The sequence below is a fragment of the Trichomycterus rosablanca genome, chromosome 21 (genome assembly GCF_030014385.1).
Source record: "Trichomycterus rosablanca isolate fTriRos1 chromosome 21, fTriRos1.hap1, whole genome shotgun sequence".
NCBI lineage: Eukaryota > Metazoa > Chordata > Actinopteri > Siluriformes > Trichomycteridae > Trichomycterus > Trichomycterus rosablanca.
Window position 1 is genome coordinate 10,926,750 of NC_086008.1, and position 285,834 is coordinate 11,212,583.

The following is a 285,834-nucleotide window of genomic DNA, read 5'->3' on the forward strand; positions in this document are numbered from 1 at the left end:
CTCTATCTATCTATCTATCTATCTGTCTGTCTGTCTGTCTGTCTGTCTGTCTGTCTGTCTATCTATCTATCTATCTATCTATCTATCTATCTATCTATCTGTCTATCTGATGATTTGTCTGTCTGGTATCTCTATCTATCTATCTATCTATCTATCTATCTATCTATCTATCTATCTATCTATCTATCTATCTATCTATCTATCTATCTATCTATCTATCTATCTATCTGTCTATCTGATGATTTGTCTGTCTGTGATCTCTGTCTGTCTATCTATCTATCTGTCTGTCTGTCTGTCTGTCTGTCTGTCTGTCTGTCTGTCTGTCTGTCTGTCTGTCTGTCTATCTATCTATCTATCTATCTATCTATCTATCTATCTATCTATCTGATGATTTGTCTGTCTGTTATCTCTGTCTGTCTGTCTGTCTGTCTGTCTGTCTGTCTGTCTATCTATCTATCTATCTATCTATCTATCTATCTATCTATCTATCTATCTATCTGTCTATCTGATGATTTGTCTGTGTTATCTCTATCTGTCTGTGTCTCTATCTATCTATCTATCTATCTATCTATCTATCTATCTATCTATCTATCTATCTATCTATCTATCTATCTATCTATCTATCTATCTATCTATCTATCTATCTATCTATCTATCTACCTGCTAGTCTAGCTGTCTAACATGTAACATTGCTAATTTAGAGCGCTAACTATGTACATACTCTCTGTTTAGAAAATTTAAATGAATCAATTTGAATGCATGGAATCATCTTCAAAGATTCAGAATTGACAATGCCTGTAATTATAAAATCAGTTTATTTTAAGGTGAACTCCCTACTCTGCTTTTGCCAGGCTGGTGAACAGAACCAGTAATGATAACCTCAGTACCCAGTCCACTATATACATTTAGAATATACTGTGAAGTAAAAAACATCTATAAAGTAACAGTTACTGAGCAGCAGCTTAATCACTGAGTGCAACTCAACACAACTGAAGCCTCAACAAATGGTGCGGTGGTGATTTACACCTCTCCAGCTGACACTTGGAATTGCACCTGGTGCTCTTAGGCTTGTGTGTGGTTGTCTAGCCATGGAAACTCAATCTAAGAAGCTTCTGGTGAGCAGTTCTTGTGCTGATTGCTTTCATGGGGAGTCTGTTACTCACTACAGGCTGTGGGAGAACCTCACTGTCAGCCTGTGTGGTCCACTGTTCCACAGCTGAGCAGTTGTTGCTCCAAGATGTTTCCACTTCACAATAACAGCACCTACACGGGCAGCTCTAATAAAGCATTGGTACGCCACCATTTGCATGACCCAAATTATTGGGACACTACCAACTGCATGACCAAAAGCTTTTGGACACCACCAACTGTATGACCAAAAGTATTAGGACGCCACCGACTGCATGACCAAATTATTAGGACGCCACCAATTGTATGACCAAAAGTATTGGGACGCCACCAACTGCATGACCAAGAGTATTCGGACGCCACATTTACATTTGTAGCATTTAGCGGACGCTTTTATCCAAAGCGACTTACACTTAAGTTCTTAATTAGCCCAAGGTCCTTAAGGGCCTTGCTCAGGGGCCCAACAGTGGCAATGGTGTGGCTTGAACCTGCAACCTTATGATTACTAGTTTAGTACCTTAACCACTGAGCTATCACTGCCACCAACTGCATGACCAAAAGTATTCAGATGCTACCAACTGCATGACCAAAATTATTGGGACCCCCTCGAACTGCATGACCAAAAGAATTGGGACACCCCCAAATACATGACAAAAAGTATTCAGACACCACCAACTACATGACCAAAAGTATTCAGACAACACCAACTGTATGACCGAAATTATTCGGACGCTACCAACTACATGACCCAAATTATGGGGACCCCCCCTGAACTGTATGAACAAAAGATTTGGGACACCCCCAAATACATGACAAAAAGTATTCAGACGCCACCAACTGCATGACCAAAAGTATTCAGATGCCAACAACTGCATGACCCAAATTATTGGGACGCCACCAACTACATGACCAAAAGTATTCAGATGGCACTAACTGTATGACCCACATTATTGGGACACTACCAACTGCATGACCAAAAGCTTTTAGACGCCACCAACTGCATGGCCAAAAGTATTCGGACACCCCCAAATACATGACAAAAAGTATTCAGACGCCACCAACTGCATGACCAAAAGTATTCAGATGCTACCAACTACATGACCAAAAGTATTCAGACGCTACCAACTACATGACCAAAAGTATTCAGATGCTACCAACTACATGACCAAAAGTATTCAGACGCTACCAACTACATGACCAAAAGTATTCAGATGCTACCAACTACATGACCAAAAGTATTCAGATGCTACCAACTACATGACCAAAAGTATTCAGACGCTACCAACTACATGACCAAAAGTATTCAGATGCTACCAACTACATGACCAAAAAGTATTCAGACGCTACCAACTACATGACCAAAAAGTATTCAGACGCTACCAACTACATGACCCAAATTACTGGGATGCCACCAACTGTATGACCAAAAGTATTCGGACGCTTCCAACTACATGACCAAAAGTATTCAAACGCTATGAACTGCATGACCAAAAGTATTCAGATGCTACCAACTACATGACCAAAAGTATTCAGACGCTACCAACTACATGACCCAAATTACTGGGATGCCACCAACTGCATGACCAAAAGCAGTGAGATGCCAACCAATGCATGACCCAAATTATTCGGACGCCACCAACTACATGACCAAACATATTCAACCCCCACGTACTTTGCCATTGCTGAGCTGCAATGACATTTCTTTTACTTTGATTTTGATGTTTTACCATCAGAGTATCCTGGTCAGCATACAGGTGGGTTCGGTTTCCCTAGAATCACTTGCTGTGATGCACACCTTGGACAGGATGCCACTCTTCCCCCTTTCCCACCCAGAAAAAGTCAAACATCCGACCTACCAGTAGCATTGCCGGTGATTCAGACCCTGGATCCCAGCAGGAAGGGGGTTGCATGATTTATCACTGGACCACCCGAGCACAGCATTCCTCAATCCATCGAATGACAGTTGTCGTCAAGGTGACACGACAGTCCTACAGACCTCAACAAAGTGTAGTTTCTTTAGATTCATATAACCAAAACACTTCAAGAGGTGTACACATACTTTTTTGCCATTTAGTATACATGTTCTTGATCTTGACCTCTGACCCACTGATGGCTTCCATCGCCATGCGACTCCATTTGGTGAGAAGAACACAACAGCTGTAACCCATCACTCCTGTTTACACGCTCCACCTCAGCGGCGCTCCTGGTGTCCGTGCCTTCATCCGTCACCCATCCCGCCCGCAGCGCCAACGTCACCCCAGCCACTGCGAGATTAGAAAATTGTCCAAATGGTAGGGTGGAAGGGTATAATTGAACATGGCAAAGGCGAGGAATAGTGGCAGATGTTTAAAGTTTCGCAGAAAATCAGTCAAGGCAAGACGGCGAGGCCACAAAGGGCTCCAGGGCAGTGCAATTCTGATACAGCCTGGCACACGGTGCACAGACAAACACGAACAGAGCCTAATCACGGAGATTACAGTGCCTCCACTGCTGCCACGACAGGGACTAATTGAGGGAGTGCAAGACACCTTAATGAACATCTAATTAAATTCCATGAACAACCTGAAGAACTTATTTAGGCTAACGAGACAAACATTTCTGCTGAGGTTTTTATTTTCCTTAAGCTTGAGCTAAGAGGGATAGATAATGTATATTATATTATAACTAGGGCCAGTATTTATTTAACACTGGATTATGATCAATAGAGATACACTATATTGCCAAAAGTATTCGCTCGTCTGCCTTCACACGCATAAGAACTTGAGTGACGTCTCATTCTTAATCCATAGGGTTTAATATGATGTTGGTCCACCCTTTGCAGCTATAACAGCTTCAACTCTTCTGGGAAGGCTTTCCACAAGGTTTAGGAGTGTGTTTATGGGAATCTTTGATCATTCTTCCAGAAGCGCATTTGTGAGGTCAGACACTGATGTTGGACGAGAAGGCCCGGCTCGCAGTCACCACTAATTCATCCCAAAGGTGTTCTATCGGGTTGAGGTCAGGACAGTCTTGAGGCCAGTCAAGTTCTTCCACACCAAACTCGCTCATCTACGTCTTTATGGACCTTGCTTTGTGCACTGGTGCGCAGTCATGTTGGAACAGGAAGGGGCCATCCCCAAACTGTTCCCACAAAGTTGGGAGCATGAAAATGTCAAAAAATCTCTTGGTATGCTGAAGCATTAAGAGTTCCTTTCACTGGAACTAAGAGGCCGAGCCCAACTCCTGAAAAACAACCCCACACCATAATCCCCCCTCCATCGAACTTTACACTTGGCACAATGCAGTCAGACAAGTACCGTTCTCCTGGCAACCGCCAAACCCAGACTCGTCCATCGGATTGCCAGACGGAGAAGCGTGATTCTTCACTCCAGAGAACACTCTCAACTGCTCTAGAGTCCAGTGGCGGTGTGCTTTACACCATTGCATAGCCCTTGGTGATATAAGGCTTGGATGCAGCTGCTCGGCCATGGTGCCCATTCCATAAAGCTCTCTACACACTGTTCTTGAGCTAATCTGAAGGCCACATAAAGTTTAGAGGTCTGTAGCAATTGACGCTGCAGAGAGTTGGCGACCTCTGTTATTTTACGTGGCTACCACTTTGTGGCTGAGTTGCTGTCGTTCCCAATCGCTTTCACTTTGTTATAATACCACTGACAGCTGACTGTGGAATATTTAGTAGCGAGGAAATTTCACGACTGGACTTGTTGCACAGGTGGCATCCTATCACGGTACCACACTGGAATTCACTAAGCTCCTGAGAGCGACCCATTCTTTCACAAATGATTGTAGAAGCAGTCTGCATGCCTAGGTGCTCGGTTTTATACACCTGTGGCCATGGAAGTGATTGGAACAACTGAATTCAATGATTTGGAAGGGTGAGTGAATACTTTTGGCAATATAATGTGATATATAATTAGAAGTGTATCACTTTTTTGTTTGACTTTGACACTAATTTTAATTATAAATGATTTTTTCTCCTTAAACTGAAACTAAAGCTGAACATCCGAACCTTATTACACATGTTGAATGTAGTAGACCTGTATGAATTTAAAAAATATTGCACTTTAGCCACACCATAACTGTTCAACATTGGTCCAAGGACAAAAATGAATATATACTGTTTGTTTATGCTTGATTTTAAATAGTACTGACCAAAACATTTGAGTTAATACTGGTCAGTTTTCACTTTCATCTTTTTTAAGAAAGTACAGTCAGGGTCGGGTAACGGTATGTCTTGTACCATTCAGAGTCAACGGGCATGAGTCAAGAGTACACGCTGGACATAGGACCAATCCAGGGCAGGGCATTACAAACTCATCCACTTACTCCCTCTTTCAAAACCAGGGTCAACTTTTTTAAAAGCTGAAAGAAAACCAAAGTACTTGGAGAAAACTCCTAGCATACCTCAGAAAACCTTTGCTCTCTCCTTAAAAATAATGATTAAAATTTTCATCCATATTTTGGATCCTGCAACCAACTTCACTACAGCAGATATATCAAAATTGCATCAGAATATGAACCTTACCCACTGGGGCATGTGACAACATTATTAGAAGCATTACAGTCTAATAGGACCCTGTGTGAATGGCATTAATGCCTATTTAGTTGTGAAAATGGACATAACAGCACCCACTCTGAAGACGTGTGTTGAAGACGCGTAGGATTCTCTAAATGTCATTTTACTGCTCACTTTTAAATAATTGGGATATCAGCAGGTGGCTTTTTACTGAAAGCGTGTCAGAGTTTAACCTGGCTAGCATTTTGCTCACCAGACCATTTACCACACTGTGAAACAACTTAACTCTTGTACATTTTGTCAAACTGACGTCCAGAGTTTACTGCGGTAAATAAATAGCATTGCAATGCCAGCAGTGTAACTCTATAAGTGTTTTTAAACCAAATGTTACCAAATTCTGGACTTTTTATTCTAGTCTGAATATTAGAGGGTCTGATTCCACACTGATTCCCTGTTCGCATGGAGGCAATAAATTACACTCTACCACACACTCATGCATTCACATCTTCTGCATTTGTTTAAGAGGTGGAAACTGGAGTACCCGGAGGAAACCAACAAAGAAACAAGCAGTACATGCCTCAGACATTGACTGTAACAAGCTGTGCACCCTATGTCATCCTATTTCTTTATAACCCTCATTTAAATATCACTCACTCACTTTCTTAACCACTTATCCAATCAGGGTGGCGGGAGGGTGCCGGAGCCTATATCAGCTATTCAATGGGCGCAAGGCACACAGTAACACCCTGGACGGGGCGCCAGTCCATTGCAGGCCATTCACCTATAGGGCAGTTCAGTGTGTTTAGTTAACCTGACTGCATATTTTTGGACTGGGAGGAAACCGGAGCTCCCGGAGGAAACCCACGCAGACACAGAAAGGACCCGGACCGCCCCGCCTGGGGCTCGAACCCAGGACCTGGGTACAAAGGCAGAATATATTCTAAACAAGGCACCACTTCATCGTAGGTTAACGCTCACCCTCAGGTTGGGCTGAGGTCTATCACGCTAGCCTTTCACCCACTTGTCTAGACATTGGCTAGACAGACATGATTGGCAATGTTTGACACTGAGGTGTCCTAGGTATTCCTATCCTGCGCCCAGTGTTTTCTAATAAAACCAGCAATCCCGCAACCCTGACCAGGATGAAGCAGTTAGCTTGCATTGGTTACTGTTATACGTTTCCCCAAACAGAAATCTCCCTTAAGTTAACAGCTGGCAAAGTGGCGTGGACCCACTGTGACCTTAACAAAGAAACGTTGATGAAAACTAATAAATAAATGAAGTCCTTTAAGTTCTGGTGCAGTTTTTGTCCTAGATTGGACTCTAAGGAGTCTAAGGAATCTAAGTTTATGTCAAATGATCGTGCCGGTTCCTCGTCTACAACATTAGGAAGATCCAGCCATTTCTCTCCATGGAAGTAACTCAGATTCTTGTCCAGTCACTTGTAATCTCACGGTTGGACGACTGCAACTCCCTCCTGGCAGGTGCTCCACTATTAAATGTCCACTATTAAACTCTTGCAGCTCATTTAAAATGCATCCGCCCATCTGGTTTTTACCCAACCTAAACACTGCCACATCACCCCACTGCTGCGTTCTCCTCACTGGCATCCTGTAGCTGCTGATGCTCACCTACAAAGCCAAAAATGGACCAGCCCCAAGTTACCTTCGAGGTCTAATCAAACCCCGCTCTGTACCGCGCAACCTCCGTGCCACTAGTCTCGCTTGACTTGATCCTCAACCCAGGACTCAAGGAAGACCAGCATCAAAGTGTATGTTCAAACTTCTAAGTCTCTTGCTGTCTTTAAAAAACAATTAAAAACCTTCATCACCTCTTTTCTAAGCACTTGTAGCTGACTTGTACTTACTCACTTACTAACACTTGTGTTCTTGGACTGTTGTCTACTTAAACTAGAGTAAAGTAATGTCTACTATGGAAGCACTTCTGTAAGTCGCTCTGGATAAGAGAGTCTGCTAAATGCCGAAAATGTAAATGTAAAATCAATCACAAACGTTACAACACATCGTAGATCTTCCACCGTCCACAACTGAGTACTGAGTTTCACTGAAATAAAATCTAGAGAGTTTTCCATCTTAAGGATAAGTAGTTTTTTGTGTTGTGGGACTTTAATGTAAGAGCAGGCTGTCAGCGGAGACCACTAAATATTGGGTTTCCCCATCTATTTTTCTTAAGTGCAGTCCAAGGCAGTTAAGAGTACTGGATTCTCTATCATTTAGGATAATCTGGAGAAGATGAATAACAAAATCAGTCACCCAGATCTCTTGATGTGAAATTTATTTTACCTCATTATCAGGACAAGATTTCTATACAGAACAGCATCTATAATGTATCTATAGTACACTAATCAGCCATAACATTAAAACCACCTCCTTGTTTCTACACTCACTGTCCATTTTATCAGCTCCACTTACCATATAGAAGCACTTTGTAGTTCTACAATTACTGACTGTATCTGTAACCATCTGTTGCTTTGCATTCTTTGCTTTGCATGCTTTCATGCTGTTCTTCAATGGTCATGGCCCCAACAGGACCACCACAGAGCAGGTATTACTTGGGTGGTGGGTCATTCTCAGCACTGCAGTGACATTGACATGGTGGTGGTGTGTTAGTGTGTGTTGTGCTGGTATGAGTGGATCAGACACAGCAATACTGATGGAGTTTTTAAACACCTCACTGTCACTGCTGGACTGAGAATAGTCCACCAACCACCAGCCTCATGGGCAGCGTCCTGTGATCACTGATGAAGGTCTAGAAGATGACCAACTCAAACAGCAGCAATAGATGAGCGATCGTCTCTGACTTTACATCTACAAGGGGGACCAACTAGGTAGAAGTGTCTAATAGAGTGGACAGTGAGTGGTATTTAAAAACTCCAGCAGCGCTGCTGTGTCTGATCCACTCATACCAGTACAACACACACTTACATACCACCACCATGTCAGTGTCACTGCAGTGCTGAGAATGATCCACCACCTAAATAATACCTGCTCTGTGGTGGTCCTGTGGGGGTCCTGACCATTAAAGAACAGAGTAAAAGCAGGTTAGAAAGGTATGTAGAGAAACAGATGGTCTACAGTCAGTAATTGTAGAACTACAAAGTGCTTCTATATGGTAAGTGGAGCTGATAAAATGGACAGTGAGTGTAGAAACAAAAAGGTGGTTTTAACGTTATGGCTGATCGTGTATATACGTATATACACGTGTACAGTACTTTGCCACCTTGTTTGGAAGCTGGGGTCAGAGCGCAGGGTCAGCCATTGTACGGCGCTCAAGGACCCAACAGTGGTTTCATAGCAGAACCTGGACTTGAACCAACAGTCTTCCGATGGATAACCCAAAGCTCCACCCACTAAGCTACTTCTGTCCCTGCTTTGTAGTGTCCTTGAAATTTGCTTTGATTAGGGCATGGTTAACATTAACAGATATCATTCATTTGGAAAAGTCTTCTTCTAGACAGGTTTTTGCTGGATTTTGACCCAAACTACTGCTTTTCTAATGTACTTAAAACAGCTAGCCAGTTTGAATGAGCCCTGAGGTCTGAGCTCAGTTTTAATTTAATGCCAAATCTTCAATGATCGCCACTTAAAAAGTTCTACTGTAGCTAATAATTAATAAACACAGAATTTTTTGGCCTAATTTACTCGAAGGGGCGAAATGAGACTCGCTTAATCAGATGTTTCCCCAATTTCACTCTGCACTTAACCAGCTAATATGTTTGACATGTCTTTTAACTCGGTGATAGTTGAAGCATCGTCTGATTGGCCGGGCTGTCACTTTAAAGAGGATGCCTGAGGCAGAGCTGGGAAAGCTCAGAAAATGAGCTTTGTGAGTGATGTCTGGAAGTGTCCACTAGATTCAAAGCTATTACGGGAACGTTTATTATGACACCTTAATCATCAGATGCAAAGCGCGGCCAAATGCACCATGAAATCGACCCGGGAAGACCTCACTCTTCACACCCCATCTGTTCCCACTGCCACACCATGTTCTCTGCGACGAGATGGAGCTGCCAAGAGTCTTAGCTGGAGAGAATCTAAGGGCTTTACATATGGGAAGATGCTATATAGTGAACTTAAAAAAAGCTGATTAAAATGCAATGAAAAGTTTGTCCTCTGTACAGCATGCTTTGTAATTATAATTATTATTATTATTATTATTATTATTATTATTATTATTATTATTATTATAGTCATAGTGATCCTGTGTAACCCCCTAATCTTGATAATAATCTAATGTTTGCATACAAGTGGAATCCTGTTACATTTTATTTTGTCTCCGAGGACTGGCTATGATCTCTAATGAGATTATTATCTTGGGAAAGGCTTTGCAAAAGTTGGCTATAAACTGTGCTAAATCAAGAAATCTGGAAAGACTGGGCACAAAGGCTGGTATATACCCTAAACAAGACACCACTCCATCATAGGGCAACACTGCTGGCACGGACATGTTATGGTAGCCCACCGTCCACTGACATTCGGTTTGAATCTCAGCAGAGATGATCTGGATATCAGCTAGACATACATTATTGGCTTTGTCTGACCGAGGGAGAGGGCTGGCCAAAGCCCCATGATGGACTGGCACTCTGTCCGGGGTATTTCATGTTTTATCACCACTTTATGGGACAGTCGTAGCCTAGTTGGTGGAGCTTTAGGCTATCAATAAGAAGATTGTTGGTTCAAAACCAGCCTCTGCTATGTAGCCACTGTTGGGCCCTTAAACAAAGCCCCTAATCCTGTCTGCTCCAGGGGCACCATACAATGGCTGACTTGCATGATCACATGATCACATAAATAATTACTTAATTACCTGATCACAAAAATACTGATTTAATTACCTGTTTACAAAAATACTGATTTAATTACCTGATCACATAAATAAAGATTTAATTATCTGATCAGATAAATACTGGTTTAATTACCTGATCAGATAAATACTGATTTAATTACCTGATCACATAAATACTCATTTAGTTACCTAATCACATAAATAGTGATTTAATTACCTGATCACTTAAATACAGATTTAATTACCTGATCACATAAATACTGATTTAATTACTTGATCAGATAAATACTTATACAATTATCTGATCACTTAAATACAGATTTAATTACCTAATCAGTTAAAAAAAGATTTAATTACCTGATCAGATAAATACTGATTTAAATACCTGATCAGATAAATACTGATTTAATTACCTGATCACAAAAATACTGATTTAATTACCTGATCACAAAAATACTGATTTAATTACCTGATCACATAAATACTGATTTAATTACTTGATCAGATAAATACTGATTTAATTACCTGATCACATAAATGCTGATTTAATTACTTGATTGTATAAATACTGATTTAATTACCTGATCGCATGAATACAGATTTAATTACCTGATCAGATAAATACAGATGTAATTACCTGATCACAAAAATACAGATTTAATTCCCTGATCACATAAATACTGATTTAATTACCTGATCACATAAATGCTGATTTAATTACCTGATCACATAAATAATGATTTAATTACCCGATCACATAAATAATGATTTAATTACCCGATCACATGAATGATGATTTAATTACCTGATCAGATAAATGCTGATTTAATTACCTGATCACAAAAATGCTGATTTAGTTACCTGATCACATAAATGCTGATTTAATTACCCGATCACATGAATAATGATTTAATTACCCGATCACATGAATGATGATTTAATTACCTGATCAGATAAATACTGATTTAATTACCCAATCACATAAATAATTATTTAATTACTCGATCACATAAATAATTATTTAATTACCCGATCACATGAATGATGATTTAATTACCTGATCAGATAAATACTGATTTAATTACCTGATCAAAAAAATGCTGATTTAGTTACCTGATCGGATAAATAATGATTTAATTACCTGATCACATAGATACTGATTTAATTACCCGATCACATAAATAATGATTTAATTACCTGATCACATGAATGATGATTTAATTACCTGATCACAAAAATGCTGATTTAATTACCTGATCACATAAATACTGATTTAATTATCTGAATTATGTTCAATACATCAGCCACATCTCCCATGACTTTACCAACCCTCAGTATGTTTAGTCAAGGAACCAAACCTGAGGAACTACTCCACAGTAGAGAGATCTAGATCTTACTGGTGCCCGAAGGTGAGCGCCTCCCATTTAATTAGAAGATAAAAGCTGCCACTTACCATGGGCTCGGAGGCTCGCTCAGACACGGCATGAGAATGAAAGCTGGAGAGAAACACTCGGGTTACCATGGCCACCTGCCAGTGTGCCCGGCTCACACTACATCTCTATCAGGGCTGAAGGAACTGCATCTGCCTCGCAGCACCGTGCAGCTGGGGATAAGCCGTATTTTTAGCCCGTATTGTGTTTTCTTTTCATGCCAGTAAAGGTACTTTGGGGAAAACAGGTGTTAAAAGCATTAAAGTGCATTTACACTCTAAGATCTGAATGTCTTAATGATTAAAACCAGGGTTTAATTAATGATATCAGTTGTTTTCTGGGTCAAATCAATAAGCACAGAGCAGACGTGACTTTAATTTATTAGAAAACAGACACTTTTCACAAAAACAAAACAGGGTTAGGACGGGAAGGTGTATTTATTTGAAATTGAAACTTAGGCTAGGCTAATTAGCTGCCCTGTTAGCTCAGTGCTAACATTGCCTACATAAAATCATAGCTACAGAATCTTTTGTAAAACATCTCACATATCCATACATATGACAATGCAAGCACCCCCCCCCCTCCCATTTTTCTCCCAATCTAGTCGTATCTAACATATTACCATATAGATGCACTTTGTAGTTCTACAATTACTGACTGTAGTCCATTTCTCTGCATGCTTTGTTAGTCCCCTTTCATGCTGTTCTTCAATGGTCAGGACTCTCTCAGGACCACTACAGAGCAGGTATTATTTGGGTGGTGGATCATTCTCAGCACTGCAGTGACACTGAAATGGTGGTGGTGTGTTAGTGTGTGTTGTGCTGGTATGAGTGGATCAGACACAGCAGCACTTTTTAAACACCTCACTGTCACTGATGAAGGTCTAGAAGATGACCAACTCAAACAGCAGCAATAGATGAGCGATCATCTCTGACTTTACATCTACAAGGTGGACCAACTAGGTAGGAGTGTCTAATAGAGTGGACAGTGAGTAGACACGGTATTTAGCATACAACACTCCAGCAGCGCTGCTGTGTCTGATTCACTCATACCAGCACAACACACACTAACACACCACCATCATGTCAGTGTCACTGCAGTGCCGAAAATGATCCACCACCTAAATAATACCTGCTCTGTGGTGGTCCTGTGGGGGTCCTGACCATTAAAGAACAGGGTGAAAGCAGGCTAAAAAGGTATGTAGAAAAACAGGTGAACTACAGTCAGTAATTGTAGAACTACAAAGTGCTTCTGTATGGTAAGTGGAGCTGATAAAATGGACGGTGAGTGTAGAAACAAGGAGGTGGTTTTAATGTTACGGCTGATCAGTGTACATTATATATGCATTTGCTTACACTGATTTTGTAATAATTTATCAATAAAGTACATTTATTAACGTGTTTTATTTGGTTTAATAAAATATTATATATATTTTTTTTTTTTTATTGCAATATTTTAATTCTTCCTTTTAAAAGTTTTTTTAATTATTTTATTTTACTAAATTAATTATTTATTTATTATTTTATTTATTTAATTTTATTTATTTTATTTTTTTTTTTGCAGTGGCACTTCTACTTAACATATTTCTTGTCATTCCAACAGTTATTACATTTAAATAATAATAAAGAAAGAATTAACCAATTGTTGATTACTAGCCACATCTATTTCTCCAATGTGACAGAAGGGCAAAGGTCAACAGCCCCCAGGAACCAATTTGTTTCCAGACAATTGTAATTACCAAAGAAAATAAATGTAATTACTGAAGGAGTAATAAAAATTAGTATTAAATTATCAATTTATGATGTCATTGTGTATATACTGTAATGTTAGGTTAGCAGTCAGGACCTGACAGTTTATCTGCAATTAAAGCGAGACTCATAGCAGCTAAAAAGGGAAAAATAACAAGAGGGATAAAGAGTCGGAACAGTTCCATTCAAGTAGCAGCAGGATGGCTGTCATCAGGGAGACCACGGTGGTGCCAACTCATGGCCGTGTCTGTGGATGCTGGCAGCGGGTGACATTACGAGGACGGGGTGGGGTAATAGGCCGAGGCACCAGCAATAATCTTGCCTTTAAAAGATCCAGATGGCTAACCTTTCATTTAAAATATTGTTTTTGGAGGGAGGTGTTCAGACTCTCGCTCTCTCTGTCTCTCTGTCTCACCTGCTGGGCTTTATCAGATCCCGGGCCATCCCCAGCAAAACAAACTACTCATCAGAATGTTCCGAAATAAGATGGGTTTGAGTGGGCCAGTGTGTGTGTGTGTGTGTGTGTTGGGGGGAGTGGGCTCCCCTCAGTCTCCAGGGCAGGACACACACAGAGAACTCTGTGTGGAGAAGGTTGTGACACAGCTCATGTCACTCAGGGATAAAAGAGTCCATGCTAGTGTTGTTACAGTTTTTATGTTTTACACTTTTTTATCTTTTATTTTCACTAACTGCTTCAACCTGGTCCAGGTCGAGGTGTTTCAGTTACCAACCACCCAGAAACAGCCTTATAAAATAAATGATAACTATTATATATTGTAATATATGTAATTGGTGCGAAAACAAAATTGTCTGCCCTGGGATGGACTGGCAACCTGTCCAGGAACCCACAGTGACCCTGCCAGAATAAATTAGTGGTAAAAAAAACAGACAATAAATGAATGAATAAATAATAGCGTTGAGGAAACGTTGAGGGAACATTCAGGGGGAACGTTGAGGGAACGTTCGTGTGGAAAAGTTGGGGAAAAGTTGGTGTGGAAACGTTGGGGGAACGTTTGTGGGGAAACGTTGGGGGAACGTTCGTGAAGGAACGTTGAGGGAACGTTCGGGGGGGAACATTGAGGGAACGTTCGTGAAGGAGCGTCCGCGGGGGAACGTTGAGGGAACGGTCGTGGGGGAACGTTGAGGGAACGGTCGGGGGGAACATTGACGGAACGTTCCTAAAGGAACGTTGGGGGAACGTTCGGGGGAAACGTTGAGGGAACGTTCGTGAAGGAACGTTGAGGGAACGTTCGTGAAGGAACGTTGAGGGAACCTTCGGGGGGAACGTTGGGGGAACCTTCGTGAAGGAACGTTGGGGGAACGTTCGGAGGGAAACGTTGAGGGAACGTTCGTGAAGGAACATTGGGGGAACGTTCACGGGAAAACGTTGAGGGAACGTTCGTGAAGGAACGTTGAGGGAGCATTTGGGGGGAATGTTGGGGAAACGTTCGGGGGGAAACGTTGAAAGAACGTTCATGAAGGAACGTTGGGGGAACGTTCGGGGGGAAACGTTGAGGGAACGTTCGTGAAGGAACATTGGGGGAACATTCACGGGGAAACGTTAAGGGAAAGTACAATGAGGGAACGTTCGGGGGGAACGTTGGGGGAACGTTCGGGGGGAATTGTTGAGAGAACGTTCATGAAGGAACTTTCGGGGGGAAACGTTGAGGGAACGTTCGTGATGGAATGTTGGGGGAACGTTGGGGGGGGACGTTGAGGGAACGTTCATGAAGGAACGTTGGGGGAACGTTCGGGGGGAAACGTTGGGGGAACGTTTGGGGGGAACGTTGAGGGAACGTTCATGAAGGAACGTTGGGGGGAACGTTCGGCGGGAAACGTTGAGGGAACGTTTGTGAAGGAACGTTGAGGGAACGTTTGGGGGAATGTGGGGGGAACGTTCGTTGGGGGAACGTCCGTTGGGGGAACGTTCGCTGGGGGAACGTTCCGGGGAAACGTGGGGAAACGTTTGTTGGGGGAACGTTCGCTGGGGAACGTTCGGGGGGAACGTTCGGGGGGAACGTTGAGGGAACGTTCGTGAAGGAACGTTGGGGGAACGTTCGGGGGAAACGTTGAGAGAACGTTCGTGAACGAACGTTGAGGGAACCTTCGGGGGGAACGTTGGGGGAACCTTCGTGAAGGAACGTTGGGGGAACGTTTGGGGAGGGAAACGTTGAGGGAACGTTCGTGAAGGAACATTGGAGGAACGTTCACGGGGAAACGTTGAGGGAACGTTCCTGAAGGAACGTTGGGGGAACGTTCGGGGGAAACGTTGAGGGAACGTTCGTGAAGGAACGTTGAGGGAACGTTCGTGAAGGAACGTTGAGGGAACCTTCGGGGGGAACGTTGGGGGAACCTTCGTGAAGGAACATTGGGGGAACGTTCGGAGGGAAACGTTGAGGGAACGTTCGTGAAGGAACATTGGGGGAACGTTCACGGGGAAACGTTGAGGGAACGTTCGTGATGGAATGTTGGGGGAACGTTTGGGGGGAACGTTAGGGGAACGTTGGGGGGGGACGTTGAGGGAACGTTCATGAAGGAACGTTGGGGGAACGTTCGGGGGGAAACGTTGGGGGAACGTTTTGGGGGAACGTTGAGGGAACGTTCATGAAGGAACGTTGGGGGGAACGTTCGGCGGGAAACGTTGAGGGAACGTTTGTGAAGGAACGTTGAGGGAACGTTTGGGGGAATGTGGGGGGAACGTTCGTTGGGGGAACGTCCGTTGGGGGAACGTTCGCTGGGGGAACGTTCCGGGGAAACGTGGGGAAACGTTTGTTGGGGGAACGTTCGTTGGGGAACGTTCGGGGGGAACGTTCGGGGGGAACATTGGGGGAACATTCACGGGGAAACGTTAAGGGAAAGTACAATGAGGGAACGTTCGGGGGGAATTGTTGAGAGAACGTTCATGAAGGAACTTTCGGGGGAAACGTTGAGGGAACGTTCGTGATGGAATGTTGGGGGAACGTTTGGGGGGAACATTAGGGGAACGTTGGGGGGGGACGTTGAGGGAACGTTCATGAAGGAACGTTGGGGGAACGTTCGGGGGGAAACGTTGGGCGAACGTTTGGGGGGAACGTTGAGGGAACGTTCATGAAGGAACGTTGGGGGGAACGTTCGGGGGGAAACGTTGAGGGAACGTTTGTGAAGGAACGTTGAGGGAACGTTTGGGGGAATGTGGGGGGAACGTTCGTTGGGGGAACGTCCGTTGGGGGAACGTTCCGGGGAAACGTGGGGAAACGTTTGTTGGGGGAACGTTCGTTGGGGAACGTTCGGGGGGAACGTTGAGGGAACGTCCGTGAAGGAACGTTGAGGGAACGTTGGGGGGAAACGTTGAGGGAACCTTTGTAAAGGAACATTGGGGGAACGTTCGGGGGGAAACGTTGGGGGAACGGTCGTGGGGGAACGTTGAGGGAACGGTCGGGGGGGGAACATTGACGAAACGTTCCTGAAGGAACGTTGGGGGAACGTTCGTGAAGGAACGTTGAGGGAACCTTCGGGGGGAACGTTGGGGGAACCTTCGTGAAGGATCGTTGGGGGAACGTTCGGAGGGAAACGTTGAGTGAACGTTCGTGAAGGAACATTGGGGGAACGTTCACGGGGAAACGTTGAGGGAACGTTCGTGAAGGAACGTTGAGGGAGCATTTGGGGGGAATGTTGGGGAAACGTTCGGGGGGAAACGTTGAGAGAACGTTCATGGAGGAACGTTGGGGGAACGTTCGGGGGGGAAACGTTGAGGGAACGTTCGTGAAGGAACATTGGGGGAACATTCACGGGGAAACGTTAAGAGAAAGTACAATGAGGGAACGTTCGGGGGGAACGTTGGGGGAACGTTCGGGGGGAATTGTTGAGAGAACGTTCATGAAGGAACTTTCGGGGGAAACGTTGAGGGAACGTTCGTGATGGAATGTTGGGGGAACGTTTGGGGGGAACGTTAGGGGAACGTTGGGGGGGGACGTTGAGGGAACGTTCATGAAGGAACGTTGGGGTAACGTTCGGGGGGGGAAACGTTGGGGGAACGTTTGGGGGGAACGTTGAGGGAACGTTCATGAAGGAACGTTGGGGGGAACGTTCGGGGGGAAACGTTGAGGGAACGTTTGTGAAGGAACGTTGAGGGAACGTTTGGGGGAATGTGGGGGGAACGTTCGTTGGGGGAACGTCCGTTGGGGGAACGTTCGCTGGGGGAACGTTCCGGGGAAACGTGGGGAAACGTTTGTTGGGGGAACGTTCGTTGGGGAACGTTCGGGGGGAACGTTGAGGGAACGTTCGTGAAGGAACGTTGAGGGAACGTTCGGGGGAAACGTTGAGGGAACCTTTGTGAAGGAACATTGGGGGAACGTTCGGGGGGAAACGTTGGGGGAACGTTCGGGGGGAAACGTTGAGGGAAAGTTTGTGAAGGAACGTTGAGGGAACGTTTGGGTGGAATGTTGAGGGAATGTTCATTAAGGAACGTTGGTGGAACGTTCGGGGGAAAACGTTGAGGGAACGTTTGTAAAGGAACGTTGAGGGAACGTTCGGGGGGAATGTTGAGGGAATGTTTGTGAAGGAACGTTGAGGGAACGTTTGGGGGGAATGTTGAGGGAATGTTCATTAAGGAACGTTGGGGGAACGTTCGGGGGGAAACGTTGAGGGAAAGTTTGTGAAGGAACGTTGAGGGAACGTTTGGGGGGAATGTTGAGGGAATGTTCATTAAGGAACGTTGGGGGAACGTTCGGGGGAAAACGTTGAGGGAACATTTGTAAAGGAACGTTGAGGGAACGTTCGGGGGAACGTTCGTTGGGGGAACATTGGGGGAACGTTTGTGGGAAACGTTGAGGAAACGAACGTGGGGGGAACGTTCGTTGGGGGAACGTTGAGGGAACGTTCCGGGGAAACGTGGGGGAAAGTTTGTTGGGGAAACGTTCGTTGGGGAACGTTCGGGGGGAAACGTTGAGGGAACATTCGTGAAGGAACGTTGAGGGAACGTTCGGGGGAAACGTTGGGGGGGGCGTTCGTGAAGGAATGTTGGGGGAACGTTCGGGGGAAACGTTGAGGGAACGTTCGTGAAGGAACGTTGAGGGAAAGTTCGGTGGGGAACGTTGGGGGAACCTTTTTAAAGGAACGTTGGGGGAACGTTCGGGGGGTAACGTTGGGGGAATGTTCACAGGGGAACGTTGAGGGAACGTTCGTGAAAGAACATTGGGGGATTGTTCACGGGGAAACGTTTGGGGAGAAACGTTGGGGGAACGTTTGGGGAGAAACGTTGGGGGAACGTTTGGGAAGAAACGTTGGGGGAACGTTTGGGGGGACATTGAGGGAACGTTCATGAAGGAACGTTGAGGGAACGTTCGGGGGGAAACGTTGGGGGAACGTTTGGGGGGAACATTGAGGGAACGTTCATTAAGGAACGTTGGGGGAACGTTCGAGGGGAAACGTTGAGGGAACGTTTGTGAAGGAACGTTGAGGGAACGTTTGGGGGGAATGTTGAGGGAATGTTTGTGAAGGAACGTTGAGGGAACGTTTGGGGGAACGTTCGGGGGGGAAACGTTGAGGGAACGTTCGTGAAGGAACATTGGGGGAACATTCACGGGGAAACGTTAAGAGAAAGTACAATGAGGGAACGTTCGGGGGGAACGTTGGGGGAACGTTCGGGGGGAATTGTTGAGAGAACGTTCATGAAGGAACTTTCGGGGGAAACGTTGAGGGAACGTTCGTGATGGAATGTTGGGGGAACGTTTGGGGGGAACGTTAGGGGAACGTTGGGGGGGGACGTTGAGGGAACGTTCATGAAGGAACGTTGGGGTAACGTTCGGGGGGGGAAACGTTGGGGGAACGTTTGGGGGGAACGTTGAGGGAACGTTCATGAAGGAACGTTGGGGGGAACGTTCGGGGGGAAACGTTGAGGGAACGTTTGTGAAGGAACGTTGAGGGAACGTTTGGGGGAATGTGGGGGGAACGTTCGTTGGGGGAACGTCCGTTGGGGGAACGTTCGCTGGGGGAACGTTCCGGGGAAACGTGGGGAAACGTTTGTTGGGGGAACGTTCGTTGGGGAACGTTCGGGGGGAACGTTGAGGGAACGTTCGTGAAGGAACGTTGAGGGAACGTTCGGGGGAAACGTTGAGGGAACCTTTGTGAAGGAACATTGGGGGAACGTTCGGGGGGAAACGTTGGGGGAACGTTCGGGGGGAAACGTTGAGGGAAAGTTTGTGAAGGAACGTTGAGGGAACGTTTGGGTGGAATGTTGAGGGAATGTTCATTAAGGAACGTTGGTGGAACGTTCGGGGGAAAACGTTGAGGGAACGTTTGTAAAGGAACGTTGAGGGAACGTTCGGGGGGAATGTTGAGGGAATGTTTGTGAAGGAACGTTGAGGGAACGTTTGGGGGGAATGTTGAGGGAATGTTCATTAAGGAACGTTGGGGGAACGTTCGGGGGGAAACGTTGAGGGAAAGTTTGTGAAGGAACGTTGAGGGAACGTTTGGGGGGAATGTTGAGGGAATGTTCATTAAGGAACGTTGGGGGAACGTTCGGGGGAAAACGTTGAGGGAACATTTGTAAAGGAACGTTGAGGGAACGTTCGGGGGAACGTTCGTTGGGGGAACATTGGGGGAACGTTTGTGGGAAACGTTGAGGAAACGAACGTGGGGGGAACGTTCGTTGGGGGAACGTTGAGGGAACGTTCCGGGGAAACGTGGGGGAAAGTTTGTTGGGGAAACGTTCGTTGGGGAACGTTCGGGGGGAAACGTTGAGGGAACATTCGTGAAGGAACGTTGAGGGAACGTTCGGGGGAAACGTTGGGGGGGGCGTTCGTGAAGGAATGTTGGGGGAACGTTCGGGGGAAACGTTGAGGGAACGTTCGTGAAGGAACGTTGAGGGAAAGTTCGGTGGGGAACGTTGGGAGAACCTTTTTAAAGGAACGTTGGGGGAACGTTCGGGGGGTAACGTTGGGGGAATGTTCACAGGGGAACGTTGAGGGAACGTTCGTGAAAGAACATTGGGGGATTGTTCACGGGGAAACGTTTGGGGAGAAACGTTGGGGGAACGTTTGGGGAGAAACGTTGGGGGAACGTTTGGGGAGAAACGTTGGGGGAACGTTTGGGGGGAACATTGAGGGAACGTTCATGAAGGAACGTTGAGGGAACGTTCGGGGGGAAACGTTGGGGGAACGTTTGGGGGGAACATTGAGGGAACGTTCATTAAGGAACGTTGGGGGAACGTTCGAGGGGAAACGTTGAGGGAACGTTTGTGAAGGAACGTTGAGGGAACGTTTGGGGGGAATGTTGAGGGAATGTTTGTGAAGGAACGTTGAGGGAACGTTTGGGGGGAACGTTGGGGGAACGTTCGGGGGGAATGTTGAGGGAATGTTCATTAAGGAACGTTGGGGGAACGTTCGGGGGGAAACGTTGAGGGAACGTCTGTGAAGGAACGTTGAGGGAAAGTTCGGGGGAACGTTCGTTGGGGGAACATTGGGGGAACGTTCGTGGGAAACGTTGAGGGAACGTTCGTGAAGGAACGTTGAGGGAATGTTCGGGGGGAAACGTTGGGGAAACGTTTGGGGGGGAACGTTGAGGGAACGTTCATGAAGGAACGTTGGGGGAACGTTCGGGGGGAAATGTTGAGGGAACGTTTGTGAAGGAACGTTGAGGGAACGTTCGGGGGGAACGTTTGTTGGGGGATCATTGGGGGAACGTTCGGGGGGAACGTTGAGGGAACGAACGTGGGGGGGACGTTCGTTGGGGGAACGTTAAGGGAACGCTCGGGGGGAACGTGGGGGAACGTTCGTTGACGGAACGTTGGGGGAATGTTCGTGGAACTTTCGGGGGAATGTTGAGGGAACGTTCGGGGGGGAACATTGGGGAAACGTTCGTGAAGGAACGTTCGTGAAGGAATGTTGAGGGAACGTTCGTGGGGGAATGTTGAGGGAACGTTCGTGTGGAAACGTTGGGGGAACGTTCGGGGGGGAATGTTGGCGGAACGTAGAGGGAAAGTTCGGGGGGAACGTTGGGGAACGTTTCTCAACAATTCACCCAAACGTTCCCTCAACAATTCACCTAAACGTTCCCTCAACAATCCACCCAAACATTCCCTCAACTATTCACCCAAACGTTTTCTCAACAATCCACCCAAACATTTTCTCAACAATTATTTAAAACAACGTTTTTCTAAAGTTGAAATTGCATGAAAGGCAGAATAGCAGGCAACTCTTCACACAGGATGCCGTTTTGGACTCTCATATCACCGCTGTAATAACAGAGAAACTTATGCCACCATAAATTAGAGAATATGGGAGGGTACACGTACACCCACTTACACACACACACACACACTTATACACACACATATAGACATAATGTATGCTCTGCCATGCTTCCACGCATGCACAAAACAAAACCTGCTCTCATTCTCTCACCATCTACCCTCTCATACACACACAGGTCGAGTCAGGGTGCTCCTCTGGGGGAGCCGCGGTGGCTCCTGTGGTCGATGGCTGGGGCGTCTCGGCCCGTTTTGTGTTGCCACACTCACTCTAGCAGCTCCAGAGCCAACAGACAGTCAGACTCCTGTAATCTGCTACTGTTACTGTCCTTTTGAGTCGAACACAGTATGGACTCACAACGCCTGGCCACTTGCTCTAGGCACTGACCTGGTCAACAAGATAAAAGAAAGAGTGAGACAGAAAGTTTTTGGACATTTAAAATTAAGTACTGGCTACCATGGTCACATGAAATTTGATGTTCTAGTTGTAGTCACAGTGATTTTATTATTATTATTATTATTATTATTATTATTATTATTATTATTATTATTATTATTATTATTATTATTATTATTATTATTATTATTATTATTATTATTATTATTATTATTATTATTATTATTATTATTATTATTATTATTATTATTATTATTATTACAATGATCAACAACATAATTGTTGAGGTAAAAAAAAAAAGAGCCAACAATGCGGCTCCTGCTGGATGTGACCTGGCGTGTTTGCACCAAGAATGTCAAGAACTCACTACAGACTTTATTACAGACTGGACTGAATAATAACTCTATTATTATTATTATAGCAGTTTGTATGATTTGTGTAAATCTTATTTATTTAAAGTATCCTCAGACCACCCAAGAAGGATGGGCCCTGCTGAGTCTGGTTCCTCTCAAGGTTTCTTCCTGTAATTTTAAGGGAGTTTTTCCTTGCCACAGTCACCCTCAGCTTGCTCAACAGGGGTTTTTGTATCTGTTGGTCCTGGATTTTGTAAAGTTGCTTTGAGACAATGTCTATTGTAAAAAGCACTATATAAATAAATTTGACTTGACTTGACTTGAATGCCAGCAACTCAGTCCACCAGTGAGTAACATTAAGTTTTCAAAGCAAGAAACTCGTATACACCCTGCTGGCCCACAATGGCATGGCAGGTGGGCATGATACTGTACTCTGCTAGTATGTACAGCATGTGAGCCTTTTACAGATGGGCTATAATGAATTGCAAAGCATTTTATGACTATTCATTATAAACGTGCTTAATTAAAAAGTGCTTAATAAGTGTTTTTATGTGAACAAAACTATAGTATTGCATTGCAAGAAGGGCATGGGTTCGATTCCCCAGCCTGGTGGGCAGGGTCCTTTTTGTGTGGAGTTTGCATGTTTTTCCTGGGTCCGTGAGGGTTTTCTTATGGGTGCTCTGGTTTCCTCCCAATACAAATCCAGAGGCATGAAGTCAGGCCAATTGGAGCTACTAAAAACTCACCCTAAGTGTGAGTGTGTCTCTGCCCTTTAATAGACTGATGGCCTGTCCAGGATGTTTCCTGCCTCTTGCCCAATTAATTAGCACCTTTGGCCTCCTGACCAGGGTAAAGCAGTGGTAAAACTGACAATAAATAAATGAATAATTCATAATTGCTGCCCTATTTATATAAAATATTGTAAATGTAAAAGAAATCTATATACATGCTGTATGGCTTTCATCCAACAACAGCTGAACCGATTAATCAGCTGTTCGGCTGTTGGCTGAGTGGTTAACATGAAAAGAAATAGAGTAGCAAATGTTGCTATTAGTAGCAAAAGTGGGGGAGGTGGGAATGCCAAACACATAGACAAGGACCAACAAAAGAAAAGAATATACAGTATACATCGATCAGCCATAACATTAAAACCACCTCCTTGTTTCTACACACACTGTCCATTTTATCAGCTCCACTTACCATATAAAAGCACGTTGTAGTTCTACAATTACTGACTGTAGTCCATATGTTTCTCTGCATGCTTTGTTAGCCCCCTTTCATGCTGTTCTTTAATGGTCAGGACTCTCCCAGGACCACCACAGAGTAAGTATTATTAAGGTGGTGGATCATTCTCAGCACTGCAGTGACACTGACATGGTGGTGGTGTGTTAGTGTGTGTTGTGCTGGTATGAGTGGATAAGATACAGCAATGCTGATGAAGTTTTTAAACACCTCACTGTCACTGCTGGACTGAGAATAGTCCACCAATCAAAAATATATCTCCCTGTGGGCAGCGTCCTGTGACCACTGATGAAGGTCTACAAGATGACCAACTCAAACAGCAGCAATAGATGAGCGAACGTCTCTGACTTTACATCTATAAGTGGACCAACTAGGTAGGAGTGTCTAATAGAGTGGACGGTGGGTAGACACGATATTTAAAATCTCCAGCAGCGCTGCTGTGTCTGATCCACTCATACCAGCACAACACACACTAACGCACCACCACCATGTCATTGTCACTGCAGTGCTGAGAATGATCCACCACTTAAGTAATACCTGCTCTGTAGTGGTCCTGTGGGGGTCCTGACCATTGAACAACAGGGTGAAAGCAGGCTAACAAAGCATGCAGAAAAACTGTAGACCTACAAAGTGCTTCTATATGGTAAGTGGAGCTGATAAAATGGACAGTGAGCGTAGAAACAAGGAGGTGGTTTTAATGTTATGGCTAATCGGTGTGTGTGTGTGTGTGTGTATATATACAGTGTATCACAAAAGTGAGTACACCCCTCACATTTCTGCAGATATTTAAGTATATCTTTTCATTGGACAACACTGACAAAATGACACTTTGACACAATGAAAAGTAGTCTGTGTGCAGCTTATATAACAGTGTAAATTTATTCTTCCCTCAAAAAAACTCAATATACAGCCATTAATGTCTAAACCACCGGCAACAAAAGTGAGTACACCCCTTAGTGAAAGTTCCTGAAGTGTCAATATTTTGTGTGGCCAGCATTATTTCCCAGAACTGCCTTAACTCTCCTGGGCATGGAGTTTACCAGAGCTTCACAGGTTGCCACTGGAATGCTTTTCCACTCCTCCATGACGACATCACGGAGCTGGCGGGTATTCGAGACTTTGCGCTCCTCCACCTTCCGCTTGAGGATGCCCCAAAGATGTTCTATTGGGTTTAGGTCTGGAGACATGCTTGGCCAGTCCATCACCTTTACCCTCAGCCTCTTCAATAAAGCAGTGGTCGTCTTAGAGGTGTGTTTGGGGTCATTATCATGCTGGAACACTGCTCTGCGACCCAGTTTCCGGAGAGAGGGGATCATGCTCTGCTTCAGTATTTCACAGTACATATTGGAGTTCATGTGTCCCTCAATGAAATGTAACTCCCCAACACCTGCTGCACTCATGCAGCCCCAGACCATGGCATTCCCACCACCATGCTTGACTGTAGGCATGACACACTTATCTTTGTACTCCTCACCTGATTGCCGCCACACATGCTTGAGACCATCTGAACCAAACAAATTAATCTTGGTCTCATCAGACCATAGGACATGGTTCCAGTAATCCATGTCCTTTGTTGACATGTCTTCAGCAAACTGTTTGCGGGCTTTCTTGTGTAGAGACTTCAGAAGAGGCTTCCTTCTGGGGTGACAGCCATGCAGACCAATTTGATGTAGTGTGCGGCGTATGGTCTGAGCACTGACAGGCTGACCCCCCCACCTTTTCAATCTCTGCAGCAATGCTGACAGCACTCCTGCGCCTATCTTTCAAAGACAGCAGTTGGATGTGACGCTGAGCACGTGCACTCAGCTTCTTTAGACGACCAACGCGAGGTCTGTTCTGAGTAGACCCTGCTCTTTTAAAACGCTGGATGATCTTGGCCACTGTGCTGCAGCTCAGTTTCAGGGTGTTGGCAATCTTCTTGTAGCCTTGGCCATCTTCATGTAGCGCAACAATTCGTCTTTTAAGATCCTCAGAGAGTTCTTTGCCATGAGGTGCCATGTTGGAACTTTCAGTGACCAGTATGAGAGAGTGTGAGAGCTGTACTACTAAATTGAACACACCTGCTCCCTATGCACACCTGAGACCTAGTAACACTAATGAGTCACATGACATTTTGGAGGGAAAATGACAAGCAGTGCTCAATTTGGACATTTAGGGGTGTAGTCTCTTAGGGGTGTACTCACTTTTGTTGCCGGTGGTTTAGACATTAATGGCTGTATATTGAGTTATTTTGAGGGAAGAATAAATTTACACTGTTATATAAGCTGCACACAGACTACTTTTCATTGTGTCAAAGTGTCATTTTGTCAGTGTTGTCCCATGAAAAGATATACTTAAATATCTGCAGAAATGTGAGGGATGTACTCACTTTTGTGATACACTGTATATATATATATAGTATATATATATAGTGACCTTTTAAGCCCTTCTTGTTGTTTCTGTTGTACAGTAGCTGTACACTTTCACTGCATTTTGTCCTGGCTTTCACAACGATTACATCCCCATTACACCACTGTAACTTTAGCCACCTATAACAACAATCATTCCGTCACGCTAAAACAAACCCACCAACACTCAAGTCCCGGTGGACACCGCAAATACTATTAGAGGGTCGATACAAATAGGATGGTCCGGAGAGAATGGGATTTCCCGGATCCGCCGGGAATTCTTTCCCACCCGAATGATGCGGGAAAGACGAATTTCATGTGGTTCTGCTATTTCTGGGAAAGACAGACTGTAATGAAAAATTCTTCGGAAAGTGTGTATGAGTGGTGATAGGAAATAGTGCTAAAGCGTGCATTTTAAAGGCTAAATAAACAACAACCGATCAATGTGACATGTGATATATGTGATTGGAGGGTTCGTGAGCCTAAAATGTCTGGAAATAACTGTGTACTGTACAATCATGAAATTCCATTGTGCTGGTACTGTCTGTGGGTCTTACATGATGATATAGAAGCAAAAAATGTCCACAAATCTGCATTAGTTACAGATAAAGTATGATCTGATCGTTTTTAAAAGTCATTATCAGACAAACTCATTATATTACCCATATTATTAAAATACCCTTATTTAGCATATTAATAAATTATTCAAATTCAATGCTAAATAACAATAAGATTAATTAGGTATGGGTGGTAGAAGTGCCCTGCCCTTGTAATAAATAAATAAATAAATAAATAAATAAATAAATAAATAAATAAATAAATAAATAAATAACACAAAATATGATCTGATCCTTATTCAAGTCATTATTAGACAAGCTCATTCCACCAATATTATTAATATACACTGATCAGCCATAACATTAAAACCACCTCCTTGTTTCTACACTCACTGTCCATTTTATCAGCTCCACTTACCATATAGAAGCACTTTGTAGTTCTACAATTACTGACTGTCACCCTGTTCTTTAATGGTCAGGACCCCACAGAGCAGATATTATTTAGGTGTGGATCATTCTCAGCACTGCAGTGACACTGACGTGGTGGTGTGTTAGTGTGTGTTGTGCTGGTATGAGTGGATAAGACACAGCAGTGCTGCTGGAGTTTTTAAATACCATGTCCACTCACTGTAGACACTCCTACCTAGTTGGTCCACCTTGTAGACGTAAAGTCAGAGACGATCTCTCATCTATTGCTGCTGTTTGAGTTGGTCATCTTCTAGACCTTCATCAGTGGTCTCAAGACACTGCTCACGGGGCGCTGTTGGCTGGATGTTTTTGGTTGGTGGACTGTTCTCAGTCCAGACAGTGAGGTGTTTAAAAACTCCATTAGCATTGCTGTGTTTTACCCATTTATACCACACAACACACACTAACACACCAACACCATGTCAGTGTCACTGCAGTGCTGAGAATGATCCACCACCATCTAACATTATTTTTGAAATTTGTGTGAGTGAGTGAGTTAGTAATGGACTAGACCTCTGCCCAGAGTGTATTTCCCTCTTTAAAACCAGTCTTATCGGGATGAGGATGAAGTGGTTACTGAAAATGATTGAATAAATGTCGTCATGAAGACGCTGATCCTTTAGTCCAGACCAGTAGCAACCAGTTTAACCTGAGAACCAAACATGGAATTGCTTAACATTGTGCGCTGGCAGTGGAACCTGCACTGGCCTCTTGTGGGTAGAAAGCTGCTAAAATAGCTCACCCAGAGAGGCAAATTTAAAACCTTTATCGCCCTAGACGTAGCCTGTTTACAAAGAGTGTAGAATGAAAAATTGAAGAGGAAGAAATGTGTCTCTTCTGTTTAAACGAGACAAGCCGAATTCACTGGAAGTAAGAGTTGAGGGGCGATCTGTAATCCCGGGCACAGATTCCACCAGTGACAAAGGTCTGGGTGTCAGTGATACCTCCCAAGTACTAAATATACCCTCTGGTCTGGAGTGACACGAGCAGGTGGGGAACGGGCACTGCCAAGGGCCTTAAGACCCTAAGTCTTACAGGTCCTTTTTTTGGCAGGGGGTGGGGGATGAATTTCTTGTTGAAGTGTTTGCATGACAACCTGTTCAGAGGCGTAAAGGATCGGGGGACGCAACCCAAATCAGGGGTTTCTGTTGTAAGCCAGCTGGACTGGCTTAATTAATGCAGGGCATTTGATTTTTTTTATTATATATAAATATATATATTAAAGGTTTTAACGTCCATGATTTTAGGGAGTTTTAATGAATCCGGCCCACAGCAGGAACTGGAGGGTGTGAATTCCTGGAACAAACGACACTGGTGAGTTTTTCTCTTTCTTCTTATGGTTTAGTCATGAGTTGAAATATTGTGCTCATGAAACTTCTAAAACTGAGAACGTAAAGTGTGTTAATGAATATCATTCATGTTGATATACAGTAAAGGTAGTGCTTACTTCAAAGGTAAAAATAATACTGAATGACCTTGAACGGCATAGTGTTTAAAGCAAACCAAGCCAAAATAAATTGAGTTGTAGAGGTACGTCTATTAACGCCACCTTTGATTGTAAACCTAACTTTTATTTTTTGTTTTTAATTCACATTTCCAAATATATGATTGTTGTGGGTTTTGATAAAAAGAAGAATAAGAATAATAGTAATAATAAAAAGAAGAATAAGAATAATAGTAATAATAAGAATAAGAATAAGAATAATAGCAGTAATAATAATAATAAGAAGAATAGTAATGATAACAAGAAGAATAAGAATAATAGTAATAATAATAATAATAATAATAACAGTATTAATAATAAGTAGAATAAGAATAATAGTAATAATAAAAAAAATTATAAGAAGAATAGTAATGATAACATAATATGAAGAATAATAGTAATGATAATAAGAAAAATAAGAATAACAGTAATAATAATTATAAGAAAAAGAAGAATAGTAACAATAAAAATAATAAGAAGAATTGTAATAAGAAGAATAAGAATAATAGTAATAATAATAATAAGAATAAGAATAACAGTAATAATAATAATAAGAAGAAGAAGAATAGTAATAACAATAATAAGAATAGTAATGATAATAAGAAGAATAAGAATAACAGTAATAATAATAATAATAAGAAGAAGAATATTAATGATAAGAATAAGAATAAAAATAATAATGAGAAGAATAAAAATAAGAATAATAGTAAGAAGAAGAAGAAGAAGAAAAATAAGAATAACAGTAATAATAATAAGTCATGACAGGTTACATGTATTTAATGTGTTGGTTTTTAGTGTCTTCAGTATTTTGCTGTGGCTTAAAACCTATGATGTGTTAATGAACTTCATCAGGCATCTTGTATTACTATGGAACATAGTATATTAAAATGCTACTTGTACCACGTATGTGTTCTAAATGTTTTTTTTTTTTAAACTGCCGTTATGTGAATTAAGGGTCCCATTTAAAAAAATTATAATACAACAAAAAATTTAATTAATTAATTAATTTCTACCTCAGTTTAATTATTGTTTCTAATCCCATAATTAATTCTTAACAAATAATAATTAAATATTTACATACAAGTTTTAAATAATTTTATTATAGCACAAATGTTCTTTTTATTTTATTTATTTATTATATATTTTTTTAAATCTGATACAGTCTAGAGTCTGTAGAACAAAGTACACACACAAAAAAAAACATATTACAGAGAGGATCACAGCCTGAGTGGGTTGCATGTCACATACTGTTAAAGCTTAAGCTAAAAATAAGGAGACATAGTCAAAACAATCAGATTATATATATATATTTATTTATTTATTATTATTTTTTTTTTTGCAAGAGGCCCTGATCATTTTACATAAACAGGTGTCAATACTTTTAATAATGTGTCTTAGACTAGAACTCTTTGTTAAAACAAGTGCTATTAAACTGTGTGTTTGTGTGTGCATGTGTTAATGCTGTTATTAATTATATATTCAATTTAACATCATTAATTAACACATCTTTGAGCCACTGTATATTTTAATAAGGTGTCTTTATTGTATTCACTATTATTATAAAGGCAGATAAGATTGAAAATAATAAAAATATTACAACCCCAAATCAGAAAAAGTTGGGACAATATGGAAAATGCAGATAAAATAAAAATGCAGTGTTCCTTAAATTTACTTTGGCTTTCATTTGATTGCAGACAGTTTGAACCCAAGATATTACATGTTTTATCTGCTCAACTTCATTTCATTTGTTAATATACCTCCATTCCTCCATTTCAGACCTAAAACACATTACAAAAAAAGTTGGGACGGGGGCAATTTAGGGGTAGTAATGAAGTGAAAAAACTAAATAATTATGTGATTCCAAACAGGTGATTGTAATCATGGTTTGGTACAAAAGCAGCATCCAGGAAAGGCTGAGTCTTTGATGAGCAAAGATGATCAGAGGATCTCCAGTTTGTCAGCAAATTCATGAGAAGAAATGATTGAACTGTTTAAAAACAATGTACCTCAAAGAAAGATTGGAAAGGATTTGTGTATTTCTCCCTCTACAGTGCATAATATCATTAAACGATTTAAGTAATCTGGAGGAATTTCAGTGCGTAAAGGCCAAGGGCGTCTATGCATTTTTCAACAAGGCTGTGGAGGAAGAGGGTACGGGTACTGGACTGACCTGCCTGCAGTCCTGACCTGTCCCCAATACAGAATGTGTGGACAATTTAGAAACGAGAAATGCGACAACGACGACCCCGTACTGTTGCACATCTTAAGACGTGTTTGCAGGAAAAATGGAACAAAATAAAAGCTGAAACACTAAATTACTTGGTCTCATTGGTGCCAAAACGTCTTTTAAGTGTGGTGAAAAGGAATGGCGACATTACAAAGTGGTAAATGGTTTACTGTCCCAACTTTTTTTGGAATGTGTTGCAGGCCTGAAATGCAGGAATGGATGTTTATTAATAAATGAAATGAAGTTGACCAAATAAAACATGAAATATCTCAGGTTCATCCTGTCTGCAATCAAATAAAAGTCAAAGTAAATGTACAATAGGTTACAACATGATTAAACCATTGGGAACTCAATAACCAACCTTAATTAGCTTTAGCTCTTATGTGTTATAAAAACACTACCATGGGCCACTCAGGTGGTGCAGCGGTAAAGTACGCTAGCGCACCAGAGTTGGGGTTTCGAATACATCGTATCAAATCTCAGCTCTGCCTTCCGACTGGACTGGGCGGCTGTATGAACAACGATTGGCTGTTGTTCAGGGTTAGAGGGTAAGAAAGTCGGATCACAGGTCCTCATAACCGGTGCGACTGCGGCCCCTGCTGGCTGACTGATGGCGCCTGCACAGGGCTGAGGAATAAAGCTGATGGGGGTGTGACCCTCCATACACAGTGCCCGTCAGTGTATGAACTCGACTGGTGCAGGTACGTGCCGGAGGGGGCGTATGTCAGTTGAGAGGCGTCCTCAGTCAGCGGTGAAGGGTCGAATCAGTATAGAGGACGCAATCAGGGTAATTGGACACGACTAGGTTAGGGGGGGAAATGGGGGGGGGGGGCGCACAACCAGGGTGAACACTAAGGAGCTCTTACAAAAGCCTGGAGAAATCATATAATTACACCATAGGTAGATTTTCAAGACCTTGAACATTTCTAGACACACCACTGGTAGTACTGTATAGAAGATCCAAACCTGTATTGGTGCTCCCAAAATTGCTCATCCAGAAGCAAACTCACTCCCTGTAAAAGACTCACAGGATGACCTGATGAATGCTGGGACAAATGTGTCAGTGTCAACCACAAGAAGATCACTTATCACGAAGAACTTGATGGTCGGATTCCATGGCGCATACCAATCTTAACCAAGAAGAACAGATGCCTGACCACTGGCATAGTATTCATTTTGTCATCAGCCACACCTTTCGTGTGATCCATTTGGCCAAGCAGGTCCAGTTTTGATGGGTCACTCTATAAAACTGTGTCCTATTTCCTTCTGGTGTACTTCAATTGACCCTTCATGTGTTGGTAATTGATCTTACTTTTGCCACTAAGCATATGTGTCCAGTCATCCATTATCAGATCATCAGTCTTGCAGTAACACCAGGGTTTGTCTTCATTGTCCTGCTAAGACTGCCAAGATCTCTGGATGGTATTTTGGGTTGTCTCCTACAGGCAGGCCTATTTGCACCATAAGCTACTCCCAATGGTGTCTCCAGGAATGTTCAAGGTCCTTTCTCAGCTTTCCCAACACCATGAACACATCTCTGAATGGAGTTCCCAATGGTTTAATCATGTTGTAACCTAACTTTAGGTCATACAGACTAACACTAGGTTTTAAGATCAGCAATATTGTTTTGGGGTTAATTAATATGCTGCTACTCCAAAATACTACATAATTAGTTTTCTTTCTGTCTTCATTTACTGTGTCATTCAAATGATAAAATCTTCATTTAAAGCAAAATCAATAATAAAACATATAATTTAAATAATAACAGATAAGTGCCTGTTAAAATTAATCTACCGACTAAAATTTCATCTTCAATTAACTAGCAATTAAGTATTAAAACATAACTCATGCCGCTCAGGTGGCGCAGCGGTAAAAACACACGCTGGTCACCAGAACTGAGATCACGAATACATCGTATCGAATCTCGGCTCTGCCTGCCGGCTGAGGCTGAGCGGCCACATGAACAACGAGGGACTCTCTCTCAGACTAGTGCAATTACGACCTCTGCTGGCTGGTTGGTGGCGCCTGCACTGAGATGGGAAAGGAGCGAGGTAGAGGGTGTGGCTTTCCGTACACAGCGCTGTACTGCACTGCACTCGTCAAGTGTAGGTGATAAGATGTTCGATTGCTGTGCACGAGTCGGAGGGGGCGTGGAGCAGCCTCGTCCTCCTCAATCAGGAGCAGGGACCAGCATTAGTGAGAGGATGATTGACGAGTAGAAATTGGATGCGCTAATATGGGAGGAAAAGGGAAAAATAAATAAATAAATAAATAAATAAATAAATAACCCAATAAACTCCTGCTATATAATCAGCCAAATAATATAAGACAGCAACAAATTATAACGGAAATGAATCAACTACAAACATTTAAATGAAGCTCCGCGAACCTGCCTCCACCTCCGAGAACATGCACATGGCTTATTTACATGCGCAGAACTATATTTCTGATACAGCATTTTCAGTAAAAGTGATAGTGACAAGATCTCTGTCATCTAATCGCTCTCTTCCTGGGTGTTCAGGCAGTTCCGTGTCTCTTTCCTTCCGAAGCGTCCCTAGGAGACTGAGCCGAGGCAACTATGACCCAGTTTACAAAAGCTCCCCTGCTCCTCTTTTGAAAACTCCCCCCCTTTTCATCACAGAAGTCTTTGATCAGAACTGCGGCTGGGGAGCAGCGTTGTTGTTTTCTTATGTAAAATGGGACGCGTGCTTTGCTGTCGATTCTTTCTTGCTTCTTTGAGCTGCTTTCTGTTGCCTTGGGAGGAGCTCTGTTGAGACTTACTGTTTGTGTGTGTTCATACCTAAAACTATGTTATATATATATATAATGCACAGAAATCTATTGTAATCTACTACTTTTAGTTTAAAGTATAAGTATCTATCTGTCTGTCTATCTATCTGACTGTCTATCTGTCTTTCTATCTATCGATCTGTCTGTCTTTCTGTCTGTCTGTCTGTAGATCTATCGATCTGTCTGTCTGTCTGTCTCTCTGTCTATCTAACTATCTACCTGTCTGACTGCCTCTCTATCTATCTGTCTGTCTATCGATCTGTCTGTCTTTCTGTTTAACTCTGTCTATCTATCTATCAATCTGTCTGTTTATCTGTCTGTATGTCTATCTATATGTCTGTCTATCTATCTGTCTATCTATCTATTGGTCTGTCTATCAATCGATCTGTCTGTTTTTCTGTCTGTCTGTCTGTCTGTCTGTCTATCAATCTATTTATGTATCTATCTGTCTATGTATCTATCTGTCTAGCTGTCTTTCTATCTATCTATCTATCTATCTATCTATCTATCTATCTATCTATCTATCTATCTATCTATCTATCTATCTATCTATCTATCAGTCTGTCTGTCTATCTGTCCATTTGTCTATCTATCTATGTATCTATCTATTTACCTATCTATCAATCTGTCTGACTGCCTGTCGATCTATCTGTCTATCCATCTATCTGTCTAGGTCTATTTCAATACAAATAAACATTCCAAGATCTGTGAACATACCGAAACATGTCAGTTCAAATTTGCTATTAAGCCCTTTTTGTCATCCAAAAGTGTTGATATATTATGTGCACAACATTAGCTTACAGTGTTCACAGATATAAATAAGTGTGATCTCAGTATTGAACTCGCCACCGGCATCATAATATTCTCAGCTTTTTTTAAACAATTTTAAAACACCACAACATCTCTAATTGTTTTTACTGTATCCCAAAACACATAAAACTAAACTGAATATAAGTCTAAATAGTGCAGAACCAGTGGTGTATGTAAGCAGTTTCCTCTAGCGCCGCTTTTGCCTCTAGTGGCCATTAGAGGTGTGAGTGGGTGAGTGCATTTGTAATACTCTGTGTCCAGTCTGACTTGTTTGTGTGCATATACATTCCTTCATCCTAAACCCTTATTGCTAAAACAGTAAGGAATCCTCTCATATATTTATATTATTCCTCGTTGGTTTATGGGTTTTTCAGTAGTTGCCATAGTTTTATTGCATATTGAAGATCCAGATGCTATGTTCTTAGGTTACATGGCCTATATTATTGTCTGTCAAAAACAATTTTTATATTAAAAACAAATTTTCAGCTAGCCATGACATATTAAACACATGGAAACAGTCATTGTAATTGGTTACAGTGACGGCCTGCTGTTATTATATATCTAATCTGGCTTTTGTCTCATAAGTTCTGTGTCAGGGGTACAATATGGGCTTTGTCATGTTCTTTCATCCTTATGTTCCTTTTTCTTTGTTACTTTCTTGACTTTTCCATTTGTTGTTTCCCTTTTTTTTCTTTTCTTCATCTTCCTGTACCCCATGGAGAAGATGCCACCACCATACAGAATACAGTTTCTGCTCTGCCCGACCATAAATCTACAAAACGTGCTGTCTGTTGATCTCAGGCTAGTTTCTGTTGCCTGTGTTTTGTGTAATCCAATTTAAATAAAAATATGTGGGGTGATTTTGACACTGGACATGGCTGAATTATAATAATTATAATTATAATTATAATTCACTCACTCACTCAAGGCACACAGTAACACCCTGGACGGGGCACCAGTCCATCACAGGACAGACACACATACACACACCCATTCACCTATAGGGCGTTTCAGTGTCTACAATTAACCTGACTGCACGTTTTTGGACTGTGGGAGAAAACCGGAGCTCCCGGAGGGAACCCACACAGACACGGGGAGAACATGCAAACTCCTGTTTGGCTGGGGATCGAACCCAGGACCTTCTTGCTGTGAGGCGACAGTGCTACCCACCGAGCCACCGTGCCGCCCAATTTTTATATTTATTACAATTTTTTATTTTATTTGTTATTATTTTTTATAATGAAATAAAATTTAGATATTCTCTAAGTGTTACTTGTGAATCACATTTTCTTTCACATCACGTGGATGGCCGGGTGCGTGTGCGTCGCTTACCTGGGGAACACATGGCGCCAGGATGCACTATGGGAAGAAGGCAAGCCGGCGGAGGCAGTGTGATGCTTTGGGCAATGTTCTACTGGGAAACCTCGAGTCCTGCCATCCATGTGGATGTTACCTTGACACGTACCACCTACCTAAGCATTGTTGCAGACCGTGTACACCCTTTCATGGAAATGGTATTCCCTGTTGGCTGTGGCCTCTTTCAGCAGGATAATGCGCCCTGCCACAAAGCAAAAATGGTTTAGGAATGGTTTGAGGAGCACAGTAACGAGTTTGAGGTGTTGACTTGGCATCCAAATTCCCCAGATCTCAATACAGTCGAGTATCTAGTGGAGTCTATGCCTCGATGGGTCAGGGTTGTCAAACTCGCTCAAATCCTTACTCTTGCCCATTTTTCCTGCTTGAAACACATCAACTTTGAGGATAAAATTTTCACTTGCTGCCTAATATATCCCACCCACTAACACTGATAAAGAGATAATCAGTGTTATTCAGTTCACCTGTCAGTGGTCATAATGTTATGCCTAGTCGGTGTGTATGAGAGCTTGCCCCACTTCAGCATCATAACAAGCTCTTATTGAGCACTGGACAGCCCGTTTAGTGCTTGAGGTGGGTTTAGAAGAGTTGAATTTGCTGACAAGTAAACGGTTTCTGATGGCTTTAGATTCTTATCATTAATCAGGGGTGAGAGGATCTTACCACAAACACCACTCCAATTTATTTGGATAGCATATTATAGGACTTGACAGACCTAGCAACCGATTCCAAAGAAAATCTCCCAAGCGAAGTGAAAAGTACCTGACTCATAAGAACAAATACACAACCTGTCATCATAACGTCAGTTAAGAATACAGTATATACAGTATTAAGTGATGTCTCAGCGATCTTAAATACGGCCACACATGCCCACAAATGCCGCGTGAAGGTGCTTTATAACAAGTAATGCCATGAAACACCCTGTAGAACATACTTTATGCTGTAGGTTGAAACCTCAGGGGCTGTAGAACATACCGTATGTTGTAGGTTCGATCCTCAAGGGCCACCAAGAACTAAGGCTCGGGTGTCAAAGCCAAGCAGGACTTACAGGGCTGAAGGTGAGAGGAGCTACATGTCAACCTTGAGACAGGCTCTCCACCGTAGTGTGAATTATTCAGCAGCCAGAGAGTTTTCTTTACCACCTGAAGGGTGTTGGGAGCAGCTGGGTTAACACAGCACAATAGCTCCTTATGTGCTGCCGAGCTTCTGCGGCTGGCCAGAGGAACGGAGAAAGAGAAACAGAAAAGGCCGAGACAAATAACAAAAAGGGGGATGCTTATGACAGAAAGAAAATGAAAAAAAGTGCTAAAGCAAACAGAAGAAGCTCGTATGATTTATTCAACGCAGTCCATTTGCTTTACTGTGGTTTCATTTTATAGCAGGAATACCGTATATACTGTCTGCTCCAGTAAGTACTATATGGCCAGTTTAGTCTATTTGTCAGGACGTAGGTTTTTTCCACCGCAAGTCCATAATACACAACATCTGTCAGGCCCCTGCACACGCTCAGAAAACACTGCTTGGCACTGGTAGTCTAGAGACAGAAAAATGTGGCATGTTGGCATCTTTTTTAGTGGCACCGTTATAAAAAAAACATGTCGAAACAATGAAATTATTGTTCGAGTTTCACCTACGTTATGACTGAATTGCTGTCCAAACTTTCAAAAAGGGGGGAAAATCATTAGAAGCGTTTTACTTTTTTTTTTTTACTTTTTTCCCTTTACTCATGTGAGGTAATAAACACACAAAGGGAACTTTGAGTTTCTGGCTAAAATATACAACAAAACCACCGTAGTACGCTAAAAAGAAGGGAACTCAGGAAGTTGTAGAAAAATTTCTATGTCTGGCAGAACTGGATTATTCAGAGCTGCTGCTGCATAAGGCTGAACACACGTAGATGGATTTGGGCTTTCTTGCATATTCCATTTGACCTGGTCAGTATTGCCTGTGTGGCTACTACTACTGTCAAGTCAAATCAAGTCAAGTTTATATAGTAGTTTTTACAGTGGACATTGTCTCAAAGCAACTTTACAGAATCCAGGATCAACAGACCAAAAACAGCAATGGCCATCATCATAGACGAGATCTCAGTAATCCCGACATCCCTACAAGTCGATTATTTACATTGTTATTCTACCCTGGTTGTCCTGCCTTGTTTAATGATAGGTGGTGTCATTTTAAAGTAAAAACTTCAAACTAGGAGCATCAATGGCTCCACCATCAATCAACAGCAAAACAATATTGCATACAAAGGGTGTGTTCGAAAACCTAGTGAGCTGCCTTGCTGTCTTACTGCCTACATAGGCAGCTGCCTCAGTAGAGAGAATTCTAATAAGTCAATGACTTATAAGTCAGGTTATTCGAACGCGCTACTTAGACAGCGATTCCATCGGGTTTCGCATTTAGCATCTTGTCATTCAATCCAATGGGATGGGGCGGCACAGCGCGCTAGCATGTCAACTAACATCTCCCTACCAAAAACGGTTACATTCGCTGACAAGCCCGAACTTGCAAATAAATACACTTGTGCAAGTTTATACAAGTTAAAAATCAATAATAATTTATTTACATTTAAAAATAACTGTTTCCCTACACCGTCAGCCATGTTTTCTTTATTTTTCTGTGAGAGAAGAGCTGCCGCACTGAATGCTGGAATTGTCTTGATCACTAAGGACGCTTCCGATGCTCACTCGTTCTTGAGTCAGAATAACATTGAAATGCTAAGATACCTAACTAGACAGCTTATTAAGGCATCTAGGATTTCGAACATCCTCATTTTTAGGAGCGCACGTAGGATGACGTAAAATGCTGTCTATGTAGAGAGCTCCCTAGCTTTTCGAACACACCCAAAGTGTGTGAAGATTAGACTGCACACGAGCCTGGATTGGCGTAAGCCTACCAGAGTTCGATGAGTTTGAATTGGTGGACCAATCTCAGCACTGAAATGACTCTAACCCTAAGTTCAGACTGGCAGCAATGTGTTAATGTTTAATCAGAGCTGACGATTTCCGGCGACAGGAGGAAGGGCGAACGTTGGCCACGCAAAGTGGGTGGAGTCGGCGACACAGAAAAGTTAAGCCAAGTTTAACCTTATGCAAATTATGAACAAAGCAATGCAATGATTACCAAAAGGGATTGAGCAGAGCGATACTAGCATTGTCTGCGCCACCGTAAAATGATACTCTTTGTTTTTGGTTCCTAGATAACAGTTTCTACTAGAGATGGAAGAGAAACTCATTGTCAGTTTCTCACCTGGCTGCCCAGTCAAACTTTCACATCACAGTTTTCTTGTCATATCAACCGCACAGACAGTCTAATTTGGGATCAAGTAGTTTTTTCTACATGCACTGCAGATGCTAGCCAGTAACGTATGCTGTACTGCCAGTGCATTGACAACCAAAAGCCCACAGACGACAATGATGCTTCCGGTGTGAACACATGGCGACAAGAGGCGAAAAATTGCTGCCGGTCTGAACGTAGTGTAACATGGAAAGAAAATAGCTCTAGTCTCTAATTCCACACCTACAAACAAATTCAATCAGGGTCCTTGCACAGCGTTAGAAGACCCCACCCACATAGTCCGGTCATCCCGCCTTAGCAGACACGACAGCCAATTAGTGTCTGCTGCAGGCACTGCCAATCAAGCCCGCTAGATGGCGCCCAGCCGACCGGTGGCAACACCGAGTTCAGAATCTCTGCACTGGTGTGCTAGAGGAATATCCCGCTGCGCCACCTGGCTGCCCAGTCCGAACAACCTTTAGATTATTTATTTATTTATTTTACCTTACTAATTGGCTCGCAAAGGCATAATCCTTTAATTTTGAGAGGCAGTTTAATGAGTAATGAAAATTTCACATTTTTAGAATGTGGCTGAATGTAAAATATAAATATTCAAACATTAATTTTATACACTATACATTAATAACATGTTTATGAAATAAAAATACAAAAAATAAAAGTAAAGCTTCTAAATGGTACTTTAGGTCTCTATATGCAACCTATAGTTCCACAAATGTGCAGTTTCTTCAATATAAAAGTAATATCAGCCTAAAAACATGGTATAGGTGAGCGTTTTGATATCCGCTATCTCTTTATAGTGGCAGGGTCTTGGGGTGAGTGGGACAAAGCGCAGGTGCATTGACAAGGGAGATAAAGACTTCACCATTGTTCAGTTAACTAGAACACCCTGAGACTTTTTTCCAGCACCTGAATCGAGAGCGTCGACCTGAACAAAGGCGTAACCGGTGTCGCGAAGCTCGTGCTTTATCCATAATGAATCAAAGGTGTAGCGGCGATGCGCTGTTTGCCTAACAGAACTTGAAAATTACCCAATTCATCCCACATGACTCAACACTCTGCTACCGCTTCTCAACCACACTGTGACATGGGTACAACTAGAGCACTAAAACCAATGTGAATCCTAACAGAACTGTAAGAAAACCTCAATACTAGAGATAGCATTGGTTATGAGTTTTGCTTTTGGTTTTTTGGGTTTACCAGAGCAGCTAAGTGCCTGTTTTTTTCAAAATGTCACATTTATTATTGTGGGAGTACCCTGAAAAGTTATAACAATGTTAAAATTCTTTAAAAGCTTAGAGAAGTCGAAAAAGCTTTTTAAAGTTTAAAGTCAGTATTTTGTGTGAATATTTTAAATATGGATTATACGCTACACAATATTCATATAGTACTCGATTTGGTGCATTCTCTTGAGAGGTCTTTCCACTGGATTTTGGTTATTTCCTTCCATCTGTCAATAAGTAGAGCAGGGCTGTAACGTTTTATGGGCTAAAACGAGGCAAGAGGGGGCGGACACACATGCAGAGATGTTTGGTGCGAATGTTTAATAATAATAAAAGACAAAACTGTCAAAAGTAACAATGGTTTTCTGAAGAACTCTTGAACTCTTGAGGTCACACAAAGGTCACACACTTTCAACAGTTCAACAAACTTCATTGGCCTGCTGGGAGCCCTGACCTTAACCCAATTAAACACCTTTGTATCAATTGGAACGTTCAAAAAATCTATCAAAAATATTAAAAGATCAATCAAAAATATAAAAAAAACAATCAAAAATATTAAAAGATCAATCAAAAAGATAAAAAAACAATCAAAAAGATTTAAAAATCAATCAAAAAGATAAAAAATCTATAAAAAATATAAAAATATTAATAAAAAAATCAATCAATCAAAAAGATTAAAAAAATCTATCAAAAACATCAAAATATCAATAGAAAATATAAAAAAACTATCAAAAAGATTAAAAAATCTATACAAAAGATCAAAAAATCAATAAAAAAATCAATTAAAAAGATTTAAAAAATAACAAATATCATAAAATCAATCAAAAAGATAAAAAAATCTATTAAAAAGATAAAAAATAATAACAAATGTCAAAACATCAATCAAAAAATCCATCAAAACTATCAAAATATTAATAAAAAATATAAAAAAATCATCAAAAAGATAAAAAATCTATCAAAAAGATCAAAAGATCAATAGAAAGGTTAGTCAATCAAAAAGATTAAAAAATCAATCAGAATTTTCAAAAAAATCAATCAGAATTTTCAAAAAAATCAATCAAAAAGATAAAAAAAATCAATCAAAATATAAACAAATTAATTAAAATTTTCAAAAAATCAATCGAAAGATCGAAAGATTAATTAAAACATTGCTTGTAAGTCTTCTTAAGGCCTTTTTATCTAACATCACTGCTTGACCTCAAAATGCTGTTTTGACTGAATAGACACAAATTCCTACAAACACATTTACCACAAAGTCCTTTTTTGGCATAATAATGCATATAGGATTTCCACCTAGCTAATGGCCAGGCGTCTACATATTTTAGGACCTTTAGGATCTGTGTATCCACTTATCTTGGCGATGTAGAGGATAGAGATAACGTGAGGGGGAGGATAGCGATGCCATGAGAACAAATGGGAAAGAAAAGACAGATAGAGAAACGGAGATAGATGTGTGATCTGGCCGATCTCTTTCCCAGCGCTACGCTGTTTAGTGTGAAGACTCGGATTTGAGCGCCTGACAACATTATCAGCTCTGACAGCCAGATTGCTTTTCACATGAGCAGACTACACACACACACACACACACACACACACACACAAAGAGAGAGAGAGAGTACAAACATGCACTTGTTAATTTCTGTTTGCCAAGAAAAATGTGCTGATGTTTATTGTGTACTAAGGAAATAGGAACCCTGTACATTTCTTCCTCTAACAAACTCATAACGTTAACATTATTTACAACTACAGGCCTAGCTGTTTTCATGCCTTATACAAACAACTGGGACAGTGGTAGGCTAGTGGGTAGAGCTTTGAACTAGCAATCGGAACATTGAGTGTTCAAATCCCGGCTCTGCCATGCAGCCACTGTTGGGCCTGTGAGCAAAGCCCTTAAACCTGTCTACTCCAGGGGTGCCGTACAGTGGCTGACCCTGCACTTTAACCCCAGCTTCCAAAAGAGCTGGGGTATGTGGAAAAAGATTTGTATTGTATATATGACAAAGGCATTCTTCTTAAAAAAAAAAAAAAAAAACTAAATGATCACATGATGTAATTATTCATTATGTAAGTTTCGTCTTACTTTTTAATTCATTTAATTATTTATTATTCATTTATTATTATTATTATTATTATTTTTTGCATTTTATTCTATAGTTTATTAAGATGTTTAGGGTGAAATGATGACATTGCAGGTAGTGCAACTTTTGCAGAGCACCAAGGTCCCATGGACCCGGGTTAGATCCTCACCATCTATCACTGTCTGTAAAAAGCTTTACATGTTCTCCTCATGTTCACATGTTTTTCTTCTTGGTTTCCTTCCACTTTCCAAAAACTTTAGTACTTAGGACTGAATGAAAAATGACTTTAGGACTGACAGAAAACAAATATCAAAAGATTTATCAAAACTATTAAAAAATCTATCAAAAAGATCAAAAAATCTATCAAAAAGATCAAAAAAACAATAAAAAATATAAAAAAGATTGAGAAAAAAAGCAATAAAAAAAAATCAAAAGATCAATCAAAAATATTACAAAATCAATTAAAAATATAAAAAAATCGATCAAAAGATCAATCAAAAAGATAAAAAAAATCAATTAAAAACATCAAAAAATCAATCAAAAAGATTAAAAGATCAATCAAAAAGATAAAAAAAACTATCAAAAATACTAATCAAAATTTTCAAAAAATCTATCAAAAAGATACAAAAAATCTATCAAAAAATATTTAAAAATCGATCAAAAAGATACAAAAAAACAATCAAAAATCTCAAAAAAATCAATGAAAAATAAAAAAAAAGCTATCAAAAAGATTTAAAATACATAAAAATCGATCAAAAATATCAAAAAATCTATAAAAAAGATAAAAGAATCAATCAAAAATATTTAAAAAATCTGTCAAAAAGATCAAAATATCAATATAATATTAAATAATCAATCAAAAAGATTAAAAAAACAATCAAAAATCATAAATATCAAAAGATCAATCAAAGACACTCTTTCATGTCAATGTATTTATAATGCACGCTCATAAAATATGTGTTTGGCTTTATATTTATGGAACCATATATAGAGATAAAGCTCAAAAAGAGGTTTAAAAATATATTAATTTTAAATATATATGAAACAAGTATTTAAAGGTTATAGTTTAGGACTTTAATTTGTCTGCAAACTAAAATAAATCATACTAAAATGTCTAAAATATCAGTGAAGTAAAATCTAATAAAATAAACTAACAAAATCATCACTGAACTTTAAATGATAAAAATTCTTGTCTGTGAGCAAATTGTTTCTGCTACAGCATGATACATGTTCTATTTCCAAACTGTACATGTGATTTTTCTATTCTAACCTGCCTTTTTTCATTCACCAGATGCCAACCAAGATAATCAAGAGCACAGACTGAAGTTGAGAAAGAGTGTTTAGAGCTGGAGGATCTGGAGAAGTGATTGAACTGGAGGGACTGCGAATGTGGTGGGTAGATATAAAATTTCCAAACTCGCGGGAAAGTCGACTAATCGCCTTACATCACCGTCTGTGCTTTACAAGGCGTGAAGCTGACAGAAATTTGATTAGCTGTTAATAGAGCACAGGTCAGTCCTGAACTCACACTCAGGATCGCTGGGTACGCGTTATAGCTGTGACTGAAATAATGTTAGATTTGTGAGACTTTAAGCAACCGTAGCTATCGATTTGACTGCCGGAGGAAATGCTTTTCAAGCCTGATGGGCTAGGGCTGGGGATGCTATGTCATCTGACACCACAGGTCTGGTTACAGTCTGCCAGGCAGATTAACAGGCTTGATTAATTCATTAACCTAGGATGTTTTACCCATGTCTCAGACTTGTCTGTCGCTGACTTACAGTAAGAACATGAACCTGCCATGCAGAAGATCTTTATAGTAACATAATATTTTGATGAAGAAATACAGAACTACATGTCACTGCTGGCGGGATGTCAGAGGGAACTGAGAAACTATTATAATCATGGTTTCTGTTTTAAATCAGCATTGCAAAACTGTATTACAAAGCTTCTCATATGATATTATTTAAACTGTAAAGTAGTAATGCTTCCTAATGAATATCAGCGTGATGCTGCGTTCATTTATGTTTCCATCATATGCATGTAAAGGTTTTAAAATCACAATCTGCTTATTTATGTTCAGTAACTGTATCTTAGTATCCTTTTAATCGAAAAAGATTACTGGTGAAACCTGAGAACCCGAGTGAAAGAGAGATGGAGTGATAAACAAGGAACTGATAATCAACCACAGGTTTAACTACATCTAGGAAACTTTAGAGTTATTATGCATTACATTATACACCAATCAACCATAACATTAAAACCACCTCCTTGTTTCTACATTCACTGTCCACTTTGTACTTCTACATATAGTGACTGTAGTTCATCTGTTTCTCTACATACTTTTTGGTCTGTTTTCACCCTGTTCTTCAATGGTCAGGACTCCCCAAGGACCACTACAGAGCAGGTATTATTTAGGTGGTGGATCATTCTCAGCACTGCAGTGACACTGACATGGTGGTGGTGTGTTGTGCTGGTATGAGTGGATTAGACACAGCAGTGCTGATGGAGTTTTTAAACACCTCACTGTCACCGCTGGACTAAGAATTGTCCACCAACCAAATATATCCAGCCAACAGTGACCACTGATGAAGGTCTAAAAGATGACCAACTCAAACAGCAGCAATAGATGAGTGATCGTCTTTGACTTTACATCTACAAGGTGGACCAACTAGGTAGGAGTGTCTAATAGAGTGGACAGTGAGTGGACACAGTATTTAAAAACTCCAGCAGCATTGCTGTGTCTGATCCACTCACACCAGCACAACACACACTAACACACCACCACCATGTCAGTGTCACTGCAGTGCTGAGAATCATCCACCACCTAAATAATACCTGCTCTGTGGTGGTCATGTGGGGGTCCTGACCATTGAAGAACAGCATAAAAGGGGGCTAACAAAGCATGCAGAGAAACAGATGGACTACAGTCAGTAATTGTAGAACTACAAAGTGCTTAGATAGTGGGGCTGATAAAATGGACAGTGAGTGTAGAAACAAGGAGGTGGTTTTAATGTTATGGCTGATCGATGTATATTGCAAATGTTGTACATGTACTACTCCCTGGTTTAAAAAAAAGCACTTTTTATAATATATATATATATTATAAAAAGTGCTTTTATATATATATATACAGTATATATATATATATATATATATATATATATATATATATATATATATATATATATAATAAATACAAGATTTTATGAAACACATTGCATGTATTACATTAATGTACTTGGAATGTAAAAACTTACAATGTATTTACAGCATTTAGCAAACACTTTTATCTATACAGTCAGCACAACAGCAGCATCTTGGCATATGTGGGTCTAGAACCAGCAACCTTCTGATTACTAATACCTTAATCACTGAGCTACCACTGTCCCACTTAATGCCCCACATTGATAAGTACTTTAAGCATACTGCATTAAAAACAGAAATGATAAGATGATATTTATTCACAGGGTCTCAGTGGCTCTCCTGCCACCCTAATACACCTTAGACGGGGCACAATCTACATTTAAATTTTTGGCATTTAGCAGATGCTTTTTATCCAAAGAGACTTACAGTACTGTGACAGTGTACAGTCTAAGCAATCGAGTGGTAAGGGCCTTGCTCAAAGGCCCAACAGTGGCCACCTGACAGTGGTGGGGCTTGAACCAGCGACCTTTTGATTACTAGGCCTCAGGCCCCTCTACCACTGCCCTTTACCACAGGGCAACACATACGGTATGTACACATTTACTTACTTACATCTAGTGGCGTATTTGTGTAACCATTTCATTCTAAATGCTTTTTGGAGATGGAAACTGGAGTTCCCGGAGGAAACCCATATGGACATGGAGAAAACATACAAAACTCCTCATAGACACTTTCAGCAGAATCTGCAAAATTCAAATCCCAGTGTTGCGAAATAAGGGTTGCTTTGAAAAAAAAAAATTGTTCATGTTTAATTCTTTAATATTCTAGCCCTGCTTTATTCTGATCAGGGTCACAGTGGGTCTGGCTTCTCCGGAATCATTGGGCACAGTGGAATAACAACACTGGACAGGATGTCAATCCAGATCTGGGTCTATAGTGAATTATGTAGAATAATCAGTAAAACTCAGATACTTGATACGTGTTGCGAAGAAGAAAAATGTGTGTAGGCTTAATTCTTTGATTTCACTTTTATGTTTTAGCTCTGCTTTATTCTGGTCAGGGCCACAGTGGGTCCAGTTTCTTTGGAATCATTGGGCCCAGTGGAGTAACACACCCCAGTCAGGATGTCAATCCATAGATGGGTCTGTAGTAAATTATGTAGAATAATCTGTAAAACTCAGATACCTGTGTTGCGAAGAAGAAAATGTGTTGAAGGTTACTTTCATGTTTTACCTGTGTTTTATTCTGGTCAGGGCCACAGTGGGTCCGGTTTCTCTGGAATCATTGTGCACAGTGGAGTAACACACTCCAGACAGCTGGGTCTATAGTGAATTATGTAGAATAATCAGTGAAACTCAGATACCGGTGTTGTTTTGTTAAGGTTTAATTCTTTCATTTCACTCTTATGTTTTAGCTCTGCTTTATTCTGGTCAGGGCCACAGTGGGTCCGGCTTCTTCGGAAACATTGGGCACAGAGCAGTAACACACCCCGAACAGGATGTCAATCCATAGCTGGGTCTATAGTAAATTATGTACAAAAATCCTTAAAACTCAGATACCTGTGTTGCGAAGAAGAAAATGTGTTGAAGGTTACTTTCATGTTTTACCTGTGTTTTATTCTGGTCAGGGTCACAGTGGGTCCGGCTTCTCCGGAATCATTGGGTGCAGTGCAGTAACACACCCCGAACAGGATGTCAATCCATAGCTGGGTCTATAGTAAATCATGTACAAAAATCCTTAAAACTCAGATACCTGTGTTGCGAAGAAGAAAATGTGTGTCAGGGTCTGGTCAGGGCCACAGTGGGTCCGGCATCTCCGGAATCATTGGGCACAGTGGAGTAACACAATCCGGACAGCTGGGTCTATAGTGAATTATGTAGAATATTCAGTAAAAATATTCAGTAAAAGAAAATTTTGTTAAGGTTTAATTATTTTATTTCACTTCTATGTTTTAGCTCTGCTTTATTCTGGTCAGGGTCACGGTGGGTCCGTTTTCTCCGGAATCACTGGTAGCACACTCTTGACAGGAATCATTTTACTGGTCCCAGTTGATTTGAAAATGGACAACATTTTTAAAATATGATAAAGAAGAGTAGTAGAAAAAGTGTTTCCCAGCCTGAGCTGAGATGTGGGGGGTACTGGGGTGAAGCGGGATGTCCGGAGCCGTTCCAGATAGCGGAGATAAGATGTAGATAATGACACATTAGCACCCCCATTGTAGTTTTTCTTCATTAAAGCTGCTGTTCAGGTAGACAGACGGGGCTGATGTGATGGGATGTACCGGGCTGAGCTGAGCTTTGTGTGAGGATGTGATGTGATCCCGCCCCCCTACATGAGTAAACCCGATTAGTTGTACTGGAGAGGAGAGAGGCACGCGCCGCGCTGCTCGCGCACCCACTCCCTGAGACGGACCGAGCGCGAGCGAGAGAGAGAGAGCGAGAGAGAGAGAGAGAGGTGCACGAGCGGACCAGAGCTCAACATCCTCCTTCAGCTCCACAGCTACCGTTAGCTTCTGACCACACCGTGTTCTCCATTAAACAGCGACACTTCGCTTCGAGCGGCGGCTCGCTTTTGTTTTTCTCTCTTTTTTGTTACGTTAAGTTCCTTCTCAGCCGTGGAGGATATTAAAAGCTAAGCGAGTCTCCGAGTCCGGCTTCTCTTCACGCCTTTCCTCCCGCTTTCTGTTACTTCAGCGGGACGGACAGACGGACACTACACCGGCACAGTTCATACAGAATGAAGTAAGTAGCTCCGAATAACGTCTCATAACGTGCGACGACTTATTCCGTTAGTTATGCCAGTCTGTCATGCCAGTCTGTCGTGCTGGACTTTCCTGTCAGTAACAAAGTTCATACAGCCAGTTCGGCGTTGACTTGTATCACTTCACACAGGCACCAGCTTCAGCTCATGTTCTTTAACACACTGCTCTGACCTGGTGTTTCTGACTCACAGAATCACATAAATTAGCATTAAACCACAATTCGAACTTAAAAACTTTGTTTAAATTAATATATATGTTTAAAAACCTGCATAGCTTTGGGTTAATATGCTTATTTATGAGAAAACTGTGGTAAACTGGGTCACACTTGTGTTGAAGTGCTTCATAATTCACTTTTAACCTCTTTTATTACCTTAATATTTGTTCAATAATATAAATATGTATAAATAATGATCAGCTAAAACAGGATAAAATGTGTTTAATTATTATTCTTGATATTTTTACTCAGTAGCCTAGTTGCTTAATTGCAATATGGTCTCATAACAGGATAAATCTTATTATTATACTATTAATAATTACACTAAAAAGATAGATTCTAAAATAAACAACTATAAGTAACTTAAATTCGTTTTAAAATCACTTAAAATATATTTTATATGTGATTAAGGTATAATTTCAGTTTATCAGTAGCTCTAACTAGTCCACACTTATTAAAGTTTTTTATTTATTTATTTATTTTTCAAATTATCATTATTATTATTTTCTATATTTGTTTATTTGTAAACCGACTAAACACACATTGCGTTTAGTTAAAAAAAAAATCATTTTCAGTATTGACAAACTGCATGAAAGCAAACTGCATGAAGTTTTAATTAAATAGATACTTCAATTTAAATGTATTCTGTAAGCTTATTGCTTTAATATATTTTGCTCTGAATGCTTCACTTCCAATGCACATCATATAAGTTTGATAAACTATCAGGGTGCAATTATTGTACGTTAATTTAATAATGAAGTTTGAACATATTAGCCTAAAATATAGACTTCATTTAGGACTATTTATACTTTTAAAATAAATAAAGTGTATTTATTTGTATTGTCATACAGATCAACTATTGCTGTTCTGATAAAGTAAATAAATAAACATAAAAAAGACAAAACAAAACAGACAAAAACAAAACAAACAAACAATGGTGCCTGGTTGGAAGATTAAACACAGAATTAAAAGTCATATGTTGTGTAGTGTTTATCCACTCTGTTGCAATAACAATTAAATATTTATAAACAGTTATCCGAGAAAATAATAAAAGCTATGCTTTATGTCTACCTAACATTAAAAGGAGTAATTTCCACAAATAAAAGTGACAGTGACAAGTTGCACTAAACTTAAATGTTTTTTTAACTGTACTACTGATAGTAATCTCCATGGCAATACAGAAAAATGAAGTTAGAATATACATTTACACTGAGTTTAAATAAATGTCAGACTTTAAAGTGTTTATAAAGCACACCAAACTTTACTTTCTAAGCTCCAGTATGGTAAAAAGGCACGTTTTATTAATAAAAGATAATGGGCAAAGTTAAATGTATTCACAAAAGTTGAGCAGGTTGAGAATTTCCACGAAGGATTAATAAACATAGTTTTATTAGAGTTCAAGTTATCAAAATTCGCTCAACATGTACATTTTCACATGAGTTAATTACATGTATTATTTTTCTGTAGCAACAAGTAATTCAGAAAGTTAAAACACAAGTTCATGATTTGAATTAAGAAATGATAACTAGGCTGGATGTTTGGATGTAAAAAATGCCAAACTTATTAAACATCTTACTATAATAATTTCCAAAGCTTAAATTGATGAAGGAATTTAGAATACACACATATGGTTGAGGATTTCTGCGTAGCTTTTATTATATTGCCTGACTTTATATTAGCAAGCGCTAAAGTTCATAAACCGTGTAGTTCCTCCCGGGGATTAAAGGCTAATACAAATATTGCTCGTAATAAGATTTCACTAAGTCTCTGTTGGTTTTGATTTCCTTTATTGCCTTTTATGCACCTGATTAAACAAGTTACTGCAAAATATCAGTGTTGAATGTACTAATTAGATTTTATTTTATGGAGTATTCGTATATAATAGTATGTCATTGTGAGAATATATAACAGTAGGTAGAAACTTTGTGAAATTAAGGGTACAGTGTTTATATATATATAAGAATTATATTTGATCTCATATCTTATATTTGTATCTGTGTGATTGTATGTGTCAGTTTACATGAGAAAAGTGTCACGCACACACGCAAACACACACCGTCCACATAGTTTTGCATGTTTGGCTTACCTGTTGTACTTTTGGGATTTACTGTTTGGCTAATCTGGCCAGCAGGAAGGTGAACACACTCACATGTGAACATGAAGATATACACAAGGCACACACACACACACACACACACACACACACCACAGGTCCTTCTTAGACCTGTCGTCTCCGGGAAATCACTAAGGATTTGGCCTGAGTTGATTCGCAAAACCACCAGTGACAACATGGCCTTCCACAGCTCCCAAAGAGCGGGATTAGCTCCATACGTGTCACTTGGATTGGCCAGAGAACCTAAACCGATTGTCAGGGCAATGCAGGAGCTCACTTAGTGTCCGTGTACGTCCAGCAGCAGCACTGGGACAAATAAAAAATCCACCAGTAGATCTGTTTTGAGCCTTAAAGGACTTTACTTGTAAATGTGACTGTTTTATTTTTTTTAATTGCCTCTTTAACAACGTTGTCTTACTTGTAAATAGTCACTAAATGTTTGTCTAGGGAATAAAAATGCACAAAATTTCATTTTAGATTGCAGATTGCTAAGATCTTGCACTAGATAGAAAAGTAATTAGACTTTGTTTTGCCCAAACGTCAAAAATAAGTGTGTTTTGCAGTTCTTTTTGCACAAAAGAAAACCGTCTTATAGCACAATCCATAATGTCATATTTCTCTGTACATGCCTTGCCAATGCAAAGGCAACTTTTGCCTAAAGTTGGCAAGTTTCTATTTTAATAGCTAAGCCCAGGGGCTGAATTGAAAGTCCTAGTTTTCAATACCAACAGGTTATATTTCCAGTAAATAAAATAAAATAAAAACACTTATAATTGAAGCTAGGATTATTTTTAACAGTCGGTTTGAATGTACAGCCAGTACATTGCCTTTGCAGATGAAGTTAAGCATTTCCTCCCTTGTGCCTCATTTATTCTGCCCCTAAACAGTTCACCAAAGCACAGAGATCTGTGTCAGATCATTAATTTCGCCTCAGATGGGTAGGACTGATCCGTGGTAGCTGAACGTGCCGGTTGTCTCGGTTTTGCACAGCGACTTTTGCCTCGGCGTCTGTCTTTATATAGTAATTAACAACGAAGCAGGGCAACTTTCTTCCTGCGTTCCTTGGAAGACTTTATGGGGCTTTGTTTTGCAGGGCTGTGTGCAAGAACACAGAGGAATAGATCTGCCTTTGATCTTTACTCGCACTGTAAAACATGGTTTAGAATATTTCCGCATAAAGCCGAGCCCGGGCGTGTGCTACGGACTAATTCTCATGCTCACGTGTGCGCTGTGGACTTTCCTGCAAGGTGTGTGCGCGCGGAGGAGAGTCGTACAGGAGTTCGGTTCGTTTTCCTTCATGTTTGTGTACGCGCAGACAGTGGAGAGCTGTGAAATCTGACTTAAAAGAGGCCATGTGATTGAGAGGGCAGTGTGTGTGTTTGATCTGTGTTTGTACATCCCCTTATGGATGTGTGTGCGGTCACGAAGACAGCGTGTCTCCAGTCTCCTCGGCCGTAAGACCCGAGCTGAGCCGCGAATCTCGCTGCACTGTGACCAGGAGCAAAGCTTCATTTTAAATACAGGCGTGTGTACTTCGGTGTGTGAAGGGACCTCTTGTTTGGACTCTGTGTCATGCAGACTTATTGCACAGGGTGGTCTGAAAAGTCAAAACTCCTAGACTTGCTCATATTATCTTCGCAAACCTAACCTACCTCCAAACATGGCTTATTCGGACAAAAGCCAAGGCTGCACAATTCTGGGAAAGGAGACGAGAGAAAGACCGAGGGAGATAAGACAGAGAAAGTTTCCGTGAAGTAGGGGTGGGTGATTTAAGAAAAAAAAAAGGTCATTTTTATGATACACAATGACATATAAGTCATGATTTAATTTTATTGTGTCACATTTGAAATTAATTCATAAAAATATAACATTTAATAACTGCTACTGTAAGTAATATTATTTAATACATATAAAAAAACAAACTTCGTCTGTTAAGGATCAGAAAAGATACTAGTGCCTTTCTTGTGCTAATAGACATACACATATACATATGCAGAACGAGCACTCAGTAGCCTAATTGAAGGCGCCAGGTTAACATTTGATGCTGTTTATGTTTGCTTGCGTTATTTTGAGTACCAAACCCTATGAAAGGCTGTGACTAAAATAAAAAAAAGCTCAGATGGAGCCCAGACACACCCTAAATATAGCCTAAAAAAAGCTCTCAGAGACGCTGACTTTACAGTGATTCTGACCACTGCACGTGTGGAGTGGAAGCCACCCAAGACTGACACTCCTTTATAGCCTGGGCCATGTGTTTATCAAGTGCAGTCTTCAGTCACCAGCACTGTAGGTTCCACGGTGGAGCCATATCACAGCGCTGGCTAATCCTCAGGAAACGCTGAAAAATGAAACACGCCGAGGGAAGTACGTGGGGGACGCTGAAATATTTTCCAGCGTATGTAATTTATCTCTGTCAGTGGGGGCAGTGTAGGCCTGTCACTCCGTAACATCCTCCGGTGGGAGCAAAGGCGGGGGACAGAAGGCCCTCTGTGTCCCGGCCCGGGAGCCGCATCCATCTGAAAAGCTGCCTAGCGCTCCACAGCCACCGTGGATATTTTTAGTAGATCCTGTCTCCACAATGGGCGCGGAAGGTGGAGGCTCCAGAACGGCTTTTTCAAAAGGGCCGTGACGCAGTGATTTTATCGCGCGCGCTCCACTCTCGTTAGCCAACGCCGTAAACACTACAGTAGGTCCACCAGGATGAGAAATGACGAGCACGAATCATTCCTATTTGCGTGAACAGAAAAAAGGGCGCAGAGATATTTTTTTGATTCCATTAGCATGGCCTTTCGGTCTTTCACAAGAACACACCTGTGTATTAGAAGTCTCGCGCGCCTTTCTCGCCGGCACCCTGTCATCTGAGATGTGGGGCCGGAGCGGAGAGAGAAGAGGACGCGAGAGCAGTGGATGAATTCGGTAAAAAAAAATTGAGTGAAAGAAAAAACAGGACAGGAAAAGGAAGAAAGAGAGGGAGAGGAAGAGAGCAGAAGAGAAGCGTGTGAAGGCTGGCGTTATGACACCTCATGCCTTTATGTTTGGGGTGGCTGCTGTACAGGGCACTTCAACAGGCTGTCACCTTGCGGCCCGTCAAACAAGCCTGCTTGTGCTCCTGGCGCTTTCCTTCTGGCTGCTGTAGGCTTAAATCTGTTCATGGATAATGCACATGAGCTGCGTCTCATGTTTTAATCACGTTAGAAATGTCACTTCCTTTAAGCAGATTTCATTTGATAGTTTTATAGTTTATAAAATAGTTCATTTTGTGAAGAATTGCTCATTATCAGAGCTGGATATGGATTTCATTCCTTTATCTACTCACGTTTTCCCCTCCCACGGACAGTTAAAGGAAATAGCTATATTTTATATGTCATAAATCATTTAAAAACCATTTAGTAGGACATATTAACTGTCCAAACAAACATTCTATACAAAAATGATACGTGGACAGTTGTTTTCTCCTGGGTTTTGACGGGCGGTTCGTGAGAAAGTGTAGGTGGTAGAAAGTTGTGAATGTGTTTATATGTACATGTAATTTTTCTCATGGACGTGAACGTAATTTCCGCTGTATACTGAGAAAAGAGAAACTCCTCCAAGACATGGATTAGAGTAGTCAGCTTTTTAACTTTTATTAATGGCTTTAAACTCTGGCCACTCATTTTCCTGTCACATATATTTCTTTTCTTTGTCTACTTAAGTGATACGAAAGTGCTCAAATGGCTTATTACAGATTTTCTTCTCTATGTTCTGTGAACTTTCTGCTTTCTTTATATCGTGTGCTTTCTTTTATTCTTTCTTTCTTTCTTTCTTTCTTTCTTTCTTTCTTTCTTTCTTTCTTTCTTTCTTTCTTTCTTTCTTTCTTTCTTTTTTCTTTATGTCTGTCTTTATTCATTTTTTTGTTTTCTTATTTCTTGCTTTATGTCTGTCTTTCTTTCTGTCTGTTCTTTCAGTAGCTATATGTGTGATCTCACTGTGTATTGTTTAAAGTTAAAAATGGCTGCTTTTTTATTTTTGGATCAGCTCAAAGGGTTATAAATAGCTAAGGAAGTGAGAGGGGATTCATGCCGAGGCTACCTAAGCAGTCCCATGGACTGTCTGTCTTATGTCTGTCTTTATTCATTTTTTTGTTTTCTTATTTCTTGCTTTATGTCTGTCTTTCTTTTCCATTCTTTCTTTCTTTGTTTTATTGTTTTCTTTCTTTCTTTCTTTCTTTCTTTCTTTCTTTCTTTCTTTCTTTCTTTCTTTCTTTCTTTCTTTCTTTCTTTCTTTTATTTTTTTCTTACTTTGTCTTTCTTTCTGTCTGTCTTTTTTTCTTTCTTTCTTTCTTTCTCTTTCTTTTTATTTTTCTTTCTTTCTTTCTTTCTTTCTTTCTTTCTTTCTTTCTTTCTTTCTTTCTTTCTTTCTTTCTTTCTTTCTTTCTTTTATTTTTTTCTTACTTTGTCTTTCTTTCTTTCTTTCTTTCTCTTTCTTTTTATTTTTCTTTCTTTCTTTCTTTCTTTCTTTCTTTCTTTCTTTCTTTCTTTCTTTCTTTCTTTAATTTTTTTCTTACTTTGTCTTTCTTTCTGTCTGTCTTTTTTTCTTTCTTTCTTTCTCTTTCTTTTTTATTTTTCTTTCTTTCTTTCTTTCTTTCTTTCTTTCTTTCTTTCTTTCTTTCTTTCTTTCTTTCTTTCTTTCTTTCTTTCTTTCTTTCTTTCTTTCTTTCTTTCGCGTGTTTGCTTTGATGTATGACTTTTCTTCCAGTAGTTCCTCCAAAGTGCAGCCAATGATGTCATTAATTTTATTACAGATGCACTGTCTGGAAAAGAAGAGAAGGATTGTGGGGTGGGGGGGGGGGGCGAGAGGAAATGTGCAGCATGGAGTTGTATGCATAATGAATGAGATGAGCACTTGGTTTGAAACTTCATGGTTTGCTAGGAGAGAAAGAGAGGGTTTAGAAAAAGGAAAGAAAGAGGTGAAAGCGAGAGGGACTTTGCTTCTCTCCGAATGACTGGACCTGCGGGGGTGGATGCATGTGTTCACCTGCAGCTGCTTCTCTCGGCCCCAGTGGAAAAACAAATAACCTTGTATGTGTATACGTGTGTGTTCAACCCTGACAATGGGGGGAGCTCGTATGTCAGAGAGCAAGTCACACAATTGTGGTATTAAGTTGACTAGCTGGCCTAAAGCCTGCGCTTCCTAAACACCGTCCCAACAGAAATAGCTCGGCCACGATATTGACTTTTCTCCTCTCGTGTTTAGCCACGCTAAGCCCGTCCCGTTCCGTCCTGTCCTGTTCTGTGTGTGAGCCAGTAGCTATATGTGTGATCTCACTGTGTATTGTTTAAAGTTAAAAATGGCTGCTTTTTTATTTTTGGATCAGCTCAAAGGGTTATAAATAGCTAAGGAAGTGAGAGGGGATTCATGCCGAGGCTACCTAAGCAGTCCCATGGACATCCAGCATCCATGTATTCATCTGACTCTATCTGGATTTTACCTCGTGGTTGGTTTAACATGCACTGAATGCATACATTGTCTGTTTAAACTCTTTAAAGAGTCTTAATAGTTAGCCACAGGGATTTATAACTGTTTGCACTGTTACAATGGACTTTTCCCTTGTGGCAACTTTGCATACCCTGAGATGTGAGGGTCGGTCAGGCGTGTAATTAGACCTGATTACCAATGTCTGAGAGAGGTGGCTGAACGGCCTAGCCATTGGAAGGTGCCGCTCCAGTGGTGCAACTGGTAGAGTAAGGTTCTCAGGACCAGGGTTTGATCCTAACCTCAGGAAAGTTTGGAATATCTATTTTTTTTCTGGGTAATTTGGTTTCTTGTCACCCTCCCAAAAACCTGGGTAACTCAATAAGTAAGTCTGCATGTGGACTGGCTGTGAGTTGTTATATTAATTGTGTGGGGGTTGGCACCCTGTCTATGGTGTATTTCCATCTTGCTCAAGGAGTTTCCGGGAGTTGCCAGACCCACCATGAACCCTGTTGGGGTTAAAGATTAGACATATAGCAATGATTTTGGGAACACACAAACACCATGTGTATAAATAGTTTGACAGTTTGCACTATGGGGCGGCATAGCAAGAAGGTCCTGGGTTCGATCCCCAGGCGGGGCGGTCCGGGTCCTTTCTGTGTGGAGTTTGCATGTTCTCCCCGTGTCTGCGTGGGTTTCCTCCAGGAGCTCTGGTTTCCTCCCACAGTCCAAAAACATGCAGTCAGGTTAATTGGAGACACTGAATTTTCCTTGTGCCTTGCGCCCATTGAAAAAGCTGGGACACACAAACACCATGTGTATAAATAGTTTGACAGTTTGCACTATGGGGCGGCATAGCAAGAAGGTCCTGGGTTCGATCCCCAGGCGGGGCGGTCCGGGTCCTTTCTGTGCGGAGTTTGCATGTTCTGCGTGGCTTTCCTCCGGGAGCTCCGGGTTCCTCCCACAGTCCAAAAACATGCAGTCAGGTTAATTGGAGACACTGAATTCTCCTTGTGCCTTGCGCCCCTTGAAAAAGCTGGGACAGGCTCCAGCACCCCTACGCGACCCTAATTGGATTACGATTAAGAAAGTGAGTGTGTGAGTGTGTGAACTCTATAAAATGAAATACCCTCGCTAAGGTGCTCACCCACTGCCCACTGAATATCCTGGGTGTGGATAATCTAACAATATGCTGCCATCCTTGCAAAATATTACATCACATTATGATTCTGCAAATGCAATGTGGCTGTGTGCACATCCAGATGCCAGATGCAGACGTTGTAAATATATCAGGGCTAAACTGATTTGGGTTATTGTTATAGAGCAATCATTTAACCTTGCTTTTATTCTTATGACATCTTTTATGGTAGCAAACTGTAGAATACATACTGGAAAAGCATTGTGCTTTAGCTGGTTCAGCGTTTATTCTAAATTGGAATATACGTATATATATATACACCCCTGAAGCTAGAGGGGCATGGGTTATGGGCCTTGCTCAAGGGCCCGAGTGACTGCATGGCAGAGCTGGTATTCAAACTCTCAACCTTTTAATTGATAGCCCAAAGCTCTACCTACTAGGCTACCACTGTCCCTATGTCTCGAGATGACGGCGGCTGAGGCTCAGAGATGGACTGGCATCCTGTCTGAGGTGTGATGCTACCTTGGGCGCTCTCACTTTGACCCCGACCAGGATAAATCAGCAGTTTAACATCAAAATCATAACAGTCTAAGCCTTGTTTTGTTTGCTTTTATGTACTGGATAGAAATATCATACATCAACATTATTCTATTGATGCTTATTATTAAAACAGATGGCAAGCTGTACTTTTTTATTATAATTTTTTTTATTTTTCCCCTTTTTCTCCCCCTTTAGCGCATCCAATTGTTCAATTTCACATCGTGCTTTCTCTCTGTCTATGCCGAACCCTGCCCTGACCGAGGAGATCGAAGCTAACCCACATCCCCTCCGAAACATGGGCAGCAGCCGGATGCATTTTTGCCACCCACACATTGATGAGTGTTGTGCCACCTAGCGATGCATGCGGAGAGACACACCCTAAGGGCACTCTCCCTCATCTCTGTGCAGGCGCCTCTAATCAGCCGGCAGAGGTCGTAATCGCATTCTGACAGAGAGAGACCGGCCAATCGTTGCTCATACAGCCACTCAGCCTCGAACCGATAAGGCAGAGCTGGATTCGATACGATGTATTCAGAATCCAGCTCTGGTTGCAGCGTGTCTTTTTACCGCTGCAGCACCTGAGCGGCTTGGCAAGCTCTACTTGTACCAGCTTTGAAAATGAACCTCTAATGTACAATTAGAAATGTGTTGGGTAGAGTCACACCAGGTCAAACAGTCGGCGTGTTGTTTCCCGTCACCGGTTTGCTTTTGAGGGAATGAAAGTTGTACAGAAACAAGCTGAGTAATTGAAGTACTTTTGCTTCTGACCTGGCGAAACGATACCGCTTTTTGTTCCCTAGTAGATCAGACGTGATACATAACCTGACAGTGGATCTTTAGTGTTAGTGATTACTGTCTGTGTTTTAAGTGTTGATTGTGGTAATGCTCTGAGGTAAATAATATGATTAAGGATGAGAGGTTTAGATTTTGATCAGTGTAAAAAATGGGATCTGTGAATGCTGCGATTTTTACTAAACAAGAAGAAGAAAATTGAATCGTCACCACCCCGCTTCATTGTACTTATGTCTTAAACTTCGAGTACTTATAATACTAATTAATCAGTGATCTACATCTACTCCACCCACCAAATCTATCCTTCAAGCTGTCTGACTCTGTGTTAATGCGTTCATGACAGCTTAATTTGATTAGTTGGCCACTCTGAACAGCCAAGCACACACAACTTGTTCACACGACTAAAATTGCTATTTTTTTTCCCATTACCATGCAGCCTGTTGATGACCCATTTCTGAGATAGTTGAAAAACAAGCAGGAGCAATACACAATCCCGGGGGATTAGCCTTCACGACACGAGAAAAAATACGCCTCATAGGATGCGAAGAAGAAAAAAAAAATTGTGGGACGAGGATTGATTCGAAAAAAACAACAACAAAAAAGCCATTTAATTTCAATTGCTCTCATTTTCCTTCTTAAAAGTACAGAACGCTGTCACACACATACACACACGTACACAATCCCCGCATCTGCCTCCTCCACAAATGTTAGTGCGGATTAGCTTCCGCTGTTGCAATAGCCCCCTCGGTTAATTACACGTGTAATGAGTTGTTTATTTAGGATAATGCGCAGCAGGAGCCTCAGCTCGAGCGCAAGAGCCAGGAGCGGACCCAAGCAGAGGTCGGGGGAAAGGATGATAAGGAAAAAGGACCGAGGGAAAGACGGAACCATTCGGGGAGGTGCGGTAAGCACTGTGTCTTAAGGTCAAACGGCCTCAGGATTTTTCTCAGGGTGGGGAAATACAGGGGGAAAAAAATAAACGAGGACTTGGAAAACACACTGTTAAGAAAAAAAAAAAAAAAAAAAAAGGGAAAGCAAAGTTCAGAGAGGAGGGAAGAAGGGATGTGTGCCCAGCAGTGGTGTAAGGGAGTGGAAAAGACCGCGGGTGCGAGACTGAAGGACCGGGAGAGGAAAAGAAGGGAGAGACGGGTTTTGCTATCATTAGCTAAAGGGGACAGGCGAGGTTATGTGAACGGTGCAGCTGGATAGGGTGCTGAGGGAATTGGTGTACGTCTCAGCGCTGAGTGGCTGAGGCCTTGTGAACCAACTTCCCTCCCCCTTCCACGCTGAGCAGCCTGCACTTTCCCAAAGCGACCAAAAAAAAAAGCAGGATAAGCTTCGGGAGCAGGATATAAAACCCAAAAACACACTTGGGCTTCACACCGTCGCCTGTAGGCACTCGCCTTCCCTTGTTTTCTATCCCCTTGTTATCAGCCCGATCGAGAAACAGACGTTTTTCTGCAACAGCCGGCGATTAGCCCCGAAATAACAGTAATTAAAAGGGTTATTATTTTTTTTTTTATATATACTGCCCCCAAATCTAAGATGTTTGTCTTGCTCGTAGAGTCATTACAAAGTGCTAGGATCATTTGGCACAGCTCATCAGACCGACTAAAAGACCCAAACTTTCCTTGTCACCCTTTTGTGATCACACGCAAAAAAAAAAGCCCGTCTGCCACAGCTGCGAGACACACAGCGACACGAGGCTATGCAAATGCGCACAGGCCCGCCACTGAATTCAACAACAAGGAAAAAAAAAGAACGCACCACGCACCTCGCTTCACAAGCCTGCGAAAAACAGATCAGATCAGAATAGAGGGTTTAAAAAAAAGGAAGAGATAAAATACAGGGTTTTATGTTCAGACAGGACGAGGTGTAATTGCAACAGTGGTGGCACAACATCTGCACTGATTATCTGGAAAGTGAAACACATTCAGGGGCTAAAAGTGGGAAAATACACCTTTGTTGCAAATTTGGGTGTCAGATTGTGTGATGTAGGGCTGGGCGATATGACCAAAAAACTCATATCTCAATATGCTCTTGAGAAGTGGCGATACACAATACGATACGATATAATGTAAACTTAAGGTACAATGGCAGGCCACTGCTTATATAAACACAAAACATTGTAGTTATGATTAATTCTGACTGATTACAGTGTTTATATTTTGTACTATTATAAGGCTGTATTTGTATTCATATTGACAATATTGACATCAAACAAACCAGCAGAATCTCACAATCACATTTATGCTGTTCATTTTACTTCAAACATATGAGCATCAAAAAAAAAACTGAAAAAGTTCAATATTTTATAATGCAAAGTGAAAGCATACATTATCAACAGCACCGTGACCCAGATCAACCACACAGCAGCATAAAATCATAACCGCTGCTTACCTGAGCTTCTCTTCTTCAAATTTCTAATCAAATTTATATCTGTGTGTTGTTCCATTAGGGATAAAATCACCTTGTTTTTCATCCTGTAGGCCACTTTATATGTTTCCAGAATATTTCCAGAATATATAAATCCATTTCCAACCGTATTTATCCACCAAACTAATGAAAACCTTAGATTCTTAGATCAATTATTCTCTCGGCTTTCCCGGTAAAAAGCTGAAACTGGTCATCCGTTCACTAAACTGTCACTTATGCCTTTACAACCAATCAAGAGAGAGATTGAAATTCCGCCCAAAATCTGAATTTGGAAGCTCTGATACAGCTGTTTTTTTAAGGCTTGAACCACGACCATGAATCTCTTTCACAAATGAACTGATTCATTTATGTGAGCGAAACGAATAAATCTTCATCATAGATAAGAGCACAGCTCCCTGATTCGATTCCAATGAATAATTTGTTTGAAAAGAGTCGTTTCGGCATGCTGAACGCTGCTTTTGTGCTCTGTTATAAACGTTCTCAAATGGTAACCTGTGTATCCTAGACATAGTCGATATATCAAATATGGCCCGCTCAGGTGGCTCAGCGGTAAAAACACACGCTGGAACCAGAGCTGGGATCTCGAACGCATCGTATCAAATCTCGGCACTGTCTGCCGGCTAGGCTGAGCGGCCACATGAACAACGTTTGGCCTGTCGTTCAGATATGGGCGGGATAAAGCCGGATAGGGTCTCTCTGTCATAACTAATGCAATTACAACCTCTGCTGGCTGATTGATGGCGCCTGCACAGAGATGAGACAAGAGTGCTCTCAGGGTGTGTCTCTCCGTACACAACGCTGAGCTGCATTTCACTCGTCAAAGTATAGGTGATGAGATGCATATGGCTGCTGCCCACGTGTCGGAGGGGGCGTGGGTTCGCTTCGTTCTCCTCAATCAGAGCAGGGATCGGCATTGGTGGAGAGGAAGCATGACACGATCGGGCAATTGGACGCGCTAAAAAGGGAGAAAATGCATAAATAAAATATATCAATATTCGCAGTAGACCGCCCAGCCCTAGTGTGACGTGGGATAAAAATAGTAGACAGGCAGGGAGGTCATCTACATGTGATCTGGAAGCATGAGACCGAGTCACTTTAAGGCTGTGTGTGTATATACAGTGTATCACAAAAGTGAGTACACCCCTCACATTTCTGCAAATATTTCATTATATCTTTTCATGGGACAACACTATAGACATGAAACTTGGATATAACTTAGAGTAGTCAGTGTACAACTTGTATAGCAGTGTAGATTTACTGTCTTCTGAAAATAACTCAACACACAGCCATTAATGTCTAAATAGCTGGCAACATAAGTGAGTACACCCCACAGTGAACATGTCCAAATTGTGCCCAAATGTGTCGTTGTCCCTCCCTGGTGTCATGTGTCAAGGTCCCAGGTGTAAATGGGGAGCAGGGCTGTTAAATTTGGTGTTTTGGGTACAATTCTCTCGTACTGGCCACTGGATATTCAACATGGCACCTCATGGCAAAGAACTCTCTGAGGATGTGAGAAATAGAATTGTTGCTCTCCACAAAGATGGCCTGGGCTATAAGAAGATTGCTAACACCCTGAAACTGAGCTACAGCATGGTGGCCAAGGTCATACAGCGGTTTTCCAGGACAGGTTCCACTCGGAACAGGCTTCGCCAGGGTCGACCAAAGAAGTTGAGTCCACGTGTTCGGCGTCATATCCAGAGGTTGGCTTTAAAAAATAGACACATGAGTGCTGCCAGCATTGCTGCAGAGGCTGAAGACGTGGGAGGTCAGCCTGTCAGTGCTCAGACCATACGCTGCATCAACCCGGTCTGCATGGTCGTCATCCCAGAAGGAAGCTGACGCACAAGAAAGCCCGCAAACAGTTTGCTGAAGACAAGCAGTCCAAGAACATGGATTACTGGAATGCCCTGTGGTCTGACGAGACCAAGATAAACTTGTTTGGCTCCGATGGTGTCCAGCATGTGTGGTGGCGCCCTGGTGAGAAGTACCAAGACAACTGTCTCTTGCCTACAGTCAAGCATGGTGGTGGTAGCATCATGGTCTTGGGCTGCATGAGTGTTGCTGGCACTGGGGAGCTGCAGTTCATTGAGGGAAACATGAATTCCAACATGTACTGTGACATTCTGAAACAGAGCATGATCCCCTCCCTTCGAAAACTGGGCCTCATGGCAGTTTTCCAACAGGATAACGACCCCAAACACAACCTCCAAGATGACAACTGCCTTGCTGAGGAAGCTGAAGGTAAAGGTGATGGACTAAACCCAATTCAGCACCTGTGGCGCATCCTCAAGTGGAAGGTGGAGGAGTTCAAGGTGTTCAACATCCACCAGCTCCGTGATGTCATCATGGAGGAGTGGAAGAGGATTCCAGTAGCGACCTGTGCAGCTCTGGTGAATTCCATGCCCAGGAGGGTTAAGGCAGTGCTGGATAATAATGGTGGTCACACAAAATATTGACACTTTGGGCACAATTTGGACATGTTCACTGTGGGGTGTACTCACTTATGTTGCAGCTATTTAGACATTAATGGCTGTGTGTTGAGTTATTTTCAGAAGACAGTAAATCTACACTGCTATACAAGTTGTACACTGACTACTCTAAGTTATATCCAAGTTTTATTTCTATAGTGTTGTCCCATGAAAAGATATAATAAAATATTTGCAGAAATGTGAGGGGTGTACTCACTTTTGTGATACACTGTATATGTGTGTGTGTGTGTGTGTGTGTAAGTGAGCTCGGAGCACTCGGAGTTAAACACCGCAGCGTATTAAATCAGTCCTCTTGTGTCTTGAGGTTTTTTCTCTATTTGAAAGTTTGGGCCGGTTTGATTCGCCACAGCTGTGTGGACTCTTTAATCAGACGCTATCTTCTGGCTGGTTTACCCCACCACCCTTTTGCTCCATCACCCTCCTTTTCCACCCGACGCATCTTAATTGGTCTCTTTCTGTGACGAATTATGAGGGCTGGCTTTGATGAGGTCAGCCCGAGCTGTTGCCTGCACGGAGCATACCCGCCGTTCGCCGACTTCGCTCACCACTACAAACACAAGATGACTGGCAGGGAGGATGGGACACAGGGTTCGTAATGAGAGACTTGGGATGGGGTTGGCCCATGGGGTATGCCTCGTTCCTCTTTTCACACTTTACAACACGGACCTGGACGTATCTGTGCCTCTTTACTTTTGGGTCTGCCCGAAAACCTAGTGAGCTCTCTACATTTCAATTCTTAGATGCCTTAAAATGCTGCCTACTAAGGTGCCTTATTTCGAAGCTGTAAACTGACTAAATAACGAGGGAGCATCTGAAGTTCTTTTCAATTGTGAATAAATCCTCATTGCTTTTTAATTCGTATAAATGTGTATGAGTGTCATTTATCTGCAAATTCGGTTTTGTCAGTGACAATTTAACTGTTTTCGGTACAGCTGGAATGCTAGCAGGTCGTGCCACCTCAGCCCATTGGTTTGAATGGCCTGAGGCTCACTGTGTTAGCTTAGTAAGTGAAACTGCGGTTATGTAATCGCCGTAAGTAGTGTGTCTAAGTAATCTGCCTTATAAGTCGATGTCTTATTAGAATCCTCTCTACTTAGGCAGCTGCCTAGGTAATAATAATAATAATAATAAGTTACACTTATATAGCGCCTTTCACAAAACCCAAGGTCGCTTAACAATTAATAATACAAAGAACAGATAAATGACAACAACAATATTTGTGCAGAACATGATAGCCACGGAGCTAACAGCCCGGTTCAGGAGAGTAGAATAGTCGCGGTGCTAACAGCCAGGATCAGCAGAGCACGATAGCAGCGGTGCTAACAGCCCGATACAGCCGAGTAGAGTAACCACAGTGCTAACAGCCAGGATCAGCAGAGCACGATAGCAGCGGTGCTAACAGCCAGGTTCAGCAGAGCACGATAGCCACGGAGCTAACAGCCCGGTTCAGCAGAGTAGAGTAGCCGCGGTGCTAACAGCCAGGATCGGCAGAGTAGAATAGCCACAGTGCTAACAGCCAGGTTCAGCAGAGCACGACAGCAGCGGTGCTAACAGCCAGGATCGGCAGAGTAGAATAGCCTCAGTGCTAACAGCCAGGTTCAGCAGAGCACGATAGCAGCGGTGCTAACAGCCAGGTTCAGCAGAGTAGAACAGCCGCGTGGCAGCAACAAACACGCCAAACCCAAAACAAAAACTTAAAATTAAAACATAAACACTATAGACAAAGACAACACAACAAACACAGTTCAGAGTCTTTTCTGCCTAGGTAGGCAGTAGGCAGCAAGGCAGCTCACTAGATTGTCAAGTAGTAAATAATGTGTCTGACTGCAAGATGTAGCGTCCGTGTAACAGGGGCCGACACGTTATCTATTTCTTGTTCTCTTTTTATATTCTATTTTTGCATTTCCCTCTTTTCCTTCCAATCTAGTCATATCCAATTCCGCAGAGGTAACTTCCTCCACTAGCGCAAACCCGCACCCTGACTGTGGAAAGCCGCAGACTGTCACATGCACATAGTCTCCGACCACTTCTTTACACCTGCCTTAAATGGAGCCTCACACACTGTATCTGTCATCAACTATGTCTTGTACAGGCGCCTTGACCAGCCAGCAAAGGCCACAATTGAAGCAGCGATGAGGAACCGGTTTGACCGCTTCCTCCCTCAGACACAGCCAATTGTTGCAGAGCTGAGATCCAAGCTCGAGAGCTCATCGAGTGCCCATGTAGTTCTTCTGATATGCCTGTCCAGTCTCATGTTTGGTTTGCCGAATGTACTTAATGATGCAGTCTGATGCAGTCTGTTGACCATTTCCTCCCTCAGACACAGCCAATCACTGGCTGTGTGGGCTAGTCGATAGCAGAGCTGATCAAGTACCCATCTAGTTCTTCTCCTAATATGCCTGTCCAGTCTTATGCTCGAGTGACCAAATGTACTTAATGATGCAGTCCATATGATTTGTAGGTTAAAAATGAGCCTCACAAAGAGCAGTATTGCGTACAGAGAATCACACACTATAGCCGTCATCAATCAATCTCTTGCCAGCAAAGGCCACAATTGCAGCAGCAATGAGGAACGTGTTTGACTGTTCCCTCCCTCAGACACAGCCAATCGCTGTCTGTGTGGGCCTCCAGCCAGTTGCAGAGTCTTTTCAAGAGTAGAATTGAACAGTTTGTATATTTTTCTCCTTAAAAGGCTCTCTCTCACACCAACAACCATATGAGTCAACACAACAACCAAAAAAATGATGGTTTAATGATGCAACATCAGCTCAATCATCTTGTGGTGACACCAAATGCCTCTCACATCATGTCACAAAACTAGAGGTGGAGGGATGACTATAGAGCTTTTATAGAAAGAGAGTTTGTAAGCCACTCCTCCCTCTCTTTCCTCAATCTGGGTTACTTCGTTTCTCTACAGCACTTTGGGACTAGGAAAAAAAGGGAAGCCTAGGTCGACGTTTTGAAGGACGTCCTCGCTCCAGTACTAAGCCATTTGGAGTTCTCAGCATCCCAGGCTTTATGTACACGTTGAATAATGAAGACTTGTAATGAAACACAACTGGTGTACATCATTCACTCTAAATCATTTCATATAAAAGCTTGCTCACCTGGGTTTCTTTATTTCAACAACAACAACAACAAATGAAACTGCTACAGTGCCTCCACTTTGTAGAAACTTTGGGTGATAAGCATGTGTGAGTGAGTGGGTGACTAGTTATTAAAGCCTGCATTCTTAATATCATCTAAGAAACAAAGTTCTAAGCACTAAAGCAAAAACATATTTTACTGTGATACTAGGATTTAGCAGAACACTGGCCTTGGTGGAACTAAGTGCTGCAGATGGGCAACATTGTTTCCAGAGATCAGTAAGATTTACTAAGGTTAAATCCTGTACGGATTTGAATTGTATTAGCAGCATTGCAGTCAGTGCAAGGCATGTTTGTTGCGGGATCTCTTAGCCACTGATTAACACTAATTTTAAAAGACACGCTGCAACCAGAGCTGGATTCCAGATACATCGTATCGAATCCAGCTCTGCCTTACCGGTCCGAGGCCGAGTGGCTGTATGAGCAACGATTGGCCGGTTGCCCAGTTGGGGGGCGGGACAAAGAACCGGATGTGGGTCTCTCTCTGTCAGAATGCGATTACGACCTCTGCCGGCTGATTAGAGGCGCCTGCAGAGATGAGGAAGAGTGCCCTTAGGGTGTGTCTCTCCGCATGCAACGCTAGGTGGCGCCACACTCGTCAATGTGTGGGTGGCAAAAATGCATCCGGCTGCTGCCCATGTTTCGGAGGGGATACGGGTTAGCTTCGATCGCCTCGGTCAGGGCAGGGTTCGGCATAGACAGAGAGGAAGCACGATGCAAATTGAACAATTGGATGCGCTAAAGGGGGAGAAAAAGGGGGGAAAAATAATAATTAAATAATAATTAAATAAAATACTGTATTTGCTGGCACAAAACAAAAGACACAATAAAAGTCAGATGAACTGATATTCACACAATATTAAAGCAGATGCTACAGTAAAGACTGGCATCGGATATTAAAGAGGAAGAGAGACCAATTGATGCTCCTCTCATCCAGCTTTGACTCCTACGTAGGGTCTGCTAATAGAACTGCCATCACACCACCCCGGAGGGCAGCTTCACCATGATAGAAAAAAGACCAGAATGAAAAGGTGCTGGAACACTGCTTGATGCCAACGTACACACTGACAGAAAAAAAAAAAAAAAAAACAGGCTGGACCAAGTCTGTGTCACAGCCTCAGAAACAAGTTGCCGGAGCAGAGAAGCCAGCAAAGTCCTGGCAGTGAGGCTAAGAATTAAAGTCCTCCACAGCTGCAGCGAATTAACACTTAATGAGGCGCAGAGACTGCCAGTTAAAGGAACCGGCACTGTCAGTCATCTACTTCTGACAGCGCAATGAGTGTGCGTAACACTAAGCTGTACCTTTTACCAAGTTATACAGCAGGTGGTCCTGTTACACTATGTAGTGGTGATAGAATCGCTGTGAACGCATTGCAACTGAAGCTGTCTTATTGTATTAAACAACACTGGGGGCCAAAAAGCTGTGCACCAACTAGCTAAAGACCATAAAAGATCAACAGTTGACAGATTTTTGGGCTTTTTTCCACAGTCACCTGACTGAGAGACGGAGAAAGACAAGCATTTAGTCATAAAATCATAAAATACATATACGAATACGAATGTCTTTATTTGTCATATACACATATACAGGTGTACAGTACAATGCCATTCTTTCTTCGCATATCCCAGCTTGTTTGGAAGCTGGGGTCAGAGCTCTGGGTCAGCCTGGAGCTCAGAGGGTTAAGGGCCTTGCTCAAGGGCCCAACACTGGCTGAATGGCAGATCACAAGATGAATAGAATAGAATGCCTTTATTTGTCATATATACAGTACATATACAGGTGTACAGTACAACAAAGTTCCTTCTATACATATCCCAGATTGTTTGGAAGCTGGGGTCAGAGCTCTGGGTCAGCCATTGTACGGCACCCCTGGAGCTCAGAGGGTTATGGGCCTTGCTCAAGGGCCCAACAGAGGCTGCATTGCAGATCACACAATAAATATAATATAATACCTTTATTTGTCATATACACATATACAGGTGTACAGTACAATGTCATTCTTTCTTTGCATATTCCAGCTTGTTTGGAAGCTGGGGTCAGAGCGCAGGGTCTGCTGAGGGGGGTAAGGAGTCGAGAGGGTTAAGGATCTTGCTCAAGGGCCCAACACAAGAACACAGATCACATGATGAATAGAATGCCTTTATTTGTCATATACACATATACAGGTGTACAGTACAATGCCATTCTTTCTTCGCATATCCCAGCTTGTTTGGAAGCTGGGCTCAGAGCGCAGGGTCAGCCATTGTACGGTACCCCTGGAGCTCAGAGGGTTAAGGGCCTTGCTCAAGGGCCCAACAGTGACTGAATGGCAGATCACAAGATGAATAAAATTGAATGCCTTTATTTGTCATATACACATATACAGGTGTACAGTACAATGTCATTCTTTCTTCGCATATCCCAGCTTGTTTGGAAGCTGGGGTCAGAGCGCAGGGTCGGCTGAGGGGGTTAAGAGTCGAGAGGGTTCAGGACCCCGCTCAAGGGCCCAACAGTGGCTGCATGACAGAGCTGGGATTCAAACTCTCAACCTTTCAATTGATAGCCCAAAGCTCTACCCACTAGGTTACCACTGTCCCTGAAAGATGCTCTTTGGAATACATGGATTAAACATGGATTTTGACAAACATGCAGTGTCCATACCAGCTCAAGTGCATCCTGACATTACAGTAAAAAGGGGAACATACTAAATACTAAGAAATGTAGAAACTGTGTACTTTGTACCTATTATGCTGATTATAATGTATGTAATGGAAGCACTGTATTAAATTCGTACATTGTGGTCACAAACTTTTGGCTTCCACTATAAGGGCTTCGAACATACTGGCTAATCAGGAAAAAAAATATATTGCTTAAGTTCCCTTTTCCTCTTCTCTCTTCTCAGAAGGAAGAAAAAACACAATTTCAGTAAAGCACTGCAATATCTAGTGGCTTACTATACTTCTTCACCACATAAAAAACGCTGCAGAGAAGGGTTTATATGGGAGGAATAAAGAGGGAAAGAAGGGAGCGAAATGAAAAGGAAGTATGTTGGCACCAGCTCTAAGTCTCTGAGCCACGTTAGCCCCTGGGCTTAATTGAAGCCAGGAGGGAGCGTTTAATAATTGCTGTCAGAAGATCAAATTTAATTCTCTTTTTCACAGGACCGCTGTAGGGTAGGGTGAAACAAATTGTCATCAGAGATTTCCAAATGAACAAAGCTTTTAATTAGTCTGATTAGAACGCCGAGCCGGAGAGGGATGGGCGGCGGAGAAGCGCGCAGGAAGAAGCGCGACGAGATAATCAGAGGATCATCCAGGCCCGAAGACACGCCGCAACCCCTCGACGCCCCTCTGACCCCCCGAACACTGCTAACATCATAAGACGCTCCGGTCCTGGCTGGGGAACATAACTGGCTAATGTTGTCAGGTCACTTCTGTGCTGTGAGCTTAGGGAGAGGATTATTCGCAGAGATGGAGGCTGCTCGTGTTTTCTTTTCTTTGATTTCGTTTCAAGATTTTTAAAAATAGTGCGGGCCATTCCTCTGAATCGGTGCCATTTATATGTATAAATGTATATAAAAATTTACCTTAAAAAGCATTTTCCTGCACATTGATCTAAATGCACATTTAAGATACACTGATCAGCCATAACATTAAAACCACCTCATTGTTTCTACACTCACTGTCCATTTTATCAGCCCCACATACCACCTACCATAACTTCCATCTGTTCTATCTCTGCATGCTTTTTTAGCCTGCTTTTACCCTGCTCTTAAATGATCAGGACCCCCACAGGACCACCACAGAGCAGGTATTATTTAGGTGGTGGATCATTCTCAGCACTGCATTGACACTGACATGGTGGTGTGTTAGTGTGTGTTGTGCTGGAATGAGTGGATCAAACACAGCAGCGCTGCTGGAGTTTTTAAACACCGTGTCCACTCACTTTCCACTTTATTAGACACTCCTACCTAGTTGGTCCACCTTGTAGATGTAAAGTCAGAGACGATCGCTCATCTATTGCTGCTGTTTGAGTTGGTCATCTTCTAGACCGTCATCAGTGGTCACAGGACGCTGCCCACGGGGCGCTGTTGGCTGGATATTTTTGGTTGGTGGACTATTCTCAGTCCAGCAGCGAAAGTGAGGTCCATCCATACCATCATACAAGCACAACACACACTGACACACCACCACCATGTCAGTGTCACCGCAGTGCTGAGAATGATCCACCACCTAAATAATACCTGCTCTGAAGTGGTCCTAGGAGAGTCCTGACCGTTGAAGACCAGCATGTAAGAGGGCTAACAAAGCATGCAGATGGACAACAGTCAGTAATTGTAGAACTACAACGTGCTTTTATATGGTAAGTGGAGCTGATAAAATAGACAGTGAGTGTAGAAACAAGGAGGTGGTTTTAATGTTATGGCTGATATGCACAGATTCAGTGTTGAACAAAAAGTTACTACACACACATGGCACCCATTCAGTGTGATGACCCTTGTATTCAATTCATTCAACCAGAAGTATGAACCTGGGTAAATTTCCTGCAGCCTTGTGGTTGTTACCCCTCAGCTTGACATGCTGGTGGCTACAAATTTGTTGATAAACACAACTCGGCACTTGCAAAAGTGTCAAAACCCCAAATGTGGCTTTTGAATTAAATCAACGACCGAATGTCCATGCATTACTATTGGATGTCTCTGTAAATGTTGAATTTATAATACACTATACACAATCATTCATGTGTTTTGCTTACACTTCTGTGAAGAACTCGATAAAGACCTCAATTATTTCCACCCGCGACTTCCTTACTTTCTCTTATTTCATACCTAACCAAAATATGCTGGTAAATTTCAGTTCTTCTTTCTTCATATATCTTTCTTCCATCGTAGCATGAGCTCTTCAAGAGGTGATTTTACGGCTACCAAGAACCGCCTGTGCATTTTGCCTCGGTTATTTTACCTCAAACGCTTCCTCAGACGTTCCTCTTTTTTTCGGTCGGGCTTCGGTCAAACAGTTGGTCGAAAGTGGACAGCTCAGTACAAAGCGCATTTCAAATCCGAGCAGCTGCGTCGTCCCTTCCCCTTTCCAGTCGACACGTCGTGTCGCGCCGTGTCATCCCCGTGTCGCCTTGCGACGGCTAATTGACAGACGGCTCTCACCTGCCCCCGTTTCACCTCTGCCGGACCACAGTTGCTGTTTGCTGACTGAATGAGGGACAAGAGCGCTGTCAGCACCCCTTCATCCCCTTTTCCGTCTCCTTTGTGCGGTGACTTATTGCTATTGCTCGGTCATTCTACAGACATTTGTACTAACTAATAAATGCTTTACGTGTAGTTTTTCTTCAAATTAGACACTTGCGGAACACACACAGATCAAGACACGTATCGGAATCACCAGTAAGCATTGTATGGATAAGAAACTGGAATTGGAGCATTGGAGACTCCTTGCAGTTGAAAAGTGTATTGTAGTTTTGCCAGGGTATCCAAGTGTACATGCGTATTGTTGTTGGTGGTGTTGGTGGTGTTGGTGGTGTTGGGGGGGGGCAATAGTTGGCTTGGATAATAATGTGTAAAAAGTAAATACATACACTACTAAAATTAATATTTCTACTATTTTGGATCTACAATGGTGCTACATGATAGACCGCCCTTTCAGAGGTCAAAAAAGCAAAGCAGTTCTGCCATTGGTTGATGACGTTGGATTAAGTTGAGCAAATCACAACTATTTCTATATTAAAAATATATATATATTTTGCACCATGCCCCCCCCCCCCCCCCCCCCCCCCCCCCCCCCCCCCAATTTTCCTCCCAATCTAGCTGTATCCAATTACCCGGTCGCATTACATTTCCCCTCTACTGATGTTCACCTCCACTCTGACTGAGGAGAGCCATGACTAACACGCACCCCCTCCGACACGTGCTCCTTTCACAACTGCTTCTTTTCACCTGCATGAGGTGAGCTCATACGTGGATCAGCATTGCACACGGAGAGTCACGCACTGATCACATTACCCCCCCCCCCCCCCCCCGTCTCTGTGCAGGCGTCATCAATCAGCCAGCAGAGGTAATTGTATCAGTAACGAGGAATCCCCTTGCTACCGGCGCCCAGCCTGCCGGTAGCAGAGCTGAGATACGAGCCGACGAGTTCGAGATGTCAGCTCTGTTGTGCTAGCCATGTCACTCACTCACTCGCAGCTTTTCAATGGGCGCAAGGCACACAGCAACACCCTGGACGGGGCGCCAGTCCATCGCAGGGCAGACACACACACACACCCATTCACCTATAGGGCAATTCAGTGTCTCCTATTAACCTGGCTGCATGTTTTTGGACTTTGGGAGGAAACCGGAGCTCCCGGAGGAAACCCACACAGACACGGGGAGAACATGCAAACTCCACACAGAAAGGACCCGGACCGCCCCGCCTGGGGATCGAACCCAGGACCTTCTTGTACTCGCAAAAACGTTTAGGCATTTGCAAAGTTGCTTCTAAAAACAAGTAGTTGGCTGACAAAATCTAACGATACCAGCGCTAATCACAGAATAAACACGGCTGAAAAAGATTTTTTCTGATTTTATAAATACTAAGGCTAACTAATTTACAAAAAGAGCTCTCTTGTCAGTAGAAATCTGTGCGCCCTTTCTCGTCATTTTAAAGAAACGCACAGCTGATTGCCTATTGCACCGGAGCGAGCCTGAATGAACTCTCTATGCGGTGTAAATGAAACCTCTCCTGTTCCTTCACATGCCCTAATCTTACATAGCACCTGAAAAGAGCCATTCAGCACACGCCATCCATCAGTAATGCAGTTCATGCAGAATTTCACACATTCGCTAATAAAGTCACTCATTGTGACAGTTCTCTATTTTTTTTAGGTTTTTACGGGTTGAAGTCGGGTCTTACTTTTGAAAGCTCAAAAATAATAAGTGCTTCCTGATTAATATTTGTAGTGTAAGTGCGACGTGGGCTGTCAGATGCACACACGGGTGACTTGTGATGTCATGTCTTGATGTCTTGGAAGCTAAATTGAATGCTGGATCTTGGATCGAAACGTGGCCGATTGTTTAAGCATTGCATGAAAAAGTGGCCAATATCTTATGGTCAGTGGTGGCGGCCGCAGTGGCTTCAGCTTTCTTTCTTTTCCGTCCTCTCGTCTTCTTTTCTGGCCGGGAGAAGGAAGCTCAAAAGTTTTGGTTCCCATTTTGTGCACTCTGGAACAGTTTAGGAAAGGAAGCACCTTTACACCTTTGATTGTCTGTGGTCGCTGATGTCACGTCCTTCCTCCAGGCTGTGTTTGTGTCAGTACGTGTGTGTGTTTCCTGTTTCTCTGTCCAGTGGTTTTCGGGGGGCTTGAAGCTTGAAGACCAGCTCTGAAAGTACTCATATGTCATGTTTTCTAAACCAGAACATTTGAAGTGCTTAAAAATTGTCTATTTCTGTAAGTACATTTAGCTTCAAACCCACACATACACCCCCTAAATCGTCACGCTGCATTTCACATTTCAGAACAGACCAGTTCCGTCGAGCTAAATCCCAGGTTTAGGTCAATCGTTCGTTCGCGAGTTGGACGGACACCAGCGGTAGCCATTCGTCAGAGCTTGTATCTCCCCCAGGCAGCCTGTTTAACACTCAAGAGTCAGTGAATGTAATGACATTACAGAGACAATAGGCCTCCCAGGATCCCCCGCCTGGATTTCTCCCCATGCACCATTAAATAGCACTGATAAACAGCTGCCTGTCCGCAAATAAGTGCATGACATAAAATCGGCTCTAAAAAATAAACGCCGCCAGGGGAGGAGGAAGAAAATCTGTTTCAGGGATTAAGCAAGAAAAGGAGAAGAGGATTTCCAAGTAGGGGACTTCACTAGAGATTGTCCTCACACACAAACTGTTTGGGAATCGACTGTGACGTTTTTGGCCTGTTCTAGTAAATGGGAGGTTATTTAAAAATCGGGGAGGATTATTTCATGAGCTTTGAGCTTGACTTTTTGCACTGAACTTTATTTAATATCTCCGTGACCACATTTTTTCTCGTGAGGATAAGAGGGTATTGGAGTTTTTTTTTTTAAAGCAAATGCTATTACCAAATATGATACAGATGTGCAGGAGAGAACCAGAGAGAAATCGAGGGAGGAGAGTCTACACACTCTACCCACGATACTGGGTTCACGATACGTTTTTTTCCCGATATTTTTTTAGCAAAATTAAATTGAAGACAAATTATGACAATGTTTCCTTTTACTATTTCTCTTTAAAAAATAAATAAATAAATAAAATACTGAATTTGTGCTTATTTACATTTACGGCATTTAGCAGACGCTTTTATCCAAAGCGATTTACATTACAGTTACAGTGTACAGTCTGAGCAACTGAGGGTTAAGGGCCTTGCTCAAGGGCCCAACAGCAGCAACCTAGCAGTGGTGGGGCTTGAACCAGCAACCTTTGGATCACTAGTTCTGTGCCTTAACCACTAGGCTACGGCTTGGCCTTATCTTTTATTTATCTAAATAATAAATGTCTTTTATTTTGTAGGTAGGTACAAACTATGCAAAGCAATGCTTTTTGTGTAAAAAAAAAACTGAAATAACATTTCAAAATAAATCCCACATTAAATGAATAAATGAATAATACAAATAATGAAAGTGTCCTCACATAAATACATTTGGCTGGAAAATTCCGAACCCGGCAACCCTGTAGTGACGTCCACCAGGCGAGGTGAATAGCGCCAGTGCCCTTTGCTGCTTAAAGTAAATATCGATTCATTATACATGTAAACCGATTTGTCTTGTGGTGCATCGTTACATCCCTATTTACAAAGTAAATGAAACAAAGACCTTGGTGTGGTCTGATGTTAAACAACTCACTGGATCTCATTGTTTTCATAATGAAATGCACAAATTTAGACCAATGCAATACTGGGTATCCGTAATGGGCCAAATATCGGTCTGAGTCAGGATATTAGATCAGATTGTATGTGACAAGTTTTATATAGTCCTTCCGATAAAATATGTTATGGTAGCTCAGTGGTTAAGAGGGCAGTAGTTCCTTAGCGGTTAAGGTACTAGACTAGTAATCAGAAGCCCAGAAACCCTCAATTTCTTGAATTGTAAGTCGCTTTGTAAATAAAATCTCACTCTCTTCTTCATTCTTTATATGTATTGTGGAACACATAGAAAGCAGTTCTGTTCAGTTATTTTGAGATGTCTAGCAGATGTAAGATTCTAGCGCAAGATCAAGAGGTAAGTGTGATCTCATGGTCAGTGTGTTAAACAGGTTTTTATGTTAGCAATTTTCTTCTGTGAGTTTTATGGTGCCATGATTACTGGTCACGTTTCATGTTAGGCCTACAAACAGAAAAAAAGGAGCTTGGTGAATTTCTAGTGTCATGTATTAGTACAAGTTTAAGTACAAATTGTACAAATGTTGGCTGTGTAATGATTAGAGCATAATTACTATTACTATTATTATTATTATTATTAATGTTGTTGTTATTGATATTACTATTATTAATATTATTAAAAAATGTATAATTAATTTTAATATCATTTTTAAATATTATTATTATTATTAATTATTATTATTGTCATTATTAATAAAAAATAATTTTATTATTGATTTTAATATTATACATTTATTAATATTATTATTAATTATTAATATTATTTATATTATTATTATTATTATTAATATTATTAAAAAATAATTTTATTACGATTTTAATATTATACATTTATTAATATTATTATTATTAATAATAATATTTATTATAGTAATAATAATAATAATAATAATAATACATATTATTGTATTATTTTTGCCCCCTTTTTTCCCAAATTAGTCATATCTCATATCCAGTTACCCAGCTGTATCTCCTCTAGGTGCAGAATTCTACCCTCTGACACATGTGCAATAGCCAACCGTTTCTTTTCATTTGCCCGAAGCCGATGCACACAGGGATCATTATCGTGTATGGACAGTCACGCACTGATCTCCATTATTCCCCATCTCTGTGCAGGCACCAGTAACAAGCCAGCAATGAGAAATTCCTTCTGCCCTCCCACCCTCAGACACAGTCAATCATGTCTGTGTAGGCACCCAGCCAGCCAATAGATCATTTGTATTATAATTCCTTATTAACTTAATAGCATATCCTATTGATCATTAATGTTGTTTAATTGACTTTAACAATACAGTTTGCTGTATATATTCTTTTTTTTTTTTTTTTGGGAATAGAACGTCCCAGAATTGTGTCTGGTCTTGTTTGTACCCATTACCCTCTCAGCTTGTTGGAAGATGAAAAAAGGAAAATGTCTTTCTGTTCATGACAACCATGTACTAGATCTCAAGCCTCTTTTTTTCCTCCCTTTCTCCCATTCCTATTAGCCGCAAAGGCGGCATGCTTAACAGATGGGAGGCTCAGTAGCACCTCTCCTCTTCCAAAGAGACCTGCTCAAATATCTCTCACATTTTTTTTGTTCTCTTTTCTCTTGTCCTTCCACTCACATTTAAAGCTAAATGCATTCTTCAGCTCTCTATCTTCCTGTGTTTATCTCTCTTGTGGCATTATTTGATGACCTCTCAGTAACTTGCGTTGACCCTTCTGAAGCTTGTCTTCAGCTCTCAGACTAAGCCAAGTCTTCCTCCTCCTCCTCACTTAGCCGCCTTGGCTATGGATTAGTGAATTAGCTTAACATGGGAAAGAGCTCTCTATCTCTTGCTCGCTCTCGCTCTCTCTCTCAACTCAAACTCAAACTTAAACGTAGCTTTATTGGCATCATTAGCATAAAAAGAAAATAATAATAATAGAAAATATACACTATACAGATATACAGTACATCCAAACATAACATTTTAAGAAAAACAGTGCAAGTAGTAACAACAATGTAACAATAAAAATAATTAAAAATAATCTCTCTCTCTTCATCCTTCTTCTTTCTGTATAACACATTGTAGACTATCACACGTGTAGTACTGCGTAGTGTTTGCTCTCATTGGGGCATGACAACCACACTTGTATGATAATATCAGACCTCTGTGTGTGTGTGTGTGTGTGAGTAGTTGACAGAGTTGTTTGCCAGCCGTTGTTTCTTGTCTACACAGTAGTTCAGCCCTGCTAGGGTAAATTGCTCTTTGCTCATCTGTAGTAATCTTAAATGATGATGTATTCGCGTGTGTGGGTGGTGGGTTGGGGGTGTTTGTGCGTACGTGTGCAAGCACAAAACTTGTCACTTCAAAAGGCAAATACTATTATCAAAGTTATAAGCATGTTGCTCATAATGTACTTTCCTGTCTGTACCACTAAAGGACGTGGCAAACCAAGACACACAAAGTTGCAGGGGTGTCCAAACCACTCAGAGAGGGGCGGATCTTTACCACATTTAAATAACGGCTGATAAATTCCCAAACTACATTTAGTTAGTGTTTAGAATGTATGTGCATGTATTTGTTAGTTCAACAAGGGCAAGTAAATAACAGCAATCTATAAAACAACTAAGTCATACATTCAGATACTAAACATTTCAAACAAACAAGAGTAAAACAACACAAACGTTAGAGCATAATGCAGCATGTTCCAACCGTTCATACACAAACCTATGAGGACCGTACACACTGATCAGCCATAACATTAAAACCACTTCCTTGTTTTTACACTCACTGTCCATTTTTCAGCTCCACTTACCATATAGAAGCACTTTGTAGTTCTACAACAACTGGGTAGAATTGTCTAATAGAGTGGACAGTTAGTGGACACGGTATTTAAAAACTCCAGCAGCACTGCTGTGTCTGATCCACTTATACCAGCACAACACACACTAACACACCACCACCATGTCATTGTCAGTGCAGGGCTGAGAATGATCCACCACCCAAATAATACCTGCTCTGTGGTTGTCCTGTGGCGGTCCTGACCATTAAAGAACAGCATGAAAGGGGGCTAACAAAGCATGCAGAGAAACAGATGGACTACAGTCAGTAATTGTAGAACTACAAAGTGCTTCTATATGGTAAGTGGAGCTGATAACATGGACAGTGTGTGTAGAAACAAGGAGGTGGTTTTAATGTTATGGCTGTATAATTATGGCAATCTGATCTGAGATTATGTTCTGGGTTATTGCTAGCTAGCACATTGCTAGTACAGGAGTATTTTGGTGCTACTTTTAACCAAAACAAAACAGGCCGACTTATGTTCCACTTATGAACATGGGTCACATTTGCACCCACTGTTTCCAGGATAAACCCTTGACCTACAGCAGTGTTGACCAGGGCAAAGGAGTAGAGGTGAATAAACAATTGTCTTTATATATTAATGGTTAGAATTCAAGCTGAGTTTTGTCTTTGATTAATGGGTTACCACTGAAACATAAGTCCTTGCTGATAGGATTCTTGGTACATGCAAATAGGCTACATTTACCGTAGTATAGAAAAAGCTGAAATTAAAATGAATTAATATCTACTTCTATCGACCAATTAGCTTAGATTTGTACACGGTGGCTCAGTGGGTAGCACTGTCGCCTCACAGCAAGAACGCCCTGGGTTCGATCCCCAGGTGAAGTGGTCCGGGTCCTTTCTGTGTGGAGTTTGCATGTTCTCCCCGTGTCTGCGTGGGTTTACTCCGGGAGCTCCGGTTTCCTCCCACTGACCAAAGACGTTCAAGCGAGGTTAGGGATGCAAATTTGTCCCTGACTGAGTTTGACATTAAACTTGTGAACTGATGAATCTTGTGTATCGAGTAACTACCTGTCCTGTCATTCATGTAACCAAAGTGTGTAAATTCTGACGTTAAAAATATAATAAATTGGCCGCTCAGGTGGCGCAGCGGTAAAAGACACGCGCTGCAACCAGAGCTGGATTTCGAAGGAGCGTTGTTTGCGAATCCAGCTCTGCCTTCACGGTCGAGGCTGGGCGGCTATGGACAACGATTGGCCTGTTGTCCGGGTGGGGGGCGGGACTTGAGACCGTAGGGGATGCTCTCTCAGGAACGGGGCGGTCGCGCCCTCTGCTGGTTGGTCGGTGGTGCCTGTATGGAGACGGGAGGGGGTGTGGCGGAGTGTGTGATCCTCCGTGCACAGTACTCTGCCACGCTGCACTCGTCAAGTGTGGGTGATAAGACGGTCGATTGGCTGTGCACGTTTCGGAGGAGGCGTGGAACGGCCTCGTCAGCCCCAATCAGGAGCAGGAATCCGCACTAATGAGAGGATGATAGATGGGGACGAAATTGGACGTGCTAAATAAAAAATAAAAAAAAAATAATAATAATAAATATAATTAGCTACAATGCTGGTTGATACTGTTGATTCACCAAAGGAGCCAAATTAGGATTAAAATGAGACTACTGTGCAGCTATAGCAATGCAAAGAAGAATCACTTCCAGCTAGCTATTTATTTGTTTAAGCTTAGCTAAGCACGATTGAGACTAATGAACATGGGCAGTGCCAGCTTTCTGACTGCATCTCGATAAATATTTACACACTAATCGAATCATTATCACCAGCTTGTCTACGCGTTGTTTTGCTCTTTGTTCAACAGAAGTCCGTTAAACAATCGTCGCGCTAGCTTCGATTTTGCCACGCACGTGCTAACACAGTCTCGCCGACAGCTCCCGCGAAGTGCGACGGGTGTTGTTTGGATGCTAATAAGGCATATCATTAGGTCTCATTATTAATAGAGATCGCAGAACCCAAACAGTGGGCTGGTTATTAACGACTTTTAATTTTTCTTTGTCTAGCAGAATGCGTCTCTGACGGATTGGTTTCAGCGAGCTAATGAGAGAATTTATCAACCCGGTGTCGAATTCTTATACTACGGTAATATGGAGCGTACAGGGAAGACACTGTTGGCTCGGTGAATGGTAGGAAATGATGTACTTGACTTTAGCTCCTCGTGTCGCTACAACCGCTCTTCAAAAGCTCTCGATTGGCTGCAACTTTACAGCACAGAGCAATACGTTCACGACTCGCCCGTGCCACCAGACTTATCAAAGAGCCAGAGGAAAGATAGATCGCTGGATCGACAGAGGGAAGACAGAGTGACATGTCTTTCAGATGTAGCAACATAAATGTCTCGCACTCTGTCTGGCAGCTGCATGGAAATGCGTTTCAGAAACAGGCAAAGAAAGAGAGGACAGGGTAGGAAGAAGAAGAGAGAGAGAAGAGCAAGACAAAAGAGAACTGTGACAGCTTCACTGCATTACAGCTAGCCTAAATAATAGGATGCTCATTTGCATAACGAGGGACGTTATCACCTCTACTGTCAAAAGAAAACACAACAACACTTGTGCTGCTCCTCCCCGAGATGGATTGAGTTGGCCTACTTTAGGCGCCTGGGAGGTGCGCTCACTGTGTACGCACACACAGTTACACATAGACAAACAAGCGCTTGCTCACACCGTGCGGGAATCACATCTCAAAGGTGTGTTGTGATGCTTTGCTTGAGTAAGGGCTGCCCTTTCAAACCGATGCACTCTCTATAGACGGTCCTGATCCAGCCACGGAAAAAAAGATAAGCTGTGAAGTGGATTATATCAGAGATAGGCAGACAAACAGGCATTGGCTGGCATTAACTCTCTTCTTTACACCTACCTGTATTAGTTTTTAACTCAGTCAAGCTTACATCTAGTAAGAAAGCATTTATTTGTCATATATACATCTACACGAGTACAGTACAACAGTGACCTTGCTTAAGCACCCAACTGTGGCAGCATGGCAGAGCTGGGATTCAACTTCTCAGCCTTTCAATTGAAAGCCCCAAACTCTACCCACTAGGCTACCACTGTCCCACACATTAAGCTGGGGTCAGAGCGCAGTGTCAGGCATTGTACGGCGACCCTGGAGCAGACATTGTTAAGGGCCTTGCTCAAGGACCCAACAGTGACCTTGCTCAAGGATCTAAAAGTGGCTGCATGGCAGAGCTGGGATTCAAACTCTCAGCCTTTCAATTAACAGCACAAAGCTCTACCCACTAGGCTACCACTGTCCCTCATTAGGTCAGAGCATGTGTGGCACCCCTGGAGCAGACAAGGTTAAGAGCCTTTCTCTTAGACCCAACAGTGACCTTGCTCAAGGACCCAACAGTGACCTTGCTCAAGGACCCAACAGTGACCTTACTCAAGGACCCAACAGTGACCTTGCTCAAGGACCCAACAGTGACCTTGCTCAAGGACCCAACAGTGGCTACATGGCAGAGCTGGGATTCGAACTCTCAGCCTTTTAATTAATAGCCCAAAGCTTTACCCACTAGGCTACCACTGTCCCACACATTAAGCTGGGGTCAGAGCGCAGTGTCAGGCGACCCTGGAGGCCTTGTTCATGGGCCCAACAGTGGCCTTGCTCAAGGACCCAACAGTGGCTGGGATTCAAACTCTCAACCTTTCAATTAATAGCCCAAAGCTCTACCCAGTAGGCCAGAGCGCAGCGTTAGGCATTGTACGGCACCCCTGGAGCAGACAGGGTTAAGGGCCCAACAATGACCTTGCTCAAGGACCCAACAGAGGCTGCATGGCAGAGCTGGGATTCGAACCCTCAACCTTTCATTTAATAGCCCAAAGCTCTACCCACTAGGCTACCAGTGTCCCACATTAAGCTGGGGTCGGAGCGCAGGGTCAGCCATTGTACGACGACCCTGGAGCAGATATTGTTAAGGGCCTTGCTCAAGGACCCAACAGTGACTGCATGGCAGAGCTGGGATTCAAACTCTCAACCTTTCAATTAACAGCCCAAAGCTCTACCCACTAGCCTACGACCGTTCCACATTAAGGCAAATTTTGTATCCCAACACCGAGGTGGAAAAAAAAATCACAAATTCAAAAGCTAGCACACTGTGCATGCAAATTTTCCATTGTGCTTCTATTTTGGTTTTCCAGAAACTTAATTAGGGTGTGTTAACACTGGGTGCTAGTTTATATGATAAATAGATGCTGGTTTTTGGGGTTGATGAAAAAAAGTGGCTCATGTAACGTTCACACATTTACCACCACATATTTGTAAAAAACAGTGTTAGTGACGGGCTAGTAATGCTAAATTTTTCTATAACTTTAAGCTGCAGTTTAACAAGGTGATTGACGTCACTCAAACACATTCAGAGTGATACCAGAAAAAATAAGACAGATCTTAGGGATAACATGATGGCAGAAGGGCTTGTCTGCTTGTTTTTGGGGTGCAGGCATGACGGTACAGTTGCTCTGTTCCAAATATCGCCAAAGCCCCTTGCTCACCTTCTCCAGTGTGCATACTTGGTCATGTCATCGATGTGCTGAGCTATAGTGTGAGCCTTCGAGGGTGCAAACAGTGTCTAAGCACTGGGTGGAAATTAGTACCTACCGATCATGTTGCGTTCAGTGTACATGTTTAGAGGTACAAGCCAAAAAGCAACCGTGTTATTTCATTGGGTGATTGATGGGAGGGAGAAAAAAACAATAGCCGTCAGCATTAGGATGAAAAACAGACACATCAAGTTTAAAAACCTAGTGAGCTGCCTTGCTGCCTACTGCCTACCTAGGCAGCTGCCTAAGTAGAGAGAATTCTTCCTCTCCACCAATGCCGATCCCTGCTCTGATTGAGGAGAACGAAGCTAACCCACGTCCCCTCCGACACGTGGGCAGCATGCCGTATGCATCTTATCACCTACACTTTGACCAATGGAGTGCAGTGCAGTGCAGTGCAGTGCAGCTCAGCGCTGTGTACGGAGAGACACACCCTGACAGCAGTGTTTTCCCATCTCTGCGCAGGCGTCATCAATCAGCCAGCAGAGGTCGTAATTGCACCAGTCTTGAGAGAGAGAGAGACCCCATCCGGCTTAGTCCCGCCCATCTGAACAACAGGCCGATCGTTGTTCATTTTCTGGTTCCAGCGTGTGTTTTTACCGCTGCGCCACCTGAGCGGCCAAGTAGAGAGGATTCTAATAAGACATCGAACTTATAGGGCAGGTTATTTAGATGCGCTACTTAGACGCCGATTACGGCACAACAGTTTTCGCTTACTAAGCTAACACGGTTAGCCTCAGGCCATTCAAACCCGCTAGCACACCAGCTAACATCTCCCTCTGTGTATCGAAACGGTTAAACTATCACTGACATGCCCGAATTTGCAAGTAAATTACACGTGTACGCCTTTATACAAAATAAAAATCCTTTACATTTGTCCGTCGTATTTGTCATTTTTGTGAGAAAAGTTGTGCCGCATTGAATGCTGGGATTGCCCTCACCGCTAAGGAAGCATCGGGTGCTCCCTCGTCATTCAGTCAGATTATAGCTTTGAAATAAGGCACCTCAGTAGGCAGCATTTTAAGGCATCTAAGAACTTAAACAGCCTCCTTTTTCGGGAGCGTGTAGGATGACGTACAATGCGTCTGTGTAGAGAGCTCACTAGGTTTTCGGAAAGACCCATTATGTGCTTGTCCTGGACACTCGTGGCACTGATGTGTCCACACTTGCATCATAAGCTTATTCTTAAAACAACTAACTAGGTTTTTTTTTTACTAGTTATTTTCTTTTTTTAAAGAAACATGATGCAAGTAAAAGCATTGACACAGCAGCATAGATACTAGATATGCTCGCTGTTCAAGATGGCATAAATATTACATAGTACATGATTAGCACTGTTAAGTTAGTGTCACTTCCTAAAAACCCTGTCAAAATCCGGGCGACCGTGGAGAGCGCGTGACAGTGCTGTCTCCCCTCTTTGTCGTAGCGCCGATGAGCCGGCTCCGATTTGCATGATATCGACAGCGAAAAAAGCAGAGCGCTCTTCCAACATGTTGACAGATTTTTTTTCGTCTTCATTCACCGTCCCATGCGGTCGAGAATCCGCTCTTTCTTTTTCCGCTCCGCTGTTTTCTGCCATTTTTCATCTGCCTTAATGTCTCTCTTTCTCTCTTTGTCTCTCTCTTACAGGTACAGCTGCTGGAATCTTTGAATCAAGTGGAGCAAGTACAGAGAAGAAAGCCCGGTTTCAGGAAGCGAGAAAAAAAAAGAGACAGAACAAGACAAAGTTACTTAGTGGAAGAAACGGCAGACGAAAGAAACGGGAGAATGGGGAGGAAAAAGATTCAGATCACACGGATTATGGACGAACGTAACAGACAGGTAGGGTACACTTATAAATAGGGCCCTATTCAATTCACAGCAAAATTTGCTTAATTTGTCGAACCTCATTTTTCAAATTAAAATCAAATTAAATTACATAAAAATTTAGGGATGTAACGATGCACCACAAGACAGTTAAACATCGATTCACACGTGTAACGATTCAAATCGGTTTACATGTATAATGAATCAAAATTCACTTTAAACAGCCTGGTTGACGTCACTACAGGGTTGCCAGGTTTGGAATTTTCCAGCCAAATGTATTTAAATGAGGATACTTTCTTTATTTGTATTATGCATTTATTTATTTAATGTGGGATTTATTTCATTTCAGTTTTTTTTACACGTTTTGCATAGTTTGTACCTATAGTTTGTACCTAGACAAATTAAAGATAAGCACAAATACAGTATTTTATTTTATTTTGTAAAGATAAATAATAAAAGGATTTTTTTTTTTTGTCGGGATTGGGAAAAATCGTATCGTGAACCCAGTATCATAAATTGCATCGCAATGTGGGTAAAGTGTATCGTTACATCCCTATTAAAATTTAATTACACTTATAAATAGAATGATAGAATAAATGCAAGCTACAATACACAGCACAACCTACCTTAATACCTACACCCCCCCAAGTCCACACAATTGGTTGTGAGTTTTCCGAAATCTTGGACATCTTGTCTAACCGATTGCTAGTGTAACCGAGTGTCTGTAGAGTTTGCTGAGTTTATGAAGTAAGAAATAAACTGTACATAGACGAACTATTGAGAGAGTAATACTTTCCTGGCTTGTTCTTTTGACGCGCAGCACAGACTACACAGAGATGATCACGTGTGTAGAGAAGCACACTTTTCCATTGATTATGGAATCCCCAAAGGGACAAAATGCACTTAAAATGTAAACACATACATCAAACATTAGGGGATGTAACGATGCACCACAAGAAAGTAAAAAATCGATTCACATGTGTAACGATTCGAATCACTTGTATATACGTGTATAATGAATCGATATTTACTTTTAACGGCAGAGGGCACTGGCGCTAATCACCTCGCCTGGTCGACGTCATCACAGGGTTGCCGGGTTCGAAATTTTCCAGCCAAATTTATTTATGTGAGGATTTTTTTTTTTTACAAAAAAGGGAAATGTGCAGCATTGTTTTGCATAGTTTGTACCTACCTTATAAAAAAAGCTCATTCATTATTTAGATAAATAAAAGATAAGCAAAAATATAGTATTTTATTTTTTTTTTTTAAAGAGAAATAATAAAAGGAAACTTTGTCATAATTTGTGTTCAATTTAATTTGGTTTAAAAAATCTGGAAAAAATCGTATCGTGAACCCAGTATCGTGAATTGCATCGCATCGTGGGTAGAGTGTATCGTTACATCCCTATCAAACATTGTCAGCACACTACACCACAGAAAAGTCTACTTTACTTAATTATAATGTCGTACGATTGCTTGTACCACCTTATATACGCTACACCGATGAAAAATGTTAAATTGCTAAACACAAGCCTTAAAGTTTGAATTTTACAGCAGATAGCAGAAGGCTCATTACGTAGGGCCTTACATATAGAAAAATAAATGCTAAATGATAATGGAATTACAACCAATGAGCCCTGATTCCACTTTATGTAATGAGTTAGTCCAGATCAGGGGTTCTTTCATCTGCAGTTCATGGCACGTTGAGGTTTGGCCTTCACTTCTATAACAAAAGCTTTTGGCCACTAGTGCATCCATAGTGGCCAAGCTGATAACAAGATCAAGAACCACTGCTCAAGACCTTTGCAAGATTATAAACCCCAAGGTCTTTCGAAGACCAGCAGCAGTTGATTTAGCAAGGCAAGTGGAATCAGGTGTAGCTCCTGCTTGCATGGATTAAAAACCTGCAGGCAAAGTCACAGTTTCCACATTAATATAAAGACTGCACAGCCAAATCTTTAGAATTTAAGAGTTTAATTAAGCAATAGAACACGAGAGGGAGTGTGTTATCACGAATAACATCACGGCTGTGATTCGGTCGCAGGCACGAGCCGAAGGCGAGTGCCGTAGATCATCACAGCCGTGATGTTATTCGCGATAACACACGACCTCAAGTGTTCTATTGCTTTTATACAACAGTTTTCACAAAATAAAGAAAGAAAATAAATCAAAGAAGCCCTAAATTTCATATTAAATATGCTTTAATATTGACAATACCTTCCGCCAAAAAGTAGTTCCACAACGAATATAAAGTTTAACACTACAAAGCAGACATTCCAAGTTGCAAAAACTCATATCAGGGAGGTAAGAACAACAACAAGAAAAAGGTAAGAACCTCCGAAGGGAAAAAAGAAATAAAAAAACCTCTTGCACACACCAGAGGATATACGGGTGATAACAGAACTTTTAGAAGCTGCTAACTGGGCTATTATGCTAACTGTTCGCGTTACAAACACATTAAAGTTCCCTACATAGTGCACTAGAATGTGTATCAAATCACGGATTTATGTTCGCTACACAGTGCACTAGATAGTGAATTAGACAATTGGTTATGTTCCCTATACAGTGCGATAGATTGTACTGTATATCAGATCACGGATTTAAAACGTAATCGGGAGCTGTGTCGCCTGCGTGTACGTTTGTGTGTGAAGTATTATTGGAAAGAAATACAGGAGATAAACTGTTCAGTAGAGCTTTGTTTTATTGCATCCTTAAACTGAACCCACGCATGCGTATAGGGCAGTGATAGCTCAGTGGTTAAGATACTGGACTAGTAATCAGAAGGTTGCCGGTTCAAGCCTCACCACCGCCAAGTTGCCACTGTTGGGCCCTTGAGCAAGTCCCTTAACCCTCAATTGCTCAAAATTGTGTTCAGTCATAATTGTAAGTCGCTTTGGATAAAAGCATCTGCTAAATGCCGAAAATGCAAATGCAAATGCAAATGTATACGGCATCAAGCATAACTCCTTATTCTGTGTTAACCCTTTAACGTCTTAAAGGCATATTACAACAGTGTGCTTGCAGCTTGTCGTTACTGGCAACGCGTCAGCGGAGTAATACCGTTGTGGTGTGAAAAGCCCATGCTGTTGTCACGAATATCAGCACAGTTAGAAGGCTTCTCAACCAATCACATTGTACGGTCGGAACTAACTGTTGTATAAGAGAGGCTTTATTGTCAGTTTAGCTTAATATATACAAGTACATTTTGAAATGAAACAACGTTCCTCCAGGACCAGGACCAGGGGGCAACACAGAACACAAGTGCAAAACAATACAATATACACAGGGCAGATAAAACACAGTACAATAAATACAAAGACTTACAATAAGTACATTAGACATTTCTAATCCAAAGGAATTAAGAGGGACGAGACTAGAGACGTGTAGTGTTGGCCAATACAATATAATGGTGCTAAGTAGGGGTTCTATAGCAGCAGAGATATCAAAAGAGTACGGTGCAAAGATACAGCATTGTGCAAAGCATTTACCACACCCTCACCCAACGTGCCACCAGCTGTACCTAATGACACCGAGAGATTATTTTAGCATGGGTGGGTACTGGGTGGGAGGCCGAGACAAACAAGCAAACAGGCATCAGGGCACGTACAGAGCGAGAAAAAAGCAAGCAAATGTGGGCGGATCCTAGGGATCGCACCACCTAGCCAGTAGTTTTCCCTTCCAGATCAGCTTGTAGGTACGAGCCAATGAGATATTAGTCTTTGGTGGCATCACAACAGCCTATTTTGTAACCATTCTCCAGTTTTATTCCTATAACCGGGTGTTTTTCTACCTGTTCACCAATTCCTACCCTCAATGATGTCACAATGGAATAATGTAATCATCAGATTAAGAGATTAAATATAGTCATAGCTGAGTTTGCTTTACAAGACGGGCTATTGACCTTTGTAGCTGGGACGCGTTCAGTACTCATGCAGCAGGTGGCACAGTCAGCCCCTTTCTGTTAAACCGAAAAGCCCATTAAGTTTTCTTGATTACTGGGTCGGAAAGTGCTATCGATCCAGCCGGGCATCCAAACAGGCACGCTTGGCTGTGCCTCAGGAAGGGAGCTTGACTGGGCTTCTGTCTGGTCAAGGCACCCTCACTAAGTGGTGAGGTGTTCACAGTTCATCTCTCTGTAAGACTCCACCACTGGCAGGTGAAAAAATGTGGCTGGCAACTGCCCTCGGTTTAGAGGTGATACTCCCAGCTGTTCTCGGCCAGTGCAGCGGTGTGTACATGATTCCTTCTTGTAATGTATATATAATTCTAGCAACTAAATAATGAGACTTGAGTCATCAGCCAGTCGGGTCTGCAAACACAGACGGATATCATATGTAACAGATTTTGTACTTGTATCGATTCTAGTGGTGCCAGTAACATAGGTACTTGTTTTACAGCTAGATCAATGAGCTCCTCTCTTCTTAGTGTTGGATGGGGATGTTTGGCTGCTGGCAAAGGAACAGAAGTTTAAAGGGACCAACAGAGAGCAATTTGTGAAAGGCAGAATGATCTAGAGGCATTCCTAGATCTACTTAACACGACCTTATTTTAAAAAAAGCTTTATTTAATACATAAGTTATTACTAAGACTTGTTTTTTTAGGGATTTTAAACTGGTTCTATTTAAGTAGATTGATGGATGGATGAATGTACGGACAGGCAGATTAATGGACAGAGAGATATACAGTAAACTGTGATTTTTTTTTTCTGATGGTTGAATGTATGAACAGACAGATTGACAGACAGACAGACAGACAGACAGAAAGACAGAAAGACAGACACACATATACAGTGTATCACAAAAGTGAGTACACCCCTCACATTTCTGCAAATATTTTATTATATCTTTTCATGGGACAACACTATAGACATGAAACTTGGATATAACTTAGAGTAGTCAGTGTACAACTTGTATAGCAGTGTAGATTTACTGTCTTCTGAAAATAACTCAACACACAGCCATTAATGTCTAAATAGCTGGCAACATAAGTGAGTACACCCCACAGTGAACATGTCCAAATTGTGCCCAAAGTGTCAATATTTTGTGTGACCACCATTATTATCCAGCACTGCCTTAACCCTCCTGGGCATGGAATTCACCAGAGCTGCACAGGTTGCTACTGGAATCCTCTTCCACTCCTCCATGATGACATCACGGAGCTGGTGGATGTTAGACACCTTGAACTCCTCCACCTTCCACTTGAGGATGCGCCACAGGTGCTCAATTGGGTTTAGTCCATCACCTTTACCTTCAGCTTCCTCAGCAAGGCAGTTGTCATCTTGGAGGTTGTGTTTGGGGTCGTTATCCTGTTGGAAAACTGGCATGAGGCCTAGTTTTCGAAGGGAGGGGATCATGCTCTGTTTCAGAATGTCACAGCACATGTTGGAATTCATGTTTCCCTCAATGAACCGCAGCTCCCCAGTGCCAGCAACACTCATGCAGCCCAAGACCATGATGCTACCACCACCATGCTTGACTGTAGGCAAGATACAGTTGTCTTGGTACTTCTCACCAGGGCGCCGCCACACATGCTGGACACCATCTGAGCCAAACAAGTTTATCTTGGTCTCGTCAGACCACAGGGCATTCCAGTAATCCATGTTCTTGGACTGCTTGTTTTCAGCAAACTGTTTGCTGGCTTTCTTGTGCGTCAGCTTCCTTCTGGGATGACGACCATGCAGACCGAGTTGATGCAGTGTGCGGCGTATGGTCTGAGCACTGACAGGCTGACCTCCCACGTCTTCAACCTCTGCAGCAATGCTGGCAGCACTCATGTGTCTATTTTTTAAAGCCAACCTCTGGATATGACGCCGAACACGTGGACTCAACTTCTTTGGTCGACCCTGGCAAAGCCTGTTCCGAGTGGAACCTGTCCTGGAAAACCGCTGTATGACCTTGGCCACCATGCTGTAGCTCAGTTTCAGGGTGTTAGCAATCTTCTTATAGCCCAGGCCATCTTTGTGGAGAGCAACAATTCTATTTCTCACATCCTCAGAGAGTTCTTTGCCATGAGGTGCCATGTTGAATATCCAGTGGCCAGTATGAGAGAATTGCACCCAAAACACCAAATTTAACAGCCCTGCTCCCCATTTACACCTGGGACCTTGACACATGACACCAGGGAGGGACAACGACACATTTGGGCACAATTTGGACATGTTCACTGTGGGGTGTACTCACTTATGTTGCCAGCTATTTAGACATTAATGGCTGTGTGTTGAGTTATTTTCAGAAGACAGTAAATCTACACTGCTATACAAGCTGTACACTGACTACTCTAAGTTATATCCAAGTTTCATGTCTATAGTGTTGTCCCATGAAAAGATATAATGAAATATTTGCAGAAATGTGAGGGGTGTACTCACTTTTGTGATACACTGTAGTGTAATACAAATGTGTCGTTGTCCCTCCCTGGTGTCATGTGTCAAGGTCCCAGGTGTAAATGGGGAGCAGGGCTGTTAAATTTGGTGTTTTGGGTACAATTCTCTCATACTGGCCACTGGATATTCAACATGGCACCTCATGGCAAAGAACTCTCTGAGGATGTGAGAAATAGAATTGTTGCTCTCCACAAAGATGGCCTAGGCTATAAGAAGATTGCTAACACCCTGAAACTGAGCTACAGCATGGTGGCCAAGGTCATACAGCGGTTTTCCAGGACAGGTTCCACTCGGAACAGGCTTTGCCAGGATCGACCAAAGAAGTTGAGTCCACGTGTTCGGCGTCATATCCAGAGGTTGGCTTTAAAAAATAGACACATGAGTGCTGCCAGCATTGCTGCAGAGGTTGAAGACGTGGGAGGTCAGCCTGTCAGTGCTCAGACCATACGCCGCACACTGCATCAACTCGGTCTGCATGGTCGTCATCCCAGAAAGAAAGCTGACGCACAAGAAAGCCCGCAAACAGTTTGCTGAAGACAAGCAGTCCAAGAACATGGATTACTGGAATGCCCTGTGGTCTGACGAGACCAAGATAAACTTGTTTGGCTCAGATGGTGTCCAGCATGTGTGGTGGCGCCCTGGTGAGAAGTACCAAGACAACTGTATCTTGCCTACAGTCAAGCATGGTGGTGGTAGCATCATGGTCTTGGGCTGCATGAGTGTTGCTGGCACTGGGGAGCTGCAGTTCATTGAGGGAAACATGAATTCCAACATGTACTGTGACATTCTGAAACAGAGCATGATCCCCTCCCTTCGAAAACTGGGCCTCATGGCAGTTTTCCAACAGGATAACGACCCCAAACACAACCTCCAAGATGACAACTGCCTTGCTGAGGAAGCTGAAGGTAAAGGTGATGGACTAAACCCAATTGAGCACCTGTGGCGCATCCTCAAGTGGAAGGTGGAGGAGTTCAAGGTGTCTAACATCCACCAGCTCTGTGATGTCATCATGGAGGAGTGGAAGAGGATTCCAGTAGCAACCTGTGCAGCTCTGGTGAATTCCATGCCCAGGAGGGTTAAGGCAGTGCTGGATAATAATGGTGGTCACACAAAATATTGACACTTTGGGCACAATTTGGACATGTTCACTGTGGGGTGTACTCACTTATGTTGCCAGCCATTTAGACATTAATGGCTGTGTGTTGAGTTATTTTCAGAAGACAGTAAATCTACACTGCTATACAAGTTGTACACTGACTACTCTAACTTATATCCAAGTTTCATGTCTATAGTGTTGTCCCATGAAAAGATATAATAAAATATTTGCAGAAATGTGAGGGGTGTACTCACTTTTGTGATACACTGTATATATATATATACAGTATATATATATATAGTAAATTGTGAGGGTTTTTTTGGATGGACGAATGTGGACAGACAGATGGATAGACAGAAAGACAGACATGTACAGTATAATAAATTGTGAGGGATTTTTTTTTATAAATGGGCGAATGTACGAACAGACAGATTTATGGACGAACAGACAGAAAGACAGACACATATATAGTAAATTGTGAGTTTTTTTTATGGACAAATGTACGGACAGACTGATGGACAGACAGATATATATAGTAAATTGTGATTTTTTTTCTGATGGTTAAATGTATGAACAGACAGACATTGTGAGTTTTTTTTTGGATGGACGAATGTGGACAGACAGATTGATGGACGGACAGACAGAAGGACAGACAGATACATAGTAAATTGTGAGTTTTCTTTTTTTAGGGACAGACAGATCGACAGACAGACAGAAAGATAGACAGATATACAGATATTGGGAGTTTTTGTTATTTGAATTGACAAACGTACGGACAGACAGATTGACGGATGGACAGACAGACAGACAGATATAAAGTAAATTGTGAGTATTTTTTTGGGGGGAGGTGGACGAATGTACGGACAGACAGATTGACGGACAGACAGACAGATGTATAGTAAATTGTGATTGTGATTCTGTTTTTTTGAATAGATGAATGTACGGATAGACAGATTAATAACAGTTAATACGGATAACAGTTTTTGGTGGCATGGAAAGGGTCCACACTTCAGATAATGACTGTCTGGACTTTAGGAAGGGCTGATCAATTATTGAAGGCGGAATGATGGGCCGAGAAGGAGCGAGGGAGGGAAGAGGAAGAGAAGAGTGGAAAGTAATGGGTGTGTCAGGCGGCACAGACGGCCGGGTAACAGTGACATTAGTCATTTGGCACTCATGGGTTGAGTGAGTTCTTCCCTCGTAGGAAAACAGACACTCACTTGCACATGGCAGCCTCACAAATAAGCCATTCTACTTATCACAAGAGCAGTCTTTTCATCTGAATCTGTGAGATCTGTGTTTAAAAGGAACCGCTCTCCATTTTTATTATATGTAGCGTATATGATAAGGCATGGTCCTGTTCCTCTCTATCAGATTTCACTTAATCACTATGACAGTCTAAGCAGAAGCAACTAGGTCCACAAGAATAATAAGAAAAGAGAGCAAGAAGGACTCAGAGAGCACGGTCTAGGTCAGGATGTTTTTGGGGAGGCTATCGTATTGCACACAGCGTATCCTGTGCTGGTGTTATCGCTGCTTCCTCTCTCTTATTCTTTTGCTCCCTCTCCTTCTCTCACTTTTTTTTTTCTCAAGATCAGAGATTGATACAGGAAGGACACCTGATGAGAGTCGATGCCACAGCTTTCCGGGACTTGAGACCAAGAGGGAGACAGGGAGGGCAAGATGAGGAAATCGGAAAATATTTTATAACTCAGTGCTGGGTTTTTTAAATATAACATTTATTCAGCTCTAGATGTAGAGCCCAACATAGAGGACCCTAAAATGCATAATATCATCATATACGTTCATACAGAACTGTGGAGCTTTGTTCCTTAGTTGAGCTTAATGCTCTGCTGGGTGATATGACAATCAATCAATCTGTCTGTCTGTCTGTCTGTCTGTCTGTCTGCCTATCGATATAGATATAGATATAGACAGTGAGGTGTTTAAAAACTCCATCAGCACTGCTGTGTCTGATCCTCTCATACCAGCACAACACACACTAACACACCACCACCACGTCAGTGTCACTCACTGCAGTGCTGAGAATGATCCACCACCCAAATAATACCTACTCTGCAGTGGTCCTGGGAGAGTCCTGACCATTGAAGAACAGCATAAAAGTGGGCTAACAAAGCATGCAGAGAAACAGATGGACTACAGTCAGTAATTGTAGAACTACAAAGTGCTTCTATATAGTAAGTGGAGCTGATAAAATGGACAGTGAGTGTAGAAACAAGGAGGTGGTTTTAATGTTATGGCTGATCAGTGTATTACACTAGCCTTGCTACTGCTAAGATTTGGGTTTAAATCTTTAAATCTCAGTTGTGCTACCTTTTACCCGAACATCTACACAGGCATGATTGGGTATGTCCGAAGGAGGCTGGTTGAAGCCCATAACCCCACAATGGATTGCTGCCCTGTCCAGGCTATCCTGCCTTGTGCCCAGTGTTTCCTGGTGGAACCAGATCACCACAAGAACATCTAGAAGACTAGATGTCGGTGGCTTGGTGGGTAGCACTGTCGCCTCACAGCAAGAAGGTCCTGGGTTCCATCCCCAGTGTCTGTGTGGGCTTCCTGCGGGAGCTCTGGTTTCCTCCCACAGTCCAAAGACATGCAGTCAGATTTATTGGAGACACTGAATTGCCCTATAGGTGAATGTGTGTGTGTCTGCCCTGCGATGGTCTGGCGCCCCGTCCAGGGTGTTACTGTGTGCCTTGCGCACATTGAAAAGCTGGGATAGGCTCCAGCACCGCGAACCCTGATTGGATAAGCGGTTAAGGAAGTGAGTGAGTGAGTAAACAATGGACATATAACTGGATGGATGGTATAACTTATACCAAACAGTGTAGACAGTACATGCTGTGTATAGTTTGGGCAGTTAATGGATCAAAAAAGTAAAAGGGCAGAGGAATGAATCTTTTTACTAGTTTAGTCACACTTCTGTGCTTGAAAGATGCCATTGCTATTGTGTTTGTGAATTCTAAACACTGGTGTGTGCATACATAGGACACACATGGGCCAAACCCAAAATTATTTCTAATGGTCTTAACAACAGATGATTGGTCAGAAAATTGGCAAAAGAACTAAGAAAACGCTTTTTTTTTTAGCCCAGGAGTGTATCCAAAAGTTGCCTCTGCAGTTTTTACCATACCACCTAATAGTAAGTCAAGTTCTTAAGTATTGGACCTTAATATTGGTTACTGGGCTGCTCAGGTGGCTCAGCGGTAAAGTACTCTATCGCACCAGAGTTGGGGTTTCGAATACACTGTATCGAATCTCAGCTCTGCCTTTCTGACTGGACTGGGCGGCAGCATGAACACCGATCGGCTGTTGTTCGGGGTTAGAGGGTAAAGAAAGTCGGATCACAGGTCCTCATAACCGGTGCGACTGCGGCCCCTGCTGGCTGACTGATGGCGCCTGCACAGGGCTGAGGAATAATGCTGATGGGGGTGTGGCCCTCCGTACACAGTGCCCGTCAAGTGTATGAACTCGACTGGTGCAGGTACGTGCCGGAGGGGGCGTATGTCAGTTGAGAGGCGTCCTAAGTCAGCGGTGAAGGGTCGAATCAGTATAGAGGACGCAATCAGGGTAATTGGACACGACTAGATTAGGGGAGAAAAACGGGGGAAAAATAGAAAATTCAAAACAAAAATATTGGTTACTGACTTCTCTCTTTACTATTTATTGTCATCAGTATGTCATCAGCCCTAAAAGGTCACCCACTCCCTTCTAAGAACTGTGTTCTGTGTAATAAAAAAAAAAGAAAATACTTGACGATAGACATCACAAGACAAGAATGATAGACCTTTGACTCACAGCTCTTTTTTTTCCCTCTCGTTTTGTTGAAGTCGTGGCTGGGTCTTTGCATATTTTCACTTCCTCTTTTAGGAAAATCTTTCCATACCAAAGCAAAATGAACAGCTGTCTGCTTCAACGGCGTTAACATTTAGTGCAACATTCCTAAGATGTATGAATGGTTTTCATGCACCTGACCTACCACTGTTATGTGCAGTTTTATCACAGGTAGAAAACTAAGTAATAAAAGTAAATAAATAAGTAAACAGAAGCATTTGTTTCTACACTCACTGTCTATTTTATCAGCTCCACTTACCATATAGAAGCACTTTGTAGTTCTACAATTACTGACTGTAGTCCATCTGTTCTTCTGCATGCTTTGTTAGCCCCCTTTCATGCTGTTCTTCATTGGTCAGGACTCTCCCAGTACCTCTACAGAGTAGGTATTATTTGGGTGTTGTGCTGGTATGAGTAGATAGGACACAGCAATGCTAATGGAGCTTTTAAACACCTCACTGTCCCTGCTGGACTGAGAATAGTCCACCAACCAAAAATATCCAGCCAACAGCGCCCTGTGTGCACCGTCCTGTGACCACTGATGAAGGTCTAGAAGATGACCAACTCAAACAGCAGCAATAGATGAGCGATCGTCTCTGACTTTACATCTACAAGGTGGACCGACTAGGTAGGAGTGTCTAATAGAGTGGACAGTGAGTGGACACGGTATTTAAAAACTCCAGCAGCGCTGCCGTGTCTGATCCTCTCATACCAGCACAACACACACTAACACGCCACCACCATGTCAGTGTCACTGCAGTGCTGAGAATCATCCACCATCTAAATAATACCTGCACTGTGGTGGTCCTGTGGGGGTCCTGACCATTGAAGAACAGGGTGAAAGGGGGCTAACAAAGCATGCAGAGAAACAGATGGACTACAGACAGTAATTGTAGAACTACAAAGTGCTTCTATATGGTAAAATGGCTGATAAAATGGACAGTGAGTGTAGAAACAAGGAGGTGGTTTTAATGCTATGGCTGATACCACTGAGCTCCAATAATAAAAAGGCAATTTGAGGATGTTTTCTACCTGTCATTTTGCTGCTTTTATCAGTCTTTTTAGATTGGCATGTCTCAAGGCGGCCACCCTGCCTGTGGCGCCTTGCTTGCGGGCACGCGGCCCTCATCACCTTGGGCGGCCACTTGGACCCTCTACCCCCGCTTCCCTCTAAAACACTTCCCCAGAGCACGAGCACCTCCTGCAAATTGACCGACTGCCCAGACAGCCACACAGAGGGCATCAGTGTGTGAGGCCTGGCTCCTGGCCCTTCAGCCACTCAAGCACTTTCCCGGCGCATCAACATGAAAGGCTGCCCTGTGCGATAAAATGCGCCAGCCAGCGTGCTAGCTAATGCCCGCTCACCGCCCATCTCATCATCAATCCCTGTTCGTGCTTCAATTCAATTCATTCTCGAAGCCATTTTCATAAACATAGAGCAAAGGAGAGCCGGACAGATCGAATCACGGCTGGTACAGATCGAAGCGCGCACAGTGAGACGTCTCGCTGCAAGTCTGGGAAGCGGCCGTGTCGGAGTCGGCCGTAATTGGGTCTAATGGAGGGTGGCTAATTCAGGGTTGCGATCCATCTGGCCAGGTGGTGAGACAAACTCGGGTCAGGTCAGGAAAGGGCAAGGAGGAAGTGGCCCCTGATGGTAGTAGGGCAGGATGGGGGATGCAGTCATTAGTCTTTGGATAGATAAATGGTTTGCAGCTTACCCATTGTGTTCTAAGGAGACTGGAATGGTGATAATTATTGTATGCATAGTTGATGTAAGGGAAGGAGTCTGTTAAAGAGGGATAAATCTCACTGCATTGTGTATCTTAATTCAGTATGGTTGATTAGGACCCTTCCCTTATATCATAATTATATATTTATATATGTATAATGCAGAGCTAAGACTTCCATTAGGATTTACTAACATTTTACCCTATCTGTGCTCCCTAAGATCCATAAGATCACAGCTGCAGCGACCACACAAACATTAGTAGTCATAGATCTACATTTAAAAAAAAAAATTTTTTTTGCATGCATGCGGTTTTCTTTTCCTCTCGGTCTACTTGCATCCTGTTCTCCAATTGTAACTTCCTCCTCTGCTCCTGACCCCCATCCTGACCGACGAGTGAGGCATACTATTATATCGATCGCTTCTTTTTTTTTTGACCTGCCAGTGAGCAATGACAGGAGACGAGCAGAGAGCAGTTTTGCGTATGGAGTGTCACGCCCTGCCAGCTCTCGTGCAGGTATCTTGACCTGCAGGAGCAACGAGGAACCAGGTTAAGAGCAGAAACTGAGATTCTAAATCGAGAGCATGAGATCTTGTGGGTGGGCTGGCGCATTAGACCCTTGCCTTCCTCGAGCACCCATAACCTTAAACAGTTTGAGTCTTACAGGTCTTACTTGCTTAGTTTGATTGTTTGTAGTATTAGTACTGGTTCAGGAATGGTTTGAGGAGCACAACAACGAGTTTGAGGTGTTGACTTGGCCTCCAAATTCCCCAGATCTCAATCCAATCGAGCATCTGTGGGATGTGCTGGACGAACAAGTCCGATCCATGGAGGCCCCACCTCGCAACTCACAGGAGTTAAAGGATCTGCTGCTAACATCCTGGTGCCAGATACCTCAGCACACCGTCAGGCTTCTAGTGGAGTCCATGCCTCAATGGGTCAGGGCTGTTTTGGCAGCAAGCGTAAGGATTGGAGTGAGTTTGACAAGGGCCAAATTGTGATGGCTAGACGACTGGGTCAGAGCATCTCCAAAACTGCAGCTCTTGTTGGTCAGTATCTATCAAAAGTGGTCCAAGGAAGGAACAGTGGTAAACCGACGACAGAATCATGGGCGGCCAGGGCTCATCGATGCACGTGGGGAGCGAAGGCTGGCCCGTGTTGTCCGATCCGATCCGATCCAACAGACGAGCTACTGTAGCTCAGATTGCTGAAGGAGTTAATGCTGGTTCTGATAGAAAGGTGTCAGAATACACAGTGCATCACAGTTGCTGGGCTGTTTTGGAAGCAAAAGGGGGACCAACACAATATTAGGAAGGTGGTCATAATGTTATGTTTGATCTGTGTATTTGGTATATAATATAGGTCAATATTAATTAAAGTATATTTATGGACCGCTGGTTTGAGACTGTTGGTCCAGCTGCTGTATTGTTACTAGGGCTGGGTATCGCCACTAATTTCCTGGATCGATTCGATTCCGATTCACAAGGTCCCGATTCGATTCGATCTTCGATCTTCGATTTTCGATTCGATTTTCAATTTGATTTTCGATTCAATTTCGATTCAACACATTTAGGCATATTTGAGTTACATTAACAGGTTTTGTTTAAATATGTACAGATGTTCAGAGAACGAATGTGATAATTGTACAAAGAACACTCATTATTAAAAATATTTGTGTATTTTGTTTACATAAATAATTAATCCAAAACAGAAAACAATAACATTCATTTTTATTTTTTATTTTATATGTCTGACATGCTACAACATTGTAAATGTAATGTAAACATACAGCTGGCTGTTGAACAGCTTATGCCAAGTTTACACTACACGACACTCTGATTAACACCTGGTCGCTGTAATGTTCACACTACACGACTGATCGGCGATGGGGAGTTTTACACTACACCATCCATCACCAGGGGGAATCACAGGCGAGCTTCTCTGGTCTCCAAAACTACGTTTTGTCACGAAAACACACGTGAGAAGTGATGAAAGGTTTAATGATACCACGTCCAAACATGCACATCAACAAGTAGCGAGCAATCAAAGTGTGCGCGCTGATGAAATAAATGAATCTGAGTGGATTTGGCAACACGAGCAGCATGGATCGTTCTATAGTGAGTTGGAGGTTAATAAATATTTTGTTTTGTAGAGAACGATCAGGTCAGAAATACTGTAAAACTCGCGTGTGCTGATGTATTCTGATGGAAACTATATTGCGCTCCACCACCTGTTTACAACCTCTCCCCTGTGTTTCCCCTCGCTGTTTCTCACATCGATCGAGAGCCGAGTTTTGATCGCAGAGCGAACACCGAGTTCCTCCCGAATCCAGCACCGACCCGTCGCCGAGCGAAAATCAGTGCGAAAAGTTGTGTAGTGGTCATAACTTGAGCTTCTGCCATGCTAAACTGATGTGCAGGTCAGATCTCGTTGCATGAAAAACACTGGCTGGTCACGCGAAATTAAAGAAGGTAACAGATTTCCGTGTGCACCGTGTAAAAAGGGGCGTATTTAAAAGATCGATCTCGCGTTTATATGAATCGATATCGGATCGTTCAAATAAAGATCGATTCGAATCGAAAAATCGATTTTATAAACCCACCCCTAATTGTTACACCTATACTACCAGTCTCAGTGAGGAGCCTGTTCTTGAGATCCAAGGCAAGCCATAGCCTAGTGGTTAAGGTACTGGACTAGTAATCAGAAGGTCGCTGGTTCAAGCCATACCACTGCCAGGTTGCTGCTGTTGGGCCCTTGAGCAAGGCCTTTACTTTTTAATTGCTCAGACTGTATACTGTAATTTAAGTCACTTTGGATAAAGGCGTTTGCTAAATGTCGAAGATGAAGATGAAGATGAGATCCTGTAAAACATAGACATTGCTGTGAGGTGTGAAACAGTTTGTATAAGAATTATGATTTCCCTTTATGCATTAACTTGTAAAACTTGTTTAGTTTGGTGGTTAACCAAACTTTTGAATTGGGTATTGAACAACCAAGTCTTTCTTTCTCCAGTAAATGACTGTGCTGGCTCAGATTGCCAGTTTGACAGCATTTTTGTATCCGTAAGACATCATGGTGTATTCAAAGTCCTGCATTTATTAAAATAAGTTCGTGAACAAGTGCTTCTTAATAGTGTGTGTACTCGGAGCTCATGAGCGCACGGGTGCATCCAATTATCACCCAGCATTCTCCAATTTTTTTTTTCCACGTCTCCCAGTGTAGCCTCTACCACACGATGATTCCAGCGATCCAAATTAAACGGCTTGGCTAAGACTTTTAGTCGGGTTTCGTAACATTTCTCTTCGTCTGCGCTCCGTGGCGAAGTGATGGCATCGAGACGAAGCCGGATCTCTGAACTCGTGACAACACAGACATCTCTCCAATCAACAGTGGAGAAGTGTGAAACAGTTTGAGTGAAATTAACAGCAGGAAAATAATGAGGCCCTCTGGGTATCCCATCACCCCTACTCACCTTCCTCCTATTCTCACCTTGCTCCTCTGATCGCTTCCTTTGCGTCTGTCTTCTCAGAAAAAAAGAAGAAAAAACTCGTTGCGCTTGGTTCCTTTCGTCATCTTCTACTTCTTCCTCTTTAAGTCCCTTTAATTCTTTAAATTATAACTTTTTTAAATGTCTTCCTTGAATCAGACCACCACAAATTCTGTACTTCCTCTTCCATTAATTGTCATTCCTTCTTTTTTTCTTATTACTGCACATCTTCCTCTTTTGCACATAATTTTAAACCACTTCTTATGCAGCCAATCCGATTTCGCTGTTCGTTATCACATGATAGTTTAAACGGTGGCTGCGTTTCCTACAAACACCACTGCAAACTATTTTTTATATTATTTGTTGTATAGCAATCAGCATTCACATTTGTTTATTTAGCATAAGTCAATATTAATTAAAGAATATTTATGGACCACTGGTTTGAGACTGTTGGTCCAATCTTCTACTTGTTTTCTTTCTTTTTTTTAAATGATACATCAATGATCCATCAAAACTATAAAATCAGTACTTACACAGATATCAGGCATAACATTATGACCACCTTTCTAATTTTGTGTCGGTCCCCTTTTGCAGCCCCATATGCAACAAACTGTGATGCACTGTGTATTCTGACACCTTTCTATCAGAACCAGCATTAAATTCTTCAGCAATTTGAGCCACACGAGCCAGCCTTTGCTCACCACGTGCATCTATGAGCCTTGGTCACCGGTTTACCACTGTTCCTTCCTTGGACCACTTTTGATAGATACTGACCATGATGCAGACCAGGAGCTGCAGTTTTGGAGATGCTCAGACCCAGTCGTCTAGCCATCACAATCTGGTCCTTGTCAAACTGGCTCAAATCGTCACGTTTGCACATTTTTCCTGCTTCTAACATCAACTTTGAGGATCAAATGTTCACTTGCTGCCTAATATATCCCATCCACTAACAGGTGCCGTGATGAAGAGATAATCAGTGTTATTCACTTCACCTGTCAGTGCTCATAATGTTATGCCTGGTTTATGTAACTTTTAATATTCATGGCATTAAACAGACACTTCTATTCAAAGTGACTTACAGTTATGATTGAACACAATTCAAGCAACCGAGAGTGATCAAAGGCCCTACAGTGCCAACTTTCCATTGGTGGCGTCTGATCTCTAATCTAGAATCTTAAACACTGAGCTACTACTGGCTTTTCACTGTTCATTATCACATGACAGTTTAAAAGGTGGCCGTCTGTTCTACAAACACCACTGCTGACTATGTTATATATATTTGTTGTATTGCAATCAGCATTCACATTTGTTTATGTAACGTAAGTCAATATTAATTAAATAATTATGGACCACTGGTTTTAGACTGTTGGTCCGTCTGCTGTATTGTTACACCGGCACCTTTTTTCCTTTCTTTTAAAATGATTCAAAAGGCACCAAACCTATAAAATCAATATTTATAAATATGGCATGAAACAGACACTTTTATTTAAAGTGACTTACAGTTGTGATCGAACACAATTCAAGCAACCGAGAGTGGTCAAAGGCCCTACAGTGCCAACTTTCCATTTATGGTGCTTTAACCAGCAATCGTTCGATCTCTAGTCTAGAATCTTAAGCACTGAGCTACTAGTGGCTTTTAGAGCTTAAAATATTGTGGAATTATGCTGTGACCCAAAAACTGTTCATTATCACATGACAGTTTAAAAGGTGGCGGTGTGTCCTACAAACACCACTGCACACTATGGTTTGTATTATTTGTTGTATAGCAATCAACATGCACATTTGTTTATGTACCATAAATGTTACAATATTAATTAAATAATTATGGACCACTGGTTTGAGACTGTTGGTCTGTTGGTCCATCTGCTGTATTGTTACACCGGCACCGGCAGCTTTTGATTCAAAAGGCACCAAACCTAGAAAATCAATATTTATAGCTATGACATGAAACAGACACTTTATTCAAAGTTACTTACAGTTGTGATTGAACACAATTCAAGCAACCGAGAGTGGTCAAAGGCCCTACAGTGCCAACTTTCCATTAATGGGGCTTGAACCAGCAACCGTCCGATCTCTAGTCTACAATCTTAAGCACTGAGCTACTAGTGGCTTGGAGCTCAAATTATTGTGGAATTATGCTGTGACCCAAAAAGATGTGATAAACATACCAAAAACATTGTATGTTTGATTTTTTTTTTTAAAGGAAAAACGCACAGTGGCTCAGTGGGTAGCACTGTCGCTTCACAGCAAGAAGGTCCTGGGTTCGATCCCCCAGGTGGGGCGGTCCGTGTCCTTTCTGTGTGGAGTTTGCATGGGTTTCCTCGAGGAGCTCCGGTTTCCTCCTACAGCCCAAAAACATGCGGCCAGGTTAATTGGAGATACAAAATTGCCCATGACTGTGTTTGACTTTAAACGTGTGAACTGATGAATCTCGTGCAGTGAGTAACTACCGTTTCTGTCATGAGTGTAACCAAAGTGTAAAACATGACATTAACCCTTTGATGCACAAGCTTAGCAAACCCTTTCTAATGCTCAACATGGGTCAAAAATGACCCATATTCATCCATTCAAGAATATTTTCATATACACATTTGTCAGTTATTCATGTATTTGCTGTCTTAGCTAATAAAAGCTATCTATACTAGAATATGTAAACAGCTAGCAAGCAAATAGTACTGGACATATTCAAGATTCAAGAGCCTAATCTTTGGTTGTCTTTCAAAAGATCAGTAAATATATTTTTGACAACAAACACTTACAAATGTCAGTAGTTCCTGTCAAATTCCATAGTAAATACATAAGGGTTATTTTTGACCCATGTTGTGCATTAGGAGGGTAGTGATACAAAAATGATTTTTATTAAAAAAGCAAAAAATATCAAACTGAAATAAGGATTTGTGATGATCAAAAACAAGTCAATTGAAAAATTCATGGAAGCTTGAATGACGAAATTAATTTATTGCAAAGATATAGAAAATAAAAACTCATTTGGGTCACTTTTGACCCAGGTTGTGCATCAAAGGGTTAAAATCCTGATAAATAAATAAATTAAGGAAAAACTTTTAACCAGCTTTATTGTTTTTTTATTTGTATTATTATTTGGTGATCACTTGCATGTATGTGTATTTTCAACCATGGTAAATAAGTTTTCACATCTGCTGAACACATTTGAGCTTTTTGCTTTTACTCTGTTGGACAAAGTTCAATTTACTTTCACCAGGTGTGTTCAAACTTTTGACTGGTACGGACTGAGTGACCTTATGTTTCTCCAATAAAGTGAATTCATCTCTGTAGTTTATTTTTTTCTACAGTATATTCTATATTCTAATTATTAATTTTCTTGCCGTTTGCTTTCTTTTCTCCATTATTATAATATATATTTTTTTCGATATGGGTCAGCCGGGTCGACAGTAGAACCAAAAGCATACAGGATACAGTAAAAAAAAATCTGCATAATAATAATAATACAAAAGCCTTCATTATATACCACCTCCAATTAAGACCTGTGTGAATGGGCAGTTCAGGAGCGTAGTTCCCCAGGGTCTGTCTGCAGCATGTGGATGATTCAGACCGAAGAACGTGAGGGTGGGGGACAGCACAGTGACAAATGACTACTCGTCCTCTCTATCTCCCCGGGGGAAAACAGCCAGCCCGCAAGGCGGGAAGCAGAAGCGAAGCCATTGTGAAGGGGAAGCCGTCAGGCACTTCCTGTTATGAGAGGAAATACACAAAAATGTGCTTCCTGCCCCCTCGTCTCTAACCCCCTCACATGCGGGGCCAGAGTGGCAGACTAATGCTGACCTTGTTTCTCCTGATCACCAGCCCCCTTGATTTGTTTTGCTTTGTACAGCCGTCCTGCTTAAGCCTAAATACATTATTGTTTGCTCAAAGTGTTCTACGATTAAATGTGTATATTTGACTGATGCTTTGATCAAGTATCTTAGAGAGTTGAGAGATAAGTGTCAAGGGTCCCAAACATATATAACAAATATAGAACTTTGCTGTTAGGCATGTAGATTCTTTGTCAGCATCAGGCTAGGTCAGACAGCACAGAAAGCTGTTTTGCTATGGGTAAGTCAATACGAATAAATTCTTCATACTGGCATTTAGACTACACATGTGACCTTAAACATTTTAGTACCTCCTTAAGACCTCTCAGTCGTTCACATCTAGTCATTTCCAATTCCAGTTCCCAACAGTAATCCAATTTCTGTCTGCCTGCTCAGCCCCCGCACTGGCCAAGGAGAGCTAAAACTATTATATGCCCCCTCTGACACTTGGCCACATCTCTTCACCTGCCAGTGCTGGAATCTCAAAGAGAGCCACCACTAGTCCACCAGAAAGCAAAGAGTTCATAAACACAGTGGTAATGAAACCCTTTCTGCTCGTCCCTTTCTCAGACACAGCCTGTTTTGCCTGTGTGGGCACCATGGCCAAGGTATATAGCTCAAGACACTCAGCGATGGGGGTTATTTTCAGTACCTTTCTCACATTCAAACATTGTTTGTTTTGCAGTGACCGAAATCATATTAAAACATTTATTTATTTAGCTGGATATTTTATCTATGGATACAGTACAAGTAGTTGAAGCATCAAGGCCTTGCTTAAATGCAAACCAGGCACTTATACATAGAATAGATAGCTAGATAGATAGGTAGGTAGGTACGTAGGTAGACAGACAGACAGATAGCCTAATAATACTTAAATGCAAATCAAGCACTTATACATATGATAGATAGGTAGGTAGACAGACAGACAGACAGACAGATAGATTGATAGATAGCATAATAATAATTACATGCAAACCAGACACGTATACATATGATAGGTAGGTAGATGGATAGACAGAAAGACAGGCAGACAGACAGACAGGCAGACAGACAGACAGACAGATAGATAGATAGCATAATAATACTTAATTGCAAACCAGACACTTATACATATGATAGGTAGGTAGATGGATAGACAGAAAGACAGGCAGACAGACAGGCAGACAGACAGACAGATAGATAGATAGATAGCATAATAATACTTAATTGCAAACCAGACACTTATACATATGATAGGTAGGTAGATGGATAGACAGACAGACAGACAGACAGACAGATAGATAGATAGATAGATAGATAGATAGATAGATAGATAGATAGATAGCGTAATAATACTTAAATGCAAACCAGACACTTATACATATGATAGGTAGGTAGATGGATAGACAGGCAGACAGACAGACAGACCGTCCGTCCGTCGGTCGGACAGACAGACAGACAGACAGACAGATAGCATAATTATTCTTAAATGCAAACCAGACACTTAAACATATGATAGATAGGTAGATGGATAGATAGACAGACAGACAGACATATATATATATATATAGCATAATAATTCTTAAATGTAAACCAGACACTTACACATATGATAGATAGGTAGATGGATAGATAGACAAACAGACAGACAGACAGACAGATAGATAGATAGATAGATAGCGTAATAATACTTAAATGCAAACCAGACACTTATACATATGATAGGTAGATGGATAGATAGGCAGACAGGCAGACAGACGGATGGATGGACATATACTGTATATAGCATAATAATACTTAAATGTAAACCAGACACTTACACATATGATAGATAGGTAGGTAGGTAGATGGACAGACAGACAGACAGACAGACAGATAAATAGATTATTAATCTTGAAGGAAATTAGGCCTCAGTAGCTAGTCACATACAGCAAAAGTAATAGTACATACTATAAAGTGATTCTCCAATAAATAGCCAACAACCATTGGGAAGTTATATAGCATTTGTGTCTGAGGAAAACTGTCTTTAGGTTTACAGTGAGCCTTGTAGATCAACCACTATTGAAACGAACAAGGCGGTCTGAGGTTAAATAATCTTACCAGGTCCTACAACATACGTTACTGAAATATGGACAGGGTAAAGTTTACAAAAGAAGTCCACAATGACCAAACTTTAATAAGTATCACCACACACCTTTGCATAACAGACTGTACACAGACCGTACACGTGCGTTTAGGCATGCGCGCGTGTTTGGTGTGTTGTTTTACACTTGGAGGTCTATCAGTTAGCAGTAACCCTGTCTGCAGCTGAGTTTGCACATCAGTCTCTTGACTGTTCTCACCCACTAACCATGTAGTGGAAAAGGTGCTATAGGTGCCATTGTCAGCAATTAACACAATGACTTGCTGAGGGCTCCAGAGCACCTAGAAGAATGAGGCACGACAACGTGCAGAACAGAAAAGTGGAGCAAATGAAGAGAATCACACCGTGGACTCACACCGGTGACTTGCTGTTACATTAATAAAAGTGGTGAACTTTGCACATCACGGCATGGCAGGTGGAAGGGTGGCACTGTGATTTGGGGGCACTTTTTGTATATTTTTTCTATTTATTTCTGCATTTTCTCCCTTTTTCTCCTGTTTTAGCAGAGTCAGTTTGTATATTGCTGCTCATGCGCCCTCCGACACGTGTGCAGTCCTACCGTACGCTTTCTTTTACCCCCGTGCTTCGGTGGATTCGCACATGAGGCTCATCCACTTTCAACACAGACGCCTCGGTCTGCTAAGTAGGGTCCTTGCACAGCTTTGAAGACCTCACCCACTTGGTCATTTCCCCACCCAGCATATACAGTGGCCACTTTTTGTCTGCTTCAGGCACTGCCAATCGTGTCTGTTAGATGGCGCCCAGCTGACCGGTAGCAAAGCTGAGATTTGTATATACAGTGTATCACAAAATTGAGTACACCCCTCACATTTCTGCAGATATTTAAGTATATCTTTTCATGGGACAACACTGACAAAATGACACTTTGACACAATGAAAAGTAGTCTGTGTGCAGCTTATATAACAGTGTAAATTTATTCTTCCCTCAAAATAACTCAATATACAGCCATTAATGTCTAAACCACCGGCAACAAAAGTGAGTACACCCCTTAGTGAAACTTCCTGAAGTGTCAATATTTTGTGTGGCCACCATTATTTCCCAGAACTGCCTTAACTCTCCTGTGCATGGAGTTTACCAGAGCTTCACAGGTTGCCACTGGAATGCTTTTCCACTCCTCCATGACGACATCACGGAGCTGGTGGATATTAGAGACTTTGCGCTCCTCCACCTTCCGCTTGAGGATGCCCCAAAGATGTTCTATTGGGTTTAGGTCTGGAGACATGCTTGGCCAGTCCATCACCTTTACCTTCAGCCTCTTCAATAAAGCAGTGGTCGTCTTAGAGGTGTGTTTGGGGTCATTATCATGCTGGAACACTGCCCTGCAACCCAGTTTCCGGAGGGAGGGGATCATGCTCTGCTTCAGTATTTCACAGTACATATTGGAGTTCATGTGTCCCTCAATGAAATGTAACTCCCCAACACCTGCTGCACTCATGCAGCCCCAGACCATGGCATTCCCACCACCATGCTTGACTGTAGGCATGACACACTTATCTTTGTACTCCTCACCTGATTGCCGCCACACATGCTTGAGACCATCTGAACCAAACTAATTAATCTTGGTCTCATCAGACCATAGGACATGGTTCCAGTAATCCATGTCCTTTGTTGACATGTCTTCAGCAAACTGTTTGCGGGCTTTCTTGTGTAGAGACTTCAGAAGAGGCTTCCTTCTGGGGTGACAGCCATGCAGACCAATTTGATGTAGTGTGCGGCGTATGGTCTGAGCACTGACAGGCTGACCCCCCCACCTTTTCAATCTCTGCAGCAATGCTGACAGCACTCCTGCGCCTATCTTTCAAAGACAGCAGTTGGATGTGACGCTGAGCACGTGCACTCAGCTTCTTTGGACGACCAACGCGAGGTCTGTTCTGAGTGGACCCTGCTCTTTTAAAATGCTGGATGATCTTGGCCACTGTGCTGCAGCTCAGTTTCAGGGTGTTGGCAATCTTCTTGTAGCCTTGGCCATCTTCATGTAGCGCAACAATTCGTCTTTTAAGATCCTCAGAGAGTTCTTTGCCATGAGGTGCCATGTTGGAACTTTCAGTGACCAGTATGAGAGAGTGTGAGAGCTGTACTACTAAATTGAACACACCTGCTCCCTATGCACACCTGAGACCTAGTAACACTAACAAATCACATGACATTTTGGAGGGAAAATGACAAGCAGTGCTCAATTTGGACATTTAGGGGTGTAGTCTCTTAGGGGTGTACTCACTTTTGTTGCCGGTGGTTTAGACATTAATGGCTGTATATTGAGTTATTTTGAGGGAAGAATAAATTTACACTGTTATATAAGCTGCGCACAGACTACTTTTCATTGTGTCAAAGTGTCATTTTGTCAGTGTTGTCCCATGAAAAGATATACTTAAATATCTGCAGAAATGTGAGGGGTGTACTCACTTTTGTGATACACTGTATATACCTTATATACACACTGATCAGCCATAACGTTAAAACCTTTCTACACTCACTGTCCATGTTATCAGCTCCACTTACCATATAGAAGCACTTTGTAGTGCTACAATTACTGACTGTAGTCCATCTGTTTATCTGCACACTTTTTTAGCCTGCTTTCAGCCTGTTCTTTAATGGTCAGGACCCCCACAGGACCGCCACAAAACAGGTATTATTTAGGTGGTGGATCATTCTCAGCACTGCAGTGACACTGACATGGTGGTGGTGTGTTAGTGTGTGTCGTGCTGGTATGAGTGGATCAGACACAGCAGCGCTGCTGGAGTTTTTAAATACAGTGTCCACTCACTGTCCACTCTATTAGACACTCCTACCTAGTTTGTCCACCTCGTAGATGTAAAGTCAGAGACCATCGCTCATCTATTGCTGCTGTTTGAGTCGGTCATCTTCTAGACCTTCATCAGTAGTCACAGGACGCTGCCCACGGGGTGATGTTGGCTGGATATTTTTGTTTGGTGGACTATTCTCAGTCCAGCAGGGACAGTGAGGTGTCTTATCTACTCATACCAGCACAACACACACTAACACACCACCACCATGTTAGTATCACTGCAGTGCTGAGAATGATCCACCACCCAAATAATACCTGCTCTGTGGTGGTCCTTGAATTGAAGAACAGCATGAAAGGGGGCTAACAAAGAATGTAGAGAAACAGATGCATTACAGTCAGTAATTGTAGAACTACAAAGTGCTCTTGAAGAAATTAAAAAAGAATTTAAATAGTGACAAGCAGTGAATCATTCCAAGTCTCCTATCAGAAATAGCAGAATTTGCAGCACTTGGAAGTGTTTTTTTTTTTCTTCTACATGTATTAAAAACTCACCAGAAATGTCAAACCTAGGCTAGACTTTGTTATTCCCACCTCCAAAATGAGTCAGCAAGAGCGCCGTGAAGAAACTTTACAGAATCAGCAGGGTCTGGGGGTGCTAACATTCCACCGAAGCGCCATCACCGTCTCCGCACGACCTTTCCCTCAGCAGAAAAGGACTGTCAAAACAATCACTGTGTTCTCCAAGCCTCGCCTAATGAACCCAGCTGATAAGACATAATCATAACATAATCACTTCCTTTATGGCTCAGCGGAGAGGAATGACAAAGGGCCCTTGACAAGACGAGGCAGGTAAAAGTAATTCGATTTTACGGGGGCTGTCAGTACGAGAGGCCGCAGGTATCCGCCGCCGCACAGTACTGTCACCAATCCCACGGCATCCGTGTGAAGAAGGAGACAGGTGCGGGTACGCGTGTGGGCGCGTGCAGTCTTGGAATCAGCTGTATGTGAAACGTAGGAGATGTCAGATATGTGTATGTTGGTTCAATTAATGTCACAGCTTGTTAAGACTCTGCTTTCTTTTCTCTGTGGTTTATCTGAATTCATTCTCTAGATTTAGTTATATATTAAGAGCCATATGTTATAGCACAGAAAGCTTTGTGTGATTTTAATTAGATGGAACATACAGTGTCGCATGTCAACATGCTTGTTTACACTTATAGGTAGGGATGTCCCGATCACCTTTTTTTGTTCCCGATCCCGATCATTAATTTTGATCCCGATCCGATACCGAGTCTCAAACCGATACTTGTATTTTCTAGATATTGTCTAGATAAGAACTAGATAATACTGTTCACACAGTGCACACTTCAAGTACATTACAGTTATTCAAATTAATCCAATGTATATGTTTAACAACTGAAGAGCTCTGCAGTGCTGTAGGAAAAAAATGCCTGCATCCAAGCTATTGCTTAATGTTCTTTTATTTTTACAAAATAAAAGTAAACAAACTTAGTGCAGCATTGCAGCATTGATTCGACTGAGTGTTTATTTTTTAGGTGCCGTATCAAATTGGTAGATCGTTCGGTTAAATGATATCTGGTTTGTTTCTTATGAGCCACCGTACTTGTATGCGTGTTGTAACTGTAACAAACTTTTCTGTGGTTGTATTGTGACAATATGGGTTTGGGTTTGATGGACGTTTCTACGCAAAGAGAGTGTGTTTTGACCCTTTGGGGCTTCCATAGAGCATGGAATAGCGTGCTTGCTCTAGCTGTCCGCTATTCGGTACTGTACCTAACAGAAGAAGTTAATAAAGTGTTCTGCTCCCGACAATTTGTGAATATACCGTGTATTTATTTCTTTATTAAGCGAGTGCATCACTACGTTGTTTTGTAAACCGGAGTGATCCTTGACTCACACACCATATAAATAGTAAAATTCTACAGTAATGAACGCAGCTCTGCTCCTACCGCCTCGTGAAACGCTCACATTGCAGACATTACACTTCGCTGTTGGACTTGTTTCACTTTCCAACTTAAAGTATTTCCACACAGCGGACATGCTGACGTAAAACAAAGGATCGGGATTAGGATCGGGCTTAGTAAAGCCGATACCGATCGGTTAAAAAATGCCTTGATCGGCCCCGATTCCGATCTTTGAGATAGTTTCATGGTTTTGGCTTACGTACAGCAGTACAATCACCCTACTCCAGCACGTACTAGTTTTTTTGGGTGGGATTTTATTAAATTGTTCTTATTTTTCTTGTGAGATTCTACACATGGGGTCTCCACTTGATACCCTACAGCCCTGTACTGAATCCCCGCCGGGTGGAATATACACTATATTGCCAAAAGTATTCGCTCGTCTGCCTTCACACGCATATGTACTTGAGTGACGTCTCATTCTTAATCCATAGGGTTTAATATGATGTCGGCCCACCCTTTGCAGCTATAACAGCTTCAACTCTTCTGAGAAGGCTTTCCACAAGGTTTAGGAGTGTGTTCATGGGAATTTTTGACCATTCTTCCAGAAGCGCATTTGTGAGGTCAGACACTGATGTTGGACGAGAAGGCCCGGCTCACAGTCTCCGCTCTAATTCATCCCAGAGGTGTTCTATCGGGTTAAGGTCAGGACTCTGTGCAGGCCAGTCAAGTTCTTCCACACCAAACTGGCTCATCCATGTCTTTATGGACCTTGCTTTGTGCACTGGTGCGCAGTCATGTTGGAACGGGAAGAGGCCATCCCCAAACTGTTCCCACAAATCTGGGAGCATGAAATTGTCCAAAATCTCTTGGTATGCTGAAGCATTAAGCGTTCCTTTCACTGGAACTAAGGGGCCGAGCCCAACTCCTGAAAAACAACCCCACACCATAATCCCCCCTCCACCAAACTTTACACTTGGCACAATGCGGTCAGACAAGTACCGTTCTCCTGGCAAGCGCCAAACACAGACTCGTCCATCGGATTGCCAGACGGAGAAGCTAGGTGCTTGGTTTTTTACACCTGTGGCCATGGAATGTCATAATTACATTTTAACCCTTTAATGATTTGCTCAACCATTTGGTTGAACTTACTTTGAGTCTAAATACTTGGGTAAAAATAAGCTGTATTTAAATCATCTTGTTTGGGCCGTATTTACTCCTTGGTTGATGTGTTAAACTCCAAAATATTGATAGATGTTTTTTTTTTTTTTTTGTTTGTTTTTTACCCCTTTTTGCGCATCCAATTGTTCAATTAGCATCGTGCTTCCTCTCTGTCTATGCCGAACCCTGCCCTGACGGAGGTGATTGAAGCTAACCCATATCCCCTCCGAAACACGAGCAGCAGCCAGATGCATCTTTGCCACCCACACATCGACGAGTTTGGCGCCACCCAGCGTTGCATGCGGAGGGACACACCCTAAGGGCACCCTCTCCCATCTCTGTGTAAGCGCCTCCAATCAGCCGGCAGAGAACGCAATCGCATTCTGACAGAGAGAGACCCACATCCGGTTCTTTGTCCCACCCCCCATATGAGCAACCGGCCAATCGTTGCTCATATAGCCACTCAGCTTCGAACCGGTAAAGCAAGGCTGGATTCGATACCACGTTCTCAGAATCCAGCCCTGGTTGCAGCGCGTCTCTTTTTACCGCTGCGCCACCTGAGCGGCCGCGATAGATGGTTTTAAGAAAGCCGCCTTTCTAACCTTTGTCAACTTGAAGCTAGCAGCAGAGAAATCATGCATGAAAATGATCTCAACTGTTTGATAGAGGCTCATTAAAAGCTACGCCCGAAATCGCATACTTCCATACTGAACAGTACGCGAAAGCAGTTACACACTTACGGTCCGAATCTATCCTCATCTCTCTAAGCACTTATGCCACAGGTCATATTTTGCATTGCATTGCATAAGTAAAACAAAAAGCAACAAAGTCAGTGGTCAGCAATTTGAGAATAAGTAGAATCCTTGTTGGTGCAGATTTTTTTTAATACTGGTGGTTAGTCAGTCAGAGTGCCCGTGCTGATCGGCGTCTACTGTCAAAGGCACCTACAGGCACAGGACGGCCAGGCACGAGTGCATCATTCACCTGTACAAGAGTAGGACGATCCACCTCCTACAGAAGTCGAAGGACCTGCTGGTAACGTCCTGGTAACAGACACGACAGGACTCCTTCAGATGTCTCAGCGGGTCTGAGCTATTTTTGACAGCAAATTAGGCGGGTAGTCATAATGCTTTGGCTTATTGGTGTATGCTTGACAAAAGCAGTCCAGTTCCATTTATAAAAGTAGAACAAAAGCAGCGTAATCGTAGCCAGTAGGCGGTATATTACTGTATTACTATTACTATTAATAAATGTGGACCTGGTGACTGCTTCCAGTTACACATTACATTTGATCTTGGGAGAGAAAACAACTGACATATAAGACTTTCATTCTTTACATGGAATATGTAATCACCTTTTCATGTACTACTTCTTGTGTGATTCCACCTGAAATGTATACGTACACCGATTATGCATAACATTATGACCACCTTCCTAATATTGTGTTGGTCCCCCTTTTGCTGCCAAAAGAGCCCTGCAACTGTGATGCACTGTGTATTCTGACACCTTTCTATCAGAACCAGCATTAACTCCTTCAGCAATCTGAGCTACAGTAGCTCGTCTGTTGGATCGGATCTGACCACACGGGCCAGCCTTCGCTCCCCACGTGCATCGATGAGCCCTTTACCACTGCTCCTTACTTGGACCACTTTTGATAGATACTGACCACTGCAGACCGGGAACACCCCACAAGAGCTGCAGTTTTGGAGATGCTATCACAATTTGGCCCTTGTCAAACTCGCTCAAATCCTTACTAACAGGTGCCGTGATGAAGAGATAATCAGTGTTACTCACTTCACCTGTCAGTGGTCATAATGTTATGCCTGGTCAGTGTATGTGGGAGAAAACAACAAGAATGGACATTTTTATTCACATATAAATGCCTTTGTGTCATGGAAAGGATATCTAGCAGCATGTGGCCTTATCGTACCTGAAAGCAAGAACGTTACAGGTGTTTCATTTAAAAAAGAATAATCTGCCGCTCAGGTGGCGCAGCGGTAAAAGCACACGCTGCAACCAGGCTGGGATCTCGAATATATCGTGTCGAATCTCAGCTCTGCCTTGCCGGCTGAAGGCCGAGCGGCCACATGAACAACGATTGGCCAGTTGTTCATGTGGGCAGGACTAATGGGTCTCTCTCTGTCAGACTGGTGCAATTACGACCTCTGCTGGCTGATTAGAGGCGCCTACACAGAGATGGGGAAGGAGTGCTCTTAGGGTGTGTCTCTCCGTACACAACGCTAGGCGGCACAACACTCGTCAATGTGTGGGTGATAAGATGCACGCGGCTTGCTGCCCACGTGTCGGAGGGGGCGGGGGTTGCTTCGATCTCCTCGGTCAGAGCAGGGATCGGCATAGGCAGAGAAGAAGCACGATGCAATTGGGCAACTGGACGCGCTAAAAGGGTGAGAAAAAAAGGGGAGAAAATGCATTAAAAATAATAATAATAATAATCTGCCCAAGGATTTATTTATTATTTACTAGGTGGCACGGTGGCTTGGTGGGTAGCACTGTCGCCTCACAGAAAGAAGGTCCTGGTTTTGATTCCCAGGTGGAGCGGTCATTGGTGGTGTCCTTTCTGTGTGGAGTTTGCATGTTCCCCCACAGTCATGCCAGTGAGGTGAATTGGAGATACAAAATTGTCCATGACTGTCCATGTGTTTGACATTAAAACTTGAACTGATAAGGTGGCGCAGCGGTAAAAAGAGACGCGCTGCAACCAGGGCTGGATTCTGAGAACGTGGTATCGAATCCAGCCTTGCTTTACCGGTTCGAAGCTGAGTGGCTATATGAGCAACGATTGGCCGGTTGCTCATATGGGGGGTGGGACAAAGAACCGGATGTGGGTCTCTCTCTGTCAGAATGCGATTGCGTTCTCTGCCGGCTGATTGGAGGCGCTTACACAGAGATGGGAGAGAGTGCCCTTGGGGTGTGTCTCTCCGCATGCAACGCTGGGTGGCGCCAAAACTCGTCAATGTGTGGGTGGCAAAGATGCATCTGGCTGCTGCTCGTGTTTCGGAGGGGATACGGGTTAGCTTCAATCACCTCCGTCAGGGCAGGGTTCGGCATAGACGGAGAGGAAGCACGATGCTAATTGAACAATTGGATGCACTAAAAAGGGGAGAAAAAGGGGTAAAAAAAAAACCTTGAACTGATGAATCTTGTGTAATTAGTAACTACCTGTCCTGTCATGAATGTAACCAAAGAGTGTAGAATCCTAATAAAATAAGTACATGTTATTTACTACAGTAATCAGACATGAAAGGTTTGACCGGGGTTTTTTTTACTACTAGCACACAACCCACCAGGTTCTGTCTTCCTTCTAAAACCTGTTTTCCGTACGAAAAAATCAGTACCTTCGCTTGATTTATGAGTGGAAAAAGTCTTATTATGCCAGCGTCTGTTTTTCCAGACATTTTGGATGAACATAAAAGGAAACGGAAAACATTGATTTTTTTCCCCCCTCAACAGTAGCATTGTATTTGAGTCAACATAGGAGCCATGGTTTTCAATACAATACTTCTTCAAAATAAAACCCTAATGCCTAGTTCACACTACATGATATTTACCTGATTTTCGCTCGGCGACTGGTCGGCGCTAGATTTGCCGACTCGGGAGCAACTCGGCGTTCGCTCGGCGATCGAAACTCAGCTCTCAATTGCTAAGCGTGAACCACCCATGAACTCGATCCGACCGGACCGAATCGAGATTTCTAGCATGTGATATATCTGATCTGAGTTGTGAGTGCTATGTCAAACAGCCAATAAGAACGCAGGATACAGTGTGAGGGGAAACGCAGGGGAGGAGTTGTAAAAAGGTGAGACAGGGGAGATAGTTTATATCAGAATACATCAGCACACACACAAGTTTTACAGTATTTCTGACCTTATCGTTCTCTACAAAACATAACACCAACGTTGCATTGCAAAAATATTAATTAACCTCCAACTCACTATAGAACAATCCATACTGTTTGTGTTGCCAAATCCACTCAGATTCATTTATTTTTCCTCCTTGATTTAACGCTGCACATCAGCGCACAAACAATTTGATCGCTCGCTACTCGTTGATGTGCATTTTTGGACGTGGTGTCATTAAACTCGTCACTTCTCACGTAGTTTGGGAGACTAGAGAAGCTCGCCTGCGATTCCAGTTGGTGATAGATGGTGTAGTACACACCGATCACTCATCCTTACCTACTTTTATACCTTTCCAGTATTTTGACCTTCTTTTGCCCTTGTCCCTCTAGGTGACCTTTACTAAGAGAAAGTTCGGATTGATGAAGAAAGCCTACGAGCTGAGCGTGCTGTGCGACTGCGAGATCGCCCTCATCATCTTCAACAGCACCAACAAGCTCTTCCAGTACGCCAGCACAGACATGGACAAGGTGCTCCTCAAGTACACCGAGTACAACGAGCCCCACGAGAGCAGGACCAACTCTGACATTGTGGAGGTGAGGATTTGCAGACACGGGGTTAAACATGGGTCCCAAGGACCTGCGTAACCATTGCACGGAGTTTGATATGTTCTCCCGGTTGTCTGTGAGGACTTGCGATGTGGACTGGCTGCCCGAATTTACATTTCTAGAAAAAAAGAAGTAGATAAAAAATAGATGTGATGGATTTAAGCCCTGTCTAAGGTGCATTCCCACCCCGCGCCTTGTGTTTCCAAGTGGTACCGGACTCACAAGGACCCTGATCAGGATCAAGTAGTACCAAACCAGCACACATCAGCCAGCGTGTACGACACAAGTTGACGTTTTTCTCTGACCACCTCTCGCCTCACAACAGTGTTCGAAACACGCTAAATCCCCGGATAAGTCCCGGGTGCCAAGCCAGCGCTGGCCCTCTTCCCGAAACCAAAGCTGGGCTCAGTCCACTCTAAACGGTCCTGACAGAGCCCGATCACATGGCAGATGTCCAGTGGCAAACGTTAAGCCCAGAGCGAGCCGCTTGTGCAACAGGCTTGCCACGTGGCTGCAGCTGGGGGTTGATGGGCTTTTAAAAACACTTAAGGACTTATAGGAGATGATCTTCGTCCAGCGTGAGCCAGGGAACCACCTTACCCAGCCCCTGGAGATCAGGTGTACCATCTTCTGGGTAATCCCTGATAGTATAGAGCTAAACCGTGACCGCTCACGCGTTCAGGAGCTCTGAATGATTTTTCCTGATTTTTTTTTCACCATAGATTTATTTATTAGGATTTTACTGTCATGTTTTACACAGATCCATCACTCTCACTCACTCACTCAGTGTGTTAACCGCTTATCCAATCAGGGTCGTGGGAGGGTGCTTGAGCCCATCCCAGCTTTTCAATGGGTGCAAGGCACACAGTGACACCCTGGATGGGGCGCCAGTCCATCGCAGGGCAGACACACATACACACCCATACACACCCATTCACCTATAGGGCAATTCAGTGTCTCCAATTAACCTGGCTACATGTTTTTGGACTGTGGGAGGAAACCGGAGCTCCCGGAGGAAACCCACGCAGACACAAGGAGAATATGCAAACTCCATACAGATAGGAACTGGACCGCTCCACCTGAGGATCGAACCCAGGACCTTTTTGCCGTGAGACGATAGTGCTGCCCACCGAGCCACTGTGCCGCCCCACCATAGATTTTAAAGGGTCAGACCAAACCAACTTCACATAAGTCCACATACAGGGAAGTTGTAGCCTAGTGGTTAAGGTACTGGACTGGTCACCGGTTCAAGCCACACCTCTGCCGGGTTGTTGCTGTTTGGCCCTTGAGCAAGGCCCTTAACCCTCAATTGCTTAGACACTATACTGTCACACTACTGTAAGTCGCTTTAGATAAAGGCGTCTGCTAAATGTCGAAAATGGAAATGGAAATAAGTCATGGAGGTCATGGAGGTCTGGTTTGTAAACTGTAAATCCTGGTCAGGGTTCCACCAGGTAACCTTGGGCGCAAGACAGGAATATCCTCTCCCACCCCCATCAGACACTGACAGCACCTCTGAGATTCATACCTGGATCTCAAAAGTGGTGGGCTAGAATTCTGCACCATTGAAACCATTGAATACTTCATTTAAATGCTAAACGATTGTTTATTTATTTATTAGGATTTTAACGTCATGTTTTATACATTTTGGTTACATTCATGACAGGACAGGTAGTTGCCTATCACACAGTCATGGACAATTTTGTATCTCCAGTTCACCTCACTTGCATGACTTTGGACTGTGAAAGGAAACCCACATAGACACGGGGAGAACATGCAAACTCCACACAGAAAGGAACCAGACCGCTCCACTTGGGACTCAAACCCAGGACCCCTGGGGCAGTTGTAACCTAGTGGTTAACGTACTGGACTAGTAATCCAAAGGTCACTGGTTCAAGCCCCACCACTGCCAGGTTGCCACCTGTTGGGCCCTTGACTTGAGCAAGGCCCTTAACCCTCAATTGCTTAGACATTATACTGTCACAGTACTGTAAGTCGCTTTGGATAAATGCTGAAAATGTAAATGTAAACAGTTGTAAAATAGATCGTAAAATATGTGTGATTAAGGACAGATGTGATTAGCAGCCTGACAGATGCCACTCATTTCTGTTAACATTGATTCAGACTGTATTTAGATCATGTTTTGTTTATTTCCTATAGCATTTTTTTTTCACTTTTACTGAAAAATATTGCATGAACTCTCCAGAGTCGCAACAAGCCTTCCCTCGGTCCCCTCTCTCATCTCCATTTCACACACAGATCTGTGTATACGAAAGCCTTAATATTGCTTTATACTGTATATTCATAAGTGCTTTCAGTGTGATTGTGACTTTGCGACCATCGCCTCTTTGGACCGATAAGGATCACACTCGAGTTCAGACTCCAGGAGAAGCTCAAAAGCATCATATGCATTATAGTTTAAGCCTAGCGCAGCAGTTATGCTTTCCAAGTACGGACGTCAGACGGCTACATTCCATTAATGCATTATAGACGTGTGTATAGTACACTTTTAATCTCGTCTAGACCTAAACTTCAGCCAGGGAATAAATTATGAATCGTCTCGCTTCACTTTGGAATTCCCTGAAACTGAAGTACATAAGTGCATTACTGGACACTAAGTGCCGTGATAAGAGCCTATCTGCTAGCACTACACATTCGCCGACTGCATCACATTTAAATACAATAAATGTTAAGCTGACGGTGAGAAGCCACCTCAGAATGAACGGTAGTGACATATTGGGGAACCCCATTCACTGTATTTACTAAAACCCCTTTCACCCATGCAACGAATAGCGCAGTACCTGGGAACTACTGAGGCTGATGGAAAGCTTAAAGTCAGCTAAGATTCAGACTGGATCTGTTAGGATGTCTGAATGGATTATGCCAGGCTCTAAGCTGGCCTCCCAAGGAGCATGTCAAGTGTTTTTATTGTTTTTTTTGTCATACACTGATCAGCCACCTCCTTGTTTCTACACTCACTGTTCATTTTATCAGCTCCACTTACCATATAGAAGCACTTTGTAGTTCTACAATTACTGACTGTAGTCCATCTGTTACTCTACATACTTTTTTAGCCTGCTTTCACCCTGTTCTTCAGTGGTCAAGACCTCCACAGGACCACCGCAGAGCAGGTATTATTTAGGTGGTGGATGATTCTCAGAACTGCAGTGACACTGACGTGGTGGTCGTGTTAGTGTGTGTTGTGCTGGAATGAGTGGATCAGACACAGCAGCGCTGCTGGAGTTTTTAAATACCGTGTCCACTCACTGTCCACTCTATTAGACACGCCTACTTAGAGACGATCGCTCATCTGTTGCTGCTGTTTGAGTTGGTCATCTTAGACCTTCATCAGTGGTCACAGGACTCTGCCCATGGGGCGCTGTTGGCTGGATATATTTGGTTGGTGGACTATTCTCAGTCCAGCAGTGACAGTGAGGTATTTAAAAACTCCAGCAGTGCTGCTGTTTCTTATCCACTCATACCAGCACAACACACACTAACACACCACCACCATGTCAGTGTCACTGCAGTGCTGAGAATGATCCACCACCCAAATAATACCTGCACTGTGGTGGTCCTGTGGAGGTCCTGACCATTGAAGAACAGCATGAAAGGGGGCTAACAAAGCATGCAGAGAAACAGATGGACAACAGTCAGTAATTGTAGAACTACAAAGTGCTTCTATATGGTAAGTGGAGCTGATAAAATGGACAGTGGGTGCAGAAACAAGGAGGTGGTTTTAATGTTATGGCTTAAATATATAGCAATGGTTACATTACTACAAAACTGGGAAGCAAAGCCAACAGCTGTTAAAGCTTTCAAGTACAAAAATCCAAAGACAAACCAACACAAATTCAGTATTGGTGTTTTGGCAGCATTTTGCAAAAAGCAATAATTCAACCCACTCGAGAACAACCACCGCAAATGTGCCGAAGAGGGGTAAAAATCCCATCAAAGTACCCTCTCACCTAGGCAGAAGCAGCAGTTAGCGCTACCACCTTCTCCACCCTGGCAGATCCGTGCTAGTGAAAATTGATTGGGAGCGCGCCCGAGGTGGCGAGCTTAACTGAATTTGTGAGCATGCGAGCTCCTGCAGGGTTCCCGTTCCACCGCTGCTAGGTTACATCACGGCCGGGGGACACGGGTGGTAGAAGGTAGGAAGGTAGCAAACAAAACAGACCGGCTGTTGTGCTGCCAGAATGAGGATGGAGCCTGAAGAGAGGAGCGCGTTGATATACCGATATACATGTGTGCGTCCAAAAAATGATTATACCCAGAGATGTAAGGGGGAAAGAACACACTAAGCAAGTTCCTGTCTTCACACCGGGTGCTTTGGGGAATGGGGGGGGGGGGGGGGGGGGGGCTGGGTGCAGTGGGAGGATAAGAAGAAGCAGGGGAGCCGGGCACAGCGTGTGGGCGTCCCGAGAGCGGCCTGCAACATTAGCAATAAAGCTCTGTGTAATTAGCATGTCTTGGGCTGATAATTAGCATCACTGGAAGAGTGGCAGTGCCAGGCTCTGCCCAGCCTCCTCAGCCGTGTTTACAAGGTGCTGAAGGCCTCGCCGGGGCTCTCATCAGCACGCCGTTCCGCTCCCTTTTTCTTTCCCTTTCGCTCGATTCTCATCTCCGCTCTTCAGGGTCAGGCCCGTTCCTCTTTTAACCCGAGCGTCTGCTAGCCCAGCCGCTCAATCTGACACACTGTAATAAGAGGCTGCGTACAGAACGGAGTGAGGAAGTGAGATGGGAAAGAGCCAGAGAGGGAATGAGAGAGCAAGAATTCGCCTGATTTTAAGCTGGAATCGAACTATCCTTTACCCTCGACTTAAAACCTAGTGAGCTGCCTTGCTGCCTACTGTCTACCTAGGCAGCTGCCTAAGTAGAGAGGATTCTAATAAGACATCAAACTTACAGTATTTACATTTACAGCATTTAGCAGACGCTTTTATCCAAAGCGACTTACAGTATACAGTCCAAGCAATTCAGGGTTAAGGGCCTTGCTCAAGGACCCAACAGTGGCAACCTGGCAGTGGTGGGGTTTGAACCAGCAACCTTCTACTTACGAGTCCAGTACCTTAACCCGCTAGGCTACAACTTCCCCAGTATAAGGCAGATTATTTAGACGCACTACTTAGACAGCGATTATTGCAATTACGTCAACACAGTTTCGCTTACGAAGCTAACACAGTTAGCGTCAGGCTATTCAAACCAGCTAGCATGCCAGCTAACATCTCCCTGTGTACCAAAAATGGTTAAACTGTCACTGACAAGCCAGAACTTGCAAATAAATGACACTTGAACACCTTCAATGAGAATTTATTTACAATTGAAAATTGGAAGGCAGTTGTAGCCTAGCGGTTAAAATTAATAACTATAGAATGGAAACGAGACGCCGCTCCCACCTAGTGGTGATTGGGAAGAATAACACCCAAAGAGTATTGGAAATGTAATTACTCTTGTAGCGATCACTTGTAGATCTCTAATTATTTATTCCTTCTGTGCGGCCCGGTAATAATTGACCCACGGGCCGGTACCGGCCCGCGGCCCGGTGGTTGGGGACCACTGGCTTAGGCGGTATACCGTCACTGTACTGTAAGTCGCTCTGGATGAAAGTGTCGGCAGTTGTAGCCTAGCGGGTTAAGGTACTGGACTAGTCAGTAGAAGGTCACTGGGTCAAACCCCACCACTGCCAGGTTGCCACTGTTGGGCCCTTGAGCAAGGCCCTTAACCCTCAATTGCTTAGACCAGCGGTCCCCAACCTCTTTTGCACCACGGACCGGTTTTATATAAGATATAATTTCACGGACCGGCGGGGGCGGGAGGATTTAATATAGAATAACTATAGAATGGAAACGAGACGCCGCTCCCATCTAGTGGGGATTGGGAAGAATAACACCTGAAGAGTATTTTAAATGTAATTACTCTTGTAGCGATCTCTAATTATTTATTCTTTCTGTGCGGCCCGGTAATAAATGACCCACGGACCGGTACCGGTTTGGTGGTTGGGGACCACTGGCTTAGACAGTATCTGGATAAAAGTGTCGGCAGTTGTAGCCTAGTGGTTAAGGTACTGGACTAGTCAGTAGAAGGTCACTGGTTCAAACCCCACCACTGCCAGGTTGCCACTGTTGGGCCCTTGAGCAAGGTCCTTAAATCTAATTGCTTAGACTGTACATTGTAAGTCGCTTTGGATCAAATCGTCTGCTAAATGCTGAAAATATAAAATGTACACGTAAATGAAAATACTCAGTTCGTTGCTCCGCATCAGTGTGCTGCACTGAATGCTGGGATTGCTTTTACCGCTAAGGAAGCATTGGCTGCTCCCTCATTATTCAGTCAGATTATAGCTTTGAAATAAGGCACCTCAGTAGGCAGCATTTTAATTCCTCTAAGAATTCGAACAGCCTTCGTCTCTGGAGCAAACGTAGGATGACGTAAAATATTGTCTACGTAGAGAGATCATTAGGTTTTCGGACCGACCCTGTGTGTTCTAAGTTCCATAATTTTGTAGTTTGGGATTATTAGAAGAATTATAACAAAAAACCCCACAAAGCTGCCATCAACTTTATGAAACATACGAGACATAAGAAGCAGAAAATTGCTTTCGCACACTAGCACATTTCTCTCTATCTTTCCGAACACAAAACGTAATAAAAGCCTCCCGCATGGCAACATCTGAGGCTCGACAAAAGGTGGGCAGGTCCAAGTAATTACATGTAAAATTGCAAAGAAAGACCAAATTACAGGTGCTTACATAAGGTAAAATTAGTCCGTTTTAGACTAGCAGGAAGAAAGCAACACGGCAGACAGAGACGAGGTCAAGTGTTCCGCTGGCACCGGTACAGCACACGGTTTATTTGGCTGCAGATGAAAAACTCAAACAGGCGGGTAGATTTCCTGTAGCGCCCAGTGCCAGGCAAGGTGGGCCGCCATGTGACGTGCATTAGAATGGAGACCGGGTTGGAAAATCTGCAAATAGTTACACGGTTTTCTAGCATCTCTATGTGATACTGAAGTCTGATTGGGTCATTTAGTCAACTTTGGGTTTATGGTTACCCAGTTAGTTTGATGTGAAACTCAAAATGTAAGGTTTGTGTTTAGTGATTTAACATTTTTCATTCGCATAGCGTTCAAGTGCCTCACGTTTACTGGTTAATCTGCACTGTGAGGCGGTCCTAGTGTAACCGACCGTGTAACCGAGGTAAGAAATAAACTGTACTTAGACAAACCGCAGCATAATACTTTACTGGCTTGTTCTTTTGAGGCGCAGCACACTACAGCAGACTACACAGAGATGATCACACGTGTAGAGAAGCTCACTTTTCTTTTCTTTTTTTCTTTTCTCCCCCTTAAGCACATCCAATTGTTCAATTTTGCATCGTGCTTCCTCTCTGTCTATGCCGAACCCTGCCCTGACCGAGGAGATCGAAGCTAACCCATATCCCCTCCAAAACATGGGATGCATTTTTTGCCACCCAGACATTGATGAGTGTGGCGCCACCTAGCGTTGCATGCGCAGAGACACACCCTAAGGGCACTCTTCCTCATCTCTGTGCAGGCGCCTCTAATCAGCCGGCAGAGGTCGTAATCGCATTCCGATCGCATACAGAGAGAGACCCACATCCGGTTCTTTGTCCCGCCCCGCAACTGAGCAACCGGCCAATCGTTGCTCATACAGCCACTCAGCCTCGAACCGGTAAGGCAGAGCTGGATCCGATACGATGTATCTGGAATCCAGCCCTGGTTGCAGCGTGTCTTTTTACCGCTGCAGCACCTGAGCGGCTGAGAAGCTCACTTTTTAAAATTGATTATGGACTCCCCAAAGGGACAAAACACACTCAATTCGTAAACAGCACAATTCTTTATTTTACTGCCGCTGCCTGCTTGCTCCGCCTCCGTTCTGGCCAAGGAGAGCGAACCCTATCATGCACCCCACTTCTTATCACCTGCAAGCATTCTGAGGGAACGACTCTCACCCCAATGTACATTGATCAGTCATAACATTAAAACCACCTCCTTGTTTCTACACACATTGTCCTTTTCAGCTCCACTTACCATATAGAAGCACTTTGTAGTTTTACAATTACTGAATGTAGTCCATCTTTCACCCTGTTCTTTAATGGTCAGGACCACCACAGAGCAGGTATTATTTAGGTGGTGGATCATTCTCAGCACTGCAGTGACACTGACATGGTGGTGGTGTGTTAGTGTGTGTTGTGCTGGTATGAGTCGATCAGACACAGCAGCGCTGCTGGAGTTTTTAAACACCGTGTCCACTCACTGTCCACTCCTACCTAGTTGGTCCACCTTGTAGATGTAAAGTCAGAGACGATCGCTCATCTATTGCTGCTGTTTGAGTTGGTCATCTTCTAGTGGTCACGGGATGCTGCACACGGGGCGCTGTTGGCTGGATATTTTTGGTTGGTGGACTATTCTCAGTCCAGCAGTGACAGTGAGGTGTTTAAAAACTCCAGCAGCGCTGCTGTGTCTGATCCACTCACTGACTCACCACCACCATGTCAGTGTCACTGCAGTGCTGAGAATGATCCACCACCCAAATAATACCTACTCTGTAGTGGTCCTGTAGTGGTCCTGACCATTGAAGAACAGATTGAAATGGGGCTAACGAAGCATGCAGAGAAACAGATGGACAACAGTCAGTAATTGTAGAACTACAAAGTGCTTTTATATGGTAAGTGGAGCTGATAACATGGACAATGAGTGTAGAAACAAGGAGGTGTTTTACAGTCATTTATTGTCAGACCAAGTTGAAGGGAAGCCACGTTCTCCTGGTTGGCACGTTCCCGTTGGGAAGAAATCAGGCCCAGAAGTCTAAGCTCCAATCTCAGATGAAATAAAATGAAGTTCATTTGTTAATAATTGGTCAATTAATAAATCATCACAATGCAAATGGTGAACAGTCACCTTCACTTGACCTTCTCACATGCCCGTCCACGAGAGATCAGCGGACAACCCGGGTCAATCCCTTTTCTCTGTGAAGATTAGCTTAATCCGAACATCCACCTCTTAATCTCACCTCGCTCTGGCGCCGTCCTCCGCTCTCGGCGAGCCGCTACTCCTGAATGGGAGAGAGAATAAAAGGGTGGAAGAGGCGTTGAGGGAACAACGTGCGAGAAAGAGAGAGGTCGGTAATTATTTTCAAAGGTCATTCTGTTAATGACTACCTGCTCGGCTAATGAGATTCCGCAGAGCTCCCTCACAACGCCGTGCCCTCGCGTGGTTCCTCCATGTGCCGAGACGCGAAGGGGGGAGCGCGCGGGGCAGTCGCCTCCTATCCGCCGTCGCCCGTCTGAAGGAGAGAGGGAGGGAGGGAAGGGGGGGAAAGGGATCAACTCAGGTTCATTAAACATCTTGCAGGATGCTTAATGTTGCCAAGGAACGCTAATTAATTGGACTGATTTCAGTTTAATTTCTCCTCAAAGTAGCCGTTATGACTTAATTAAAAGATATTTGACTCGTGTGGGTTCTTGGAAGTCAGCAGGCTGCCGGGGCTGGATGGTAGCCTGTTTTCTTACTTGTTTGTGGAGCCCACATCAGAGGGAACATTAGCCCGGAGCAGTTTGTGCTCAGCGATCCAGTTGAAGGGGTATTTATTCTCACCACAAAGAGATGCTTTTTGATAACTGACTGAAACTAGTGTATTTCTTTCTTTAGCAGATGGGCTAAAAATGTGTAGCGCAGATTATTACATAAAAATGATCATGTCCTCCTGTTTTGTTGTCTTGTGTCACAAGAAGTAGTTATATATGAGTAAGGCCTTATGCAATGCCTATCTAAATGAAATAATAATAATAATAATTTATTTTATTTGAAAAGCGCCTTTCATGACACCCAAGGACACTGTACAATAAGAATATAGAAAATCTAAGCAAAATAAATAAAATACACATTTACTAAGCAAAAAAATAAAATAAAATACACATTTAGCAATAAATAAATAAAATACACATTTACTAAGCAAGAAATAAATAAAATACACATTTACTAAGCAAGAAATAAATAAAATACACATTTACTAAGCAAGAAATAAATAAAATACACATTTACTAGGCAAGAAATAAATAAAATACACATTTACTAAGCAATAAATAAATAAAATACACATTTACTAAGCAAGAAATAAATAAAATACACATTTACTAAGCAATAAATAAATAAAATACACATTTACTAAGCAAGAAATAAATAAAATACACATTTACTAAGCAATAAATAAATAAAATACACATTTACTAAGCAAGAAATAAATAAAATACACATTTACTAAGCAAGAAATAAATAAAATACACATTTACAAACATAGGAAACACCAAACATGTGGCACAGTTCTGAGTCAGCTGGAAAAGATGTTTTGAGGGGGTTTGAACGCTGCTGCAGATGAGATTTCTGTACTTCTGGTGGGAGGAGCCTAGCATCACCTTGGCAACCTCACGGCGTTGCAGTGACCAGAGTGAGGGAATGTTGCTGTTAGCATGCTGTTGGTAAACAGAAGTCCGACCTGAGGCTCGGTGGGAATATTTAGGCCTTTGCAAAATACCAGGGTCGCGGTGGAGCAGTAAAGATGTTGGAGGTTTATACCGTGAATGTCCCAGAGCATAGAGTTCACTGTAAGAGCGCTCCATCGTCATGATGAGACGTTGTCTAGACCAGAAAAGTTGCAGAGACTCCAGCCATCCAATCCCAGCAGCCAAAGGAGCAATTCAAAACCATCCACACTGACAGTTAGACACAACAGCAGATGTTACACAGAGCAGCGGACACAGAAAACAGTAAATCCGCTAACTCTCACTGCTCCGGATACACCGCTCCACATCATAGAAGCATCAGCAGCACAAGCACAGTAAAAAAGATCCCAAATCCAATGCATAAAATCCAGTAAAATGTTTCGTGCAATGTTTCTGTTCAAACAGTTTCACTGGGGGAGAAGCGGCATTCAAACGCACCAGCATTATCTCTCACGACCCAAAAATGCACAAATGGCTAGTGACCACAGGAGTGTGCGAAAAGATGAAAATGAAAGAAAATTACGATAAAAATAAAATAAAATAAAACAAAATACGGCAACGGTAGCGGCAGCCAAATGCGCCAGCGTTCACCATCACCATGACTCTGAAATAAGCAGTTTCCCGTATTAATTATAATATGCAATATGCTGTGAAATTCAAAATTTAAACTTAGTGTTTAATGATTTAACAATTTTAATTCACGTAGTGTTCAAGTGTCTCGCGATAACTGGTTAATCTGCATTATGAGGCAATCCTACGGCAATTCAGTTAGCAATCGGTTAGTTAAAACGTCCAAGATGTCGAAGTCTAGACAGCTAAAGGCACGACTCGGGTAACTGACAGGTGACGTGAATAACACTGATTATCTCTTCATCACGGCACCTGTTAGTAGGTTGGCTATATTAGGCGGCAAGTGAACATTTTATCCTCAAAGTTGATGCAAGCGTGAGGATTTGAGCGAGTTTGACGAGGGCCAAATTGTCATGGCTAGACGACTGGGTCAGAGCATCTCCAAAACTGCAGCTCTTGTGGGGGGTTCCCGGTCCGCAGTGGTCAGTATCAATCAAAAGTGGTCCAAGGAAGGAACAGTGGTAAACCGGCGACAGGGTCATGGGCGGCCAAGGCTCATCGATGCACGTGGGGAGCGAAGGCTGGCCCGTGCGGTCCGATCCAACAGACGAGCTACTGTAGCTCAAGTTGCTGAAGAAGTTAATGCTGGTTCTGATAGCAAGGTGTTGCGTATGGGGCTGCATAGCTGCAGACCAGTCTGTTAGGAAGGTGGTCATAATGTTATGCCTAATCGATGTATATACTCTTAAAGGGCTTAAACGTAGTTGTAAGAATTTTGACTCGTGACCCAAAAAGTCAACATTCAAACAGTCATTTGGAAGTGCACTTGTCAGTGCACTCTCAGTACAATGAACTTAGTTCAAGACTATATACTGTATATGATATATGTATAGAACATGCATAGCAGTAATGGTGGATGTTTTTCTTTTGCCTTTTAGTATAATAATGAAACCATTTAATATTTTATATTCTTTAAAAAAAGCCACATTGTGCCAAGCCCGGATAAAAATAAGCATGGAGGGCCGCTCAGGTGGCACAGCGGTAAAGTACGCTAGCTCACCAGAGTTGGGGTTTCGAATACATCGTATCAAATCTCAGCTCTGCCTTCCGACTGGGCTGGACGGCTGTATGAACACCGATCGGCTGTTGTTCGGGGTTAGAGGGTAAGAAAGTCGGATCACAGGTCCTCATAACCGGTGCGACGGCGGCCCCTGCTGGCTGACTGATGGCGCCTGCACAGGGCTGAGGAATGATGCTGATGGGGGTGTGGCCCTCCATACACAGTGCCCGTCAAGTGTACGAACTCGACTCGTGCAGGTGAAAAATGCAGTCTGTACTGACTGTGCGTACCGGAGAGGCGTCCTCAGTCAGCGGTGAAGGGTCGAATCAGTATAGAGGACGCAATCAGGGTAATTGGGTAATAAAAAATAAAAAAATAATAAAATAAGATAAGCATGGCATCCTGAGATGAAACGGTGGCAACACCACTGCTGGAATCTTAAGCTTTCGAGTTTGAATCCCAGTTGTGTTACTGACCGACAGGGCGTCCATACAGACACACGATTGATAGTGTGTCTGTAGTGGGATGGTCGAAGCAGGGTTCCTTGTTACTGCTGCCAGCCAGTTGAGGCACCTGCACACCTGGCAGGTGAAAAGAAGCGATAGGAGGGGGCACATTACAACCAATGCAATCCTCGATCGGGGGTGAGAGTGAAGGTGTTGGGGGCTGCATTGGCAAGTAAGAGCTAGGTTCTAATTAGAGATGGAACGATCGATCGGCTATAAATCGATATCAGCCGATTTTTAATCAAAATATGCTATCGGCGATCGGCGATATTTCCCAAATGTAGCCGATCCGATTGCGTGATATATAAAGACCATGTTAAGCTTAACAGCTCAGTGGATTGATCCAGACTTTGAGCTACAAAGCACCAACCATCACATCACCATTCATCAACCATCGTACAGAAACCATCGTGAAAGCTCTTCACGACCTAAAATAACATCATTAACATTGTGCATCATACATAGTTCAGGATCATCTGCTCTGACTGACAGAAAACTTTTAGCTCCACAGACGGAACGAGTCTGACTCGGTTACAGATCTGTGGTAATAGCGGTTTAATGAAGCTTTTTAATGTAAGAGAGTCACACAAAATGTTCTGTAGTAGCTGGTGTTTATTTAAAACCACGACATTAATTAATAACAGTAAACACGGAGAGATAACTGAGAAGAGAAACTTACGCTTCGAATAAAATGAATCGACTCATGAGTCACTTATATCGATACTGTGAACAGAGCGTCTGTCTTAAAGGCACACACACACGTCAATGCTTCTGTCGCCGGTTTATCTTCACTGTTCGTCCTATTTTTAAGGTTCCTTCAGACTGAACTGTATAACATCTAACGTGCGTGTGTGTGTGCGTGGTCAGTTAGACTAATGAGATACAGTATGTCTCCCGTGGGTGAAAAATGAATTGCTTTAGTTTTAGAAGTAAAAAAATCTCGCAATGCCCCCCCCCACATCGGAATCGGCTATCGGCCGATCGCTCTGAAAAGATCGAAATCTGCATCAAAAACCCCGATCGGTACATCTCTAGTTCTAATTGGACACAACTGGATTGGGTGACAAAGGTAAAAGTTAATAAATAGAAGATGTGCCAAATCAGGTATGCGGTCAGGAAATATCCTTTGTGGCAGCCCATAATTTCCCATAACACCTTTGGGTGAAGTCTTTTAGAATAGAATAGAATAGAATGCCTGTATTTGCCATATATACATATACACAAGTACAGTACAACGAAATTCTTTCTTTGCATATCCCAGCTTGTTTGGAAACTGGGGTCAGAGCGCAGGGTCAGCCATCGAGAGGGTTAAGGGCCTTGCTCAAGGGCCCAACAGTGGCTGGATGGCAGAGCTGGGATTCGAACTCTCAATCTTTCAGTTGATAACCCAAAGCTCTACTTTTACTCCTTTTAGTCACTTTGTTGAATGTGTCCTTCAATCTACATATCATCAGAGTTCACTTTTAAATAAAAGGCAGCTTGACCTGTAAAATGAGTTACCATTTATCAGGAGTCCTAAAGAGCATAGCTAATTCCCACTCTCATTCAGCTACCGTATGATTTTACCTCTGCCCCAAATAAAGATTCCAGGAATGATAACTGGTTTACTTCATCTCAATACACACGTCCTGTGCTGGTTCTCACACTTCAAGATTGCCAGCTTATATGGGATAGAAAAATGTAGCTAGTAGATGGGAATTAATAAGGAACATAATGAGAAAACTTATTACATAGATCCACAGCTCAGCTCTAGGGAAAGAAGTAGATGTTCCTATTATTATGGCCGTCGAGAAACGAAGAACTATTTCTTCTGACATTTTTAAACCTTCAAAGCTGATCTGATTAGTCAGATATCGAGAAGCTTGTTTGTGCTCCTCGAGCCCCCCCGGCCGATGTTTTCCAAAGCGTTTTTCGACTCGCGGCCACAGTGCGGGTTGTTGTGCTCCGGCCTCGTGGCTGATGAATTCCGAGGGGAAAATAAGATCATTTGCATGTTCTTTTTTCGCCGTACTCGCTCGCTCTCTCGTTTTCCCTTTCCGTCCTCTGATTGGAAGCAGCTGCAGAGCACACGCAGCAGCACTTAAAAACCGGCGCATTTCAGATGTCCAAACTGGCAGCCCCTTTACCCCTCCCTCCGCTTCTCTTTCCCTCCTACTCACTCTCTCCATGTGTGGTGTGTATGTGTGTGTGAGTGTGTGTGTGTGTGCGTGAGAGCGTGCGTGTTTTTTTTAGTATTCTTCCCCTAATAAATGCCTCAAAAAAAAACAGCAGCGGCCTAAAAATAGCAGCCGGCGATGCTAAATTTAGCGCCCGGCTTACTGCTTTGGCGAGGCGAATGGAGAAGAATAGGCGTGGAGAGACAGGGTGAGTAAGCAAGCCTCAATTCATTCAGCTCCCGATGAACTGCTGCCCTTGGACATGTAAAGCACAAGACTCGAACCCCTCGCTCGCCACCAGACCTCGGGGTGCCAATAAACATTTGATCCTCGGTATAAAGGTTATTTATAACTTATTTATCTGTTTTATATACATAATTACATAGTTATTGTCAGGATAGAGTTCTTTAAACCAGTTTTTAAACAACAAAGTATAAAAGGAGGACACACAGGAGGTGATGTGAATAATATCAGTCATTTTCCTTGGTCATAAAGGCACCAACGTTAGAAACTTCTGTACCAATAAATAACACCCGGACAATATAACAACAATCTTTGATTGTACAGCACTTTTATTTTGAGGCCAAACCCAACCTCAAAAGTTTATTTAATCCTTTATTGGTGCTGATTCGTCCTGATTTGATTTGGGACCAGTCCAGGTGCAACAGGGGCACAGCATAAATACATCCAAATTGTACCAGACATACACAAAAACATACACCGATCAGCCATAACATTAAAACCACCTCCTTGTTTCTACACTCACTGTCCATTTTATCAGCTCCACTTACCATATAGAAGCACTTTGTAGTTCTACAATTACTGACTGTAGTCCATCCGTTTCTCTGCATGCTTTGTGAGCCCTCTTTCACCCTGTTCTTCAATGGTCAGGACCTCCACAGGACCACCACAGAGCAGGTATTATGTGGGTGGTGGATCATTCTCAGCACTAAAGTGACACTGACATGGTGGTGGTGTGTTAGTGTGTGTTGTACTGGTATGAGTGGATCAGACACAGCAGTGCTCACTGTCACTGCTGGACTGAGAATAGTCCACCAACCACAAATATCCAGCCAACAGCGTCCTGTGACCACTGATGAAAGTCTAGAAGATGACCAACTCAAACAGCAGCAACAGATGAGCGATCGTCTCTGACTTTACATCTACAAGGTGGACCAACTAGGTAGGAGTGGACAGTGAGTGGACACGGTATTCTGATCCACTCATACCAGCACAACACACACTAACACACCACCACCATGTCAGTGTCAGAGCAGTGCTGAGAATCATCCACCACCTAAATAATACCTGCTCTTTGGGGGGTCCTGTGGGGGTCCTGACCTTTGAAGAACAGGGTGAAAGCAAGTTAAAAAAGTATGTAGAGAAACAGATGGACTACAGTCAGTAATTGTAGAACTAGGTACATGTAAATAGGAACATGTGATTTAGGTAGGGAATGTCTTGGTTAAACAACAAGCTTGATATAGACTGTATTTCTTCAGAAGATCAGCAATATATGGCCAAACTTAAACTTTAAAAAATTCAAACATCATAAATAAGACCTTTTATCATAAATAAGAGTTTGGACGACCTGACTTTTCCTTTCCTCGGTCAGGACACACGCCGCCGGCGGGACCTCAGACGTACCGTACAGCGGCCCAGTAATCAAAGGTTTTATAAATATCTAAAAGTACTGAAACAAGAGAGTTGCACCCTGCTCATGCTCCCTGCATACGTAGGTGGAAAACGAGCGGTCTATTTTTGGCTGTGGGTGTAGATGGCATTCAGCGGCGCTCCACGGGCTCCCTTCGGGCCTGCCGGGTGTGGAAACACAAGGTCATGCCAGAGAGGTCAGGTGCCTGCTCATTGTTCCTCAAAGCTCTCAGCCCCTTCCTGTAATGCAGCTGCACGATAAGAGGCCTGCAGTAGACAAAAGCTGATAACTGATCTTTGTGTGTGTTGTGTGTGTTGTGTGTGTGTGTGTGTGTGTGCGTTTTCACACTTCAAGGAGACAACCCTAACTTGCTAAACCTAACCAGCCAAAAAGAGAATCACAGCTTGTTGCACATATGTGTGTGTGTGTGGGATGGTGGGTGGTGTGTGTGTGTGGTGTTGTGTAGTGTGGGCACATATCTATCTCTGTAAAAAAGAAGATTCTCTGATGCGTAGCTAATAGAAAGATGACCACGATATAAGCACCTCTTTATTGAGCTTGACTGGGGTGCCATTGTGTAGACATGCGATGAGTTTTCAACCATGAATGCCTTCACTGTTCTCATCATTATGAGAGATGAGATGCCGTCTGTAATGGTCATAAACTGTGGAAAATAGACAGATCCTTCTGTCTACGAGTATAGAAGAAGAATAGAATAGAATGCCTTTATTTATCATATATACATATACAGGTGTACAGTACAGCGAAATTCTTATTTTGCATATCCCAGTTTGTTTGGAAGCTGGGGTCAGAGCACAGGGTCTGCAATGTACGGCGCCCCTAGAGCAGAGAGGTTTAAGAGCCTTGCTCCTTTCGATTGATAGCCCAAAGCTCTACCCACTAGGCCACCACTGTCCTTAACAATACAGGGTTAAGGGCTTTGCTCAAGGAGCCAACAGTGGCCGCATGGCAGAGCTGGGATTCAAACTCTCAACCTTTCTGTTGATAGCCCAAAGCCCTACCCACTAGGCTACCACTGTCCCTATACGAGAGAGATTGTACTTCACTACACTAAACTGGCCAAGCCCAAAATTGCACTAATCTTTAAAGACAAAAAATTGTGATGCTTTGTGATTGAGGCCAGTGATGCTTTTATTTATTTATTTATTTATTTATTTATTTATTTATTTATTTATTTATTTATTTATTTATTTATTTATTTATTTATTTATTTATTTATTTATTTATTTATTTATTATTATTTATGTATTTATTGTTATTTATTTATTCATTATTTATTTATCATTATTTATTTTTTTGTTATTTTTTATTATTTAATTTAATTTATTAATTTATTATTTTTTTCTATATAAGTGTATATGAGTGAGATTGTCCTTCGCTACACTCCTGGGCTCAATGAACCAAGCCCAAAATTACACTTATCTTTTAGGAAAAGAAATGTGTGATGCTTTGTGACTGAGGTTAGGTGATGCTAGAAGTACAGTAGAGTCTTTCGAGTTTGATGTGCTATTTTTATCTAATGTTGTTAACCCTTGAGGGCTCGTAGAAGGGCAAACCGGACTGAGATGCTTCACGTTCAGACTGAATGAATCTCATTCGTTCCCTCACATCAATTCAGAGGAGTCAATCCAGCTAATACAGAAAATACAAGAAGAACTTGTAGGAAACTTCCTAAAGACAGTAGTCTGAAATGATGTGCTTCAAAAACAAAAATAACAAATAGTAACAAATGTAAATCTATAGAGGATCTAAGAGCGCATTCACATGAGAACCGTTATGTGCAAACCTGCCGCTTTGCTCAGGGTTTTGGCTTGAGCGGTGCGGTAAAATGTCATCAAAGTGCAAATATGAGACGAATCTGCATTAGTTAAGCAATAGAACACGAGAGGGAGTGTGTTATCGCCTTGCGACCAAATCACAGCCGTGATGTTATTCGTGATAACACATGACCTCAAGTGTTATATTGCTTTTATACAACAGTTTTTACAAAATAAATAAAGAAAATAAATCAAAGAAGCCCTAAATTTCATATTAAATATGCTTTAATATTGACAATACCTTCCGCCAAAAAGTAGTTCCACAACGAATATAAAGTTTAACACTACAAAGCAGACATCCCAAGTGTCAAAAACTCATTTTAGGGAGGTAAGAACAACAAGAAGAAGAAGGCAAGAACCTCCGAAGGGAAAAAAAGAAATAAAAAACCTCTCACACACACCAAAGGATATACTGTAGGTGATAACAGAACTTTCAAGAGCTGCTAACTGGGCTATTAAGCTAACTGTTCGCGTTTCAAACACATTAAAGTTCCCTACATAGTGCACTAGATTGTGTATCAGATCGCGGATTTATGTTCCCTACACAGTGCGATAGATTGTGTATCAGATCGTGGATTTATGTTCCCTACATAGTGCACTAGATTGTATATCAGATCGCGGATTTATGTTCCCTACATAGTGCGCTAGATTGTATATCAGATAACGGATTTAAAACGCGATCGGGAATAAAGGCTGTGTCGCCTGCGTGCGCGTTTGTGTGCATGAAGCTTGTCGTTACTGGCAACGCGTCAGCGGAGTAATTCGGTTGTGGTGTGAAAAGGCCCTGCTGTTATCACGAATATCAGCACGGTTAGAACGCTTCACAACCAATCAGATTGTAAGGTCGGAACTAACTGTTGTATAATGTGGAATAACCGTCGAATCCACTCTAAAGGCATCCACATGTATCTATGTTTAGCTGGATTTTCCTTCTGTTTTGCTTTTAAACTTGTGTTATAGCTCAGGGTGCTGAGAAATCGTGAGAATCATGTTTTCCGAGAGTCTAAAACACTTATCGTTAAAAAAAAGCTTAATGTGGTTTCATGTATTGAAACAATGACATAGGAACAATAAACCTCACTTAATTATTATTGCTCATAAGTTCTCTCCACTAATGGAATCCCTCGGACATTGTATGAATACAAGTCATGTTAAGCTTTGTTCATTCTGCCCGAGTCGCTTTAACTACGTCATATCAAACAGTTGGTCTCATTGGAGGCGCTTTGAAAAGGTCAGCAGCAATCCGGGTCAAAATTCAAGCTAACGCCACACTCCAAAGGAAATAATAGCGCAGCTTCTCATGTGAATGCGCCCCCAGGTTGTCTAGTTCCATACGTATCTAAGTCTAAGCTAAACCTAAAAAATTATATAAAATCCATACTCTTAAGATACGTTTAAAGCTGGATTCATATCCCAGATATTCTTCACCTCACTCATCTTTAAATGTGCTCATTTTTAAGGCTTATGAATGTTCCAATGAGGAGCAGCTGTCTTCCTGAATAGTGCCACTCGGCTCACCATTGTGCCATCTTCTCTTTGCGATCCTATACTGTACGTCTTTGTACCGGGCTTAGCTCACATTGAACAGCCCCCCCTTCCCCAAAATGACGGTACTTATCTGAGCGCATGGATTTTCCTCGCACCCCACCCCCTCCCCAATACGAACCACAGACAGCTGTAATTACATCCTTAAAGTGCGGCTTTGCTTTAACTGCAGGCTTATGGGCTTTAAGCGCGTCTCTTTGATTCCAAGATTTCAATGCACGTGGAGGAGCCGGCGTGTGTTTTACACTGTTACAATTACGGTAAACTTACCAAAACAAAAAAAAGATGAAATTGTGTAAGGAGACAGAGACAGATCACATTACATCCATGCGCCATTCCTGCACCTTGTCATCTCCATCCATTGTAGCGTGTTTAAACCGCACTCAGTAAAGTGGCTCGTCCTGCTCTCGCGTGGCCACCTGCTTCCCATAAACTCCACTTATTCTCTCGGAAGGGATCTCATTCGCTCCACGCAGCGGGAGCTCAGCATGCCATGTTTCCCCGCTCGACTGAATGTGTGGTCACAGGATCTGTGTGTGTGTGTCATGTGCCTGTAAAATCATCAGAATGATATGGAACAGAGTGTGTCTGGACGGGCAGAGAGTTGCTGAGTGGCCAGACGTCATTCTGCTGGCCTAATCGGACCACCTCAGAGTCAGTGATGGTGGGGAATGAGATAAAGAGTTTGTCGGTCCAGTACATGCTGAATAAGGTACTGCGGAAACGCGGAGTTCATATGAAAAAGCATTTTTATTTATACAGCATGCTGCCATATTTTATAAAAAATATTATTTCGTTTATGCATTTTCTCCCCTTTTGCTCCGACGACGCGTGGGCAGCAGCCGTATGCATTTTGTCACCCACACTACGCAGGTGCATATATGCAAATCAGCCTTGTGTACGGAGAGACACACCCTGACCCGCACTCTTTCCCCACCTCTATGCAGGCGCCATCAATCAGCCAGCAGAGGTCGTAGTTACGAGTAGTCGAGTAGTCCCTATCCGGCTTAATACCCCACCCCTATATGAACAACAGGCCAACCGTCACGCTTCCTCTCCACTAATGCCGACGTCCGCTTTGATGCTAACCCACGCCCTCTCTGACACTTGGGCAGCAACCATATGCATTTTGGCACCCACACTAGGCGAGACCAATCGTCACGCTTCCTCTCCACTAATTGGGAAGGGCGCTCTGATTTGAGGAAAGCGAAGCTAACCCACGCCCCCTCCGACACTGGGGCAGCAGCCGTATGCATTTTGTCACCCACACTAGGCGAGTGCAAATATGCGAATCAGCCTTGTGTACGGAGAGACACACCCTGATCCGCACTCTTTCCCCGCCTCTGTGCAGGCGCCATCAATCAGCCAGCAGAGGTCGTAGTTACGAGTAGTCGAGTAGTCCCTATCCGGCTTAATACCCCACCCCTATATGAACAACAGGCCAATCGTTGTTCATGTGGCCGCTCAGCCCAGCCGAATGGCAGAGCTGAGATTCCATACGATGTATTCGAAATCCCAGCTCTGGTGCACTAGCGTGTGCTTTTACCACTGTGCCACCTGAGCAGTGGTGGGCAAACTACAGCCCTACAGTTAGGCCTAAAGGCTGCATTCATTTCGCCTTTTTCCTGCAATACCCTGCGTTTCAGTTGCACTTCAAACACTACAGATGTTTGCTAAAGCTGAGTTGGGGAGTCTTTACTTCCTAGGTAATAGCTACTGGCCCGTCTGTCAAATTTTAAGACTAAAATTGCCTATCCCTGCTCTTGAGGGTAATGCTTAACCAGAGATCAATGTTCAAGTACTGTAAATACTAAAACTACTCAAATATGCTTGTATTCAGAGAATTTTAATTCAGTCTTGAAAGAATACAGCTGTTTTCAGCTTTAACTGTAGCTACAGTGTGCATTTTTTAACACAGATTTTTGACACATTTTCCTAGTGGGGAAAACATTTTAATAATATAACCATATAATCCAAACCCCTAAATAACATGGCACACAGAACAATCTGTTATTTCGAGGAATACAACTCCAGGCAAGTGCTCGGGTGGCGCAGACATGATTGGGATGGACTGGCGCCCTGTAGAGCAGTGGTCCCCAACCTTTTTTGCACTACAGACCGGTTTCATATAAGATATAACTTCACAGACTGGCGGGAGAGGGGGGATTTAAAATAGAATAACTGTAGAATAGAAAATCAGTGTGAATCACTGCAACAAGACACTGCTCCCACCTAGTGGTGATTGGAGACAATAATACCCAAAGAGTATTGGAAATGTAATTACTCTTGTAGCGATGTCTAATTATTTATACTTTCTGTGCGGCCTGGTAATACATGACCCACGGACCGCCCGGTGGTTGCGGACCACTGCTGTGGAGGGTATCCCGGCCCTGCACCCGGTGCCCTGCCAGCCAGGCTTTAAGCTATAGCACTTACTAGGTACTCAGCTTACTCTTAAGTCAAATAAAGGATTCTTGATTCTGCCATCACAGTTTCTTTGCACCTTTCTTAATTATACTCTGTCGACAATGACTGTGATTTCTGAGTGAAAAAGGCTTTTATTTAGCTGCAATGTAAATGTATCATTAGGATGAGCCATGAGGGAGGTAAATGTGAAAAATGAGTTTTACCACATTTTTCTTAAATAGTTGTATTTCATTTTACAACACTGGAGGAGTATCATAAAGATCCTGGTGGCTCACGATTACCATGCAGTTCAGGATAAATTGATGTGGCATAATGTTTGCATTGCCATTTACTGACGACCACAACAGCCAACCCTAGGGCGCATGCACATTAGAAGCGTTTTTCTGCCACTCTGTTCAGCGCTGGACTTGAGCGCTGCCGTAAAACACCAGCAAAGTGCGAATTTGAGACATTTACAGTTACATTTTTGGCATTTAGCAGACGCTTTCATCCAAAGCGACTTACAGTTGTGACAGTATACAGTCTAAGCAATTGAGGGTTAAGGGCCATGCTCAAGGGTCCAACAGTGGCAACCTGGCAGTGGTGAGGCTTGAACCGGCAACCTTCTGATTACTAGACCAGTACCTTAACCACTAGGCTACAGCTGCCCTATAACAATGAGACAAATATGCATCTGTGTGGAATAACCATTAAATCCACTTTAAAAACATCCACATGTTGTGTTTAGCTGTATTTTCTTCACTGTTTCACTTTTAAACTTGTGTTATAGCTCAGGGTTCTGAGAAATTGTGAGAATCAGCTTTTCTGAGAGTGTACAGCGCTTATCGTTAAGCTTACCTCTTTTAATTATTACTGCTCATAAGTTCTCTCCAGTAATGGTATTCTTTAGTCACTGTTTTAGTACAATAAGTCATAATTATCTATAATCACAAATATTGTACAGATGTACTGGAAACCTAGGTCTGAGGTTGAAGCCATTGGCGACTCGTGGATCTGAACGCATTCACAACCCCTTGACTCATCTGCTATTTCCAATGAGGCGACCGACTGAATTCGTTTCATTGGCCGGCCGGGACACGTTCCATAAACACCGACTCCCGACTTGTCCCCTCGCCTCCATAGACACGTTGCTAAATGTGGGATCCCCTCCAGCCCCAGACCGCCAGCCTGCCAGAGTTGTGCCATGAATGGAGTCAGAGATTCAGTTTACCCCTCCTGAAAATAGCCCCAAATTCCGCTGCCCATCCGGACCCCTGCGTCAGGTCTGTATCCAGGGTCGTACCGTGTACTAATCGAAGGCTAACACAGCAGACAGGGGTTAAAGCGGGCACATGCGAGGCTAGCCGGCCGGGATTACTCTGTCTGATGCATTAGTCAGTCTGAGTCCGATCCTCGAGTGGTTTGATCAGGTCAGGGTTGCTGAGGTATTGATGTGGCAAATGGTGTCGGACTTGGAAACATAGTCAGGGTTATTAAATAGCAGCTAGTGGGCAGAAAATATCTGGACTCCCGCTTTAAATACAGCCTCACACGTTCGTATATAGGTTCTAGGCTGAAGGTTGGAGAAGACAAGCATATGTAGGCCACTGTAAAACGGGAGCAGAGGAAGAATCCTGCTTAATTAGGAGTGTGATGCAGTCTTTGTCCTGCTCCTTTTACCTACTATCTGTTTCTTTTTTACTCTGTCTACACTATATTGCCCGCCACACACACACTCTCTCTCTCTCACCCTGGGCTTGACAGGCCATTTTCCGCTTTGTTGAATTGATTACTCCTCATCAATAATGTTTCGGACGGTGGATCATACAGCTTTCATCTACTGCAGCTATTAAGATGTCAGACAAGGAAATGATTTCTCCACTCGCTCCAAGTTCAGAGAGGGTTCGGACTCTATAAAGGCTTATTTTTAGTCGCACAAACTGGAAACATTAAAGAGTGGTGTGTTGGGAAATTGATTGATTTGTCAGACACAATTTTAATCAAGTTTTCAGCATGTCGTCTTTTAATTTAGACCACGGTCAGACCGCTCTAGTATCAGACCGTCGGAGATCGAGAGCTAGCTCAGAGAACGCAACACAGACCTATCAGGAGTGAAAATTACCACTCGGCGAGCCATCTATGGCCGCATTTCGGATACTAATTCCTGATTGGCTCTTCCCAGCCCCCTTACCATGTGCTCGTGTGAGAGAGAGAGAGGGTTGGTGACAGGTGTGGGCGCTCTGACAGGTGCACATGTGTGGAATGAGTGGCATTGCTGGCAGCCCCCACGGCGGCCCCACGCTGGCTCTTAAACTGCCGGGCCCTGCGTGAGGGCTCCCGTGCCAGCAGGTCCTCACATCAGCGCAACACTGCCTCTTTACCCTTCAGCACCTTCAATTTTCCAACACCACCCTCCCTCCATCAGTTCCCGACTACTGTTCGAGCTAAATCTCACCACGGCCATTCAGGACCGTTTAAACAGCACACAGAGCGACAAAAGTGCAGAGACTTGAGAGAAGGATGGGTTATTTAAATACAAACTGGAGAACATGCTGTATCATGTGTGCTGCATATTATATTACTGTAAAGCTCAAAGATGAAACAACAGTTTTACAAAGTTATAAGTCAGTATAGATTTTAAGATAATGCTTTATTAACATTAAGATCATTTCACATATTATCGCACCTCATTATTATCGTAAAAAAAAGAAAAAAAGAAATAATTTTACTAGAATAAACACAGACACATATGTTTATTTATTCTACTAGAGTAATGCTACATATAATAAAATTGTCATTTAGGGTGTCTGCCTTACCATTTTAGCACATGAAATAAACACATAAAATAAATAAATAAGTAAATTAATTAATTAATAAATCTTATAATTTATAATAAGTATATATTATGATATAAAATGTACATTATAAAATATTATAATGTTTTATTATAATTATATTATTATTATGTAATTATGCAAAGGAATATTTCAAAATGCACAATGTCTGTATAACAGTCATAAAATCATAATATAAATAATTAAACAACCATAAAAAATACTATGTAATATATTTAATAATTCATTTCCAAAATGTACAATTATTTTAAATAATGTCTTTATTACAATATCAAAATGAAATAGATAAAATGAAATAATTATTAAACTTAATAAACAGTTAAATATGTAAATAAATAAATAAATAAATGAATAAATAAATGAATAAATAAATATTATAATTTATAATAAATGTAAATTATAAAATATTATAATTTATATAATAATTATATTATTGTAATAATGTAATTATTTAATGAAATATTTCAAATGCAAAATATCTGTAAGTTATATCATAAAATAAATAATTAAACAACCATAAAAAATACTAAATAATACATTTAATAATTTATTTCCAAAATGTACAATTATTTAAAATAAGCTCTTAATAACAATATCTTAATCAAACAGATAAAATGAAATAATTATTTACGTAAATAGACCGTAAAAATTACTATATAATATATGTAATAATTTATTTCCAAAATCAGATTTTTTTGAAATAATGTTAATGTTACAATACCAAAATGAAATGGATAAAATGAAATAATTATTACAGTAATTAAACAGTTAAATATTTAAATAAAATAAATAAATAAACAACCATAAAAATTACTATATAACATATTTAATCATTCATTTCCAAAACGTAAAATTATTTTGAAGTGTCATTGTTGCAATACCAAAATCAAATGGATAAAGTGAATAATTATTAAGTAAATAAACAGTTAAATATGTAAATAAATAAATAAATAAATAAATAAATATATAAGAGATTATTAAAAATTAATGACTACAGATTATTTTAATTACAGGAAAAAATACACAATTTTCTGCATTACAATTCTATAATAAAATGCTTATAATAAAATAAAAAACAGTCAGTTCTTTTTGAGAGGGGGTTAAATTAATAAGTGCCAAAGGAAAATGTATATGAACTATCTAAGTTTTAAAGGGTCTTCAAAAAACAACACAAAAGTTCAACATTTCCTCACATCTGATTGTTAAACTGTGTGTCAAACTCAAGATAGAAAATGAGTCTTAATCCACCTCATCTCACTTTCTTTGTCAGTCTTCATCAAATCTTTGCCAACGACAGAGTAAATTTAATTACGGCCTTTGTGATGCAGACAGGCGGATGAAAGGGACGCTACGTGTAAGCGTATGCATGCCAGTGTTTTAACCGCTCACGTCGTTAGCAAGCGGCTACGTCTCCTATACGTTAGCGTTCCAGCCATGCTTTGATGAGGCGTCTTACTCTGCTCGTTTCCATCCTCCTTGTGAAAGCTGAGACTCTTTCAACTCAGAAGAAGATGGTGGTTATTTGTGTACACGTACGCAGACCGCCACTGATGAGGTCACTTAGGAAACGTTGGTGAAATCCCCACGGAAGGCTGTGCTGAACAATCAGAATAGGCTACAGTACAGACACACTTTTTTAGGCTGTTCTCTGTGTGAGGAGCGTGATTTCTACAAGAAGGTGGCCATCAGGTGGCTGAGAGGGAAATTGCTAGCTGTGCATGTAGTTGGGAGAATACATAACTTCCCATGATCCCATGTTACAGTAGGATGGATTTCGTTACGTGGGTTTATATGTAATAAATGTGTGTTAATATTTCTGTGCTTAATTTTCCCATCATTTACTGGCTTATGGTATCTTAAGTGAGATCTGGGTTTGATTAATGCTTCCAGTTAGGAGTTTTGCACATTCTCTTTATGCATGTGTCTTCAGTTCCCTTCACTTCTTAAAAACATGCACAAGGTGGATTGGCAACTCTGATTTGCCCTAAGTATAAGCAAGTGACTAAAAGTGTTTGTTTGTGACACCCCATATAGGGTGTATTCCTTCCTTACAGTGGCTTTGGGGTCACAGAAACACACCCCTGAAAGGACGCCAATCCATAGCAGGACCATGGTTATCAAAGAATGATGTCTGTGTATATAGGCCAATAGTACCTGCTGGGATTTAAACACAGATCGCAGTGGTTGTGGGTTATCAGAATAGATCACTGCACCATAAATACCAAATAAATATTTAAAATTATTCAAAATTACCCCTCAAAAATAATGTGTAAAAAAAAATAATTAATAAATAAATAATGAAAAATAATAAAAATCATGTGTAGAAGAAAAAAAATTAATAAATAAATGTTAAAAAATAATGAAAATCATGTGAAAGAAAAAAAATTTATTAATAAATAAATAATAAAAAAAATAATAAAAATCATGTGTAAAAGAAAAATAAATAAATAAATGATAAAAAAATAATAAAAAATCATGTGTAAAATAAAAAATAAATAATAAAAAAAATAAAAATCATGTCTAAAAGAAAAAAAAATGATAAAAAAATTTAAATCATGTGTAAAAGAAAAAAATAATTAATAAATAAATTATAAAATATAATAAAGAATATCATAATAAAATTAGCTGAAAAACAATTGAGAATATATGATATGCAGACACTGAGGTGCCGCAGTGGTCTTTTACTATAGGCTGACCAGGCATCCACACAGACAAAAGTGGCTATTTCTAAGGTGGGTTGCCAAGCCCTGTCATGGATTGGTAACCTGTTTAATCCAGTTCATGCCTTGCGCCCAGTACTTACAAATGGAAGTGTATTCGCTGCAACAGTGTATTCGCTAAAACAATGACTTCATACACATTGTTATTCATTACATAACTTTAAATGTTATTCCAATAAATATTTCTGTGCCACCTGGCATTTCCTTGTTTGGTGAATATTATTTGGTGTACTACTTTCAACAGTATAAATCAGATATTCACTCCCATCCTCCACCAGCAATACAAAATAATTCTGCTTACTTTTATATATATACTTCCTTACCATCCCAACCGCGGCCTATGATCCTCTGGCACAGGTCTTTTAACGGTTCCCTGATTTAGACTGGTGTTGTTGGTTGTAGGTCTTTGAGTTCCTCAGCCCCTAAACTTCGCTTCATGACTGTTCCTCTGTCTCCTCCTTCAAAGGTCAACTAAAAACTCTCATCTTATTCTATTCGTTATTCTTCTTTTTCTGTGTGTTAGTTTCACTGTTTATTATTTTTCATTATTATTATTTAATAATTACGTTATTTGCTCTTTTCTTTAATGTTTACATTGAAACGTGTCCATTTTTTCAACATTTTATTTCATTAGAATATTAATCAATAACATCTTCAATGTGTTTTCCACTATTTGTGATGCGATATGTATGTGTGTGTGTATTTTAGTAAACATATAGTTAGTTAAAGTTAGTGATATTTCCTATGTGTCCAGACTTTAGGGACACCCTGTATTATAAATGTCCTATTTTATGTTTTCATGTTACAAAAACGTTTGATTTATTGATTCTAGGTAAACAGATACTATTAATTACACAACTACTGATGTGTATATATATATTCTTAGCATAGAAAACGAGATGTTTATTTCACATCCAACCACTGTGTTTGCAGACATTGAGAAAGAAGGGCCTAAACGGGTGTGACAGCCCAGACCCAGACGCAGACGACTCGGTGGGCCACAGCCCCGAGTCCGAGGACAAGTACCGCAAAATCAACGAGGACATAGACCTAATGATCAGCAGACAGAGACTGTGTGTAAGTACCCTCATCCCCAAACATCACACTCACCCCAGCTTGTTTTTTTTTTTCTTTTCTTTTCTTTCTATCTGCCTGTGGCCTTCAGGCTTTGAACAAGAAGGAGAACAAAGGCAGCGAGAGCCCGGAGCTCGAGTCCGCTCTCGCTCTCACTGCCTGCACTGAGGAGAAATACAAACAGATTAATGAAGAGTTTGATCATATGATCAAGACTCATAAGATCCCTGTAAGTACAGCAGCTCCAGAGGTCAGCGGGGGCCAAACGCTAACAGCCATGCCGACATGCTAGAACGGCGCTAACCTCGGTCCCAGGGAAGCTAGTGGTTTGAATTGGAGGCTTGGAATACGCTCATAATGAGCTACCAGAGCTAGCATGCTGCTAACTATAACTCATATAACTACGACTACTTTTTTGTTTAGTTTTTGTGACCCAACGGTCATCGGCACACTGGTCTGACAGGCCGCTCTTATTATTTATAACTAATTCCCTGTGTGTATAGCAGTACACAGTGCACAGTACACAATTTGCAAAAATGTGTTTTAGCGTGAGCGGTTATATAAATGCTACTAAATCAGACAGACAGGTTTATCTGCGTGGGGTTTTTTTTTTACCCGAGCACCAAGTTGTTAAAACATGATTTGGTCATGTGACTGAAATAACCCTGCATAAGCACTACACTAACAGCTGCACTCATTACACACACAGCAGTTCTTAAGAGAGCAGTTATGTGATAGCTTGTTGCATGAACTGAACACCAGGGTTATTATAAATAAAGAAATAAAGAAACTGAAATTAAAATATTAAACTTAAATATAATAATGTATTAACATTATACAGGACAATATATACACTGATCAGCCATAACATTAAAACCACCTCCTTGTTTCTGCACTCACTGTCTATTTTATCAGCTCCACTTACCATATAGAAGCACTTTGATGTTTCTCTACATACTTTTTTTTTTACCTGCTTTCATCCTGTTCTTCAATGGTCAGGACCCCCACAGGACCACCACAGAGCAGGTATTATTTTGGTGGTGGATCAGTCTTAGAACTGCAGTGACACTGACATGGTGGTGTGTTGTGCTGGTATGAGTGGATCAGACACAGCAGCACTGCTGGAGTTTTTAAAAACCATGTCCACTCACTGTCCACTCTATTAGACACTCCTACCTCATCACCTTGTAGATGTTAAGTCAGAGACGATCACTCATCTATTGCTGCTGTTTGAGTTGGTCATCTTCTGGACCTTCATCAGTGGTCACAGGACGCAAATAATAACTACTCTGTAGTGGTCATGTGGGGGTCCTGACCATTGAAGAACAGCATGAAAGAGGACTAACAAAGTATGTAGAGAAACAGATGGACTACAGTCAGTAAGTGCTTCTATATGGTAAGTGGAGCTGATAAAATGGACAGTGAGTGTAGAAACAAGGAGGTGGTTTTAATGTTATGGCTGATCGGTGTATAATGCCATAGAATAAAAATCGTATTTGTTGGCCAGTTATGGCATCTTGAGGACTCCCAGATTTATTTAAATATAGTTTTGGGGCTCAAATTCAGTGACGAGTGCTAAAAAGAGAATAAACAGTATTGCCCAGAGGAGATATTCTCAGAGGCTTGTAAGGTCTTTTATTAGCAGTAAGCTGCCCTGCTATTATGGAAAGCAGGGGGACATGGGGTAATTCCAAATTGCATAACAGTGTATTTTTATAGCTCATGGTAGTTTTAACAAGGCTAAATATGTCTTCTACAGGACGTTTCTATGGCCAAAACTATGTAGTGTTAGCACTCAGGTGGCACAGCTGTCTGTTACACTAAACTACCATAGCTGAGATCCAGGTTTGAATCTTGGTGCTAAGCCCTGCGATGGACTGGTGCCCTGTCAAGGGTTTTCCTGCCTTGAGCCCAGTGCTTCCCAGGTGAGCCGGACCTACCACAACCCTGACCAGGATACAGTTTACATTTTCGGCATTTAGCAGACGCTTTTATCCAAAGCGACTTACGGTACTGTGACAGTATGTTGTCTAAGCAATTGAGGGTTAAGGGCCTTGCTCAAGGGCAGTGATGGGGCTTGAACCAGTGACCTTTGGATTACTAGTCCAGCACCTTAACCACTAGGCCACAACAGATGGATGGATGGATGGATGGATAGATAGATATTGTTCATCTGTTATAATAATAATAGGATTATTACAGTAGTGTATCTTATAAACAACATACACAGACACACCAATCAGGCCTAACATCATGACCACCTTTCTAATATTGTGTTGGTCCCCCTTTTGCTGCCAAAACAGCCCTGACCCGTCAAGGCATGGACTCCCCTAGACCCCTTTGCCCTACTAGTCCAGTACCTTAACCACTAAGCCACAACTGTCCCTTTGGGCTAAATATTAGAAAGGATTTCTAGGATAAACCAGATGTTGAAAACGAAATAAAATAAAACTAATGTTAGTGTTCTACACAGATTATTATTATTACATTTAATAATAATCAGCCTGATTGTTCTGCAATGCATTAAACTTATGTTACACCATATTCATTGTTTAGTCATCACATACACAGAAATATCAGCCTAGAACCGCAAGTACTGGAACGTAAAGGACAATCTGCATAAATGTTAAAGCAAAATCTCTCAAATTTGCTTCTAAGTGGCTGAAAATCATTTGCCTTATCATCGGGACAACTTTGATCCTGACAGCGTCATAGCCGAGAGTCCAAGAGAACATAATTTGGTCTGTTATTAGGGTTGGTGACATTAGTATCACCAATTAATATCAATGAGCCTGTGTGTAACACAACTGTCCTGGCATGTGTGTCAATCTGCATGAGTCTGCATGAAGTTTAAAAAAAAGGCATTGACTTGCTTCATGTCATGGAGTAAGCATGTGCAAGCCCTCACCCACCAGGCTGGTACTCATTATGTTATAGAGAGACTCAGGAAGTGGGTAGGAACTGCCAGTGACACAGTTTAGGAGAAAGTCTGGGGAAAAGAACATAATTAATAATAATATTGTCTACTTATAATTGGATGCTTTAGATGAAAGTGGCATCCGAGTAAAATGCCATCATAATAATGAAAAGCTTCATTATTAGAGATTGTTATTATTGTTTACTATATATTCGTACACCATGGCTCGCACATACACAAATTAAATAGCACAACAGCATGAACAGGAAGGATGGCACTACAAAAATAACAGCTCACATAAATATGACGATTCTGAAACAGGATGAGGCAGGGGAAGAAAGAAACCCTAGACAGTTAAGACTCTAGAAAGCAATGCATAATAGGATTTACAGGGCAGTTAGAGATACATTTATGATATGTAAAGAGTTGGTAGCCATTTTTTTGTTGGAGGGCAAACCTTAGCCCAAAGAAGGAAGAAAGAAGAAAGAAAAACTGAACACACAAGGGAAAGAGGAGACCTTCAACACCTAACAAAAATATTTGCCCAGCTCTGAGCAAATGATTGCTTCGGCCTTGCGGGCAGAAAGAGCGAGAGAGGAAGGGAGAGAGTCACAAGGCGTTCGTCTCCGGTTTCTGTCGGCTGATGCTCCCCCAGATGAGCACTTATAGACCCTTAGGACACATGGCTGCAATTAGGGGGCTATTTTCTCCTTACGAAACACAACGTGCAGGGGAAGAGCTCACTCGCTGCCTCTCCTCAAGGTTAAGTTTCTCTCCGTAAGGAACATGGTGAATAAAAGAAGATGCGATACTACCTAACTCTTATCTTTCTTTTTCTTCATTTACCCTTGCATGTTTATGGCACATATTTAATTTATTTCAAACATCCTGAGTCATATTAAATCTATTTTTATCAACGGAACAGTAGAGAAGTAATAGAAAACTGAATTGGGTGCTGATTTGTTTACAAAGCTTTATGGCAGTAACTTTTTTCTATGCTCTCTCCTTTTGTAGAGCTAGTGGTAATTGTAGTTTTGTGTTGAAGGTTCTCGATAGATAGATAGATAGATAGATAGATAGATAGATAGATAGACAGATAGATAGATAGATAGACAGACAGACAGACAGACAGACAGACAGACAGACAGACAGACAGACAGACAGATAGAGTGTTGTGGTGTATCTATTCTTATGACCAACATACACAGACATACCAATCATATTGTGTTGGTCCCCTTTTGCTGACCCATCAAGGCATGGACTCCCCTAGACCCCTGAAGGTGTGCTGTGGTATCTGACACCAAGATGTTAGCAGCAGATCCTTTAACTCCTGTAAGTTGTGATGTGGGGCCTCCATGGATCGGACTTGTTCGTCCAGCACATCCCACAGATGCTTGATTGGATTGAGATCTGGGGAATTTGGAGGCCAAGTCAACACCTCAAACTCGTTGTTGTGCTCCTCAAACCATTCCTGAACTATTTTTGCTTTGTGGCAGGGTGCATCATCCTGCTGAAAGAGGCCACAGGCATCAGGGAATACCGTTATAGATTATAGGTATAAGTATTAAATTAAAAAAAATATAATATCAGATATAGGTATACATGAGTATAACAGTAGTAATATACAGGTAATAATAACATATATAGCAAAAAATAATAGAGATTATAACCACTATACACATATGGGTATAAATATAAGAATGAAAATATCAAAGGTCAAAGAATGAAAATATCTGTCTGTGTTTCTCATCAGGCCGTGCCTCCATCCAACTACGAGATGTCAGTGTCCATCCCAGTGAGCAACCAGATCTACAGCCACCCCGGTGGATCTCTAGGAAACCATAACCTGGTGCCGCTGGGCCATCACGGCCTACAGAGAAACAGCATGTCCCCGGGTGTCACACACAGACCTCCCAGCGCAGGTAACACGGATACATACATACACTCAGGGTCAAGCATGACATTATGACCGACTCCTTGTTTCTACACTCACTGTCCATTTTATCAGCTCCACTTACCATATAGAAGCACTTTGTAGTTCTACAATTACTGACTGTAGTCCATCTATTTTTTAGCCTGTTTTCACCCTGTTCTTCAATGGTCAGGACCCCTACAGGACCACTACAGAGCAGGTATTATTTAGGTGTTGGATCATTCTCAGCACTGCACTGGCACTGACACTGATGGTGGTGGTGTGTTAGTGTGTGTTGTGCTGGTATGACTGGACCAGACACAGCAGCGCTGCTGGAGTTTTTAAATACCGTGTCCACTCACTGTCCACTCTATTAGACACTCCTACCTAGTTGGTCCACCTTGTAGATGTGAAGTCAGAGACGATCACTCATCTATTGCTGCTGTTTGAGTCGATCATCTTCTAGACCTTCATCAGTGGACACAGGACGCTGCCCACGTGGCGCTGTTGGCTGGATATTTTTGGTTGGTGGACTATTCTCAGTCCAGAAGTAACAGTGAGGTGTTTAAAAACTCCATCAGCGTTGCTGTGTCTGATCCACTCATACCAGCACAACACACACTAACACACCACCACCATCAGTGTCAGTGCCAGTGCAGTGCTGAGAATGATCCAACACCTAAATAATACCTGCTCTGTAGTGGTCCTGTGGGGGTCCTGACCATTAAAGAACAGCATGAAAGGGGGTTAACAAAGCATGCAGAGAAACAGATGGACTACAGTCAGTAATTGTAGAACTACAAAGTGCTTCTATATGGTAAGTGGAGCTGATAACATGGACAGTGAGTGTAGAAACAAGGAGGTGGTTTCAATGTTATTGCTGACCAGTGTATATATATATATTTTTTCACATAAAATAAATAAATAAAATTATATACATGCGGTCATTGGACCCCAAATATTCTACACTTAATTTGTTCACTAACATATAATTATTTAAAATAAGCAGAAATCAGGCGTCTCCCGTCATGTCATGCATACACACCGTTGATACTCTCCCATGTGACATACACACTCACAGTCCCCAGTCTGTTATAGTCCTCTAGTTCTCTGGCTTTCTAAGGCCATGTCATTAGCAGCCATACTCCCCTGATGTAATCTGGCTGGCTAAATATGAGCTTTGGCCCGACCCTGTACGCTGCCTGACCACAACCTCTGCACTGCCGGCACAAAAATAAAAATGTGTCATTTTTCTTGGACGCCAAGGCCCGACCTCTCTGGCCACAGGCCCCATACACACCCCAACCAGCAGCAGCACACTGTTAGCAGTACTGTCTTGTTCCCTCATATGCTCTCAGAACCGGTTTTTTTTGTCACCTCGGCTTTTGGCTCGTCCAGCTCCGGAGCACACACGCCGAGAATCAAGCTGAATAAATGATGGGACAGGTTATGAAGGAAGGTTCTGCTGTAGAATGTCAGTGTCAAACTGTCGAGTGCAATAAGGTCACTGAAACACTTTTTCCTCTCTCATTCTAGGTGGTCTGATGGGGGCAGATCTGACCACCGGCCCTGGCACCAGCGCCGGGAAGGATGGCGTCCCCAACTTCTACAGTATGTCCTTCTTTTCTTGTCTTTGAATCAATCCCAGCTCAGATTTTCTTCCAGTTGAAACAAACCATAAATACTTAAGGCCAGGGCTGTGCTAATGATTTTTAAGCAGAAAATCATGTAGTCGTTAACATCCAAACAACACTGACACCAGTCATCGCTAGCATGGCTGAAATGGGCAAAGTAATTACTGTTTAATGATTTTAATATACGGTAATGACAAGTAGTTTCAGTACTTGACCTGTTTAGTCCGTCTAAATAACAATTACTATAAAACACTGAGGTTTAATGGGTGCATTGCGATGAAAACATTTTGCCTAAATATGTCATTTGAGGTTTGGCTTGCAAGCCTGCATAGAACATTTGTCTCCATAACAACTTTAGTCTTTTAGACTTTTATCAGGAGCTAAACAACATTCTGACTAGTTTGTCCTTTCAATACTGTTAGATTTACTTTATATAATCAAACTAGGGTTGAATATTCATACACTTATATACAGTATATAGTTTTATTCATTTAAAAACCAATCAGTCAATAAATGACTATCATAGTCACATTTGTATCTCCAATTCACCTCACTTGCATGTCTTTGGACTGTGGGAGGAAACCCACACAGACACAGGGAGAACATGCAAACTCCACACAGAAAGGAACATAACCGCTTTATCTAGCAATCGGACCCAGGTGACGATGTGAGGCGACAGTGCTACCCACCGAGCCAGCGTGTCACCAACTTTTTTTTTATTGGCTCGGTAGACAGTCACTACTATACTAATAGACCTCATAAAGAGATTGTCTGTGTATACTTTCTTCTGTGTGTTAACTATTAGTTGGCAAGGTAATGCCTTGTATCAGACTGAATATGAGTACTAATCAGTCTCAACTTACCACTTACCACTGCTTTAACCTGCTCAGGGTTGCTTCGGGTGGAGTTTTCCCATTAGTCTGTCACAGAGCCTCGGCGACCCCTCCATCCCTCAGATACAGCCAACCATGTCTGTATGTAGATGCCCCAGAACCCAACAGATCCCCTGGATCCCAATGGTAGTAGGTAGTAATTTATCGCTGTGCCATCTGAGCTACAAATAAAATATATAAAATAGGGTTTGTGGGGATTTTGTGATGGATTGGCATCCCGCTTGGAGATATATATATATATATATATATATATGAGAGAGAGAGAGAGAGAGAGAGAGATATCTATATATAGAGATATATATAGATAGATACATTTTTGACATTTAAACAGACGCCTTTATCCAAAGCGACTTACATTAGAGTTACAGTATACAGTCTGAGCAATTAAGGGTTAAGGGCCTTGCTCAAGGGCCCAACAGCAGCAAACTGGCAGTGGTGTGGCTTGAGCCAGCAACCTTCTGATTACTAGTCCGGTACCTTAACCACTAGGCTACGGCTATATATATATATACTGTATATATATATATATGGATGGAGGATGAACACTTTTCTAGGCACTGCACATATAGACATAGCTCACTTTGTCAGGCCTGTTTATTTATTTATTTATATTTATGATGATGATAAATGGCATAAATGATAGTATTTGTTTAGACAAGGCCGGGAAGACCATGTTTGGCCATAAATAACTTTTGGAATGTGTTTGCTGTGTATGTGTTATCCACTTGAAAAGGAAAGTTGTAGTGCACACACACTGTGCCTCTGACTTGTGGTTGCAAGTTCAGCGAGCTTATGCATGCATACAGTATGTGTGTCTGTGCATGTGTGTGTACGTCTGGACCGCCAAGCACCGGTCACAGAAGCATCCATGTATTCTATATAAAAATCAGGACAGTAGCTTCTTGGAAAAGACACGGCTTGGTTTAACGCAGCTGGCTAACCTCGTCTGGCCCCGCAGTGCCCTCGGGGCCAGCGGAGACGGTTGAGGCCGAGGTCCCGTCGTCTGTCCCCTCTCCTCTGCTGTCCCTCGCATACAAAAGTGCCACTTATGATGGCGGCTTTTACCACGGCATTCAAAGTCAAAGGCTGTCCAATGCGACCATTGTGTCCCAGCAAGGCCAAACAGAGGGTGCACTGTGGTGCACACGCATTTCGTTTCGATTGGAAACGATTGGAGAGCAAGGAAGAAGTCGCGGTGCGCTCGAAATTCCATTCAAGTGGCCCTAGATGAATGGCCCGACAGTGGATGAATATTCAATCATTTTACTCCAATTCGCTCTTAGTCATGGCTGAGGTTTTCTCCAGTGCGCCGTGCCAGCTGTTTAAAAGCGCTTCCCGCAGTCGATTTGAAGAGACGTGCTGTGTGGTTAAAATGGCATTACAGTAGATGATGAATAGCATGAGAGAATCTCAATTACAACTCGTTTGGAAAAGATCTGATTTCGGCTTTTGCCAAACAGTGTGTTTTAATATGACTCTGTAATTTTCCATTCATTTAGTTATTAATGGCCCAAACGCTGTGGCATTATCAGATTCTGAGGAACTGACATGAGGTACCGTTTAAAGCTGACAAGCTCTCTATTTCCTCTATTTTAATCGTATCACTTATGGTGAGGGGGGAGGAATGTAAATAAACAAGCTGCTCCAACAATTAGTCAGAGAGATAAGAGTACTTTTTACATTGGCATGTAGTGAAGCAGTAAAAAAATGTAGCACAACTTGCTAAAGCAAAAGGTGATTTAAATAAAATTCATAAAAGCTCCAACATTTTATAATCAGGATCTTTAAATGATAATTATGACGATGCTGATGTTGTACTTGCTGGTGGCAGTGGTGGTGTTGATGGCAGAGATGTTCACAAGTCACAAAATACGAGTCCGAGTCAAGTCACGAGTCATTAGGCAAGAGTCCGAGTCAAGTCACGAGTCATTAGGCAAGAGTCCGAGTCAAGTCACGAGTCTTTAGGCTAGAGTCCGAGTCGAGTCACGAGTCATTAGGCAAGAGTCCGAGTCGAGTCACGAGTCTTTAGGCTAGAGTCTGAGTCAAGTCACGAGTCTTTAGGCTAGAGTCCGAGTCAAGTCACGAGTCAATATAATCTACACAAAACATATATTGGAAATGTAGCGTAGAAATCAACAAATAATCTGTAAGTTCAGATAAAAAACAACAACAGATTAGCGACTGTATTTTGCCATTTTACTTAGTGCCTGTACTTTCCTAGGTACCAGTTAAAAGCTTAAACTGACGTTTTGTTTTCATTGCAAATCACAGCACAGCGGCCAAAATCCCAAACACAGCAAACAAAATCCATAACCACTGCTTACCTTAGCTTATGTTCTTCCAGATGCTATTAAATTTATAACCGTGTGTCCCATTAGGAATAGAATCCGTTATTTTGTAAATGTGCTTATAATTAAAAACCTCCAAACAAAAGTAAAACACGAACTCGTTAGAAAGCCAATCAAGCGTTTCATTGACAATCATCTGTGTGACGCTGCAAAATAAATACATGCAAATAACAGCATTTCTTACTAGCAATTAAAATCAGAAGGTCTGATTGGTTCAGAAAGTGTTTTTTATTTTTCAGTCATTAGCGCCAATTCTGTAGCAGCGTTCCATTCACATTATCTGTTACTGTGAAGTGCACTACGTAGGGTATTCCACCATTTTAAGTGAGATTTATATTCAAAGTAGGGAGTAGGGAGCAATGCTTCATCACTACGCCGGAAGCTGGCTGGAACATTTAGCTATTGGTGTGTTGCAGGTTAAGACGGCTGGAGCGTTATTAGAGAGCAGAAAATGACACAATCAGATTGATGTCGAATCATATACAGTGTATCACAAAAGTGAGTACACCCCTCACATTTCTGCAGATATTTAAGTATATCTTTTCATGGGACAACACTGACAAAATGACACTTTGACACAATGAAAAGTAGTCTGTGTGCAGCTTATATAACAGTGTAAATTTATTCTTCCCTCAAAATAACTCAATATACAGCCATTAATGTCTAAACCACCGGCAACAAAAGTGAGTACACCCCTTAGTGAAAGTTCCTGAAGTGTCAATATTTTGTGTGGCCACCATTATTTCCCAGAACTGCCTTAACTCTCCTGGGCATGGAGTTTACCAGAGCTTCACAGGTTGCCACTGGAATGCTTTTCCACTCCTCCACGATGACATCACGGAGCTGGCGGATATTCGAGACTTTGCGCTCCTCCACCTTCCGCTTGAGGATGCCCCAAAGATGTTCTATTGGGTTTAGGTCTGGAGACATGCTTGGCCAGTCCATCACCTTTACCCTCAGCCTCTTCAATAAAGCAGTGGTCGTCTTAGAGGTGTGTTTGGGGTCATTATCATGCTGGAACACTGCCCTGCGACCCAGTTTCCGGAGGGAGGGGATCATGCTCTGCTTCAGTATTTCACAGTACATATTGGAGTTCATGTGTCCCTCAATGAAATGTAACTCCCCAACACCTGCTGCACTCATGCAGCCCCAGACCATGGCATTCCCACCACCATGCTTGACTGTAGGCATGACACACTTATCTTTGTACTCCTCAACTGATTGCCGCCACACATGCTTGAGACCATCTGAACCAAACAAATTAATCTTGGTCTCATCAGACCATAGGACATGGTTCCAGTAATCCATGTCCTTTGTTGACATGTCTTCAGCAAACTGTTTGCGGGCTTTCTTGTGTAGAGACTTCAGAAGAGGCTTCCTTCTGGGGTGACAGCCATGCAGACCAATTTGATGTAGTGTGCGGCGTATGGTCTGAGCACTGACAGGCTGACCCCCCACCTTTTCAATCTCTGCAGCAATGCTGACAGCACTCCTGCGTCTATCTTTCAAAGACAGCAGTTGGATGTGACGCTGAGCACGTGCACTCAGCTTCTTTGGACGACCAACGCAAGGTCTGTTCTGAGTGGACCCTGCTCTTTTAAAACGCTGGATGATCTTGGCCACTGTGCTGCAGCTCAGTTTCAGGGTGTTGGCAATCTTCTTGTAGCCTTGGCCATCTTCATGTAGCGCAACAATTCGTCTTTTAAGATCCTCAGAGAGTTCTTTGCCATGAGGTGCCATGTTGGAACTTTCAGTGACCAGTATGAGAGAGTGTGAGAGCTGTACTACTAAATTGAACACACCTGCTCCCTATGCACACCTGAGACCTAGTAACACTAACAAATCACATGACATTTTGGAGGGAAAATGACAAGCAGTGCTCAATTTGGACATTTAGGGGTGTAGTCTCTTAGGGGTGTACTCACTTTTGTTGCAGGTGATTTAGACATTAATGGCTGTATATTGAGTTATTTTGAGGGAAGAATAAATTTACACTGTTATATAAGCTGCACAGAGACTACTTTTCATTGTGTCAAAGTGTCATTTTGTCAGTGTTGTCCCATGAAAAGAAATACTTAAATATCTGCAGAAATGTGAGGGGTGTACTCACTTTTGTGATACACTGTATATATATATATATATATATATATATATATATATATATATATATATATATATATATATAGAGAGAGAGAGAGAGAGAGAGAGAGAGAGAGAGAGAGAGAGATAAGATAAGATAAGATAAGACTTTATTGATCCCCTTAGGGAAATTAACTTGTTACAGCAGTATGAAGACAAGAATACAAGAAATACAACTAAGTAAAAAATATTTTACACATAGTGTGTAGTTATTTACTCTATAAAATATCTAAAAAATAATATATACATTAAAAATATGCAAAATATATTAAGTTATTGCACTTATTGTGAATAGGTTACATATTGCACTTGTTATTACACCCAACATGAAAGATTAGGAATGAGTGATATTATTATATATTATTATTGTTGTAAGCTCTGATGGCTGCGGGAATAAAGGACCTGCGGTAGCGCTCCTTCTTACACAGGGGGTGGAGGAGTCTGGTACTGAAGGAGCTTGTTATATACATATACAGTGTATCACAAAAGTGAGTACACCCCTCACATTTCTGCAGATATTTAAGTATATCTTTTCATGGGACAACACTGACAAAATGACACTCTGACACAATGAAAAGTAGTCTGTGTGCAGCTTATATAACAGTGTAAATTTATTCTTCCCTCAAAATAACTCAATATACAGCCATTAATGTCTAAACCACCGGCAACAAAAGTGAGTACACCCCTTAGTGAAAGTTCCTGAAGTGTCAATATTTTGTGTGGCCACCATTATTTCCCAGAACTGCCTTAACTCTCCTGGGCATGGAGTTTACCAGAGCTTCACAGGTTGCCACTGGAATGCTTTTCCACTCCTCCATGACGACATCACGGAGCTGGCGGATATTCAAGACTTTGCGCTCCTCCACCTTCCGCTTGAGGATGCCCCAAAGATGTTCTATTGGGTTTAAGTCTGGAGACATGCTTGGCCAGTCCATCACCTTTACCCTCAGCCTCTTCAATAAAGCAGTGGTCGTCTTAGAGGTGTGTTTGGGGTCATTATCATGCTGGAACACTGCCCTGCGACCCAGTTTCCGGAGGGAGGGGATCATGCTCTGCTTCAGTATTTCACAGTACATATTGGAGTTCATGTGTCCCTCAATGAAATGTAACTCCCCAACACCTGCTGCACTCATGCAGCCCCAGACCATGGCATTCCCACCACCATGCTTGATTGTAGGCATGACACACTTATCTTTGTACTCCTCACCTGATTGCCGCCACACATGCTTGAGACCATCTGAACCAAACAAATTAATCTTGGTCTCATCAGACCATAGGACATGGTTCCAGTAATCCATGTCCTTTGTTGACATGTCTTCAGCAAACTGTTTGCGGGCTTTCTTGTGTAGAGACTTCAGAAGAGGCTTCCTTCTGGGGTGACAGCCATGCAGACCAATTTGATGTAGTGTGCGGCGTATGGTCTGAGCACTGACAGGCTGACCCCCCACCTTTTCAATCTCTGCAGCAATGCTGACAGCACTCCTGCACCTATCTTTCAAAGACAGCAGTTGGATGTGACGCTGAGCACGTGCACTCAGGTTCTTTGGACGACCAACGCGAGGTCTGTTCTGAGTGGAACCTGCTCTTTTAAAACGCTGGATGATCTTGGCCACTGTGCTGCAGCTCAGTTTCAGGGTGTTGGCAATCTTCTTGTAGCCTTTGCCATCTTCATGTAGCGCAACAATTCGTCTTTTAAGATCCTCAGAGAGTTCTTTGCCATGAGGTGCCATGTTGGAACTTTCAGTGACCAGTATGAGAGAGTGTGAGAGCTGTACTACTAAATTGAACACACCTGCTCCCTATGCACACCTGAGACCTAGTAACACTAACAAATCACATGACATTTTGGAGGGAAAATGACAAGCAGTGCTCAATTTGGACATTTAGGGGTGTAGTCTCTTAGGGGTGTACTCACTTTTGTTGCCGGTGGTTTAGACATTAATGGCTGTATATTGAGTTATTTTGAGGGAAGAATAAATTTACACTGTTATATAAGCTGCACACAGACTACTTTTCATTGTGTCAAAGTGTCATTTTGTCAGTGTTGTCCCATGAAAAGATATACTTAAATATCTGCAGAAATGTGAGGGGTGTACTCACTTTTGTGATACACTGTATATACATATATATATGTATATATATCGAGTAGTTATAACATTATGACCACTGACAGGTAAAGTGAATAACACTGATTATCTCTTCATCACGGCAAGCCGGTGGAGGCAGTGTGATGCTTTGGGCAATGTTCTGCTGGGAAACCTTGGGTCCTGCCATTCATCTAGATGTTACTTTGACACGTACCACCTACCTAAGCATTGTGGCAGACCATGTACACCCTTTCATGGAAACGATATTCCCTGATATGTGCCCTGCCACGAAGCAAAAATGGTTCAGGAATGGTTTGAGGAGCACAGCAACAAGTTTGAGGTGTTGACTTGGCCTCCAAATTCCCCAGATCTCAATCCAGTCGAGCATTTATGGGATGTGCTGGACAAAGTGCGATCCATGGAGGCCCCATCTCACAACTTACAGGAGTTAAAGGATCTGCTGCTAACATCTTGGTGCCACCTCGATGGGTCAGGGCTGTTTTGGCAGCAAAAGGGTGGTCATAGTGTTATGCCTGATCAGTGTATGAATTTAAACAGTCCTACACTGTACAACTAGCAGTGAAATGCTTTTGTGACTGCTTGGACACATTAATCATTAGTACAAAATTGGACAAAAAATAATAAATTTATTGAAAATATAAATTTTAAAAATGTAGAAAAGTAGAAAATTTTATTAAAATTAAAATAAAAATTTTTAAATATTATTTTAACATTTAAATTGAACCAAATGTGCACAAGTGACAGTTGTGCAAAAACTGAACATAATATTGTGCCACATTATGCTGTGATGAATGATTCCTATTAATGATTAACATAATGCTATGATTATGTCACTGATTATTAATACATATTCATTTTCATCATGTCTGACCACCGTTTATCAGGGTTGCACTGGGTGCGGTTTCATACCCCAAACAGGAAGCCAGTCTAACGTAGGGTCGTTTACATTTGCAGCATTTAGCATGACTACGTACAGTTCAAGCAAATGGGGGTTATAAGGACTTTGTCCAGGGGACCACCGGTGGTTTTTGATTGCCAGTACTGGTCCGGTACCTTAGCTGCTGAGCCATATCTGCCACCTCAGCTGTGTAGCCGTGTCTCTTGATCTATTATTAAAAAAGCTTCAGAACCATATAGAGTGGCATAATTGGAGTACTTCAGAAATGCTATATGATTGCTTCACGTAATAGTTGCCCTCAATTTCTAGCTCATTGGGGAATATCTCCATGACTACCAGGGCTAAACAGAGGGCCCACTGAACACTTAGAGGAACTGATTTGCAAGTCTGTATGCTTCATATAGTGGGTAAGACCAGCCAACAATGCATCACTTGATTCTGAAAGTATTAGAGATTCTGGAGGTAGTCTTTGAAATTTGATAGAAAGCCGTAGACGAGCACATTTGTTATTTGCAGAGAAAGAAGGATGCGTTTCCCTCTCTCTGTCTCACTCGCCCCGAATCCTTAACAATAATCTGTGCTTGTTGAGTTTTCAAGTGTTCAGAAAAGTATTAGAGCCAGCTGCTTGCCACCATATGAAAGAAGGCAGGAAATACATCATCGCAAACGGCACACACACACACACACACACACACACTCACTCGCACGCACACACACGCACAGTTTCGGCTTCCCAACCCGCCTCTCGCCACTCGTTTTCCTCGAATCGTACAAATTGCGCTTTTCAGACTTTTCATTTCAAAACAACAAAAAACCATTGCCTTCAAATTAAAGAACGATCACCGCCAAGAAATTGCCGGGGACAACATCTGGGTCTCGTTTTCCCCTTCAGCGTATGATTAGGAAGTTCATTTATGTCTAACGTATAATTCTTGCCCCTCTTTTAAGTGGCGCAGGGTGAATAGCGCCTCATGTTTTAACCCTCCGAGAGAAAATAAATGGGATATGTGAGGAAACAAAGACACCGTGTGCCCGTCTCACTATAACAGTTTAACCTGCACTTATTGGTTTGGTGGAGTCAGTTCGAGTGGCGGTTGTGGACTGTGAGTATAGATTGTGCGCCTATTGTGTGTCATGTATTGACGACGACACATGTATACTTATACATGATTATATACATTATTATGACCACCTCCTTGTTTCTACACTCACTGTCCATTTTATCAGCTCCACTTACCATATAGAAGCACTTTGTAGTTTTACAATTACTGACTGTAGTCCATCTGTTTCTCTACATACTTTTTTAGCCTGCTTTCACCCTGTTCTTCAATGGTCAGGACCCCCACAGGACCACCGCAGAGCAGGTATTATTTAGGTGGTGGATCATTCTCAGCACTGCACTGGCACTGACATGGTGGTGGTGTGTTAGTGTGTGTTGTGCTGACATGAGTGGATCAGACACAGCAGCGCTGCTGGAGTTTTTAAATACCGTGTCCACTCACTGTCCACTCTATTAGACACTCCTACCTAGTTGGTCCACCTTGCAGATGTAAAGTCAGAGACGATCGCTCATCTATTGCTGCTGTTTGAGTCGGTCATCTTCTAGACCTTCATCAGTGGTCACAGGACGCTGCCCATGGGGCACTGCTGGCTGGATATTTTTGGTTGGTGGACTATTCTCAGTCCAGCAGTGACAGTCAGCATTGCTGTGTCTTATCCACTCATACCAGCACAACACACAGTAACACACCACCACCATGTCAGTGTCACTGCAGTGCTGAGAATGATCCACCACCCAAATAATACCTGCTCTGTAGTGAACAGGGTGAAAGCAGGTTTCAAAAGTATGTAGAGAAACAGATGAACTACAAAGTGCTTCTATATGGTAAGTGGAGCTGATAAAATGGACAATGAGTGTAGAAACAAGGAGGTGGTTTTAATGTTATGGTTGATCAGTGTATTTTTAGTCACTAAATAATATGAAATTATTTTGACATGAAAACAACCTATACAATCAGAACCAACTAGCCAAAATAGTGAAGTGTAAACAATATATTTTTAAGTTGGGAGAAAGACTTTATTGAGTTTTTTATGCTAAGACTATAGTAGTATACTTCTAGATGACTACATTTGCTAAGAACATTTAAGGTCAATTTTTCTAGTCTACGTTTGCCATGCGATGTGTTTTATGTGTGATTTTTTTTCCCCCCTTTTTGGCCAGTAGCTTCAGCAGATCACACACCAAGTTTTCACACCTCTCTTCAGTATCCACTATTCACAAACATCTGCCTCCTTACCACAATACCACAGCAGCACCAAGTGAGGCTCATATCATGATCTCACATGAACACCTCTTTTTTTTTTTAAGACAGCAGATAGAGGCTTTTGGTCTGCAGAGGTGAGAACACAAAGAACAGAGATGATCAGATATGGATCTGACTGACATCAGAGGCTGTGGAAAAATAGACCAGATTAAGCCAGACCACAGGGGTATTTTAGCTTAGTTTAAGGTAGACTTTTTATACATGGTGAGAAGGTGAGACTCAGTTATGGATGCTGCAGTTAATTATTAAATACACACACAAATATCGATCGGTCATTGTACGGCATTACACTGTGTTCCTTGATCCTATTACTTAATCATTATCATTTATTTATATATTTATTTACTCAGACTGAGTTTTCACTGTACATAACGTTCAATGTTTGAATTATTAGTAATAAATTGTGTTAAAGCATTGCCTTAAAATGATATAAAGGCAGGAAGAGTAAATAAAGAGCTGTGGTTATGAAATCTGACCGTCAATAATAATCATGCGTGGTGACAGGAATATTACGTCATTAACAGTAGGGATGTAACGATGCACCACAAGACAGTTAAAAATCGGTGCACATGTGCCACGATTCGAATCGGTTATTCATTTAAGATAAATCGAAATTCACTTTAAACAGCAGAGGGCACTGGTGCTATTCACCTCGCCTGGTTGACAGCACTTAACAAAATTGCCAGGTAGGGGATTTTCCAGCCACATTTATTTATGTGAGGATACATATTTGTATTATTCATTTATTTATATAATGTTGTTTTAAAATTTCATTTCAGTTTTTTTACACAATAAGCATTATTTGACATAGTTTGTACCTACCTCAAAAATAAAAGGGCATTCATTATTTAGATAAATAAAAGATCAGCACAAATACAGTATTTCATTTTTTTAAGAGAAATAATAAAAGCAAACTTTGTCATAATTTGTTTTCAATTTAATTTTGTTTTAAAAAATCGGGAAAAATCGTATCATGAACCCAGTATCGTGAATCGTATCGCATCGTGGGTAAAGTGTATCGTTACATCCCTAATTAACAGACATGCCTGGAACTAAGCTTCAGTACACACGATTCTGAAAACGCAATAATTAAAGCTTGTGTGATAGTGAAAGAATAACATGTTGCATCTGGCGCCACGCTGGCATGTCTGACTCTTCGAATTTTCTCTCTGCCCTTCATAGGAAACGGCTATGGTAACCACCGCAACTCGCCCGGCCTGCTGGTGAGCTCCGGCGGCATGAACAAGAACATGCAAGCTAAGTCACCGCCACCTATGAACCTGGGCATGAACAACCGCAAGCCTGACCTGCGCGTGCTCATCCCACCAGGAAGCAAGAACAACATGCCGTCCATCGTAAGCACCTCTAGATGTTTCATTGCGAGTCTTTATAATATCCTCTTAGGTACATTAGAAACAATACTAAAACCCCCACTAGTCCCCCCCATTCTACTGCCTAAGTTGTGTTAGCTAGTTCTGGCCCATAGTCGGCAGCTGACCTAACACTGACCCCTTGATCAGTAACACTAATTCTGAATGTATTACCCTCCCCTTCTTACTGCCATCAGTCTGAGGATGTTGACCTTCTATTGGTAAGTGGGACTGTCACTTAAATGAGTGACACAGACAAATAGACATAGAGGCCATTTATCATCCCCCAGCAGTCATCATATATTAGTAGAATGAGGTTTGACGTATGTATGGGTCATTTTTTAAAAATTACATATATTTAATATTAGATCACTAATACATATTGCTTGCACATTTGACTTTCAAATAAACACACAAATTTAAATAATAATAATAAAAAGGATTGTGCCTGTAAGTATATATATCGGTGGGTTCTGTGCGGAGTTTGCATGTTCTCCCCATGTCTGTGTGGATTTCCTCCAGGAGCTCCGGTTTCCTCCCACAGTCCAAAGACATGCAAGTGAGGTGAATTTAAGATACAAATTCGTCCATGACTGTGTTTGGCGAGGGCGGCACGGTGGCTCATGGGTAGCACTGTCATCTAACAGCAAGGAGGTCCTGGGTTTGATCCCCAGGTCCTTTCTGTGCGGAGTTTGCATGTTCTCCCAGTGTCTGCGTGGGTTTCCTCCGGGAGCTCCGGTTTCCTCCCACAGTCCAAAAACATGCAGTCTGGTTAATTGGAGACACTGAATTGCCATATAGGTGAATGGGTGTGTGTATGAGTGTCTGCCCTGCGATGGACTGATGCCCCGTCCAGGGTGTTACTGTGTGCCTTGCGCCCGTTGAAAAGCTGGGATAGGCTCCAGCACCCCCCTGCGACCCTAATCGGATAAGCGGTTAAGAAATTGAGTGAGCGAGTGTGTTTGACGTTAAACTTGAACTGATGAATCTTGTGTGACCAGTGATTATCTGCCCTGTCATGAATGTAACCAACGTGTGTAAAACATGACCTTAAAATCCTAATAACTATATAGGAATATTATATGTATTTTAGCTTTTATGGGCTGAAATGGTGTAAAGAAAGAAGCAAATACCTTTCATTTATATAGGAACAAATTTCAACTCTTGCCAGGCCCAAAAAATAACCTTACAAATTGTACCGACTATCATAAAACAGAACTCAGGAGGTCTATCAATCTAGCCCACCACTGCTGAGATCAGGGTTCGAATCTCAACGGGTTTCATTGGTCGACCGTGTACCTACACAGACATGATTGGCTATGTTTATGGGTAGGAGATGGCCTAAGCCCTGAGAGAGATTGGCACCCTGTCCGGGGTGGATCTGTTTACCCCAGAAACCAGACCCACTACAATCCTGGCCAAAAGATAAAGACAATAGAAGACAAAAAAAAAACCTCAAATAACTTTAACATATAGTAAAAGCAGCACTATGTTGAATGATAGCATACTAGAAGCATACTAGAAGACTTCCCGCATGCTCACGCTGCTTGGGTGTAATTGTAATTGTGATTGGTGTCATAGGTGTTACCGCCATTTATATAAACATCAAAGAGCGATCTGTGGTGTGACCACTTTAGTAAAAACTCAAACTTACTGTCTGTGATGTCACTAGCCAATATTCAAGTTTATTCTACCCTATAATGTTAATATGATAATAAATATCATATAACTTTTCACATGTTCTCTAAAAAGGGCTGAAAAGAAACAGATTTACAGTCAAATATGAAAATTTCTTACACTGATAAAAGAATGACCCATATATATGAAATAGTGCTAGAGTCCCTCTACTCACAGTCACTTTAATAATACTCATATAGGTCATCCATGTACATGGCCACATTTTTAGCCTACCTCATCTAAACCACAACAATAGAAGCAACCAGTATGGATCCAGAAGGACTCCTAGTGGTAGTTTGAAGTAAACACATCCTCAAGCCACCCATCAAATCCAGTCTGACCCCACCATTGCCGCCTCAACTCCATAAGAGCCGCTCTAAATCCACAGAACAAAGCACTCGAGTGCATATCTACCTCATCAGTCATAACTTAAGAAAAAAAAAGCACAGCCCCACCCCGTTGTTGCTGATCCTGTTGCCCTGGAAACCGTACAAGTTACTATAGCTACAGAGCACCCCGTGAGCAGCCGTAAATGATAGGTTTAGAGAGTACGGCGGTGCTGTGTGTCAAGCGATTCATTCCTTTCCAGCTAGTTCGCTCGCTCTCGCAGTCAGTGCAAAATAAACAGCTCGTGCAGCCGGCGTCGCCCGTCTCTAATCGTGTTCTTTATTGTTCTTTCCTTTCCGCCACAGAATCAGAGAATAAACAACTCCCAGTCCGCACAGTCACTGGCGACCCCTGTGGTTTCTGTGGCAACACCCACCCTACCAGGACAGGGCATGGGCGGCTACCCCTCAGCCATCTCCACCTCCTATGGTACCGGTATGTAGAACTCACCAAGCATCAATTTTTTTTTTTGTTTTTTTTTTTGCTCTGAACTAAAGGGGATCAGCATATCATCAATTAGATCAGCATTTTTAAAGAAGATACATTTATTACCTAAATCAGGATTTTTTTAAACTCCCCGACCACATGACCAACAGGAAAGCACTGCAATATGTGATTTCTGTGACACACACACTTATATATACACACACACACACACACATATATATATATATTACTAGTCCATTACAGTATATACAGTGTATTATATATATATACACACACACACACACACACACTTATATATACACACACATACACACATATATATATATATTACTAGTCCATTACAGTATATACAGTGTATTATATATATATACACACACACACACACTTATATATACACACACACACACACACATATATATATTACTAGTCCATTACAGTATATACAGTATATTATATATATATACACACACACACACACACACTTATATATACACACACACACACACACTTATATATACACACACACACACACATATATATATATTACTAGTCCATTACAGTATATACAGTATATTATATATATATATACACACTTATATATATATTACTAGTCCATTACAGTATATACAGTATATTATATATATATATACACACACACACACACTTATATATACACACACACACACACACATATATATATATTACTAGTCCATTACAGTATATACAGTATATTATATATATATATACACACACACACACACACTTATATATATATTACTAGTCCATTACAGTATATACAGTATATTATATATATATATACACACACACACACACTTATATATACACACACACACACACACATATATATATATTACTAGTCCATTACAGTATATACAGTATATTATATATATATACACACACACACACACACACACACACACATATATATATATATTACTAGTCCATTACAGTATATACAGTATATTATATACATATATACACACACACACACACACACACACACACACACACACACATATATATATATATTACTAGTCCATTACAGTATATACAGTATATTATATATATATACACACACACACACACACACACACATATATATATATATTACTAGTCCATTACAGTATATACAGTATATTATATACATATACACACACACACACACACACACACACACACACATATATATATATACAGTGTATCACGAAAGTGAGTACACCCCTCACATTTCTGCAAATATTTCATTATATCTTTTCATGGGACAACACTATAGACATGAAACTTGGATATAACTAAGAGTAGTCAGTGTACAACTTGTATAGCAGTGTAGATTTACTGTCTTCTGAAAATAACTCAACACACAGCCATTAATGTCTAAATAGCTGCCAACATAAGTGAGTACACCCCACAGTGAACATGTCCAAATTGTGCCTAAAGTGTCAATATTTTGTGTGACCACCATTATTATCACTGCCTTAACCCTCCTGGGCATGGAATTCACCAGAGCTGCACAGGTTGCTACTGGAATCCTCTTCCACTCCTCCGTGATGACATCACGGAGCTGGTGGATGTTAGACACCTTAAACTCCTCCACCTTCCACTTGAGGATGCGCCACAGGTGCTCAATTGGGTTTAGTCAATCACCTTTACCTTCAGCTTCCTCAGCAAGGCAGTTGTCATCTTGGAGGTTGTGTTTGGGGTCGTTATCCTGTTGGAAAACTGCCATGAGGCCCAGTTTTCGAAGGGAGGGGATCATGCTCTGTTTCAGAATGTCACAGTACATGTTGGAATTCATGTTTCCCTCAATGAACTGCAGCTCCCCAGTGCCAGCAACACTCATGCAGCCCAAGACCATGATGCTACCACCACCATGCTTGACTGTAGGCAAGATACAGTTGTCTTGGTACTTCTCACCAGGGCGCCGCCACACATGCTGGACACCATCTGAGCCAAACAAGTTTATCTTGGTCTCGTCAGACCACAGGGCATTCCAGTAATCCATGTTCTTGGACTGCTTGTCCTCAGCAAACTGTTTGCTGGCTTTCTTGTGCGTCAGCTTCCTTCTGGGATGACGACCATGCAGACCGAGTTGATGCAGTATGCGGTGTATGGTCTGAGCACTGACAGGCTGACCTCCCACGTCTTCAACCTCTGCAGCAATGCTGGCAGCACTCATGTGTCTATTTTTTAAAGCCAACCTCTGGATATGACGCCGAACACGTGGACTCAACTTCTTTGGTCGACCCTGGCGAAGCCTGTTCCGAGTGGAACCTGTCCTGGAAAACCGCTGTATGACCTTGGCCACCATGCTGTAGCTCAGTTTCAGGGTGTTAGCAATCTTCTTATAGCCCAGGCCATCTTTGTGGAGAGCAACAATTCTATTTCTCACATCCTCAGAGAGTTCTTTGCCATGAGGTGCCATGTTGAATATCCAGTGGCCAGTATGAGAGAATTGTACCCAAAACACCAAATTTAACAGCCCTGCTCCCCATTTACACCTGGGACCTTGACACATGACACCAGGGAGGGACGACGACACATTTGGGCACAATTTGGACATGTTCACTGTGGGGTGTACTCACTTATGTTGCCAGCTATTTAGACATTAATGGCTGTGTGTTGAGTTATTTTCAGAAGACAGTAAATCTACACTGCTATACAAGCTGTACACTGACTACTCTAAGTTATATCCAAGTTTCATGTCTATAGTGTTGTCCCATGAAAAGATATAATGAAATATTTGCAGAAATGTGAGGGGTGTACTCACTTTCGTGATACACTGTATATATATGTTTACATTTAATTAGCAAACTCTTTAAATAAACAGCAGCATATACATAAACAGAGGAGAGTGTAACAAAATAAAGCACTAATATGTTGCTAAAATGCTGATCACGTAGCCAATAATTACAACCAATCCTCTATACATGCATCACCTATGTGCTTCCAATACCAAATCCTTAAATCCTTGTCCCAATTCCTTGTGGGTAGAGCTTTGGGCTGTCAATTGAAAGGTTGAGAGTTTGAATCTCAGTTCTGCCATGCAGCCACTTTTGGGTCCTTGAGCAAGGCCCTTAACCCTCTTTGCTCCAGTACAATGAACCCTGCGCTCTGACGCATATAGATAGTGTATATGACATAAAAGCATTCTAATTTATCCTAACGTCTGCTCAATTTTCTCATCTTGCTTCCCTGTCGTTTTGTAGAATATTCCCTGAACAGCGGGGACCTGTCATCTATATCCGGTTTCAACAGTGCCAACACCCTGCATCTGGGCTCCATGAGTGGCTGGCAGCAGCAGCACCTTCAGAACATGCAGCACTCCACCCTCGGCCAGCTGGGGTGAGCTTACACACACATCCACAAACACTTAAAACATACAGTACAATAAGAACAAGCGCTCCGAACGAGGTGGCACCGTAGTCTAACATGCTGGCCCATCACCGCTGAGAGCTCCAGCTTTGCCATCGGCCGGCCTGGTGCCTAAACAGAAATGATTGGCTATGTCCTCAGTGCTGCTGCCATATGGCTGCTGCTGACTGGTCTTCAGATTAGAAGGCCTGTTATAGCTTCATTTTAAATTGCACCTCCATAGTATAAGAATCGAGTTTCATAATCACAGATTATAATAACAATGTATTTCATTATAAATGTAACATATTAGAGCATGGAATCCAAAACTCAATACATACTAAATACAGAATTCTGCAAAATTCATGTCAAAATTATACAATTATTAAAAAATATTACAGCTTCTTACTGCCATTTTCATGGTCTGAGAAATAAATGACACATTTTATGACTAGCAAACAATTTTACTGCTTTACCAGCAGATGTCACCAGACTAGCCCATACTGCTGAGATCAAGCAGTTGTAGCCTAGCAGCTAAGGTAGCAGCTAAGGTACTGGACTAGTAATCAGAAGATTGCCCGTTCAAGCCCCACCACTGCCAGGTTGCCACCTTTGGGTCTTTGAGCAGGGCCTTTAATTATCGATTGCTTAGATTGTATACTGTCACAGCTGTAAGGTTCAAATCCCCTGTGTTACTGAGGGCGGCACGGTAGCACTGTCGCCTCACAGCAAGAAGGTCCCAGGTACGATCCCCAGGTGGAGTGGTCCGGGTCCTTTCTGTGTAGAGTTTGCATGTTCTCCCCATGACTGCATGGGTTTTACTCCGGGAGCTCCAGTTTCCTCCCACAGTCTACTGTTTCTGTCATGAATGTAACGTGTATAAAACATGACGTTAAAATTCGACTAAACAAATGAAAATGAAATGAAATTGAAGTATAAATAGTATAAATAGTGACCCCTGGTGGCTACTCATTCAAATTGGCGACTCACTTCTACTTCATGCTGTAATATTTGTATTATTATTATTATTATTACAAGTTGTTTTCTAACTTATGTTTACCTGTTTTATCATTTTAAAGCATTCTATAGATCATTTTATAGCAATAATGAATGATTTGTGTGTGATTTACATGAGTGCACGAGGCGCTCGGCATGTTGGGTAACCTCCCCTCCGTTTCCTTTTTTTCCTTCCTACAGAAATTGCACTAGCTCTCACTTATGTCAGGGTTCAAATCTCTCCCTGCCCTCTACCCAAAGCCTGCACATCAAGTCCGAACCTGTTTCTCCTCCTAGAGACCGCTCCAGCAGCACCACGCCCGGAGGCTACGCCCCGCCCCCTTCCCACCAGCAGCCCCACCAGGCCGCGCAACAGGGCCTCCCGCCGCAGGGCCGCTCGCCGGCCGACAGTCTGAGCAGCGAGGGCAGCGAGCGCGACGATCAGCGGCTCGATTTCCACTCGCCCCTCGGCATGGGCCGGCCCGGCCTGGACGAGCGCGACAGCCCGTCTGTCAAGCGGGTCCGCCTTTCCGAGGGCTGGGCCACATGATAAGCTCCGTCCCCCAAAAAGGAAACACCTCGACAGCCCCCGGCCTCCACCCTGGCGCCAACTCGACATGAAGCTCAGCTCACGCAATCTTGATGTCTTTTTTTTTGTTTTTTGATGCTCTCAAGTTCTATCAGGATGGGTTTTGATTAAATATTCGGTTCCAGGTAGAAACGAGGGTCAGGGTGGGAATGAGGGGAGGGGGCTAGCATGAGGGTTCAGACAGGGTTTTAGTGGGCGGGGTTACTATGCATCTTGTGCTACGTGTGGATTTAACTTTACTATATATGCATATATATTTACACGTGTGTGTAGGTGTACATATATGCATAGGAAGAAAAACAACAATCGTCAGGTACTCTGAAATTATTACTATTATTATTATTATTTTTTTTAAGTACTTGCTCAGTGATATTCAGCCATGGGAGAAGCTCCGCTGACAAGTGACAGGCTAGCACTTGAGTCGCTCTACCAATCCTATGTGTACAGAATCAGTTCTCTTCGCCACTCTGGTCAGAGTGTTCCCTCGCTTATGTATGTTATGATTGACATGTTGCAGGTTCAACGTATTGTACATAGAGGGTGGGCGGGGATGGGTTGAGGTTGCCAGATATTGGAGATTGATCACAAACTGGTCAAAAATCGATCGCAGCTTTTTATGCAAGGTTTTTTTTGAAGGATTGTATAGGTGTACAGCGCCCTAGGTTTTGAGGTTTTATTAGATAAGAAGATGAGGAGTTTTTCTTGAAAGGGAAAGGGAAGTGTCGCTTAAGTAATGATGCAAAATGCAAATCAGTAGTGGAAGGACCATGCCTAAATTAAGAGCCATGAAGTGAAAAAAACTTGCTTTAAATGTTCAGTATTAAAAACAAGAAAAAGAAATGAAACAATTGTATGATACTCTTGCTTATATTTTCATATAAAACGAATACAACGCAAAGCTTTTTTGTGCCGTTTTGTAGTTTATATAAGCCAGAATGTGTTTTGAGAGCTTTGCCTATATGAAAAAATGAGTTGCTCGTGATCGAGTAACCTCTGGCTTTTTCACAACTAAGCCATGACATTGAAATCCTTGCTTTGCTCGAATTTTTTGTTTTGGTTTCATTTTGTAGAGTTTTTTAATGTGTATTTCTAATTCTATTGAATAATAATATTAAGATTCTTTTTAAAAATCTGTGAAATTAACATGCTTGTGTATAGCTTTCTAATATATAAATATATCTAATAATTATGGTCATAGCATTTTGTCAGTGTGGGGTTACATAAGTACAGTTGCACATGTTTGTCTTTCTTTTTCTTCTTCTTCTACTTCTTCTTTGTGTTTTTTTTTATTATTATTATTTTATTTCTATTTGCTCCATACAGAATCTTTCAGGGGCAAACCCAGCCAGAAGATCTGATTCAGCTTAAATTTAAGAAGATAAACACAGCAATGCTCATTCATTTTTAATATATTATATTTGAGATGCCTCTTAGTGTAGCCATGGTATGAAGTTACTCAGGTGAAGGATGCTCTGAAGTAAGCACACGTCCTAATCAATCTTTTCCAGCATCAAAGGGTGTGTTCGAAAACCTGGTGAGCTGCCTTGCTGTCTTACTGCCTACATAGGCAGCTGGCTAAGTAGAGAGGATTCTAATAAGTCATTGACTTTTAAGGCAGGTTATTCAAACGCGCTACTTAGACAGCGATTCCACAGAGTTTGCCTCGTGCCATTCAAGCCAAAACATGGGATGGGGTGGCACAACGCGCTAGCATGTCAACTAACATCTCCCTCTGTGTACCGAAAACGGTTACATTCGCTCACAAGCCCGAATTTGCAAATAAAAACACTTGTGCAAGTTTATACAAATTAAAGATCAATAATAATTTATTTCTCCGCACCGTCCACCATATTATTAATTTTTCTGTGAGAAAAGTTGTGCCGCACTGAATGCTGGGATTGCCTTCACCGCTAATGCCTAGTTCACGCTACACGATTTTTGCTCTCATTTTCGCTCGCCGACTGGTGGGCGCTAGATTTGCCGGCTCGGGAGCAACTCAGCGTTCGCTCGGCGTTCGAAACCCGGCTCTCAATCGCTATGTGTGAACTACTCAACAACTCGACCGAAGCGAGATATCTAGCATGTCAAATATCTGAATCTGAGTCGCCCAACTGGCAATGAGTGCTATGTCGAACAGACAATGAGAACGCAAGATACGGTGTGAGGGGAAACACAGGGGAGGAGTGTAAACAGGTGGGACAGGGGCATAATATAGTTTATATCAGAATACATCGGCACACACAAGTTTTACAGTATTTCTTACCTGATCGTTCTCTACAAAACATAACACCAATGTTGCGTTGCAAGAAATATTTATTAACCTCCAACTCACTTTAGAACAATCCAAGCCAAATCCGCTACTTGTTGACGTGCATTTTTGGACGTGGTATCATTAAACCCCTCGTCACTTCTCGTGTTTGTTTTCGTGACAAAACGTAGTTTGGGAGACCAGAGAAGCTCGCCTGCGATTCCAGTTTGTGATAGATGGTGTAGTGTGTGACCCCCTATCGCCGATCAGTCGTGTAGTGTGAAATACACACTGACTTGAAAGATTCCCGATTACAAGAGATCCAGTCATGTAGTGTGAACTGTACAGCGACCTGACGACTTGGAAAGTCGTGTAGTGTGAACTTGGCATAAGGCAGCATCGGATGCTCACTCGTTCTTGAGTCAGAATAGCATTGAAATTTTAAGATACCTTACTAGCGAGCATATTAAGGCATCTAGGATTTCGAACAACCTCCTTCTCGGGAGCGCGCGTAGGGTGACGTCAAATGTTGTCTAAGTAGAGGGCTCACTAGGTTTTCGAACACACCCAATATTCCCGTTCTCGCCTTCTAATACAGCATAGCCGTCCAACGGCTCGGGATTAGATAGAATTTCAGCAAGCACAAGAAATGTCAAAATCAAAATGTGCTTTGGTTAGGTTAGGAAGAAGCACAACCTTTTTAATAGATACACCTATCAGTCTGGGCACACCAAACTCAAACAAGGAATGAAGATTTTCACTTGAATTGACATTGCACTGAAAGATTTGAAGTGTAAGACAGACAGTGTTAATTACGTGATGGATTGTGCTTTATGGAATAATAGATTCGACAAGGCTGATTTTGTGAATCCTTGGTCATACGTGTTTCGCTACTTTGTGCCATTTGTGTTTCTGTTCAAACATAAAAAGAAAAAAAAAAGGTTTCCTCAGATTGCTGCAGACAGTGTAGTATTTCCGAATGCTTATGAATCCGATTGGATATCCGTCGATATATTTTCTACCAAAGACAGTGGAGCAAATGGAGCAGTGTTTTATTAGCAATGTTGTATTTCATCCTTGTGGTTTTGAAAACTCAGTATTTCTCAATATGTTGGTTTGCTTTATGGAATTTTCAATAATACTGGTACCTCATATTCACCCTTCCAGTACCTCAGCTTACCATTCAACCAGTCGTGATGAGAAAATGGGTGGGAAAACAAACAAAAAAAAGAGAACTAACACATGTACAGTATTGTTACATATGCCATTTTTTCTTCTATAAAATCTCACATAATGTATACGTATGACTCCCTGGTTTGGTTTTTGTTTGCTGTTCTTTTTTTTCCTTAAAATGTTTCCAAAAAAATAAAAAATTAATAAATAAAAAAGTACAAAAAGAGTAGTAACATATGTAGCTTGTATAAACCTACATGGGTAAATGGAAAGGAAATTTCTTTACTTTACTTTTTTCCTTTTTTTTTTTTAAACCAGGAGAAAGAGGCTTTCAGCGGCATAAGCTGGACTTTGTCGCCACTTGAAGACAAGATGTCATTAAATTAAATTAAAAATAAATACAAAAAAAAACACATCTCTGTATCTCAAGGGACTTGATTCAGCTGTATGTAGTGAAAAATTAATGTATGGATATAAAATTCATTTTCTCCTGCTGGGATTCAAAAAGGTATTTGTATTTTGCAGAGAACTCAGTAAAGTTACTGGCTTTCCTAGTTACCACTGGTGCTCCTGTGTGCTTTATTGTGTTGTGTATTGTGTCTCTTACTACATCTGTTGATTCATACTTACACCCATCAGGCATGACATTATGACCACCTTCCTAATATTGTGTTGGTCCCCCCTTTGCTGACAAAACAGCCCTGCAACTGTGATGCACTGTGTATTCTGACACCTTTCAGCATTAACTTCTTCAGCAATTTGAGCTACAGTAGCTCGTCTGTTGAATCAGAGCACACGGGCCAGGATTCGCTCCTCATGTACATCAATGAGCCTTGGCCGCCCATGACCCTGTCGCCGGTTTACCACTGTTTCTTCCTTGGACAAATCCTTACGCTTGCCCATTTTTCCTGCTTCTAACACATCAACTTTGAGGATAAAATGTTCACTTGCTGCCTAATATATCCCACCCACTAACAGGTGCCGTGATGAAGAGATAATCAGTGTCATTCACTTCACCTGTCAGTGGTCATAATGTTATGCCTGATCGGTGTAGTTAGTTGTAGGGGATCCAAAACTGTGTGCACTTTGTGCATAGTTCACTCATTTACAACTCAGATGTAGCTGGTCCACCTACTTACACATAAAAAAAAAAAAGGTTTTTGAAATACAGTATATCCGTTAAACAAAAGTAGCAAAGCCATGTCTAAAGCTTTAGGATTTTACCGAACCACACTGAGAACCGCTATTTTAAAGGAAACTTAAAACAGTAGTAAATGCATCCAGGAATAACTGACCTGCTATTTTTTAATGGACAATTACAGAGGATAGGAAACTGGCTCAACACACATGCTGGGTTTAACATCTATGGTCTGATAAACCGCTTTGCTACCAGACAGCTACAAAATGCCTAAAATATATCCCCAAATCAGAAAAAGTTGGGACATTATGAAAAATACAAAAAAGCAACACATTCTTAAAAAAAAAGTTGGGAAGGGGATAATTTAGGGCTAGTAGTGAGGTAAAGATTAGGTGCTCTGGACCAAAGACAAAAAGGACCATCCAGGCTGTTATCAGCAACAAGTCCAAAAGCCAGGGTCTGTCATGATATGGGGTGTATAAGCGCCCTTGGCAAAGGTAATTTACACTTCTGTGATGGCAGCATTAATGCAGAAAGTACATTGAGATCTTAGAGCAACATTCTGCTGCATGGACGTCCATGCTTTTCTTCAACAAAGGCAAGGCTGTGGAGGAAGAGAGTACAGGTACTGGACTGGCCTGGCTGCAGTCCTGACCTGTCCCCAATAGGGAATGTGTGGAGAATTTTGTACTCCCTACTGTTAATGAATGGGACAATAAGACCTGAAACACTTCATCACTTGGTATTGGTGCCAAAATGTGGCAACATTACAAAGTGGTAAATGCTTTACCGTCTCAACTTTTCCCAAATTATTTGCAATGTAAAAATAAAATGAAACAGATCAGACAAAACATGAAATATTTTGGGTTAAAAGTCAAAGTAAATGTAAAAACTGCTATTTTTATTTGCATTTTCCTTACTGCCCCAACTTTCTCCTGATTAGTGGTTGTAGGTCCTTGAAGATCTGCACGTAATATAGGGAGCGTATAACCATATAGGATCTTACAACTGTATTATATGTATACAAGCGTCTCGCCCTCCAAAATAACAATATTTAAGCACGGTGAATGTGTACATTACCTACAAATGCTGATCTGTGTGAACGTCTTGCGGCTTTACGTTCCACTGCACGTTTTTCCTGGCGGTGCTCCACTGCTTTTAATAGCTCTCGAATAACCTCAGAAGCTCTCTGGGAGCAAAAGGAACATGTATATTAACACGTGTTCCTCTAATTTTCACTCATCAGATCCTGGAGCGAGAGTTCTCACTTCGCCCACAATGGGCCAGGATGTACAGTGCTGCAGAAAAGCCACAGGCCTCAGGTAGAAGTCGTTGAAGACCAGTATCATGCATTATAACCAAAAATTCTATAGGACAAATAGGAAATATGTGATTTGTCTGGTTATCGCTGAGAATTTTGTGGTCAGGGACCACACGGGGCGAGCGGAGCTCTACCGACGCTTGGTAGGTCATTGCCGGCCCACACACGCTGCTACATGTGTGGCCGCATTGGTGGTAGACCAGGGGAAAATGCCTACTCTAGATGTCTGACCCACACTGGTTGACTTAAAGTGTCAGGTCCTGATTGATGTTAATATTCGGTGGTAAAATAAACTTTATCGGGAAAGCCGAAACCCACGACTACATGACTGTAAGACTCTAAGACTGCGTTCACGCATCTGTTCAGACTAATTCACCCATGCTATTTATTTTATTTTTTTAAAAAGCGATGCGCTGACCAACCAGATATACTCATGCTGATAAACAACGTTCTCACATATGTTAAAATTCATGAGGTTTGAAATTTGATTCATATATCAGCAAATCTACACATTCATGGCTATTTTTGAAAACCTAACATTAGTGTATAGCCCTGAATAGCAAAAAAAAAACAATTGGTCAGTGTAATCCAAGTCTTTTTAAAAACACTTTTTATGGTGACAAATGTTCATTTTGGTTGCCAATTAAAAAGCTTTGACAATAATTAAATAATTTCAGTGGTTTGCATTTAATACAATTATTAGCTTATATTAACTGGCTCAGTCTAGCAGACTGGCTGTACACATCCAACATTTTTTAAGCCATTTTACTTCAAATCTGATGTTCTGTACCCTCCAACATTCCACTTAGACTTAAAGAATATAAAACATTTAGTGTATAAACCTGTGTGTTTATATTTGGGTATATGTATGCATGTTAATCACATATTCTGTTCAGTATATCAGAAATCCAGCAGCTGACAAGCATCTCTGGCTGTGTCCCAAATCACATTATACTCTGAAAACTACATTTGGCATTGTTACTGTTATAGTTTCACGTTACTGTGACATCATTAATGCGTTTATAGAATTTATATTTGAGAATGTATATTTTAGTATACATGTTACCTACATATTTGATTTAGCATACAGAAAAACAGCAGCTGACAAACATCTCTGGCTGTGTCCCAAATCACATAATACTTTAATAAATACGTGGCAGATAAATACACCACATTAGCGTTGTTACTGTTTCAGTTTCACATGTTACTGTGACATCATTAATGCGTTTAGATAATTTATATTTAAGAATTTATATTTGAATATATTTATACACAGTAGCTACATTTTTATTTTAGTAAACAGAAGAAACAGCAGCTGACAAGCATCTCTGGCTATTAGCATTGTTACTGTTTCAATTTCACATGATACTGTGACATTATTAATGTGATTAGATAATTAATATTTATATTTGAGTATGTTTAGCTACATATTTAGTTCAGTATACAAAAAACTGCTTGACAAGCATCTCTGGCTATGTCCCAAATCACATTATACTTCGATAAACACCTGGCAAATGAATACACCACTATTAGCATTGTTACTGTTTTAATTTCACATGATACTGTGACATTATTAATGTGATTAGATAATTAATATTTATATTTGAGTATATTTAGCTACATATTTAGTTTAGCACAGCCACTGACAAGCATCTCTGGCTGTGTCCCAAATCACATAATACTTTGATAAACACGTGGCAAACAAATAACTGTAAATGTCAAATTTAAAGAAAATAATTGTTTCTCCTTGATCTGTATTATCCGAACTCTTTGTTGCTGGTATTATGCCATCAAAACAAAGAAACTACTCTGTTGTGGGCTTAAAACCCATTTTGCTGGGCAGGGGGGAAATGATGTTGGTTGCAGGGATTGTATAGAGGAACATCTGCAAGAAATATGAACATGTGTTGAATAAGCCAGCATTCAGACAGGAGGGCACTGGAATACATTTCCAGATTCTGACAGACAAACAAGTTAGTGTACCAAGCAGACAAAGTAATAACAGGAACAGTGAGCAGCGGTGGTGATAGATGTGGCAATCCCAAGGTATTGGTAACATCCAAATGAAGGAATATGAGAACCCAGAGAAGCTGAAAAAAACACAAAAACCTGAAAGGGAAAACAGAGATTTTGAAGATTAAATTAAAGATGTAGCCTCGGTAAATGAAGGAAATAGAGCTGTGTCTCCTAGGCCGGTGAGGTTCAGTGCACCGACCTGATTTTCTCTACTTTTTGCATGTTTGCTGCATACAAAATGAAAATCCTAAAACATAAAAAGTTAAATAAAGGCAAGGAGAGCAGCTATATCACTGGTGAAAAGTAATTGCCGCCTTAAAAGTATATAACTGGTTGTGCCATTTTTAGCAGCAACAACTGAAACCAAGCCCTTCTGGTAAGTGGAAATCAGTGTTTCGTCCACTCTTCTATGCAGTATTACTTTCAATTAGCCACACTGCAGGGATTTTAAGCATAAACTACCTATTTAAGGTCATTCCAATAGAATTTGAGTCAGAATTTTGACTAGGCCATTTCAAAACATTGTTTGTTTTTTAGTTGAAACATTCAGGGGTGGACTTTTGTGCTCTTGTGCTTCCAGTTTAGATTCCCTGTGCCTAAGCTTTAGATCAGTGGTCCCCAACCACCAGGCCGCAGACCGGTACCGGTCCATGGGTCATTTCCAAAACTCTTCATGTGTTATTGTCTCCAATCACCACTAGGTTGGAGCAGTGTCTTATTTCATCAAAAAAGCTCTATTTTCCATTCTATAGTTATTCTATTTTAAATCCTCCCGCCCCCGCCGGTCCGTGAAATTACATCTTATATGAAACTGGTCCATGCTGCAAAAAAGGTTGGGGACCGCTGCTTAAGATGATGGACAGATGACCAGTCATTCTTCAGTTGGATTTTGGATAGAATGCAGACTTTATTGCTCCGTCAATTACAGCAAGTCACCTGTGCCCTAAAGCAGCAATGCAACGTCATGCCATCACACTAGTGCTAACATGTCTGCCAGCTTGTATGATGGTTTTACTGTGAAATGCTGTATTCTTAAAAGAATTGGGAGTCAATTAGGTGTTTTTTGGCAAAGGTGAGACAAACCTCAAACAAAGATGTTCCTTTGGGTTTGTTGTGGGACAAATGTACCAAAAATTAAAAATGAGAAAGGAACAAATGCTAAATCAGCATCATAGCTCTGACTGATTTCTGAAATAACATAATTTATCTTAATATTTCAATTATTGATATTGTAAAAATACAGTTCTTTATAAATCCACAGCTTCTAGACAGTCTGAATGTGAGATGGTTCCACCAGACAAAAAGGTAAGACGTGTGTTTGCAGTGATGTAAAAAAATAAAACTGCAAATTTGTTAGCAAGGCCGTAGCCATGAATTGAACATTCTCTATTAAGAGGTGTTGGGTTCCTGCCATTCTAAAACATTTCTGCTATATCAACAACTGATGGAAACACTGAAGGAGCTTTTAACATTATGCAAAGCTGATGGGAGAAATATGTTTATTACATCAGAATTTTTACATCAGAGTTTTATAATAATATTGAAAATGGGGGGGGGGGGGGGGGGGGGGGCTTGTTTGTTGTCTCTCTACAATAAATTTTTTGAGATGTATTCAGTTATTCAACACCCATAATACCCTGTGACAATGTAACTGCCAACCTACTTTAATTGTTTGCACCATATTCAATAACTACTGCTCTGGATGACTTACTATAAATTCGTGTATTAGTGTTTTCCCACCAGAATGAGACACTTGTTGTCCAAAACAGTTCTGACCCAGGTCCATAGAGCAATGTCCATATAACATCCAGATCCATAGAGCAATATTGCAAAAAGTTTAGGGTCAATCCATATACCTTTTTTGCACATTTGCAAATCCCAAATTAGCACTGTTAATTCCATTGGTTAGCATTGTTTTTTTCTACTTTGCTATGAATTCCAATTTTTATATATATATATTTTTGTATTGTGGGGTCCTGACTGTGATCACTGATCTTATCTTGGGCCAAAGACAACTCCACGCTTCAGATGTTATTCAGACATCTCTTGTGACTTTCTGAATAAGCTGACGCCGAGTACTTGAAGACATTTTCTCAGGCCGAGCACTACTAGGTAGATTAGCTGTTGTTTCCAGTTTCCTTTATTCAACCTTTTGAACCACTGTGAAAAAGGCCCTGTAAATGTATATGTCTTTCATAGTGCTTGCTATTTTAACCAGCACACTGTGTACTAGACACTAGTAATGTTTACTCGATTGGCTACTCTAAAATGCCCAAGGATGTAAGTAAGTAAGTAGTTGTGTTAGTCTTTGGGGAGCATACTGCGATGGACTGACACCCTGTCCAGTGGTTTTTAGGCATTGTGTTCATGAGTTTATCATCATCTCCTTCATCATCATCATTACCATCTTCTTCTGCATCATCATCATCGTCGTCGTCGGCGTTTGAAGTTTTGCTTTGTATTTGATGAAAAAGTAATGCATGCTCATTACCACTAGATGGAGTCATTAAATTGGTATTCTAAACATGTACTTTTTTTTTGCCACTGGGGGCAGTGTTGCTTCAAATTTGTTTTCTGTCCATTGAAGCTCCCCAACTGGGTTTTAACATTAAAATAATGTATCATTAAATTAGTTATTTATTATTTCAATGGATTACAATTTTAAAAATAATATGATATTAGGTAAGATGATTGGAGGATGTTTACTTAACACAGTAACCTTATCTATACAATTTCGAATCTGTGTGGATTTAATCGCTTAACTGGCTTTTCTCTGACTGTTAAACCAGATGTTGGAAGTAAAAGTGATCCTAAATACATTCGGATGAAAAAAAAAAAAAAAAACCTGTCGAGATTCTATTACAGAATGCAGATTACAATTCTGTTTTAGTTTCAATGGTGTGTAATACGTGTTTTGTTGTAGACATAATATAATATAATATTAATATGAAATGTGTGTTGTAACGATAAAAGATATTTCAGTGTACACACTGTTTTTTTGTGAAATCTTTATTCAGCATGCTTACACAAAGCAATTTTATGGAGTAAAAACATCATTCCAAAAAGGCGACAAATTAAATGTATTTACTCTTAATTATAGATGTACATTCACACCAACTTTGTTATATTATAGGCTAAAGGTCTGTATCAGAAAGAAAAACAGAAAGAAACAAAGAAAAATAACATATTTACCATTAAACCTGAGTAGTAAAAGCATAATAATTTTAGCTTTTTTTAAATATCATCTATATGGAATCAGAAATTTAAAAAGCTTATTCGTTGCAAATATGAAATGTTAACAATAATAAATAATAGTTGTATAAGGAAAACGTTAAAGCTAAGAAAAAAAAATTTCAATTCTGATACAGCAAATGTAAATGGTTTGTGTTTCATTATGGATTTTTCAACGAACATATAATCTCTAATATAATCTATAATGTTACAAGCACTAATTTTGATATTTGAGACTTTGTATAAATTGACCTAGAAATAAGATATATATATATATATATATAAAACCTTTCAGCTACTGTAAAAGTAAAAAGAAAAAAACAGACATAAATCTACCACTATGGTAAAAACCAAAAGCCATTCAATAAGTGTTAAAAATATAGACTCTACTTCTTATAGCATTCATTTATAAATTTAATCTTTTAATAAATGCAATATTTTTTTAAAGAAAATGTGCTTTTACATCATTTAACGTTTGCATTTCTTTCCCAGCCATTTATAGCTGTTGTCTTATGCTTGCTTAAAATCCAGACGTTTGAGAAATGTCGCCTGACTGTTATTTTTATTTTCCAGTAAACAGAAAGGTTGTAGGGACGGAGTTACTTGGTAATGTCAGCACTAACTACATACAGTTGCAACACTGACAGTTATATATTTAGTATGTAATGTCAGCAAAGATATTTTCACAAGTTTACAATTGTTTGGATGCTGTACCTGGTAAATGGACTATTTCGTTCAGTCTGTTGTTTCTCATTAGACAGGTACCCATAGGCGGGGGGCTGCACCACCTCCACCATAATTTGTATGATTGGATAGGGTGAGAAAAAAATTAGAACAGGAATATAAAACGGACGATGAGTGTGGTACATAATCCATCAGCATGAGACTTGTGTCAGTAACAGGGCAGGTGAAAGCTGCTCTGTCCCAAATATCGTGGTATGGACTAATCAGTCTACATAATTAATAATTTGCATAATTTCAACAAATGGCAAGGCTACTATTTCGAGCTCACTGTATAGGGTATTGTTTGCGGATTGAGACACAGCCCTTCAACTTGCCTCACCTGATTTGTGCTTTGTGTATATATATAGCAGTGTATTATATAGCAGTTTTTTTTATATATTATACTCAAATAGTAAATGTTTGGTAATTTAATGTATTTTATGACGCCTTCATCATATTTTAATATTTAATGATTTGATGTGTTTTTTGTAGACTGTGCATGTACTCCCACCCCTTACATTGCAGAAGCTTTGTCTTCTTTATGTTCATTTAGGCTTTCTTTACTATTATTATTATTATTATTATTATTATTATTATTATTATATTATTATTATTATTATTATTTAGTAGTTAAATAATTGTTGAGAAAGCATATTATATAGACAGCATATTTGACTTTTAATGACGTTTGCACCTAAAATACCCAAAGGGTTTGTATCCACAACCAACAACTTGATTGTGAAGCACTATGATCCAAAAATGTTGATGATGTTGCCACACCCAGCTGTAATGCAAGTGCACAATAAACACTCAGGAATTGGATATGCCGTCCCTTCCTGATAGCTTTAATAGCAACATTGTAGAACACCAAAATCTCAGACATGAATGCAGTTGGGCTTTGTCCATACTATAAAATAAGTAAAAAGTTACCTCTGGTAAAAGTAAATACATGTTAAATACATGATTTACAATTTAAATGCTTATTTGGTTCCTTTAGGTATAAATAAACAGGTTAAAAGCCTCTATATTATAAATGTTTACATTATGAGTCGTGCAGTAAAAGATGAGTAAATGTTCTAAATAGTGGGTTCGTAAACGTGACCCAAATAAAATTTAAAAAAACCAAGCTAGCTCACTTGAAAACCATTTGCTATTAAGTCTGTATGAACACTTTTTTATAGGCTACCGATTCAAATCGATTTAATCACATTATTTATTAAACAGATTTAAAAGTGTACAAATAATTTGATTATTCATTTCAAGGCTTATCTTATTTAATGTATGAGTTACTGTAATGTATTTTGATGCTTGTTCAGTATCCATTCATTTTTTTTTTAAATGTATTTATTTATTTATGTTTTAGTTAATTTCCCCAAGGGGATCAATGAAGTCTTATCTTATCCTATACTAAATTTTTCGTCTTATGTACTTTTACTATATCTATTTTTGCATGGGTGAGTGTATAAATATTTTAAGGGCCAACAGTGTATTATTAATCTTTTATTATAGGCTACCCATACCTTTTTATGTTAAAAACATATTACGCATTACATGACCATGTACAAAAGCAGAACTTCAGCATCAAAAACATTTACAATTGTGTGTTGTATATAAGCTGATGATTCGTATAGAAAAATACACCTTTTACATTTTCTTATAGGTTATCTTAGATGTAAAAACGAAATGCATATGAAAACGAGTACACTATATGTAATGTTATTTGATTTATATGATTTAATGTAGATATGCGTAAAAAGGATATAAATTTGTGGCTCTTTTTAGATGTGAATTAAACGAAATATCTGTTTGCTTGTTTTGGGAGCAGTTCATAAAATAGATTAGGGCAAAAATACCCGAATTATAATTTGCATTTCCATTCATCAGTCTTCAATCTAAACCTCTTTACAGAAAGCTCATTTACATATCTGCATATGGTCATTAGGTAGGTGTGTCCTGCAGGAAAGGATTATGTTTATTATATATGCATTGTAAAGATTCTAAATCAGCTGTGTAATATGTATATTAAATCCGTTAAATCTGTCAAATTGAATGTACACAGGCTTGCAATGTTATTAATATATATTTTCTGAATACAGTGTATCCTAAGTGTTTCCACAATGCCTATTTGCCACACTAATCGGTTTTACTGAGAGACTGACCGTGCCTGTTGTTTACAGAGCAGCCACTAGGTGGCATCACGGAACTGCTTTTCAGCAAAACACGTTTATTTTGTCCCTGATTTAAAAGACATAAAAATAGTACAATTTCAAACTAACCGTTTGCTAATTTGTTTAATTTAAATAATTGTTACCTGGTGTATTTGGCTTCATATATTGTGGTTTATAATTGACCTTATACAAGCACATTGTACCACAGGTTAAGCAGAATGTGCATTTTAAACGTTAGAAATTAAATCAGCTAATAGGTTATATTTAAAATAGACAATCCAACAGTAAAAACATGAATTCAATTATTAGAAGGGGTGTCTATCCATCTTTCTTTCTACACATCTGTCGGTCTGTCTGTCTGTCTGTCTGTCTGTCTATCTATTTATATCATGGACACCTTTATCTAAACAGTACAAATTAAAACTAAACGTTTGCCTATTTGTTTAATTCAAATGATAGTTACCTGGTGTATTTGGCTTCATTTTGTGGTTTATAATTATTAGAATGGGTGTCTATCCATCTTTCTATCTATCTATCTATCTATCTATCTATCTATCTATCTATCTATCTATCTATCTATCTATCTATCTATCTATCTGTCTGTCTGTCTGTCTGTCTGTCTGTCTGTCTGTCTGTCTGTCTGTCTGTCTGTCTGTCTGTCTGTCTGTCTGTCTGTTTCTGGTCCACGCTTAATTGAATTTTCAAATGCCATAAAAGGGTAAACCAGTCAATTTTATCAAAATATAATCAAATATTTGAATAGTCATTTAAGCTCCAAAAATGCATGTGCTGAATAGCTAAATACTGTAAAATCGGGAAATATTTTTGTTGGTAAAATCGTTTGCAGACATTTAAGCATGACTGTTTTTTTTGGTTGAAAATTAAAGAAATATTATTGATATTATTGCTAGATGAGGTTTTGCACTTTGCAAAAAAATCTTAACCAACCGTTTCAATTTCCAATTGTTGGTTTGTGTTTAATGCTTGGTTTTCTTTCTTTTGTCTTTCTTTCCTTATTTTGTTATTAAATTATTTATTTTACTCATATGCTACATTAAAAATAATCAGTGCTAATGCCACAATCTTATTTGATGCCACCACCATGACTTGACAATATAGATGGAGGTGGTAAACTTATTTCTGTCTCTAAAAGAAACATATTTAAGCTCTTAGTGATTATCACATCATTCTGCTGGTTTTCTTTTATAGGTTAACGTAAAAATCTGCATCCAACAAACAGCCCATAGATGTAAACGTACTCTTTATGGACACATGGTTTAACCTGGGCGCATAGATTTAATTGGATTAAAATACAAAAGGTTCGTGTTTTGAGAGAGAATAAAACTCGTCCTCAAATAATGATCGAAACTGTCGATATGTTCCCTTACGTCTTTAAGAAGCGTTTGAGGGACGGGGGCCTTCAGATTCTAATTGCATTGTACATATGCAACACTATGATAATGGAGTCGCGCGCAGGCGTAGCCCCCCGCTCACGTGCGCCTCACAACTTCGGGCATCGCACGAGCTGTGTGCAGATAGAGCGCGTGCACTTGCTCATCAACCAGTGTAGAAAGTAAAGTTCACTTTCTCTCTCCGACAAACAAAAATGTGCAAGTCTTGAAAATATCCACAAGTCTAGCAACACGAGAGCATATAGGACAGACAACACGTGTCCTGGAGCCGCCTGGGAGGAAAAAAGCTTTACGTGTACCCGGCTGGCCACTTCTATTGGGTCTCAGTGCCACCTCAGCTGAGCAGCTCGGAGCAAGGTGCACAAGTGAAAGAAGCCGTACAGAGGGAAAAGTTGGAGATGCAGGTGGCCTTGCTTGCGAGCGTGCAAAGCGATTGCGTTGGCGATTGGGGTTTGAGGGTAAGTGTGTCACAAAATAGTATCTGTTCAGAAGGTAATGCAAATAGTAAAAAGATGGCAAAGCTTGCAAATTAAATGATTTTGTTTGGTCAGTCTTGTGACACAATAATCATCATTCCATTCCAGTGCTTTAAATAGAATTTGCATCTATATAGTAGGTTATTATTTATAGGTATATCAGACTGTATGACGCGACAATTACAATCTTCCCAATTATTATCATCATCCTGATTTATGTTAATAATGCAGTTGATATGCAAAATACATTTTAGATGTTTAAGCTCAGTACATTAATTTTCTCTATCATTATTGTGTATTCTTATATTGTCTTTTATAATAATCTTTTAAAGCTTATTCTTGCTTTTTAATATTGAGAGAAATGTCAAGCGAGCTGCATATATTAAATCTCTCAGAGTCTTAAGATGATGCAAGATGATGCATTCGTTGTATTGTTGTAGCAGCCTTTGTTCATGCAAACGATGATGCATTTAAATATTAAGGAGCAACGTCTAAGTCACGAAATACAGTATAAAACGCATAAAATGGTTTACGCGTATCTCCTATGTGTGTATAGCTACATATAAAATAAGGCATTTGCTCATGCAAAACAAAAAAGGTCAATACAGGGAGAAAAAAAGATGCAAAAATGAATAAACACAGGCAGTACATATGCTAAATATATTCAAATCTACCTTAAAATAATACACATGCACATATGGAAACGACTGCACCGATGGGAAAGAAAGGACGGGCAGCGCGCGCATTAATCCCCCGCATCTTCTCCGCGCGCTCCGGGTCCGTGCAGATGCTGATGCTGATGCTGATGTTGAGAAAGAGTCTCCCCCAAATTAAAACAATTGCGCATATGAACACTTCAAACGTTCGCTCCAAAATAATAAAAAGAACCTCCTCGGAGCAGACAATGGAAAATTAGTCCGAAGTGCTGAAAGAATGGCAACGTAAATGGATTTGCATATTTGATGCACTAATTTCCTTGATGTATTTAAATATGGCTGCGCGTAGCACCGAGGCTTGTCTACGTCACTGGACGTGATCTCGTTGCTAAATGGAAAGACGAATCCGCATGCAATCAGAAGAATTAGAGCGTTTGAGCAATACAGTTGCAGCCTTCAACGTCACTGCTTTTCTAATTATTAATATTTTTCTTGTTCTACAGTTGGATTTGAACTTGACATTTGTCCTTAGACTTGACCCATCCATCTATGAACAGCTGTATGTAATATGAGGGTAGATCTTAAACCACTTATTAGTGGGTAGTTACATGGGTTCTTTTATCCACCCTTCAGACTCAGACTCAGCTTTATTGTCATTCAAAACCATGTACATGATTAGAACGAAATGCAGTTACTTAGGTCTCGGTGTGTGTAACATAATAAATGTTTTTTTTTTTTTTTTTTTTTCCAGTGCAATATCTCTTTTAGTGCAATATATTTTTGTAAAATAATATATATATATATTTTTTTCTCTTTAGTGAAATAATTACATATGCTGCTGTTTTTGCTCATGTCTTGTCTTTTGCCTATTCCCTGTTATGTCTAATTGTGTCATTTGTAAAGTACTGTGACACTGCCATTTCCTTCAGGATCAATAAAGTGTTATCTTATCCTATCTTAAATAACAAATAACTATGTTAAGTATAGAATAAAACTTAAGAAACTTAAAACTGGAAGAAATAACTAAGATAAAGTATTTTAAATATTTACATTTGCAGTATTGCACAAGAACTATAGCAGCTTTATGTGAATCTAAAGTTCATATAACTATAAATATCAATATATAGTTTATATGAATATAAAGTTTAGGTAAAAGTTAATTTTAGGCATTTTTGGAAATTCTAACAATACGCATCCCATCAGAAAAACGAGTGAACTGGAAAAATAGTCATTTTAAGTTGTAGGTGAAAGTTTGTAGTCTTGTAGTTTTGTTTCAAAACCACAAATTCATAAAATATTGAAAAGTATGACATTTTAAGAGTATGCTTGTCTTCACAAGAGTAAGTTCTTATGTCATGTGACCATAAAGGACTCTTATTTTGGTGTACTTCTACATTTACATGTACAGTTTGACTTACACTACTGTGACAGTATACGGTCTAAGCAATTGAGTGGCAGTGGTGAGGCTTGAACCAGTGACCTTTTGATTATTAGTCCAGTACCTCAACCGCCAGGCTACAACGTCCCTAAGATGTGATGGGTCCATTTACATTTTACATTACATTTAGATTTTTTAACATTTACCAGACACTTTAATCCAAAGTGACTTACAGTATACAGTCTAAGCAATTGAAGGTTAAGGGCTTTGCTCAAGGGCCTAACAGTTTAAACCAGCAAGCTAGGCTACAAATGATACTTCTAAGAAAGTGGGGTACTGTGCTAAAGATGAATAAGACAAGACCACGTAATATTTGTGGTGCTATACAAGGTGTACAATTGTGTTCACAATATTAAAACAAATTGTTTTGAGTTGTTGTTGGGTTAGTTCAGTGTACTCTGTGAACAATATTACATATAATAAAAATTACCTGTACAATGTAATCACTTTCAGAACAGTTTTCATGAATGTGAGCTCACACCAGTATCACCAGTATGACATTTTGTGGATGGTGCATTAAAATAAATTATATTAATTTTTAAAGCTATGAAGACAAAATGACTACATAGAATATTTTAGTTTATTGAGGGTGTAAAAAATAATAATAATAAAAGAGATGCTAGGTAAAGCATCCTGAAGAACCATTTATTGTTGGTGCCAGAATAAAGACATTTAAAACTGAAGGTTTGTTGTGTGTAACCATTTTTGTCAGGGGACCTATTTAAGAAACACTTCAATGCATCATTTAGTGTGTTGTCTTTTACAATATAAAATAGGCCGTGTGACTAAATATAGATTCTCTGCTTTTATTTTCTTTTTTCATCTTACCCCCCCCCCCCCCCCCCCCCCCCCCCATGGGCTAATAATGTCTTCGAGTCTAAAGACGGCGAGCGCGTTCCGTCACTCGAGTTGGGCAGAAAAAAAAAAGCTTGGGGCAAATTCATTAGCGCAGTCAGTGCGTAACCTGCTCTGGGAAACTGGGGGGCTACAGTGCACGCCAATAAGGGGAACAATGGCTCCTCAGTTCAAGTCCAACAAAAGACCTGACCAACTTGTTTGAATTTCAGAGCACGTCCTTTCTTTCTCTCACACAGAGAGAGAGAGAGAGGTTCTGCAAGACCCCCCCCCCCCCCCCCCCCCTTTCACCCACCCACCCAACACCTTCCCACCCTCCCCAATGTTAAAAAATCATGCCATGCCAGCCCCTCTTCGCTCAAAAGTGCACTTTTCTATTCGGTGTTGTAGACAAATAGGTTATGGGAAACTTGTGGACCCCTCCTTTCTCTCTTACTGCATCTCGCGCTCTGCTTTAGTCTCTCTCGCTCAGGCATTCACTCTCTCTCGCGCTCACACTGGCCGCTAGCGCGCGTGGACTATTGGCTCCGAGAGGACCGGAGCGAGCCAAGCACGCGCCTAACGAGCTAGAACTATTAGCGGCAAATTTAAAGCACCTGCGCATGCACTGTGCGGACTCATCGGTAAGACCTCGCATGGTGTTGGCATGGCGGGGACGGCTGGCTGTCTGGAAAGGATAGAAGTAAGTACAGTCTTAATGCACTGTTACCGACATGTGCCGGTTTCTTCTTAGCTTAGGGTGTCGTGTTGCATTAGAAATTGTAGTTTCTTTCTTTTTATACAGCTGTGTAGACTAACTGGGGTGTAAGTTTGGTGTCTGTTCAATGTTTCAGGCTACATCTGACATGTGACGGTGCATATCTGTTTATCTGAGAGGGCGTCTTATATTTGCATTAGTCCTAAGAAGGTCTAGCTGTAGGTGTAGTCATCGTGATTCTGTAAGCTGTGCTTAAAAATGTAGACTATAGCATAGTACTAGGCCTATGTATCACATCTAACTATGCATTGGTCCTATTTTACTGTAAAAGCTAAAACCTTGGTTACTCTTTCACACCTTCTTATATAACTGGTTTTTGAAGGGGAATATTTAGGAATGGTCAATTTCTAAGAGACCAGAACTGATTAGATGTTTCCCTTAAAACATACAAAGCAGAATAGACCAGTAAAAACAAATCATGAAAAAAAAAAAAACATGAAAAAAATGACTATGGCCGCATAAGTTAGGGCGTGATGTATCAGTATCAAGGCAGAATGGGAATACAGTTCAGTTAGCTTCTGACATCACACTTTTTGCTGTAAATGCATTTGACATTTCTTAAATAAATGTTTATCTAATTTGTTATAATAGTACTGATAATGTCAGGGCATTTAAAAAAAGCCAAAAATATTAAAACAATTATGTCATGGTGCTTGCATCATGCAAGTGGATAATTCGTACTAAGAATCAGGATGTATTTCTATTCTTTGATATAAGCACACTAGCCTTGTTTTTTCCTGACCAAATCCAATAAATGGACATAAGGGGAAAAAAAGCAATGTACACTTTCAATATGTGATTTACATTTACATGTAGATATTAAGCAAATGTGACTTAAATATAAAAAAGGAAATATTGAAGCAACTTGGCCTTGCTCAAAGGCCCAGTAGAGGTCATTAGCGTAAACCCTCAACCTTCTGATTTATAGTCCAGTATTAAGAAGTCCAGGATTTTTTGTGCAAACCATTCATGTATTCACTTACTATTTCAGTCAAAGAAATCAGATGCATAGATGCATGCATTTGACAAGTAATCGAGTAATTAAGGAAACTTAATTATTCCCACGCCTACAGCCCCCCCCCCCTCTTCAGCACACATAGTCACACACTCACACACACACACAGACACACACACACACACCTTGATTTTAGTACGAGCAATAGATTTTTGGCTTTTCAACAGTTCACTTCTTTTTTTCCATGCACTTAACAAATAAAAGTGTGCACAACGGATTTTCTTTATGTATCAATTAATTAACTAATTTATTGCTATGAATTTATTTATTATTAATATCTATTAACTATATAATATATATAGCCTATCTAATATATATAGCCATGTATATATATGGCTATTTTAATAAGAAATAATATGAAAAAATCACAAAACAGCATGTTAAATAATAGATTTGCTATCTTGACATTGCACTGATTATTTCAAAAAAAAAAAAAAAATTAAAGCAAGGATTTTTAAATGATGTATAATGTAATAATAATATATAATAATATTTTAAATTAAAAATTTTCGTGAATTCACATACATGAATACATACAAGTATTTTCATTCATATAGTATATAGAACATGGTAGTGCTAACATTTCATAATTTTTGTTTATATCCAAATTGGACATAACTGCATTATATTGCAACTCATTCACCCAACTCAATTCAACTCAAATTTTAGAACACAAAAGCTTGGAAGACTGGTACCCTTTTGGGAATCTAAAAATGGAGACAACAGAATATACATGTATGTACAGTCACAGTCTTGTATAGGTGACTCCCAGCCAGGCCATACACCATGCCATGCTTTATCTGCCTAATCATACATCCAGTTTCTCCTGTTAGCTATTTAGGTATTTAATTATATATATATATATATATATATGATATTTAGTTAATTTGGTCAGTATGTGTGCTGTTCAAATAACACGTGCTGTTCAGATAACGCGTGCCAATGCGCACGTTAATAGCTAACAGAGTTTCTAATGGCATCTTCATTACCTTAAACACTCCCGCCGGTCCGAGACCTTTGACCTTGTGTGGTTGGTCCAGATTTCGCTCCTGGGTGCGCGTCCCCTCCCCTTAAGTCCCCCCCCCCCCCCCCCCCCCATCCTTACTCTGAGATGGCCCTATTGCTGGGCTCAGACCGCTGCTGGTTGAGACAAGGCGGCACAGCGGAATCTCCTCGGTTCGTTTCCTTCTGCTATTAGCGCGATTCCAGCGACGGATCCTGATTCCGCATCGCGATACCGCACAATCAGCGTGATCTTCCTTGGACCTCCACCGCTTCATTCGGATTTTCTCTTTCTGTAAACTGGACACCGGTTTAACGGGATACCGATCTCCTGCTCAGCCCAGCCTGCACAGTCTAATAGGACCGAAGGAGGCTTTTGTGAGATTGCGATGCAAATGGGGGCTTGCGCAAGGACGTGCGCTCCCACCAACTACAAGATCGCTTTAGCGCGCCGTGGGCCGAGGGATTACCAAATAGGTTATATGTGCTCGTCCGACCTCCTTATTTTAGCCACACTTTGAACCAGGATCACTTAATAGCTCTAATGAAGGAGTTTAAGAGTTCATTGATTGGACAACTTCAGAAAGCTGTATGGATTTGCTTCTTTGGGTACCGTCTTGGACCAGGATTACTGGATTACTCTGAAGGAATGGGAAGCGAGTTGTTATCTTTGGTTATCTAGCTGTATGAGTGTGTTGGCCGTCATAAAGCTAGATAACCGAAAGTAAAAACTGCCTCCAGTATCATCGGGTCCATGGATGAATGGATGCTGCAGGACTTGATAAAAAAAAAAGTGCGTGATAATTTTCCATTAAGAAATGAATTTGGATTCCTCTTTAATTTTTATTAAGTTGAAAGCAAAGTAGTGCTATGCCTAAAGTTAGTATTTAATATATGTATTAATATATGCCTTTTAAATGTAGAAAAACACCCCTCTTATATTTGGAATGTATTGAATATATACCTTCTATATTTAAATGGCTCATTATCTGGAATAAATGGGTCATTATGTGGAATGGATGTGAAAGTGTGTGCCATGTGTTAAACACTGATGGGGTTAAACACTACACTGTTTTAGATTTGAGGCCTTCCAGGCTTTTAGTCTTCAGATCGTACATGCAGTTGTACTATACATTTTTTACACAATTATGATTATTTAAAGTTAATACTGTAAAACAGATTGTCCCTCAATTTAACTTAAAGTATTAGTCAGGTATTTATTATATATTTAAAAAAAAAAGGTAAATACATAAAATAGTGGTTTGATATTTTATAATGCATTGCAATAATGTCATACATTTGTATTTTTATTATTTATTAGATTTTTATTTATTTATTTATTTATTTTTACTAAGAATAGCAGTACACCTGGGTTTGACCAAGTTCTTAGTAATTCATTTGTTTTATTCTGCTACTGGTGTTACAATTGTAGTGTCTATTTAAAAATAATAAAAAGTATAACACCATTATTATTAGTTTATAATTCGTTTTCTTTCATTTTTAGTTTTATCACAGGTGTCACAGTCACATGTGTCACCCTATATGTCTGTAACACCATGGTTTTCAATATTTTATTATACATTAAGCTCTATTCTAGTGACATCATTAAGAACATTACACATTAAAAAAGAGTGGTTACTTTACAACATCTTAATTCCACTGTGTCCAGATAATGGCCCGTATCTTGAATAAAGAGATAGAAGTGCCTGCAACTTGTATTTCTATTAAAGGACAGGTCTCATGCAAAACTGGCATTTTAGTTCGACAGAACCCATAATCCTGCACACCCCACTATGCACCCTATACTTTTGTAATTTTATTTCTGCTCCGACGCCTTTGGCCAGGAAACGGCGCTGGCATCCCAAACAGAAATAATTAGGCCATATACAGAGCTGCCAAAAAAAATGAAAAAAGGGGGTGGGCGCATGGGTGCACGGGAGGGGAAGCGTTAGGAGCGTGGAGGGGAGTCGCTCCTCCTTAATTGATTCCGTTATAACGGAGCGCAGGAGATGTGAACGAGCGGACGCTCCCATTCCCACGCTCAAACAGCCCCAAACCAATATGACACACTGAGCCGCCGGGGTTCGCTGGGCTCTTGGAGGAGAGCAGGGGGGCCACGGGATGGGGGGGTGTGTGGGGGGTGTGGGGGAGAACACGGGTCATGAAAAGACGTCAAGTGCACCCGACTCATCTGCATCACTTTAGAAAGTGGCGCTTCCCATGCATGTCCCCTTATCCGCATGCAGAGCGAACACACGCACGCACGCGCTCTGCCCCCGTCGGGTCTGTCTGAGCGCGCGCTCCCAAATTGCTCCGACTGCTTTAACACAGCTCGGTGCGGGGCCTGCTTTAAGCATGCCTAAACGACTTAATTCTCTTCATAAAACAGTTTATTGTTCATTTTAGAATAAACACAGCCTGCAAAATAAAGGGCCTATAAAGCCATTGACAAGATGACATCACCTCTATTGTGTTGGCATTGGATCTGAACTTGAGAACTGGAAGATTTTCTTTTATTTGGTATTGAGCCTTTTCATATAGCTTATATTATCACAGTGGCATGGTAATTAAATGTAATTTGTTTTGCAGAAAAGACAGAAAAGATACCATTTATTATTATTATTTGTTATTTACTATTATTATTATTGTTTTATTTATTATTATTATTATTATTATTATTATTGGTAGAAGTAGTAGCATTTTTAGTATTATTTAAAAATACTAATTTAACAAAATAAGCCCAACCGGATTGTGCATTTTGTGTTTATGGTTGCACCACAAATAATAGGTTGATATTATTATTATTGTTATTATTATTTTTATTATATATACATATAATTTTTAATATATATATATATATATATATATATATATATATATATATATATATATATATATATACTCATTCATCTAATTTAGCCCTACCCGACTGTATTCATTTTGATTTTATGTTTACATCACAAGTAATAATAGGTTATCATTATTATCATTTCATTCATTTTATTATATTATTATATTGTTTTTTGCTTTTTTTTTCTAAATATTTAACTGCATGGGCCATGATTAGGCATTCTTTATATATAAAAGACCAACTACAATTATTATGAAGGGTAAAATATTGTAATATTTAATAAAGAATAAATTTCCTTTACAGCAGTAAATTCTAATGCTTAATGTCTAACAGCAGTTTTACATTTTTTACCCAGCTTAGCCTATGTAACTCCTGTGGGGGGGGAAATATATATCAGCAATAGTGCACACACACACATTTTATTACAAACATATATTAGTATATTTGAACAGTACTTGCAAATCAAACTGACCTCATGTGTAGTGTATACCCCATTGAGGCTCCAGTATGGCCTGAGCCAAGAAATTCTGCTCACAATCAGAATCAGTTCAGGTTGTCTCACCTTTTGAAGGAGTTTTTGTTGTTAAGATTCATTGTCCATGCTATGTTAGGAATTCAGGGCTACACTAAACACGAGAACTGTTAAACGGCTTGTTAATATGGCCTGCTTTTTATCTGAATGTGGTAAAACGCTGCATTAAGTGACAATGTTAAAAGATTTTTGCTTTATTGATGTGGACAATATGCATGATATTAGAATTTGTACTTATAGTAGCCCACCGTTCATCAAGCCAATAATTTATTTAAGATGTAGTCAGGCCTAATCCAGGAAAAATGCTTATACACTCAGTTTAAGAGACACTTAATGCAATTAAAATTTCCCCCTTGTGTTTTGACCAAGTTCATGTTGTCAAGTTTTCATCTTAATATTGTTATAAAGGCCCTGTTTCATTTATCACTGTAACCTGTTCTCATACCCCTGCCTATTTTTTTTTTCATGTGACAAAGCTATGCATGATATAAAGATTTGTATACAGAGTAGTAAAGCATAAAAAACAAGCATCCACCCATTTGTTTTCTGTAATCAGTTTTGATTATTTCTATTTTTCTCTCAAGTGTTTGCCGGCTGGCCATTCATTTTACCTATTCTCAGCAAGCGTCGCAGGCACAGGGGTTAGAAAGTCATTCAAATCTATTCGAAATGTCAGCGTTGAGATTTAATGCCGGGATGCACCACAGAAAGGTGGCGAGCGGTCTGGAATCTGTGCAAATTATATTTTGAAGGAGTCTTTCATTATGGCGCCGGCACATGCTTTGACTGATAGAAATGGGTCACATTTTTCAAGGATATCAGTATTCTGTCAAGACAGTATATGTCTTGGGTAGAATAGCGACTGCGGTGACGTGGTGAAAATTCTCCTCGGGAGAAAGCATGCTAGAATTTCTATCATGGTTAATGCCCATCTGCCCCGGAGATGTGATAATCAATTCGAGGAGGTTTTATTTTAGTGTGAATTTCTCTAAGGTGAACGAAAGAGATAAAGATTACTGTGCTGTAATTATTCTTAGTTTTTGGTAAACGTATAACGCTCACACGTGGCCTGGCCTGTTATAAATGAGGCTCAGTCCAGCCCGTAACTGCAGGGGTAATGAATGTTCGTGCGTTAGGCTGGTCTGGATGAAAGATTTTCTTGATTGTGTGTATGAGTGTGTGCATGTGTGCATAGTAGTGTGTGTCTTGGGCACATTTACAGTGAATAGGGGATAAAATCCTGCTTTTTTTGATTGGCTGTGTAGCCATGGCAACCGAGGCAGCTTATAAGTATTCATTGAGTGAGCAATCTTCATATTTTGGACTATTCTGCTTCACTCAACGGCAAAAGCCTGCTGTCTGGCTGATCTGTTCCTTTGATACTAGGGAGCCTCAGAGGCTGTAATCAGCTATGTATTAAAAATCAATTGATGGCTGCGTACCATAAAGGCACATTATATTTCCTTTATATTATTTCCTCTATATCATGTGACATTTATACTAGATGTGTAATAAGCGAGTGGAAAGTCATATACTATGCAGATACATTCAGACAGATGTACTGCATATAGTAACTGACCAATTAGCAGTATTTAGCAGCATAAATAAAATAATTTACTTGCCTGAGCCAGGCAAGTTGACCTCGAAGTATTTCATGAGTTCATTCCATGTGTTCCATACACCAAGAGAATGGTGCAGGCATGAATGCTTGATTCCTAAAGTGAGTGTCTGGTGGTTCAGTTTTGCTGTGGGGGCATTTGGCTTGCCTGGAATATGGTACCTTTCAGGATGACACTGCCTCTCCATTCACAGAGCATGAAGGGTCACTGAATGGTGTGAAGAGTAAAAGTCATAGATGTGGCCTTCAAGGTCATGGGATAATTTGTTTTAAAGACTTTGGAATCCCCAAACGTTTTACTTTGCAGCTTAATTATCTTGTTTACCTCATTTCTTAGTGCTGCATGCTTTGACAAAAAGAAATAGATTATGATGTGGGATGTATAGGTAATTTTATTCGCTTTACCAAGAGTAGCAGATGGTACATTGGGCCAACCTTTCACATTTAATAGAATCATCAAGCATGCTTAATTAAAAATTTGACACTTTGCCATAGATTGCTTGTGTGTTGAAAATGTATTGATTACAAGTGTCGCTCTTTATGTAGACTGGCTGATTGTTAAGGCCTGGATTTAAGGTTTTTAAGCGTGTGTAGTCCCGCCTCTTTCTGTGCAGGTCACTGTCACATGTACATTGCTTTTCACACTGGTTGGTGTCTCTCTGGCAACAGGAGGTGACGGTTCGCTATAGGAAGGAATATGAGTCTGTTCATATGTGTGTGTTTTAAGTGTGTGTGTGTGTGTGTGTGTGTGTATGTGTATATATGTGAAATTACCAATTTGTCTGACTTAGTCCCTTATGAATGAGGCTGTGAAAATGAAAATGAAAACAAGGTGTGCAAACATATGTGTGTGTGTGTGCGTGTGTGTTTCTTTGCAACGCGTGTTACACAACCAGCACTACTTCATTTCCCTTAGATCAAATGTCCATCTATTATTTTGATGCTTTAAATCAGACAGAAAGCTTTCTAATCACAAAGACAATCATCAACAACAGCAATGATAATAAAAATAATAATAATGATTATATTCAGTCTTAATGTGTGAAAAATGGAAGCAGGAATTGCATCTTTTCTTGATATGGCAACCCTGTTATGCACACTCGAGCTGTTTTAAATCTGATCTACTGTTGTTATGTATAACACTGTAATAAGTAACACTCCCCAGACATCAGTATTATATTCTACACATTTTAATTGATTTTAAAATATGTTAGATTTTACTTTTATTTCAGGTTAATTGTAACTTTTAATTTCAAGTTATTTTACTTTTAGTTTTAGTGTTTAATGCACCTATTTTTTAATTTTTTAAATGTGTACTTTTTCTGAATTATAGTTAAATTTTTTTTATTAATTTTAAGAATTATATCTCTAATTTAGTCCCTGATTTTAGCAATACTAAAAAATGCATATTTGCTGTAATAGAAAAATGTGGAGTCAACAGGGCATCTGTGTAAATGTCAAAGTTAAAGGAAAATACTGAACATTAAAACATACTAATAGTAAGTAAAGTAAAGGAGTGATAATGTAGTAAATGTGTTTCTGTAGTATCATTTGGTTAGGCCAACTCTATTTCAAATATTTGCATATTTGGCGTAATCACTGTAAATGAATGTATTTACACATACACTACTGTATATGTTTTAATCCACAAATAAATGTATGTCTAATAGAAATTGTATTGCTGTAAGTTTTGAATGCAATATTCAATTATTATACTGGTGTGTAGTTGTAGAGTGTTAGGTTTAAAGCAATATAACAGCACCTTGAAAGATCAACGTCAAAATTAAACACATATTCAGTTTAAATGTAGGAGAAACGTTGCTAGTACGCTCACTTAAATTACCACATCTTGCTCTGTCTCAGATATCTGATAGCCGTGCTATTGTGACTGTTCTGTTTAGTGTTGGTATTAATTACATTCCATGGAAGCACCATAGAAATGCCCTGAGAATGAGATAAAAGTCCTGCTAAGAGCTTTAAATCAGCTGAAATACTTAACACAGCTTGTGCTAGTGTAAACCTTTACAAGCTTTAATGAATGATCTAATGCTACACTTGTTCTTAAATTTTTTTTTAAATAAAAACAAAAAAAACAGTGTATTTTGCTCACCTTGAACCAATTATTAGTATATAAGTGCTGTTGTATAGTCAGGAATTACAGAAATTTAGAAATTTGCTGTCAACCACTGCATAAGCAAGGACATAAGCATTTATTTTATTACTGATGGTCAAATACAGTTGGCTGTCTGACTGTCCATTCTGCTGCACGTTGATAATTTAATATTATGCAAATACATACTTCCACGCTATGAATAAATAGCTGTAATTGTGCCAAATGCCCCTCAGATCTGTCATGAAAAAGACTAAATAATAACAATCCATGCCAATGCATTACAATGTTGTATTAATTACAAATAACTATAGTGCATACGAGTATGTTCTAAAAAATAATTCACATTAATTCACATTAATTCTCCTTAAAAATCTAATATTTGGGGAAAAATGTCACCTGGTAAAAAAAAAGTAAATTATTTATTACACTGTTTCTAATACAAAAATCCAATTTTACTAAACAATCCAGTCTAAATTTGGATAAAACAGAATTTTCCAAAGAAAATGTGAATTATGACTTACAGAATAAAGTATTTCCTGGCTTTATGATGCTTTTAAATGGTCGCTATTGTTTCTAAACAGTCTCCCCCCCGTCAATTAAACGCTGCACCTGTCACTGTGCCAACTACGTCACTCAGCGGTCAGAGCTTACATTAGAATCAGCGGCTTTATGCAAATTTGATGAGCGCCGCTTCATGCATATATGCGTCGGCCCCGGAGCTGCCTTCTTAATATCCTTATTAGGAGGTGGTGGTGGGGGGGATTAAAAATTGATGTAAGAGCCTGCATGGGTAATACCTCTCAATCTGCCAGCACAGGCTCTGATGCTGCTTCTGTGCAACACTGTTTCCTTGAAGGTGCCACCATCTTGAAGGGCGAGCACGCGGAACAGGGGTAGGGACCTAAAATGTCCGCTGGCACAGGCTTGCCCGGGCTAACGCGCTCGCACCAATTACAAAATTAGGTAGAATCGCTGCGGCTCTGCATGCTGAGCGAGCGATTTGCATGCATAAACTCACCCTCCCCCTTCGCTACCAGGTATACATGCGAACGGCTCATGGCAAGCGTTGGCGTGTTTAATTTGTTAGCCCTTTTATTCGATGCTGGGTGGAACCCGGAACACGTTATCTACCCATACCTTCTGTATTCATCTCGAACCCCTTCTGATCTCAGAAAATTTAAAATGAATATATTATTTGCTCCGTAGCCAGTGGCTAGATGTGGCTAAGACGATATATTAACATTTAAATCCGCACAGATCTAATCTGACTGATGATAAAAATGCCCATGCTAATAGGTACCAATTGCTGTCAGCTCACTTTGTTTACACAGATTGGAAGTAACATTGGCACAGCCCATTTTCCTCGCTAGCGTTCACGTTGCGTTATGATTGAAGCTATACCGCTGTTTTACAATTTACAGTTGGGGTCTGTTTGCTATTCCTTTAGGTCAAATTCATGCTGGCGTCTTAATTATTTCAAAAGAGTGCCAGCATGATTTGCATCCAGCTTTTATCTCCATGAGCCCACATGGCACAGATGAAGCAAGTGTGCATGAAAGTCTAGCCCAGTGAGTCCACTCCTAACCCATGTTCATGCTTCTAGAAATACAAACGCACTCATGGAATTACACTGATCAGCCATAACATTAAAACCACCTCCTTGTTTCTACACACACTGTCCATTTTATCAGCTCCACTTACCATATAGGAGCACTTTGTACTTCTACAATTACTGACTGTAGTCCATCTGTTTCTCTAAATACCTTTTTAACCTGCTTTCACCCGTTCTTTAATGGTCAGGACCCCCCCAGTACCACCACAGAGCAGGTATTATTTGGGTGGTGGATCATTCTCAGCACTGCTGTGACACTGACATGGTGGTGGTGTGTTAGTGTGTGTTGTGCTGGTATGAGTGGATCAGACACAGCAGCGCTGCTGGAGTTTTTAAATACCGTGTCCACTCACTGTCCACTCTATTAGACACTCCCACCTAGTTGGTCCACCTTGTAGATGTAAAGTCAGAGACGATTTTAATGAGCTGAGTTTGCACTGAGAGTATCTAAGCAAACACTTTTTTATTTTAATCAATGACTTAAGATTTAAGAAAGTCTTGTAAGTAAGGACATTCCCTCTTACTGTTTATAACTGGTGATGAAATTAAGGTGGTAAATACTCTTGTTTTTAACTGTATTATATTGAGCAGACTTGAAATAGTCTTCATATATTATTTGGAACAGAGAGGAAATAGGCTGGGGTAACAAGCAAAATGTGAGATTCATAAACCACCAACAAGAAGACTACTTCAGTGCTGGTCTGCCTCTTTTTATGTGATTAACCACAAAACCACACCTACACAGCTCAGACAAAGCTAGTTCAGAATGGGTACTGAAGTGCAGCCTTAAACACATTAATATTAAACAGAGTCAAATGTAGTGGACAACAAATAAGTATATAGGACACATAGGACAGTGGTAGCCCAGTGGGTAGAGTCAAGTCAAGTCAAATTTATTTGTATAGCACTTTTTTACAATGGACATTGTCTCAAAGCAACTTTACAGAATCCAGGACCAACAGACCAAAAACCCCGATTGAGCAAACCAAGGCCAACAGTGGCAAGGAAAAATTCCCTTAAAATTACAGGAAGAAACCTTGAGAGGAACCAGACTCAGCAGGGACCCCCATCCTCTTTGGGTGGCCTGGAGAATACTTCACATATCATACATACACAAATACTTCACTATACTTTACTATCATACATACACAAAATTAAATTGAACTGAAAGTTATAACTAGCAAAAAATAATTGTTATTCAGTCCAGTCTGTCATAAAGTGTGTTGTAAGTTCTGGACATTTTTGGTGCAAACTCGCCAGATCCCCATCCCATCTAGTAGGAGCAGCATTGTTGGCACTGCAGTCTTGACTTGCAGCCTTTAACCTAGAGAGGGTAAACAGGTTTCCAGTGGGTCACCAACTACAGTAGAAAGATCTATCTATCTATCTATCTATCTATCTATCTATCTATCTATCTATCTATCTATCTATCTATCTATCTATCTATCTATCTATCTATCTATCTATCTATCTATCTATCTAATGTTAGATGATATGCAAATGACATACATTACAATGTATAATACATAATAAATATAATACATAGATAGTGACAGTTGTAGCCCAGAGGTTAAGGTACTGTATTATTAAGCAGAAGGTTGCTGGGTCAAACACCACCGCTGCCAGTTTGCCACTGTTGGGCCCTTAAACAAGACCCTTAACCCTAAATTGCTTGGACTGTAAACTGTATGTCTCTTTGATTAAAAGCATCTGCTAAATGCTGAAAATCTAAATGTACATGCTATTAAGTTCTGGTGGAATGTTGATTAAAAACTACATTATTATCCTGGTAATGAATTACAATTTAATACTGATACAACAACAGCAATTTGTATACAGCCGAAAGTGCGGAATATGCTTCGCAATGTAAAGACGGGCACTATTGTAGCTCTGCCTGGTAATTGCCAGAGGTGAATAGAAGTTTGAAAGTGCGGACAAAGCACAGGCTTCATTTTCTACTGCATTTCCTGGAAGCCAAGCCATGTGGTTTTACCACCATCACTCGCACCTACAATCACACAATAATAGCCAGTTTCCGAAGTCTCTGAATTCTGGATTAAAGGGAGTTTTTGAAGAAACAAGGTTTCCTATATGGAAAAGTGGGAGTGAGGGATAGTTGGACTTGTCTGCAACTGATTGAATTTTTTACAAAGCCAGGCTTTTGATCATATAGATTTTAGAAAGTGGTCAGTGACGATGGTTGATGATGCTTCATTTTACATGTTTTGTGCCTTAAAAAGTATGCATGTATATACTAGTTGTATATTTTCCTTGTGTGTCTCAGATGAGACATTTTAAATATAGTAAGAAAGGTGCAGTTGATCAATAAAACAGTTTTTTTGGGTTGAATCTGATGCTGTGTTTAATGTATTAAAGTTAAACTTATTTATACTTCATGGAATTATATTTACAAGACTTGCTACTGTATAGTGTAAAACAAACCTAGCTTTGTAAGTCTTTCCAATGACTCCACAAGAATACCTGTTCTCTTTGTGATATCAATCAAGCAAAGATCTAGAGGTAACCATACTGCCTAAGTAAGGATGCATGTGTATTAGAGGAGCAAAGAGTAACCAATTATCACTCTGACTAACTTTAAGGAGTTAATGGCTAAAAATAAACGTCATATTCATGGATTAAACATGTCCAAGGTGTTACAACAAAATGGTCTTTGTTAGATATGCGAGGAAGAAACCCTTTGTAAAATGTTACTTTTGGTTGGGATTTCAACTGATATATATCCAACAAGCTACACAAACTAGGTAATATCACCCCTACTGTAAAATATTGTTGGTAGCATCTTATTTTGATGATTTTTGTTTACCAAAGACTGGCAACCTGGTCAGGATTGATGCAAAAAATATTATTAAAAAGAGAGTAAATAGGCTGGGGTAACAAGCAAAATTCATAAACCACTATGCCAACGGGAATCAAGAACACTACTTCATATACCAGTGCTGGCCTCCCCTGTTCAGGATGGGTACTAAACACATTGATAGTGATAATTAAAGTCAAAAATAGTAGCCTATAGTGGGTAGAGATGTGGGTTACCAATTGTCAATCTGATTAACTTTAAGAAGTGAATGGCTATAATTACATGTGATATTCATGGTTAAACATTTCCAAGGTGCTACACCAAAATGGTCTTTGTTAGAGATGCAGGAAGAAACTCTTGCGGAGAGAATACGTAAAATGTTACTTAGAAGAAAGTGGAATTCCTAGCTTTGATTTCAACTAATATACACCAACCAGGCATAACATTATGACCACTGACAGGTGAAGTGAATAACACTGATTATCTCTTCATCACGGCACCTGTTAGTGGGTGGGATATATTAGGCAACAAGTGAACATTTTATCCTCAAAGTTGATGTGTTAGAAGCAGGACAAATGGACAAGCATAAGGATTGACAAGGGGCAAATTGTGATGGCTAGATGACTGGGTCAGAGCATCTCCAAAACTGCAGCTCTTGTGGGTTATTCCCAGTCTGCAGTGGTCAGAAGTGGTCATATTTATCAAAAGTGGTCTAAGGAAGGAACAGTGGTAAACCAGCGACAGGGTTATGGCTCATATTGCTGAAGAAGTCAATGCTGGTTCTGATGGAAAGGTGACAGAATACAAAGTGTATCGCAGCTTGTTGCATATGGGGCAGCAAAAAGGGGACCAACAGAATATTAGGAAGGTCATAATGTTATGCCTGATCTGTGTATATCCAAGCTACACAAGCTAGGTAATATAATCCCTACTGTAAAACAGTGTTGGTATCATCATTTATTTTTTTATGTATTTTTTTTATTATAAGTGCAAAGAGATCCTAAAAAGCATAAACTGCAATAGAGGTTCGTCTTGTGGCAGGATGCTGAACCAAAGCACACAGCCAAAGCAATGCTGCAGTGATTTAATACAGATAATGTGTGTTGTGAAGTGGCCGGGTATGAACCTTATCTTGACCCTATTATGCTTTTGTTGCAAGACCTCAAAATTCATAAAAAAATAAAAATAAGGAAGAAAATGGCCCCTTAACCCTATTGATTTTTATTTTTAGCAAGACCTCAAAAAAATAAAAAAATAAAAAAATAAAAAAATAATAAAAAATACATTTAAATAAATAAATAAAACTAAAAAATAATAAAAAATAAATAAATAAAAATAAAAAATAAATAAATAAATAAATAAAAATAAAAAAATGAATAAAAAATAAAATAAAATAAATAAATAAATAAAGACGTTGGTTCCAATGCAGTGTGCATAAAAAAATCTAGACTTTCTACTGTAAATATTATTAATCAGCAATGAGTGTTTGATTCAAATATTTCAGTCATAAATAAATTCTATGTTTTAAAAAGAGTGGACGCTTCATACTTTTGCGAAGCGCTAAACAGAAATTCATCATTTTTTTCATTTTATTTACCTAATAAAAACTCGTTTTGTGATGCCTGTGTACAGTACGCTGGTGTATTTTTGAACCCCCCTTATGTACATGCATGTAAATATCGTACATCTCGTAGTCCCGACCCCAGGATATCAGAATCGTGTTAATTAGTGTGAAACTGTGCACCTGGGGTGCTGGCAAAACTCCCTCCTCCTCAGTATCGAGCACGCTGGTACAAACACCCCTCAGACTGCTGAGATAAGACGAGATGAGCGTAATTAAACTTCTGTATGTGTTAGGTCTGGCTGATCAGTGGCTAATAAAGGCAGATGAGGGAGTCTCCTGTATTCAGCATGTCACGGAAATAAGACAGCAGGGCACAGAGGGCAGCTGACAGGGAGCCTAGAAGACCTAGTGCTTGGTTAATTTTCACGTCATGAAATCAAAAATTGCTGTGATATAATTAAAATTGCATTTCATTCGGCTTCTGAATATGTGTAAATGCTTTGGGGTGTTTTTTTCTGTATGTTCAGCCACCGTGCATGCACCGCACGGCTTTGACTGTGCTTTGTTTGTCGGCACATGGCTCATTTTTCACACAGCAGACGAGATGCAGGCTGTCAGAGGGGGGAATCAGACCTGGTTCTATGCTAGACCGGTCGCCCCTCATACAGCCCAGTAGCTGCTGATTGTCAGTGTGGGGTGCTGGCAGAGAAATGCAATAACTCCAGACACCCAGGCTGTGGAACCGTAGAGGGGGATGGGTGCCTTTGCAGGCTGCCAACGCTTTGAGCAAAAAAGCATAGCCTGCTTTTTGTCGAAAACATATCCTGCCGGCTAGACAATCACAAGGGCTTGCTTAGTTACTTCTTTCCATGCTTATGCTCGGCGTTCTGATTGGAAAGTACTGTCATGGTGTTCGTGGTTGTGGCTTGGCATCATCTAATTAGAAGCGTGGACAGGAAATATGTCATGACAGAGGAAATGCATCACAAAGACTGCAAGAGTCCTTAGAGTCACCAAGGAAAAAATGAACTAACCCTAATTGTGTCTTTTTGATGTGTTTTGGCTGGATTCATTTGCTTGCTGTCGTTTTGTACCCTTGAAACATTTTCAATAAACTGCATTTGTTTTTTACAACAGTTTGACCCTGTATTTTTAATTAAATATTAAAACAAAACAATAAAAACAAGTATTAAGAACAGTAGATAAAATAACTAAATACCTGTAAAACAGAGTAGGTGGGTGGAAGTGGGGGCAATGCTAATAAACTTGGACCTCATCATAAAAGGTCATTCAAAACAAGCCAAACTGTCCTAAACAAGCAGTAATAAATTATGCAGCTATTATCAATAGTTATTAGATCAGGGGTTTAAACTTTGGGGTCTTATATTAATACATATATTATTAGAAATTATGGCATACATATCATGAAATTTCTACACTCACTGTCCATTTTATCAGCTCCACTTACCATATAGAAGCACTTTGTAGTTCTACAATTACTGACTGTAGTCCATATGTCTCTGTGCATGCTGTGTTTGCCCCCTTTTTATGCTGTTCTTCAATGGTCAGGACTCTCCCAGGACCACCACAGAGCCGGTATTATTTAGGTGGTGGATCATTCTTAGCACTGCAGTAACAATGACATGGTGGTGGTGTGTCAGTGTGTGTTGTGCTGGTATGAGTGGATCAGACATAGCAATGCTGATGGAGTTTTTAAATAATGTCCACTCACTGTCTTCTCTATTAGACACTCCTACCTAGTTGGTCCACCTTGTAGATGTAAAGTCCGAGGCAATTGTTTAGACCTTCATCTTTTAGACCTTCGTTAGTGGTCACAGGACGCTGCCCACAGGGCACTGTTGGCTGGATATTTTTGGTTGGTGGACTATTCTCAGTCCAGCAGTGACAGTGAGGTATTTAAAAACGCCAGCACGCTGCTGTGTCTGATCCACTCATACCAGCACAACACACACTAACACACCACCACCATGTCATTGTCACCGCAGTGCTGAGAATCATCCACCACCCAAATAATACCTGCTCTGTGATGGCCCTGTGGGGGTCCTGACCATTGAAGAAGAGAGTGAAAGCAGGCTAAAAAAGTATGTAGAGAAACAGATGGACTACAGTCAGTAATTATAGAACTACAAAGTGCTTCTATATGGTAAGTGGAGCTGATAAACTGGACAGTAAGTGTAGAAACAAGGGGGTAGTTTTAATGTTATGGCGGATCGATGTATATACACTATAAGACCAAAATGTATACAGTCACCTTACTATTCAAAACCAATGGGGTCAAGGTCAGGCTTTGTGCAGATCACTAGACTTCTTCCACACGAAACTGATCAAACCACATTTTTACTGTGAGTCAAAAGAGAGACCTCTGTATCTTTGCCCAAAGTGGTTATTATATTGGCCACTACACCTTAAGCGTGTAGCTGTAGCTTTGCACCTTGTGAAATAATAATTTACAGAAACAATGCCATTTTTTAAATAATGATACATGACAACTTTAACTGAGCAATACAATGTCAAATTCTAACCAAATTCAACATCAATTGTCTGTTTTTGTGATTGTAAGTTACAAACAGTGTTCAAAATGCCCCCATTGGTTGCCATTGAAAATAATTTTGAATATTGATCAACATTTACCATAGTATTGGGAAAATATATACATATCCCCTTTTTGACTCACAGTGTATAGGGACCTGATGCACAGGAACACAATCATAGAAAGTGTTTCTAATAAAAGAGGATTAGTGCTGGTGTGTATTGACCAGAAGAACCAGAAAGCAGCCAAGCAATGTAGCATAATACAATCTGACAGCTGTCATTCTGCCTTTGACATCTTTTAGGAGAAGTGGTCACTCAGGATAGACTTTGTTGTAAGATTTAAAGGAGGAGCAAAATATAGTGTGTAAAGGATGAAAGGAGAAAAGGTTCCTTCATATAAATTACATCATCTACTGTTGTCAATTACATGTATATACAAAGCATTTAATTTCCTTCATGATTGCAATAATAAAATAGGGTGTAAAATATATTTCCACAGTTAAACTTATACAGCATGACACTGTAGCCTAAAAGTAAAGTTACAATTTAAAGGCTACAACTTTATTGCAATCACATATAATTGAATATGTTTAAGTACTATAAGATCCCATCTATGTGGATTAGATTTACAACAGTTAGCTAGCTAGCCTTCCTACATGGTTAATTTCAAAATCACTTTGTAATACTGCTTGTAAAGTGGGTTTTTAGAATACAATGTTGATCTAGTATATCATTTAGTACTTTTATCAGTCCTTCTTTAATTTCAAAAAGCAATGCATCAAATGGAATACAGTGGTACCTTGAAACTCAGCGTCAATTGGTTCTGGATCTGGCATTGAGTTTAAAAGGAGTTGAGTTTCAAGGTGCACGGGAAACCTGTTAATGTGGTCCTGTGGACTTGCATATACTGTATTTTAGGCTTATGTAAAATAATGGGGTTGTTTTTGACACTTATACACTGAAAATAACACAAATATATTATAAAAACACTGAAATAAAAAGCTGATTCTTACAATTTATCAGAACCCGATCTGTAACACAAGTTTAAAAGTGAAACAGGAGGAAAATCCCGCTAAACAGATACATGTGGAGCTTTCAGAATTAATCTGACGGTTTCACACAAATGCAGATTTGATGGCTGTGCACAGGAGATGTCCTAGAAAGATGTGCCATACTGAGTCCTAACCAAAAAGACTGAATGCTGTCATAAACAGCAAAGTATTAGTTTAATTGTGTTAATATTTATGCAAACACATTATTTAAGGTTTTTATTATTTATTTCTTCCCCCCAAAATATTTCAGCTTATTTCTCAACTGAACTGTACAGATTATAGGACACATTAAGGGTAGAAAAAGTTATGAAATTATTCATCTTGGTCTCAGTTTTTGCATCACAAAACGTGTAGACTTTTTATACCCACTGTATATTGCACATCTAAAATTCAACTAGTTATTTCAGCTTCAGAGCTTCAGTCCTGGACCTGTATACTATTCAGATTGCAGGTTGAAATGTTTTACTTTTTTTCTGTTTTCCCTTTATCATTTGTGGAAACTAAAAGCATCTTACGAAACCAGAAATCTTTTGCTTATAGCTTTGAAATGCTAAATATTTATGAATCTTATTTTCCTTTATACCACAGGAGCAGGGAAATGTGACCATAACTTATCAGTGGAGAAGAGGAGGGTGAAAATGGAGCTGTCTACTTTATCCTGCAATAAAACCAGCACAAGGTGAGATGAGTACAAAAATGAAAAGAGAAAACAGGCTAACAACTGTCTATGCATAAGCTGTACTGAGGAGTGATTCTCAAGATATTTGTTTGACCATGTTGTTATGGCTTTGCCTTTTTCCTTTGTTGATGAGCTGTGTGCATGCACTATGTTTTTGCGTTCAAGTATAAAGCAAGGTTATTTTTTATCACTGTTCAGTGGGTACTCTTATGGACAGTTTACAAACTACAAAAATGACTTAAGACCACCATCACACCTTGCTGAATTATAAAGAAATACAATCCAATCTACATACCTTTTTAGCCTGCTTTCACCCTGTTCTTCAATGGTCAGGACCACCACAGAGCAGGTATTATTTGGGTGGTGGATCATTCTCAGCATTGCAGTGACACTGACATGGTGGTGATGTGTTAGTGTGTGTTGTGCTGGTATAAGTGGATCAGGCACAGCAGTGCTGCTGGAGTTTTTAAATACCGTGTCCACTCACTGTCCACTCTATTAGACACTCCTACCTAGTTGGTCCACCTTGTAGATGTAAAGTCAGAGACGATCGCTCATCTTTTGCTGCTGTTTGAGTAGGTCATCTTCTAGACCTTCACAAGTGGTCACAGGACGCTGCCTACGGGGTGCTGTTGGCTGGATATTTTTGGTTGGTGGACTATTCCCAGTCTTATCCACTCCACACAACACACACTAACACATCACCACCATGTCAGTGTCACTGCAGTGCTGAGAATGATCCACCATCTAAATAATACCTGCTCTGTGGTGGTCCTGTGGGGATCCTGACCATTGAAGAACAGGGTGAAAGAGGACTAAAAAGGTATTTAGAGAAACAGATGGACTACAGTCAGTAATTGTAGAACTACAAAGTGCTTCTATATGGTAAGTGGAGCTGAAAAAATGGACAGTGAGTGTAGAAACAAGGAGGTGGTTTTAATGTTGTGGCCGATTGGTGTATATATTAATATAGACGAGTGTATTTGGCCGCTTGAGTCAGTATGTGTGTCGACTTACATTTTTCATATCTGATCAATACATGCACTTCAAGCGTGACATCAGTACCACCCAATAGATTCCTATGTATTTCATGGTTCCTTAGCAGTGCAATCCCAATTTCTAAAACATTATTTAACTGAAATGTATCACACTAATCAGCTTTTGATCTCTACTCATGTTCCAATTTTCCTTCTTCCAAAAGAAAGTGATCTTCTGGAGATCTATAATTAAAGACGATAGCGCCGAAGCCTTCATTAAATATCCGGGCAATGCACGGGACGCGTAACGGTCCTGTGCAGCATTAGTTTAACCCACATCATTATTTTTCACTAGGAACAAAGGCCAAGTGCATAGCAAAATAGATGCAAATTCATGCAAATCGCCAGCAGCAAGAGGAGGACGGGATAAGGCAGGCTAGGAAGAGAGCAAAATGGAAAGGGGGGGGGGGGGGGGGGGGGGGGGGGGGTGTTTACCTTTCCTATGCAGACATTTCCAGCCATGGTGTTTTCAAATACTCTACTCAAATATGCTAGAGATGAAGTTTAAGAGGTCATGTTAATACCACCTGCTTTGCATCAGCCCCCCCCCACCCCCCCCCCCCCCACACCCACATTTTATTATATGAGCTTTTATATACTAATATCCTCTCAGTCAACTGAGATAGTCTCACTATCCTCATCAAATGTCACCACGTCCCCCATTTTCTGTCTCTCTCCAGAATTTTTACAAGAAAACAACTTGGATTTGATCTATTATTTCTTGTAATTTTGGAAAGTAAGAGTTTAATTAAGAAAGATTAAAATAGTTTTGCAACAACAACCCATCCACCTGACTGTGATGCTACGTTTACTTCGGCTAACTTATTTAACACGTTTTATTAAACCAGAATTGATTTCCATATTCTGTGCAGTGCTTTAATGTAATGAGAAAAAAACTCTAGACTCTAAGCCAACTGTGCCAACATAAAACCTACTTTTTTAAATTGGAAAATGCCAATTTCAGCACAGAATGACCTAAATACTGATATTTTACTAAGAATACTTTCATTATCACATGTGTAAACCAGTATAAATGCTAGAGTTGTGATATAAATTCTAAATTTTACAAATCCATTTTAACAAACACATGTAGGCACTGTAAGTCGCTCTGGATAAGAGCGTCCGCTAAATGCAGAAAATGTAAATGTAGGCATTCTATTCAGTTAATAGTAATATTCAGTAATAGTTAATATTTGCATATTGTAATGATTTCTAATGTCTGTCTGATGGCTGCATTTATTTATTCATTATTAGTTTGTTTTAGTTTTTTGTTTTTAGTGTAGTGTTCGTAGTGCTTATTATGATTATTATTATTATTTTTTTTTTTATCATGCTAATGGCATACCATGGTCTTTCTAGTGACACTGTCCCCAGTCAAGTAAGCTTTACTGAAAGCCAGACTAAGGTTTGTTGCTGATCACATGGGCAAAGAAATTCTGTTGCATTTGGTAGCCTCGCATCGTCCATGGTTTGTGCAAGGTAGCCTTTAAGCTCCAGCTGCTTCAATTTCATTGAGGATAATTTTTTTTTACAGTTATTTATTTATTTATTTATTTATTTATTTATTTATTTATTTATTTATTTATTTATTTATTTATTAATACATATTAATTATTATTATTATTATATTGAAATATAATATTTATTTATTTATTGCAATATTAATTAATTAATTTATTTGGTGTAAAATCTGGACATCTAGACTAAACAATTTCAAAAATGATTGAATTAAAGCACAAACTATAAACTGCACAAACTATAAACTGTGCAGTATAAAATGAGGTCACCGCTTAATCCGTGTGAAGTACACTAACCAAAAGTAAGTGAACAGCCCTCCTGAATGAATTCAATTTTAAAAAATCACATGCTTTAAACTTCGTGGCAAAAATTCGGAATGGCTTTTTTCCTTTTCAATCATGACTGTTACCTTGAGTCTGTGGAGTTTTTGACTAGTTTGATTTGGCCTGCACTGAGCTACAATCTCAACAATGAACATTTTAGGAAACTGGAATGCTGACTGTAAGCCAGAGCTTTTCGTTTGCTTTTTTTAATGGAATGAGAACAAATTCTCAAAACACACTCCAAATCTTGTGGAAAGCCTTTTCAGAAGTCTTGAGGCTGGTATAGCCAGAATTATGGGATCAACTCCATATTAATGAATGTGCTTTTAGAAATGAATGGTGACGTGAGAAGAACAATTGACAATATAGTGTAGAATTTATGTATGTATTATTTCCAGATTTGGGTGATAATATAAATTATAATAGTGGATTTTTACAAAATTAGACCCTAAAATTAATACATCATTGTAAAACTGAGAAATGAACCTAGTTGCTTTATAAAGCTAAAAGTTATTATTAAGGTGTTCGATCAAATAGGAGCTCATTATGGAGCGGCGAATGCTGGGTTTTCTTGTGGTGGCCTGTTTATAGTGCATCTGCATTGTGTATTTGTGTGTCTGTGCATGGGGACTCCACAAAGATCAGTGATTTGTGTGCAGCAGCACATGAAAGCCTGTTAAAATAATGTCCTTTCTGATCCAGAAGACACAGCGCTACATTTGTGATGTGTGTGGGGTGCACATGTTCGTCTGGGCCCCTTTCAGACACAATATAGTGCGAGAGGGGGCTGGGGGTGTGAACGCGTAGACAGACACTTACAATAATGCATAATGATGTTAACATTCCTGCATGTCTAATAGAGTAGGATCCAGGCGCAGACTGCGTATGTGTGTGTGTGTGATTTTTTTTCTTTTTTTTTTGGGAAGGAGGGGGGGGGGGGGGGGGTGCTGAAAGAAAGAGGTACGATGATAAATTAATTCACGCTTCTAAGACTAGAGTTGATTCTGGTCATTTGCACTGCGAATGCGATCTCATATCCAGTGCCAGAAGGGACAAAGATGCATATGAGAAAGTATGATGATGCCCTCTTCCTTTCTCTTTGCCATGCGCGTACATGTATGAAATAAATCGCACCTGCCAGATGCCATGCCTCTCAGCCATGTGCCACCTATCATTCTAATTGGGAGCTTAGAGTGAGAGGTGAGATTTTCCCTTCCCTGTTCTTATCATTCTGTTAACCTCACATCAAGCGGAACCCCCTGCCAATGAGACCGGGCGAATTGGATATGAAAATAGAAGGAGCGTTTGTCAAGGGAAAGCTCAAGACAGGCAGAGGCAGAGAGGAAAGAAAAAAGATGGCAAAAGTGGCAGGCGTCGTCTCCGGAGGAGAAGAAAAGGCGGGCGAAAACGAGGAAAAAAAACAGCTCATTCACCACGGCCAACGTTAGCATTGCAGATCCAAAAGCCTGGCGAACGTGGCACCGGAGCTCAGGAGTAGCTTTACGCTAGCTATATCTGCCTCCTCAGCTGATCTTTCTTCCTTTTTTTATCACCCTATATTTTCTCTCTCTTCTGGTTTCCATAAAATGTCAAGTTAATTTCCTGGGTGGTATGAGCTACACCTTGCCACGCGCGGTGTTTGTGAGGTTTGTGTGTACGCTGGCGTGTGTGCATGTGCATGTGTGTATGTGATTGCGTGTATGCGCAGTACATGGTGGGGGAAGGGAGAAGGAAAAGAGGATGATATGGGTAGGGGTAAAGAATAGTGTTGGGTATGCGTAGATTGTATGGTGTTTTTGTGCATGGAGTGTGTCTGGTAGAGAAAGTGTGTATTATATGATCGTTGACAGATTTTTCTGTTTCGTGTGTGTGTGTGTGTGTGTGTGTGTGTGTGTAATTTCTGGAACACAGGTTTGGATGGCAGGAGATCTACTGTAGAATTTTTTACATAAATATATTATGGATTATATAGTATTTACATTTTTTGTATTTATTTAATTTGATGACTTGTGAATGAAACATGTAAGGTAGGTACATGTAGGAAAATACGTGTGTACTGTAGATACTGTATGTGTGTCCCTAATATTTACATTTTCAGCATTTAGCAGACGCCTTTATCCAAAGCGACTTACAATTGAGAGTATACATTACAAGGGCCCAACAGTGGCAAGCTGGCAGATGTGGGGCTTGAACCAGCAACCTTCTAACTACTAGTCCTGTACCTTAACCGCTGAACTACCCCTGCCCTAATAATACACAGCACTCTAAGATTAGTAATGTAATATTAAATTAAAAACAAAGGGAAAAAAATCTATATTAATATAATACATTATAAATATAGACACTCATTGGGAAGGTCATGGAAGTTATTGGACAACTTGGTGTTTATGAATAGGTCTGGAAGCAGTATCTTCCTCAAATATTAGGAAAGAGAGGTTGCACCATAGTGTGCACATAATCTTTTGCAGGTTAAAAACATCCACTGGCTTTCATCAGTAATACATCTGAATCCAGATGTTGGAAGTATACCTTGACTTATAAGATATTACATTTTTATTTCTCAGGTTTTGATGCTTCTTACACCAAATTACACATTGTGCAACCCACACTATTTAAGAATAAAGCAAAGCCAAAATTGAACAATCCTGTAACAGGTTGCTGATTTCTGTCAGTGAGCTTCAACATATGATCAGTCAGATGTTTGCCTGTAAAACATACTGTATTAAATTATTCCAATTTCTTTACTGGTGTACCTGCAATTTGGGCATGCACTGTTTGGCCTGTTTTAAATTCTGATTCTTTTTAATATGCTGTGAATTGACAATTTGCTTTATCTAGAGTACCTCTGCAGCTGTAATGTCAACTTCTTCTTTTACATGGTGTTTTAATTATTTTGTCCACCACTGCAACTGTCTGTAAAGTTGCATATCCAACATATCCGTAAAGTACATTACTTAAATTATTCTTATTTACTTATTTATTGGTTGTATGTCACCGTCTACCTCTAAATGTGACATGCACTCAACTAGACAATTTTCCATACATGTAGTAAAATAAGGTCTGGATTTCTTGAAAAATCATATATATACAGTATATATATACTGTATATATACAGTATATATATATATATATATATATATATATATATATATATACAGTGTATCACAAAAGTGAGTACACCCCTCACATTTCTGCAGATATTTAAGTATATCTTTTCATGGGACAACACTGACAAAATGACACTTTGACACAATGAAAAGTAGTCTGTGTGCAGCTTATATAACAGTGTAAATTTATTCTTCCCTCAAAATAACTCAATATACAGCCATTAATGTCTAAACCACCGGCAACAAAAGTGAGTACACCCCTAAGAGACTACACCCCTAAATGTCCAAATTGAGCACTGCTTGTCATTTCCCCTCCAAAATGTCATGTGATTTGTTAGTGTTACTAGGTCTCAGGTGTGCATAGGGAGCAGGTGTGTTCAATTTAGTAGTACAGCTCTCACACTCTCTCATACTGGTCACTGAAAGTTCCAACATGGCACCTCATGGCAAAGAACTCTCTGAGGATCTTAAAAGACGAATTTTTGCGCTACATGAAGATGGCCAAGGCTACAAGAAGATTGCCAACACCCTGAAACTGAGCTGCAGCACAGTGGCCAAGATCATCCAGCGTTTTAAAAGAGCAGAGTCCACTCAGAACAGACCTCGCGTTGGTCGTCCAAAGAAGCTGAGTGCACGTGCTCAGCGTCACATCCAACTGCTGTCTTTGAAAGATAGGCGCAGGAGTGCTGTCAGCATTGCTGCAGAGATTGAAAAGGTGGGGGGTCAGCCTGTCAGTGCTCAGACCATACGCCGCACACTACATCAAATTGGTCTGCATGGCTGTCACCCCAGAAGGAAGCCTCTTCTGAAGTCTCTACACAAGAAAGCCCGCAAACAGTTTGCTGAAGACATGTCAACAAAGGACATGGATTACTGGAACCATGTCCTATGGTCTGATGAGACCAAGATTAATTTGTTCAGATGGTTCAGATGGTCTCAAGCATGTGTGGCGGCAATCAGGTGAGGAGTACAAAGATAAGTGTGTCATGCCTACAGTCAAGCATGGTGGTGGGAATGCCATGGTCTGGGGCTGCATGAGTGCAGCAGGTGTTGGGGAGTTACATTTCATTGAGGGACACATGAACTCCAATATGTACTGTGAAATACCGAAGCAGAGCATGATCCCCTCCCTCCGGAAACTGGGTCGCAGGGCAGTGTTCCAGCATGATAATGACCCCAAACACACCTCTAAGACGACCACTGCTTTATTGAAGAGGCTGAGGGTAAAGGTGATGGACTGGCCAAGCATGTCTCCAGACCTAAACCCAATGGAACATCTTTGGGGCATCCTCAAGCGGAAGGTGGAGGAGCGCAAAGTCTCAAATATCCGCCAGCTCCGTGATGTCGTCATGGAGGAGTGGAAAAGCATTCCAGTGGCAACCTGTGAAGCTCTGGTAAACTCCATGCCCAGGAGAGTTAAGGCAGTTCTGGGAAATAATGGTGGCCACACAAAATATTGACACTTCAGGAACTTTCACTTAGGGGTGTACTCACTTTTGTTGCCGGTGGTTTAGACATTAATGGCTGTATATTGAGTTATTTTGAGGGAAGAATAAATTTACACTGTTATATAAGCTGCACACAGACTACTTTTCATTGTGTCAAAGTGTCATTTTGTCAGTGTTGTCCCATGAAAAGATATACTTAAATATCTGCAGAAATGTGAGGGGTGTACTCACTTTTGTGATACACTGTATATATATATATATATATATATACATTTAATCTTGACGCAACTTTACAGCGTCCAGGACCAACAGACCAATACACACACACACACACACACACACACACACACACACACACATACAATATGCATATGAAGTATATAAATTATATATATACAGTGTATCACAAAAGTGAGTACACCCCTCACATTTCTGCAGATATTTAAGTATATCTTTTCATGGGACAACACTGACAAAATGACACTTTGACACAATGAAAAGTAGTCTGTGTGCAGCTTATATAACAGTGTAAATTTATTCTTCCCTCAAAATAACTCAATATACAGCCATTAATGTCTAAACCACTGGCAACAAAAGTGAGTACACCCCTTAGTGAAAGTTCCTGAAGTGTCAATATTTTGTGTGGCCACCATTATTTCCCAGAACTGCCTTAACTCTCCTGGGCATGGAGTTTACCAGAGCTTCACAGGTTGCCACTGGAATGCTTTTCCACTCCTCCATGACGACATCACGGAGCTGGCGGATATTCGAGACTTTGCGCTTTTCCACCTTCCGCTTGAGGATGCCCCAAAGATGTTCTATTGGGTTTAGGTCTGGAGACATGCTTGGCCAGTCCATCACCTTTACCCTCAGCCTCTTCAATGAAGCAGTGGTCGTCTTAGAGGTGTGTTTGGGGTCATTATCATGCTGGAACACTGCCCTGCGACCCAGTTTCTGGAGGGAGGGGATCATGCTCTGCTTCTGTATTTCACAGTACATATTGGAGTTCATGTGTCCCTCAATGAAATGTAACTCCCCAACACCTGCTGCACTCATGCAGCCCCAGACCATGGCATTCCCACCACCATGCTTGACTGTAGGCATGACACACTTATCTTTGTACTCCTCACCTGATTGCCGCCACACATGCTTGAGACCATCTGAACCAAACAAATTAATCTTGGTCTCATCAGACCATAGGACATGGTTCCAGTAATCCATGTCCTTTGTTGACATGTCTTCAGCAAACTGTTTGCGGGCTTTCTTGTGTAGAGACTTCAGAAGAGGCTTCCTTCTGGGGTGACAGCCATGCAGACCAATTTGATGTAGTGTGCGGCGTATGGTCTGAGCACTGACAGGCTGACCCCCCACCTTTTCAATCTCTGCAGCAATGCTGACAGCACTCCTGCGCCTATCTTTCAAAGACAGCAGTTGGATGTGACGCTGAGCACGTGCACTCAGCTTCTTTGGACGACCAACGCGAGGTCTGTTCTGAGTGGACCCTGCTCTTTTAAAACGCTGGATGATCTTGGCCACTGTTCTGCAGCTCAGTTTCAGGGTGTTGGCAATCTTCTTGTAGCCTTGGCCATCTTCATGTAGCGCAACAATTCGTCTTTTAAGATCCTCAGAGAGTTCTTTGCCATGAGGTGCCATGTTGGAACTTTCAGTGGCCAGTATGAGAGAGTGTGAGAGCTGTACTACTAAATTGAACACACCTGCTCCCTATGCACACCTGAGACCTAGTAACACTAACAAATCACATGACATTTTGGAGGGAAAATGACAAGCAGTGCTCAATTTGGACATTTAGGGGTGTAGTCTCTTAGGGGTGTAATCACTTTTGTTGCCGGTGGTTTAGACATTAATGGCTGTATATTGAGTTATTTTGAGGGAAGAATAAATTTACACTGTTATATAAGCTGCACACAGACTACTTTTCATTGTGTCAAAGTGTCATTTTGTCAGTGTTGTCCCATGAAAAGATATACTTAAATATCTGCAGAAATGTGAGGGGTGTACTCACTTTTGTGATACACTGTATATGTGTGTGTGTGTGTGTGTGTGTGTGTATATATATATATATATATATATATACTGTATATATATATATATATATATATATATATATATATATATATAGGTACTATGTAAATAGTCAAATTTATTTGTATAGCATCCAGGACCAACAAACCAACACACACACACACACACGATATATATGTACAGTGTATCACAAAAGTGAGTACACCCCTCACATTTCTGCAGATATTTAAGTATATCTTTTCATGGGACAACACTGACAAAATGACACTTTGACACAATGAAAAGTAGTCTGTGTGCAGCTTATATAACAGTGTAAATTTATTCTTCCCTCAAAATAACTCAATATACAGCCATTAATGTCTAAACCACCGGCAACAAAAGTGAGTACACCCCTTAGTGAAAGTTCATGAAGTGTCAATATTTTGTGTGGCCACCATTATTTCCCAGAACTGCCTTAACTCTCCTGGGCATGGAGTTTACCAGAGCTTCACAGGTTGCCACTGGAATGCTTTTCCACTCCTCCATGACGACATCACGGAGCTGGCGGATATTCGAGACTTTGCGCTCCTCCACCTTCCGCTTGAGGATGCCCCAAAGATGTTCTATTGGGTTTAGGTCTGGAGACATGCTTGGCCAGTCCATCACCTTTACCCTCAGCCTCTTCAATAAAGCAGTGGTCGTCTTAGAGGTGTGTTTGGGGTCATTATCATGCTGGAACACTGCCCTGCGACCCAGTTTCCGGAGGGAGGGGATCATGCTCTGCTTCAGTATTTCACAGTACATATTGGAGTTCATGTGTCCCTCAATGAAATGTAACTCCCCAACACCTGCTGCACTCATGCAGCCCCAGACCATGGCATTCCCACCACCATGCTTGACTGTAGGCATGACACACTTATCTTTGTACTCCTCACCTGATTGCCGCCACACATGCTTGAGACCATCTGAACCAAACAAATTAATCTTGATCTCATCAGACCATAGGACATGGTTCCAGTAATCCATGTCCTTTGTTGACATGTCTTCAGCAAACTGTTTGTGGGCTTTCTTGTGTAGAGACTTCAGAAGAGGCTTCCTTCTGGGGTGACAGCCATGCAGACCAATTTGATGTAGTGTGCGGCGTATGGTCTGAGCACTGACAGGCTGACCCCCCACCTTTTCAATCTCTGCAGCAATGCTGACAGCACTCCTGCGCCTATCTTTCAAAGACAGCAGTTTGTCAGGATGTGACGCTGAGCACGTGCACTCAGCTTCTTTGGACGACCAACGGTCTGTTCTGAGTGGACCCTGCTCTTTTAAAACGCTGGATGATCTTGGCCACTGTGCTGCAGCTCAGTTTCAGGGTGTTGGCAATCTTCTTGTAGCCTTGGCCATCTTCATGTAGTGCAACAATTCGTCTTTTAAGATCCTCAGAGAGTTCTTTGCCATGAGGTGCCATGTTGGAATTTTCAGTGACCAGTATGAGAGAGTGTGAGAGCTGTACTACTAAATTGAACACACCTGCTCCCTATGCACACCTGAGACCTAGTAACACTAACAAATCACATGACATTTTGGAGGGAAAATGACAAGCAGTGCTCAATTTGGACATTTAGGGGTGTAGTCTCTTAGGGGTGTACTCACTTTTGTTGCCGGTGGTTTAGACATTAATGGCTGTATATTGAGTTATTTTGAGGGAAGAATAAATTTACACTGTTATATAAGCTGCACACAGGATACTTTTCATTGTGTCAAAGTGTCATTTTGTCAGTGTTGTCCCATGAAAAGATATACTTAAATATCTGCAGAAATGTGAGGGGTGTACTCACTTTTGTGATACACTGTATATGCTGGCATGTCAGATAGAATGTGATATATATATATATATATATATATATATATATATATGTGTGTGTGTGTGTGTGTGTGTGTGTGTGTGTGTGTGTGTGTGTGTGTGTATATATATACACATATAGGTACTATGTAAATAGTCAAATTTATTTTTATAGCATCCAGGACCAACAAACCAACACACACACACACACGATATATATGTATATATGTATATGCTGGTATGTCAGATAGATGAATGTGATACCTGTGTGTGTGTGTATATATATATATACAGTATATATATATATATATATATATATATATATATATATATATATATATATATATATATATATATGCGAGCAGAGCTTTCGGATGCCTTTCCACGCTCCATTAGGAGATAGCATTAATATCTTGAGTCCCTGCCAGGGTCTGTTTGCATATATGAATTTCTCCTCCCTCACACTGTCACACATACACATCACTCTAGCCCAGGCGCTACCCAATCGGCTTCCCACCCTATGCAAAGATGCTTCATGAATATGCTCACTTAAATGGGGCTGGTGTAATTTTTGGGCTTATGGGATGTGACATTTGTAGGGCACAGGCAACAATCAGCATAGGCAGGAGTTACATATACTATATATTTTTTTCCACACAGCAAAATATTACAATTTTACAAGTGCACTGTAATCTAAGCTCACACACACAACTTTACTACCTGTTTGCCCTATTTACAATCTCCTCACATATATACAGATACACACTTCACATCACTGTAATAAACAGAGTCGTGTTTAAGAAACATCTCACAAAAACAGATTTCTTTCAGAGCTTTGAATTTGTAATAGAAATACATACAAATAGATTTTTTATGCCTGGAAATGGCCCCTCACAACCTTTTGATATGGAAAAAAAATAGACAGGCTTAAATAATGTTATTGGAACAAAATAAAAATATGCATCATGGTAAAGTCAGAATAAAGGATGGGAATATGACACACAGATGAAAATTGTGATGAAAATACCAATCATTGACAGTTTTGTAGTAGATGTGTACTTTTGTTATAGGCTTAAACTATTTAAAGCTACATCATGTTTGCAACATACAGTTCAAAGATACAAGATTTATTTAAATACATATTAAAAAAAAACATTCATATTGATTCACATATTTCATATCGTTTATTTATATTCATTCAATTATTTCAGAATAGATACAATCTATAATCTATAACAAATTCATGTTGCAAGTAGGTCAATGCCATGACATGCATGTTTGTTTTCAAGTGTTTTAATTTGCTACGATTTTCATTTAATAAATTCAACACACAGCTCATTACCATAATTTCCCCTTCATGTGAATACATTTACAAAGCATCAAAACAATTGTCAGATTATCTAAGATTTTCAAGAAAAACGTGTACAGGATTTTAAAAAGCCAAGCAGTAGCCTTGAAAAATAAAATATTTTATGAGCCATGGTTAGACTTAGTGGTGATTTTTATTATTATTATTATTATTATTATTATTATTATTATTATTATTATTATTATTATTATTGGGGGTTTATTATTACTATTATTATTATTATTATTATTATTATTATTATTGTTGTTGTTGTTGTTGTTGTTGGTGGTGGTGGTCTATTATTAATATTATTATTACTTTTGTTGTGGTTGTGGTTTTTTAGTATTATTATTATTTTATATTATTATTATTATTATTAATATTAATATTATTGGTGGTTATTATTATTGTTGGTGGTTTGTTATTATTTTTATTATTATTATTATTATTATTGTTGTTGTTGGTAGTTTATCATTATTATTATTAGTAGTAGTAGTAGTAGTATTGTTATTGGTGGTTCTGGTTTATTATTATTATTATTATTATTGTTGTTGTTGTTGTTATTATTATTATTATTATTATAGGTTTAATTTTGCTATTTACATCCTCTATTTTCATTTATTATTTTTACATTGCAAAGAATAGTGAATTTTAGTTATTAAGATAAGTTATTTATTAGCATTATTTAATTATTACTATTTATATATTTTATTTTTACTATTTAAAACCCTAGGTTTTTTTTTCATTTTTTATTTATTTGTTTTTCTTTTACATTTTAGTATTTGCTTTTTTTTTCTTTTACATTCAGCTTTGTTATTCAGCATGTGTGCAGAATAGCAGGTGTGCAAATGAAAGAAGGCGGTTCTTGCATAGTAGATGAGGATGCCCACGTAGGGGTGCTCAAAATGCAAGATGAAGAGAGAGGGAAGCTAAAACGAGAGATGCCCAGTCCAGTCAGTATATTCAGGAAGTGAGTAAACAGAGTCAGTATTCTGCATCGAGAGCTCCTTTTCCTTGTGGCCCTGAATGGTCGCCTTTGTGCAGCAGGCACAGCGCAGCTAAAATCAGGACTCCTCAGATTAATTAACATCCGGATCTTGGGGACGCCACAGCTTGGGTAAACAGCCACTGTTCTGCACCCGGGCTCCCAAAACAAGAAGACAACAATGGTACCATTGTCCTGCCAGCACTCATTAGAGGGAGTATATGGGGAAGAAAACCGGGGTGGGGTACGTGTGGATGTGTGGGAGTGTGAGGGCGATGCAGAGGCAGGGAGGCCACTCTCCCATGATCCCATTACTGTAGCCGGGCTCCTGGTGCCTCTCTATGCCAGCGGCAGACACAGAGAGAGAGAGAAAGAGAGAGAGAGACTGTCATAGCATCTTCACATCAAATTCTCAATCTGCAAAGAAGAGTTGGTGAACAGAAGGGGGTGGCAGGTTAGAGAAAGAAAGAATCAGCATGCATGAAAACACAAAATAATACATTACATGTAATACCTTACAATGGTAGGCTAATATTTCATGACGAGATCCCTGTCCTTCAGTAGTAGAGCTGGTACTAGTTACCTTGTATAATCTGTATCCTGATTTGTGATACCCACAAGATTCTCAAATTATTTTATAGGGTCCGGTAATTATAGGGTTCCCATTACTTCAATCATTTAGGAACTGAGGAAATTGTTGTAGTCATTGAAGTAGAATTTTGCCCATTCCTGCTTTATATACCACTTTAGCTGCCCAACAATCAGTCAATCAGTCAACAATTCATTGTGTCATTTTGGCTTATAAATGCACCACACATTTCAGGCTGGAATGCAGGCAGGCCTGTCTAGCACCATCGCTCTTGTGTAGAACATGTGCAGAATGTTTCTTGGTATTGTTTTAGTAAAAGCAGGAATATACATCATGTTGTATGTGTTGCTTTATGATGCATATGACTCCACAACAAATCACCAATGTCATTAGCACTAACACAACCCATAGCATGACAGACACTGGGAACTAAACTTTGCAATGGGAATAATAAACAGCATCTTTGTCTTACAGAAGACAACATCCATTATTTCTAAAGTCTACTTTGTCAGTCCATCTTAGATGAGCTTAAGCCTGTAGAAGTTGGTGCTGTTTCTTGTCATTGATACTATATAGCTTCAATTTACATGAGATGTGGGCTGGGTCTGCTGGTGGAGTGGATGCTCTGCTCTTTTTACAAAAACTTATGCTGGTGGACCGACAACAAGTTCTCATTTTTGTCCAATTTTTTGCATGTTGTTTTTTTGATACTTTTGATAGTTTATGTTATTTTGGCCACCCTTTACTTCCATTATTTCCTATTTGGCAGTGACTCTTTAGCCACAGTATTGTTCTATCTTGGTAAAGCATCCTTTAATCATTCTCACCGGTACAGGATTGCATATGGCGTGACCCATCCGTTACGGTAAATGTTTTGTTAATGTCAAATACTTTTTAAAATTTGCTCTAAGTAGGAAAACCAGGTGCTGAAATTTCACTCATTTCTACTTGCAAATAAAAGTCCTTACTATTATGGAATAGCAAATGGAAATGATAGAAAGAAAGGGTGGATATTCTGACATAAAATTAGCCATTAGCTAGTGAGTGAGCAAAACCATGCTAGTATAAAAGTGAATTCAGACAAAGAATTCTCTGCTTTTTAGTGTGATTATTTTTAAAATGATCAAATTGTATTGCTTTTTCTCATACATCCCATAACAGGGTGGACATGTTATGGTTAACCATATAAGACTTTTAGGATAAAATGTGGAAAAAACAACACTAAAATGGGGAGTTTAATAAGCCACTCATCTTCCACAGTTGTTTTCCCTCCAAAAAGATCATGTGAGCTTCAGGAAATGATGCCAGTATGTAAAACAGCTCTTCATTTTAAGAGACAGTAGTAAGAGATAACAGGATGGACGGCAACTTGAGGGACGTGTGAAAAACCCTTATAATCAGCAATAAAATAAAACTCATAAAGAAAACAAAATCCAAGGTTTGGAGGGACTTAAGCAAACCTTTTAAACAGTAATGAAATATTTTCATGATTAAACCTCATCCATCACTAAATCAGAATGTACAGCACTGGGGACATGGGAAAACCTCTTGTATCTAAGAGATAAAAACAGTATGTATACAGTAATTTTTTTTTTGGGGGGGGGGGTAGAAAACATTATGTTTAGTATTTGAAAGTGTTAATTATTTCAGTAAGATGTTTAGAAATTGTATTGTTTAAAATTTACTTCATAAATACAGTGATCAGTACTGGGGACACAAAAGGCACTGAATTGTAGGAATGACCCATAAATCCTATTGATATAATTTAAATGACATATACAGCTGCACTTTAAATCTATATTGTAGATAATCTGAACAAACACAAAAATGCACTACTTACTATAACCTGTCAACTCCTTTTAAATCTGATACCTTGCTGGTAAAACCCACCGTCTGCTCCCCGTCTTTGGGTATGTTAAATCATATATGACATTTTAGGAGGCCATTTTGTTAATGCACAGGAATGCACTCGGAAACCTTGGAACCACTTAGGAGTAAAGCTTTAGAGGCTCGACTCTTCCCATCACCACCACCCACTGTTTCAACTAGAAATAGCTTAGAATGAAACACACATAGAGACAAATACAGTCTCTGAGTGACAATGGCAATCACATATAAAATGGTTAGCTTCCCCCACCCATACCCTTCACACTTCTTACTTGCTAATAGCAGCGAGTCCTGTGTTCTTTGAATGATTTTCTGTACTTGAGAAATAGGCCTGATAATAGTTACAGGCTGTACCCAAAATGACAGGTGCACCCCTGGTCTACAAAACAACAGCCAATCAGTTTATTCTAGTTTATTTTGTAATTAGTTTAAGCCTTTTTGACCAGTGGTATTAAAAGCTTTTGCATAGACCCCCTGCTAAATGTGATAAATTACAAATCCCTACTCAAAATCCTTCCTCTAATAAAATAAAAAACAAAATAACAAGCTACATAAGCAAAACACCTACATTGGACACAAACCACACAAAAAGACTTGTACTTGACTTGTAAAAACTATCAGACATGTAGAATAAACCATGTATAGGTATATATTTAAATGCACTTTAAGGTGATAATAAATAATATAATTATAATATGAATATATAAATGAAAATACATTTTGCTCACCCCAATAGCAGTATCCATTCACTCTGAGGGAATAACTCAGAGTTAAATTTTTTATTTTATTATATATGTAGCACTGTGAACTGGATAAACAGGTTCAGAATTGCACTATTACATTGTTACTACATGGTAATTACATTGTTATAAATGCAACACAAATGCAAAAACGTTAAAAATGAAAAAAGTCAGATTTTTACTGGGGTAAATTGGTCAAAATATGTTTAGTGGTTGATTCTGTCATACCACTCACAGCATATACACTGATCAGCCATAACATTAAAACCACCTCCTTGTTTCTACATCCATCTATTTCTCTGCATGCTTTGCTAGCCCTTTTTCATGCTGATCTTCAATGGTCAGGACCACCACAGAGTAGGTATTATTTGGGTGGTGGATCATTCTCAGCACAGCAGTGACACTGACATGGTGGTGGTGTGTTAGTGTGTGTTGTGCTGGTATGAGGGGATCAGACACAGCAGCGCTGCTGGAGTTTCTAAATACCGTGTCCACTCACTGTCCACTCTATTAGACACTCCTACCTAGTTGGTCCACCTTGTAGATGTAAAGTCAGAGACGATCGCTCATCTATTGCTGCTGTTTGAGTTGGTCATCTTCTAGACCTTCATCAGTGGTCACAGGGACGCTGCCCACGTGGTGCTGTTGGTGGACTATTCTCAGTCCAGCAGCGACAGTGAGGTGTTTAAGAACTTCATCGGCATTGCTGTGTCTGATCCACTCATACCAGCACCATATTATTGTCACTGCAGTGCTGAGAATGATCCACCACCTACAGTGTATCACAAAAGTGAGTACACCCCTCACATTTCTGCAAATATTTTATTATATCTTTTCATGGGACAACACTATAGACATGAAACTTGGATATAACTTAGAGTAGTCAGTGTACAACTTGTATAGCAGTGTAGATTTACTGTCTTCTGAAAATAACTCAACACACAACCATTAATGTCTAAATAGCTGGCAACATAAGTGAGTATACCCCACAGTGAACATGTCCAAATTGTGCCTAAAGTGTCAATATTTTGTGTGACCACCATTAATATCACTGCTTTAACCCTCCTGGGCATGGAATTCACCAGAGCTGCACAGGTTGCTACTGGAATCCTCTTCCACTCCTCCATGATGACATCACGGAGCTGGTGGATGTTAGACACCTTAAACTCCTCCACCTTCCACTTGAGGATGCGCCACAGGTGCTCAATTGGGTTTAGTCCATCACCTTTACCTTCAGCTTCCTCAGCAAGGCAGTTGTCATCTTGGAGGTTGTGTTTGGGGTCGTTATCCTGTTGGAAAACTGCCATGAGACCCAGTTTTCGAAGGGAGGGGATCATGCTCTGTTTCAGAATGTCACAGTACATGTTGGAATTCATGTTTCCCTCAATGAACTGCAACTCCCCAGTGCCAGCAACACTCATGCAGTCCAAGACCATGATGCTACCACCACCATGCTTGACTGTAGGCAAGATACAGTTGTCTTGGTACTTCTCACCAGGGCGCCGCCACACATGCTGGACACCATCTGAGCCAAACAAGTTTATCTTGGTCTCGTCAGACCACAGGGCATTCCAGTAATCCATGTTCTTGGACTGCTTGTCTTCAGCAAACTGTTTGCTGGCTTTCTTGTGCGTCAGCTTCCTTCTGGGATGACGACCATGCAGACCGAGTTGATGCAGTGTGCGGTGTATGGTCTGAGCACTGACAGGCTGACCTCCCACGTCTTCAACCTCTGCAGCAATGCTGGCAGCACTCATGTGTCTATTTTTTAAAGCCAACCTCTGGATATGACACCGAACACGTGGACTCAACTTCTTTGGTCGACCCTGGCGAAGCCTGTTCCGAGTGAAACCTGTCCTGGAAAACCGCTGTATGACCTTGGCCACCATGCTGTAGCTCAGTTTCTGGGTGTTAGCAATCTTCTTATAGCCCAGGCCATCTTTGTGGAGAGCAACAATTCTATTTCTCACATTCTCAGAGAGTTCTTTGCCATGAGGTGCAATGTTGAATATCCAGTGGCCAGTATGAGAGAATTGTACCCAAAACACCAAATTTAACAGCCCTGCTCCCCATTTACACCTGGGACCTTGACACATGACACCAGGGAGGGACAACGACACATTTGGGCACAATTTGGACATGTTCAGTGTGGGGTGTACTCACTTATGTTGCCAGCTATTTAGACATTAATGGCTGTGTGTTGAGTTATTTTCAGAAGACAGTAAATCTACACTGCTATACAAGTTGTACACTGACTACTCTAAGTTATATCCAAGTTTCATGTCTATAGTGTTGTCCCATGAAAAGATATAATGAAATATTTGCAGAAATGTGAGGGGTGTACTCACTTTTGTGATACACTGTAAATAATATTTACTCTGTGGTGGTCCTGTGGTGGTTTTGTCCATTGAAGAACAGGGTGAAAGCAGGCTAAAAAAGTATGTAGAGAAAAAGATGGACTACAGTAATTGTAGAACTACAAAGTGCTTCTGTATGGTATGTAGAGCTGATAAAATGGACAGTGAGTGTAGAAACAAGGAGGTGGTTTTAGTGTTATGGCTGACCAGTGTATAAATAAGTATAAGACTAAATAAATATAAGACTATCTTCCTCATTTTATCTTCATGCATGCAGACATCATAGCCACAGACGTATCCTTTCTTCAACACTGTATGTGCCTCAACAAACCTTACACTTCCAGTGACTCACATTCATACCATGCTAATCATGTCAGAAAAAAATGCACCACTTAAATATCCAGCACAATTCTCCCAGAATACAGAAAAGCCTAAATATTGGGTGTTAAAAGCATGCACTTTTGTTAATGCTTACCCTTATACGTATATCTGGTAAATCTTTTGAGTTCTCATATTTTGTGTCAAATTGGATGCACCCGTTTACCAGCCCCCCTCCCCCCATGGCTCGCCTCTGCGCATATTCCAAATTCATGGTTGCATTTAAAAGAGATGTGCGGGTACATTATCAGTCCCCTGATTAAATTCTAATAAGGAACCTGTATGCTGAGGCACTCTGCCAATTTCCAAATCTGTGTCAGGGGTTTGCACGGGTGCCTTATTTGCACGTTCGGCCAGCCTCTTCTGTTAATGGAATATCACTGTGGTGACGGAACGGTATAAGCAAGAGTAATTAATGTAGACCTGCTGACACTCGGTTAGGTGGCAAGCAGCCAGCATGTAATGTGCCATTCTTTTAGAAAGAATCGGCTGGCCAACATGCAAAGGAAATGTGCCCACCTTTATGCACACTTTGAGACAGAACAAAGGGAAAGAGAAAAGGGTACGAGAGGAAATGTGAATGCATGATGATAGAGGAATAGGCATGGGGGAAGAATAAGGAGAAATGGCTTCTGATGTGATCACAGCCATCATGTGTAGAAGACAGTACTGAAAGGCTAAATTGGCGCTCTAATAGAGGGGGGTTTCTGTGCCAGCTTGCACAATGTACTGTACGAGCGAGAGTGCGTATGCACGCATGTTGATGTGTGTGCATGGCTCTGCATTTTGATGCCAGCCTGATTTAATGCTCAGAAGTTTGGAAATGTTCAATATTTTATGTAGACTGAGACCGGGTGGGGGAAAGGACTGGTGCTCTAATGATTATTTGTGACAGAAAGCTCTGTGTGTTGGATCAGTCAGCTGAATGTAGGGCAGTGTGAGGGATCCTTGCTTTCTTGCTAAAAATATCAGATAGTCTGAATGTATTCGTGCAGCTAAAATGTTCGGTTTTATAAATGGATCCATCCATGGGCTTCAACTAAAACATGATCCTGTCCATATCTGGGACTTGAAACTGTAAGAATACAACAAAGTAATGAATGTTTAGCGATTTAGAGATGTGCCATGTAGTAGGAGTAAGACAGTGAAAATTCATACTACACAGGGGCCCAGGAGAGCTACAGAAAACTAAAATTGTCCAGGAGAACCAAAAACTGTCTGAAATAGGAAACCTAGTGCATTATTATCTCTGATGGGTTTGGTATGAGGGATTTGGGAGCAAAATTTCTATTTATGTTCTTGAGTATTACATCTACAAGGTGGACCCACTAGGTAGGAGTGTCTAATAGAGTGGACAGTGAGTGGACACAACTCCAGCAGCACTGCTGTGTCTTATCCACTCATAGCAGCACAACACACACTAACACACCACCACCATGTCAGTGTCACTGCAGTGCTGAGAATGATCCACCACCTAAATAATACCGGCTCTGTAGTGGTCCTGGGAGAGTCCTGACCATTGAAGAACAGCATGAAAGGGGGCTACCAAAGCATGTAGAGAAACAGATGGACTACAGTCAGTAATTGTAGAACTACAAAGTGCTTCTACATGGTAAGAGGAGCTGATAAAATGGACAATGAGTGTAGAAACAAGGAGGTGGTTTTAATGTTATGGCTGATTTGTGTATATATATATATTAGGGCTGTCAAACGATTAAAATTTTTAATCGCGATTAATCTCAGAATTTCATATAGTTAATCGCATTAAAAAAAATCTGTGTAAATGTTATAGAAAACAAGGATTTTTAAGTGAAATGTTACAATTACAATGCTGAACACATTTTATGCTAAATGTACTGATGTTAAAAACTGCTGGGACAAGAGAAAACTGTAAGGGAGTTTTATTCACTCACATACTAGGCAGTAATACTATCCAGTGGTTTAATGGACGTTTCTACACGAACTGAGTGTGTTTTGACTAGGGTGGCCAGATTCATAGTAACAAAAAGGAGGACATAACACCCCAAAAAGCCGGACATCATATTAGGAACAGGGGGACATGCTACTGCAACACACAGAATGAATCCAGAACCCATATAACAGAGTTTTTGACCAATTTAAGCAAGAATTATATAACAAATGACTGTTTTACTCACTAAATGTTGTGTCTTTTCATATTTAGGTCCGTTCATCGCTGCCTCAAAAGTTTACTTTTTGGCATTTTCACCGCGTTCCTGATCATGAGAGCTGAGTGTTTACAAAACAGAGAGGGCGGGCGAAATTCAACCACCCAATCACAGACTAGCATTTAGAGGGCGGACCTTCTCCGATTGGCCAGTGGTAGCGCTGTAAGCAGTGAAATGAGGCTGTTAAACCAATGAAATACAAAGCATTTGTTTTGACATGTACCTGAGCCAATGGCAAATAATATTGATCAAAAATGAAACCAGTTCACTCCAAAAGGAGGATTTTGAAGTGTGCGTCCTAGCGTTACGTGAATGGAGGACTGGCAGCTTCTTTATTATACAAGTGCATTACTACGACACTACGACGCTCGGTTACATTATGTGGCAAGTCCGACATTAAAACGTTTGTTCTACCAGTCAAGTCTCAACATGAACTAGAATTTGCGTTAACGGCACTATTTTTTATAATCGCGTTGAATTGAGAATGCGTTAATGCGTTATTATCGCGTTAACTTCGACAGCCCTAATATACAGTGTATCACAAAAGTGAGTACACCCCTCACATTTCTGCAGATATTGAAGTATATCTTTTCATGGGACAACACTGACAAAATGACACTTTGACACAATGAAAAGTAGTCTGTGTGCAGCTTATATAACAGTGTAAATTTATTCTTCCCTCAAAATAACTCAATATACAGCCATTAATGTCTAAACCACCGGCAACAAAAGTGAGTACACCCCTAAGAGACTACACCCCTAAATGTCCAAATTGAGCACTGCTTGTCATTTTCCCTCCAAAATGTCATGTGATTTGTTAGTGTTACTAGGTCTCAGGTGTGCATAGGGAGCAGGTGTGTTCAATTTAGTAGTACAGCTCTCACACTCTCTCATACTGGTCACTGAAAGTTCCAACATGGCACCTCATGGCAAAGAACTCTCTGAGGATCTTGAAAGACGAATTGTTGCGCTACATGAAGATGGCCAAGGCTACAAGAAGATTGCCAACACCCTGAAACTGAGCTGCAGCACAGTGGCCAAGATCATCCAGCTTTTTAAAAGAGCAGGGTCCACTCAGAACAGACCTCGCGTCGGTCGTCCAAAGAAGCTGAGTGCACGTGCTCAGCGTCACATCCAACTGCTGTCTTTGAAAGATAGGCGCAGGAGTGCTGTCAGCATTGCTGCAGAGATTGAAAAGGTGGGGGGTCAGCCTGTCAGTGCTCAGACCATACGCCGCACACTACATCAAATTGGTCTGCATGGCTGTCACCCCAGAAGGAAGCCTCTTCTGAAGTCTCTACACAAGAAAGCCCGCAAATAGTTTGCTGAAGACATGTCAACAAAGGACATGGATTACTGGAACCATGTCCTATGGTCTGATGAGACCAAGATTAATTTGTTTGGTTCAGATGGTCTCAAGCATGTGTGGCGGCAATCAGGTGAGGAGTACAAAGATAAGTGTGTCATGCCTACAGTCAAGCATGGTGGTGGGAATGCCATGGTCTGGGGCTGCATGAGTGCAGCAGGTGTTGGGGAGTTACATTTCATTGAGGGACACATGAACTCCAATATGTACTGTGAAATACTGAAGCAGAGCATGATCCCCTCCCTCCGGAAACTGGGTCGCAGGGCAGTGTTCCAGCATGATAATGACCCCAAACACACCTCTAAGACGACCACTGCTTTATTGAAGAGGCTGAGGGTAAAGGTGATGGACTGGCCAAGCATGTCTCCAGACCTAAACCCAATAGAACATCTTTGGGGCATCCTCAAGCGGAAGGTGGAGGAGCGCAAAGTCTCGAATATCCGCCAGCTCCGTGATGTCATCATGGAGGAGTGGAAAAGCATTCCAGTGGCAACCTGTGAAGCTCTGGTAAACTCCATGCCCAGGAGAGTTAAGGCAGTTCTGGGAAATAATGGTGGCCACACAAAATATTGACACTTCAGGAACTTTCACTAAGGGGTGTACTCACTTTTGTTGCCGGTGGTTTAGACATTAATGGCTGTATATTGAGTTATTTTGAGGGAAGAATAAATTTACACTGTTATATAAGCTGCACACAGACTACTTTTCATTGTGTCAAAGTGTCATTTTGTCAGTGTTGTCCCATGAAAAGATATACTTAAATATCTGCAGAAATGTGAGGGGTGTACTCACTTTTGTGATACACTGTATATACAGTATATATACAGTATATATATATATATATATATATATATATATATATATAAATATATATATGTATATCAAATAACCAAAGGCAAGTAAATAAAAAAAAATTAAAAAAATATTTAATACATAATTTACTAAATAAATTGCAAAGATGTGGCTATACTGTTTCAGGAAATTAGTAAAATATGCTTGCTATACTTTTGGACTTTTTATAGAAATAACACAATACTAAAGATAAAAATCAAAGAAATTAATTCTCTATATATGATTAAATTTTTTTAATAAGGTAAAAACGGTATAAATGCTTAGAAATGTTTATATAGAATTGAACAGGTAGTCCAGATAAATTGGATATGACCAATGCAGAATTCAGAACTAATAAAAGCTTTTTTGTAGAGTTAGTTGGGCAGTCAGTTAGTATCAGCTGTGTGGTTTTAAAACACTTGTTAATGAGGCTTATTAGAATCACATAGACTTCAGTTTGCTAGGAAGCATAAACATTGGACTCTGAAGCATTGGAAAAGGGTATTGCTGTCTCATGGATATATATTTACTCAATTCTGGAGGAATAGGCAAATCAGGGTAAGAAGGGAAGCACATAAAGCAATGCACCCATCATGCACTAGCCACTGTACAAACCTCTGGAGGCATTGTTATGATCTAGGTTGCTTCTACTGGACAAGCTGAGACTCAGCAACTATATGTGGCAGTTTTCCTCTTTGATGGCAAGTGCATATTCCAGGGTTACAATGCCAATATTCATTCATTTATTTTCATGTTTTACCACTGCTTTATCCTGGTCACGGTAGGTCCAGCTTAACTGAAATCACTGGGCGCAGTGCAGTAACACACCCCAGACAGTATGCCAATCCATTGTGAGATGCCACTATTAACTGTATAAAAGTGTGAAAGATGATTCAGGGAGCATGAGGAATCATATTCACCTATGAATCGACTCCCAAAGAGTCCTGACCTTAACCCCGTTGAAAGTCTTTGACATTACAGAGTGGTTCGACTCTCCCATCATCAATATGGTATCATCAATATAGATTAAAGCCACTCTGGGTGGAATACCATAATAAATGCATGCCATATTCAAAGCTAAAGACGGTCCAACAAAATATTATAGTGTACAACTTTTTGACCTGGCAGTATATAAAAAATTAAGAGCGATCATGGAGCTACTGGAATTTACTATCCAGTTATAAATTGGTTTTAGTGCAAGGTACACCTTGAATTTTTAATTATACCTTTAATTTAAGTTACCTTCTTTACTAGTTATGGAGGCCAATAGGTTAAACAAATGTATCTGTGCTGGGCTTGCAAAAAGGTGCTTTGGTCAACCAGTTCTTAAAGGTACCAGGTTTTACTGGTGGTGATTAGCTATTCATGGGTTCTATTATCCACAGTATTATTTTATTTTATGTATTGAAAGTCATAGATGTATCTAGCGAAGGACTAAGCGAATGTGCATTTGCACCTACTCAGACCCTGAATCCATGGGAATGGAGTCTGCTAAGGTTCAAGGTCAAAGCCAGAACAGAAGAGCCTGGGGCTGCATTGTCCGCCGTATGCCCCACACCCACCACTCACACCATACATCCAGCCCTTGACACATACACTCCCACATATCACCGTACACCAGTCGCACCTCGTGGCACACCACCCTCAGCACAGTCTGCGCCAGGATCTAACAGCACTTTGTGTGTGGGAGGGTGGATGCTTGCTTTGTATTTCGTTACCCTTTTCTTGTACCAGACCGAACATTCATACTGTATAAATCTATATCACAGACAAATATTTCACCGCGTTGTGGAATTATATACTGTAGAAATAAACACAGTAGCATGGCTATGCTGATATCTGTCTGGCTAGCTGTGAGAAACAATCTAAGCCCCAGCTGGTGAAAGAAGAAACCACAACCAGGCAACCAGGCCTGGGGAAAGACGCTGTGATTAGCTCCTTTGTTGGAGGTCTTTTTAGCTTCATTGGTTTCAAAGAAAGGCTGTCTAATGAGTCCATCCAACCCTGCTTGAAACTTTGTATGGAAGACAAACTAAGTTATGGTGGTTCCCCTCACGTGGAACTCTGCACAACGCTTGCACATATGGTCACCCACTTTCCGGGGCCCACAAAGGCACTTTCTCGTGCTTATTTTTGTAAATGCTTGAAAGATCAAGGTCGAGGGCATCAACACTAAACTCTTTTTAAATTACACAGTCAGGAATATATTAATTGTGTAGTAGTGACCAAAAGTATGTGGACATCTGAACATTGCATCTGTTTGTAATATGCACTGATCAGCCATAACATTAAAACCACCTCCTTGTTTCTACACTCACTGTCCATTTTATCAGCTCCACTTTGTAGTTCTACAATTACTGACTGTTCTTCAATGGTCAGGACCCCCACAGGACCCCCACAGAGCAGGTATTATTTGGTTGGTGGATCATTCTCAGAACTGCAGCGATAATGACATGGTGGTGGTGTGTTAGTGTGTGTTGTGTTGGTATGAGTGGATCAGACACAGCAGCGCTTCTGGAGTTTTTAAATACCATGTCACTCTCTGTCCACTCTGTTAGACACTACTACCTACAGTAGTTGGTCCACCTTGTAGATGTAAATATAAATATAATTAATCATTTTAAGCATACAATGGGTTAATTGATAATTAAGAAGATGGCATTATTTAAAGCAAGTGGAAATTCAGGATCAGAACATACATTAACATTATATTCTTAGTGATTTATAGCTAACATAGTAGCTGTTATTTTTGTCGGGGATATTAGCATAAAGCTAACATGCCAATTAAAAAGCAGCCTGAATAGGCTTATAATTTCTCATTTTAAGCCTACAATGAGTTCCTCCTCCTTTCCACTGATGCACTGTTCCACCAAATGATGACCAAGCCATCCTTCCTGTGAGAAACCAAGTCTGAGTATCTGAGTCTAATTGTTTCCGTCAGCCTGAGAATGACCCAGTAACGACGCGCGCATCCCTCTACCCGGACCGTAGTAACTGAGCCGGGCTGCAGAGAATGGGCCCACTTTGTAGCCACACAGCAGGCTGAAGCCACATCTATTTCCAAACTGTCATGCATAACAACTATATCGCGGCCCAAATTGGAGCTGAAAGCAAACAATTGGGCGAAGGACAAGTGGTGGAAGCCGTCTGTAGGGAACGCCTGGGAAAAAAGAGAGCCATCTTTTCTCAAAGCCTTAGAAAGTAGTTCAGATCAATTAAGGGCACTTTCACACTTGGTCTGAATAGCCGAGTCCATACTCAGGATTGATTCGGGGCTTATGTCTGAACGCCATTATTATAATTGGATTTTTTTTTTTAATTGTTACTTTTTTACTCCTGCTTTTTTATTAGAATAACAGATATATGCACCCTTGTATTATTCTTATTATTTCAGACTTTTTGTTTATTTAATTTTGCTTAACAATCGCCAAGGTGGTTTAACTAAAGAATTTTAGGCAAAGTTTGTTGTGATAAATTTATTTGTAATTTTATAGATAGATAGATAGATAGATAGATAGATAGATAGATAGATAGATAGATAGATAGATAGATAGATAGATAGATAGATAGATAGATAGATGATAGATAGATAGATAGATAGATAGATAGATAGATAGATAGATAGATAGATAGATAGATTTAACTTTATTATATATATATATATATATATACAGTGTATCACAAAAGTGAGTACACCCCTCACATTTCTGCAGATATTTAAGTATATCTTTTCATGGGACAACACTGACAAAATGACACTTTGACACAATGAAAAGTAGTCTGTGTGCAGCTTATATAACAGTGTAAATTTATTCTTCCCTCAAAATAACTCAATATACAGCCATTAATGTCTAAACCACCGGCAACAAAAGTGAGTACACCCCTAAGAGACTACACCCCTAAATGTGCAAATTGAGCACTGCTTATCATTTTCCCTCCAAAATGTCATGTGATTTGTTAGTGTTACTAGGTCTCAGGTGTGCATAGGGAGCAGGTGTGTTCAATTTAGTAGTACAGCTCTCACACTCTCTCATACTGGTCACTGAAAGTTCCAACATGGCACCTCATGGCAAATAACTCTCTGAGGATCTTAAAAGACGAATTGTTGTGCTACATGAAGATGGCCAACACCCTGAAACTGAGCTGCAGCACAGTGGCCAAGATTATCCAGCATTTTAAAAGAGCAGGGTCCACTCAGAACAGACCTCGCGTTGGTCGTCCAAAGAAGCTGAGTGCACGTGTTCAGCGTCACATCCAACTGCTGTCTTTGAAAGCTAGGCGCAGGAGTGCTGTCAGCATTGCTGCAGAGATTGAAAAGGTGGGGGGTCAGCCTGTCAGTGCTCAGACCATACGCCGCACACTACATCAAATTGGTCTGCATGGCTGTCACCACAGAAGGAAGCCTCTTCTGAAGTCTCTACATAAGAAAGCCCGCAAACAGTTTGCTGAAGACATGTCAACAAAGGACATGGATTACTGGAACCATGTCCTATGGTCTGATGAGACCAAGATTAATTTGTTTGGTTCAGATGGTCTCAAGCATGTGTGGCGGCAATCAGGTGAGGAGTACAAAGATAAGTGTGTCATGCCTACAGTCAAGCATGGTGGTGGGAATGCCATGGTCTGGGGCTGCATGAGTGCAGCAGGTGTTGGGGAGTTACATTTCATTGAGGGACACATGAACTCCAATATGTACTGTGAAATACTGAAGCAGAGCATGATCCCCTCCCTCCGGAAACTGGGTCGCAGGGCAGTGTTCCAGCATGATAATGACCCCAAACACACCTCTAAGACGACCACTGCTTTATTGAAGAGGCTGAGGGTAAAGGTGATGGACTGGCCAAGCATGTCTCCAGACCTAAACCCAATAGAACATCTTTGGGGCATCCTCAAGCGGAAGGTGGAGGAGCGCAAAGTCTCGAATATCCGCCAGCTCCGTGATGTCGTCATGGAGGAGTGGAAAAGCATTCCAGTGGCAACCTGTGAAGCTCTGGTAAACTCCATGCCCAGGAGAGTTAAGGCAGTTCTGGGAAATAATGGTGGCCACACAAAATATTGACACTTCAGGAACTTTCACTAAGGGGTGTACTCACTTTTGTTGCCGGTGGTTTAGACATTAATGGCTGTATATTGAGTTATTTTGAGGGAAGAATAAATTTACACTGTTATATAAGCTGCACACAGACTACTTTTCATTGTGTCAAAGTGTCATTTTGTCAGTGTTGTCCCATGAAAAGATATACTTAAATATCTGCAGAAATGTGAGGGGTGTACTCACTTTTGTGATACACTGTATATGATGATGATGATGATGAACGACTAGAAGATGACCAACTCAAACAGCAGCAATAGATGAATGATCGTCTCTGACTTTCTGACTTTACATCTACAAGGTGGACCAACTAGGTAGGAGTGTCTAATAGAGTGGACAGTGAGTGGACACAGTATTTAAAAACTCCAGCAGCGCTGCGGTGTCTGATCCACTCATACCGGCACAACACACACTAACACACCACCACCATGTCATTGTCACTGTAGTGCTGAGAATCATCCACCACCTAAATAATACCTGCTCTGTGGTGGTCCTGGGGGGTCCTGACCATTGAAGAACAGGGTGACAGCAGGCTAAAAAATTATGTAGAGAAACAGATGGACTACAGTCAGTAATTGTAAAACTACAAAGTGCTTCTATATGGTAAGTGGAGCTGATAAAATGGACAGTAAGTGTAGAAACAAGGAGGTGGTTTTAATGTTATGGCTGATCAGTGTATGTATATATATATATATATATATATATGACGGTTGTGTAAAGTGCAGGATGCAAATGATAAATAATAAATAATAGGTCCAGTGTGTAGTCCGGTGTGTTGGTGGTGTTAGCGGTTTAGTGTGGTGTTCAGTAAAGTAACTGAAGTGGGATAGAAACTGCTCTTAAGCCAACTGGTCCTGGCACGGATGCCCCTGTATCTCCTCCCAGATGGCAGAAGTTGTAAATGTAGCCATTTTTTATTTAAACTCCTTCCTTACTTTATATATTATATATACCAGGCATCACTTCTTATGGTGTTTTGAAGCTCACATCAAGCAGGCTATTTTCAGATGGACAGCTTCAAAAGGATGTATTGACCACTTGATGCAACAGACTTGTTATTGTTCTAAAAGAAGCATAAAAACTTTTCTTTATTGAAAAACCATCTTCTAAAGTCTTTAGATAGACTTTACCGCCAAAATTGCTAACAGGTGTAAATTCACTCACGTAACATGACTTTATGCTTCCAATATTGTGATACTATATTAGGAAAGGCTCTCCATTTCCTGCTTGACCGTTCCCCTGTGCTAAAAAAGACATGGTCTGATGAGTTTGGTGTCGAGGAACTCCGGTGGCCTACACAGAGCCCTAATCTCAACCCCACTAAACATCTTTGAAAATAATTGGAACATGGGTTGCAGCCAGGCCTTTGCGTTCAATATCAGTGCCTGAACTCACAAATGCTTTTATGACATGTGGTCCATATTAAGGCACCAGAACCCATAATACGAGGTTTGGAACTACGTTTTAAGGAAAGCTGTCCAAGATACAGTGATGAACAGAGGCAAAGGTAAACTATGGGTGTGTCTGAAAACCTAGTGAGGTTTCTAGATAGACTGCATTTTACGTCATCCTGTGCATACTCCCAAGAAGCAGGCTGTATAATTCTTAGATGCCTTAAAATGCTGAATACTGTGGCGCCTTAATTCGAAGCTATAATCTGACTGAATAACAAGGGAGCACTCGATGCTTCCTTAGTGGTGAAGGCAATCCCAGAATTCAGTGCTGTGCAACATTTCTCACAAAGCGGAGCAACGAATTAAGTTCTGTTCAAATGAAATTAAATTCTCATTGATTTTTAATTTGTATAAAGGTGTACAAGTGTTATTTATTTGCAAATTCAGGTTTGACAGTGACAATTTTATTGTATTTGGAACACAGAGAGATGTTAGCTGGCATGCTAGCGGTTTGTGCCACCTCAGCCCATTGGTTTGAATGGCCTGAGACTAACTGTGTTAGCTTAGTAAGTGAAAAATGTGATGTCGTAATCACCATAATCACTGTCAAGTAGTGCGTCTAAATAATCTGCCTTCTAAGTTTGATGTCTTAATAGTATCCTCTTTACTTAGGCAGCTGCCTAGGTAGGCAGCAAGGCAGCTCACTAGGTTTTCAGACAGACCCTATATTTATTGGTAGTGTTGTTCATTTTCAGGTCAAGTAGCTGGTCGAGATCACAATCGCACACAATTTAATGTTTCTTAAGGTAGGTTATGTATTTCTGGTCTGAGGCATTTTTGAGCTCCACTTACCATATATAAGCACTTTGTAGTTCTACAATTACTGACTGTAGTCCATCTGTTTCTCTACATACATCTTTTAGCCTGCTTTCACCCTGTTCTTCAATGGTCAGGACCCCCACAGGACCACCACAGAGCAGGTATTATTTAGGTGGTGAATGATTCTCAGCACTGCAGTGACACTGACATGGTGGTGGTGTGTTAGTGTGTATTTTTTGGTATGAGTGGATTAGACACAGCAGCACCGCTGGAGTTTTTAGATACCATGTCCACTCTATTAGACACTCCTACCTAGTTGGTCCACCTTGTAGATGTAAAGTCAGAGACGATCGCTCATCTGTTGCTGCTGTTTGAGTTCGTCATCTTCTAAACCTTCATCAGTGGTCACAGAACGCTGCACACGGGGCACTGTTGACTGGATATTTTTGGTTGGTGGATTATTCTCAGTCCAGCGGTGACAGTGAGGTGTCTGATTCATTCATACTGCAGTGCTGAGAATGATCCACCACCCAAATAATACCTGCTCTGTAGGGGTCCTGACCATTGAAGGACAGCATGAAAGGGGGCTCAAAAAGCATGCAGAGAAACAGGTGGACTACAGTCAGTAATTGTAGAACTACAAAGTGCTTATATATGGTAAGTGGAGCTGATAAAATGGACAGTGAGTGTAGAAACAAGGAGGTGGTTTTCTAGTGGAGTAATTGTTTACAGATTAGTAGATTGTCCACAATTGTGATACTAGTTTGCATAGAAAACTGCAACAGCATCTCCCCCACTTTCCTGATGATAAAAGTATGAAAAGCAACAATGTCAAGTTTAGATTCAGTATAAAGATTAAGCAAACTAGCTCAGGGCCCCAAAATTATTTGAGGCTAAAATCTTTTAAGTCATACTTAGAATTATGGATATATTTTCCCAGATGGTGCTTCTATGTGGGGTTCCTTTGAAACAGCATCATGGCAAACCACTATACCAAGGATTTATTATTAACCCCCCTCTGAGAATGGTTCAACAGTGAGCTGAGATACAAATGTTATGCTTTTTCTCTTTTTTATCTAGAATACTTCTTCCCAATCTCAGTCAAAGACTTTTAAAATTAGATTTTATTAGTATTGACTTTAGATAGAAAGAAAAACAAACTTTGTATGCAACTCGATGAGTTGATGGAAGTGGTCTGTAGAGGCACAGGCTTGAGTGGAGATCTAACCCACAGCTCTGAGAGCTTCAACAAAAGGCTGTCTCTGTCCATTGTGCTCAAGCTGTTTTTCCCACGAGAGGCCCGTCTGGCTGAAAAGGGAGTGTATCAGTTTCTCCTGACATGGATGTTTATTCATTCAGTGGCCAACCATGCTGCCAGCTCAAAAGGATTCACCTTACGGGTTTTGATGTGTATGACACACAAACACACAAACACACTTTTTTTTTCATTGCAGGGTGGTTGAAAGAAAAGTAGGTGAAAATAAAAGACACTGGCATATGGAGTTCCAACTGTGCGAATATTGTGTATTGTGACAGAGGAGAGTGACAGTATCTGGTCCATGTATGCATCTGCTACACTAGATACCCCCGTTGCTTTCACTGAGGAATAAAGCAAGTTTTCACCTTTGTAGGACGCTGAATTGTTCTGTGGTCTGTGTCGGTGGTTCTTCATTTTTGTTGTAGGTAAACTGTCTGCATACATTGATTAAATTATTGTTAGATGAGTACAAAAGTAGGGATTGCTCATACTATTGGTCACTATAAAGTTTGGGTAACTTCACTAAATGACTTATTACATTGGCAGGTCACCTGGCTGTGAATGGGAAATATTTTCATTTTGGTTGTTGGTCAATATTTTTGGGTACTTATTTATTTATTTATTGGGTGGCACGGTGGCTAAGAGGGTAGCACTGTCGCCTCACAGCAAGAAGGCCTGGGTTTGATCCCCAGGCCGGGTGGTCCGGGTCCTTTCTGTGCTGAGTTTGCATGTTCTCCCCGTGTCTGTGTGGGTTTCCTCCGGGAGCTGTGGTTTCCTCTCACAGTCCAAAAAAAACATGCAGTCAGGTTAATTGGAGACACTGAATTGCCCTATAGGTGAATGGGTGTGTGTATGTGTGTGTGTGTATGTGTATCTGCCCTGCGATGGACTGGCATCCCATCCAGGGTGTTACTGTGTGCATTGTACCCATTGAAAAGCTGGGATAGGCTGATATCCAGAGGGCTTGGTGCTGCGGTATGTGACAGACTTACATCCCTGCCATCCTAGAAATAACAAATACAAAATGTAAGGTCTGCAACCCATTAAAGAGAGCAGGGACTAGAAAAAGCATAGTGCAGCAATGAGAGCTGGATGCTGCGATATGTGACAGACTTACGTCCCTGCCATCTAGGAAATAACAAATACAAAATATAAGATCTGCAACCCATTACGGAGAACAGGGACTAGAAAAGGGATAGTGCAGCAGTGAGAGCTGGATGCTGCAAAACGTGACAGACTTGTACATCCCTGCCATCCACAACAAACCAAGCTCTTAAAAATGAGGACAGTAAGAGAACATGATGCACCTCTGTAAAGATTGTGACAGTTAAAAAGTAGAGTTAAACCAAACTTAACACAGCGAGTCAGCCTTTCACCAGAGACTACGTTAATAAGATAATCCCCCTTTCTCCCTTCTCGCTCTTGAACCTGTGTGAGAAAATCAAAAGAACTTGACGACCTGGCTGCCATGTTGAGACTTACATTGAAAGGGCTCCATTGTCAGGATGTAACAGGATGCCACAGCAGGTTGCTTGATCTACTGGTTTGGGTTTGAAAAGCTTTTTTCTCCTCTTTTCTTCTATTTTTCAGTACAGCATCAGCTGAGAAGGTCAATGAACACTCTATATTATTCTGAACATTTTATTTTAGGTGTACATTTTGTCATAGTTTGTTCATTCATTGTCTGTTTTACCACCGCTTTGTCCTGGTCAAGGTCGCGATGGGTTCGTTTCATTGGGCAAAATGAAAAACGCACATACGCACTCACACATAGGGCAATTTTAGTAGCTCCAGTTGACCTGACTGCATGACTTTGGACTTGTGGGAGGAAACCCACATGGACACCGGTACATATACGTTTTCAGCATTTAGCAGACACCTTTATCCAAAGCGACTTACAGTATATTGTCTAAGCAATTGAGGGTTAAGGGCCTTGCTCAAGGGCCCAACAGTAACAACGTGGCAGTGGTGGGGCTTGAATCAGCGACCTCTTAGTTACTAGTCCAGGACCTTAACCGCTATGCTACAACTTCCCAGGTAGAACATGCAAACTTCATAGAAAGGACCCTGGCCGCCCGGCCGAGAAATCAAACCCAGGCCCTTCTTGCTGTGAGCCAAGAGCACTACCCACTGTGCCACTGTGCTGCCTTCTCATTAAAAATATTATGCAAAGTAATACATTGTTTAAATATTTAATGCCTATAGTATATTGGAAATTACCAAAAGATGTCTCTACATTTTAAATAAAATGTCTAATAAAAAAATAGAAAAAACCCAACAAAAGTTCCTGATCATTTCATTTGTAAATAACCTCATTCCCACCACCTACCACTTAGCATTGTCATACTCTTAACTTTATATATACACTGCCTGGCCAAAAAAAAAGGTCACACACGCTAATATTTCGTTGGACCGCCTATAGCTTTGATTACGGCACGCATTCGTTGTGGCATCGTTTCCACAAGCTTCTGCAATGTCACAACATTTATTTCTGTCCAGAGTTGCATTAATTTTTCCCCAAGATCTTGTATTGATGATGGGAGATTTGGACCACTGCGCAAAGTCTTCTCCAGCACATCCCAAAGACTCTCAATGGGGTTCAGGTCTGGACTCTGTGGTGGCCAATGATGTCTCATGCTCCCTGAACCACTCTTTCACAATTTGAGCCAGATGAATCCTGGCATTGTCATCTTGGAATATGCCCGTGCCATCAGGGATGAAAAAATCCATTGATGGAATAACCTGGTCGTTCAGTATATTCAGGTAGTAGCTGACCTCATTCTTTGGGCACATAACGTTGCTGAACCTAGACCTGACCAACTGCTGCAACCCCAGATCATAGCACTGCCCCCACAGGCTTGTACGGTGGTTGGCACTAGGCATGATGGGTGCATCACTTCAGCCGCCTCTCTTCTTATCCTGATGCACCCATCACTCTGGAACAGGGTAAATCTGGACTCATCAGACCACATGACCTTCTTCCATTGCTCCAGAGTCCAATCTTTATGCTCCCTAGCAAATTGAAGCCGTTTTTGCCGGTTATCCTCACTGACAAGTGGTTTTCTTAAGGCTACACAGCTGTTTAGTCCCAATCCCTTGAGTTCCCTTTGCATTGTGCATGTGGAAATGCTCTTACTTTCACTATTAAACATTTCCCGGAGTTCTACTGTAGTTTTTGTACCATTTGATTTCACCAAAAGTTTAAGTGATCGCCGATCACGATCATTCAAGATTTTTTTCAGACCACATTCCTTCCTGGAAGATGATGTTTCCCCACTGTCCTTCCACTTTTTAATAATGCGTTGGACAGTTCTTAACCCGATTTTAGTAGTTTCAGCAATCTCCTCAGATAATAATTTGACCCTTCTGAAACAGATTAACATCTTTTCCACGACCACAGGATGTGTCTTTCGACATGGTTGTTTAACAAATGAGAAGCTACTCACTGCATCAGTTAGGGTTAAATAACTTGTTGCCAGCTGAAACATAATCACCCATGCAGTAATTATCCAATGGGAGGCTCTTACCTATTTGCTTAGTTAAATCCAGGTGGTGACCTTTTTTTTGGCCAGGCAGTGTATATTTATATTATATATAACTTTATATGCAGCGGGATATTCCACTAGCACACCAGCACCGAGATTCGAAACTCCTCGATTCGAAACTCAGTCAGCTGGGCGCCATCTAACAAGAATAACTGGCAGTGCCTGCAGCAGACACGTTTCTGCTAGGGCGGGATGACCGGACTATGTGGGTGGTGTTTTCAAATGCAAATGTAAGGACCCTGATTAGAAGATAGAAAAAGGGATCCGCTAAGGGCTATGCGCGGGTGGGAGGAGGCGTGAGCAGCAATATACCCACCCCGACTGCAATCGGGGATCCCCCAACAGCGGAAGACAAATTGACTACCCTAAATTGGGAAAAAATGGAAAAAAATAAATGCATTAGGTTTTATCATCGAATACAATGCTAATTGAACCCCACTCGAACTTTCTTTCGTTCTGAAGCTGAATCACAACCTGTAGCCATTTCCATACGAGCCTGCTGAAGCTTATCCGCCTATTTGTCTCGCGAGATGCCAGGTTTCACAGCAGGCGTGCCAGTTGGCAGACTTGTCTGAGCCAAAATCATGGTTTTTAGTGTGAAAGCAAAGAGGTTGCTGTCTCTTAGACCGAGTGTGAGCGAACTGTCAGGAAACGCATTTTAGTGGCTTGTTCAGGTCACGCTGAGAGAGCAGCATCATGTTCTGCCTCTTGTGCCCTGCATACTGTTCTCTCTCCTTGTGTTTGTCTACCTTTCCCTTTCGAATTCCGTCTTCTCTGCTCGTTTTGCCAAACCTGTGTTTGCTTTCTCGCCCAGGCTGAGATGAAATCACTTGATTGGCAGGTGTGAAGGGGTTCATTTATAATAACACGAAGGTATCCAAAATGTAATTATGTCTGAGTAGTTATTACTTAGTGCCTAGGTGAATATATCAAGGATTTCAGGTGCAGATTTGGTGCTAAAACCTATATTTTATTATTGCTATTCCATTTTTATAATCAATTCTCAACAAAAAGGTGTAGCTGGCTAATGCATGATGCTAAAATTTGTGTATTGCTCAACTATTGCCTATTTTAATGAGTATATCCATCTTGACCGTTTGCCAAGCACTTATGGCTGGCATCAGCCCTACTCGCTATGCTTAATGTTTCATTGCCAAGGACAACAGACATGCAAATTGTGGCATTAACATTATGCAAGCCCTTATTGTCTAGTCGGCTTGTGGAGGGAGATTTCTGCGTAGCCATCTGTGGTCTTCCTCTTTTAAAACGTGAGAAACTAGGAGTATTTGCATAAGAATAATAGACACTTCAAATTAACCTACCAATCATGGTGGATTATTTTTAATGTGTGTATTAGAGAATGTTAAAGGAAAGGAAAAAAGAGGAGTGAATACGCTTGAATAAACCCTTTATATGTATCATTTTCTCTGCACCGTTCGGGCAAAACATTATGACCTACTTCCTTATATTGTGTTGGTCCCCCTTTTGCTGGCCCATACACAGCAAACTGCGATGCACTGTGTATTCTGTCACCTTTCTATCAGAACCAGCATTTACTTCTTCAGAAATTTGAGCTACAGTAGCTCGTCTGTTGAATCGGACCACACTGGCCAGCCTTCCCTCCCCACGTGCATCAATGAACTCTGTCGCCGATTTACCACTGTTCCTTCCTGACCACTGCAGACCGGGAACACCCCTCAAGAGCTGCAGTTTTGAAGATGATCTGACCCAGTCGTCTAGCCATCACAATTTGGCCCTTGTCAAACTCTCTGTCTGTCTGTCTGTCTGTCTGTCTGTCTGTCTGTCTGTCTGTCTGTCTGTCTATCTATCTATCTATCTATCTATCTATCTATCTATCTATCTATCTATCTATCTATCTATCTATCTATCTAATGTTAGATGATATCTATACCAAAAGAAGTTCCTGATCATTTAAGCTGTAAATAACCTCATTCCCACCACCTGTCACTTAGCATTGTCATACTCTCAACTTTATATATATTTATATTATATATATAACTTTATATGCAGCGGGATATTCCTCTAGCACACCAGCGTTTCTATCTATCCATCCATCCATCCATCCATAAATCCATCCATTCATCCATTATGATTCTATCTATCTATCTATCTATCTATCTATCTATCTATCTATCTATCTACAGTGGTGTTCAAAAAAACAGTAGTCCAACACCATTAACCTGATAAATCACTGTTTGTAGTAGAAATGCTATTTTTACATAGCAAATAATTTACTTGAAAGTGTAGTAGAGTAATGAAAACAAAACAAACCCAACAATTAGGACATGCATGCCACTCATTCTGAGTAATCGAAGCATTGATTGAAAGGGGGTTGTTCAAAATAATAGCGGTGAGGAGTTCAATTGGTGAAGTCATGCATTCTGCAGAAGAACGGGTGTCAATTTTGGCCCTTATTTAAGGTAGGAGGGGGGCAAATGTTGCACAGGTTGGTCATAGCGCATTTCCTTCTGAAATACTGGCTAAAATGGGTTGTTCCAGACATTGTTCTGATGAACAGCGTACTTTGATTAAAAAGTTGATTGTAGAGAGAAAAAACATACAGAGAAGTGCAGCAAATTATGGGCTGCTCAGCTAAAATGATCTCAAATGCCTTGAAGTGAAAACCAAATCCTGAAAGACGCAGGAGGAAGCGTGGAACTGCTGTTCGAAAGGATTGAAGAATAGCCAAAATGGCAAATACTCAGCCAATGATCATCTCCAGAAAGAGCAAGGAACATCTGAAGTTAGCACTTCTGAGTACAGAAGATGATTAAGTGAAGCCAATTTACCAGCAAGAACTCCTTGCAAAGTCCTGTTGTTAAGAAAAAGACATGTCCTGAATGGGTTCAAATTTGCCAAGGAACACATTGACTGGTCCAAAGAGAAATGGCTCAACATTTTGTGCACTGGTGAAAGCAAAATTTTTCTTTTTGGGTCCAGTGGACGTAGACAGTATGTCAGATGACCCCCGAGCACTGAATTCAAGCCAAAGTACACTGTGAAGACCGTAAAGCATGGTGGTACAAAATGATGATATGGGGATGTTTTTCATACCATGGTGTTACACCTATTTATCACATACGAGGGATCATGGATCAGTTTAAATATATCAGAATACTTGAGGAGATCATGTTGCCCTATGTCGAAGAAGAAATGTCCTTAAAATGGGTGTTTCAACATGACAGTGACCCAAAACATCTTGATTACAGACAAACAAGATTGAGGTAATAGAGTGGCCAGCCCAATCCCCTGACTTCAGTCCCAGAGAGAACTTGTGTTCTGATATCTGAAACACGTTCTTTTGAGGCAAAACCCAAAATTGCAGAAGAACTGTGGAATGTAGTCTAATCATCCTGGACTGGAATACCTGTTCAGAGGTGCCAGAAGTTGGTCGACTCCATGCAACACAGATCTTGGAAACAATTGTTATGCCACTAAATATTTGTTCAGTAATTTAAAGTAAAATGAAACCTCAAACATTTTTTTCAATTTATACATACATTTTTAAAGAAAAATGCTGGCACTGCTATTATTTTGAACAGCCTAATATTCATTTTTCTTAACTTTCTGTAAAGGATTAACACAGACTGGCTAAATTTTGTTAAAGTTTTGATTTAGAATTGAAAGTGTAGTATTTTCAGTGCATTTGCATTTATGGAAATAAAAGTTATTATAATGATTTTGTGCTTTATTCTCTTTTTTAAAATCACTGCTATTTTTTTGAACACTACTGTATCTATCCATCCATCCATCCATCCATCTATTCATCCATCCATTCATTCATTTATTCATCCGTCCATCAATTCATCTATCTATCTGTCTGTCCGTCCGCCCGTCCGTCTATCTATTTTTTTTGTTTAAGTCTTTGCCTTTGAATACAGAATGGACCATTTAGTGCATTTGTTCTCTTTCTGTACACACAGCAGAACAGCCTTGACATTAAATTATTCATCATGTCTAATGAAAAGAATCACTTGTGTATGAACTGTGGTCTGAACTCAACATGTCTCTTGATGCACATACACACTAAATCCACTCTCAGACTTAATTAATAAATAATGTATATTTTAAAAATATTTATACGTACATAAAAGTCTGCATGTGTAGTGGACAATTAAGTTGCATGAGTAGTTCGTGGATGAATAAATCTGGTTCCTGGGCAGTTTATTTTGATTATACAGTTACTTACATTAGTGGGGTTTTTTTCTGTGGATGATTCATACATTATGTTTATTTTTATTGTGTAATATTTATGTAAAGAGTCGATTTATATCAATGGGTCACAAGAAAGTTCAAGTTGAGAGTTTTTAAAGGACACTCATGAGTACATATATACATCCATATACACTTGTCTTGCGTAAGTTTGTACACATTTTGAAGTATTTACACTGTGTCTAACATATTGAGGTTTTTTAACCCCTCTAGTGTATCTTTAGCAGGATGTTTAGGATCTTCGTTCTGTTTGTGACTAGAACATGTTTTCTGGTGTTGCACTCTAGATGGCTCATCCCAGCCTTCAACCCTGACCAGCTTTCTGGAGTCCACAAAGTTGAATCAGTTTATCTGGACACGAGTTTGGTGTAGAGATACGTTTCGTCACTCATCCAAGTGACTTCTTCAGTCTGAGCTGGTGGTGAGTACCCCAAACCTTATATGCAGTCGATTTGCATAACGCAGAGCTTTCTGGAGTGTTTATGCTTTAGATGGGCTGTGGATGTCTTCAGCCCTTTTAAAGTAACTTTTGGCCACTTTTTGTTTGTGACTGAATAATTTTAATAATATTAAATTAATTAAAACACACAAAAAAGTAATTGGTCTTACTGGAGAAAACACCCTACACGATTAATAATTTGGTGGTACAGAAAGTTCTATAATGTTACTTAAATTATTCTTTCTAAGGACTTATATTTTCTTGTCAATGTTTATGATTGACTACAGGTGAAGGCTTCTCTGTGCCTGTATATTTGACTGAGCCACAAGTACAGTAGACCCTTGAGTTACGAACGGTTTACTATACGAAAATTTTGGGTTACGAACGACCTTTTTAAACTTAACGTACGAACAAATTTCGGATTACAAACCGAAATTTGCAAAACACATGACGTCACGAACAAGTTGACTCTGACCGTCTCTTTCTCTCTCTCTCTCTCTCTCTCTCTCTTTCTCTCTCTCTCTCTCTCTCTCTCTCTCTATATATATATTAAAAAATCTATTGCATTTGTTGTTGTATAATTACTCCTGCCAGTAGTGTATCAGACAGAGGGGACAGTGAGTGAGAGAGAAGAAGGAATTTGGCTCAGTAAAGTATTGTAAAAAGCGCTATATAAATAAAGTTGACTTGACTTGACTTGACTTGACTTGACTATTCTTTCTTTCGTGCAATTACACCTACAAAATACAACACTACTGAAATAAAGAAGGAAAAAATAGAGAAATATGAGAGTTATTGTTGTTTCTCGTAGATACATTTTATAAAAAAAAGAAGGAAATTTATTATGGTGTATGGTACAGCACACGTACTGTACTGAAATGTGATGTGTGTTTTATGTACAGTACTACTGTGTATTGTTGTTTATTATTGTTTATTATGGGAACGTCTATTCTATAATTTAAGATTTAAGGGAAAATATACTTGTATTTATAACAAAAAAGAGCATTTAAGACATTAGAAAGGTTAGGTAAGGGGGGGTTTGGGAGATCTAGAACGGATTAATTCTATTTACATGATTTCTTATGGGAAAAACAGGTTTAACTAACAAACATTTTGACTTAAGAACAGGCTTGTGGAACCAATTAAATTCGTAAGTCAAGGGTCTACTGTATTATAATAGGAACGTTTTGAGAGTTTGTGTGACCCACAGATTTTCATGACAGTCAAAATGTCACTTGAAGACACTTCAGGTCACCAAATTACCTGTAGAAACAATTGTCCATTAGTAGAATGATAGATGACATTCCTTCTTCAGTTTTTATGTGCACAGCTCTTAACATGACATAAATAGTGTTAAATATTGTGAATACAATGTTTCCGTGCTCATTGCAGTTCAGGCAAAACATTATGACCACCTAATATTGTGTTGGTCCCCCTTTTGCGGCCCCATACGCAACAAACTGTGATGCTCTGTGTATTCGGTCACCTTTCTATCAGAACCAGCATTAACTTCTTCAGCAATTTGAGCTACAGTAGCTCGTCTGTTGAATCAAACCACACGGGCCAGCCTTCGCTCCCCACGTGCATCAAAGAGCCTTGGCCCTGTCACCAGTTTACCACTGTTCCTTCCTTTGACCACTTTTGATAGATACTGACCACTGCAGATGGGGGACACCCCACAAGAGCTGCAGTTTTGGAGATGCTCTGACCCAGTCGTCTAGCCATCACAATTTGGCCCTTGCTCGCTCAAATCCTTATGCTTGCCGATTTCACCTGTTTCTAACACATCAACTTTGAGGATAAAATGTTCACTTGCTGCCTAATATATACCACCCACTTACAGATGTCGTGATGAAGAGATAATCAATGTTATTCACTTGTCAGTGGTCATAATGTTATGCCTGGTCTGTGTATATTTAAAAAAAGAGGATATCTGTGTCTTGGAAATATCCCACCCTGTCTATGCTTTTAGGCCCATAGCTTCAAGATATACTGCAGCTTCAATTTGTTATTGCAAATTCTAAAATGTAATATTCAAATTTAATGTTAATTTACCAAACACAAATACCCAACAGTGACAGAATTATTAGTTTCCCCATGATGCAACTCCCCTAAAGAATTTTAAATAAACCATGAATTTACACACCTATTAAAAGAATGGAGCCCCTGGCACAGGACAAGTATATTTCCCTGCTTGAGTCAGTATGTGTGTGTGTAAGTGTGTGTGTGTTACTCAAAACCATGTCCTCAACCACCTTGCAGGGTGGCGGAGCAGGGGTTTATTTAGATCTCCATGGTAACATTCCAGCATGCCAAGGCAATACCAAGAAAGTGGTGCCCAAGGCGGAGCAAACAGAGAGTAAAAAAAGTGAGAGAGATTTGAAGGTGGGGCGACATGCATATCTGCTCCAGTTCTGTTATTGTTACTGAATAGAATAAAATGCTTAACATCAAATTAAATAGACATCAACTCTTATTGCACAACTTTGGGACGAATTGGAGCATCGACTGAACTGAATTAATGCCTGTGGTTTTGGAATAGACTGTCCAACAAGCTCATGGTCAGCTGTCCACAAATTCTAGATATATGGTATAACTACACTGATCAGCCATAACATTAAAACCACCTCCTTGTTTCTACACTCACTGTTTATTTTATAAGCTCCACTTACCATATAGAAGCACTTTGTAGTTCTACAATTACTGACTGTAGTCCATCTGTTTCTCTGCATACCTTTTTAGCCTGCTTTCACCCTGTTCTTCAATGGTCAGGACCACCACAGAGCAGGTATTATTTGGGTGGTGGATCATTCTCAGCACTGCAGTGACACTGCGATGGTGGTGGTGTGTTAGTGTGTGTTGCGCTGGTATGAGTGGATCAGACACCGTGTCCACTCACTGTCCACTCTATTAGACACTCCTACCTAGTTGGTCCACCTTGTAGATGTAAAGTCAGAAATGATCGCTCATCTATTGCTGCTGTTTGAGTTGGTCATCTTCTAGACCTTCATCAGTGGTCACAGGACGCTGCCCACATGGCACTGTTGGCTGGATATATATTTTTGGTTAGTGGACTATTCTCAGTCCAGCAGTGACAATGAGCTGATAAAATGGACAGTGTGTGTAGAAACAAGGAGGTGGTTTTAATTTTATGGCTGATCGGGCTGATGGCTGTGTGGGTTTCCTCCGGGAGCTCTGGTTTCCTCCCACAGTCCAAAAACATGTAGTCAGGTTAATTGGAGACACTGAATTGCCCTATAGGTGAATGGGTGTGTGTATGTGTGTGTATGTGTGTCTGCCCTGCGATGGACTGGTGCCCCGTTTAGTTTAGGCCTCCTGGCATGTTCATGTAGGTAGAATGATGTTTTCTGAACATCATGAGCTGGTGAAATTAATAGATCTCCACATGCTGTAAATAAAATATCAGAATTATTATGGACACGCCTTTGTGTTCAGGGAGATAAAGATGTTAATACAATCAATACAGCATTGCTTACAGTGACAACACTGGACCCCGTGTCACTGGTACCCATGTACATTCACATGCACAATCCTCAAAGGACATATTTTTAACCCTAGCTTAATGTACAAGGTAATGTACCCCTGTTACACCAAGGGGTTAAAGGGGGAATGGAATGTGTAGTAAATGATTTATACTAGCTGAAACGATTTCAGTGTACCTCGGCTGTGCGGGGAGATGCAGAATGCACGCAGCACTACACTTTTCTTATATAGCTAGATACGTAGTGAGTGCATGAGTTTATCTACCCCGACAAGAGAGATCTATGTGAGAGGAAAAGTAGGTCAAGATATCCCAAGTTTAAGAGTTTATATCTAATTCAACTTGAAATATGGAGCCATCTGCAGTGCCTGCGTCTGAAATGCTATTGTTTTCTTATTCCAGGTGAGAACAGATGGGAGGTAAGGTCGACGAAGAGGTTGCTGCCCACCAAGGTGGAGAATAAAGGTCAGTATGAGCTATTTTCTCATTCACAGTAAACTAACTTGGAGGTCAGATTTTGAGTGGGAAATGGCAGAAAGCCATTAAAGAAATAATTAGTATGCACAGTCAGGATATGCATCAATGTGCATAAAATACGTAGAATGTAAGAATGTAAGCTCTACAGGTCTGGAATCAAATCTAATTTAAATCTGCAGAGATCATGGCAGCATGGTTCAGTTTAGTTTCATTTTATACAAATGAGGTGGGGAAAATATGATCACTAATTATGTATCTAAGCATAACCTTAACTATTCAGGTTTAGATGTTTCTGTAATTGTAGGATCAAAAAAGAAACAACATACACTATATTGCCAAAAGTATTCACTCACCCATCCAAATAATTGAATTCAGGTGTTCCAATCACGTCCATGGCCACAGGTGTATAAAACCGAGCACCTATGCATGCAGACTGCTTCTACAAACATTTGTGAAAGAATGGGTCCAAGCCTTACATGACCAAGCGCAATGCAAAGCGTCGGATGCAGTGGTGTAAAGCACGCCGCCACTGGACTCTAGAGCAGTGGAGACGTGTTCTCTGGAGTGACGAATCACGCTTCTCCGCCTGGCAATCCGATGGACAAGTCTGGGTTTGGCGCTTGCCAGGAGAACAGTTTTTATCTGACTGCATTGTGCCAAGTGTAAAGTTTGGTGGAGGGGGGATTATGGTGTGGGGTTGTTTTTCAGGAGTTGGGCTCGGCCCCTTAGTTCCAGTGAAAGGAACTCTTAATGCTTCAGCAAACCAAGAGATTTTGGACAATTTCATGCTCCCAACTTTGTGGGAACAGTTTGGGGATGGCCTCTTCCTGTTCCAACATGACTGTGCACCAGTGCACAAAGCAAGGTCCATAAAGACATGGATGAGCGAGTTTGGTGTGGACAAACTTGACTGGCCTGCACAGAGTCCTGACCTTAACCCGATAGAACACCTTTGGGATGAATTAGAGCGGAGACTGTGAGCCAGGCCTTCTCGTCCAACATCGGTGTCTGACCTCACAAATGCGCTTCTGGAAAAATGGTCAAAAATTCCCATAAACACACTCCTAAACCTTGTGGAAAGCCTTCCCAGATGAGTTGAAGCTGTTATAGCTGCGAAGGGTGGGCCGACATCATATTAAACCCTATGGATTAAGAATGAGACGTCACTCAAGTTCATATGCATGTGAAGGCAGACGAGCGAATACTTTTGGCAATATAGTGTATTTGTGGTGCTCTAATTTCCTCAGAACCTCATCTGTTGTACATGCATTCTTTTCACCTCCCTAAAATACACTAATTGTTGATTGGCTACTCTAAATTGCCGTAAAGCAGGTGAGTAAGTAATTGGGTGAGTGTGCATTAAGACAAGGCTGGGTCACAACCCTTGGGTCATAGAGAAAAATAATAATGATTAAATAAATAAATTTTAACAGGCACATGAACACAAAATTAGCTTTTACCAAAATCACCTTGTGGAAGCTTTACTTTACATCGTGTAAACCACAGTGGGACCAGATTGCCACTATTTTTATTAATTAAGTACATTTTGTTTTGTGTTTTGTTTGATGCATTGTTTGTGTTGCCTGGGTTGCGGTAAAAATCATGGACAATATGTGGGTCTCTTAAAAATTTTTTAAAACCCTGCATGAGGACATTGTTTGACAATTTTTATTTGGAAAACACCATAAACCTGCACCAGGTTTATGGACCCATACGCAAATCTAATACATGTACATAAACTATATATGAAACCTATTAGAAATTGGAACATGTGTGGCACATAGAAATATGTATGCTCATGTATGTGTAATAAATTTTTTTGACATATATGTAACGTATGTCGAAAAATGCTTATTTCTACATATAAAATACTCAAATATATTAAATAATTCCAGAGGGCTCGGTAGCAGAGTTGAGATTTGAACCCGGTAGCTCAGAATCTTGGCGCTGGTGTGCCAGTGGATTATCCCACTGCGGCACCTGAGCGCCCTAAATACTTTTTTTTAATACTAAAAAGTCGACAAGTATATACTGTATTACTTTGGGTCAGAATCACTTTTTACCAATATATACACAGTATCTCCTCAATATATGTGGATATTACACAACATTTAAATATAAACATATACATGAATGCCTGAAAATAAGAAAAATCATATATTGGCATACAGTCTTTTTTATATACAGTATGTTAATAAAATTTGCAAATATAAATTAAATATGCTAACATATATGGATACAACATATAATACCTATAGATATATTTACTATATGTACATACACACATTTTATTATGGGTATTTCATATATGTTATAAACCAGAGGATACATGTATGTTATAATAATATATCACCTTACAGGTAACATGTGGAAAAACCATTATTGATGTAGGGGCATATACAGTATGTGGTCCAGTAATGGTGCATATTTTTAGGTAATAATTTCCCTATTCAGTAATTTTTTGATAAACATGAAGATTATTTAAGTACCTTTCACTGACTCAGTTGCTAGATTTAAACATCAGTAAACACAGTAAACCTCCCTTAAAGGATGTTCTTTGATATAGACAATGAAGTAGATGTCCAACTACTTTACTCTTTAAAGAATTCCTTATTCCTAACATCTTGTGAAATGGTCCGACATCCCACAACAAACTTGGTAGGGCTCATGTGACAGTATTAGGCTTTAAACTATTTCAATTACCATACCCCTTAGGGTCCTTCATGTTTTTATACTAGTAATTTTTATTACTTATTTTCCAACAAGCCCTAAATGTATATTAAGTAAAAAAAATGCTGAGACTCTTGGGGCTACACAAATTCCATCAGATCCCAGACTGATAATTGGTCCACTTTATTATTTCCAGAATATAAGTTGCATTAAAACATTACTTCATAAATAAATCAATTTCCTTAACTACTTCTTGAGGCAGTAGGCGCGTTGTGCGCTATTCATTAGCGGCTATGTAATAAAACGACCATGCTAGCTAAATGCATAAGACTACTTAGTTTAATGTAAGCACTCAGCACCAAGTAAAAGCTCAAATTCGATCAGTCAGGATGTTGTGCGCTGTTCGAGCACATCCACTCTGTCAAGTCAGGGAAATTTGGTTTAAAAAGGTGTGGAGAATTTTCCTGTAAGTTTTACAACCTTTTGCAACTCGTGACCCACTTAACCGACTCCGAGGGTTTCCAGCTTATACACTTTATTGCCGAAAGTATGAGGACACCTAAATATGAGCTGTTTAGACGTCTCAGTTCAAAAGCATGGGCATTAATACTGAACTGTCTTTCTTTTTTGTGGGGATACAACAGCCATCACTATTCTGGGAAGGATTTTCATAAGGTCTTTAAATGTCTTTAAATGTGATCATATTCAGTTAAAAGAGCATTGGCGAGGTTAGTATTTCTCACAATTAATGTTTTATTCATTCACTCATTCATTGTCAGTTAGATAGATAGATAGATAGATAGATAGATAGATAGATAGATAGATAGATAGATAGATAGATAGATAGATAGATAGACGGACGGACGGACGGACGGACGGACGGACGGACGGACGGACAGACAGACAGACAGACAGACAGATAGATAGATAGATAGACAGACAGACAGACGTACAGACAGATGTACAGACAGACAGACAGACAGACAGACAGACAGACAGACAGACAGACAGACAGGTAGGTAGGTAGGTAGGTAGGTAGGTAGGTAGGTAGGTAGGCAGGCAGGCAGGCAGGCAGGCAGACAGACAGATAGACGTACAGATAGACGTACAGACAGACGTACAGATAGATAGATAGATAGATAGATAGATAGATAGATAGATAGATAGATAGATAGATAGATAGATAGATAGACAGACAGACAGACAGACAGACAGACAGACAGACAGGCAGGCAGGCAGGCAGACAGATAGATAGACATACAGACAGACATACAGATAGATAGATAGACAGACATATAGACAGATAGATAGATAGATAGATAGATAGATAGATAGATAGATAGATAGATAGATAGATAGATAGACAGACAGACAGACAGACAGACAGACAGACAGACAGACAGATAGATAGACAGACATATAGATAGATAGATAGATAGATAGATAGATAGATAGATAGATAGATAGATAGACAGACAGACAGACAGACAGACAGACAGACAGACAGACAGACAGACAGACAGACAGACCACCTGGGCGCCAATAATCGCCTTAACAATATATCCAAACAACACCGGGCAAAGGAAAGGTAGGAATATATTGGGTACTATTGGGTAATGTAAAAAAATACATGGCTTGACAAGTTGGGTTTCAAGGAACTCCAGTGGCCTCCACAGAGCCCTGACCTCAACCCTTTGGTATGAATAAAAACATTGGTAGGCTTTCCTGACCTCTCAAATGTTCTTTTAACTGAATAGTTAAATTCCCACAAACACAATTTAAAATCCAGAGTGAAGGCTGTTATAAATGCAAAGCTGACGGAGTCAACTTCATATTAATATCAATGGTTTTCAAATGGTCCGTTGTACAAATCCTTTTGCCTATTATAAAAATTAAAAGGAAACCCAAGTTCTAGCTATAGCGAGATAATGGACTATTCCCTACAAACAGTAGCAAGAGATGGTGATATCCGAAGCCCTTCAAGTGAATGGCGCCCTGTCCAGGGTATTCCTGCCTTGTGTCCAGTGTTTCCGGCTCTGTCACAATCATGATCAGGATAAAATAGTCAATGAAAATGAAATTAGAAATGTATTTTTATCTAGCTATAATGTTAATATGGTACAAAAATCAAGTCACATGACCAAAGAATTCGTAATGATACCCTCCCTTCTCTTTTTCAGAAGATACTCATCATTTGACAACATCCAGGATACTGAGGACATGACATAAAACCCCAAGACCCTGGATTCACCTCGCTACATATTTAGTTCTGTGAGGATGGACTGAAACATTACAATCAGTATAAACATACCATGTTTTACACACTTTGGTTACATTCATATGACAGGTAGTTACTGGCTACACAAGATTCATCAGTTCAGGACCCGGACCGCTCCACCTGGGAATCAAACCCAGGACTTTCTTGCTGTGAGGCGACAGCGCTACCCATTCTGCCACCCTGCCTCACAATGCCAGCTGGAATTACCTATTACATTGATCAACCATAACATTAAAACCACCTCCTTGTTTCTACACTCACTGTCCATTTTATCAGCTCCACTTACAATATAGAAGCACTTTGTAGTTCTACAATTGATGACTGTAGTCCATCTTTTTCTCTGCATACTTTGTTAGCCCCCTTTCATGCTGTACTTCAATGTTCAGGACCCCCACAGGACCACCACAGATCAGGTATTATTTGGGTAGTGGATCATTCTCAGCACTGCAGTGACACTGACATGGTGGTGTTGTGCTGGTATGAGTGGATCAGACACAGCAGCGCTGATGGAGTTTTTAAACACCTCACTGTCACTGCTGGACTGAGAATAGTCCACCAACCAAAAATATATCCAGCCGACAGCGCCATGTGGGCAGCGTCCTGTGACCACTGATGAAGATCTCAAACAGCAGCAATAAATGAGCGATCGTCTCTGACTTTACATCTACAAGGTGGACCAACTAGGTAGGAGTGTCTAATAGAGTGGACACTGTATTTTAAAACTCCAGCAGCACTGCTGTGTCTGATCCACTCATACCAGCACACACACTAACAAACCACCACCATGTCAGTGTCACTGCAGTGCTGAGAATGATCCACCACCTAAATAATACCTGTTCTGTAGTGGTCCTGGGAGAGTCCTGACCATTGAAGAATGAAAGGGGGCTAACAAAGCATGCAGAGAAACAGATGGACTACAGTCAGTAATTGTAGAACTACATAGTGCTTCTATATGGTAAGTGGAGCTGATAAAATGGACAGTGAGTGTAGAAACAAGGAGGTGGTTTTAATGTTATGGCTGATCGGTGTATTTAACTTAAATATTTAAGTGAAGTTACTATGCTATGTATGTGTGAATGATTTTAAGAGTGTACTCTAGTAATAGTTTCACAATCAAAGATATTGTGTTATATTACAAAAATGACTTTTAAAATGTGAAGATGGTATACCAGGATCAGTTCATCTGTGTGCCAAGTGCATTCCAGTAATGCCAATTTATTTGCATTAAATTAATTTTTGATCCAGTTTAAGATACTGTATAGATAAATAGACACAATAGGGACCGTAAGCACTTTCATTCACTTTTATAATGGTACATAAAACATTATTTATTGTTCATTTTTGTGTGTAAGCTTCTATTATACTGACAACGTTTCTTTTAGACAAGATTCTGACATAGTTGCACTTTTTATTACTGTTATATGAGTTGAAATACCTGATTTCTTCCCTGTAATTCTATTATGTAGTATAATATAAAAAGTAAACACTTCAGGATTGTATAGTAAAAGCTACAGCATGACAAAAGGTACAGTATGAGCAATAAAGGATCTGTATTCTAAGCTTTACTGCATCCTTTGTTAAAAAGCACATCAGAAAAGCATTCATGCTGAAACAGCACTCTAATGGGGAAATGGTTTAGTATAATTTTACTGTACGTTCATTGTATTGTATTGTATATTTAAATATTCCAAATCTAAAGGTTTATTTTTGAGTATATTTGCTCCCTGAAGTTTATTTACCCAATAAATTGTTTATTTTTCTAGTAAGAGATTTGCTGTGTGGGATTTATTATTTCTGAATTGTGGATGATGGAATTTCTAATTGAATAAATATTAAAATGATCAGTCTTAGGTTGACTGAAGAAGTGGCATGGCTCCATCACTACCTTACCCAGGGAGCGCTGCACTTGGCATTATAGTCACATTTTTATAATGTATTAGCAACCATATTCATACAGGCTGATTCTTTTTTTGTCTAAAAAATCACCACCTTCCTAATATTGTGTTGGTCCCCCTTTTACTGCCAAAACACCCCTGCAACTGCGATGCACTGTGTATTCTGACACCTTTCTATCAGAACCAGCATTAACTTCTTCAGCAGTCTGAGCTACAGTAGCTCGTCTGTTGGATCGGACCACACGGGCCAGCCTTCGCTCCCCACGTGCATCAATGAGCCTTGGCCGCCCATGACCCTGTCGCCGGTTTACCACTGTTCCTTCCTTGGACCACTTTTGATAGATACTGACCACTGCAGACCAGGAACACCCCACAAGAGCTGCAGTTTTGGAGATGCTCTGACCCAGTCGTCTAGCCATCACAATTTGCCGCTTGTCCATTTTTCCTGCTTCTAACACATCAACTTTGAGGATAAAATGTTCACTTGCTGCCTAATATATCCCACCCACTAACAGGTGCCGTGATGAAGAGATAATCAGTGTTATTCACTTTACCTGTCAGTGGTCATAATGTTATGCCTAGTCAGTGTACAGTATATCGTATTTGCTTAGATTCCAGTGTGTTCTTCATTTAAAATAAAACATTGTAGTGTCAATTTATGTTGTGCGTTATGTATAGATTGCAATGAATTGACACAGCCTAGTGGGTAGAGCTGTGAGTTACCAACTACATAGAAAGTTAACGGTTTGAATCCTGGCTCTGCAATTTAGCCACTGTTGCGCCCTTGAGCAAGGCCCTTAACCCTCTCGGCTCCAGGAGTGCTGTACAATAATTGACCTTGCGCTCTGACCCCGACTTCCAAAGAAGCTGGGGTAAGCGGGGAAAAAAGAACTGAAGTTTACTGTATACATGTACATGTACTGTATATATGACAAATAAAGACGTTCCATTACATGATACTTCTGGCATAATAGTGACTACAAAGCCATGTATTTTACACAAGGGGGTGCCAGTACAAATTTGTACAAATTTGGGCCCCCTGATAGGTTAATGCACTCGTTAATGATCATTCTTCTCCATTTTGTCCATCTTTACTTGGCAAAGTAATCCCTTGCCCATGTGGTTATATCAGCTATTGTTGAGTGGCGGTTCTTGATGCAGATCAAAGATCACGGGTGTTCAGTCTAAGCTTGCACCCTTGGCCTTTACGCACTGAAATTCTTCCAGATTCCTTGAATGGTTTAATGATATTATGCACTGTAGAGGGAGAAATATGCAAATCCAGTCCAATCTTTCTTTGAGGTTTATTGTTTTTAAACATTTCAATCATTTTCTCACACATTTGTTTACAAACTGGAGATCCTCTGATCATCTTTGCTCATCAAAGACTCAGCCTTTCCTGGATGCTGCTTTTGTACCAAACCATGATTACAATCACTTGTTGATTTCATCTGTTTGGAATCATATCATTATTTCATTTTTTTTTTTGGAATGTGTTGCAGGCCTGAAATGCAGGAATGGAGGTATATTAACAAATTAAATGAAGTTGAGCAGATAAAACATGAAATATCTCAGGTTCATCCTGTCTGCAATCAAATAAGTCAAAGTAAATGTAAGGAACACTGCATTTTAATTTTATTTGCATTTTCCATACTGTCCCAACTTTTTCTGACTTGGGGTTGTATTTAAGTCATTTATAAATATAGCTGTGTTGACCTTCATTAATCAAGAAAAGTTCATATAAATAGTTACATTTCTTAAAATATATATATAAAATATATCCAGGAATAATTATGTTTTAAATGACTAGAACTGGAATAAACCTGCCTGTAAGAAAAAAGACACATTTAATGCAGATAAATTATTTGCAGTGTGCCAAGAAAAGCCAGTGACTGGACTTTGCAATATCCTACTAAAACTTTGACTGAAATTGTGTCAGATAACGGTCAGATAAGACAACAATAGAACTTTTTGGTAGCTCAGAAAACCCTAAAACTCACTTTAAAAGTCCAAAGGCTCTGGCAATCATCTTAGGGTAAATTAAATCATGGACTCTATGATGTATCAGGTGATTCACCAACCTTTCGCAATGAGTCCCTCTACCTGTGGCATGAGCTAAATATGAAGATGGGATGACCCAGGTGCCTGGAAGATCTGGGGAGATTCAGTATTAAGAAAAGCTCTAGGATTCCTTTCTTCAGAGTTTTTATTTGTAAAAATAAAATAGTGTACAAATATCCACTTTCTATGACACCGAAGAAATATCGTCAAGTTTTGACTGACGTTGAAATATCACGGCATCGCAGTCAGTAGTAATTCAGTTTGTGGTGAAATGGTTTTCCAGCTCTATGTGTTATTCTCCCAAAATGACACTCCTGACAAATACTGAGAATTAGATCAACTCCAGGCAAGGACAAAGTCAAACTCACAATTCGGGTGTAATGAAAGAACGACACACACGCAGAATTGCATCAGGAAGGTTCGAATACAGTATGCGGCATGTCGTTTCTAGGGTAAGACAGGACCCGATCATGCAGTTTTACCTGCACCTACTGTGTCAGCATGTGTATCATAACAGAGTCTAGTCGTACACCTGAGCACAATGCCTGCCATTGTCTGTTGGCATCTGTGGGTATGACCTTAGGTCATGTGATCAGGCTACAGCCAGGTGTTGCCTGAATTTTTCAATTTTCTAAACAGCTTCATCTTGCTGAATAAAAGGGAAAAGAAATGCAAGTAGTGAAGGGACAGGGACAGATGGGACATGAGTATTCACATGTGTGTTCATGCTCACGAGATAGATGGATGGATGGCTGGATGGACGGACGGACAGACAGACAGACAGACAGACAGACAGACAGACAGACAGACAGACAGACAGACAGACAGATAGATATATAGAGAATGTTGGTTCCGATAGAAAGGTGTCAGAATACACAGTGCATCGCAGTTTGTTGTGTATGGGGCTGCATAGCCGCAGACCAGTCAGGGTGCCCATGCTGACCCCTGTCCACCGCCAAAAGCATCAGCAATGGGCACGTGAGCATCAGAACTGGACCACGGAGCAATGGAAGAAGGTAGCCTGGTCAGATGAATCACGTTTTCTTTTACATCACGTGGATGGCCGGGTGCGTGTGCGTCACTTACCTGGGGAACACATGGCACCGGGATGCACTGTGGGAAGAAGGCAGTGTGATGCTTTGGGCAATGTTCTGCTGGGAAACCTTGGGTCCTGCCATCCATGTGGTTGTTACTTTGACATGTACCACCTACCTAAGCATTGTTTCATGGAAACGGTATTCCCTGATGTCGAGCATCTGTGGGATGTGCTGGACAAACAAGTCCGATCCATGGAGGCCCCACATCACAACTTACAGGAGTTGAAGGATCTGCTGCTAACATCTTGGTGTCAGATACCACAGCACACCTTCAGGGGTCTAGTGGAGTCCATGCCTTGATGGGTCAGAGCTGTTTTAGCAGCAAAAGGGGAACCAACACGAAATTAGGAAGGTGGTCATAATGTTGTAGATGAACAAGAGGGAGACTATAAAACATATACAGCTGAAATGCAAAGTTTACACACACTTGTAAGGAACATGTACAGTTTCTCACTTTAACATTATTATTTCATTTCTTTTGTACAAATTAGTTTTCATTTTCAACACCAAGCCTGTAGTTCCACAAACTACAGTAATTACACTCACTGGAGTATATTTCTGCACAATAGCTCTCATGAACTAAATGAACAGCTCTCTGGACTTTCATTAACTTGCATGTTAGATACTGTGAAATGTTTTGAATGCAAGAAAGTCTGCGGAGAAATATAGATTTTAATTGGATCTCTTTTCATCTGGTTTAATAAGTTCTCGCTACTAGAGTGTCATTTTATTTAATTATTGCGTATCTGTATTACTATGATTTCAGATCATTAAACATTACATGGTACTTGACAAAGAGAAGTTGACTTAAAACACATTTTATAGCGGATACAGTGGATAAAATCATCTAACACCAACAGGGAAGGAGCTGATCTCCGTGTCCTGCCTTGGTCCACATACAGTATATAACCACCTACACTGATCAGCCGTAACATTAAAACCACCTCCTTGTTTCTACACTCACTGTCCATTTTATCAGCTCCACTTACCATATAGGAGCACTTTGTAGTTTACAATTACTGACTGTAGTCCATCTGTTTCTCTGCATGCTTTGTTAACCCCCTTTCATGCTGTTCTTTGATGGTCAGGACCCCCACAGAGCAGGTATTATTTAGGTGGTGGATTATTCTCAGCACTGCAGTGACACTGACATGGTGGTGGTGTGTTAGTGTGTGTTGTGCTGGTATGAGTGGCAGTGCTGCTGGAGTTTTTAAACACCTCACTGTCCCTGCTGGACTGAGAATAGTCCACCAACCAAAAAAATATCCAGCCAACAGCGCCCGGTGGGCAGCGTCCTGTGACCGCTGATGAGGATCTCAACAATGACCAACTCAAACAGCAGCAATAGATGAGCGATCGTCTCTGACTTTACATCTACAAGGTGGACCAACTAGGTAGGAGTGTCTAATAGAGTGGACAGTGAGTGGACACTGTATTTTAAAACTCCAGCAGCGCTGCTGTGTCTGATCCACTAATACCAGCACAACACACACTAACACACCAACCATGTCATTGTCACTGCAGTGCTGAGAATGATCCACCATGCAAATAATACCTTCTCTGTAGTGGTTCTGTGGGGTTCCTGACCATTGATGAACAGCATGAAAGAGGGCTAACAAGGCATGCAGAGAAACAGATGGACTACAGTCAGTAATTGTAGAACTACAAAGTGCTTCTATATGGTAAGTGGAGCTGATGGTTGATCGGTCGGTGTATTTATGTAATGTGCAATGCCATAAACAGAGCATAGAATTGAATAGGGGTAGCCAAATCACACTAAACTTCCTCTGATAGACGCTATCATCAGTCTTTAATGATTCCTGCTTTAATGAATGCTGCTTAGCCCCAGCAAAACCGAATTGCTTCCGAAGCATGTGGAACCGCAATAAGTCAAGGAAACCTTGTAGCAGAATCACTTAGAATTGATCCAAAATAAATAAGAAACAAAGAAAGTTCCTGGGTTGACACAAAATTCATACAGAAAAGCAATAAACCGAAAGAGCTTTAAAGGCCAAAATAAGTGACCTTGGCAGGTCTGGGAGCGGTATCTTTTAAAACTTAGACTCATGTTTTTAGAGGAAAGAAGAAAAGTAGTGTGCAGTATTTTGCGTTTATCTTCAGATAGCAGGTTCTATGTGTTATCTTCGGATTGGGGATGGGGGCAAAAAAAACAGAGACAGATATATATATATATATATATATATATATATATATATATATACAGAGAGAGAGAGCGAGAAAAAAAACCTCCCTGTGGACGCTGAGATACCAAACACCTCCATTCCAAACTTTTCCAACTTTTATGCAAGAAAAATGAAACCCTGTGGTACTGGAAGAGAATCTCCTTTTTGACTTCAGCTACAGACAAACAGTGGGATGTGTTAGAACAGCCGAGCATATACCGTCGTAGGGAGATGTAGGGAGTGTGTGTGTGTGTGTGTGTGTGTGTGTGTGTGTGTGTGTGGAGTAAAGCTAGGCAGACTACAATAAAGCGAGCTTTTAGAGAGGGAACTGTGTAACATATTCCCAAAGTGTCTGTCTGCTCGTCAGAATTCACAGGCATGCCAGGTGATGTCCTCCAAAGTGCAGATCTGCCAATATAAGGGGCTCTAGTGACAGTATATACAGACACAAAAGCACACACACACACTCAAATACACACAGTACTGATTTTCCACAGATGGGTGGCAGTGCCCTCTGAGGTTGTTCTCTCCTCCAGACTGACAGTGATGCGTTTCATGGCACAGCTAGAGGAATCACGGCAGAGTTGAATATGACACCCACTGTTCATGCTCACGGCTGAGTGTGAAGAGGGGCCCGGCATGCTTCTATCTGTATTTCCAGTCACCACTTGTTTTTTTATTTATTTATTTATATATTTTTTTTTTACTTTTTGCCATGAGAGCAATGCAATGATTCTTAGATTTCATTTGATGCATGTGAGCATTTGCACACGTATGTATTTGCATTCACCCCATGCCTTGGCGTCTCTTTGTGCGTTGGTGCCTGCTAGATAGTGATTGATTCAGAAGTAGAGATACAGCACAGTGTGCCTGTCTCTAGAGATCCAGAAAACCATCAAACTGAAGCACAAGGGTAGTATTCTCCTTTTACCTTCCAATCCTGTCTCTAGAGATCCAGAAAACCATCAAACTGAAGCACAAGGGTAGTATTCTCCTTTTACCTTCCTTTTTATTGATATGTAACATTACTGTTCATAGCTCAGGACATACACCGGGGTCTTGATGTATTTGCTTCTTTATGTTGGTCAATAGCGGGCCAGGCCTTTTGTGTCACATGACTGGCTCAAGGTTGACTGATCAGCCATAACATTAAACCACCTCCTTGTTTTTACACTCATTGTTCACAGCTCCACTTACCATGTAGAAGCACTCTTCAATGGTCAGGACCCCCACAGGACCACTACAGGAGCAGGTATTATTTGGGTGGTGGATCATTCTCAGCACTGCAGTGACACTGACATGGTGGTGGTGTATTAGTGTGAGTTGTGCTGGTATGAGTGGATGAGTTTTTAAACACCTCACTGTCACTGCTGGACTGAGGATAGTCCACCAAACAAAATCATCCAGCCAACAGCGCCCTGTGTGCAGCGTCCTGTGACCACTGATGAAGGTCTAGAAGATGACCAACTCAAACAGCAGCAATAGATGAGCGATCGTCGTGACTTTACATCTACAAGGTGGACCAACTAGGTAGGAGTGTCTAACAGAGTGGACAGTGAGTGGACACGGTATTTAAAAACTCCAGCAGCGCTGCTGTGTCTGATCCACTCATAACAAAACAACACACACTAACATACCACCACCATGTCATTGTGACTGCAGTGCTGAGAATCATCCACCACCTAAATAATACCTGCTCTGTGGTGGTCCTGTGGGGGTCCTGACCATTAAAGAACAGCTTGAAAGGGGGCTAAAAAGTATGTAGAGAAATAGATGGACTACAGTCAGTAATTGTAGAACTACAAAGTGCTTCTATATGATAAGTGGAGCTGATATGTTATGGCTGATCAGTGTATTGATGTATGGAAAGTGAAAATGGTAAGAGGGGCTGAAACTATTATGCTTTTAATCACCACAGCCACAAAACCCTCATCGATGCATAAGAACTATTTAGAACATATGCAATTTTGGGTCAATAGATACATATTTGAGTCATTTTTACAAATACAAATATGGGTTTATGTTTAAATAGTAAGCTAAACTGATCCTAAAAATAAAGCATGGGACAGATCAATTATAACATCAAAACATCCTCATGTTAGGCTCATCAAAATTTCCATCATTTGTCCAATCACCCTAATAACCCTGTCCCAAAAACAAGCTGTTGATAGATCTGGAGCAAAATTCTAATTTATTGTAAATCCCTCTTGAATTTAAACGTCCCTGATGAGTCTAGTATATGACAGGCCTGGTTGCACTGACCAGACAGCCAGACAGACTTCTGTCTCGCCACTGGTGAAACGGAGGAAAAATTAATATGCTGAACCCCAGCTGTAGTCTGGCTTCCTGATTTATGTATTTATTTATTTATTTATTTATTTTAAATAAATCTTGTTTCCCATTTTATGTACATTATTGTATTTTATTTACTATAATAACCATCCTTTTAACTCATTTATTAGCTCAGAATTCATAGTTTTGTCCTTAGCCAAATGAGACCAACAGCTCTGTCTAGGTCCCGCCCCCTCCACGTATCCCTAGGCGACAAGGGGTCAAGTTGTTCATTTAGACCAGTCTTGGGGATCACTGACTGGAGACAAAAGTGGTTCAGTCTAGCCAGAGTCTCAGCAGTATGGGATCAGACTTGAACCGTGGTCCCCAGAGAGCCATCATTCATTTGTTCTCTGGTTTTATCCCTTCTTGACATGTCTGGGACTGATTCTCACCTCCTGAACCCATGGTCTTCAACTTGAACTTGGAAACACAAGACCAAAGAACGGATAGATGGTCAGACACTTCAAAATGATTTACCCACAATGCCTAAAAATATGCATTGGGCCATAAGCTGTCGGTTTAAATTGTTTTGTACCAGGTTTAAGCTGACATTACATATTAAAGTGGCTTTTTTAATTATAATTGTATTATTTATTATTTAATTATTATTATTTTTAGTGTACAGTGTGATGTGATATGTTCGAAGGTTGATCAAAAGCAATACTATCTGTGACCACTGTGCTGAGTAAAATTAGATAGACATTTTTATTCAATGACCCACAAGGGATTGGTCCATGTCGCTGCTGTTCACACCCACAAAGAGAGGGAGTCTTTAGGACGGCTAACTTTTATGCAAATTAGCTTAAAAAGTGTGGGAATATCTGCAGCATACGTGCAAGTGCTTAATCAAGTCAAAGTATCCATCTATTTTAAGTCACAGTGCCTTAAATGTATACACAATAGTAAATTATTGTGTTTTTTACATAGTACAGTGGTACCTTGTAACTCAAAATCTTTAAAACTTTACCCCTTTTGTGGAGAAATTTGTATCCTTAAACTCAGCTATTAAAAAAATTATTTTTAAAATTTCAAATTAACAATGAACGGCCACTTTGTTCAGCGCTTGGCTTGAGTGGTGCAGTAAAATGTAATCAAAGAGCGAATATGAGACAAATCTGCATTTGTGTGGAATAACCACTCTGAAAGCATCCACACGTATCTGTGTTTAGCTGGACTTTTCTCCTGTTTTACTTTTAAAACTTGTGTTATAGCTCAGGGTTCTGAGAAAATGTAAGAATCAGCTTTTCAGAGAGTCTAAACTGCTTATCATTAAAAAAAAAGCTTAACGTTACGTTACTCACTGTATTAAAAAAACGACATAGAAACACAAAACCTGTCTTAATTATTACTGCTCATAAGTTCTCTCCACTAATGAAATTCCTCACTCATTTTAGTACCTGAAGTCACATTAAGCTTTGTGCACCAGCACACTCCATAGGAATACTCCACAGTCAGATATAGCAAAAGCTATTTTGCCGCTTCTCATGTGAATGCGATTTTACTAAACGGAATACGGTATTCCAGGATCAAGCATCTCCAGAATTAAGAAGCATAAGGAAACAATAAAGAAGTAAGGATAAAGTTCAGCTTTTATTGTATTTTTTATTGATTTTTAACTGTTTTTCAATTGTATTTCAGTGTTTTTTATATTATATTTGTGTTATTTTCAGTGCATAAGTGTCAAAAACAACCCCATTATTTTACATGCCTAAAATATATGCAGTTCTGCGGGACCATGGAACGCATTAACAGGTTTCCCATACATCCTTATGGGAAAAAATACCTTGAAACTCAATGCCTTTTAAACTCAATGCCAGTCCCAGAACCAAGTGACGCTGAGTTTCAAGGTACCACTGTATTTAACAATTTTATAATAGAACTCTACATTATCTTGAACATGGTAGTATCCTAAACACTACTCATGGGTGGAAAATGCTCTGGACTAGAGTTACAGAGATCCAAGGTGAGGTTTGGATCGGCCCTTGAACCCTAGTTCTGCAGGGTACCCACACTATCACACAACCTGTTCCAGGTTTATTCAACTCTAGTATTTATTCGTATTTATTTTATTAGGATTTTAACATCATGGTTTACACTTTGGTTACTTTCATGACAGGACAGGTAGTTACTGGTTACACAAGATTCCTCAGTTCAAATTTAATCTTAAACACAGTCACGTCTTTGGACTGTGGGAGGAAACCAGGAGCTCCCAGAGGAAACCGACACAGACACTCATGACCTTCTTGCTGTGAGGCGACAGTGCTACCCACCGAGCCACCGCACCACCCATTCAACTGTAGTATCTTCTGTATCCTGGTTAGGTATGTAGTGAGATAGGTGTTATGGTGATGCAACTAGTGAGTGTCGCACAGCAATATGGGTCCGGGGACCCTGATATGTTCCTTGCCTCTGGTCACTATCTGTAATAAATTTGAGATGTATTCCCTCTGTTCATGCAATAGATGATTTGGCTACTTTAAATTGCCTCTAGGTGCTAGTGAATATGTGAATGTTGTCCAGTGGTTTATTGGCATCTTGTCCAGGGTGTATTCCTTTCTTTGTGCCCATTGTTAGATAGTGAAAGGTTTCATACTCACTGCTCTCATCTACAGGTATCCTCAATATTACGGCATTACTGACTCTATGAAGTGCCGGAAGAGGTTGAATAAAAATACATCTCCATCCTCCAAGACAAAACGTCCAGTATAATTATGATCAAACTCACAATGGGTTTAATAACCACAGCATCAGGGTTTGGCCATAGACACCTGAGTTAATGGACTAAATGACACTAAAATGGGTCTAAATAGGTTTACAGTTATGTTAGTGCTATAATAACATGATCAAAAAGTAGGTTGCATATGGACTAAATACAGAGGGGTCAATAATTGTGACTTCTGTTATTTTTTAAAATATATTTAAATAATTAAATCTACTTTAATTAAAGGTTTGATATCTCTTAGATTTGCATTTTAATATTAACCTAATTAACCACAAATACATTTTCACCCCCCCCCCCCCCCCTTCTCCATTTTCACCAAGGGTGCCAAAAATTTGGAAGCTGTGGAACCTCTATATAGATTTATATACCTGATATGATTAAGAACACAAAGCAACACATTTTGTGCTTCTCAGATGTTGAAGAAATGAACCCTAGATGTCTCTATTTGCCACCTTGCAGTGCCAGCACTGTACAGCACTGACGGAACACACACACACACAGGGGTTGAGTAATGCCGGCGGTATTAAAGGGTAGATGTCTCACACCCAGACATTGACTGAAGCACTGAGTCATCAGTACCCTTACTAATATATAATCTCAAATTACATTCTGGCTGGAACATCAACAGAACAGCTCAGTGAGCACAAAGCAGCCAGTTATTTTGGAAACACAGTAGGCAACATGGGTCCCGAGGTAGTGGGATTAATTCTCTGGCTACTGCGTGTGAGTGTCCATGCATCTGGATGGGTTTTAACCAGGTACTTCTGTTTGCTCCCTCCTTCTAAAACATACAGACAGTCGATTGGCTATTTTGACTTTGATTTATATGTCAGTGAATGTAAAAGTGTGTGTTGTTCTGTCCTGTGCCCAATGTTAAATAATGAATTAACTCTTTAACAACTGCTACTGACACAACACAGTTAAATGACATAGACAGAAGACTAAAATTTGTTATAAGAAAAGAGGAATATTTTGGTCATACATAACAATTGACGTATTGTTAATTATATAAGCAAATGATCTTTTAATTAATACAAGACAATACAGTAGATGCACAAACATCAGTTACACTATCAGTTACACTGTAGTTGTACTTACACATGAATTAGGAAAATATGACACACCCCTGTATATTTGTTGTGTAACTAAAATGTGAGTACAGTTTATTAGGTGCTTGGGTCGCACAGCAGTAAATTATTCTAGCCCGCTACAGCTTAGATCCAGGTATCGAATCACCAGTAATGTTATCTCCCACTTGGACGTCTACATACAAACATGTTTGGCTATGTCTGGTGGGAAGGGAGGTTTGGATGGTGGCCAAGGGCCTGAAATCGATTGCTGTCTTGTCCGGTGTGTTACTACATTGCAGAGAAACTGGACCTACTGTTACCCTGACCAGGATAAATTGGTGGTAAAACATGAAAATGAATGAACAAATAAATGTAAGAATGAATGAATAAATAAATGAATGAATAAAGCAAAAGCACTGATACATGTTTAGTGCCTTTGAGCTGGTCTTGTATCCTTCTTGATAGACCTAACAATGAGATTAAATGTTTATTTTTAAAAAGTTATTGTTGACTTTAGTTGAATTGAGTGATTTACTGAAATTGTGTTGCCTAAGATGGCACGGTGGGTAGCACTGCCACCTCACAGCAAGAAGGCCCCCCCCCCCCCCTGCAATCCTATTTGGATAAGCGGTTAAGAGAGTGAGTGTTGCCTAAGATTGAAGCAACTTATCTAATTGTATAAATGAAGTATGAATTTAATAAAATATGTTTTTTTTTTCTTTTGTATAGGCATTTGAATAAGACTTCATGTAGATCAGCTGTTGGATAAAAAGTATCTACAATGCTAAATGCTACTTTTTATGTGTGTATTTACTGCTACTAAAACTAGTATAAATTAATACTGCTAATTAAAACCCAGCCCACTTTTCCAGTGTCTTTGTTTTCAATCTTTTGAAGAAATCAAAAATACAGGTGTAGGTTTGTGTTTAGGTGTTGTGTTTTTTTACTGTAGTACTCCTAAAGCTATCTGACTTACTTATAACTTTAATGGTATTACAAATTTAATAAATGTAATCTTGCTGTTACCACACCTGCCCACCAGAGGCCTCTATCACCCGGATTCTTTGCATTCAAGGATTCAAGATAATTTGCATATGTCATGTGTTCCTAATTACACAGCCTAATTTAAAGACTCCTGAAGCATATAGCTTTGTGAGGTCTTGCTGAAATCTTTCCCTCAGTCTGTGCTGGGGTGTGGCTATTTCTTGCATCTTGATATTTTTAAACCAGGTCCTAATTATTTATTTTTAACTGTTTTTTTTTATGTTGTTTTTTATTATTTTAATAAACTAACTGATATAAAATTTTTGTAATTGAATTTATGTGTTCTATAAACATTGTACATGACTTTAGTATGTTTGTTTAGCTTTGGGTGTATTCTATTGCATTCAGTTATATTACTGATTGTAATGTACGTATATAGCATCTGATTGAAAAAAAAAATTAAGAAGTTACTATGTAATTTTTAGGAAGGCTGAATAATGCCAGGGTGGCACACTTGCACAGTGGGTAGCCCTGTGGCCTCACACCAAGAACGGTCTGGGTTTGAGCCAAGGGAATCAGATCCATTCTGTGTGGAGTTTGCATGGACTCCCTGAGTCCATGTGGGTTTCTTCCGGATGCTCCAGTTTCCTCCCACAAGTCCAAAATGTAGTCCGGCCGATTGGAGCTACTAAAGTGTTGAACTAATGTGTGAATATGTGTGTCTGCCCTGTGATGGACTGGCAACCTGTCTGGGGTGTTTCCTGCCTTTTGGTCAATGAATCAGACCCACCGCAATCCTGATCAGGATAAAGCAGTGGTAAAACAGACAATGAATGAATGAATGATGCCGTCATATAATGGATGGCCCTGGTTTGTCCAAGCTTATTGGGAAGTGGCATATTTTAAAATTAGCTGGAATGATTGAGGTGCCTCCTATCATTTTATATTTTTAGTGTCATACAGGCAAAGAAACAATACAAATCCTAATAATTAGATGTAAGGCATCTGACATCCTTGATTTATATGCAACCGCTAACGGTGGTGGTTAATGTTTTTTGTAATTAATACATGCAGACAACGTGCACACACACAGACACTCCCAGGCCTTTCCTCTATGTCAAGTGCATCGTACACTTCACTTGGCTGGAGGGTTCTGGACTGCAGCTGCCTGTCTGGCCCCTCTGAATGAGAAGTGGGGGCTGCTACTGTTCTTCACTGTGCCGGGGTTTAAACGCGTACGTGTATAGGCGGGGGTGACCGAGCCTGTGAATGCTCCTCCTGATGAGGGATGGAGGCATACTGAAAAGTATATAAAATTACCCTGATTAACAATTTAGCCACGAACAGGGGCGCTGCCGATGAGCTCTATGGGGAGGCTCCCACGCCATTCAGGCCCAGAACGCCAGGGTCAAAAGGTTTCTTAAGTTCACAGGCTCTGGTCCTTTTGTTATGCTAACATACTCTCCCAAATCAGCTGCCCCTGCACTGTGGCCAGACAAAAATTATTCCCTGAGAACTTTTTTTTTTAATGTCTGAGAGTTGTTATTCCAGTCAATGGTTCAACTCAGAGCTGGTTTTACTATAGAGACCTGATGACAGAAGAGGGAGGTGAATCTAGACCCAAAGTGTATTTAAATGTGTGGGTGGACACTTTGGTACAGTGTGTCAGTTTATAAATGAAGGCATTTCTATTTTAATAAAGGCTTTATTTAGCAATTTTATTATAATTATACTGTTTGCTATAAAATTTGATCTGAAAGTGCTGAATTGTAGTAAAAAAATTAACAACCTTTTTATATGCAGCAAGGGGCAAATGTTTACGTAATATTAACATGTAAACAATATGTATTGTATTATTTAATAGCTTATTTGTTACTGCATCAAAAAGCAACAAAAGACGTTTAAACTAGTATATGATTCCATTAATTTAAAATTTATTCCTTTTAATTTTTTTTATAAATCATATATTCTTATTCTTATTCTTATCATTGTTATTATTATTATCATTATTATTGTTATTATTATTATCATTACTATTCTTTTTTTCTTCTTCTTCTTCTTATTATTAATATTGTTATTATTATTATCATTATTATTGTGATTATTATTATTATTATTATTGTTATTCTTCTTCTTATTATTATCATTATTATTATTATTATTATTATTATCATTATTATTATTATTATTATTATTATTATTATTAATATTATTATCATTATTATTATTAGTAGTAGTAGTATTATCATTATTATTATTATTATTATTGTTATTCTTCTTCTTATTATTATCATTATTATTATTATTATCATTATTATTAGTAGTAGTAGTAGTATTATCATTATTATTATTATCATTATTATTGTTATTGTTATTGTTATTGTTAATGTTATTGTTATTGTTATTATCATTATTATTATTATTGTTATCATTATTATTGTTATTATTAATATTATTATTATTATCATAATAATATTATTGTTATTATTATCATTATATTATTATTATTATTATTATTATTATCATTAATATTGTTATTATTATTGTTATTATTATATCGTTATTATTATTATCATTATCATGATTATTATTGTTATTCTTCTTATTAGTATTATCATTTTTATTATTATTATCATTATTATTATTATTGTCATTATCATTATTATTATTATCATTATTATTGTTATTCTTCTTATTATTATTATTATCATTTTTATTATTATTATCATTATCATTATTATTATTATTAATTATCATTATTATTATTATTAATATTATTATTATATTGTTATTATTATTATCATTATCATTATTATGATTATTATTATTATTATTATGATTATTGTTATTATTATTATTATCATTATTATTATTATTATTATTATTATTATTATTATTATTGGGCGCTTGTTATGTTACATATGCAAAAAATGTAAAGATGAGAATTCTCTATATACAAGTACATGAAAGTAGAAGAAGAACCATTAAACCAACACATTAATATACCATGGATTTAGAAAGTATTCAAACCTGTTTGTATATACAGTATGTGTGTGTGTGTGTGTGTGTGTGTGTGTGTGTGTGTGTGTGTACATATAAACACAATTTAAATTTTATGCCTGCAACACAAAAAGCTGAAATGGGGCAAAATCAGATAAGGATCATGATTGGGTATAAAAGGAGCACAATCAAAATCTCAGTCTTTGCAAACAATAATGGGTCTTGGTTAAACTGTTTGAAAAAGAATTGTATTAAATGTTTGATAAAATCACAATGTACAAATGAATGGCAACTAATTATAATAATGGTTTGGGTAAAAATAAAACTCTACACCGCATTATCTACAACCCCAAATCAGAAAAAGTTGGAACAGCATGAAAAATACAAATAATAAAAAAAAACACAGAGTTTCTTACATTTACTTTTTTTTTATTTCATTGCAGACAGGATGAACCTGAGATATTTCATGTTTTATCTGCTCAGCTTCATTCCATTTATTAAAAAACATTCATTCCTGCATTTCAGACCTGCAACAAATTCCAAAAAAATTTGGGACAGTAAAGCATTTACCACTTTATAATGTTGTCATTCCTTTTCACCACACTTAAAAGACGTTTTGGCACCGAGGAGACCAAGTGATTTAGTGTTTCAGCTTTTATTTTGTCCCAATTTAATTGTCAAAGGTTTGCCAAAGTAATCCCTTGCCCATGTGGTTCTATCAGCTATTGTTGAGTGGTTCTTGATGCAGTGCCATCCGAGGGATCGAAGATCACGGGCGTTCAGCTTAAGCTTGCACCCTTGGCCTTTACGCACATTCCTCCCGATTCCTTGAATGGTTTAATGATATTATGCACTATAGAGGAAGAAATATGCAAATCCCTTCCAATCTTTCTTTGAGGTACATTGTTTTTAAACAGTTCAATAATTTTCTCACACATTTGTTGACAAACTGGAGATCCTCTGATCATCTTTCCTCATTAAAGACTCAGCCTTTCCTGGATTTCCTGCTTTTGTACCAAACCATGATTACAATCACCTGTAGACATCACCTGTTTGGAATCACATCATTATTTCATTTTTTCACCTCATTACCAGCTTTAAATTCCCCTCGTCCCAACAGTCAAAATAAATGTAAGAAACTCTGTGTTTTTATTTTATATGAATTCTTCATACTGTCCCAACTTTTTCTGATTTGGGGTTGTATTACATTATTAAAATGAAGGAACGTCTGTAGTGTTTTTGTTCATCTGCAGTAAGCATTGATAATTCTTGACTGTGTAAGAACATTCAGTGCAGAATCCAGCAGTTTATTGGTCAGTTACTCTGCAGTCTCTTGGGACAGCCAATCAGTGAGGGTAGAAAACACGCCTCCTAAGGTCAGGGCCAAATGCCCGATCAATACTCATAATCCCCTGGGGTCAAGTTCTTCAACACTGCAACAGTGCCTTTTTTACTGTGTGGCTGTTTTCATTTCTAACCATTGAAGTGGTTGTAAACTACTGTACACTGGCATCCTTTTCTGGGTACATTCCCATCCTGCACCCGGTCTATCCAGGTTTATGAGGTACCTGTGCATTAATTGGTACCTGTGATTTACAGCTATAGGATCAGAACCATGATGATATTGAAAATTAATCAATGTGTGAGGGTTGTAATGCCATTAAATAACTGAAACATGATAAAACTCTTTATTGCTGTTTAGCATTTTAGGTTTTCAGCCTATCTGAAAGACTAATGAGAAAAATTTGAATCTCAGCGTCAGAATAAACTTGACAGGTTACCAGTTGGTAGATAGACAGATTACAAAAACAACATGCTAATGCCAAGTTTACACTACATGACTTTCCAAGTCGTCAGGTCGCTATACAGTTCACACTACACGACTGGATCTCTTGTAATCGGGAGTCTTTTAAGTCGGTGTGTATTTCACACTACACGACCGATCGGCAACAGGGGGTTTCACACTACACCATCTATCACCAACTAGAATCGCAGGCGAGCTTCTCTGGTCTCCCTAACTACATTTTACACGAAAACAAACGAGAGAAGTGACGAGGGGTTTAATGATACCACGTACAAAATTGCACGTCAACAAGTAGCGAGCGATCTGATGTGCAGCGTAAAATCAAAGAGGAAAAATAAATGAATCTGAGTGGATTTGGCTATATGAACAGTATGGATTGTTCTATAGTGAGTTGGAGGTTAATAAATATTTTTGCAATGCAGTGTTGGTGTTATGTTTTGTAGAGAACGATAAGGTCAGAAATACTGTAAAACGTGTGTGTGCTGATGTATTCTGATATAAACTACATTATGCCCTTGTCCCACCTTTTTACACTCCTACTCCTGCGTTTCCCCTCACCCCGTATCTTGTGTTTTCACTGGCTGTTCGACATAGCACTCATTGCCAGTCGGGCAACTCAGATTCAGATATCTGACATGCTAGAAATCTTGCTTCGATCACCGAGCGCTCTGCAATCACTCGGCGAGCCGCTCGGATGGAGTTGTTGGGTAGTTCACACATAGCGATTGAGAGCCGAGTTTCGATCGCCGAGCGAACGCCGAGTTGCTCCCGAGCCGGCAAACCAGCCGCCGAGCGAAAATCAGGGCAAAAATTGTGGTGTGAACTAGGCATAAGGTGATACTTTCTTGCATTACAACTTGTGTAGAAAGGTAGAAAATGAAGTACAAAATACTTTTCTGATTATTAAAACATATATTTACTTGTTTAGACATGTTATTCAATCTCTGAAGAGCTAATGAAGCTGCTGAGTTGTTTTTTTACCTTCCTAAATAAGGCCCTTCTTGTACAGATACCTTATTTGTCCACCAAGGTGGTCCTGAGAACACTCAAAACATTAAATATTGTTTTTGTTGTTTTTTTTTGCCCTGATATATGCCTTGCCACAAATTAATCACAGGCATCCACAGACAGTTTTTGAACTTAATATCTAATAAAGGTTAATATAGACCTGAATGTGTCTTTGCAAACTGTGTTCAGTTGAGTTTTAGACACATATCCAGGATCATTAAAGCAAACAGTACAGTACAGTCCTACAGTAAGGGTAGTTCTTAATTAATTAATTAAGTTGATGTTTTAGGAGCAAGAAAAATAGGCAAGCGTAAGGATTTGAGCAAGCATGACAGGGGCCAAATTGTGATGGCTAGACGACTGGGTCAGAGCATCTCCGAAAGTGCAGCTCTTGTGGGGTGTTTCCAGTCTGCAGTGGTCAGTATCTATCAAAAGTGGTCCAAGAAAGGAACAGTGGTAAACTGGCAACAGGATCATGGGCGGCCAAGGCTCAGTGACGAACGTGGGGAGTGAAGGCTAGCCCGTGTGGTCCGATACAACAGACGAGCTACTGTATCTCAAATTGCTGAAGAAGTTAATGCTGGTTCTGATAGAAAGGTGTCAGAATACACAGTGCATCACAGTTTGTTGTGTATGAGGCTGCATAGCAGCAGACCGGTAAGGGTGCCCATGCTGACCCCTGTCCACCGCCGAAAGCGCCAACAATGGGCACGTGAGCATTCGGAACTGGACCACGGAGCAATGGAAGAAGGTGGCCTGGTCTGATGAATCACGTTTTCTTTTACATCACGTGGATGGCCGGGTGCGTGTGCGTCGCTTACCTGGGGAACACATGGCACCAAGCCGGCGGAGGCAGTGTGATGCTTTGGGCAATGCTCTGCTGGGAAACCTTGGGTCCTGCCATCCATGTGGATGTTACTTTGACACGTACCACCTACCTAAGCATTATATAGTATTTCAGAGTAGCAGGACATTTTCGTAATACTGCCATATCACAGTTATTTAACCCCAACTGTAATTATTCAAACCTACTGCTAGTCTGTAGGACCTAATGTTGGGTTTCAACAGGATCACACTATTGTGAACGCAATAACACCCCTTAATTTGCTTCTAAAAAAATTAATACATACAATTTAAACATGGAGCTTGGAAAATACAAATGGAGCTATGTAGCACCAGCATTACCAGATGCATTACTGTCCCAAATTTGAAGTACAAAATAAGTGTGATAAACTAAAGGTTTTTCAGCATCCACATGTAAATCCCTTAGTGAAATCTTTACACATACACACATACACCTTACACTCTTTAATTTTCACATCTCTCCACCCCACACTGTTTCATCACGTCTGTAAGAGGAACATCTGAGTTACTCAGTCTGGGTCTAATGTCAACATTGCTTCCAAGTGACATTTACATCCACACGAGACATTTAAATATGTGTGACAAAAAGTAATCATAAAAACAACACAACTGCTGTGATTCTTTTAAATAACAGTATGCCTAAAAATCACATGACATTTGATAGAAACAGTATGATTCTTCTAAATGGACCAGACAGCATAATGGCACATAAATGCCACTCACGCATTCTGTGAAACAATTGGGGAAATGTAAATACAGTACACATGGCTTCAGTACAGAAACAGCGTTCTGTGCCCTGTTACTTTTTATTATGGTCAGTGAAGGTGAAGAATTGCTTATAACAGACATACAGTTATTACACATACAGTGGATTCAGAAAGTATTCAGACTCTTCAGATGTAATTTTTGATTGATATAATTGCACGGTGGCTCGGTGGGTAGCAAAGAAAGAAGGTCCTGCGTTCGATCCCCAGGCGGGGTGGTTCAGTCCTTTCTGTGAGAGTTTGCATGTTCTCCCCGTGTCTGCATGGGTTTCCTTAGTTAGCCCCCAGGATCACTACAGAGCAGGTATTATTTAGGTGGTGGATCATTCTCATCACTGCAGTGACACTGACATGGTGGTGGTGTGTTAGTGTGTGTTGTGCTGGTATGAGTGGATCAGACACAGCAGCACTGATGGAGTTTTTAAACACCTCACTGTCACTGCTGGACTGAAAATTGTCCACCAACCAAAAACATCCAGCCAACAGCGCCCCATGGGCAGCGACCTGTGACCGAAGAAGGTCTAGAAGATGACCAACTCAAACAGCAGCAATAGATGAGCGATCGTCTCTGACTTTACATCTACAAGGTGGACCGACTAGGTAGGAGTGTCTAACAGAGTGGACAGTGAGTGGGCACGGTATTTAAAAACTCCAGCAGCGCTTCTGTGTCTGATTCACTCATACCGGCAGCACAACACACACTAACACACCACCACCATGTCAGTGTCACTGCAGTGCTGAGAATGATCCACCACCCAAATAATACCTGCTCTGTGGTGGTCCTGGGAGAGTCCTGACCATTGAAGAACAGCATGAAAGGCTATAAAGCAAGCTATATTAATTTTTTTGCTTATTTTGCATCCAAACACACTTACATTACTATATTTAAACACCTTTTAGCAATAGGTAGGGCTGAAACACCTGAAATCAATAATAAGGAGGTGTCCACATACTTGTACAAACCCCATTTTCAATTTAACTGACAACAAATAAAGGAATTTTAGTGTTTTGGCTGAGCAACTTGATTGTATTTCGTAAATATGAACACATTTTGAATTAGACACCTATAACAAACTCAAATGTTGGGTCATGGGCAAAATAAGAGTGAAAAGTTTATTGTATGTTCAAGTTTATACAATTTTAAAACATGAATTGGGAACAGATAAGAGAATCATGACTAGGTATAAAAGAAGAACCTTACAAATATTGTTTAAATATTATTAACCAATCCACACATCCTATTAAAATATCTTATCATTACCACAATAAATCATTAAAACCAGTGTTTTGCAAATTTCAGTTTTAAGTCTTCCAAAGCTTCATATCGTATAATCAAACCAAAGTAGCAAAATAACAAACATCCTCCATGCACCCTACAGTCACCCGGAGTATGACACTACTGTTTATTGTCACAACACAATACTTAATTCAGCATGCATTAACTAAGCTGTTGTGCAAACATAACTAGGGGGCACACTGTTTATTCCAAACAGACTGGGTAGTGGTTTTACACTAAAACAACTACTCCCATCTATTCCTGTAGCAACATGGCTAAACTTAATATGTATCCAACATTATTGTACAATTAGTATTTTAAAATTTTTATAGAGGTGGAAGCAAAAATGCATTCATTAGATGCTATATCAATACAACAATGCTCACTTTAATTCTTCTTAGACTGGTAAACCATTAGTTATGTTTAATTAATTAATTATTCTTTTTAATCCTTAAAAATAGAGAATAATATACTCTGAAAGCTCCACATGTATCTGTGTTTAGCTGAATGTTCCTCCTGTTTCACCGTTAAACTTGTTATAGCTCAGGGTGCTGAGAAATTGTAAGAATCAGCTTTTTTTAATAAGTCAATAAGCTTATCGTACTAAGTAAATAATGTTTATCTTGTAAGTAAACAATAAAGAATTTTAATAATAAAATAATAATTATTATTATATTATTATTATAACTATTATTATAATTAATAATAATAATAATAAAGTTTTATTGTATTCTTTATTTAAATTTAACAGTTTTTAATTGTATTTCAGTGTTTTTTTTATATTATATTTGTGTTATTTTCAGTGCATAAGTGTCAAAAACAACTCCATTATGTTACATAAGCCTAAAATATATGTAGTTCCACTGGACCATGGAACGCATTAACAGGTTTTCCATACATCCTTATGGGAAAAAAATACCTCGAAACTCAACGCCACTCCCAGAACCATTTGATGTTGAGTTTCAAGGTACCAGTGTAATTCAAAATGTGTTCATATTCACAAAATATAAACATTAAAATTCTTTATACTCCTAGTTACAAAAAATAAATTCTAGTTTTATAATGCATTTAACATAATGTTCCAACTTCTCAGGAGATGATGTTTGTACACTGTATACACTATATGGCCAAAAGTATGTGGTCACCTCATAATTACTGATTTCAATAAGAACATTTGAAAAATTGCCCGTTACTTTTAAAGCACACGCACAGTCGTCTTTGAGCATGTGGATTTAGATTTACAATCATTGTTTAGCTATTCTAAATATGACCATAAATATGTTTCTACACTGACTGTCCATTTTATCAGCTCCACTTACAATATAGAAGCACTTTGTAGTTCTACAATTACTAACTGTAGTCCATCTGTTTCTCTGCATGCTTTGTTAGCCCCCTTTCAGGCTGTTCTTCAATTGTCAGGACCCCCACAGGACCACTACAGAGCAGGTATTATTTGAGTAGTGGATCATTCTCAGCACTGCAGTGACACTGACATGGTGGTGGTGTGTTGTGCTGGTATGAGTGGATCAGACACAGCAGCGCTGCTGGAGT

The 285,834-nt window shown here is 40.6% G+C and overlaps 1 protein-coding gene across 2 annotated transcripts; it reads left to right on the plus strand.

Annotated features, from left to right (window-relative positions):
• Positions 1–28,379: 28,379 nt before the first annotated feature.
• mef2cb (myocyte enhancer factor 2cb) lies at positions 28,380–172,681 on the plus strand. 2 transcript variants are annotated; one of them, XM_063018266.1, is made up of 11 exons: positions 28,380–28,573; positions 43,833–43,933; positions 84,635–84,826; positions 117,407–117,610; positions 146,389–146,532; positions 151,200–151,368; positions 152,895–152,969; positions 164,885–165,057; positions 167,442–167,571; positions 170,811–170,946; positions 172,153–172,681. In XM_063018266.1, the coding sequence occupies exons 3-11, from the start codon at positions 84,773–84,775 to the stop codon at positions 172,499–172,501; spliced, it is 1,434 nt and encodes a 477-aa protein (XP_062874336.1). In that variant the 5' UTR covers positions 28,380–28,573; positions 43,833–43,933; positions 84,635–84,772; the 3' UTR covers positions 172,502–172,681. The 2 variants fall into 2 exon arrangements, with proteins under 2 accessions (XP_062874336.1, XP_062874337.1); XM_063018267.1 differs by lacking the exons at positions 28,380–28,573; positions 43,833–43,933 and adding an exon at positions 48,225–48,429.
• Positions 172,682–285,834: the final 113,153 nt, after the last annotated feature.

Coding starts and splice junctions, on each gene's coding strand:
- mef2cb (XM_063018266.1), top strand. CDS start 84,773: ATGGGGAGGAAAAAGATTCAGATCACACGGATTATGGACGAACGTAAC. Junction 152,970..164,884: donor TGGCGTCCCCAACTTCTACA/GTATGTCCTTCT, acceptor TGCCCTTCATAG/GAAACGGCTATGGTAACCAC. Junction 170,947..172,152: donor TCCACCCTCGGCCAGCTGGG/GTGAGCTTACAC, acceptor TCCTTCCTACAG/AAATTGCACTAGCTCTCACT.